This window comes from Colletes gigas, unplaced genomic scaffold, assembly GCF_013123115.1.
Source record: "Colletes gigas isolate AHSC1104 unplaced genomic scaffold, ASM1312311v1 Colletes_gigas_Sc00010, whole genome shotgun sequence".
Taxonomy (NCBI): domain Eukaryota; kingdom Metazoa; phylum Arthropoda; class Insecta; order Hymenoptera; family Colletidae; genus Colletes; species Colletes gigas.
This window is the reverse complement of record NW_025106639.1, coordinates 9,688,603-9,972,413: the sequence shown is the minus strand read 5'-3', so window position 1 is coordinate 9,972,413 and position 283,811 is coordinate 9,688,603. Positions and strand designations below refer to the sequence as shown.

The window sequence follows — 283,811 nt, the reverse complement described above, 5'->3', positions numbered from 1 at the left end:
GTATGTATGTATGATGTACATGTATAGCCACGGAAACATGTAAGATATTGAGCATGGAACGTAAGTTTCAAGTCGTTTCAAATATTATTCGAACCAAACTAACGTATAATATTATACGTTAAGATTTAAGATTGCTCTAGACCCTGGCTCCAAAAACTTGTTGTTCAGTTTCGAATGATATTAAAAACGATGCGAACGCTGCTCGTGAGCCTATGGTGGAAATTTATTTAAATTTGGTTTGTGGTTTAAAAAAATACGCGAAATGCCTCGTACGTAATTTTAAAAATATTTTCTTGTTGTTCGTAACAACAACAACAACAACAACAACAACAACAACAAACAACAACAAACTGTCGCTGAAACGACCATCTACGTATGTACATATGTATGTATCTAAGTAAGTAAGACGGAATTATCATTTCAGATACGAACGAAACAACTCTGATGCAAATATGGTTTCGTTCGTTTTCCCACAGAGGTATTCAAACCATGGTCGTAAGCTTTTCCAATCTGTCACGCGAAATCAAGGAACACCGTGATTCTATCGTGCGCCCGCTGTACGTTGTCCTTCTTACGACAAACGAGACCATGAACGAGTTCGTAATAGCCAGCGGACGTATCGACGTCTCTTTTCCCGTCTGGTTCGTCATGTTCCTACCATCATACCAGGATAATCCTATGAAGAGTTTCTGTCGAGATCCGATCGGGAATCCGTTTAATCTGGCGTTTAACACCGAGATGCTGGTGCTATGTTACGATTTGCCAATTTTAACAGAATGGTACTCGTTGAGCAAGAATCTTACCACAGTCTCGAATCTGGCCGTGTGGAAATCCGGCGGGAAATCCGGCGGGAAATCCGGCGGGAAATTCAGCTTAACCACAAACAGTAGCTTGTACACTAGGAGAAGCAACATGTACGGTCAAGTTATGCGTATAGCATATGTCAAGGTGAGTGTGGATTTTTGTTCGATAATTGCCTCTGATGTCGTGATAGGGGAATGATTTACGAGGCAGGAGAACCAAGGACGATGATGCAGATGTAATTTCGATTTTTCGACAAGCTCACTTATTTTCCTCCTCCTCCTCCTTCTCCTCCTCCGAATAATTACTTATTTTCCAACTTGCCTTATCAAGGAAATATATTTAATTTTCCAATAATCCGTACCGAATTCAAGGCATCTCCGTTCGTCGCGATGAAAGACGGAGCCCTCACGCACTTTTTCGGGGGTGTAATGCACGAGCTGAGCAAGTCGATGAACTTTACGGTGAAAGTGATGGGTACTTCGGCGGTGTACGGTAATTGGAACGAAGAGAAGAAAATGTGGACAGGCGTGATAGGCGAAGTAGTGTCGCGGGTGGTCGATTTCGGCATCGCAGAGTTCAGCATGAGCAATCATAGGCTGGACGTAGTCGACTTTACCTTACCATTGATTCTGTCGCGGAACAAAGTATACTTTCAAAAGCCCGATGCCTCTTCTGTCCAGTGGTCTGCCTATTTCAAGGTTCTCGTCTTAAATAGGACAACCAGTAGATTTCTTTAATACATATGTAACTACATCATATCTGTCCTCTCTTCAGACGTTCAAAATGGACATTTGGATGGTGATAATATTTACAATTGTGTCCGCACCGATTCTTCTAACGCTTATGAAGACGAGAGGCCGGATCGTAATGAAAATTATTACGGACAATTACATAAAGGTTTGGGGGATTTTTTGCCAGCAGGGAATGTCAGGTATCGTTCACATCGATATTCGCGAGAGTGTTAATATTCATACATATGTACATACATACGTATGTATAACGCGTTCATGTGTTCGTTCGGGTGTTGATTTTTCACCAGAGTTTCCGGACGAGTCTTCCTTGAGATTGGCTTTTCTCTCGATTTTTCTGTCAGCGTTAATTATCCTGTCTGCTTATTCCGCTTCGTTGATCAGCTTTTTGACAGTGTCCACGGTAGGTCTGCCTTTTTCTACTCTCGAGGAATTTTCGCGTCACGGCTCGTACAAGTTGATCGCGTTCAAAAACAGCGCAGACTACGACATGATAGTTGTAAGCACGAAACTACGATTCTATCGAATTCTATCTACCAAGGGTAGAGAGTGAAGTAAGTTAATTTTAGTCTGCCAACGACAGCGTATCGTTGCGTTTAAAGAGACTGTTGAAGAAGAAACAAGATCTACCTACGACGGTGTTTGATGCCTTCCAGCAGGTACCTTACCGAACAATTCATTTAAATGTTAACCGCAGACCGTTCATTCTTACCTTTTTCTAGGTTTGTACCGAAAAAGTGGGATTTTACGTAACGGAGGCGATACAAAACGCCATGGATCGAGTACCTTGCGAAGTTGTTTACATCGAAGCTGGCAAGCTTGACAGTTTGGCACTAGTATTGAATAAAGGCAGCTCTTACACAGGATTAGTAAATTACCAGTAAATAATACATTTTGATCATTTTGGTCTGGGTTAGGGTTCGCCTATTAAAATGGATCGTGATCTTGATCGATACTTTCAGGTTGCAACGATTCAAAGACAACGGAGTACTGAACAAGCTAAAAAAAACGTTTCTTGTAACAACCACGTCTCGCGAGGGTGGATATCCTGTAGTTACCTTGGGCGGCGTTGCGCCTATTCTATCTGTTCTGGCTGGCGGAGTGATTTTAGGCTGTTTTATATTGGCGTTCGAAAAGATATATTACAATTTTTCCGAGAGTAAATACGGAGAATCTTTGGAATTTCCTCGAATACTCCAAGAGACTGCACGAGCGAGACTTGGCCTAAAATCAAATAGAAAAAGAGAAACAAGTTTGAAATCTCGCGAGTTAAATACGTATATTTCGAATTAACGATTAGATATTGTTAATCTTTAATATGTCGATAGAGAGAAATATTTTTTACGCTTATCAAGAGTGGAGAACCAAGAGGGTTAAGTTAGATCAAGGTTCGTGCGAGGCGATGCATTTCCTCGAATAAAACCTATTAGAATAATCTAGATGCCGATTTGTGTGCCGATTAACAGCTAACGATACCTTTCAAGAGTATGTATTTAATATCCTCAATGTTCGCGATCATTCATACACTGTTCCTAACCCCAGAGAAACGGGCCGAAAAAATACATTAGGTGAAAAAGGTCTACTCGTATAAGTATTATACTTACCTCGTCTGTGATATTACGAACCCGAGGGATGCCTTGGGTAAAAACCGCGGATAGACTGATTTTTAGTAAATTATTTACAACTTTAACTAGTCAAGGAATGGCGAGTAATTCGTACTTTTCAACTCGTATGCATTTACATGCAACTAGCTGCTGCCTATCACACTAATTCAATGAATAGTTTCTCAACTGACCGCCATCCAAGAGAACAGGCCGCTAAAATCACCTCCGAATTGTGAGGTCGGTATGGCAGTCAGATTCGGCCGCGAAAGTCCATAAGGTGAAGTGAAAGGTCTATTCATATATCTCGTCTGTGGTCTGTGATTGTAACTGTTAAGCGAGAATTATCGTGTATCGGTATAGAAGTAATCTGGTTGAAAACGAATCAGACGCGTCTCTATAACTTCTGTCGGTAAAAATCGCATAGCATCGAGAAGTCGTCGAAGAGTTGAGAAGATTTGAATAAAAAAAATATCATTGAAATAAGAAAGAAGTAAGAGGGAAAAATGTGTCGGAATATTTTCGAAAACGCTATTGGGTCTCGGTGAAAAGGTGTTTAAACACATACATATTTTCTCAACTGTCGTCTCTCGATTAATACGTTCACGATCCATTATTTCGGTAAAGTATGCATTTATTGGGAAAGGAATACAGTTTGTTCGTTGGTAGCTGTGGCGACGGTGTCCGTGAATAAAGCGTTTTTGGGGCAAAGTGAGAAGCGAAAAATCCCCCGGCCTCGTGTTTGTTCTCCGGTGGTAGAGAAGCTCAGTTCTATAAATCAGTCAAGATCCGCGCGCGGTATCGCGGATCTGTTGCGCAAAAAAGAGGAAAACAATGAACCTCGTAGAAGAAGAGTAGCGTTACTTGATCCAGTTACTGGGCGGTGGTTCCTTGAATGATCAAGGGTTAGGATCGTCACGTACCTACACGGTGCGGCGATGATGCCTTTTGTGACGAGGGGCGGCAAGGACAGAAGAAAGAGAGGAAAAGAACGCTCGAGCGTGCTTTCATGGGCGCACTAAAATATTCATTGTCTGAAAATGGGCGTTTGTTAGAGTGTGTATAGTCGCTCTGCGCCTCGAGTGGCGAGAGGTCTGAAATACAGGGCGCGAAGCCTAGAGTAGGTGTGGAGGCGTTCTATTATATCTCAAGGCACGAATCCGCTCGAGACCGGGGGTTCGCAACCCCGCAGAAATTCAATATCGTGTTACGTGGACGCGTAATGAGCGTTATTCTGATCGGTCGACGATGCTCGGAAGTTGAAAGTCGACGTTCACTACTCGATTTTCCGATACGCGTTCTTCTCCTTGAAATCATTCGTCGAACGAACCCACGTTATCGAACCTAAGAGAACAAGATTTATCAAGTATGTACGTCGAATCAAACGATCGGATAACCACCGCGCGCACTCGGAATACGATGCAGACTTTGCGACGCGACGCGACGCGACGCAAGTACCGACGGATGGCATAATATCGATGCAGTCGAATTAATTACATTTCGCTGCACTCGCTGCACTAGTATTCGCATCTAGCTTCGTTTCTAACTACATAGTTTTCGACCGTGAAACAATCGATGCACCGATAGATAGGTTCGCAACGAATAATTAGTTTTGCGAATTCATCGGTGAAACGAGCGATACGAGGATGAGATGAAAGGATCGAACAAAAATTACGCGTTCTATCTGTTAGAAAAGGCTACGCCTGCACACTATGGCATTGAAAATACTTAAAGAAACGAAGGGTTTGGAAGAACGTCTGGTACGCGAACGAACCAAGTCCCGTCCGGAAATTCTTGAGAATTTTCAAATAGCGGGGGTGAAAATGTAAAGTTTTCGTGGCAGTCGAGTGACGCTCCACGCTCGGATATAATCTCGGCTCTTCCGGTGGAGCTTACAAACGCCCGAGGTGGTGCGAGGGTAAGGTTGACTAGAACCAGAAAAAGGGTTTGCTTCTGATACGATGCGGCGTCGGAGTTTCCTCGCGACGAACCACGTTGTTTACTCCGAAGAATATGGATTTTATGCATGAATAAAGAGAGGAGGGGAAGATCGGTTGGTTGATTGGTTGGTTGGTTGGTTGCACCCTTCGTCCCAACAATTTCCCTTACCCGTGTCTGTCTTCGGACAACTAATTCGGTGTCGTTGCGACACTGTCGATGCTGTCGCCTGCCACGCGGGCACCGATGACGCGACGCGACGCGACGCGGCACGGTACACCTGCATTTGCAAATTTGCATGCACAAGCACGACAATCCGCGTGTGTGTTGCTAGTGTCGTCGCATATTCGATGCAGACGCTATCGACGATGCTGCAACCGCAAAATTTTTTATTCCGTTCTCGTGTACACATCTTAAAGGCTGAACGCCCTTTAAAAATTCTGCTTCGGGCTACATAATTTCTTACGCGGGAGACCTTGGGGCTGAACATTCCATAAAATACGCGCGGGTCGTTGGTAAATTGCAGCTTGAAAGTTTAGGGATAGAGAGAAACGTATTATTCTCAAGTTAAAATGATATCCAAGTTACCTTCTCGATAAGAAAAATGATCAGCAACGAAAACGTAAACCGATTAATTATAATAAACGTAAATTAAACGCTGGTCGTTTATAAAATCCGAAATAATAGCGATATTCGACGGAATACGAGTAGAACGGATCGTTTTTTAAAATGAAAAACATACAGAGTTTTGCAAACATGTTTTCCTTTACCGACGTTCTCTGCTACTATTTCATGGCTCGCGCCTACATAAGTATGTATGTAGATGTACGCGCGCTCGTTTGGTATCATTGGACGTTTCGATGGGAGAATTTTTCGGAGGGTTATCGTCGACGCCACCTGTAAAATCAAACTGGGTTCCGCTAGGTTGGTGCCGATTCAATTGATTTCCGATTCAGACGAGACTTCTTTTCCTCGATAGACAGACCATGGACGTTGCAAGCGAGCGAGACACGAGCAGGCTAAGGGACCGAATGCGACCAAAGGACAAAGATGGAATCGCCAAGCGAGAGAAACAGAGGGCGGTAAAGGGGTTCGGGTTGAATCTACCCAGCGCAGTGTGTACCTCTATTCAGAATCATGCGGCATGGCTCGTAAATGGAATAATCAGTGACACGAGGGAACATGGAATACGCTGTTGTCCCGGTTCTCTCTCTCTCTCTCCTCTCCTCTCCTCTCCTCTCCTCTCCTCTCCTCTCCTATCCTCTCCTATCCTCTCCTATCCTCTCCACCGGAACCCGAGCTATTCCTCTCTCGGTTTCCCTAACCTTCCGTTTTCCTCGTTGCTTCTTCCTCTCTCCAGCAACGCCGTTGTGTCCCGCCATCGCCCTCTATGGAAACCATCCCCCTTGGTAGTTGCGGTGATGAATAATCCTCAGATCCACGGCGAGACGGCAAGTTGCGAGGTTAACAAGTGAAAACGTCAACGGCGAGCGCGACAAGAACCGGGCTTCGAGATACATACCATGACGGTGTTCCTCCTCGTTTTATTACGGTTCAACGGTGGCGAAATGCAATTCCGCGTTTAAATCTCGCCAAAGAATCTCACTCTACCGTGGCGTTACATTCTTCGAGACGCAACGGAAAGTCGAAACGAACGAACGAACGAACGAACGAACGAACGAACGAACGAACGAACGAACGAACGAACGAACGAACGAACCCTGGAATTGTTCGAAACGTTACGTAGCCGCAAACACCGGCTGCGTTTTGCTCGCGGTATTTCAGAATTCGTTATTCTTTCGCATCGGGATGTTCCCTGTTTTCGCTAGTAGACAATTTACCGCAAACAGTCTCGAAGAATTTTGGAAAGTCGTTCGTTTTTTCGTTATCTCGACGACACGAACGTGACGTTGTCGCGATAAGTCGAAAGTTTCAGTCAACGAAGAATTTTCGATGAATTTTCTCGTTAACGATTTGCGACGTATATGTATACGTCGAAATTTCAGCTCTGATCAGGGTGGCGAAGGCGAAGGCGAAAGAGTAGCAGAAGGAGGAAACACGGAGACGCGAAGAGTAACAGGCAAAACCGTAACGAAGGACGTGGAGAGAAGAAGATACGACCCCAAAGATGGGGTTGAACCGATGGTACTTTCAGACGTAAATTGCAAATGTTCCGGAGAACCGGATAATCGGATAATCAGCCAGACTGTTCTGTCTCCGTTTGCCGTTTCCAATATCTGCTGTCTCCGAGACATCGACCTATGGATCAACGACGACGAGTTATCGACGAAATAAAACTACTCGCTACTCTACGCGTGCATTTGAAGCGGTTTATTGTTTCGATAGAAAAGGATACACTTTTCGCTGAATGTTCTTTCGCTTCATTTTCCATAAAACATTATTATCCGTCTAGACCAGCGATCGCAGTTGCTCGTTCGACGACAAACATATTTTCGTTTGTTAACGTTTGCTTTTAAGTTTTCGATCGTCCACGTAGTTTACGATTCGCGATCGAAACGTTCGGTTACGATTAAAAATTATTAACCGGAGGAGGACGTTTGATCGTTTTTTTCTTTCTTTTCTTTTGTTTTGTCGAAAACAGTACACGTAGCGAACGAGCGCGTCTCCATAGTTGGCGATGTTCGATAGATCGTAAGCCGCAGACCGCATGCCACAACCCGAGCACCAAAACTTCATACTAACTGCACTCGCGACAAGTCAGTCGATCGGTTACTTGTGTCTGTACTTAAATTCAATCGATTTTCGTCCATCGACTTTCATTCCATACGAAATTTGCGAAACTTGCTCGATATTCGAATATTCCGTACCGTTCCTAACGAATACGATATTTTTCAATGTTCCTTGATCGAAACAAAATAAGCTATAAAAATCGACGAGTTCGCTGAGAAGTACTTAAAATTTATTGAGACAAACTTGTCGCGTATAAATTACACGGTGCGGCGCGGCGCGGCGCGGCGCGGCGCGACGCGATGACAACGCGTCGTGTACCTACGTATCGTACATGTATGTATATGTATATCTCGATATATATGCAAACGCGACGCGACAAGACGAAATCGAATGGAGCTGATAACTGGTAGCTATTAGCGATAACAAACTTGGCGTCGGACGAATCGTTTTCCAACGCGAAACTGTCCGTAACTGCCAACTGCACAGTTCCAGGCAAACTTCTGTCCGTCCGTTACCGCTCTGCAAACTTCTTCTCGCGTGAGCGGTTCACTGTTCTACGCGGTCCTTCTTTGTCTACTTTTCATCAAAGAACCACGGGAACGAACGAACGAACGAACGAACGAACGAACGAAAACCGTTCCAAGAAACGATACAGGCGGTATCGCTGTTACCAGTACATTCCAAGATTCCATCTGTAAAAGTTTCCTCTGGGAGAAAGGTGTCGCTGCGCCCAGCCGTTTCAACAACTTTTCAGCCTCCTTTTTCGAAGCAGTCAATTTTTCTCGGTGAAATTTAAAACAATATTTCCACAGCACCGAACGTCGACGAATAAACGAACAATGCGAATAAATTCTGTTCCTCGCGTTCTCAAAACTCTTTCTGGAGTAAAATTGTCTATCAGTGTTCTTTTTAATCGAGTCTATGTACAAAGTCCTGCTATCCGAACCGACTTTCGATGTAGCGTCGAGTCAAAGAACGGATCGAAAAGAAGCAAAAGAGAAAAAGACGAGGCTTCCGAGCATCTTTATGAAAAATGATGATTCAGCGCGGTCTGTTCCGTCAGCGAATCGTGTTTGGTGTCTCGATAACGTTGGATTTGCACGAGTTACTCGCGCGCGTTTATCGTGACAGCTTTTAAACGCGTCGGACAGTGAAACTGACTGGTAAGCATTGGCTGGATGAAAGAACGCTAGTAGCCGCGGCCTGATAATTAATTGCCGGTTCTAGCGATCGCATTTACGTCGCTACATAGCTGAGAGCGTCATTAGTGGTAGGCAGCAGTCGGAGAATTCCTGTTTGTCAACCGGACATCTTGATGCTGCGTGGCGTAACGTTTCGATATTATTCGTGAAATACAAGCTCGCGGCCTCGTCAACCTGTGAAAGGACATTTTCCATCGTTCGCGTTTTTTAGCTTGTGTGTTCACCGCCATTCGTTCATGTTTTCAATATCTTTGTCCCCCGTTCTTTCTCCGTTCCTTCTTTGTCTCTACGGCTCTCCCTGTTACCCATTCGCGTACGCGAGCCTCTCTCATCGTCTCTCTTTCGGTTACGACCGACCAACGCTACCACCCTTTTGAATTTCTTCTCTGCGCTTTGCTGTCTCGACCGTGCGACTTTGCTTTTCCTTCTTTCTTTATTTTTTTCTCCCTTTCATTCGCGGTCTTCTTCAGACAATGAAAAGCCCTCGTTCAGAGGTAACCGGGAAACGATAGGAAATTCCACGACGATAATTGTTGGAGATTTCGCTTTTATCGCGGCCAGAAGTAGATCTGGATCTGCGGTTGAATTTTAATCTCGGACTCTTTGCTACGATTCCACCCACCCACTTTCCATCCGGACCGAGATGCGACTGAAAGAATTTGCCCTTGCTTTCTCATCTTTGTCCACTGTTATGCTCCGATTGATCAACTTTGTTCTTTACTCGATCCAACGCATACGTTTACATACATTTTTCTGTCTTCTCGTTAATTTTCCGAATTTTTCAGAACGCAGTCTATGCTCGACGATAATTATTCTGAATGATCAATTTCAACAAAATATAATACTCTACTTGTCTACGCATACCATTTACTTTTTCTACGCGTAAATCGTTGAGAATGATCTTTAACGAGCAACCGCGAATAAGATCAAAATCTTTGCTACTTTCTCGTTGCAAGTTATTCGAGATCATAGATACATATTCCGGAAATGCAGTTAGAGTATCGTTGCGAGTCTCGTTCGAATGTTGCAACACCGATACGTTCACGCACGCGTGTACGTATTTAGAACACGATGGTGTTGTAAGAGCAAAGCTTTGTGCACTACAAGGTATTAAAAGTTCTCTGTCTGCTTTACATTCTCGTGCGTTCTCCGGCGCCAAGAGCGCTTTTAATGTTTCGAGTTGTATTAATCGCAACCATTTCGTACTTTCGTGCACGGGGTGCAAAAGCAGCGGTGAAATTTCGGCCGCATCTCGCGGTCAATATTCGTTTACGATTCATAACGAACGCGACGCGACGCGACGCGACGCGACGCGACACGATGCATCGTTTTTCGTGTAAAGTTTAAGAATGTTGGGTATCGTTACGGTTCTATGCGTCTTCGATTCGGAACAGAGCCATTAAAGGCATCGTTTAACGCGTGAACATTGGGGCTTCGAGAGCAACTGCAACGCGCTTTGTGTGTCAGCCGTGTATACCCACATTTGAAAAGTTTTTCAAATGTCGTATATGCTCGCCTACCGCTCGAATACTAAATGAGCCGGGCCATCGAGTCTCACAATATGGCCTCCATAGCCCAGTAATTATTAAGAAAAGTTTCACCCCTAGGTAGGTGCGAGGGTCGGTTGGATGAGATGCAGGGCTGTAAAGGGGTCGCTGGTGTGTCAGAGAGTGCACAAGGGTGAAATTTCGCGCGTGCTCCCTTTCATATACCTTTACGCTTGCTAGATGCTGAAGGTCGACCGAAATTAACTTTCGTTAGATGGCTGTACTCGCGAAATTTCCCCTAACCCAGACTAGCCAAACAACTCCCTCGGCTATACCTACCGTATCGTATTTTCCGATCGAAAGCAACACGAAAGGAATACCCATACCTTTAATCCGCGACGTAGGTACTTTTAATATCGTGGTTGCGCGTTACATTACTTTTTCTTTATTAATTTTGTTTGTATAGATTTACAGATAGTTGCATCTACGTTATCAATGGTATTCGGTATTCGATTGCATTTGTCTGTTGGAAAGCGCGCAAAGCCCGACTATCCGACTGATAATTATTATCGGTCAATTCGTCTTTCGTTTCAACCCATTGACATTCTTCTGTGGCGCGAGCGAGTTCTAGTCTGGACAAAATAGATCTGTACGTAGCCGAAGAGCAAACGAAATGCGAAATGCGAAATGCGAGTTTGATAAAGAGAGGAGGAAACTGTTGGTAGAGGGTGGGAGCAGTACAGGGGCAGAATTTCGCGCGTGCTCTGCTTCATCCCCCTCGATTGCCGCCACCGCCGACGCTGCCGCCGCCGCCGCCGCCGCCGCCGCCGACGCCGACGCCGACGCCGACGCCGCCGCCGCTGCTGCTGCTGCTGCTGCTGCTGCTGCTGCTGCTGCTGCTGCTGGTGCCGCTGCCGCCGCCGCCGCTGCTGCTGCTGCTGCTGCTGCTGCTGCTGCTGCTGCTGCTGCTACTGCTGCTGGATGCTGAGGGTAGCTGGACCGCGCGCGCGAGGTGTCAGTTCTACGCGCGACCTCTCCCCTAAAGGTGTCAACCTACTCGCGACCTGCTCCAAGGTGTTTGCAAAACTCTCGTGCAACCAACGAGTCTGTCCTCGCGAGTTTCTTTCTTCCATTTTCCTATCTTCTCTGTTCGTTGTTACGACCATTCGACAAGGACCGACCAGTGAACACTCTCTCGACTTATCTTCCGCGAAAGGAAGAACCAGAAGTTCAACCGTTCATCCGGCACGTGACACGGCTTCAACATCGCTATCATGTTCGTCGGAATATCCAGAAGCAGCAATGTACGTGAACACGTTTCTATTGCGAGCACGCGTATTATTTAACCGTTCCGTTGATTCCAAAAACGTTTTCTTAGTTTTGATTTTCCATCGATACGACCGAACGGGTTTACGAACTTTCCTATTTTTTTCAACGACCAACGCGACAGACCGAGGAACGCGTATCCTCGATAAAACGACCCCGGCTCGTGGAGTTTCGTGCATGAAGCGCGCGGTATCAACGATACGTAAACTATAGCGATAACCTAACCACGGTGTACCTACGTGTACGCGGGTACCGTTTATGTTCGTTCGTTTAACGATACTCTGTATCGAATTTTCTCGATAATGTATATGTATGTATTCGATGCCGATCGACCAGTTGGACAGCAACGATTCTACTTCTGCGAACCTATTTCGCCGTTCAATGGCCGAATATTCAAAGTTTTGTCGTTCGTTTCCGCATCGACGATCCGCATCGTTGTTTCGTTCTTGTTCCATTTTCTTTCAACGAAATAGTAGAATTGCTGAAAAGAACAAAGGACCCTCGTAGGCAGGCACGAAAGGTGTATATCATCCAAGTTAGTTCCTCGGGTGGCGATAATTCATCAGACTCGAGTAACTCGCCGGCATTCGGATGATTAATTAACTTTAGAGTCAGTAGCTCCGCGCCTCCACCCGGCCCGTTTTTTTCTTTGCCGGCCGAGATCGTTTTTCTGGCAATTTCTATTGCTTCTATGAACTTTTCGTCGCGTCGTGGACAGGCTACGGTATCACCGTAGCTTTCCAACTCGATCAAGTACTACCTTTTCCTCACTTGCCAAGTATTTACTCGTGAAAAAGTTCGTCTCGGCCATACATTTCACACGCGTAGACAAGAGTCACCTACCGAACTTTTCTTACACTGGACAAGCAACAAGTTCGTTTCAAAGATTTAAATTTATGCTACCCTCGATTCTCTCTATTTTTAAACGTAATAATATACGATTAGAAAAGAAAAATGAAATTGTCGATAAGTGCGCGTGGCAGAAAGATGTTTTACATTTTTCGACCAGTTTTACTATAAGTGCATATGTAAGTGTCTGAAGAGATATTCGATGGTGGTGGTCGTTGGGCCGTAAAATTCGCGATTCGATTAACGATAAAATATTGTCTGAGAAAGTGGTAGACGCGAAGCGAACAAATGCTCAGTGTACTTTGATATAATGAAGCCCGAAAGGAGCTTCCGCGAAGGTTACTTAAATTACTTTCCCCCAACAAGCGCTTCCTTTTCGAGATAATTCCGCGTCGCGTTTCACGGACAGTCGTCCGCTAAGTGTCCTTAATGGAAAATGCGTAAATCCTGAAACGGCGCGCAGTACGCCTAATCCTATTCCGGATGATCCTCGTAGACAAGCGCGGGCAATTTTCATTTAATCGGGGCGACGAGCCGAGCCGAGCCGAGCCGAGCCGAGCCAAGCCAGCCACGCCGCGTCGCGTCGCGTCGGGTCGCGTCGCGACGGTTCCTCGTCGCTAAATGCAGTTAAGGGGAAAGGAACGACGAAGGAAGGCAACGGGTGGGGTTGGTCGCGCGAGAAAAGAATTTCTTCTCTCTCACCCTTCGACTTGAAAGAAGCGTCGCGCGAAGGGAAGCTGGTTCCCGTGATCGTCTTCTTTTCGCTTATAAATCTTTTCTCGATCCCTCTATCTATTGATATTTCTATCGATATTCCGTGATTTTCCCATACCATTTTTGAGAACGTAACTTGGCCGTTGTTTTAACGATCGTTTTCCACACCTAGCGTTTCACACGCTACGCAAACTTCCATTCTGGGCTGAATATTTTAGCGCGACAAAGATTGAATTTATTCCATGTCTATTAACGCATTATTGTCTGTTGTCGGCGCGGCGTTGCCTCTCTTTCTTTATCCTTTCTGACCAAAATTTGATAGGTAGGCTCGCGTGAACCGAGACATCACCCTCGCTTTCCTTTTAGAAACTCCTCGAGTAGACTGTGCAAGGGTATTTATTGTTAGTACATATAGCCCGACTGGAGTAAATTGTCTTCTGCTGGTTGGTATAAGTTGGCTACTTTTTAATTAAAAAATTAAACATTTAATACGTTTGTTGGACAAGAAAAATTATCTTGTCCATCGAAACAATGATATTTATTCGTAATTAAAATGTTCCTGAAAACACGATTTCCGCGCTTTCTGTGTCTCCGTGAAGCATTTATACGTGCCTAGGGATAAATTAATTAATTGTATGTTCATATGCTGTCTGCAGCATCAAACGAAAGGAGACGAAGCTACGGTGATTTTTAGTAATTTCGATTCTGTCACCCGATGCTGTTTGGCGAGAAACGTTGTTTCGTAAAAAAAAAAGAAATAACTAAATACGGGGACGATCGATGTTACATTCAAGGGGTAAAAGTCTCTTAAAATGTCGTGCGTCGAGCGAATCGTTGGTAAAATGTAGGTCGAGCGAAATTAGACGTCGCTTCTTATTACTCGCGTCGAACGAACTCGGCGTGTACTTACGCGGAGAGGTTTGTACATGCACGGAACGTTATTAATTCCCCGATACGTAGGCAAAACAAAAAAAGAGAAAAATAAGGCAGAACGGGCACGGCATTTTCCAACTTTGATTTCAATCCTGAAATAGACGCGGAAATTATTATTCGATGCTCGATACGCAACGAGCTATTCGATCGTACCATTTTCTTTCTATACATTACCGATTGATTTCTGGTGAAGATTCGGTGTGTCACGAACCCGGTACAAACGCTGTTTCGCTAAAAAATTATTTATCGCGTATCGATATATGTACATACATACATATACTTTCATGATGTATGTATTGTAAAAGATGTACGATTTAAGTTGTATATCGACGTAAGTAAAGCAGTCCCTGATTCTTTCCTCTATCGGTGAGCGTGATTTAAAGGGAGTTATCTAAGGTACGATTTGAAAGGATATCAATCGATTGGCGAGCAACGGTGCGATGCGGAGCGGTCGCGTCGGTTTATTCTTGGTAGCCTGTCTTCTTAATCCCTCTATCTGTGTCGCGAACTTTTATTTCACCGGTCAAGCATGGGCAAGTTACGCGAAGCCGGACCAAGTCGTGAAATAAACGTAGAAAGGAAAAGAGCGAGTGTATTTGGGCGCAGTAAATCGGCGCTAGCTCGAAACTCTCGACGCCGTTTTGTTAACTCGGCGAAACTATTTCTACCGACGCGCGTTACCGTCCTCGGACTCGAGGGTTGAAAAATGGCCACCATTCGTCGGGTGGGGGTTGGGAGGTCGATGACGGAGGCTGATGGCGGTTCGAGGAGTTAAAGGACATTACATAGTACGTTCAACAAAAGTTTCTCGTGCGGCGTGCAGAGTGGACACTGCTCAATTCCTGCTTGGTCCTTGAAATTTACATCCGTCTCGTAGGAATATACATATACAGCTATTTTCCTTTTCCTCCTTCCATTCTGCCCCTCCCACGATCCCGTATTTTCCAGCCTTGGAGAATAGCAGGTGAGTTTACTCGGGCCAACTTATGCCATTTGCCATTGCTCTCTCTCTCTCCCTCCCTCCCTCCCTCCCTCCCTTAGTACCGAGTACACTCGTTCTTTAGTCTGGAAAGTTGCTGGCCCATCTCGAAAGTAAGCTTGCAAAACAACTGCCGGTGTTTCCTGTGCATACGTGCGTAATCGCCTGCTGGTATATTTTCTTTATTTTTAGCTGCGTTCCGAGCGTAGCGTCGATGGTAAATATCGACGATTATTCTTCGTTTCTTCCGTTTTCCGCGTTTCGTCGAGCTCGTTATCCACGAGGCGTATTTGATTGAAAAAAAACCGCGTTCTTCGATCGCGTAGGACGAAACGTCTCAACTGATCGCAAAGTAACCCCTTCGTGCGGCGAGCGATGTACTTTCGTTTCTGAAAAATGTTTGATTCGTTGAAATGTATTGGTTGCGAGGATACGCGAGGATACGCGAGGATACGCGAGGATACGCGAGGATACGCGAGGATACGCGAGGATACGCGAGGATACGCGAGGATACGCGAGGATACACTCAGCGGGATAATCGCAGCAAAACACGAGCTAGCATTCCTTGATGTTTTCGGTTCAAGCTTCGTTTTACATGGAATTAACAGAGTTATTCGAGGAGACATGATAAAAAGTTTGTTGCTGCATCGCCGACTACAGTCTTATAATTCGAGTTATCGTCGAAAGTCCAGTGAAACCGAATAACGGAGATAGCGGCTCATGGTTTGCTAGTTAAGAGATTGATGGAAAGAACGATTGATCCATCGTTTCCGTACTTAATGTTTCCAATATTCGTAACAATATTGCGTAATCGTACTACTTGTATAAAATTAGGTTTATCGAGAAAGTAGGCGCGAATGATCGAAACGTGTACATACATATGTACGTGGTTAACTCGTGGCATCGTCGTTTTCGAATCGATCGTACCTCGCATCGTTTATACGAAACTCAGTTATTTTTTTCTACATGTTGCATGGTTGGAGGTAAGTTTAAAAGTTTCTGTATTTTTGTTCGATCTCGGATACCTCCAGGCATAAACATTCCTCGGGGATGGTCGAATAGAATTCTGGCGAGAAATTGGCTCGTCGATGAATAATCGAATGTTGCTTCTTTATAAATGTTTAATTTCTATCATTAGGGTGTTTCTTTGACCGTATGTTTATGATATTTGATCTGGAATGCGATATGTATCGTGGTCCGTTGAAATCGATATTGGGGTTGAGAGAACGATATATCGAAAAACCATGAGAACGTGGGAAGTTTCCATCATCGGGCCGTAAAAGGTGGGCACAATACGGTCGCGATTAAACTGCTATAGGGTTTGGGGAGGAGAGCAGGTTAGCGTAACGTAGGAGCGCAGGCAGCGTCTGGTTGCACGACGCGACGTCCTTAGAGCGACGACATACCGTGCCGGTAATATAGCATACCGTGGCATAATGCAGCATAATAAACCCGGAATAGACGGCGGGCGTTGTACGGTCTGGCCCCTGGAGTACGCACGACGATATAGCATTATCGGTTTCCTGACTATAGCGCGGCCACGGCGGAGCATAGTTCCGGTATACCGTATTCTATCCGTTAAGCTGTGCGCTTTCCTCGCGCTCAGCCTCTCATTATCTCAACACAATGAATGCTCCCGGTCGTCCGGTATTGGCATTTGCGGCAATTCCAATGGAATTTAATTGGAGAAGATTGAGCGGGCATATGTGCAGACACGCGCGCGCAGGGGAAAAAGATAACGGCCGACCGTAGATATCTTCTCGAAAGAGTTTATCTCGATTTGTTTTTTAATTTTCTCTTATTAAGAGAGGCGATCGACTGGATCCCTAGTGTTATTTATAGAGGGTTCGATCGCGATCAAATTTCCTATTTGAAAAGTTAACTACTTGATAGCGGCAGCGGGAAGAAAAGCTCGGAGAAGATACGAATTGCGAGAGGATTGTCCGATCCAGAGTGCGGTATGAAACGCACGCGCGAACAAACAGCGTTTTGCGGTTCAAACTGTGTACATTGTCTTCCTTTCGCCGCACCTGCCGGGTATACAACGTTTACGGGGACAATACCGGTTTTCTCGCTGGAGGGCGGCTATTGTTCCGCGGTATGGTTTTCAATGGGGGATGCGTCTTGCAGGCCAGGAACGTTTCACGCGTTCACGCTGGGAAGCAACGTAACTGGCTTTGGAATCGAGGAAGACTCGTAAATCGAACGATTCTTTTTTCTCCACGGTCGATCGTCGCGATGAAGATATCGTGCGGCGGCAACAGCAATATACATATACAGGAAATATGTACTCTGTAAATAAATGCGGACGACGACGACGACGACGACGACGACGACGACGACGACGACGACGACGACGACGACGACGACGACGACGACACGGTATGGAAACGGTACATGCACATATTTACAAGTTTCATCGTTGTGAAAAGTTTGTTCGTGCTAATCGAGTCGTTGCGTCGATTTGGTTACCGAGTTTGGTGTTTTTTTGTAAATGTCTGAAACAAGAAACGTCTCGATGCATTGTTGTGTCGATCGTACCGTTGCACGATTTGCAATTGAAACGAATGCTAACGATCCGCAATCGCCGCGACGTATCCTTTCGACAGAGAAACGAAATACATAGTGGATATACATACATACAACTATCGGCCGCGAGTCGGATTTTTCAAAATGGCTAGACTCGGTATTTACATTCCATCGGATTACAAGTCCGTTTATAGTAATCGCAGAGAGGCGCGTGGCGCGTGGCGCGTAGCGCGTGGCGCGTGGCGCGTGGCGGGGCCGATCAGTTTCGCGAATTTAATTTGTTTTCAATTTGCCCGTCCGACACACAGCAAATAAAGGTCTGATAGAACGCGGAGGCCCGTTCGTTTCGCATTTAATTCGGACAAAGTATAACGGCGCGGGCCAGCGATCTGCGTATAATCGTTCGCCGTGTCGCACGGACGCGGTTACATAAAACTACGTATTCTCCGTTAAAACGCGTTGCCATCTCCATGCTTGCGTACAACGTATACATGTATGTATGTATGTATAACGCTCGGCTCGAAGCGGATCGATATATCGGAACGGATATAACGAGGTCCATAATTCACTTCGGTTATATAACGTAATCCTTTAATTCGTGCCAATATAAATTAGAATAAGCTGCCTAGCCTGTCCGAGCGGATTCGCCTTTTCTGGGAACCTCGGGAACGGCTCTGGCCGACTCTCGGCCCTGATACGTCCTCGGATTACGATCGATAGACGCTGAGAACCCAACCAGAGGACTCAATCGTCTTAGATCGAATCGAACGTGCAACCAACTCGGAAACATACAAGCAAGCACGCAAGCACGGTGGAATCCTTTAATAAATTCATCGACGGTCGACGGTGACAAGAACACGATATTTCAAACGTCCAGGAGAAACGAATCGCGGCAACTTTCAACTCGCAGCGCGATATTAATCTGGGAAACTGTGTAACGCGGTTATCGACCTAAGCGCTCGGCCCACCATGCATTTATCATCGACGAAAGGAGATGAAAGACGATTAGGAGATCGCAAAGAGGATATAGTTTCGCGCGAATCGTGTAAATCCTCCTCCTAAATAACCTTTCAGTCTAACGGCGAACTTTATTTTCTTCTGTTAGATCTCGACGCAGTCAGAATCGCGTAGCCGGTACATATCTGTTTTGGCCTGAACAAGAACTCGACGGTTCGTTATTTCACGTTCCACGATCATTGTAAATTATGAATCGTGTCATCGTCCGCGTTTCTTTTCGCTGCCAGCCGAACGCAGACACCGCGATCGTTTACCGTGTCGTCGGATAATAAATTTCATCCACCGTGAAATCCTGCAACCGAAAGCATTTTCGAAATATGATTTATCGTACGTGAGCGCGAATACCTAACAAAAAGAGCAGTAAATAACTCATTTTGTTTTTGACGTTCCATTCTTTCGCGCGCGTATCGACACGGACCTTTCATGCAATATTCAAACGCAGCGTCGAAACACGATTTATCTTCCCCGACAAACAACGGAAAACAATTTTCTCCGTTGAACGTAAGACGAAAGCACTTGCCTTGCATCGCCTCGCCTCGCCTCGCCTCGCCTCGCCTCGCCTCGCCTCGCCTCGCCTCGCCTCGCCTCGCCTCGCCTCGCCTCGCCACGCCACGACTCGCCCGGTTATCGATTTAAACGTTTTACCACCTTCGTAATTCGTCGCGGTTTCAACGACACCTAAAACTAGATGAACCCTTTCACGCGCATAAACCGCCTTAATGTACCTACCTGGTACGAGAGTGCATCATCGTCCCCTGCAAACGACACGCCGCCCATTCATTTTCTTTTATCCGTGTTTAGTTCATTGTACCGACGCGCGACGCGGCGCCACAAAAGCGTCGTAACGATTTAATAGAAAGGAGTCACGCATCTTTCGCCGCGACAATCTACCGTACGCCGAGTTTGTTTCGTCTCGTTCCATCAACCACTTTACCGTTTCGAGTACCGATCCAGCGGTGAAACGAACGTTCGCGCAACCTCTGACATTTTAACAAGCTCCTCGAAATTCGAACAATCGTATCTGTTTGCGATCGATATCCGTCGTTTGAATTCGTGCGCGCGACGATCGCTCGAAAGTGCTCGAGAGCGCTTTTCACAACGAACCGTTCGAATCTAGATTATCTCGGTAATCGTCGCTGAATCTTTCAACTAGACAATTTTTTGTCGGTATCGTTTGTTACAAGAAATCGCAAGCAGCTTAGGACGATGTTGTTCTCTAAATGGTTTCAACAACCGACCTTTTCTATTCGCGACCTTCTAATAAACCGGTAAAATTGATTATTGGCGGAGGCAACCTTACACCCGGTACATACTAGTACGGTTTCAATGAAAGCAGCATTTGACTCGGGTTAAAAGACCTTCTACCTCTTCGTGTACATAAACCGCCTTAATGCACCCTCGGTAGCAGGCCATTACACCACGCATACCCTCTTGCAGACCTGCGCACCCTTCCGTCTTCTCGTCGACTTGCACTGCACGTTCGCACATTCATGGAAACGAGAGGGGCTCTGCTAGTGGCTCTGCTAGTGGCTCTGCTCGTGGCTCTGCTCGTGGCTCTGCTCGTGGCTCTGCTCGTGGCCGTGCCCGTGCCCGTGCCCGTGCCCATACTCTCACACGTGTTAACCTACCCATTGATAAGGACGAACCTACACGAACGAGAAACATACTTGCCGCATCCCCATTCAGTTTCCCCCTTAACGCATATTTACGTTACATCGACCGGCTAGTGAGCGAAATTTACACTACCAGCAGCGATACATTATTTCCGCGAACATTAGCGTAGCGGCGCGGTGCGCCGCGACGTTATTGCATTCTCGCTGTCCGCTGGGAATTGCACGCGACAATGGATTCTCGGCTTCCTGAGCGATACGATGAAAAAATATTCCTATCGGCGAGAGAATTCAAACTATTCCTATACGGGTTACTGAGCTTTTACGGTGTTCTTAAACCTTTTTCAAAACATTTTTATACACGCATAAATCGTTCGATCGGACGATTAAATAAATTGATAACGCGTCATAAATATAATCCATTATTCTCGCAATTTCGATTAATAATAATAGTAATAATTTTGTAAAAAAAGGCAAAATCATAAACCGACTTGTTATAGAGATTATTTTATTCACACCGATATTCTATGATATTTTCTGATATTTTCCAATACATTCGGTTCTATGTATAGTAGGTATGCGTCGTGGCGTTGCTTAGAAAGCCAAGATTTTACCGCTGGTCGTAGATACAGTTTATTCTCGTCGATATAGTATACCGGTTAAAATTTTACGCACAAAACGACGTCGGTTTTTTCCTTTCTTTGTCTTCTCTACGAATTCAACGGCAGATTGCGCCTCGGCGTACCTGCGCTCTCGGGGTACACCAAGTGGTCTATTCTCGTGCACATACATATTCGCCGGCGTGCATGTCCCGCAACGCGACCACTTTTACAGCCATCGAATAATCCCAGCCAGTTTGAAAAATTTAGTCTTGGACCGTGGCGAGCGTAAAAGCACCGACCAACTCTGTGAAACTTTTGTCCGTTCTTGTTATTTCCTCGTCGAGATTCTGCAACGTACGCCGCAAACAATTTCGACGTAATCGTTGCAACAGCTTCGAGTAGAAAAACATTTCCCGAACAATCCTCCGTTGCAATTTTTCTTCTTGTTCGATGATAGTTGGTTTGATGATTCTGCATGCAGAAACAACGCAACAACAGCAAATTATCGAAATGTTCGGTTCCCGATTCAGAATTTCGAACTGTAACGTGTTTCTGGAGGCTTCGTTTGTGCGATACGATTTCGTCGACGATGCAATTCGCGAGTTCTAAACGACAACCATTTATGGAACCATTCTCGCGCATACAATCCGAAGCATTTCTTTTCTTATCGGAGAGCACGGATTACATTGTATCTACCATTTTCCCGTCGATTACTATTGCTTTGGGGTCGGGGAACAGGACCAGGACCCGGGGCTCGATTACCTACGCGATCAAATTACCCGGATGGATATTTATTACTTTCAAGTAGTCGTTCCCGTTCTCAATTCTTCGTTTCGATTCTTTCGATCGAAACATCCGAAACAGCTTGATTGCGAAAAACGTTGCTTGCTTGCTTGCTTGCTTGCTTGCTTGCTTGCTTGCTTGCGTTTGCCCCCGGGCGCGCTTCCTTATCAACTTTCAGTTTTCATTTCCGCCCAAAGTAGTTCGCAGCTGCGCGCAAAGTAAAGACTAGCCAGCAACTCGACCACTTCCGATATTATATTTCGTACGACGCAAACTAGATGCTCTGCGTGAACTTTATTATTTAGACGCGCGTAGTTCGAAAAACTGATATTTCATACTAACAAAAGTGTAAAGTTACTGGAACCTTATACCTTGTCGAGGTGAAAACTGTTTATGGCCGACGAACGCGAAATATTACTTTTGCGACTCGATAAAATTTCCTTTTTCCTTCGCATTCGACATTTTTCTGGGAAACTTTCAAGTCTTGAGCAAAAAGTAACCGAGTTCCATTAACGACCACGTCTTGGTCGCTTTTCCAACGAGCACCGAGTACAAGGATGCAAGATAGTCGAAAACGGTCGAACGAAGAAAAAACGTTTTCCGAGCGGGGAGAAAACCGTTTTACACGAAAATCGTTGCAGGCGCAGTGACAAGCCATTAACATCTCGATAAATTTTTCTATTCGTTTAAGTCTCTGTCTCTTCTTGCGATTCATTACTAAAAAAAGGAATATCTTTTTCATTGGACAAGCGGATTTTTCTCGAGAAAACCGCGGTGATTACCGCTCGCAGCGCGTAATTTTCAAACAATTTTCAGGCGAGTTTCGCTTCACGCGGCCCCGTGCTCTCTATCGAGTAAGTACAAGTTTATGTTTTAGCTCGGCGCTCCGAGCTGCTAACTGCTGCAAAGAAATCCCCGAGGGTGCAGCCCGTGGCTCGCGTACTTTCAGGATAGCCTGACAACGGCCCGATAAAGCAAAACGGTACGGATTCCAGCCGAATGGCCAGCTCTGGGTTATATTGCTGCCGCCATTCGGCCCGAGTGCCATCATCTAGCTCGTTGTAAAAATATATTTATCCCCGGCCGTAAACTAGAAATTTCCCCGCGTAAAGTACCAGGTATATGCACATACTACCCTTTCGCTCGTTATAGGCTGACACGCAAAAAACGACCGACGCGATTACCATCGCGTCTATGTTCCAGCGCGTGCGGGGTAAAACGGTTCGCATTAAAAATATTTCATCCAAGAGCGGATCTCGATTCTGATCGTTTCTCTATCCGCTGGCTGACGGTCGTTCGTTATGATCAAGTAAATGCTGATACGATCACCCGGTAAATTTTTCAAGCAAACAGAGGTTAACGAAACGGTTCAAATATACTCCTAGTGTACTCGCATTCGCACTCGTTTACGGTAAACGAGACTCATGAACGGAAAATAATATCTGATAGTATGTACAATACCGTCCTATGTACTAATATGTGGAACGAAATGTTGACGAGAATCGTTTTCGAGAGAGTTTGTAAAAAAAAGTAAAATAACAAATAAAACTGATATTTATGGAAAATATCGGATACACAGGCACAACGGTTTGATAGGAAATAAAGCGCGTCTAGTCTATGTGTACCTACGTCCCATATCGTGCACGATGCGTATGTGCAGGAATAGATTTCGCGGCGGAAAACCGTACCTATACGAGGAAGGATTCGCATAGTCGGTTCACGTTTCGCAAACGAGCCTTCTCGCGCCGTGGCGCGTTCCAATATCTAAGGTCATAATTTTAATGAAATTCCTTGGCCCGTCTCGCGGTCTCCGAATTTCAATTCACGATAAATAACGGGTCAGCTCGACGTTTCGCGGAGAATGCCAGCGCCTCTGGTGAACGGCTGCCTCGCTGCCGATATATTATTTTGCTCGGTCAGAAAATGCGGTCAAACCGACCAACTCGATAGGACGCGGAACGGAGGACGGAGAGCGGAGGACGGAGAGCGGAGGACGGAGGACGAAGGATGAAAAGAAAAAAAGAATTGGCGGAAATAGAAATAACGCGCAAGTATTTCGAGGAATGAGAATTCCTTGCCAGATAATGGGAATTCTTCGCGATGAACAGTTCTCAAGTATTCGTGCCGGAATTGTATCGCGTGAAAAAACCTTTAAGGTCTGCATCAATGATAGCGCAAATTATCATTTATCAGGCATTACTTTCTTACGATAAATCTCTATTATTATTATTATTATTATTATTATTATTATTATTATTATTATTAATAGAAGCAAAGTTTTAAAAATTTATCGGCATTTATCGATAGTTTGATCTACCGGTATTACGATCCGGTAGCAGTAATTTGTTTATCAACTGTACGGAACGATGTTATTTTTCGGACGATCGAGTAACGCGTCTGTATCGGGATTAATTTCATGGAAACGATGCCGGTGCACGTGAAATGCAATTACTACGGTGTATTTGATACTCGCATGCGAGCGCATTTTCTTCCTCCGGCTTTCACGTTAATTAATATCAGTTGGTTCGCGGGAACGTTACCAGATTTATAGTAGGTACACGCAGAGAGAGATATACATATATCCCTGTTGCGAACACGTAACGCTCGGGGTTCGAGAACCTTAATGCATCGGTAGCGACGCATTATAGCGACGAAAAGGATCGCCGAGGTTCCCTGGTTCCGAAACTTTCTATCTACATATCACGTTCGGAACCGATCAAGTTAAACGCACCGAAAAAAGAAATTTAGTGCGAGAACGAGGCCACGGATGAATGAACGTCGGAAGAGGAGCAGTGCAAATAAAGAGTACGAGGTAGCGAATCGCGAAGCAGAAGAATGCTCGAGACGTTGAGAACGATGGGAATAAAAAACTGTCGCCGGAGAACACCATGATTTCACCATGATCGAGGCTTTTTCTCCTCGCTCTAGCTTCTTACTCGGTCTTTTTGTTTTCGAGGCTGGCCTTAAAATTAATTTCATGCTACCGACATGAAACGAACGCGACCGAACGGACTTTGGAACATTTCAAACTTTTATGTAGATCGTTTGGTCGTTTACGTAACCTTTACGAACATTTGTTTGTTACGTCTATTCTGTTTCGGCACGAGAAAAGAATGGTCGAGAATGAGCCGCGTTTACCGGTACCACCGACTGTACCTTTAACCGAAGCTCCTGTGTAAATAATGTTTCCTCTTGGCACGCTTATTACACGCGATTTCCCTCTCCCAGGACTTTGATTCCCGTTAGAGGGATGATATATTAACTCGAGCTATCTACGAGCTACGCTCTTTTGTTCCCTCCGGTTATGAATTCTGTACATATAAAGAGGGGTTAGCTCGAGAGATACGTGTGGTTGGTTGCGTATGCGCGCGAGCATGGGCTCCGCCATCTCGGTCGTGCGTCGTCGCGTTTCAATCGTGACTTTGGCGCGATTACATTAAATTATAGTTGACGCTTAACGCAAACACGACCACGACCACGAGACCACGACCGAGACCGCGACCGCGACAGCTACCGCGATCGCAACCGCGACCGGTACGTGTTACGTAAAATTTGCTTTTCTAATTCGTAGAACGAATCGAACGATCGTAACGCGATCCCTCGAAGCTTCTCGAGACACTGGATTCGTAAATACGATCAAGTACTTATCTGGTCAACAACGTCGCATCGGCTAAATCGATGCGGTTGAAAGGGCTCGGCAACGATTAGGGGACGATAGGGAAACAGTGGTAATGGTATCGGTTCAGAAATGACTTATTTTGATAAAGACTCGGTAAATTGCAAAGCACTTTGCTAAAACGATTACAGTCCCGGGAAATTGGTTTTAGCGTCAGAATTACGCTCGCGCGTCCAACGATCGGCCGACTGTGCAACTATTTCAAGATCCTGTACATTTTTTTCTATCCGTTTCACGCTACGCGCACCATTTTGCATCGATCGCGTTTTATTCTTGACACTTTGCGCGTTAGAAAAATTTCTCTGGTCGTGATTAATACGCGACTTGACGTGATTGATCGCACACCATTAGTAGAAACAATCAATAGGAAGTGCTGGAACTACTTTGGGTATGTAGCGTCAAAGTAAATGTGAAAATAAACATGGAAGACGGTAAAAATTATAGTAGCTGGTACAGTAACTGGATAGAGGATGAAATGCCCTTTAAAATGAGCGTTCGAACAAGTCGATAGCTCTATTAGTTGTTCCGGAGATATGAGGGTCCGGGCGTTTGTTTACGTTTCATTGACGCGAGGTGAATGACCGCGCGCGCGCGCGCGCGCGCGTTAATAGTAAACAGTGCGTAGTAAATTCTTGGATACACTAGGCGGAACTAGATCACGACAGTCACGTTCGTAGCGGAGGTCAGCACGACGCAGAAGCGAGCGAGAGGTCCGACGCGCTAGACGAAGACAGAGATGGTCGGGGATTAAGAAAAATTACCCCTTCGCATACCATACATTACGGTATCTCGGAAACGAAAAGTCGGATCGAGAAAAACGAAAAACCATTTTACAGAGGAGGCCTTGCCGCCTCTAACGGTGGCTTAATTATGGATAAAGCTCTAGTAGTTTTCGAACTGCACGCGTCTAAAGTTTAACCATTTTTAATACGCGTTGTTAGATTGTTCCAAGACAGTGGAAACTGAACCCTCTCTTCTTTCGTCTTTCCTATATGTATGTATCTACATATGTATATGTATTTCCTATTTACATCGGAAGCCAACCAGAATTTCATACCAAATTTTGTCCAGTTTTTTACAAAACTGCTCGGACTAGCAGTTATACTAAATAAAATATAAATAAAATAAATATACAGCCAGGTTAGCTTATTATCCGTGAACGTTGTTTCAAGAGTATTTTAACCTGCTGGAGGGAAAAGAGCGATAGTAGAAGATACGGCAGTTCTCCCACTAATACGAATTCGTATTTGCAATAGTAAAATACAGTTAAGCAAACACAGCCGCGCTGCATTGCGTTCTCTCGGCGTAGTTTAATGACGTTGGCGGCAGCTTAATCCCAGTCTCTTTACATCTCGCTAATTAGTAAATACGTTGTATATTTACCATGTACGGTTTTATAAACTGCAATATATTCTCGTGTCTGTTCACTGTCCACGATAATTTGGACAGTAAACGTTTTCTATTCACAGATTCGCGCGCGTCGTTGAATCGCATCTTTTATCTTTTCATGTATCCACGACGTACATACGTTCTTCTCAAATTCGTGACTTTGAAAGATTCACACTACACTCGTATCTGATATTTCGAATCGGATAGTCCGAGTTTAATTTAATATGAAACCAAGTCGATGTCTTTCGAGGAAACAGCTTATAACAGCACACTACTTGGACCATACAGTATACATACATACATATGTGTAAGATAACTATGTTAGGTACTCTAAACATTTTTAATCAATATGTTCGACATCATTTTGTACTCGTGAATCGGCTTAAAAGAATTGAATTTTCGAAATGCCGCATTTATCGACAGGTAACAACGAAGGGGTCGTTAACCGTATCGCTTTCTTCGGAGCGAGACGAATTCAACGCCCCGCCAATCATCACAGTTACCAGCTCGCGTGACTGTCTCTTCTCTCTTCCTCTCTCTCTGTGTGTGTGTGTGTGTGTGTGTGTAGCTGTGTATGCGTGTATGACCATTCAGCCGACGAGCCCCTGGAAAATCGAGGCGAGAAAAAATGTTCAATATTCAACGTGGAGGTAGAGAAAGGAAGCGTTGGAGTGTACGATGAACGGCTAAACTCGTAAATAGAATGCAACGAGACAATCGTATTTATATTCTGTTTGCGGGAACATCGATTCCTTTTGCGCATATCTCAACGGAATTTATTCTTTGCCGTTTCGAGTGCTCGTACGGGTTCGTCAAAAATGTTTCTGGTCATTGGATCGAATATTTACCAAAAGAGAAATGTATACGTATAGAGAATGTTGGAATGTAATCTATACAATTCTATTTATATCGTATCTACAGAAAAATATTCGATATTCGTAGACGCGGCAACAATCCCAACCAGTCTTCGGTTATTCTAGTAAACATAGTTGTTAACTGATAATTTATCGGGAAACGAAAGTAATCGTATTAACTGTGGCGTATAGAAAGTACCTGCTCCGTTGGCAGGTAAGCATCGGCCGGCCGTTTTCTGATTATGTAGGCACGTTGCACGACGCGCACCGTCTGGGAGGACTTTCATTGAGCGGACAAACCCGTAGGCACGGATTCGAGAGGAAAAAAATTGTCGATACGAAGAAGGGGTTTGGGCACGAAACGAAGGGGAATAGGATGGCTGAGGGTGAGCGTAGAACGGGCAGTCTGCCAGAAAGGACGGGGGGCGAAAGGTGGGATGAGGTCCGATCGTGGGCATGCATCGAAAGAGGGCGAGAGAGAGAGACAAGATGAGAGTAAACGAGAGAGGAGGAAGTTGCGCGGAGGGAATAGCAGAGTGTGTATGCGTGGGTAGGCGTGTGTGTATGCGAGTGAGTGAGTGAGTGAGTGAGTGAGTGAGTGAGTGAGTGAGTGAGAGAGAAAGAGAGTGAAACGGACAAGCTAGAGTTGGCTGGGATACGCGGATAGCGGATTGGGATGGATGGGTTGATTGATTGGGCACGCTTGTATTGTTTCAGGAGGAAGCTGAATCGACGTAACGGTCTACGCCAGGATGGCCAGTTGGCCGTTGAAAATCGTACTCCTGTCCAGCGCCCTCATCCTTGTCCGCGGTAAGTAAGAACACAAATCGCTGGTTGTGCCCGTGGAAATCATTTCTCCTGGTCGTTTCGGCCACCGTGTTCGACCGTCGGCCATTTCAGCAACCGGGGTCGTCGGGCAATGCCGTCGGGCAATGCCGTCGGGATGGCTATTTCGACGGGGAGGGGGAGTGCGTTTAGCAGAGTAAATATTTGCGTCGCTGAATACGAAGCGAGAAAATGAGACCGTTCCTACCGTGTCTGCCTCCAACAGAAAATATTTCGTTGATAAAGTGACTTTCTCTCGAAAGAAATTATTTATTTCGGACTAATATTACTTAATAGCATAAGTAATCCCTAAATGGGAACAAAGTATATGTATACATATAATACATGGTTTCGTTTCTCGGTGGCCGAGCTGCCGGTGATGACTTTGCCATTGATTCGAAGCAACCCAGTTTTATTTATTGCATTCCTATAAACGTCCCCGGGGGGGCATTAAATCGCCGATAAATTCAGCGTATTTCGCCCGATAACAATCGGAACTCTGTTGGAAAGACATGTAGACCGTCCAGTTCGATACTTGTTGCAGCGGATCTTCGCCCTCGGATTTTCCTTTGTTCCATTCTTTCTCCTTTCTTATCTGCTTTCAATGATCACCAAACCCACCCATTCTCTTCCCGCATTGCCACGATCTTATCCGTAATTAAATATCATAGTTCGCGAACCAAAACGATATAAAGTTTCGCTTAAAGTTTACGATTCTCGTAAAATTCTCCTGCTATTCGGATATCATTGCGAAACACGTTTAAACCTCGAATCTCCCCCGACGATAGTAAAAACTTTTTAATCCTCGTCGACTAGATTATCGATGTTTCTCCCGAGCATTTAAAAACGCAACGCGTCGCACTTATTTCTTGTACTTGTCTATCGAAGCAGTAAACACACGGGATACGATTTCTGCAAAAGATAATCGAGAAATCGGTTCGTACGCATCGAATTCGCGTTATCGTAAGCCGCCGAGTAAGTTTGTATTTCAACGCGACTACATTGACAGCTTTTCTTGCCACTTTATTCCCGGTTTGAAGAGGGAAACGATGAAACGAGCGTACGAGTACGCGCGGCCGACGCTTTCCCAGAATACAGAGTCGCGGTTGCCAGTCGGTTTGCGGGCGTAAGTCGTCGCGAAGAGGAAAATAACGAAGAAAGACCGTGGAACGATTTTCAAGGTAGTGGTGTTGGCGGTGGTGTTGGCGGTGGTGGTGGTAAGTTGGTTGGGGGCCAATGTGAGCGACGAGGAAAGAAACGGCACGTGACGATGGTTGGGGCGCGTGCGAGAGCAAGCGGTGGTGCTGCTAGTGGAACTGAAAGTGGAAGAGGAAAGAGAAAAAGAAAAAGGAAAAGGAAGAGAAAGTAAAGAGAGGGTGGGTGGTGTTAGTAACGACGATAGTGGGTTAAACGAGAGAGGATGGAGGGGTGGTTTCTTAAAGACGCGAATCGGAGCGCACTTGTTGCACGGAAAAGGAGTATGGGCGACGCCAAGGAAGGAAGGAAGGAAGGAAGGAAGGAAGGAAGGAAGGAAGGAAGGAACAGGCGTGTGCAGGCTGGGGAAAGACGGTGTTTCGTCGAGGGTGGCCAGGACGGAAAGGGAGAAGAAAAACGACGGAGGTTAGGGAAGGAGATTTGACAGTGGCGAGAGTTGCCGGAGTGGGCGGTAAGGCGAAGAAAAGATGCAGGACCAAGGCGCGGCTAGGGAATCGAATTGATTCTCTTTTACGTGCTGGCATTACTTTTCTTTACCGTCTTGCGATCCTTTGCCTCTTGACCGAGCTCCGTTCTATTCTCCCTCTCTTACCCCACTCGCTTCGTCCCGCCACGCCTCGACCCCGTCTTATTTATTTATCAGCTCTCGCACGTACCTTTACTCATCCAAAGTGCAAAGGATTTGCCGAGTTTTACACTCACTCCTCTTTGTCTTTATATTTTCATCAATATTTCTTTTCTACCTTTTCTCTCTCCTTTTTCATCTTGCCTCGTATAAATCACCTTCTTTCGTTTATTACACCATCCTAAATTTATTCTTCGTCGAGAATGGAGACAATCGGCGTTGCGATTAGTACACATGTACATCGGAGGAAAGCAATGGTCGGCGGGGGAACGTTCGATGAGGTTTAAAAGCAAACGGCTGAATAGTTATTCTCGTTTTTCATGCGATAGAGAAGAAGAGGCGCAAACGTGCCGACGACGTAATTCAACATGGATTAGAATTAGCCGGAAAACTCGAGAGAAGAAAAATAGCGCACTCGAGTTTATTAACCGCGAAACAGAGACAGAGTAACAGCTACTCCATGGAATAGGCTGCAGTCCATTGAACTTTTGGGTCGAGAGAATTCACCGCGTTACTTATTTATCAGCGTCTACGCGTAAGTACTTACGTGTGCCGCAGCTACTTTCCTGCAAAGAACCACGCAACCATCGTCCGCTAGGGAAAAGGCACTTTCCAGTCGAGTGGATAGAATCACCCGGTCGGGATTGGATTGGAGGAGCCTCGACGAAAAACTTATTGGGATTCCTTACGGATATAACGGGGTTTCCGAGTTCGCTTTCACCCGAAAGCTCAACGAGCAAATTGATAGGGTATCGCCGCCATATTAGCTAGAGAATCGATATCGCGGGGATAATTTCGCGCAACCCCGGCCAACTTGTGCTACAATCGAGACGATTAAGCGCAAAAAAGCGTTCCTTGTCGTCCAAGCTCCAACCTTTCTCAAGCTTGCCGCCGCGCCGCCTCGTATAACCGTATCTTGTCCAGAGCCAACTTTGTTCGACGAGTAACCGTGTCCCTGACAATGCCACCAACTAATCGTAAATTAATATAACGTAGACTCGCGCAGTAACCGGCTTGCGAGACAAATTTGCCGCGATGACACTTTGATATAATATTAGCGCGGCCGGCCGGTTTCACGAGACTTTGATGGGAATGGGTTCGATAGCAGGGTAAGGAGAACCAGGACTCGCATCGTTTCACGCGATCGGTCGATCGTATCCAGTCGAGAAGATCGAAAGCTGGAAACGGTCCAACATCCTTTAAAATGTTCGGTTCGATCGGTTTTTCTGGAAATTTAACCTACCGTATGATTTCGCAAGCGATCGGAACAGGTATGTTTTTTCATCGTTGCAACGTTCCATGAGCATGTAGCCGAGCAGACGGTCGTTGGGCTATTCTCGGCGGTCGTGTCGATAGCTTTGTAAAATAGAACGTAATCTCTCATGTCGGAATGCTGAATTCCAGAGAAACTCCTCTTACGTAAATACATATATGTATGTATATTGAGATAAAGGATTCTGTTACGCGTTATCGTGAAACCCGTACACGAATTCATCGATCGGTTAATCGAAATCGAGCTAGTAGTTTGGTTTTCGGACCATCTTTTTTCCGATCATCGGAGAAGAATTCACCTCTATCGGCGATCAAACCTCGGAGCGGCAGGAAAATTTCATAAAAGAATTGAAATTAGTCGAACCTCGGAATTTAACTATCCTGTTCGAGGTTCGCCGATTAAATTTTCGCTCGAGAGTATTGACCTCGGCCGTTTCGTACCACGGGTCAATGTGTGCCTTATTTTTACACTATCGATTTCCTTCGCCTCTTTGACGCGGGATCTTGAATTATTCAACGACTCTTTGGTTCGCGCTGTTTCGGTTCTCATTCTATATGGAATATTACAGATCCGCGTTGCCGCTATTCCTTTTCGGCCATAGATCATCGATCATCGTTCTATGATTCTCGGACGCTAATTAATATCGTCGAACCGCCACCGCTTCTGCCGCGCTGGTCTCTCCTATCTCTTGAAAATCTTTTCTGTACGTAATCCGATCTATCGGGCCGAAAGAGGATTTCCTTTGCTACCCTTTTCAGGAAGCAGCCGCGCCGCACCGCACCGCTCGACGGATCGGTATCTACAGCCCGTGAATCGCGTATATCCCGGCTACGTGAATTATGCGGGTTCGGGAACGGCTCAACTATATGTATACATATATACTTGGATCGCGGTTGTTGAATCGTACCAACTACAACGTCGATTTTAATTAACCAAGTCGTATGGAGGCATTGCCTAGGCTAACCGTCTTTGCTCGATTGATACTCGTTTGCAAAGGAAGAAATTAAACATTACACCGATCGAACGTTATTCGTGGTTAACGTTATTAATAAGTAAATAACTGATTTTATTCGAGAGCATTGCAAAAAACAGTCCCAAGAAAGAGGGTCGCGGATTCTCGTAGATTCGAGCAGCGACAAGCTATATTTGCGCACAATGCCCGGCCGGCTCGTTTACTCTCGCGTAAAGTGTTAAATAAAGAAATTTAAACGTGGCTCCGAGAGCCGTGGGATACAGCGAAGGAAAGGGGGGTAGCTCGATGTACCAGAATCAACACGGCGCAGCTAGTCGCGGAGTCGGCGCAGATAGTCCTGCTACGATACAAGTGTCGCAGACATTTAACCAAAAGCACCGTGAAAAAGAGGTGACGATAAACGGGCATCGTTTCACACCATACGACGCGACGCGACGCGACACGACGCGACGCGACGCGACGCGACGCAATGCGATGCGCCGCAACTGCTAACGAAAAGAGAGCACGCCTAACTGCACTCTCGATTGCACGCTCACAACCCTTTCTCCTCTTGGAGCGTACACATTTATCCCCTTCTAGTTTCGAAATATTCTCGTTTACTTCAATTTCCGTGAACATTATGTATGTATGTATGTAGCTTTCTTGACGATGGGATACAAAAGGGAAAGCAATCGCAGGTACTTACATACATACATACATAAAAATGATCGATCCGAGCGGTTAAACCGAATTTCCCCGAGTGTTGACAGCAACTGAACGACACCCGAAACAATCCATGTCGCGATCACGATGTTCGTTTCGTTTTAATCTGGAATATTTGTTCGGCCATGTAATTGGTAACATGGGCGGCGCAGAAAATATTGTACAATTCGAAACGACGTCAACGATTTCACCGTGGAGCATTTTCTTTCTTCAGAGCCCGGCTCATTGAAGCTGGAACGCAAAGTTGGCAGGGTTTGTCGCGCGGCGGCGTCTACTTACACACGCGTTGTTTATAAATTTCCTTTCTGGCCGTGGTCGCGCGCCCCTGAGCCGCCTAGTCGTATTATTCTTTTGTAAGAGAGAACTGCGCTCCCTTTGGGACGCCGCATGGATTTCGCGGTGCGCATTTACATAAACACGCGGCTGAATTTACAACCGTCAGCCGAAGGGGACCAAAACAAAACACGCCTTCTCCCTAAATCGACGCGATTTTCGACTGCAACGCGAACAGACGGGGAACAGACGAACAGAGGCAATACACGGTCCGAAATTTTACATTCGTAACACCGCGCCATGTCAATTTCGTTGAAACATTCTGTCATTCGCCGAGCAGCGCGTAAACTTTCTGATCTTTTTACCTCGAGGCATTTAAATTAGAGCACGTTGCAATTCGAAGATACTCTGCGACGGTCAATTGTTGCGTACGGTGTTTAACCTAACGAGACAAAGCGTAACTGCGATCCGACTGTAAATATAATAGAACCCAAGTCGAAAACTGAACAAATATTGTTTATATCGTTGTTGCGAGAAATCGTGACATGTACTATATGCCAAACACTCTATCGACGACGATGCTACATAAAGGGAAGTATAAAGTACTGTTTCGTGTCAGGCTGTTAGCTAATTTCAGCAAACCGAGCGACTGGTATCGATCCGGCTCAATTTCCGCTTCCTCTTTCCGGCGTTGCACGCGTGCGTCTTGTAATATCGAAGACGCTTGGCGCGGCGCGACGCGACGCGATGCGACGCGACGCGACGCGGAGCGGCGAGAGGCTGCTCTGACAGTACAATTTCTCCACATTCTCCGCGATGCGACGCGGAATTATTGGGAAGGCATTGAAGCACATCGGAGCACACAGCGTTGTGCTTTCAAGGCGGCAACAAAGGCGATTAAACCGCGTGTCACGGTTATGACGTCTGCTACAATAAGCGGAATATTGAATAGGCAAGGCGGGAACCACGCATTGATAATACTAATCGCGTACTTACATTCGAGCGGTGTTATTAATACGTCGCTCGGAACGTTCTCGCACGGAACACGCGTTGTTTCGCGTAATTTATGGTATGCAATTTCGACGCGGTTGCAAATTCCGAATAACAAGTTACGCAAACAGGCATTTTAATACGATTCCATGGTTTTGGATTCGACAAAGAAATTACGTACATGAAAATGTCGCCAGTTGAAGCGGACGAACGTTTTTAATCGAACAAGATCGAACCAACTAAATCGTTTGGCGTCCTATTATTCTCGCGGTCGAGAAACAGCGTTGCGCTGCGTCCTACCGATTAACTTGAATAAATGGAAAAGTAAAAAATAATCGAAAATATGTGTGTCGTGGAATAGAGACGACGAGTTAACTCGACTTCCCGGATTCAACGGTGAACGCAATGCAATATCTTTCCGAATGTTTTCCCTTTGGAGCTTTTCAATTACCCGGCCGCCGCGCCGCGCCGCGCCGCGCCGGCAGGAACGAACAACTCACGGAAATATAGTTTACTGAATTTACACCCCAGTCGGTTTTGACCAAGTTTCCTGCGCTTCGTGCGCTTCGTCCTCCCCTGGCGGACTTTGTTAATAACACGGGACGAGCAGCCACTCGACAGTTTATTCACGCGTTTCAGCAACAATTTCGTTTCCGGGTTGTATACTTTGCCTGGGGAAATCGTAATGTCCGCGGTGGATTCACCGCTGTAAATTGACGGAACGAGCAATTACGCCAGAGCTCGTAAATGGACATCGCACGAGACACATTAGTTTGCGTACAGTTAATGCACGCACGTACCGCTTGTATGCGTTTCGCTCAAGTTTACGAACCGGAACCGTAAACTTTCCAATTAAACCTTTGAACGTGTGTTTTACCTTCCCGCATCCTTCCGTATTAATTAGACCGAAAGGAACACATTCCAGAGAAAAGGATAAGGTAGGTTCGCGTGCAGCGAATTTATCGGTAACGAATCGAGAGCTTACAACGTGCGCCAGGCCAACAACGAACCGAATCAAAGAAACCGTTTCGATGCTTTCCACTAGCTACAATTCTGAAAGAAACCTTCGCGACGCTTACGATCGTGTACCAGTCCGAGGTAAAAAGTTTCCCATCGTGCAAACTATCAAGTTACTTTCAAACTTGAACGCGTCACGCTCGATGGCTTAAACATGCTTCGCCGTAAAATGTTCAGTATGTACATCGAACAAATCCTCGAACGGATCTGGTGGCAAGTTTCTTTTACGCATTCTTTACGCGTTTCAGTGTCTACAGAGACACTTTGTCCCTTCTCACCTCTAATCCTTTGCACATCCAAGGCAATTCGATAATGTACATATATGTACATACGTACATAGTTTTGTTAACCGTGCAGCCAAGTGAAACAGTCTTGTTAACGGATTAGACGAAATTTGTCAACTTTCAATCGATCTTTATATCGATAGATTCATGTACGAGGGAAATATTTTCTACGTAAACTTTCGTTTCGTTGCTCGACGTATTCGGATATTTTTCGAAAGGTTTGCCATCTTTCCGAGGCAAATATCGATGTTTCCGGCGAGTTCGAAAAGGGAATTAAAAGAAATGCGAATTACAGAGCGAAGGAACGTGGTCTCCACAGGGCGAGGTCTTCGACCTCGTGAGTTTCGACTTTTGACACGTTCCGCGTATGGTCGTACGCCTCTGAACTCCCAGGCCTCGATGTGTTCCTCGACGGTTTCGCGCTTGTTAACTAGTTAAAGCCATTGTATTCGTACGTCAGAGCGTGCGGGCAGGCCGGCTCCGAGGCCCTGCCTGCCGGCGCCCCAGAGACGTATCTGGAGATGTCTGGAGACACGAACGACGTCGACGTCGACGACCGACGACCGACGACCGACGACCGACGACCGACGACCGACGACCGACGTTGTACAGGCACACAGGAAGTTCTGTAGATGAGATGAAACGCGTCGGAAACAAGAGGCTCCTCCGAGGGTGGAAAAAGGAAAAGTGATTACGTTGGGAACGTCACCCTACTCCGTCGCCAGCCGTTTCTGGTACACCCTGGCTCCGAGTCGATAATTAACAAGCCAGACCAGCCGAGTCACTTAGGCATGCTGCTGCGTCGTCGTCCTCCTCCTCGTCGTCCTCGTTGCACCCATACTTTCTACCTTCTTCAACCCAGCGATTCTTTCTTTACCCACGATTTCTCTGCCCGTCTTTCTCTGTATCGCTCTACAACGAACCCGACACTGTGAACAACGGTTTAATCGTTAACGAGAAAAGTTTGCATTTTCGAGTACAAACGTCTGCAATTTCTGTGCTCGTTGCTCTCGCTCTGCCCTACCCCAAACCCCACCCCAAACCCGACCCCACTCTGCTCTGCCCTCGACTCGATCGTCCTTTCGCTCCATGTATTTCGTTGCCGATCCTTTTTCGGTTACTTTTCGATTGCCCTCTGGATCGGTTTTCTCATTGTCCGTCGCGATCGGTTGGCTAACAAGGAACGAAACGCACGATCATTCTGTCCCCGTGCCCCTCTACCGCTTTAGAGTGTCTCTTTCGTTCGAGTAGCATCGTTTCAACATTGTTTTCAAGTTACAATTACTAATTGGATCCCCATTTGAGCTTTTATACACGCGCATGTCTGCTCTTCTTCGAATACGTACACGGACAAGATACCCATTTATATTAAAAAATGTTGTCGCCATCGTGCCTGAGGATATCATCGCGCTTCTCCGCGTGGTCGAATTGTTTGATTTCGCGGGCGCGTTAGTTATTCTCTTGCCGTCCGTTCGGCGAATGTTCGGTAAGCAACTAAAGGCTACACGAAACGATGTCGTTGAGTGAAAAGCATCGAGTCTCGTCCGGTAACGAGAAAAGGTATCGGGAGAAGGACGACTCGTCTTCCAGGAGGTCTGGGTGGGGACTCGGGAACTCGGGAACTCGGGAACTCGTCAAGTCGGGATCCCGTGCGACGCACGCCTCGACACTCGTTAACGAACACTCGATGAGACCCGTGCACTTAACGATACCACGGTATCGGCTGATTCCTCCTACCCTTGCCAGCTATGGTTCCGGCATCAGCCTCACCACCGCTGTCGTCGTCGCTGTCGCGCACTCCGCCACTTTGCCTTCGTTTTCGCGCGGCCATTCGCCCCGCTCTCCTAACCACGAACGCCAGTTTTTCCGGGGTAAAAATTTAATTTACGCCGCCTGTCGCCGCGGCTATGAGCCGAAGCCGGTGAAAAGCTTTGGCTGAGCCTGTACAAGTGACAAGAGGAAAGAGGAGCTGCGTGGGTGGGAGGGAGGGGGATAGAGTGCAGAGGAGTCGTGGAGAAGGACAGAGAGAAGCGGATCGAGCCAGCAGAACCGTAGGGTGCGTCAAGAGTATAAGTGCACCAGAGGGGGTGACTGCTACCACCATCCCATCCCCCTTCTAGTACCCAGGGAGGGTAGAGTTTCCTATGGTTTAATTGGGCGCGAAATCATTTCCGATGCAATGCGCGCGGATGCAGCCGCGACGACGAGTAATCACCGTAAAAGCTCGACTTCTCTCTCCCGCCTCTCGTTTCCTATCCCTCTGGCTCGCTCGTTACCTCTTTCCTTCGTGCGCTTCACCCTGTACAAGGTTCCTTTCTTCTTTCCTCTCCCGTCGTTTTACTCGCGTCTATCTTCCACCGTGTTCGGATCGTTTCTCAAGGCACAAAAGAAGCCGCGATCGATACCCTCGCTGTCGCACAGCCCTGCACGCGTTCCTCTCCATCCTATTTGTCGTCGAGCACCAATCGGTCCTCGAATCGAATCCTTTTTCCGATTCCGTTGCGTTTCTTGCTCGTCCCGCGTTCTCGTTGACCGTCCTACGCTGCTATCCTTGACACGCGCCGCCTCCGTCCCCCTTACGAATCCGCGAAGCAAATCCATTCGAAAGATCCAAGTAACGTTTCCCTGTAGCCGAGTCCTGTCGATGCAACCGGTCCGAGTAACCTGCAATAGATCCCCACACATTCTGCTGCCAAACAAGTAATGCAACCTATCTAATGCAATAGGGAACAACGCGTTTTTCGATCGTTTTAAAGTATCCTACCAACCATAAACAGACAAACGCACTTCCTTCCAACTACCTATTATAGTCGTTCCTTTAAAATTCCTATTGATTTACAAGACCGATTTAATTAACTCCGTTCTGATTATTATTATCATCATTATCATTATCATTATCATTATGGTCGTTAGTTTACTCTTACGTGGAAATAATAATGGTTATTGCGATATTAATCGTGTGTGTGGGCCGTGTGTTCGGTGATTTTGCACAGATTCGAGTTGCCGTCCAGCGCGTTAGCCGCAGAACGGAAATGCGCAAATTGCGCGCCACCATCGTCGCCGTTGGATTTCCGATATTTGGTAATTTCCGAGCGACGGCCACACCAATGTAGACGCTATTAACATGCCGACGAACATGGACTCGATTTAAAATTAATTACGTCGAATGTAATCGGTTCTCCCGTCGATTCTTTAAATCAGAAACACGTAACGATGTCCAAAACGTTTGATCCTCGCGACTAATTACGCGCGGTACCGTATTCGCAAATTTCGATTCTTAATGCTTGCCAACTTGAACGCGCTTACGACGCACGAACAACGAGCAAATTAAAAACTAATCAATTTACGCTGCTAATTCTGCTATACCTAGAGGCTATACCTTTACGAACAATCGACATACTGTGGGGATAAAAAAGCGTATTCCTTCGTTGGCGGTTTAATCGCATCAGTATCGCCTTTTCGAGTGAAAATCGTACGTGCAAGACTGGATTTTAACGGGGTGCACAAGCCGATGATTCGTTCCGGTTGTTCGCGATGCTGGTACGCTCCCGCGTCAGCTATCCTCCGATATACACACAAATACATATGTATGTATACTATAACGTGGCGTTAACAGCTTTGTATTCTATCGTAAAAGGCACAGCCTCGTGGCTAACTATCGCGTCCAATAGTTCAACTAGACGGTATAACGAGGATGCTTTGTAAGTCGCTTTTACGTTCCTCATCCTGGGCTTTTGTCATATCGTTATCACGGAGGAAACTTAAATGGAGAAACGGAAGATCGTTGACACGTGCAACTACAAAGGCCAGGAAATGCAAAAATACTCGCGGCTCTTACTCACTTATTTTAATATCGATGCTCTGTCTGTTCGAAGCCATTCCAGACCTACCTCGAATACAGCTCGCCGAAATACAAGATACAGATTAAAATTCAAAGTCGACTCGATCAAGCTTTCGGTTCATTTAGTACGCGTGCTCGCGCTACAGGCAAACCGTCGATGCATTAATCGTGAATAGAGAGATCTCCGGGGGTGGAGGTGACGCTTCGACGCGTTCCCGTTGCTCGAAGAAAACGAAGCTGCGTCTAGCTGGCGGCGGACGTGCAGCTAGATTTTGCAACGTGGTAGGAAACTTGGCGCAGCTGCTACCACCGTCGTTCACCTTCTCGCCCGCAATTTATGCTAAGTGAATTAACATTGATCTGGCCGGGAAATATGGGTTCGTTCCGGCAGACAGGAAACGGAACGGAACGGAACGGAACGGAACGGAACGGAACGCGCTGTGCTCTCTGTACTTCCATCTCCATCCTTCCGGCCGTGGCATATTCGAATTTTACGCGCACACACACGTCCAGAAGCACTCCGTGTTTCCCGTACATCGTCCCCGGAGCGTTACGGAGCTTTCGTTCGGTCGGTTGAACGCGAACGAAAGCAACCTGTGAAAGGGCGCAATGCACGCCAAGAGGTGGCGTAAATGGTGTAAAAATCGATTAATCCCGCGACGATATTACGCTGTTGCTGCGGAACGTGAACCCCCTTCAGCGAGCGTCCCTTTCTCGCGAAACTCGCCTTCGACTCTGACAAATTTTTAACCCCCGAGATTCCTTCTTAAGATTCGATAAACGAGCTTACATAGCTCGATATGTATACATATACATATATTGCCCATTTGCAATTTCAAGCGAAAACGTATGCACGCGCGCCTACACACCTATCTATACGTATATATGTATATGTATACACGCAACGTTGATTCGGAATTTACGTGATTTCTTCCTCTTTCCGGCTCTTTTTTATACACCCGCACCTATCTACGTAGTTGTGCAATCGCCGCGAGAGTATAATATCGGCCCACTCTACGAGAACCAATTAATCCGCGCGACCGACACGATGACCGAGAGTCGAACGAACGCGCACCTTCCGACACTGAACCCTATATCTATGTATATCCCGTTAATGTATCAATTTAACGACACTAATTGAGTCCGTGTACGCTTCAAACTGATCGTTAAAAATTTTCGCTAAACGCAGCCGGCTGTACGCGAGCGAGCACAAGGGCGCCGATATTTCTCGATACAATCTATATGTATAGTCACGCGAAAACCAATTAACCTACATTCGGTTCGACTGCATTTGCGCTCGGCCATTTCCCTAATTATACGCGACAGCTCACCACGCGTTCCACCTACATACTATATTTTATTTTCGCTCGACGTCGCGATTCGTCTCATCGAGGATTCTAATATTTTTTTATTATTTATTTACAGGAACAGAAAAAGCTGGAGCAAGATAAGATTTTTAGTACAGTTTCTGTTTCTTTTACCCTTTAACGTACGTATTTAATGATTTTGTATATTCGATTTACGATGCAAGACAAATTGCAGCGCGTTCGGCTTCGAAAAACGCACGTTTCGTGGGTGTTCCGTGTTCTTGGTAACACGCCAACTATTTATACGTGGAATACGTACGTCGAATACGTATATGTAGTTTTAAACGAACGGTCCGAGTAACGTTGTTCAGTTTTTCCCCCTTCGAATCGATAACAGCTTCGAGCGGCTTTAGGGGGAAAAGAAAATAAAGGAACTAGAACGAGTACGCGCGAGCGCTGTTACCCTTTTTACCGTGGACGTCGACACTGTTTGTAGCCAGGTATCCCATCTGCGCGAGAAACGACGTTTCAAATCGATCGATTAGGAATCGAGTTTCCTCCGTTCGATAATAAGAAAATAATTATGCGACTCAACTATTTCACATTTTCCAACGTTTCTCTTCGCTCGGTAGAATTTAAACGTTATTTATTCTTTCTTTCTTTCTTTCTTTCTTTCTTTCGTTTCTCTTCTATCTATGAAAATTCTATCCTCTTTCGCGAATTATTCTCTCGCTTAGTTTTCCCATTTTTCCACTTCTTGCCGTTTCTGTTTCTACTCGAACGATCGTACTACGCTGCATCAGATTTCATCGGGCGCACGGTAACAAGCTTCATGAATTTTATTAGTCGACGTTTGAAACGGTACGCGCTGACAGAGTGAGAACTGTGTCGGATAGCGCCTTGTCAACTTCACCCTACCGATCGATACGCGACATTCGAATTTCACGCGATTTAAAATACGTTCGCTGGTATAGAGCCGAAATAAATGAGTTTTTTTCAATGCGAATGAAAAATCCAGTGCAGTGCCTCACGATGTCGACACGATAGAATTACATCCACGATGCATCGACGATTAACCGTGTCTCGCGAGAGCTAGTAAATTCTAAAGTTAAACGAAATCGTCGCCGCCACGTTTAAACTTTTTGCTAGCGGATAGAGAAATAAAATCGCGCATATGTCTATTCACCAAAAATGATTATAATTCACCCCTGCAACAAAAAATAATTTCTTTAGTATGAATTGAAAGTTTTCAATTTCGCCGAACAATTTCACCACCACCTATGAGAATTTTGTTCTCGAAACTGCGTAGGATTTCGAGGGTATGTCTATTGGACGCTAAAATAGCTTTTAAATTTTTAGGTCGGTATGACAGTAAATTTGGCCCACGGAGGTTCATAAGGTGTAAGCTGTCTACTCGTATACCTTGTCTCGTGTACCAAAACGTCGATATCGATTTCTTTCCTATCCTTTCAACGCGACAATATTTGAAAATATTGTCAACTACTACTCTGTTCCTCGAACTCGTTAAACAACGAGTCACGCGTCGATAAGAGATTCTTCGATTATAACGGACACTCGAGGGAAAAAAATAATTAAAGAGTAATTAAACGAGCAGCGACGATCGATGAAAAGTATTGAAAAGTAGAACGTGATGATAAGCGCTATCGTTGAAAAAGAGGATGAATGAAACGCGTAGGTAGATCCGGTACGATTGCGAGGCCGTGGGAGGTAGATGGATAATAAAAAAAATCCCGGCCATGTGCGGCATATGGTTGGTTTTTAAAAAAGGTTGACTCGACGAAGCAGAAATACCTTTGGTAGCGCAGAGTCTTTGAAACGATTTCGACGCGAGATCGTCGATACTCGCTGCGATAAGTTGCCTACGACGCGTTGTCCCTGGACGCGTTTAACTCGCATCGCTCGACAAAAAAAAAGCAAAACGTACGACAAGGAACAACAGCCGCGTAAAATTGAGGAAAAGAGGAGCGAAAGCCGGGTTGGTGGACGGTGGGTGGGTGTGGGGGGTGGGAGTGGCGGTGCGGGACGAAGCACCGGCACCGGCGGGTGTTAGGGAGCAGAGGAGAGTCGAGTCTGGAGAGGGGCGTAGAGATCGATGAGATAGAAAGAGAGACGACAAAAGAACCGATGGGACGGAATGGAACGGAACGGAACAGAACGGAACGGAATGAGAACGGAATGGGAACGGAACGGAACGGAACGGAACAAAACGGAAACGGTGAAAGAGCAGGTACGGGGATAAATGAAGTAGTGGATAGGGGAGAGAAAGTAGCAGAAACGAAACGAGCGAGAAAGAATGAAATATAATTGATAGGGAGCGAACGAGCGGGAAAAGTGTACGGCGTATGCAAATGAAAGGGATGGCGAACCGGGGGGCTAGAGAGGAGAGAGGAAACGCGAGTGGAATGGAGAAAGGAGGAGGAAACGAGAGGCGAATATGCGATGGGAATGCATACGTGCGAGATGCTGCGACGCAGACTCCGGGGACTGCGTTAATTCCAGGGGAGCTGATTAATCGGAAACAGGACTATCGTGCAAATAGGCGCGAGATAACCCCGTTCTCCGCCGCGTCCACCACCTATCTGCGTGCATGTCCTCCCTGGCTCCATAATGCATCCTGATGGTGGCTTCGATCGAACCCGTTCCTAGATTTACAGTTAAGTCCATGGGAGCTGGAGATGTAGCTGGAGGGGGCATGGGGGTAGCGCTTCGGATCGCATCGATTTAATTACGATCGATCCGCCGAGCCGATGACGCTGCGCGCAACCAACATCGACACGATATATGTATCTATCTCGTAGTTTGCCCTAAATTTCCAAACTGTCCGGTCACATGGCCGCCAGCGCTCCTCCGCGCCATGTTGCGTTACGATGTTTCGTTTATACCATATCTATCTTCCTACCTACTGCCTTGCGATTCGCAACCTCTACCGACGCCAATTTCATTTTACGATTACCATTCAGATCCAAAGGGAAATTGAATACCGATTAAATTTCCAACGAACGTCCCCACTCATCAATACGTTCGGACATAACGGGCATCGCCAAGTTAAATATGAAAAAAGCTCCATCTTCTTATCAAAGAAAATTTATACGTCTCGAAAACACGTAACATCCACCAGCACGTGACATTTTCCATTCGCAGAGACATTGTCGGTGATTCGTCTCTGCATTCGTTGGCGAGGTTTAAATTTCAACGTAGCTGCCAGATTACGGGTTGCCCGAGTTTCCAAAGATACGAATCTCTCGGCGTTCGTCGCGACCACAGGGGTTTCGCCTATGTCGAAACAAAGCTAAAAATATATTCCAAAGATGATAGTTGCAATGTCGTTACTTGCACTTGAATAAATTTTAAATGGTACTTATTGGACAGTGTCAGCAGAACGTATTAAATTAATCGATAGTCGCGTCGTTGGTTTAAAAAGTACTTATTCTGCAAAAAGCAATGAGGACGTATACTTTATTGAGAAATTCAGTAGCAGCAGCAGTAGCAGCAGCAGTAGCAGCAGCAGTAGCAGCAGCAGCAGCAGCAGCAGCAGCAGCAGTTGCTCTGTTTCGGTATATCGCAACTTGGTCCGAATTACGAAAATATCTGTTCCGCGTAGTCCAATTGCATCGAACCGCACCGCTATTATCGAATGCAGCGTTCGCGCAACCGACAAGTCACGATAAAATACGTAGGTACTTTGTTCGTGGCCGACAGAGCAACGAACTTTCCGTTTATTCCTCGGGTTGGTTGTACTTTTTGCGCCCTTGGAACCTATCGTGCTATGTACTTGGAACGTCGAAACGGATAAAACTTTCTTCTTCTTTTTTCACCCTCAAAGTTTCCTCACCGCGAAAATGGTCGCGCAAGTTTCGAAATAAAATTCACGCGACGCGTATCATCGATTCCCTCGCGATTTATCCGTCGGGGCAAAGAGAGAAACAGTGCCACGTGGTTTCGTTCGAGAAAATAAAAAATATTATAACTGGTTATTAAATTGCGAAATACCTACTGTTCTCGGATATAGAGAAACCTAGCTAATGAATTGAACGATTTAAAACGAACCGTTGCCCGATAGGAGAATAAAGCGTGAATATTTTGGCCGATCATCTTGGTCGATGTTCCTTTTGTCGACCTATATGTATAGATACCTATATATACCTAGATGTATACATATGTACTTTGACGCACGAGGCGAGCTTTCAAATAGGTTTAGCAATTAAAAATGCTCAGCAATTAATCTGAGAAACGGCAAGTGGGAATAATTGTAAGAATAGAGAGAACAGAAAGTTTCGTCTCTCGGGGAACTTTTAAATGTGCGCAGTAAACGAACCGTATGTGCTCCGCGAATAGAGTTTCGAGTTAAATTGCCATCAATAGACGTCTTGGCCGTCGCTACATTCGCGCAGGATTAAGCGACGCGATAGAAAAGCGGGGGAGAAAAGCAGGAAAAAGCGGGAGAAAGCGGGAGAAAGCGGGAGAAAGGGGGAGAAAGGGGGAGAAAGCGGGAGAAAGCGGGAAAAAGCGGGAAAAAGCGCGGCCAAAGGGGCAACGAAACAATTCAAGCCGGAACGCGCGCTCTCTCCCACTTTCCGTTCAACGGCCACCCCGGTTTCCCCTTTAATTGTATTCCAAGTAATTAACGATGGATAGCGTATAATGAACAATATCTACGAGCCAGACTGTATTTACGGCGACGCGACGGCCGTAATTTGTACGCGGACCATACTTAATCTTACAATTGAAAATAATTTACGATTTACGTTGCGACGCAACTTACGATTAAAATGCAAAATGAAAGGTAAAACGGAATGACGGTAAACTGTCGAAACGCGGAGAGTGCAGGTGCACCGTACCCTCGAAACCAAAATGAAACGAAAATCTTGCCGCTCGCGGTGTTCAACGAGCGTCGAGTCGCGTCGCGTCGCGTCGCGTCGAACCTAAGCCCCGCTGAATTATCTCCGTGCTCGGTTAACAGCATCGGATTTTAAACGAACAAATTTTCACGCGTCTACGCGCGTAATTTGTCACTCGCGAACGCGCCCCACGGAACGTTAAATGCCAAGTTTAAGTTTGCGTGGTGAACAAGCGATTGTTAATAGAGCCCCGTGCAACGGTTGTTTCGTCGGTGAACGGAGAAAAGGGAATAAAAAATTGGTGCACGACGAAAACACAGCCCACCAATTATTTGTCGCGCGCATACCGTTTCGTTTCTTCGTTGAAACAACGAACGTTCCCTTTCTTTTTCTTTTTTTTCACTCGGCGCAACTTTTCCGCGCGGCGTGCCTTCCCAACCATGATTTCATTTTCTCCCTATACATATACCGAGCAGGGAATTATTTTCAGATCGTGTAACCCTTGCCTCGGCAGTTATTGTTTTCTGGTCTCCTCCCCTCTGCGAGTTTCGCCTTTCTCCCTTTAATACGTCAAGGGCTCGGACGTTTCGTCGTCTGCACCTCCGAGCAGACTAGCTTCTCGCCCCGATCGATATTCTATTGTATCGGAGCATTCGAGTATCCCGAAGAGTTCTACTGGCTCGTAACGACGACACCGATGGTATTATGTTAATTCAGCGTATCGTTCGAGTACTTACGGATACCGGTGTTCGTAGCGATAAGCTAATAGATAAAGTTGCCTTTACGCTGCTGTGCCGAATCCGCGCAAGACATCTTCGAAAAATCTCTCTTCTTCGTTAATTTCCCACCAAACTGGTATGTAGCGTACACGCGTTGACGTTGCTCACCGGCAATTACGAGCACGCGCAGCACATTTATCTACGTATTGTAAATAGAAAAATAGTAATTGTAAGCGACGTTGAACGGAAATCCGAAAAGAGAAATTCGTTGAACAGAGGGCTAGCAAGGCATTAATCGCGGAGATTAACTTCGCTAAGAAGGGGATTAAGAAAGTTAGTCGTGGAGCCAAGTCGTGCAGCGAGGGAAGGAACTCGGAAGCCGCTATCTGCTGCTAAGCAGTTTACGAAGGACCGACCTCGCGATGTCGTCAAACGCTTTCTTCGCCGGAGCACGACCGCTGTAGGTACTTTTTTTTCTTGCTCCTCGAGATGTTCTTTCCTTTGGAACTGAGAATCGTAAGTAGGGCTGAACCGTATTACCGTATTACCTTTCTCCGAACTCGTTTCTCGTTCGCTGTTTCAATTATACGGTAGCTCTGCTAATTGCACTTTTCGCTTTATTTTCTGCCCCACCAATTGGCTTTTCTTAACTTGTTCTTGTCCTGGGACGGAAAACCGTTCCCACGATAATCTACGTATACATACATGGATACTCTTTATCGAACGCGGATCCTTTTTTAGTCGAATCCACGTGGTTTCCAACGTGGGTGGATCTTTTCGATGTAACATCCTATTTAAGACACATTTCGAACAACACTCCTAATAATATTGTAATAGTTTGATTCGTAAAATTGTAAACATAAATCAGGCTGCATTTCGTTCCTCGAGCGTCGTCGCGGGAATCGATCCTGGTTCAAGTTACCGGTGTTATCGATGCATCGATGATAGTTGGCGATGGTAGGCGGATTCTCTTCGAACGATGCGCGCATCCTCTTCACGGTGGCAATTAACGAGTTATCAGCGGCCATCAAACTCGTCCAAGGACGAAACTTTCCCAATTCGTGCTCGAGAGTTTAGACACCAATCGGTTCATTCGATTTCGAAGGAAAAAGATTGGATCGATCGATTGCCGGATTGATGGAGCCGCTCGAAATTGCTGATTGCGCCTGTCGATGCCCGTTGAAAAAGAGTCGCCCTCTCGAAACGTAAACGCTCGAGAGAACTTTGGGTAGCGTTGAAAATTCATCCTTGTGCTTCGTACAAGTTACGTTCTTCCGATTCTACGATGACCATCGATCGTGAAATAACTCTTCGATGCTTGATATTCAAACCGAACAAGTCACGTTGATTTAACATGTCCGAGAAATAATTTTCTTAAAGATTATTTAAAAAGTAACTTTTTTATATTCGAAATAAATTCCTTTTAACGAATTTCCCCAGTAAAACGAATAAAAGATAAACGGCAATTCGAAGAGACGGCAAGACGAATAAGAATGCAACAAAGATAACTGACGATTCGCCAAGTTCGTTGTAAGCTGCTTACGATAACGATCGGGTCAGCAGACCGAGCTCCGAGCTCCGTGCTCCGAGCTCCGTGCTCCGAGATGCTAGGGGGGGGGGTGGGAGGAGGCGTTAAGGGCGGGCGCGTTTAAGATGCCTGACTTCCTTCCCATATTACGATCCATTTACCTTGAGTCTCGTGATATTAGGAATCGACGACGAATCGATTTCACGCGATAATACGGAGACCATGGGGTTTCCACATAGGCCCGGTGATCGCAAACCCGTGCACGTACGAGAACGCACACGAACATGGATAGCATGGCGGAAGGCAGAAGGCACGGATCCATGGAATTGTCAGCCATTCCAGACTCCAGGGATTAACTCGCCCAGGAATGCATTCCTCCTTTCTCTACTCCCACCACTCGTCTCTCGCTCGCTCGCTCTCTCACAGTCTTTCCGTCTTTTCCCGTATTTCGTCTCTTCCTCCGCCATTCACCTTTCCTCTGATTTTCTCGCCTCGTCCCCCTCTTCAGGATAGGGTAGGGAAGCACTCACAGTCATTTTCTCCATTCTGCGATTCGATTTCCGCCGATATTGCTCCCGTCTCGCTAGATTCTTCCATTCGGTCGGATGAAGACGCTGCTGCCGAGGGAAATATATTCATCCGCGTCTAGCAGAGAGAACGAGAGCGAACGAAACAGGGGGGCAGGTCGAAGGAGCGATGGGTAGAGACTGATCTGAAAAAGGAAAAGGCCAATTGAATCGTTAAGGAAGAAAGGGGAAGGGGGGGAGAGAGAGGGAAATATAAGACGTTTCGCGACGCAGCCAACTAATTTCACCGTCGTCGATGCTGTTCATTTTCCATCTTTTTTTTTTTCCTACAACCTCGATCAATGTGTCTACGTATCTGTTCCAAGATCGGGCAGAGGATCGCTGGTATTTAAAGCGAACCGGTAAGATCAGCGCGCTTACACGCACGCACGCACGCACGGTACAGAGAGATAATCGAAAGACGCGAAAGTCGTGTCGAAGCAACTGCCTTTATCATTAACTTCCTTGCTTTAAAGTAAAAAGGAAAAATACAAGACTGGTTGGTTACGTTCGAGTCTCGATCAGTCTCGAGTTAGCGCGGCTCTATCGATCGCAGGTAACCACGCGATCGGTTGGTGCACGTTTCTTTTAAAGCGCGCGCGCGCGCGCGACCTGTGTGCGTAATACGTGTTTCAATGGAGAGAGCAATCGGAGTGCGCTGTGCAGCGCAGCCACGGCCATGATTGGTACGGCATTGTGCGCCAGAACCAACGGAGAAATTAACCATGATCTCGATCAAACGATCCCAACAGTGTGCGCGTGCTAGCGAAATCCAGAGCGGCATGGCGTCGGCCAGCCCGGCGCACCGTAGCACAGCACGGCGGTATCGCAGTAGTGCTGCATTGCAGCTAACTTTGGGATTCGAGTATGGGAAATGTATTCGTATTTATGTAGGCGCTTAAGTCGGATTAGCCGAGCGGAACGCGAGGATAATCGTGGTCGGTGCTATCGATCTTGGCGAACCGACATCGAACCGTTGTTTAAACCGAGTCGAATCAACGAAAGGAACTCCCAGCGATCGCGATCGTGCGTTAAAACCGATCGACCAACCAGTCGCTGCGACCGGTCTCGAGTTCCTCGAGTTAATCCAACGATATTCTCGGCCCGCCCCTCGATCGAACGTTCACGCACTCCATTTCCTGCAATTCGAGCTACATAATTCCAAGCCTGATCGAGTCGGCAACAACATTTTTACTCGAACGCGAGCTTGGTCTAATCGACGGAGAATCGAAGAAGAAAAGATCGAACGAAATCGAAATCGAAATTCCTGTTGTCGCGCGTCGATGCAGGATCGATCGTTTCGATAAGAAAACCGCGAGAATACGGTCGCGACTGTTGATAGTCGATCCGGGTCGTAGGTCCATGACGCGTCGACGTTTCGCGCGCCAGGGCGGACGATGATACGATGATACCGCGGTGCTCAGCACCGTAACGGTGCTCTGTAATTAATCAAGTGCGCGAGGTACGAGGCGAGAATACAGGGCTGTTCCCTGCAACGCGACGCAGCGTTTACATACTCGATGCTCCCGGCTGAACGATGCACGTATCTCGTACATACATGTATGTACATTGTATATGTAGTTGCGCGTAGAGCGTGTATTATGGGACAGTCGCGCGCGCACCAACAACTCGATACGCGCTGCGCTACGATGCGCGCGTTCAAACGAGGGAAAAGAGGCCGGGGTGCCGAGTGTACCTACCTACGAACACGAGATAAATAGCAATGGTTGCATAATTCTCGACTGGGACAGATGTGTATCGTGATTGTAGAAATGGAGGAATCGAGCCGCGTAACCGTCACGCACGGACGAGTGTTGCTATCTACTGGCATCGGATCCAACGATTTTTCTTCCACACAATCGGATTACCGATGTTTCTCGTGTTTCGGTAAAATGGTCTGGTCGACGTCAACACTCGTCGCGACCATTTTACGGAATTTTTTTACGGAAATGCACGCATTACGACACACGTAACGACAAAGGGAACAGCTTCGGATGTAAATGCGAATTTCAGCCAACACGCACAAATTAAAGAAACGTTTCTGGTTTTGGACGAGTACGCGTCCATCAAGCTGGTTCGATATCCTATTCGATCAAGATTCGATTGTTTGGCTCGACGGATCGTTGGAAAAATGCAGTCGAAAAGACAGCCGAGAAAGAAAATCTGATCCAGATTCGTACAAGGCAAGGGATTGCGCGATAAGACAAAGCCACCGTTAATCCAAGACAAATACACGTTTGTAAATTGTAGTTGGATCGCGTTGACGGAAAGAGACGAGAGACAACGGGTGTGTACCATGTCAGCGTGTAAATGTCTGGCAACGTAGGTAGTTATCCGCCGGTTACGCAATATCGGAAACAACACGTAGGTACAATTGCATCCAACTTGTGGCTGTTACGTAATTATCGAGAGCTCGCGGAAAAACAATACCCTCGAGTAACTATCGAACCTCCTTTATACAAACATGCAGAGAAAAATATCATTCGTAACGAGGTGTGCGAAGCGGTAAGTATTTCTGTTTAATTGTGCTTCGCACCGGTGTTTCCTTTCACGGGTGAAATTGAAACCGGCCGCGAACAACTTTTACCAACAATGATCGCCAATTTCCTTCTGATTAATAAAACTTTACACGATCGTGTTGTTTGCCAGTTAGACATTATGCACGATGTTACGCGTGCGATAGGTATCTTATCTTACGACAAACATGGTATGCGAGGCGTAAAAGTGTAGCGTAGATGACGAGTTCGCGGTCGGGAAACTAGTAGCGCAGGTGCATCCGTGCTGGTATAACGCAAGAAACGGCCGGATATAAACGTGTTTCCGGCACCTGCGGGCATGCAAGTTCACTGCACGCGATACAGGTTTCTGTCACGGTACAGATCTTCCGATCTTCCGGATTCACGCGTATCGGTTTCTCAGGTTATCAAAGCACCGTTCATACATAATGGAACCCGTCCCTTGCTACCTTTCTGTCGTCGCGTCGTCTTGTTTCCCCATGCGCGTCCTCGATCCCTCTTTGCCCTCCGGCCGCACCGCTCTCGCTCACGCTGTCATCCGTCGCGTCGCATCTCCAGCCATCTCTGCCTCCAGGGTCGATCGGTGGAAAAAATCGCTCGCGAAATTTCGCCGACAAAGACCAGGACTAAAGCCGAAGAGGCTAGGGATAGAAAACAGAGAGAGAGAGATGGCTGCTGGTAAGAAAACGAGGAGCCGTAAATGTTGGAATGCGGGCGGCAAATCAAGAGGCGACCAAGCAATTATTTGCCCGGTATATTTAGTTTAGTTTCCTCAGCAACGGACCAGCAATCCGTTGTAAATAAAATTTTCTATAAAATTTAACGATACCTTGAAGAAAGCTACGCTTGGTAATAGAATGTGTAAAACCGATAACGTAACACGGTATGCGATTGATAATGTTTCAGGGAGGGGAGTGGTGCTGGATAGTCAGGGTCCGGTGTTGATCTCGGAGCCACGCTCGTCGGTCGAATTCTCGAACGAGACCGGGACAATGATCCATTGTTCGGCCCAAGGTAGTCCCTCGCCAAGGATCGATTGGCTTATGGGAGACGGGTCACCGGTACTCCCTATACCGCACATCCGTGAGATCCTGGTAAATGGCTCGATGTACTTATTGCCGTTCGGAGCGGAGAGCTACCGACACGACGTCCACTCGGCGCTCTACAGATGTCAAGCCTCGAACAGTGTCGGCAGAGTGTTGGGCCGTGAAATTACGGTAAAGGCCGGTGAGTACCTTTATTTTACCTCTTCCGACCGATCGAATCTTCAATCTTTCCACCGCCAGCCCTCCCCCCGACAAATCTACAACTCTTTATCCTCTCTATAGTATAATACATGTATAATATGGCATATCGAACACATCGGTTACCAAATCAAACATTTATTTTATTTTACTTAAAAGTAGCTTTATTGTAAGAGAGTGGTACGCGAACGATGCGTACACAGGCCGGCACAAACTTGTCCTTGCGTTACAGATGCACGCACCTATACTAACCTAACGTAACTCGTCGATGTCGTCGGGTCAAGCTTTGTGCCAACCTGCGTATCTATAGGAGAAGAAACATTGCAACGCGGTAAGAGGATACTGCGAAAACGTTTTACGTTTTACGTTTTACGTTTTACGTTTTACGTCTAAATAGACAAAGCATAGAAAGTAGATTGTAGAAGTATGCAGGAATTATCGAGGCAAAGACAAGTATTACCAATATTGCCCTCACGTGGATCGCGAACCTTGTATTTTTCTAGTATTTCTCAACGAATGCAATTTTCTCCGCATATACATAGATTCCGCGGCGTATTGTCGTTACTCGTAATTAGAGAATTGAAAGCGACGCGGTTGTAACGCGCTTACTGTATGTATAATATTTAGAGGAGAGTGAAGTTAGCGTGGTCGCAGCAGCGTTAGCCCGTTCCAGAGCGTCATCAGTGTCGAATACTTAGGTACTGCCCCGCCGCGTACAAATCGGCCGTTTCTCCCTGTTACGATGTTCTAAACCACGACGACAGAGGGAGAGAGAAAAGCGTGGAAAAACGTTCGCGACTCGAGCCAACTACATTTATCGCCATCCCGCCAGGTTCTCCGCCTCGGCGCGGCGCTACCTCGCCAGATGTATGGCCTTAAAACTTGCACTCGCTTATAGCTAACAACAAGCGGCACTCACTGCCAAGATCAAGATTCGCGGTCTCTCGCGCGCTGCCAAGTGCTTTCACCTACATTTTCATACGGACGAGCGTAAACGTTCCTACTCGTTCGCGTTTAACGTATGTATGTACGTACATATGTACGTACTACAAGAGAAGAGGATCGCGGGAAACGCAATACCCCCCATCCCCCGTTGCTGACCAAACTTCCGACAAACGACCTTTTTCGCTTTCCGAGCGAACAAGATCTCGCGATCTCCGAGTCCTGCCAACGATCGGTTATCATCGCGTTTAGCGGCTCTGCGAGTTGCACCGGAACCGCGAGAGGTGACCGATAATTGCCGAAACTACGGTTTCCAGATGATTTTCAAATCCGCGTTGCTCGCCGCCGGAATAACGAGCTTCCGATAGAAAATGTCTGGATAGCAGTTGTGGGGGTTAACGGGGTAGGCGGCGATCAATTCTGTTTGGAAATTCATAGTGACGCGTTAGAGAGGCGCGACTCCTTTTACGATTGTTCGTTTCTACACCGCCTATAATATCTGATAACGAAAATTGTCAAGTCGTTGGTTTATATGTTACGCGAAAATGTTCATTTCTCGAGCGTTCTCTTCTTCTATCGTACAACGGCCGGCCGGCGTCACAGCTTTTCATTCGTCATTTTGCGAGGACGTTTTCTTTCTCGATAAACCGATAGTAACTTTGTTTCCAGTGGTGCGTCAGAAGTACGAGGTCCAAGTGCGAGACGCTTATGTCCTGGCAGGAAATACCGGTGTGCTCAGGTGCGAAATACCAACGTACGTTAAGGAATATGTGGCGGTCACATCCTGGGTTCAGGATTCCGCCTTCAACATCTTTCCTACGCCGAAGAGCGGTGAGTGAAATTGCAACAAGTACAGTTGTCGATCTCGTGTCTCGGTACACGCGATCGCGGAACCGTTTTTTCTGTGTCGCGCGTTTCGTTTCGTCGCGTCGACAGACTCGTGAAAATGCCACATTGATAAAACGAAAAGAAGCCTGACAAATTGCTGGCTCGTTTCTGTATCGGTGGCGATGCGCGGGATACATGGAAACGGCATCTGCGTCGGCCCGGTCAATATCCGAATTAATTCAAGTTTCAGGGGGACGAAACAAGTATCCGTGTAGGTATGTATGTATATGCATTATCGCGATTGCGCGTCCCGTGTCCCGCATTAATCGTGCGCTAGTGCGCACAAAGGAAAAACCAGAGCTTGGAAAGGAAAGAAGGAAACTTGGAAAAACATTGTTACGAAACGGACGCTGATCGAACGCGACATGAACAATTTTTTCTTCCCCGAAACTTTCCCAACATATTTTCTATCGACGCGGGCTCGATAATCGTTCGTCTTATCGTGTAGGAGGAACGAATCCTCATGGAAAAACTTGATCCGAGTTATTTGTTGACCGAACCCCTTCGTTCCCTTTCGAAATTTCGTATTGTACCGAATAAACGGCAACTTTCTGACGCACGGTCTGATCTATGCGCGACTAAAACTTTTCCGAGCGATACGTTTTCCGTTCAAATCCGCGCCAGGCTGCGCTCTTGTCTCTCTCTCTCTCTCTCTCTCTCTCTCTCTCTCTCTCTCTCCGTTTCCTCCTCAACCGCAAGATTGAATTTTCCTTCGAGAACCATCGGGACTTGAAACGTCGACTTTTCTGCGCAGCGACGGTTGGTCGTGATATTTCATTCAATCCTCGGTATAAATATCATTTTACGACAATTTGCCGGATAATATTTTGGGGGTACGTTGGACGGGTGTATGGGAATTTGTACAACGGACCGTACACGTAAGTTGTAAAATGAACACGTCAACATATTCAGGCGCCATGTAATCGTTTCGTTCGCGTGAAAATAATTCCGACAATTTTCTAAAGTAACGCGTGCACGATCAACAGCGCGAAATTCCGTGTAGTACTCATTTCATCCGAGCACCGAGGTTCAATTAGAAATGGCAACCCTACCAACTAATTTAATTAACGGCGGGCGAACGTATACACAAATGTAATTGACGCTGGAAAGTCACACGCGCGCGCTCGCATACATTTTCACAGTCTTGTTTCAGACGGACGAAATCGTGAATTAGACAGAATTTGCGTCGCTATTATGTTAGCGCAACAATTGGAACGCAACCGGTTTTGTTGTTTCGCCCGTGACAACACACTGATAGAACACGGAGAAAAGAAAGATGGAGAATCGTATTATCCAACGGTTTGTCAGGATCTCGATATGTTCCGGTGGTACGTTAACGCGAACACTCTATGGTTCTCTAATATCGAAACAATACGCGTTTGCCTAGTATTTATTTCCGGCAGGATTAAATGCTCGAGCGGGAAAAAGCGCACCGCGCGCTATTCGCTCGCCTGCTATTGTACTCTCGATTTCGCGTCCCAGGCTAAAAAAAAAGAAAACGAAAAAAAACAGAAAAAAAAGAAACACGCACACACACGCACGCACGCACGCACGCACGCACGCACGCACGCACGCACGCACGCACGCACGCACGCACACACCCGACTTCGTAGGAGCGTGTACCTTTCTTGAAACCGGTGCTTTCAGAATTATTACACCGGCTAAATGGCATTTCAGCTCGTTAATGGGTATTAAAAAATGTTTCATTTGACCCAACCGGAAATCCGCTATCTCCATTCATCCGTATTTTCATTCCGCGAGAGCGTCGGCACGTCCCGAACCAGGGTACGCGATCCGCCAAGTCTTGCAGCGAGATTAAATCCCGCGTAATCGGTTGGCCTGCCCTCTCTGTCTATGGCGTCCCTTTTCGGGTAAAGAGCACTCGGTACCATGGCGCAGCCGGGCTCCTATTCTGCCGGTCTGTACACCGCGGCTTATTCGAGCATATTATTCCGCGTGTACGTGCACAAATATTCGCGTGGCCGAACGCTGGTTAAATCCTGCCCCATCAGCCAAATAGACGTCTGTCATTTTCCCTACCGCTCTTACGAATGCGTTGCATGTCGCGAGCCCTTCGCCCTTCGCCCTTCGCCCTTCGCCCTTCGCCCTTCGCCCTTTCCCCTTCGATACTCCATTACGCTTATTAGCGTGAAAATCAAATCAATCCGTTTAAAATGAAATTAAATTTCCCCTCGATCGACGGACGGAGATTCCTCGGCGTTCAAGATCCTTGACTTGTTGACCGGATAAATAGTTAATCGTGTTTTACACATAAATTTTTACTTCCGAATCCAGCCTAATTGCGAGGTGAACAATTTTATCGAATATTTTCATTCACTTTTCGTTAAAGTTTTCCGGTGTTCCGGCGTTCGGTTGCGCCCTAACACCAAGTTCCTGGAAAAGTTCCAATAGTTGCGGCATTTATGCTCGCTACATTCGATACTCGATTATCGGTGGTCGATTTTCTATTCGTTCGTAGGTATAATTTATACCGTGAAATCGACAATTTTCTTCTCTGATCGTATACCCCTCCATGATTCTGTGAACGCGTAGACCAACAAACGGCTGACTAAGTTGTTGTGGTACGAGAGAGTTATCATCAACGGGTAGAATCCCGAGCAATTTCTTGGAGAATAATGCAATATCACGAGCGCGCGGAGGATGCGCGGAACGAGCGACGGAATATTGACACTGGCAGCCAAGCCAGGCGGGCGAACCGGTGCTGGAAAAACGGGAAAGCAAAGTGGTAGGCAGGTGGAGAGGTAGGGGAGCAACGAGTATGAATACAGTCATTTATACGGTGAGGTGTGCGAGCGCGGGCAAAAACATTTTCACGCGATATATGTTTTCCGCGTCACCTATGGCACACGTGCACTCGCCGAAAATACTCACGGAAAAAGGGAATTTACGTAATATATTACGCGTCGACCCAGAAAGAAAATGTGAGAAAATAACGGCTAAAGCGTCCCTTTGTGCTGCGTCGCGTCGCGTCGCGTCGAGTCGAGTCGTGTCGAGTCGAGTCGAGTCGCATCGCGTCTCGTCGGGCACAATACACGCGAAACAATTTCCCATAATTTCCATTAGAAGGTGCGCTTCGTACCCCGTGTCCCGTGCCCCTTTCCCCGCAACCTGTGTCCGGTGCCCCCGTCTCACGGTACATATTTTTATCGTTCCTCTTCGCTCGCCGAATTTTCATGCCGGTCCGAATCACTTTTATCAACTCGTACGGTAACTCGGTTTCCAACCACCGAATCGCGACCGAATCGAATGCACCGTTAACAATGGCTATTTCGCCATCGCGACCAACGATCGTTGCGTCAAAAATTGCCTCGGAACGCGATCGAGGATTAACGTTCGTTTTATAAATAGACACGACCTACTGCTAGTCTGTATCTCCGCGTGCGAATTTTTCCGACTATGTATCGATTGAACTTCTGACCCAGAATTATCTTGAACCGCTATAACGGAAGGTATGCAAAATACCGATCTATTACCGCCCATGTATTCACACAATCTTCTCATTCTTATTCCCCAAAGACTTTTTATTTTATCTCGTCCATCTTTTCACTTGGGAATTCTACCAAACTTGTCGAATATGAAAGTAGCGTAGAAATGTTCGGCAAATGTTTACAAACTTGCCCCCCCAAACAATTGTTCGAGCGGTGTCCAATAATAATTCCAAGAATAATTGTATATTGTATGTATTCGGCTAGAAGCTGACACCACGTTCAGTACGAATTACACGAACGAGACGAGACGAGACGTCCGCCGACGCGGTGATAGTACGCGGGATTTTTCTACCAGTATGAATCGATGAGACTGTATCTAATTAACATCGACGTCGACGTCGACGTCGACGTCGACGTCGAGGCTCGGTTATTTCGGTCAAGCCCGGAGGACAACGGTGCCCATCGGTCGAATTTTCATTTTACGCGTCCATTTAATGACGCTCCCGTGCCTGCCGACTCCACAATTAACGACCAAGCCCAGTTTCCAAATCATTTTCCGTGCACCTTTAATTATTCGTCGATTTACAACACGCGCGATGCGCACCGATGCCGCGAACAAAAGGGAGGATTTTCCATTAAAAAAATTTACATATTAATGGAAGCGCAGCCCGTCGTTAGAACGAGACACGATCGAGTCGAAATCTGGATAAAAAAAGGAAAAAAAAAAGAAGAGAAGAGAAAAAAAGAAAAAGAAAAAGAAAAAAAAAAGAGCAAAAGGGGAAGGGGAATGGGCAGCATAGTGCCTATGCGCGTATCGCGGAATCAGTGATACGGATCTGCTTTCAGATGGGAAATATCATATGCTGCCGACCGGGGAGCTCCTGATATTCTCAATGACATCGGCCGATGCACAATCCAGTTATCGATGCCGGACTGTGCACCGCGTCACAGGCGACACCGTGGAAAGTTCTTCGTATGCTCGGCTCGTGATGAACGGTAAGTTTCAGATATCAAACACCTGTCGTCGTTGTCCCGTGGATCGATCACCCACGCGATCTCGCCGCACCGAGTGGATGCTTTCGTGTCGGTAAATGCACGCGGTTATCTCGAGCACGACAGGAAATGGAATTTTCCACTAGCGAATCTATGACCAGGCTGCAACGGGTCACGATATTAGATTAAGGTGTGGACTCGTTTCTATCGTTTCAACGATACGCGTCGAGTCTAGGATATTTAAACATGTTTGATATCAAGCTGAGACGATCGTTGTTAAGTTAAGGTTTACGTCGCAAACGATCAATTCTATCGAGGCGGGTAGGCGACGGCCATCGAGTAAAAATACTTAATCCTATCGAATAAAAAAGGGCTAAAAAGGGATAAGACGAACGAGTCCGTGGGGTAAAAGCTGCGTCGGCATAATGATGATTAAAGTACGTGAGCAGCCGTTCGTTCGTAGTATTTCTCAGGGATATCCAGGGAACGTTCCGCGCATCTACTTAAACACGAGCGTTTATACAACGATCTCACGCATACCTCTTGCATAATAAATCATAATGCATTGTTGCGCGTTTCCTGTGGCGGCAGGCCGCGCTCGCTGTGCTCGCGCGCGTTCCCTTCTTCATGAATAAATCATGAGTGTCCGAAATGCTAATGGCCGAAACGTTCGCACTCTCTTCTGGTCGTTGGTGTCTCTGTGCCACGAGCAGCTTTTGCTCCCAGTTGTAAACAAAATGTACCGACGAATCGATTCGAACCTTTCGGCTATCGGCATTCCATTACGCATTACTTTCGATCTGTCTATACATAGGTTAAAGCCTAATGCAACAGTCGCAGCAACTAATGCAGCAAGTAATGCAGCAAGTAATGCAGCAAGTGTAATGCAGCAAGTCGTTCGTTGCCGAAACACCGACTTTTCTTTTCTCAAAGATTGCGTGTATCCAATGCTGCGATATCCAATACTACATACATATACATATACGTAAATACGCACGTTCGTCCGACAAGTTGAAAAACGAATTTAACCAAGCTTGTCCCTTCGTTGGTCGGTATTTGGTGGACGCGTGATATGTAAACGGTCCTAATCGACCCCTGTTAACGATCGTAGCTATGAACACGATGGCTCGTCGACGGTGCACTTGATCCGGTGCAAGAGAGCTGCTGATTCGTAAGACATAAAATGGGTCGAATGTGGATGAGCCGTTGGAACAATGGGTTGGCTAATGATGAAAGCGCAAGCCGAGATGCTCCGGTGGTTCCGAGATAGAGAAGAGACGAAATCGAATGCGAGATGAACATATTGTTCGTTGGTAGTTGCTCGTCGCCTGAAACGATGAAATCAGAGGCGGTTGTTGGAGAAACTTGGACCAAAGTAAGACGTTATTTCACTGCCTTTTTGCTACGATAAAGAGAACGGACAACAGAGGACGGACCAAAACAGCTGCTTTCGAAACCCGATGTCTATTAAAGTACACCCGTCGAGCAAACCGTTGTATATTCCATCATTTTCCTCATCGTATGTACATACATATGTACTATATCATTGACAGCGTGCGTTTCTTTCTTTTATCGATATCCGTCCGAGTGACGTTCGAGTCGACCACTTGATGCGAGTAAAGAAAATCACTGTGAAAAGAAATCCGAGAACGTTTTCCCTCCGCGTACTTTCTCGAGGGCAAAGTTTAATCTGTACTTTTCTCCGAAATGTTTAGTGCTTCCGTCTCGTGTTTCCGCAAACCGAGGACGTGCCTCGAACCGCGAAACCGAGAAATTTATTTCCCGAGAAATCTTACATTTAACGCGCTTCTTGCCAGACTCGCGGAGGACTTTTCCTTGGACGTTGGCCTTTTTAATCTTATACGCGTAACCGTTTAATTCGTTTTCCACGCGTAATAAATGCTTCTCGGAAAGTGTGCGCAGTTCCCTGATCAATACTGTCCACCTGACACGTAAATAGCATAATTAATACTTTGAGGAGGGAAAATGAACGAAAAGAAAGAATAGTATCCGGCCGCGCGCACGATGGTATTAGTTCCAAGTATTTTAAACACTCTGTCGGCCGACAGCCCGAAAAAATGTTAAAGTTTGGTAAAATCGTGGAACGAGGCGAGCAGTTTGTTCGTAGCACGGTTTTACGATACCCCCGTGGGTTTTTTTTGCCTTGGTCAATGACGGGTATGGCCGAAGGAGAACGGAAGGGATCAGTGAGATAAAAAGGCGGGGGGGGGGCTGGACCGTGAGGGGCAAGAATAAGGAAAATGCGGCGAAGAAAGGGGACGGAGGAATATCGGTCCATTGGAGACTCGACGAAAACGCAAAGTACAATCCCACGGTGCCAGGATGCTACCAGTGCAGTGGTAGTCTGCGGAGCAACGTCGGCAAGAAACAATGCAGCCATCACGGCTCCAATCCCTTCGCTCGCTACCCTGCAATCTTATCGAGCTCAACCTACTTGTACATATATCTCTTGGTTTTTTTTACCATACCCTGGCATATTCTACTAAGCGCGTACATCGCACGCGGTTGTGCAAATTCAAAATTACCAAACGGATTCTTGGAAATATTCGCGACGCGATAGATTTTCGCGTGAATTTTCTGTTCGTCGAACGGAACAAAGTTTTCAAATGCAATATTATCGTTGAATTACAACTTTGTTCGAGGATTTCTCCGCCCGATCGGATCGCTGCGCTACATCGATGCCGGGCAACTTTGCCCAAGTAAAAGTCAGTTAGGTTTCCCTTCGTTTCTCTCTCTCTCTCTCTCTCTCTCTCTCTCTCTCTCTCTCTCTCCCCCCGTTCATCCGTATAAATCAGAGATATAATTATACGGAATTGCGGCCGGACGATACGCACCGAAATACGTGTACGCCTTGCGTGCAAATTGCGCCCGGGTATCGCGCGTTGTGACCCGAATTCTGAAGCAATCAGTGGCTTGCATTAAATTACGCGTGTGCTCCATCGGTTCGAGAGCAGCTCGCCGCTTCGATGACGTAATTAGCGAACGACCTAATACGATTGCCTGTAATATCAGCTAAAATGAATGCAGAAACCTGTCGTCTTCCCGACTAATTAACCAACCACCAACGATCTCTACCGATTCTTTGTTTCGAATCTTGTTAAGGATTCGCTGCGCGCGTCCACCGTTTACCTAAAATCCACTCGAAGGTTGCAATCAAAAAAATATTATACGCGTTATGCGCGGTATGAAGAAAATATTAAAAACATTTTGGTAACGCCTGGCGAAGGTGCGCGCAGGAAAAAGGCGAACGGCGAGAAGCCGCGTCTCTCACCGCGCGCGTTGCACGAGATACATTGTACGGCTAATTAGCGACAACTTTGTCACGGTGAAGTTGCTTGCTCCAGGTAAATACGCGGGAAAGACCGGAGCCATTTGAAATTCGCTTTGCCGGCGACACACGCGCCCGGTGTATATTTAATAGAGTCTTAATTGGAGTCGACGGCTCGAAAGGTTTAATTGGACATCGTTCCGCCGCGGTTTCCGCTCCCTTCGGTCGCGTTTTTCCCTTCGCTCGCTGCATCCCTCCTCGCCTTGCCTCGCCCCGCCTCGCCTCGCCTCGCCTCGCCTCGCCTCGCCACGCAACGACCGAACGTTTCACGTACCCTTCTACCAGCAGATCGAGAGTACCGCGAGAAAGAGCGAAGCCTCTGAATTACGCAGTCAATGACTGATGGTTCAAAGGATATCAAGATGTTCGTTCGAGAACACTGTCTGCCTGCCCGGCCGATGTTCCGCTTAAATGTCCGTGCTCGTGCTCGTGCTCGTGCTCGTGCTCGTGTATCCGCCGAGTGCTTTCCCTCGATATCAGTCGAGTTTGCGTACTTGAAAATCACTTGCCGCTGGTTATTAATGCCATTCCCACAGAGAGAAATACTTTTTAAATTTTTTTCGACCGGCCCTTAAACACAATTTCTTTCCTTCTCTTTGCCAGTCTGTCTTGTCTGTCTTTCGATCGCCGATTCGATTGTGATAAACGAGAATGGAAATTTAAACCGGTTAGAGATGGAAAAACCAGTTTGGCGAATAAGTAGACGTGTGTGTTTCCGCCTGCGGTGATCGGGTTCATTTTCGGTGTTAACGGTTTACCCCAAAATGCCGACGATCATCGACGGGTCCTCGAGGTTTCAATTCCCAGCGACGCTAGTTAAAAAATGGTGAATCGATCGATACATTCCCTCGATCGAGCGGCAGACGGCGATCAAATACCGCGGTACGCCGATAGAAAGAGCAAAGAGTATCTGGCTTCGATGATATGCATATATGTAGTTATTAACGCGGTAATGAACAATTGGTCGCCAGACGAATCTGCGACGAGAACGGTTCTTTCGATTCGAGCATCGATCGATCGGCCAAATTCTCTGGAGGCGCGCATGCGCGTGTTTTTCATCGGTTCAACATCAACATGGACGACACTAACGCTGACGTTGACGTTGAGGTGCGTAAGTCGAATGAGAATGGCATAAAAAGTTTCGAACGTAGATGGCCATGAGTTGGTGGAACCACCGCGGTAGTACGAACAAGGGTGTGGTGGCGGGGCGTTGCAGGAATATGGCAACTGGAATTGCACACTGGCATCAGCGAGAGAGAGAGAGAGAGAGAAACATTGTGGGCGAGAGGAGCGTGAGAGATGGTTTGAAAGCCAGCGAGAGAAGCAACGAGAACCAAGAGAGAGCGAGATAGAGGCAAGCGACGATCAATACGCCATCAGCTTAAATTACAATAATAACGCCGACCAGACAAAGCGAGCGAGCGAGCGAGCCATTATAAAATAGTGTAGCTGTAAAAAACTGTGACGTCGCAGGATCGAAATATTCGAGAAACAGCATTCGGTGTTTAAGCGGTGTTTACTAGAACAGAAATAAAATGTTGGTTATTTTGGATCGTTGTTAGGCGTTAGGCCTCTAATTCCGACAAATTCGGGATGCCCGTTTCGTCATGCGCTGTTTAGCGAGAGCAGAACAGCACGGCGATGCGCCTCTCGGGATTACGCTCGCTAAAGCAGATCCGTTTCCCAACTTATTATGTATGCGTATTTCGATTAAATAAATGGGTCGATCAGTTTTTACGGGTCCATGTTACAGTGAACGTTTGAAGATCGTTGAGCGATCGAGAAGCTGTGTAACTCGTGCCGGTGAAACGGCGAAAATGGATTCTACTTAAGCGTGCAATTACCTTATCGGTAATTGAAACGTAACTCGTTCGATCCGATGTTTGTGAAATACGAAATTCTAACGAGGTTCGAGCACCCTCGGACGATGCTCTACGCGGTACATTTACATTTTCTCGGTAAAAGGTTATTCGTTTTCGAATGAAATTTTACAATTAATATACATATAATAATAATATAGTATCCCTGAAAGCCGCGCAATGAACACAATTTCTACTTAAACCGGGAAGAGTAATGTGAGAGTATAGAACAAATGAGAGGACGGAGCAAATGGAGGTGGAGGTGGAGAGAAAAGGAGAAAAAGGAGAAAAAGGAGAAAAAGAGAAAGAGGGGGGAAGGAAATGAATGTAAATTTGCCGAGCATACTAATTCGCATAATACGTAACAAGAAGAAAAGTAGGTCTTTCGTAGACATGAAACATTGATACCGAGATCTTTGTCTCTTTCAACGAGTCCTCGGAGATTTCTTTCTCAGAAACGTAAGCTTCAAAATGTATTTGGTGGTATACCATACACTGTCGGATGGTTAAGGATAAATTGACGATGGTAAGAATTCCTTTGGTGGCTAATTCGGACGATCACCTAAACAATGTCTATTACCGGAATTTAATACAAGAAATTAGCAAGTATGCGGTACCTACTCGTTGCTCGTGTAATTTGATTTTCTAGTAAGATAACGGTGCGGCTCGTCTAACGTACTAAAATTGTTTAATTCCGAGTAATAGTTTTCGTCTGAAAATATTTCGTTTCTCGGCTGATCCAGCGAAGATCGAAGAAACCGATTCGCACCACGAGCCAGCTAAATCTTGCAACAAAAGTTCGATTAACGTAAAGCGTCTAAGAGAGTAGTCGGAATATTGAGAGGAAATTTTCAAGGAAACAGAGGCAATCTCTAAAGATTTTTTTTCGTTCTCCTTTTCAGACCAACCAAAACCAGTCCCGCCACGATTCAACGAACGAGTCAGCCCGGCACCGATACGGACCGGGGAAACGATCGTCCTCTCCTGCATCTCTCAAGGAATACCGCCCCCGACGTACCTGTGGTTTCGTGAGTCCGAATCAGGCACGGCGATGATCTTCAATTCGGAGAGAATTCACGCGAGAGCGGGCGTGTTGGTGCTACAGTCGGCCAGAGCCGAGGACGCCGGACGATACGTCTGTCACGCCAACAATACAGCCGGTTCCGAGAGGGTCGAATTAGAAGTTTCCATTATAAGTAGTCTCTCCATTCATCTAGCACCTCAACAGGTTAGTTTCCGGTAACTTTGTTTCATCTTTCTGCTCTCTCTCTCTCTCTCTCTCTCTCTGCATTCCTGTATTTTGTTCTTCCCGTAAATGTTGCCTCGATGTTGTCCTGCAACGAAGCGTAATTAACAGACGACAGCCGATCGATTTCGATTTTTCGCGGATAGATAAACGTTTGAAACGTTCGTAGTCGTGCGGGTGGTTGGAATTTCAAGAACTTTGTAGAAAAATTCCCACTTGGATCCTTCTTCTCATCCATTTGGCGCCTCAACAGGTTAGTGTATCCTGTTTCCCGACGATTGGATCTCAGAAACGAATCGAACGATTCGGTTGCTTTTCTCCCTCCACCCTCGATAATCCTCATCCTTTGAGAAATCTTTAAGCTCACCCAGTCTCCTTGTTCGTTCCGTACGCCTGGTCGGTCGCGCTGCCTCTTCGTCTTCCGGTCTTCTCGATTACTTAGTCTCGATTCACTTATCGCAACGCGATACTTTTTTGCGGCATCGAGCCATAAACTAGCCCCACGTCTCGGAGTTCCGATAATCTCGGCTAGCGTACAATGGTCGCGTCGAGAACGCTTTTCCGGAAATAAATTCCCAGCAGTTTCCATGACAACGCAAAAGGGCTAAGGTTCTCGATGATAAGTAACTTCTCTCTTCGTCCATCCGCAACATCAACAGGTTACCCCGTTCCTTTATTCTATTTTGTAAACAACTCGAGAGCTCCTTCTTCTCCGTCGGTTTCTTTTTCTTCTCGCTGGTCGGTCTCTCCTCGCCCCCAACCCGTTACGTCCCAGCTTATCCTGGCAGCGTAGTCGAGATTTCGCAACGAGCGTCAATTCTATTTCCAGCAGATCTGCAAACGGCGAGAGCAGACTGTGCAACCACGCAACATAACGGTTCGTTGCTCCGAGACTTTGTTAAGTCGATGAGATATTCCCGTTGCTGCTGCATCGGCGAGCACGATCTCTCCTCCAACACTGTACCACGCAGACATTTCCGAATAAATTCCCATCGACTGCGAGACGTCGTCGACTTAATTCGACGTAGTAGGACGACAGACTGAATAACGACAGACTGACGAGTGTCTTTTCTAAGACGCCGCGCCGAGGTCCGTGCTTTCGGTTCTCCCCTCTTATCGGCCGAATTTCGCACGACAAGTAACGAGGATCGCGCTTCTCGTTGCGAACGAAATGGTCTTGGTTCGCTCATGGAACGTTTAAAAAGTAGTGGTCGCACGGTGTACGGCCGTCACGATGACTCTGCTCGCCGTAATACTGCATACTGTAGATATGTATTGTACGTATCATACAGGCACCGAGAGATAATCGTAAGGACAAAGGGGCGACAAACGAGAATCAAGTTGAAAAACAACAGCGCCTTTGGTTGTCTTTTTTCTCAATGCGACGGCTCCCAGCCTCCCACCCTCCTTCCCTCCCACCAGCCAATCGGTCGTCTCGAAGGCGCCAACTTGCGCGTCTTATTTTCCATTCCTTCTTCGCCCGCTGAATTCCGTATCAAAGGATATTTAAAACCTCTTTCAGTTTAAAAGAAACTTTCCTTCGAGGTCGTGGAACAAAAGCAACGCGAAATCCTCTTGACAATGTTTAACGATCGCAAATTCGATTCGTCGAGATCGAGCAATTGTTCGTGACTTGTCTGTCGGTCGCTTTGCGTCGCACCCTGAATAATCCCGACTAGTGTGAATCGCTTTTCCAAGTATTCGAGTGTCCGCTCGTCTATTCGGCGGCTCGAGCCGATCATTTATTGCGACCCTTCCTCTATACTCGAACAATCTCCATTGATTCTTTCAAGCTCGGAAAACTTTCCAATTCCTTAACAGAGTTTAATAGTAATAAAATCATCTTCTTTAATAATATCGATACAAACCAGATACAAGCCCGATGAGATCGAAGCGTAATATGTATAATACATAATACATCTCGATTAATGGTCGATTCTCGGTTGATCGATATTCGTAGAAGTAGAAGAGCACTGTCCCGACGCGTCCGAAGCGACCGAGGCGACCGACGCGACGGACGCGTCGGACGCGTTCGGCGTGTCCGACTATCACGGGCTTTTTCTACTTGCCGTTACCGAACATAAGCATCTACGACATGGTACGACGCATGCTACGTATCGATTTCTAGTTTCAACTCGTTGCTATGCAATACCCTTGAGAGAAAGAGCTACTACGGTCCGTTATTGGTTTCTATCGATACTCGGATGGCCAAAACTAGAGGTTTTGTTAAATACTTGGCCGCATCCCGTTTACCTAGAACAGTTCTCGTTAATGATATTATATCGGTGGAGTCACGAAGCTGATCAAAGGACGATGCCTGCGAAACTCGGAAGCAATTAAGCTTTCCAAGTTGGACGATGAAATACCCAGCAAGACATTCAATTTGCTAGTATGAATTCGTGCGTTTGGTCGCTTGAAATTCGTTCTCCGTTGTATCCACGCATTTTTTACGCAACCGTTTATATTTGTTGAAAACGAGCTACTACCCGTTACACTGGACTTCAACATGCCAGCCGAGAACGAAAATGAAAGTTATACAGCTGGTATAAAATTCGATTCACGAATCTAAATTGACTAAATTTTTTTATTATATGTATACATATGTATAGTATATGGTAGGTATGTTATTTCATCTTGACGAGACTTTCGGAATTTTCATTCTTTTATTTTCCTCGTTTTTCTTTTCTACTATACTTTTACTTTTTCTATAATACCAAATACTGTCGTTTCGGGTTTAAATTAGATTATACTTGGTTTACAATTAAGTTGATTTATCGTTGTTAATAACCGTGACTACCCGTGAATATATATATATATATATATATCTGTTGCAGGTGACAGTCGACTTGGGGAAAGATGCGAAATTTCAGTGTTCCGTTACCGGTAAGCCAGTTCCGGTGATCTCCTGGACAAAAGACGGTCTTCCGGTGAGAGAAGGCGCATCCGGCAGAAGTAAAATCACTGGAAACGACGGTTCGACGTTGTACATATCCGCGATCGCGAGAGACGACAAGGGGATGTATCAGTGTTTCGCAAAGAACGACTACGAGATGGTTCAAGCGACCGCGGAGTTACGTCTAGGGGGTGAGTGTATTTTTAATGCGTAATCTTTCGTTTGCCTCTTTGCGAATAATGCAGAAACGAGGCGAGATAAGTGGCGTGGAACGAACCCACCGGTGAAATTAGTTTTACCACGAGCTAAAAATTTAAGGTCGATGAAAACATATGTACGTACATATGTATCTCGCCACCGCGCGAGAGTAACCCGAGGAAATTTTCAAACGTGACGCGCGACACAGAGACACGTTAAAAACGACTTTTCGGTAACGTCACACGCGACACGAGCTCAGACGGATCAGCTAATACATACATGTATATCTAGGCGCGAGTAACCCGATTGCAAAAGTTTCGTCAACTTGTATAAAATTTCCTTAGGAGAATAATAGGGCTAAATTAAAGCTATTACCGGGTACGCTGTTAACTAAGAGCCGGTAAGGCTGTATCGTGAAAGTTTGGCAACTAGCTGTGCAGTTTTTATCGCTCGTTGCGAAACAAAGTCCGTTAAACGCGATAAAAATATACGTATTATAACTAGTCTTTATCCCGCGTTACCCTTTGGACGAGTTGAATATTTTTAATTAAGCGAACGGAAAAGTTTGTTCGCGACGAGCGCGGTGGTCTTGGTTAATTCGACGACCGATCATCCCCTGAAAATTGATTTTCTTTTTTGCGACACAGAACACTAGATTCGCTCCGACGAAATATTCAGCCAAGTATAACCTTTTCGTAGTTATGAATTTCGGCCAGAATTTTACTTAATCGACGCTAGGTTAATAACAGCATATATGTATGTTCCTTGCCTTTCTACCTAACGTCTGCCTACGTTTACCGTTTCTACCCACCTAATTAATGCGTACAACCTAATAAATTGCTAATAGTAATTGATTTATTTCTTCTACAACGGGTCATGAGAAAGCAGCATTCTGATATGATTAATTATTTCGAGTGAAATTTCTATTTAAAATTTATAATTCGCGTTCAACGGTACCTCGATCGGTCTCCTGGTTGCTGTTTTTATCGAAGAAATCTGATTCGATACGCGAAATGAAATACTCCCGTTACTTGGCCGGCTCTCTCGACTTATACATAGGTCTTGCCTATTCTCAAGCTCGTGGAGGCGAGCGATGAAACGGCGATAAAAAAAACTGTCAGCAAAAGAAATAATAAGACCTAGAATGGAAGAGAAACGAAGAGGGAGGAGGAGGAGGAGGAGGAGGAGGAGGAGGAGGAGGAGGAGGAGGAGGAGGAGGAGGAGGAGGAGGAGGAATAAAAAAGGAAGACGAAGACGGAGAAGAAGATGCAGAAGGTGAAAACGAATAGCGAGAGAGCCGATCGGCGGTAGAGGAAGAAGGAGAAGCGAGAGAAGAATAAAAAGCCAGGGAAGAGCGTCGAAATAAAAAAAAATGAAAAAAAGAGTGCTTAACGAGGGCGATGCATAATGGAGAAAGGAGAAATCCACTGGCTGGCGTGCCGTGAAATAAATACATACCATTTGTCTTAGTCGCGAGAGTGGGAAGCCGGGCGAGGCGGCTGCTAGTTGGCGAAATGAAAGAAACTCGACGCTGCACTGGCGACGCGACGGGGCGTGGAGTAGAAACTGTGGTTCGGTAAAAATGTTGCTACCGCTCGAAATTCCCGCGCAAAAACCGCGGGCTAGGACGAATATGTATGGTACTACCCCGTCATCGTCCTTTAAAACCATGGCCGCACCGCACCGCACCGCACCGCACCGCACCGCACCGCACAGCGCTGCGTCACGCCACGCCACGCCACGCCACGCCACGCCACGCCACGCAACATAATCCATTACCTTAAACGACCGTGTCAGTCGACGGTCCTAAGTATATGTACGTACATACATAGAAACGGCCATTTCCGTCTTTTCGTCGGGTATACACCGCGCATCGACCACGTCTTACGTTAATCGCTCCCATTACAGAACGAAAGAACGATCCTACGAATCGACTTGAAAATTCAAATAAAAAATCGCATCTAATTCTCTCTCACGAGGCATGACCCGTTTTCTGCTCTTTCCTCGTGTGATATCCTTTCCCCGTATCCGGTTATTCTCCTTTCAAATAATTCATGCATACATCGAATACGCAATGATTCGAAACAGTCGAAATCGAAACGGTCCGAATGTCTATCGTCTTGTGTAACTCGAAATATGTACTTGGAAACGGATTAATCCGTTGGCGTAACAAAGGGAAGGAATCAACAAAACGGCAAACTTTCATAACGATGGCTGGCTAACTTACTTGAATGGGGAAATAAATGTATAGCTACTAGTAACGTGGAGCCCCTCCATCTGGTATTTTTATTCTTGTTTTTCAGTTATACGGCCGGGCGAAGCGGAAACGTTCACGGAACGCATGTACATATGTACGACGGAAAGAAAGAATTTGTGAAAAATTGGCTGGATTTCGGTTCGAGTCATATCATTCGTCGAAACGTTCAAACTGGTACACAGTGTTTTAGAAAACGAATATGCTAAATATTTAACCAAACAATTACGATCTAATCGATATTACGTGTTTCCCTCGATTGTACGCGTTCGTGAAACGCGAACGATTCGTATGTACATATGTACATCGTATAGAAAAAGAAAGAGAAATTTACTGGTTCGCGAGGACAATGATAGCTCGGCTTACGGGTGATATCAGCCAGAAACAAGCGTGGACAATATATGTGTGTATATCGGGCAGCGGGTAAAGTTTTCGATAACCGAGGTGCGGGAGAAATAACGACAATGAGCAGCCGGTGCGCCGCGACGCGCCGCGCCGCGCCGCGCCGCGCCGCCCTGGTGCGATGTGGTGCGACGCGGTGCAACGCGTATACAATAATACGAGATTCGCAAAACGGGGCGTGGCATTCGGCAATACGGAATCCTGATTTACGCGGCGTGCAAACAGCCGCGCAGCTCGGAGCCTCGGTTATTGTCGGCTCTATAATTTGGGGTTAATTCACTAGGCGGCACTCGAGTTCAGGCGTCAAACCGCAGATCGATAGTTGTACCCGCGTGCAGGGCTTGTCATGTAAATGTTGCGTGCGTAATACGCCGCCTTGCGGCTGCCCAGGGTCATTTAGAACGGGACCTCAGGCTGCTTCTGGGGTGCGTGACCCCGTCAGCGCGCCTGAATCTGCACTTGCACCGCTTCACGATTTCGAAATTTCGCCCCCAGGTACATATGTACATATGTAAGTACTTACGTGCATCCCACATCGCCGCGTCGTCCACTGCGCCGCGCCATATCGTACCAATTTCCGCTCGCTGCTGGCTGTCCATTGAAAATCAAAACGACCGACGACCTTATGCTACGCGTCACACGCTCCAAAGGGAAATACATAACTCGAAAACTCGAAGCAATTGTTCGAAAGCAGGATAGCGAAAATAGCCAACTATGTAACATCGCACCCCGTAATAGGTAGAGAGTACCTTATACTCGTGAGATCGAGTGGTACGCGTGTCTTATCGCGATACCTTTCCTTTCTACCAACTAAAACGCTGACAACTGTGCGCAACGCACTTTTTCTACTGGCCTCTTCCGTCGAACGAAGAAAAGATCAAACATCGGCTTTAGATTAAAATGATTCTAGCGACAGGTTCGTGAAAATCTGTTTCATTTAATTGCGTAACGGTAAGATCTCGGAATGCCGGAGGAAGTACATCAGAAATTACATCGCTCTTTCTACTTTTCTCACCGTCCAAATCGAACTCTCTGTTTCTTTCTGTTCTTTGCTCCCTCTCCCTCGTGTTATTCAATTTCGAAATTTTATCGAGATTTTGTTATTTTTCGATGATTCGTGTGCCTGGTACAATTTACAAGCATTTACCTAATCCGAACGGTACGACTTTCAGACGTTGCTCCGCAGCTTCTCTATAAATTCATCGAACAAACGATTCAACCCGGTCCTTCGGTCTCGCTGAAGTGCATCGCCACAGGAAACCCGACGCCGCACTTCTCCTGGACCCTCGATGGATTTCCTCTTCCGCAGAACGACAGGTACGATGTCTCTTTCCACTCTTCGGTGCCGGAGAAAAGAATTAAGGGTGCGCATACGTTATGCGTATTTCGCGAGCAGTTTGTTCCATTATGAGCGACCAAGGTTTACAATTTGAAAAATCGATGGTCAACTTGTATACAAGAATTATTTTCGGTTATTAGACCAAGGTATTACGATCGATAGAAAATCAGACTAGCTCCTCGTTAGAGCGCAGCTCCCGTGGGAACGGATACCTCCTCGCGGGTTTCCATTCTCTGAACCAATCGAGAGGAAAATTACCAATCAACCGGTCTCGGTCGAAACTTTTTACAGCCGTTCGATTTAAAATGATAGATTTTACGAGCCCGTATACACATTATTTGATAATACCATCACGATCGTTTAATTTCTTTCTTCCGTTTCGTAATTGTCTCGCGCGTAGTAACCTACCGAACAATTATCACGCGAACAGAGTAAATAGTGGACCAACGACACGTATGGTTACGTAACGAAAATCTTATGGTACTTGCTCGCAGGTTTATGATAGGTCAGTATGTGACGGTGCACGGTGACGTAATATCGCACGTGAATATAAGCGTAGTACACGTGGAGGACGGCGGGGAATACCGATGTACGGCGGCGAATCAAGGGGCGAGAGTCCACCATTCGGCTCGTCTCAACATTTACGGTCTGCCCCATGTACGCCCGATGGGAAACTATGCCGCAGTGGCTGGTGAAACCACCGTCATCAAATGTCCGGTCGCTGGTTTCCCGATCACGAGCATTATATGGGAGAAAGGTCAGTGATCGCGGTGTTCGATCGAAACCATTAAATGCGATGCGATGCGATGCGATGCGTTTCGTTTCGAGATTCGAGTCCATTCGTTAAACCTTATACGTCGTATCATCTAGTACTTGGCTCGTTTTACCTCGACCTACCCTTTACGAGACTCGTCGTCGACTTGGACCGAGTACTACCGACCTCTCGACGACTGTGTCGACCTCCTGATTCGCCACGCGCGATTCCCTACAAAACAACCTTCGAGGTGAAAGTTGTTTGTCTAACGCGGAGGGAGTTTCCTGAAACCCTGCGATCAAAAAATTACAAGTCTTTTCTATTTCTTTCGGGAAAAAACCAACAAAGCTTTCTCCCGTTAAACTGGAATTTCTGTAATTAAGAAAAAATAAGCGTAGCTTTATTTTTGCCCGTTTAAAAAATTGCAAAGTTTCGTAAAAATCAGCATCGGTCAGTTTTACGGATATTCCTCGTAAGTAAAGTTTTCATCGCGCCGCGCCGCGCCGGGCCGGGCCGGGCCGGAGCGAAGGGATAAAAACGAATCGCTGGTTTTGGGTTTCATTCCTTCGAACGAGAAAACTCGAGGCCGCTACCTCCTAGAAGTTGAAACGTTTTCTTTTTCCAGTAATGATGAACCAAACTTCTGGAAAAGTTTCAAACGGTACCGTAACTTTCTCCCTTTTTACGAACGATGTAGCATGACGGTGCGCGCGTTATATCGTTCCCACGACGCTTTCAAAGTCGAGACGCGAGTACAGAAAGCGGATTGAAAACTCGACTGTATGTAGATACATAGAGGCGCGAGATACCGTAACGTCGAGAGGTGAACCTTGATTCCGTACCTGTGTAAACAGTCTGCTTGCACCAACTAAATTTATCATTCTCCTTGCTTTACGGTCCTATCACGAACTGTTCAATTTATTTCATGCCGATAATAAAGCTCCGTAAGCCACTAACGTCTCAAGATTCACAGTTTTACGAGTGGACTCGTGCATAGGTTCTAACAATTTTCATCCGTTCATATGTTGTTAAACGGTTTACCGGACAACACAACTTTTATTTCGTTTTTACGGTATCTTGTCGAATAGATCCCATCTACATACTATATTATTATGAAAAGCGACGGGACGTTATTAGCTTGCTCAGCTCGTGAGAGAAAGTGGAATAGTTGTGTTTAGAAATAGAAGCAACGTAATGAGAAACGTTTCTTGTTGGAATCGCAGACGGTAAAATGCTACCAACGAGTCGACGTCAGGAAGTATCCCCTAACGGAACGCTGGTGCTTCATCGTGTCGACAGCAGCACCGATCACGGTGCATACACCTGTACGGCAAAGAACAAACAAGGTCGCTCCGATTCACAGACGGTTCACATCGAAGTGAAAGGTAAAGTTTCTCGTACTCTATCCTCCCTTCGATTTTACTATGTCTTTTCCGAGTGATTTTACCCCCGCTTAAAATGGAATAACAGCGTGTTCCGTTAGCGCTGGTATCTCGTTGTTGGAACTGATCCGCTCTGTCAGGATTTTCCGTGTTTCGACAACATAGGTCAACGCCACGACGCCTCGACGCCTCGACGCCTCGACGCCTCGACGCCTCCGCGCGACGCGACAGCTCGAACGCCGAGACATCGATCGATCGATCGATCAATCGATCGATCGTTTCTACGCTACTTGTAATTCTGGAAAAGTAATTCTCTTGGCACGGCTCGGCCGTGAGTTTACGTCCGTTACGCGTCGGATCGTTGTTTTGGCGCAATAAATTGGACGACTTTGTCGCGATGTTTGCAAATTGATGTGCCGTCTCTACTACATATAGTTCTGAAATCAAGTCTTTCCGTGGTGAGTAAACGCGCGTTGGTCTCTGCGTTTTTCCAAATTCTAGTGTTTCTCGAGTAGGTTGCAGCTCGCGATGATTGTTCGACGCCTTCCTTTTGTGACGCCGGTAAATGATTCGTTAGATATTTTGTAAGGATGATTGTTGAAGCAACTCGCGCGACCAATGATGTTCGAATACGTTCGATACACTCTGTTGTTCCATTCGAGCGAAACATAATAAAGTTGACGTTCCAATTGTAACCGATTTGTTGATGGCCAGCTATAACATCGACTCGATACACGACACCGTTTCTCTTCTCTTCTCTTCTCTTGGATCGATAACGGTTTCGGAACAACGATTTTGTACACAGCAATCGCGACGAACCGTTTTCACAAGCAAGGCGTATAGAAAACGTGTCGATAAACTTATCGGACGCAACACGAACATGTGCAATCCAGATGGCTGTGAAATCGCCTCTATACGTGTACGTTATCCTTCCATAGTGCGATTCAACTCGAGAATCGAGAGGATAATGCGGTCTTTCCGTCGGGCGAAGAAAACACAAAGGAAGCCAGGAAAGATCGAAAACGTCGTTATTCGAATCTAGATATCGGTGCCGCCAGGACCGAAAAGACCGAAAAGACCTAAAAGACCGAAAAGACCGTAAAGAAAGCAACGAAAGACGAAAAGTCCGATAGTCGAGGAGCAGACGAGTTGGAGGAAGGCAGAGGTAACCCGTGGGGGTCGATGCGCGGAGCTTTTTCTTTCCGCGTTGAATCGTTTCACGAGCGTTTGGCGTATCGATCGATTCGTAAAAGTTTTCCTCGACTCGAAACTGCTCGACACTCTCGGCGATGAAATCGAGAGGAAGAACGACGAGAAGGAGGTTGTCCAGCGGATCGTGTTTAAATAAAATGTGTCGTGATTCCTGTAATTTTCAGTACCGCCTAAAATCGATCCGTTTAACTTTCCCGCCAATATTCAAGAAGGGGCGCGGGTGCATGTCACTTGCGTGGTCAGCGAAGGCGATTCACCGCTGAAAATCACTTGGCTGAAGGACGGCAGACCGTTGAAGCCCAAGGAGGCTAACACCCATCATATCGGCGACTTTGATCTCGCATTGAGGATACAGAGCGCGTCCACGGCGCACAACGGCAACTATACGTGCGTCGCGAGCAACGATGCCGCCAATACGTCTCACACGGCATCGCTACTGGTACACGGTACGCAGGGACGAGCACCATTTACCTCGGAACAGTTTCTACGTTTCCAACATTTTTCTCGATTCAACGACGCGGTTCCTGTGTCTACTTTTCGCGCGACGATACCGCCGCCGCCGCCAATATCGATACTCTATCCCGCCGGTCCTCTCTCAATTTCACCCGCTACCTATCTTACGATTCTTTTAACAAACAAGTTAACTCGTTGGTCAACATTTCATTGAACGCACGCCGTGCCGTGCCGCAAATACGTCGTTCAACTTGCTATCTTTCGCGATCGATTCGAATTCAACGATTCACAGACAAATGCAATCATGTGCTTCTCTTTTACTCGAATCTATACTTACTTATTGTCAGCATGACCACAGATTGCGAATAAATTCTCACGTGGTGCGTGAGGTGCGATTACCGGCGAGGACCGAACGAACGACTGTGAAATGGGCAGGAAAAATGAAGGAAAAAGACGATCCGGGGATCGTCGATATTAATCATCGCGCAGCATTCACAGGACCTCTCGACCGGTTGAAACTCCCGTTGTAACGCGGCGCGGAAGATCAATCGTTGACGCTCTTCATCCTCGGGCGAGGACTCTGCATCGCCGGGCTTCCTCTTTTTCCTTCCACCTCGCTCTTTTCACGCTCGTTTGCATACACGCATTCACACGCTCGCGTTACTTCACCCCCTCCCTCTCTCTCTCTCTCCCCGTGTTGTCAGCGCCATCACCAGAGAGTCAGTTCGTTTTTCCTCGTTTTCGTTTCTGTCGTGCGACGGAGCGGCCGGCATTAAAAACCACCACCCCTTTCTCACCCTCTCTCTCTCTCTCTCTCACTAACCCCCCACCCCCCACCCCACCCAGCCGGTCGGTTCTCTAGAGGAACAAATCAGTGCAAGCGGAACGAACGAAACTCTTGCCCGGGCGGGAAATGTACGAAACGAACGGCCCGAGGGTCTGATTTTAACGCGTTGTACTATACATACACGTATACCGTGACGAGCGACAATGAACCGAAACAGCATTCTCGGTTACACGTATAGGGGAAGTCGATTCGCGGATACAACGGTACGTAACGCGACCTGCCCTTTCCTTTGCACGTACGCGTACCAAGATTCCCTCTAAACAAGATAAAACGCGCGATCGGTGAAACTGTTGCAAGATAGGTATTTAATTCCGATCCTTTTGGTTCTATTCGCGGATCGCTCGCTAGTCGTTCGCGAAATAAATCCCATCGAAGCCCGCTGTGACTCGGTCGATGCTAATGCGAACCTATTCGTGTAATGGTGCACACATAATGACGCAGAACCGCGTTGATGTTATCGCATTACGTTAGCCCATAGTCCATTATGGGAAGCGTAATGCGAGGTCTATGTTCAGCAGATACTGTCGACCTTTGGATTCATAGGTTCGAATAAACTTGCCGTACTCGAAACACGCTACTGTCGGCGAAATCGACATTTATCCGTAAACCGCGATCAAATTACAAAAGGAATATATTTATTAGCGATACGACGGTAGACACTTACGAAAATCTAGTTTCATCGTTATCATTGTAGGAAAATCGGCGAAGCAGTTATACCGTGTAAGAAGAAGAGTCGATCAACGTTGCGTGTTGTCATCGATCGTGCAATAATAAGGTTAACAACGGAGAAAAAGAATCGTTGAGATTGGTTGAATGGGGATAGAGCAGACTTGCGACAAGCGAAAGATCCATTCGGTTTCCGAAACCCGGTCCGAAATCTTGGTTCTTTTTCTCCTGCATTTCTACACGTACATGTACATACATGTACATATATTGTACCATACATTATGTTCTCCACTGGTAGTTTGTTCGAATTCATCGAGGTGCATACGTTTCAAGGATAATACATCGGAAACTGTGCGTTGCTTTGCAACCGATGTGGAAATACGCTACCTTTATAATACCGATTTCAACTAGTAAAAAACAACGTAGCGTATGAATATTAATCCGGACCAAGATGGAACGATACTACGGTTCGTATGCCGAGATAAAAGTTATTTCTTCTCTCAACATTTTCTTTAGTGAAATTGTGTGTTGCAGCGACAACTTGCTGCAACTGTCGGCTTGTACGACGAGTAGACTCGCGAATAATAACGAAACAAAGTATTATAAATAGGTATGGTACGGGTGCATACGATAAGCAGTTGTTTTCGAAACAACAAGTAAAAGCAAGTGGATCGCTCGGCGGAGAGAAAGTAGTCGGTCGGTATCGAAGATTGGTAAACCATGTCCTACGAAGCGGAGTAGCAGACTAGAGCTATGGATCCGCGTAACACGTAATCGTACCATACGCTCACAGCTTGATCCTTTTTTTTTGTGCAGTTCCACCCACGATAGCTCCCTTTAGCTTTAACAAGGACCTCTCGGAAGGTGTGCGTGCTCAGGTAACTTGCATGGTCGAGAAGGGCGATCCTCCGTTCACGATCGGTTGGTCCAAGGACGGGGAGCCGATCGCCGGACCGGGTCCTCCACTTGGGTTCGGCAACTCCGGCATAACCGGACTCAGGCACACGCAGACACTCGTCGGGCTGCGCGTAACCAACATTGACGCCCATTCCAGTACCATAGTTATCGAGCGCGTCAGCGCCGCGCACACCGGCAACTATACTTGTTTGGCGCGCAATTCCGTGGCCGAGGTCCTCTGGACGGCCGAATTGATCGTTCGTGGTAAAGTAGACCGAATGAAATAAGAGCCGCCGGTTGAACGAAAGCTCGTCAAACCAGACTCGTTTGCTCTTTACTTAAATGCCGTTTTCACCACCTTTCGTTTACACGTTTTTCTTGCACCACGCAGCGCACCTTTCTCTATCTTGCCGATATATCTTGTCTACGTACGAGGCGCGATCTATCCGGAAACGGGAACCTTTGATTATCCCCCGTCGAGAACGGTGCCTGTGCCGTTCGGAGCCAACTACCGTTCGGAGTCAATTCCTATGGGCAAATACCAGAGTACACTACGCGTATACAAACGCATACCTACGCAAAATCAACAATATGCATCCAGACTAATTTAAACAAAGTTGGATCCGAAACGAGAAACGGGATAATCAGATGGCCCGTCCCCGATCGATACTCCTCTATACGTTTATATTCTATATATTATTGTTATCATTGTGTAATCACGCGTAAACGCAGCCGTGCAGCCGCAGCAGCAGCCGTAGCTAACGCCGCGCGTATTTCAAATACGTACATATGTATCTAGCATGAGACTTTTCATTCACCTAGGGCTGCCAATTCTCACCTTTGCAACGGATTTTTATTCGATTCTCCGTATTTATCGACCCTTTTGTGGTACGGATATCGCAATCAAATTTCTTTACCGTCGAATACGATAGGTACGATCTTTAGTACGATTATTTCTTAATCGTAATAGCATGATCGATAAATGATCATTTCACACGCTATCGATACAGTTTGTCGATCAAAACTCTCGTATCTTTCGCGCAGATAAATGCCAGTGCGCGGTAAATTGACTTTTTTTCTAAACGCAGCTCTAGTATCAATATTCTGGAGGATTCGTGAAAAAGCAGCAGCAGCAGCAGCAGCCGCTCAGCCTGCAACGCAACGCACCAAAAGCACTCGAGCACCGCACAATACGATAGTGTTTCTCCATGGTCACTGTACAGTTTGTCTATATAGTTGTATATTCCACAGGTGTACCGTCTTTGAAATCGCACCGCTCCCCTTATCTTCGAATTCGACGAGGTGCCGCGATCCTGGTTTCCAACGTGTCAACGTTGTATATTTATAGTAAAGAAGCTCGACAGTTTTCTACGACACGGAATGCTGCGATCGCGGTTCTTTTCGAAGGAGAGAGATTCTGCATGAAAGGGCATCAGCCACTATTGCGAAATTCGGCTTCGGCGTAGCACTACTTCTACTTGAATTTTGTACGAATATCGGCAGCACCAGCAGCACCACCAGCACCACCAGCACCACCAGCAGCACCAGCAGCAAACAGCAACGGCGACAATCTCCAAGTTGAATTTCGAGCGCCGACTACTTATTACTCTTCTGTTCGTTCGATTTTTTCCCCTCCTATTTCTCTTAGTTATTCCATTCAGTCGATTATGGAACACTTGGTTGGCACCAATTCCTTTCGTTCACACTACTCCCTACATCAACGTCCGAATCTCGTTTCCCCGAAGCTGCTTAGACGATGACGAGAACGGCAGCCAGCCAAACCGCGACGATTCAACATTACGTGGCGAATAATTAATTTATTCCAATTGCACGAATCTGATAAAGTATGCTACGGTCCGTCTTCAGAGTCGCCCGTATAGGTATATTGTTTCCGTTGTATCGCGATAAAATAGTTAAGAGAACTGCATGGCCCAAAACTTATTCGCCACGTAAGTACGACTGTTTGGTAATTCGCGCGACAAACCATTTAAAAATAACGCACAAAAGGCCTTGATTCTTCGCGTGTATGTACGCAAATGCACACTCACCGCATCGTTCTTTAATCGAAATGTACGCACAGCACTGATTTCTGCATTCTCCTACTTCACTATGATCTTGATATCGTGTTTATCCTTCTCTCAGACCTCTCTCTATCACGAATCGAAGAAAAGATCGAGCTCTTATCGCACTGTTCCTTTCCATCTTAGACTCTGTCTCCAATCATCGTTTACCTCTTTCTCGATCGTCACTACCTTCAAGTCTCCTCGTCTATTCCTTGTCTTGCCTTTTTCTCGCGACAGAGAGACGACAGGAAGAGGACGATTATTCGATATACGTACATACATATTTAACGATCGATACGATAAGGCTAATTTTTTTTTTTTTCTTACGCGAGTCTTTACAGAAAGCAACTGCTTTCTTTTTAAGACTGTATCTTCGTCCTCTCTTTCTCTCTCTCTCTTTCGATCACTTACTCACTCTTCCAAAGCTCGCGCGCGCACTCTTAAGTCACGTCTTTTGTTTCACTTTGCGCTAAAGTAGGAAGTTGCAGTAGGCCAATTCGACAAGTTAGCTGTTGCCTTGGCTCAATAAATTTCTATAGGGGCGCAGTGGCATCCGGAAACGTTACTTTCCTCCAAATAATACCATCCTCGAAATATCTTTGTATTCCCGGTGTAAACTCTTGGTCGAATAACGAGCATTTGTCTGCGTTCGGAAGACCGTCAGACTTTGTAAAAATTGTACAAACTAACGGCACCACGACCGCGCGATAATTCTGTCGGAGGTAGAAAAAAGAGAAAAAAGAGAAAAAAGAGAAAAAAGAGAAAAAAAAGAAAAAAAGAGTAAAAAAATGGGCCGTGTCCGGAATCGAATTAAAAGCAGTCGAAATCTGCAAGTAAAATAGAAGGGAAACGAGAGGATAAAATGTCCAGATGCCACCGCGGTCCGCGCGTGAAACTAAACGACACAGGGCTTGTGATAACTAACGACCGGTGTTACGTAACAGTGCCACCCCGTTGGGTGATGGAACCCCAAGATGTTCGCGCGTCAGAGGGAATGTCGCGGCTGGTGCTTCACTGTCATGCGGACGGGTTTCCGCCTCCGGCGGTCACGTGGCGGCGCGCGAGCGGCAAGAAGCCTGGTAATTATCGCGACATTGTCGCCCACGAGCACGCCCAGGACCTCAGGATACACTCGAACGGTTCGCTGGTGTTCGGTCGAGTGCAAGAGGATCACGAGGGATTCTATTTGTGCGAGGCGGTGAATGGGATTGGAGCCGGCCTCAGCAAAGTAGTACATCTAACCGTGAACGGTAAGACGTCGACGTTTATTTTATTTACTCTCTCAAAATCGGGATTTTACCATCAACATACATACGCACGCGTGTACGGGTTTCTAGGCGACGCGACTAGTCAGAAACTACGAGATCGTCAAATACCGCATTTAGATATCTTTCAAGCATGTTAATTCGAAATCACTTGATCGTCGATGCGATTTCAGTAAAAATGAAACAAAACAAATGCTATAGTTTTTTTTGAGAGAGAGAAAAGGCTAGTTATTACTATGTGGCCCGCAGTACCCGCTCAATTCGTGGAAAGACATCGCAATCAAACGGCGAGGTTGGGCTCGAACGCCTCGTTGCGTTGCGAGGCGAAAGGCGATCATCCCCTAAAAATACTTTGGAAAAAGAATGGTGCGCAGCTGGAGCACAAATTGTCCGACTACCGTTACACGATGAAAGAAGAAAACACCACCGATGGTACGATCAGCACTCTCGGATTCATCAGTACCAGTCGAGAGGACAGCGGGAAGTATTTGTGTTTTGCGTCCAACACTTATGGCCGCGACGAGATGACGATTCATCTGTACATTCAAGGTAAAAACCTGTTTACGATCTCGTATTTAGAGGGAATAATTTGCCGTATCTTTGCGGTCGACTCACGTAAATGAGAACACCCGAGCCCAAGTATGTAAATCGAAAATCGAGCGGGCATTCCAGATATATGTACATACATACTTACGTACATACATACATAGATATCCTAAACCGGTGTGACCGACAACTAGTCCATATAATTAAATCCGTTTCCGCATGAACGACAGCCATTTAAATACTTATTGTTAGCTATGCGACGACTGGAGAGAGGTAACCACGGCCGCGAAAATAAAAAAGCTATCGTTGGCATCGTGTTGCATTGCGGCACACGGCACGGACGGGCTAACGAAAATGATTATTCTTTTTTTGTCGGCCACGACCCGCAGAACCGCCCGATTTCCCACGGAATCTACACGTGATCGAGAAAGGCAGCCGGTACATCAACATCAGCTGGACGACCAGTCAGGACGGAAACAGCCCGATAACGCAGTACATTGTTGAATATAAAACTGACACCGGCAAGTACACAGATAGTTTCGTTGGGTAATCTTTTATCAACTTTTCTATGAAAATAAGAGTACCTACCTATCGAATTAAAACATAATGATACGTAGACCGGTGTATGTACTTTCCATGTCGCTTCCTTGGGTTGGTTACGGTTACGGTTATTCAAATTGCCGTTATGCCACTTATTAAGGACTCGTGTTTGACAATGAGTTTGCTCGTATAATAGAACGTTCGAATAACAACGATTTTACCGTGCTTGGTATGTCTCTTTCCTCGTAATAGAAACGATGTACATACGTTTTACAGAAGTGTGGCACGATCACACGTTTCACGCGACAGTGCCTGGTACTCAAGCTTACGCGCACGTCACCAGTTTGCGTCCAGCGGTTACTTATCAGTTCCGAATATACGCCGAAAATGAATTAGGTCGAAGTCAGGCGAGCGACGTAAGTACCTCCAACCTGTTACCAGTTACACAAATTCGGATCACCTGTAATTATTTTCTAAGCTACAGAAAACCGTTACTGCAATTTTCTTCTATCTCGCTCAATTATTTCCGCAAACAATTCGGTCGGGAACAAGATGATAATTGATTTTAATTTCACTTCGAACCGTATTTCCCATCTCTTTATTACTTGTTTCAGATTTTGGAAACAACGACAGAAGGGGAGAAACCAAGCGGTCCGCCGCAAAATCTCAAGGTGGATCCTGTCAGCTCGACCGAGTTTAACGTCACCTGGGATCCACCTAATCGCGATTTATGGAATGGAGAGATACTCGGTTATCACGTTGGTTACAAAGAACATCGGTAGGTAACGATTCAAAACGACCGCACAAATTTAACTATGCGATGTCACGATAGCTTCAAATACCGTTTTCTATTAATCGCCACGCGCCGTCGCGTCGCCGCCGTCACTGTCGTTGCACGTTTCACGTTCAATATCTTAGTATTGTATATTTTCCGGCAGTCGTGATAAATAATCACTGTTGGTTATAAAAATGTTTCTTCTAAATTTTTTCTTATTAAAAATATCGCGAATAGTTCGCTCAACGTCCAACACCGAACACTATGACACTTTATTTGCAAGTTTTTAATGGTATAAAATAAGAAGAACGAGCGAGCGAGCGAGCGAGCGAGCGAGCGATCTGTCCTAATAACTCGAACGAAAGATCCGACCGGCTCTTTTGCTCTTTAAAATATGGTTGTAATTGTAATTTGAACATAATGTCCAGGTTGGCAGCGGACCAATACACCTACAAGACCGTCGAAAGACGGATTTCCACGGCCAACCTAGCCTTAGGTTTAGCAAGAACCTCGATGCCCGGTAGGCAATATCAATTGACAAACTTGAAAAAGTTCACAAGTTACAGCGTGGTGGTACAGGCGTACAACGCGCTTGGCCAAGGTCCCATGACGCCGGAAGTAGTTGCGACGACTCTCGAAGATGGTAAGAAAGTATCGAAACCATTATCGTATTTAAAAATTGGCATTACGTGTTTCGCGCGTACCGTACGTACATATGTATACCAGCGAATATTTTAAATGGTAAAAAGTAACGCGGTGTTTGTCCGTCTATCGAATATTCGATTAGCGATAAATGTTTGAATAGTCAAGTACCGAAGGGGCGTCGTATTACTGGGAACGGATTTAACGAATACGATTCGATGGCGTTAAAAAATTCATCGAGAGAATAATATTCGTGGGCCGCGAGCCTATCGTGGACTCCGAACGCTATGAATACATACCAACCACCGTACCGTATCCCGGCATCGAGTTCCGAATAAATATTAAATTCAACAGCGAGACCGAACTCTGCAGCCTGGAACTGATCTGCTTGCAAACAAGTCCTTTGATCGCAGCCACGTGAATGCGACTCGTTTAAAGTGAAAAGTGTTTTACGGGCAAATGTCGGACTTTTACGGAAAAGTGTTTTTTACACCGTTACCCCGATATCGTGTAAATTGGTCGCGTTGTCGCGAAATAAAGAGATTTCGCTCGATTGATCGTGCTCGCGAACTGGTGTATACGCATAAACCCCATATTAAAAATAAATTAGTTTAAATCTAATTCCTGTCAGAAAATACGTAAACAAGATAAATGATCGAGGTAAATTGCATAACGAATAAAGGTTGAAATGAGATTGTACCTACGTATGTACATGGTTAAATGCTCTTGGAAGATGAAATGTTGTTCGTAATCGAGTTTTCACGTATTGCCAAAGGCCCCGATAGATTCGCCGTAATTGATTTCTGAGGTCGGTGAAATGTTGTCAGTACCGAGCAGCCCGCCCCAAGACATACGCTGCACGGCGCTCTCCTCGCAATCACTGCAAGTCTCCTGGGACGCGCCGCCTGACTCCAGTTTGAACGGGATCCTGAAAAGCTACAAAGTCATATGGGAGAACATGGACGCTCTGACAGAGTCCACCAAGCCGGAAATGAAGATCACCAGCACCTTGATTGTCGTAATTCACGGCCTTGAGAAGTACACAAACTACTCTGTTCAAGTGACGGCTTCCACGAAGGCCGGCGACGGCGTCCCATCTGCGCCGTTGTATTGCATCACCGAGGAGGATCTGCCAGAGGTGCCGGCGGGTGTGAAGGCGGTCGTCAGTTCCGCGACATCAATTATCGTGTCCTGGCAGCCACCCCTCAGAAGCAACGGGAACATCACATCGTACAACGTTCATATCCTTGGAGTCGACCCGGAGGGAAAATGGTACAGGCGGGCGCTTTTGCCGCATCAAACCAGCTATCAGGCTGAAAATTTACACAAGAGGAAGCAGTACGAATTTAGTATAGCTGCCGTCACCTCGGTGGGCGAGGGACCGCTCACTCAGCCAATCATGGTCTCGCCATCGAGCGAAGGTAAATTTAAATGTCCTGTTTCGTTTCGTTTCGTTTCGTTTCGTTTCGTTTCGTTTCGTTTCGTTTCGTTTCGTTTCGTTTCGTTTCGTTTCTACCTTCTGCGTTAACATACATATACATATGTACAATACATCGCGATAGTTATGTATTTGAATTTTATTACAGTTCGGGCAGCGATATATTCGTTCGGCACTGTGCTGATCGTTCCGTGGAAACAAGACGCGACATTACCGTGCCAAACCGTCGGGAAGCCAGAACCGTCGGTGACGTGGAAACAATGGGGCCAGATAGTAAAGTCATCCGCTAGGGTGTCCTTGTTACCGGAAGGTTCGTTGCAGATTATGGATCTTCACAGGGAGGACAGCGGGAATTACACGTGCTACGTCGAAAATCGTCATGGTTACGATCAAATAACGCATCGTTTAACCGTACAAGGTGCTCATTTTAAATCATCATTGCCTTCGATTTATTCGCATCGAAACTGTTTGTACGTAGATAGGTGGCCGTAAAAGGAAATTTTTTAATAGATACATATTTACATATGTACATAGTATGTAGTATGCGAGAGAACGCACGCGACCGCGCGTACAATGATCATTTATTCGGGGCTTTTCTCTAGTTCCGCCAGCAGCCCCGTCGCTTCATGCTACCAGCGCTACAAGTAATTCGATCAACGTCCAGTGGAAGAACGGCGACGATGGCGGAGCACCGATCAGAGGTTACATCCTCCACTACAAACGAGAGTCTGGCGAATGGGAAGAGATGAAAGTATCGCACAAAATCAACAGTTTCGTTCTATCGCGGTTGTGGTGTGGTAACGATTACCAAATGTATCTGACGGCGTACAATCGGATCGGTATGGGCTCGCCTAGCGAAATCGTGAAAGCCACGACCAAAGGCTCGAAGCCGGATGACTCGCCGAGCAACGGCGATAAATTCGTAACGGTCAACGTCTCCTGGATAAATCTTCATCTAAGCATGTGGAACGACGGTGGATGCCCGATCACTTACTTCGAACTCGAGTACCGTAAGAACGGAGAAGACATATGGACGTTGGTATCGAACAATATCGAGGTACCATCAATTTCGAAAACTAGCTAAAATATATGTACATACATATAACCTGTAATATTATAACCGTACCACCAACTCGATTAACCGATTGATCGGACGTATTTTTTCAAACACATCGAACAAAAAGAAAATACAATACGAACTCATCGAGTTTCTTTCTTGCTCGTTTCCAGGATAATTAATAATTTCTTTTTATCTCGTTCTCGTAAAACGATAGCGAGCTCGTTAATTTCACTCGTTTCTACTCGTTGTACAGTTTGAAAAATCCGTAAAAAAAAAAACAACTCGGAATGAATTTCTTTTAAAAAGAGTTTTCGTTCTTTAGGTACAAAAGACGTATACGCTGAGCGAGCTGCAACCCGGAACGACCTACGACGTCCGAATAAGAGCGCACAATAACGCAGGTTTTTCGGTTGCCGAATATAGAATAACGACTTTGCAACCTCACAGCAGTAGCACGGTACCAGCCGTGGAGATCGATCACTACATACCACAGCATACGTCCGTCTACTCTGATTTGAAGCTCATTGTCCCATTGATATTGAGCTCGTTGGCGGTTATCGCCGCCGCTGGTGCTGTCTTTTATTGTTTTCGGAAACGTTAGTAGAAACCCTATATGTACATGTCTATATGATTTGTAGATACTCGACTCGCGTGCATGCCCGGGATGCCGCGATGACGCGATGACGCGATGACGCGATGACGCGATGACGCGATTGCTGCAACGTTTAACGACGATGACCGTAGGTCCGTTTATAGGGGAAATCGCGAGTCTCCACGACGCCCAAACCGCGGCGGCCTTAGACAATAAGCAAAACATGGAGCAACGCGAGCAGTACTACGCTACGGTGCGCAAGCCGCTTCGCTCGCCGATACACGAGATGGCTACCTTGGAAAAGATTCCAGGTAAATATGCTAATACCGCTAATACCGACCAGAGTTCATTAACTCGATCAAGTGGTCGATTATTATTGGCAGGCTCGAAACCGATATCGCCTTGTTAAAAATGATTGCAGAATACTCCGAGGACATTTACCCGTACGCCACGTTCCAGCTGGAGGAAAGTGTCCCGCCAGGAGGCGATAGTCGTTGTAATTCTGCCGCGCCTCTTCAGACCTTCGTCTATCACGATCCTCGTCTATCTACCGCCGACACTCTTCAATTACGAGAGGTATCTTTTACCGTTCGTAGCTTGCTTTTCTCATTCGTGATCGACTTTCACGACTACTCAACCGAGAGCATCGAGCAATATGTACATTTGCCTATCTACGCGTCGCATGCATGCTTTTCCTCCATCGCACGCAAACCATTTCACATACTTACCCGTCACGACGTTTAATTATTTCGGATACGAGGTCGTACGTCGTCTATTACAATTAATTAATAACATTGCCAATGATATCGGTAGGTACTACTATACACCCTGAAATCATTTTTCAACTCTATAGAATGAAAAGTATACATAGAGAAACGTTTGATCGAAAACCGTACGTATGCACCTTACGACCTTTTATCTATTTGCAAACGAAACGTTCACATCCTCTTTCACGAACCATAAACGTAACGATTTATTGTACCGACGAATCCTTGATTGCACATACTTTGCAACTATCGATCAAACGATCGCATGGAACGATAGTTGTACACAATTATTCTACAGAAAATGGTTACGCACGTGGCCCTTATTAACGCTTTGCTTCGTTCCTCTCACCGTTTGTGTGTGTGTGTGCGTGCGCGCGTGCGTGCGTGCGTGCGTGTATGTGTTCCCGAGCGATCGGTAGAAAGAACCATCGATAAATAACCTGTATTATTTCGATAAGAAAAAAAGGGGAAGGACGCGTCACCGTACAATCCCCCAATCACATCTCGCAATTCGTGTGCACAACCGCAATCATTTATACCTACTTTTGTCTCGCGTTGTAACTCAGGATGTCAAAGAAGAAACGCGTATACTAGAAATATGTATACCTACTAGAGATCGCGGATCGAGTAGAACAGATAAGCATCATATCATAGCGAATCGATCATTGTGACTGCTGGTCCCACCTTGCTTCGTTTCGCATCTGTCCTGATCAGTCCATCGAGGAACCGCAACACCGACGCAAACGATACTTTTTTTCACACGTATACTCGCCATTCTACGCATATGGTAGCTCGTCTAGCTGTAGTATAACAGACACTCTCTGTCGAATCCATTTATACGACTGTGTGTTCTTTGTTCGATAACGCATAGAAAAGACAGTAGCGTGGATCGTGACGTTCTACCTCGGTTTCATTTCTACACCTGCGGAGGAACGATCGAACGATAATCCGCAGAAAGAGTTCTCTGATCTATGGCGGAGTCAACGAACGAATTGACCCGAAAAACGTACCGCCGAAGGAAATTCTTCCCCGCCAACCCCACCACCCACCGCCCCGCCTCGGTTTCTGCGGTTTAGTGCGACAGCGTTTAACGATCAAAAACTTGGCATATTTCTTCTCAAATAGGTAAAATATCGGATCGAACAAATCACCAGAGATACCAAAGAAGAGTTATCGTGTAATTGATAATCGTTTCGATCAAATACTATACGTACATTGTTCGTTACTTGCCTCTATAACGTATTGTATTTTTTACCATTCGTTTCATACAACATCGACGACGTAACGTCGGGCTTCGTTCTTTGAAATTGAATTTAAATCGTATAATATTTATTTCGAATATGTACTACTTGGTTAGGAGTGTTTGGTACGGCAGGTGCAAGGCGCGGAGTGAAAACTTGTTCGTTCTTGGATCTTTTTCCCTCCACCGAGTAGAATCTCCGGCCTAGTTGCCACGAATGCCACTAACAGAAACTAACAGGGTCGGGGGTTAGGTTAAAATCGGGGAGGGGCGGGACGGGGTAGTGGCGTTGGTGGGTAACGGGTAGGTGGTGGGTGGCTGGAAGAATAAGTGGAAGTGGAAGAGAAAGAGGGGGAGCGAGAGAGAGAGCGAGAGAGAGAGAGAGAGAGAGAGAGAGAGAGAGAGAGAGAGAGAGGGAGGGAGAGAGTTTGTTAAAGGAGATACAATAAGTAATCGGTGTAGCGCGTCTCCTCGTTTCCTCGTGCGATGTGCCAATTGATCGAAAACACAATTCCGTCTGATTGCAGTCGGATTGCAACCGGTACACTAAGGTGCGCGGAGGCCGTTCGACCTCTGCGCCGTTGCACAAAACGCACAAAGTCAGTCAGGGCAAGTCCGAGTCGGAGGAATACGACACCCTGGGCTCGGATAGCGACACGGAAGTCGGGACCAGCAGCCGAACCGAGTCTTCCAATCACCTCGTCGATTCGCACCACTCGGTGTCTGCGGCCGACTCGCGTGTCCACAGTATGCAATCTTTCATCCTTCTACTTCGGTTTACGCCTTCTATCTTCTATTTTCTGTCTCTCACTTTCTGATCTGTCTGGTTGGTTCGATCCTTTCAATCTCGCGATCCTTTCTCGAGATCCTTTCGTTTTCGGACGATTCTCCGAGAGGGGAACGAGGGGAGGAGAGGAGCGTCGCGAGATTTTCCACGCACCGCAAATACATACCGCCGGAGGTCCGTTCCCCCGTTGCCTGTTTACGTTCGTTAGAGTGCACCGAATACATATATGTATATGTATGTGTGTAACCGAGCATTCGCAAGCTTGTTGTTTGTAACGTGAGACGTCGGAACGAGATCGGGGAGAGATAGAACGCTTCGGGGATGCTTATACGGCCCTCGTTCGCTCAGGAAAATCGGCTAATTTTCTGTTCGCAGACTTCCTGTACCATGGACCAGAATCTAGCACGTCTACAGAACCCTCACCGATTTTTGAGAGAAAATCGTTTCCTGGAAGGGGACGACCCAAGTGAGTTGACAATAACGTTATCGTTGCCATTTCGTTAGAGGTTAGCCAGCCGTGGTCGGTCAAGTACTTACTAGTTAAAATTCACCAGACGGCTGATACTTGTACGCGTTAAATGAATAACAAAGAAGAATAATCGATGTCGTGTGCCCGAACAGGATGTTACAGTTGGCGCGTCATACCAGCGAGGAGACCCGTTCCAACTTCGGCCCAATCTCCGGGCTTGGCAATCCCAAGCACCAGTCGAGCAATTCCTGTTCCAATCGGGACCAGGAGCGTGACGGATCAGGAAACCTGTTCATCCCCAAGCTGGACCCACCCACGGGGTTCTCCGACGCGTTTGAGCTAAGCGAGGCCGAGTGCGATCTCGATCGCGGCCACAGTAGCCAACGAAATGTCCGTGACTTTGTAATCGCGGTGTAAATAAATGCCTAGAGCCTACGATGAACCCCTCCTCCACACGATGTTGCGCGAAACTACGAAACGAACAAAACCCCGTTCCAACCGTGTCGTTGTGAAATAGCTAAAAAAGAAATAAAAAAAAAAGGAAAAGAGAGTAAAGAAAGAAAGGAAAGATGATAAGCAAAGAAAAATAAAATGGAACAAGCCGTGGTCCGTCTTTCGTTAATTACACTAGCCAACAATACGGTCACCGAATAATGTAGGTAGGTACTTTGTTCCCACTGTGTTCGTGTTTCTGGCCTACGTTGAGGGGGAAAGTGTCAACGACCGTTGTCCTAGAAAAAACGCACCTACTGATTCGACTCGATGTGTTCTTTCAACTGCCAGTTCGTTCGAATTTCCGCGAACCCGCGACCACGCGACACCACCGTTCGCTTTCGGTATACATACATATACATATACATATACATACACGATATACATATATTTTTTCGTTCAAGGGACTCGGAGCGAATCGTGCTGTCCCTCGATCGAGGCGAGGCGAGGCGAGGCGAGGCGAGGCGAGGCAATGACTCGATCGGGATTAGCGTCCTCGAATACGTTCGAGAGATATTTATCGAACGAATATGTATATCGATTGCCGTTCCGTTCCGCTAAAGGCAACAATTATCGTATAAGAAATTTTACTCGTCCCACTCGAAGAAACAGCATTCTTTTGCTGGTTATTCAAACAACATTTTATATCCTCCGTGTCCGTTTCACGCGAAATATTTCAGTGTAAACAATAGATGAGACGAGAAAGCAACGTTCCGCTAAACGAGACTCCTGTTATAATTACTTGTAACCAAGACTCGAATCGTTTGTTTAATACGTCGATTAACGCAAATTGTCCTATCGTTAAGATTAGATTGCAGTAAGATCACGGTAAACGATTTCATTGTATCGAATGCATATCTCAGCGAGCAATACGCGATTTGTTACGTGTTTACTTGGTCTTTCAATTCCATGGATCGTTTATCAACTCGTTTTATCAATTCCATGCGTAAACGATTACTCGCACGGCACGAGTCGATGCGACCAACGTGATCGTCGCGTTGCGTCGCGTTGCGTCGCGTCGCGTCGCGTCCTCTCCAAGGAAATATGGATGCGATCGTAATCTTGTTTTCACGAGAAGTGTGTTATACGTGTATAAAGTAAAAAAGTACGAAGATATAGGGGACACGAAGAAAAGAACAAGAAAATGATTATCTCTCGTCCTTGTCGCCGGTGTCGTTTTAATAACAAGAGACTGAAGCGTTTAGTAACGAAACGTATAGCTTCAACTTACCGTTGAAAAGAAATAATTTATAAAAAAGAATATTGTCTGTAAGGTGTCTATACTACCATGCTAACTGTACGTACTTACTTGTACCTCGGCCAAACAACCGTGAACGCGGAATACGAAAAGGAAAAGAAATCATTTTACCGCGTCCTCGAAACCGCGCGTCGATTAACGATCGACGGACCGATCAGTGCTGTTGAATTGTTCGACTATCGTTGAAAGAAAAAGTAAGAAAATCCCAGCGAGTCTATACACATCCGTTGCCATCGAATCAGTTCAGTGTTTGTCGCCGATCGACCGTTCGTTTGTTCGTTCAGCAATGCGACGATGATTTTTAAGTGTCGTGTTCTCGTTACGTCGAAACCCGGGTCTATCATTCGACACCACGGGAGACACAAGAAGAGATATGGATCTGTTGACAAATCGTATACTTTATAATATATGAAAATATAATTTACCACGAAACTCGTACTATTGTGTTTTAGACGACTTTAGATTGTTTATATTCTATTTACTTTGTAAAATATACAAGACTAATTCCATCATTGGAACCTATCGTCTCGTCATTATCCTGATCGTCCCTCCCACCCTCTCCCCCTCTCTCTCTCTCTCTCTCTCTCTCTCTCTCTCTCACTGACAACCAACAAAATAAAGTAAACAGCAAGAAACGTACACGTGTACTTACATACGTCTATCTTTATGCACGTAAGTCGTAGAACGTATGACAGGCGAAAAGCTCTAGCAGCGTCGTTGAATACATAGTCCTATCGCAAACATGCCGTTGATCGATCGCGTTTTCTCTTTCTCTCGATCGTCGATGTCGATGTCGATGTCGATTCTTTTATGGAAAAGGAGCAACGCGGATAGGACACGCGGATAGGAGGCTCGCAGTTTCGAGAGAAGAAAGAAGGAAGGAAGGAAGGAAGGAAGGAAGGAAGGAAGGGGTGTGTGGACCGGTGAGGTCGAAGAGGGTTGCCGAGCATGCGCGGAACGACCGTTTCTATCAGATACTATGAGCGGTGGTGTTTACGGTGGAGGTATGTGCTACGCGGTCCGCATTTTTCACGATAAAAAACGTGGTTAACCGGTCGAGGACACTGTTAAGCGTTACGACTTTCCCGCAGACGAGGTCGGTGCTATCATTTTCGACGTTGGACATCAGAGTCTTCGCGTTGGTTATGGCGGTGAAGATACCCCAAAGGCCGAAATTCCGACCACCCTCGGGATATGGGAGGACACTATCGAAACGCCGGACGGTACTCAAACCGTCAGGAAACACTACAACATCGACGTCACGGCCATTCAAGTGCGAAAGAAGGGTACGCCTGACTCTCTGATCGTAATAGATACAAAGTTATATGCTAATTGTCACATGTTCGCCGGTTCCTTCCTTTACCTCGGGCAAAAAGACCTACGATCCTACGAGCAACATGTAAAATCTATCCGATCCGTCGTAAATTTTCCCCCAAGTGTACAGACCGCGGGTCGAACAAGACGAAACTACTCTTTATAATAACTGCATAACGTTTCAACGGTTAAACATGTACGTATCCTAATGAATTTTACCACGGTAAAGAATAAAAGAAACCGTGTTTCACGCTTCAATTAACGACATTTTCGAAATAATGTTTCAAAAATCCGAAATCTCTATTGTAGTTGTTTAAATCTCGTTCGAGTAAAAAAAAAACCGTATGCATTTAATAATATCTCGTACATGATAAGAAACATCGGGGACATTTAAAAAATTAACGATTTACTAAATCGATTTTAAAAACGACCGGTTGTTCCGTATCGTTTCACTTGGAACATGAGTAAAGATAAAACTTTTTTCATAACAATGTTATCACGCATTCGATGTGTGTGCACGATTTTAACGAAAGATATCTTGGTAAGACGGCTAGATTAGATTTTACGCCGGTCCATCGTTCTCTATCTACCTACAGAGATAGTTAGGATGTAGGTACATATGTATGTAAGTAGGTAATGTTTCGTTAAAATGGGCGCGCAATATGCAATGTTCGTTTCGATCGGTAACTCGTCGGGGTATTCGTCTAATTCGATTATTCAATTTTCCTTAGATATGGATTTGATTAGCGTAATGCAGGATGGCATGATCGAAGGTTGGGACATGTTCGAACGCCTAACAGAGTACACCTACAAGCAACGGCTGCACGCTCTTCCGGAACATCATCCGATTCTGATGACCGAATGCCCTTGGAACACTAGGCTGAAACGGGAGAAGCTGTTGGAACTTATGTTTGAAAAGTTCAATGTCCCGGCCATGTACATTTGCAAGAATGCAGTTCTGGCGGCGTACGCGAACGGCAGATCGACGGCCATGGTCGTGGACAGCGGTGCGACACACACAAGCGCGGTGCCTGTACACGATGGTTACGTAATCACTCAGGGAATCGTGAAAAGTCCGCTGGGCGGTGACTTTGTCACCATGCAATGCAGACAGTTCTTCGAGGAGAAGGAGATCGAACTGATGCCCGCGTGTCTGGTCGCCAGCAAAGGCAAATCTGGTTTTCAACGATAACCGCTTTACGAGGCAAATAGGTGTCCTTTGTGAAATGGATGTGATTCCTCGTCCGAAAATAATTCGAGAACGTGGAATAACACTTTTTCCCCATACTTTCGACAACTTTCGCTAACTTTTGCTTTCGAGGCAAATCGGTTTCTCAACGTTCACCACCAGCGGGTCCGAGTTTCAACAAAACCGTGTTCACGCGCTCTCGATCTCTACGTAGAGATCGAGAAAACACTGTGCTCCGCAACGCTTACGAATTCGATTTATGTATTTTCAGATCTGGAATCGCATTCTCTCCGATCGCACCACCGATCGATCATCCGATCGATCATCCGATCGATCATCCGATCTCGCTCGATTCTATACGTCGATCGACGTATTAACAGTTTAACAAATTCAGTTTTATGAATTCGCGCGCTGCCACGGCTAAAACGATACGGGAAAGTTTCTTGTCTTTACGAGTATTTCATCGTACGTATGTATTTCGTTTAATTTCGACAGTACTTGCATATACATACTTACTTCCACCGTCAGTACACTCACGGATACCGTTTCATCTTAGAAAAATAAACATAGCTACATTTGATCGATTACACAGACATAGTCCGGGAGAGGGAAGCACCGCGTTGGATAAGAAGAGGCGGCCCTCAACCGTCGTCTTCCTGGTTAAATTACATGGTCCGAGAGCTGTTGCAAGACTTTCAAATCAACTGCCTTCAAGTATCGGACAGTCCGTACGACGAGGACATGGCGAACGCGTTACCGATGAAACGGTACGAATTCCCGACCGGATACAACGACGATTTAGGGTCCATCAGACTGATGATACCCGAAGCGTTGTTCGACCCTAGTAACGTGAAAGGTGTCGGCGCCAGCATCCTCGGCGTTGGACCGTTGGTCACGACGAGCGTGGGTATGTGCGATATGGATATCAGACCTGTGAGTATCTTCGATTCTCGATCACGCGATAAACGATCCACCTTCGATCGGACCTTTCGAAACGCATTGTTGCTTCAGAGCTTATACGGAAGCGTCGTGGTCACCGGTGGCAATTCCTGCCTACAAGGTTTCAGCGAAAGACTGAATCGAGATTTAGCCAGCAAAACTCCTCCAGTGAGTATTTTACCTTTTATTTTATTTCCCTCGTCTGGTTTCGATACTAATGATACCTCCTATTTCACAGAGCATGAGACTGAAAATAATTAGCGCGAATAGCTCGAGCGAGCGTCGCTACGGCGCTTGGATCGGAGGATCGATTCTTAGCTCTCTTGGATCCTTTCAGCAGATGTGGCTATCGCGGCAAGAGTACGAGGAGTCAGGGAAGCTGATACTAGAACGATGCGCGTGACCTAATCGCGCGATCCTGATCCAAATCAATCAAAATTAATCATAGTTATTTTCACAAAGTGTCTAACAGCAACAGTTTTCTAACGTTTCTTTGTTGCACCGAAGGACAGTGCGATGATCTCTCGCGCGTCGAGTTATGACGCGCCGGGACTGTGACAAGCAACTGATATATCGATTAAACAATTTTTAGAAACGTGACAACTTGCTACTATTACGTGTATGTAGAGGTGGGGGCCGAAAAAGGGAGTATTCGTTCAATCGGCTAAATTCTAACGGGCCAATTCGTGGATATGGAATTTGAATGGAATTTGAATAATCGAACGAGTTCTGTACTTTGATTCTATTATAGAACAACAACTGTCGGTTCTAAATACATCCTCGGTATACACTTTGAATGAAAGGAAAAAAAAAGAAAAAAAAACACACACACACACACACACACACAAAACAATGAACAGAAACACAGTTTTTAATCGATCGAGGTACCTTTCGTTCGTTGTCTGCTTACATTCGCGTTCGCTTTGTATCCCGTTCTTGGTCTTTTGATGATAATTTCTAATAAATAAATGTTGGAACGATCGAACTTGAAAAGTCCAGCCGGAACTCCATCGACTAGAAAATCGAACGATGCACGGACGAGAGAACTCCATCGACCGAAAAGACAACTATTTTACGATCTTTCTTGATTTCTCAAGGATCATCGGATAAATCGTCTCTCTCTCTCTCTGTCCGAGCGACGTTATGCTCGGTAAACAACAGCATTACCGTGCCCGGAAGGGCACATCGAAGAAAATTCAATTACTAATATCGCGCACGCTTTTACCAGGGACCATGTGAGATGATGCTTGATCGCGTGACTATCGTTAAATACTATTTCTTTTCTAAAGATCAACTAGCTACCTACTCGACTCGGTTGTGGTAGTTTGCAAATCGCATTGTGAACCGGCATCGATAACCATCCCGCCATCGCGATCCCAATAGAATCAGCCATCGTGGCAATTCCCAACGAGATTTTCCGATCCGCTCTTGGTATCTGTTAAAAAGAGAAACGGTTACGAACCAGAAAGATTTCAAACGTAGATACACGATTCGAAAATGTCATTTAGTCTGTGATCCGTATAGAGTGTTGGTTAATAAATTTGTCAAATGATACTTTTATCCTGACCCTGAGCTAAAAAAAATACTAGGTGATATCCGTGTGATATCCAAGATCGAATAAGATTAAACACGTAAGTAGTATGTATAATAGATAGAAAGATCGATCTGTTTAGTTATCTATTCTACATATAATAGAGGCTGTTCGGTTCTGTCACATTACCTCGGTCGACATCCGATAAAACGTGTTGACGTACGCTCCACCGCCAAGGAGTCCTTCCCACAGGACAAAGACGAATACTAGCCAAATAGTTGGCATATAATAGTACAGGGTCTCGAATAACAGAACGATCACGTTGACGAACTGTAACACAAAGATGAAACGACCTCGTTATACCATAGACAGGATGATCTCGGGTATGACCGCGGGAAAACGCGATCGCGATCGTAACACCATGCATTTGCATCGACACCTCCTATAATACACATCGTTACCTGCAACACGGCCATGATCCAAATTTTGTTAATCGTGACGAAATTTACGGACGATCTTGAGACGAATACTCCTATCTGATAATCCACTTGAAGCCAACGGTACTGTTCGGCATGCGTCAACCAAATACCATCGAATTCGATTAGCTCGTACTGAAAATTAGTTTTACACGTATTTACATGTATTTCCGATAATGTATCAAGTGCCAGATCGAAGCTCGACAATGTACAATGTACGATGAACGTGCAGCTTAATAGAGGAAACGATTTAAAAAAAAAACGCGTCGTGATTTACGTGTGGTGATTTACGTGTCGTGATTTACGTGTCGTGATTTACGTGTCGTGATTTACGTGTCGTGATTTACGTGTCGGACAATCGTCCGGCGAAATATTCTTACAAATGGGTTTGCATCGAAACGGCTAGACACGTATGTAAACGAAACGAAACGTTTGATCATCGGGAAATAAACTAACAAGCAGTAACGAATTAATCGATCGATGTTTAAATGCGAACAAATGAAAGAATAGGTATTACCAATCCTTGGTTAATGAAATACTCGAAGAGATAGACGAGTCCAAGTGGAATCATATACTTCAGTAACCCCGGTACCAGATTAATCTTTTCTTTGAAGCTCTTTCTTGGAGCCTCGATGATTTGCTCCTGACTGTCGATACCGTTCTTAGTGATTGGTATACTGGACTGCGGTGGATGGACCAGAACCAACCAGAAAACGACCCCTTGTATGGCCGGTACGATTAACATAACTAATAATGTGTCTTCGTTGCTCAACCACATGGTGAGGGCGGCATAGGACAACGCGCCAATTATTCCGGCACCTCCTGTACCGGAAGACCATGTTGCAATTACCTGTCTGCGAATCAATCAATAGGATTTAATTGTCGTGCGAAAGAAAAATAATTTTCAACAAGTTTCGGGGAAATGAAACGTACGCGTAATTGCAAAAGTATAAGTCCAATACGAACAAAATTACTACTGTTCTTTATTTTCTCCTTTATACTTTTCCATTGTATGTACCTAGATTGGTTATTATCAGCTGGTAAGTCAAAATAAATACGTTTATTAATCCCGAATATTACGAGTAAAACGCTCGGAAAAAAGAAAATAAAAAAGAAATAGAAATCCGATGAAAGATTAAGCGATAAGAAATAACGATAGCTTACTTGGGATACTGATGACTATAACTCAGCAACGTAACTTCTCCCAGACCGGAAGAGAGTGACGTTAGAACAACACCCAGAATGGCGAGCCATTCGGTAGTGCTTAACGACACCACAAGGAATCCTGCAGCGGAAAATAACACACAGGTAGCCAGTCGAGCACTGTAATTAACGATTCCATTAATCGATTAGCGTTTCATACGTGGGATAATAGCGGCGTGTCCATGGAGGGACACGACTCCGGATAATCGCCGGGTAAAACGCCATAGAAACTCGTATGTACGTCAAAACGGTCTGCCATGCTCGTCCAACTAATGCTATCGAAATGCTACGCGTATTCGCGTCACAGATATAATACATACAAAGTTTGAGCGATAACTAATGTTTCGACATGTTCCGTCGCGTCGCGTCGCGTCGCGTCGCGTCGCCTCGCTCGTATTGTATTTACTATTTACAAGGCCACGAAAAGGCAAAGAAAATTATCAAAATTTCGATACCGGACGTTAAAAATTCAATCATTCGAACTGACGGTGTGTTGATTCGAAATGTTGTTTTTATAAAAATGATGTGCCAGGTAAGTACTACTGCCGAGCAGCCTGCATTATTCATTACTCTCATTGTACTCGCTTGCTTTGGTAAATATTTACGCGTATGCCACGATCAATGAAACAATATAGAAAAAGCAAATAATACATAGTACATATAATGATACTCACTTTACGTAAAACGGTAAGAAAGGTGTTACGATCTTGACGACTAGCGATGGCAGAATGTCCGCCAGTAGTATGGTGCCCGTAGAGAGCGTGTTGCAGGATCGAATTCCGGTGGTGTTCGCAGTAGCATTCGTCAGCGGTCCGTTCGAGTCCTTGATAGAAGAAACGCGGAAAAGAAGAGAGAATAAGCTATTAAAACGAGCGATCCATGATCACAGTATACATATAGTATGTATGTACATAGATATGTAAGCGGGAAAATCACCACCGATTTCTTATTATTATGTTCCTGTAATTCGGTTCCAAGTCGGAAGTTATCAGCACCGTATCTCTTTTCACGGACGTTACCACCTTGAACGTGCAGAATATTAATTTCCGTTGCTGTTAGCCGGTTACGTAACTGGTTCGCGTTGCGCTCGGTTGCGGCAAGGGGGGACAAAAGACCTCGAAGGAAGGAAGAGAAAGAGGTGTAGCGGGCGTGTGGCACGGCCCGGTCGATCCTATTATACAATGGGAATTCGCGCGCATAGATTTCCCGATGACATAACAAAAATTCCTACACGTCCGATCTACTTCGAAGCCGTAATTGAGTTTAATTGCTCGCTCCGTCTTTTGAATCACGAACAAAGATTGCGAGACAGGGCACGCGTCGTTAAACGGATAATTTTCATTATCGAGACAATACAAAATGCTTTAAACATTCGAGCAAAACGTGCATAATCTAGCCAAGATAAACCTACCATCGAACGATTACAACTTTTCCGGTTTTCCGGTTTTTAATTTACTTTTACAGAATGGTAGGTACACTACGCGTCCCGATTGCTATATGTACGTACATATTTTAGATTATTTGAAAAATACAATTAATTAAAAAATTACTCACAAAGTGTTCGTCGCGAAGAGAAACCTACGATTAATCGCACTAATATTATATGTATAGGTAATAGGATAAATAGATACAATAGCCCCGTTGTAGGTCAACAAGCTACATATTTAGATATTTACGAAAAGATGGTTGGTTCGTTGTTTGCAAAGCTCTAGAGCAAAGATCCAGGGCAAATTCTTATCTACCGTTCAACAAAAGCGACACCAACAAGAGCAACGATTCCGACTACGATAGTTTATCGATACGCGGCCTTTACCAACGGTTTTCATTGAACCGCGCATAACTCGCCGGCAATTTGAGCATCCTCGAATAACTACAAGAATCTTCTGATCATTCGTTCCGTAAAACGAGTCGGTGATTCATCTTACCGTGCAGATCGACGACACACGTCGATAAACGTGATAACGTAACGATACCCAAATACGATTACCGATGATTACGATCGACCAACTACATAATCGCGTAATTTATCTCGTAATTAGATGCGCTTTGTCTACGCACCTACTCTATCGATAGAGAACGCCGGATCATTGTTTAAATTTAAATTGTAAAACACCATCGAATATTGTACGAAAGAGAATCGAACGAACCGAACGGAACCGTTCCGTTTCTCCATTCTGGCGAACTTTTCTGCTCACTGGCGACGAAAACTGCTCCAACTTGTACTCACCGCCGTTTTACCAAACTTGCTCTCAAGGATATCGTGCGCGGCGCTAAGCATCACCACGTATCCATAATTATTGCAGAGACCAAGTATCCAAAAGGCGGCCAGATTTCGACATCGCGATCGGACGGACATCGATTCTTCGTCGAACGCAACGTTGTTGGCACAACGTTCAGGGACGACGGACAAGGATTTGCACTTTGTCATCTTTTTTTCTTCTATTTTTCTCTGTTTTGGTCCGGTTGTTTCCGAACGCGTCGTCTATTTTCTTCCTTATCTCCGTTCCACTCGTTTATCCTTTCACCAGCTACCGACCGCTTTTCAAACGGCTTCGCGTGTTTCCCTAGATCCTCTTCTTCTACCCTCCTCTTTTCCGAACGGCCCTAACCTAAACGTCGCACGCAATCCTTTTCAACAATTTTGCCGCGATCGTCTTTATTGCTCCCCCGCTCCCCTCTACGTTTCCCTCTTTTCCAAACACCAGGCACACACGACTAAAACGCGCGGGCGCACGCACGTCTCCTTTTTAATCGGATCCTTAGAACAGAGAGGAACGACAGCAGCTCGATGTTACGAACGTTGAGAAAAGTTGCGTGAGGAATCGCATCTCCGATATATTACGATATTTTATCGTTCGAACGTTTTGCGGTTCAAGCATCAGACTTTTTCAGTTACTTTCCAATCAAGTAATCATTTCCTCTAAACACGATAAACACGTGTTCTTCTTTGATCAAGTTCAAAATTAAAATCAAGTCCCTCGAGTTTGATCGAAAAAAAGATGAAGGAATGGGAAATTCTTCACAGGCGTTCACAGAAATTCGTTTCAAGGTTTCTGCAAGAGAAAATTCGTTGAAAAATGTGGGGTCGGCTCGAGCCACGAGCTGTGCAAACAACGCGGATAATGCCTTCGTCCGGCTGGACGGCGATACTACATGTGTCCTATCGAGTTCTCTCTTTTATCGAAAACGATATACAGTCGGCTTACAAGCTTCCAGAAATTTCTTTGCCGCTCTTCGAGACAGCAGCTGTTTCCTAGCCGAGCGATCGTCGACCAGAAGATTCAACTTGACCAAAGTAAACTCTTTTTTCCTTGATTCGTTGATTCGTTGATTCGTTTTTCGTCGCATCGACTTGTATGCGTGGCTCGTCGTAGGTTCGGTTTTTGTTCGGAAATTGGCCCGCGTTTGCAGGAAAGCAAACACGTGATGGAAAGTCCGATTCTCTGGTTAATCGTGGATACGGCATGGAACAAATGGTAAAAAGACACGAACAATTGTCATTTCGTTAAACAGTTCCGCCACGTGCACCATCGGCAGCTGAATTTTTCATTTTACACCCGAGTCGCTCGCTTTCTATGTTGACTTTGACGTCGACTCCGTCAATTGTACGCGTCAACCGCGATTCTTGAACAACAGCTGCCGACGCAAACGCGTTCTTTTGCGTTCATTTCTTTCAGAAACACTTACCTACCTACGATGTCGTCGAGCGAACAGATCCCGCTTAATCTTTCACGACAGAATAAATATCGTTATCGTTATCAAAGTCACGGATCGCAGCAACAGCAACAGCAACAGCAACAGCAACAGCAACAGCAACAGCAACAGTAACGAGAACGAGAAACCCGAAGTGTCGCAACTCGAAAGTACAATAACAATGAGCAATACCAACACTAAAGTGTCTTAAAGAGAAATAAATCGGTAACGGGAACGTTCACGATAATAGTAATTCGTGGATAAACAAAATTTGATGCACCGACGAATCGTAACGCTGTAAAACTGAATACAAAGTCACTTTGATCGGCAATGAGCGAACACTTTAGTTATTTTTTTTATTTTCGTTTCCTCGTTTCGTTTTCTCTTTGTCTTCGTCTTCGTCTTGGCAACTTTATTTTTCTTTTTCTACGTATAGTGTACGCGTGCTGTCCGCTATCGACGGTATCCCAGAATAAAGAGAAAATCGATCGACCGACTCGCAGCCGCGATCGTAGGTAACCGCGCGTGTTAACCGCGGCGAGTTTCAGATTCGAAATAAATAAGCTCCAGGGAAAATCAGCCAGTTATAGAGGAGCGTCGCGAGCGCGGAACGCGACTACGACCGATTCGCTTCGGTTCGACTCGCCGCGAACTCGGTAGTCGCCTAGTCGGTCAAGCTTTTAGTGTATTCTGCTCGTTCGTTCCGACATAAAAACCTTTCTTCGTTCGATTAAACTCGACAATTTGATAATTCGACGCTCTTGACACTCGAGTCGACCGATTTTTCTCCCTGCCCTTCAACCTCCACCCTCCACCCTCCACCCTCCACCCCTTACCAGAAATTACTTTGTGCTCGCAGCAATTGTACAAAACCAGCGTTTAGACTTCTCGCGTTTTGTAATTTCGAATAATAGTGAGGGTTTGCTACTACTTTAATAACGAATAGTCGAAAAAATTCTACGTATACATATACGTATAGATTTGTAGAATGTCCGTTTCGGAGAAAATGTTGCTTGCGCGTACATGTACATGTAAACGGAAGTCGGCGGCAGAGCAACACCAGGTTTCTCGGTACGAATCGTCGATTATGGTGTTGATTTCAAGAATGCCTTCGTACAACCTGGCCTTGGACTGAAATTCGTTCCAGAACAGATCTCCGTGTCTGCTCGTCAGCGTATCGGATTGCTCAAGAGTGCAGGAAATGCGTCGAGACGACACCGGTAATCTTTCTTAATTCTGTTTCGCGGCAAGGCGGTCAATTACCGTACTGAACACGTGCAATGCATATTTTCCTACGCGAGAGCTTTTCGCGACGAACAAAGCTCGAATATCGTGGCCACGGTAGACAATTTTATCCTATTATTAATTATATCTATCACAACCAACTGTTTTAACCAAAGAAACCCGAATACATACATACATACATATGTACCTACCTATTCTGATTGTGAGTCACGTGCAACTACGTAAGTAAGACAAAACACACCGACCTGCCACTAAACAGCTTAACAGCGCTATCGTTACAATTTATCCACGAGCAATTTAGGTACGCGCATGGAAACATAGTATACGTACACCATATCTCTTAACTAGATTTCAGATCTTTTAACTGTTCACTGGCCATTAATCGTCAAACCTAACCCGCCTGGGAATGGAAGAAAGAATCTACCATCGAGGTTCTCTTCGCCGTTAGGGAAGGTCGTTGCAATTAAGTTTCCTACAGTTCGTCTTTATTGGTCGGAACAATGTCAAACGATATTAATTCAGAACAGCATGCTTCCTAGAGAAAACAGTGTCATGGTTGTCGAAAGACCTTCCTTGCATCGCGCATAACAATATTTCGTACATTTATTGGAACTCTGGTTTCGGAAAACCCGAAACGATTTCTTCCTCTCTTTTGTTATAATAACAAACTTGTTGTTGGAAACTTGTTGGAAAAATAATATTCTCTCTGATAAGAAACGATGGAAGACTGCCGTTGATACACGGATCAAGGAAATCGATCGATTCGAACATGGTTTTAGAAATGAATCCTTGTCTTAGCTCCGAGTGTATAGAAAAGTGAACCGTTTATCCGACATGATCGGCTGGTATACGTATACATATGTACTTTCTATTCGATTCATGGATTCTAGTTATATTATCCTTCCAAGTTCGCCAGAAAGAGAAACATTTTACGTGCATCGATCTAATTCAAGTTAGGATAATAGAGCTCAGGTTCTGGGATGGGATTAAGAAAGGCGACGGAGATGATTAACGCGATAAGGAAAACCGATAAAAAAAAGCGGTTTCTTCTAGTGGAATTATTTACATATCTGTCGTTGTAGTTGTCAAGTTATCGCGTGCGCTAAATACCAAAGGTCTTCATAACTTGATGATAAAGTTGGAAAACACGCGTCGGCGGGATGCGTTGTTATTAAATGTAACAAACGTCGCGTCGTTGCATCACGGTCGTATTCTGAAAAAGATCGCCGACTGAAAAACGACCCTACACACTCGTTACGAAAATATTATTTCTGCAGTTGCAACGATGCTTTTGCATTGTACAAACAATACCGTCGCATGCACAGCACAACACGCTATCTATCTTAAACACACACAATCTAGATATAATACATGCATCTGAGTGTTATTAGACCGAGAAACGTTTCGTCGAGTGTACGCATGCATGCATGCATACATACATACATACATACATACAATACTAACGTGCATCGTATGTACTACCTATACAAGATTTCTTAGTACAAGCGGGATATCCCACATCATGATTTCCTATAAAAAAAAAAACAAGCCTTGAATTGACGAGCGATCAATGAAATCATTACCTTCGATTAATTATGTTCGAAATGGAAAATACATTTTTTAACACCAAACAAACATTTAGTATATGTATACATATGTACATACATATACCTAAATCGCATAACAAGCTCACATAAATAAGTACACAATTGTGAATATTTGGACATTCTATTATATTCGTAAACAGTTGAATCGTATAAATGTGGCAAGAGGTAAGTACGATTTATTAATCGGTGGCTCAGGGCATTACGTACACGGACGAGGTACATATACATACATACGTACGTACGTACGTATGTATGTATGTATACGAGCCTGCGGTGAAATGTCTCTTTCGGGATAGCTATGTATTTTCTTCTATGAAATCAATCGAATCTTTAGTTTACCAAAAATATGCGTATGTTTGTTCCGAAAACGGCATGTGTATCATTTAATTAATGAACAACAAATTTGATCTTTTACAGTTTTCCAATTTCTATTCCCCTAACCTATATATGATATAAGCAAACTGTATTTGTTATATTGTTGTTTAATTAACCATGGGGAAAACATCAAAGGATAAACGAGATATATATTATCGTCGAGCGAAAGAAGAAGGTTGGAGGGCAAGGAGTGCATTTAAATTGCTTCAAATAGACGATGAATGTCGTATCTTTGACGGTATGTACATAGAAACAACAACAACAACAACAACAACAACTTATAGTAACAAGTCCAATTACAATGTTTTGTTCCTTTTACAATAGGGGTAAACAAAGCAGTAGATCTATGCGCAGCACCTGGTAGCTGGAGTCAGGTTTTGTCACGCAGGTTAAAGTACATATTCTTAATTTGCAAATTTCTACTAAATATCATACACGATAGATCCACCAGACATTTTAATTTGTCCAAATATTTCCAGTGAAAACTATAAAAAGGTTTCAAAGAGTGAAAACGCTAAACCTCCAAAAATAGTTGCTGTTGATTTGCAAGCTATGGCACCGTTAGAAGGAGTTATACAAATTCAAGGGGATATTACCAACACTAATACAGCGGAGCAAATTATTGCTCATTTCAACAACGAGCAGGCTGATTTGGTAGTTTGCGACGGTGCACCCGATGGTAAGGATAAATTGCGATACATTGTCTTTGTCGACGACGTTAATGCATCGGTTGTTTTTAGTAACGGGGCTCCACGATATGGATATTTACATTCAATCGCAACTGTTATTAGCCGCTTTAAACATCACCACTCACATACTTAGGAAAGGTGGCACGTTTGTGGCAAAAATATTTAGAGCAAAAGATGTTTCGCTGTTATATTCTCAATTAATCATATTTTTCCCTTACGTTTATTGTACAAAGCCTAGTAGTTCGCGAAATTCAAGTATAGAAGCGTTTGTGGTGTGTAAAGATTACTCGCCGCCTGAAGGCTACAAACCTCATATGTTGAATCCCCTCTTAACGCACAAATCATGCGATTTTACCGATCTTGCAGGAATTAATAGAGTTGTTGTTCCCTTTGTTGTCTGCGGTGATCTCGATCAGCCTGATTCCGACACTTGTTATCCTCTCGACGTAAGTAGTTATTTGCATCAAAAATTTTTCCCCAACAAACTCAAATTCTATGCTAGAAATTTTTACAGTACGACGGAAAGGAGTATAAATACCAAGCACCGGTGCAAATACCAATCGCGCCACCATACGAGGAGGCATTGTCTTTGCTAGGAAACAGAGACACCGATTTCAGAAAATCAGATGTTAGCGTGGTAATAGACAATCTAAACTCAATGTCTATCTCTGATTTTAAGAAGCAAGCAAAAGGAAAGCGTAAAAGAACGAATGACGGAAAATTAATGAATACAAATAATAATAATAATAATAATAATAATAATAATAATAAGAAGAAAAGTAACGGCGAGGATATGTCGGAACTTGCTGAATCAGTACCCACGGTGTTACCCAATAACGAAGACCATAATAATATGTAAAACTCAACGTATTGTATTGTATTGTATTGTATTGTATTGTATTGTAACGTAACGTTTAAATACTAAGAAATTAACATTCTATACGAAAACCAATTTTTTTTACCCCTCGTATTAAATCTCCGAAAATGTTTCACTACCAATTGCCATCGTTCAGTCTTTCCGTACGAATTTCGAATTTGGCCGCGTTTCAAAATAATATTTCTTTTATTGTTATCGATACAGCTATGTATACTCTTTCTACCTCACGACACATCGACTAAAATGAAATGGTAAACATTGAATCGTCAGTTGCGACGACCTCGTCGAAATATGTCGTCTGCCAAGGTATGTATTTACCAAAGAATTTTCTACATCCAGTTTTATGAATTTTATGCGACTTTTAGCATTATCCATTGTGAAAATTTTACAGAGAAACCGAACTTGTTGCGTCTGCAACAAGTTGTTTTGCTGCGCTCAGTGTTGCGAACGTCACGAGAAGAAGAAACATTCGAACCGGCAATTGAGCTGTCCGCTTTGCACGTCCCAGAAACTTCCGTTGCGACTGCTCGAGGATAAATTGTTACTTTGTCACGTAGCGATTGCTCATCTTCCTCTCTATTGTTGTTTGTGCGGTGAAATTTTCAAGCAGAGCAAGGATTTGGAATCATTCGGTAACTACATACATATGTATACGACACGCACGCGAATACGCCAATTTATAACCATTTTTAAATATTATTTTTTTACGGATAAAGGCACGTGCAAGTGGTGGAAGTCTCGGTATCGTTGTTCGTTGTTCGTCGACAAAAAGCCCGCACTGGGAATAGAATCGTCTATAACTAACTTGGACTCATTGACTTCGCCTCCGGAGCTCTATAGAAACACGAGTACGCCCATGGTCATCGGTCAAAAGAGCAATTTCGACTTAAAAACTCCAAACGTTCCGAACTTTTCTTTCAAGACACCGATGGCCAATTCCGCGTCATTGGACATACAAACTCGTAACGATTTTAAAGATAATTCAGAGAGCAACTACATAAGCTTCGCTACATTCGCGACTCCCGAGGAGACACCGTTTCGTTCGAGTTCGAGTTCGAGTCACGGGAACAAGGACAGTCTTCATAAAAGCAACTCCAGAAAGTTGGATACCATGGAGGAGCAGGAAATAATTCATTCAACCGATCGTCGCGTCGACAACAATGACGTCCAGGACATGGAATTGACCGGTATCGAAGGTGAGATGTTACCTGACTCCCAGAGTTTAGAAATGTGTGTTCAAACGGAGAAACGCTCGGATTCGTTGAAAAAAGTACGATTTTCCGACGAGTATGAGACTGTACCAGGACCTAGCACCAGGACCAGCAACGCTTTTAATGCTACGGAGAACACCGAGGAATACTTTGAAGTATGCGATACGTTGTCAGAAATGAACGAATCCCTGGAGAATTCGCGGATTAAGATTTACGAAGAGAACGTGAAAAATACGGAAAAAGAAAATTGCAGTCCACAATCATCGGCCGATTCTACCCGTGTAGTGATGATGGTGGTTATAGAGAACAACTCTACCTTTTCCACTTCTGACTTGATAGATTCCGGTTTAAGAAAGTTGGATCGTATCGCTTCCGAAGCCAATATCTCGACCAAGAGCCACAGTTCTCCTGGTTGTAGCAGCTCGATAACGACCGTGGATAGTAATTACACTGTATCGAGTCCTGACTGCTACTCGATCCCAAATCAAGGGAACAATTCTGCCCAGAGAAATTCAAACTTATCGTCAAACGTTAGCGAGAGTAGCGGCTCCAGTAGACTTTTCTCGATGGTCGCCAGTGTAGTGAGAACCGTCATGAAGAATCTGTCTGGTACGTACCTACCTAGTACATACCTACTTACATCATCATATCGTACTTTTTCGGAATAATCGGTAATACTGCTTGAGTAATTTTATCATTATTATCGACTTGAGTTTTATTCTCTCGTGTAGGATCTTTTTTAAAAGTTTAGTCGGTAAAATCTTTCGACTGTAGTCGAACTCCTTGTAAAGAAAAATACATATTTTCGTTTTTCGTACCTACTTGATCTACAGGAACAAGAACTACCAGAAACGTCGAGAGGGAACAAGTTTCTCAAAGAGAAGATATCGTTACAAGATCCTCGACCCCCGAAACATTGAACCCGATGTTGAACTTGGTATCGTCTCAATTACGAAGACCAGCGAAACGACCAAGAGATACTTTAGAGAGTGCACCCTCGCCGCAGAGGCAAATGGAATTTCATGTTCCTCAAGCCGAGTTTAGAAGTCCGGCTGCAAAGCGACACCACGGATGGTACAGAATCAAGGCACGAGAACCGATTATGAGGATGCGAAACAGTCAATTTACATCTCCGAGGGGTGTGTCTTCCGAGACTCAAATCTTTCGTCAGGGTTCGTTGTCTGTCGGTGACACCGTTCTCCCTCTTCCCTCTAGGGCACATCAATCCACGCAAACCGAATGATATTAATATTATACATACAGATGTATAGTATAGGACCTTTGGTTGTTCGCTTCGTATCTTTAACAAACAAATCAAAGGAACTCGACTTGTACAATGTTGAATTTAGATTTTTATAGTAATTTTATCGAGATCAATGCGCCATATTTAAACAAGTTTGATCAGTTTATACATAATGTTTATTTTGCTCGTATGATACTTGCTGCATGTTTATTGAAATCATTTTACTATACTTTATTTCTTTTACATCGTTTAATTAATTATTATTATTATTATTATTATAGATCGTTATTTGTATAATTAATATATCGTTAGGTGAATCGAAAATTGCTTGTCCCTGTTGTTAATAATAAAATAATGAAATAAAAGAAAAGTATTCCATGTTATTAATTTATTTAAAATACTCCTTCTACAGGGTTACTGTTTAGGTGTCGGGTCAATCGGAATTTTAGATTTTACAACTTACACATGTACTTGTGTATATCCTAACCTTTACTTGCCTTTACTACTGATTAAGGTTATGTTATTCAGTGTTTGAATATTTCAAATAAATTGTTACTATATTTCTTTATAAAAAAAAACTAAATGGTGCATTATATCTGTGTATGTTTCTTTGCTCCTTAAAACCATATAATTTTCTAAATCCATACAATTACTTTTTAATCGGCAAGAATTTTTGGAATAAAATTGTTTATCGAATTTTGTCGAGTTGAAGAACATGTCTTCGTGGAAGAAAGCAGCAAAAGCAACTCAAAAAACTCATCGGGAAAGACATCAACCGGAATCGCGTAAACATTTGGGTCTTCTAGAAAAGAAGAAAGACTACGTCTCTAGAGCTAGGGATTATCAAGAGAAGCAACAAACATTGAAGCTTTTGCGTAAACGTGCTCTGAATAAAAATCCAGATGAATTTTATTTTCATATGATCAATTCGAAAATTGAGAATGGCGTGCACAGGGAAAAGAGCAAAGACGATACTTGTACACCGAATCAGATACAGTTAATGGAAACTCAAGATGTTCGATACGTTGCTCACAAAAGAAACATAGAGGCAAAGAAAATAGACAAGCTACAAAGTCAATTGCATATGATAGATGCTGCCAACGAAACTGAAAATACACACATATTTTTCCTGGATAATACGGAACAAGTCAGAAACTTTGACATTGCCAAAAAACTGAATACTCATCCGGCATTAATATCTAGACGTACGAATAGACCAGAGCTGAGCAAATTAAAGAACATGAAATTACCAGAAGCAAACGAGGCTATTTTAAGTAAAATTGAACAGAGGAAACGCATGGCTTATAAAGAATTGCAGAAAAGGATCGACAGAGAGCATCGGTTGACCATTGTACAACAAAAATTAGAAATACAAAGAGCATTGAAAGATAAGAAAATTACCAAACCCAAATTAGTGTCCAAGGGTACCAAGAATTCTGCTCCTGTTTACAAATGGAAATTTGAGAGGAAGCGATGATTCGTTATTCATTCTGTATAAATTGTTTTTTTTTTTTAATAAATGTTATTTTCGAGGGAAAAAATTGTTGCATTTATATTGTTTAAATCCGCTACTTTGTACGTGTTATAGTGAAAATTTAATCTCGATCGGGAAAATACTTTGCGTATTAAGTATACCATTTTTGAAAGTATACCATTTTGTGGTCAATCAATATCTACGATCGTTGTAGATTCGCTTTCTGGTACCGTCAATACTTCCACATCTCGAGTCATACCTTCAGTGTTGGCTTTAGTTGTCATTGTTGTCGTCGTGATCGTAGTTATCGTCGTAATCTGACTGCTAGATAATGCCGACGTCATTTTCAGTGTTGTAGACGTCGCAAAAGATATTTCAGTTCCATTCGTTGTTTGTTTCGTTGCTATGCTAACGCAATCATAATTCATCTGCCAGTGTCGTTTTTTAGAGAGAACGTCTAATCGAAGGCAAACCGTAATGGACCTCGTAAAATTTCAAATTAGTTTAGTTGGAGGGAAAAAATGAAGGCGATTCGACTAGCGACTAAGATCGTTAATCGCGAATACAAAAAAATTTAATTAGAGATTATACTATATGTATGTATCGTACCTGGAAAACTGATTAAGCTCCAAAACGTTAACACAGGCGGATGAAAAAAAACATCCTGGTACATTAACGCAGAACTTGAACGGTTTATAATCTGTAAGAAAAAAAAATATGATTAAAAATTAATGACTTACTAACGGAAATGTTGAACAAAGCCGCGATAATATTACCCGTAACGCTTCTGATTTGTATACTGTTGGAATTCAACATCACGATGAAATTTAATCCATTCCTTTGATAAGCAACATTCACGCAAACTGTGTAAAATGGTATTAAGTTGAATAAATTTATAGTCGGGTGAACTTGAGCGATCAATAGAATAAAAGATTAACTCAAAGAACAAAAACTATTATTTATGAATTGTAATGTTACAGCTTTAAAAACTTGCGATTTTTTTCAGCTTTAGTACGTAAGATAATCACAGTCTGACAGCAGGAACACGAATAAATCATTGGACACGTACAATATTTCCGAAAGGTTGATATCGTTCTGTAGGTCAGGAGCTCTTTCGATATGGGAAAACCTAATAACATTGTACAAAATATGTTTTTTTATCCAACAAAATTATGAAATCAATGTTAAACGAAAGAAAAAATAAGGAAAACAAACTGTTTTCTGTGATAGCGCCGGACCATTGAAAGAATAAATGTAACCAAAACGAAATTAGGAAATTGCATATTCTAGAATTCATGCTTGGAATCTTGAAACGCACTTTTCTGTTAGATACACTGGTTGCGTGTCCGATGATTGCAGCGAACAGCATCGACGATTGGTGTTCGACTAAACAATACCGTCATATTTGTTCTCGGATCGGTGGTTACTGAACAGGATAGAAAATTACCGAGGTACATATACTGAAAAGGTAACTTTCTAATGTATTTGTTTATTCGTTTCTTCTTTTCTAAAAGGTATAACACATTTTTAAAAACATACAATTATCTAACACAATTTCTACAGAACGCCTGATCGAGTTATAAAAGATAATACAATTATAATACAGTGGTAGAAATCAATGCATGATTGTATTAATAAATCGGTCACGCTGGTAGTCATTAATCGAATCTCAGGTTCCCTTAAAAATCAAGTAAATCGTCGTCGTCGTCGTCGTCGTCGTCGTCATCGTCGTCGTAATCATAATTGTCTTCATCTTCGTCATCGTCAAGATCACCTGGCAAGAATTCTATTTGACCTAATCCGCCTCCGTCCTCCGGTTTTACCAGAGCTAAGCCATTAGAGCCGAATCTGATGCAGTCCAGCCCGACCTGAAAATATACGTATTGTTAATATATTATGTATTGAAAAACGAGTAAAATGAAACACTTGTCTCCAAGTAACACGTAAGATTTGAACAATTTACTTTAAACATGGTAGTCTCTCTGAACTTCCCCTCCATATTTATGCATAGATGAATGTTTCTACCTTGGAAATAAATGTTGTAAAACCTGACACAGGCTTTAACGATTGGTATTCGTGGTACTGGCACACACACAGGTCTCGGATTTTTCCCTAAATCATGAAATACTCGTCAAATAGATTTCATTACCGGATTGCTCTCTAATATTTCTATTATAGATTTCTCGATTTTCGAAACACGTTTAAAACGTACGTAGACATTGTATCGGTGAACCTACCGGACACAGTTCTGGTGTACAGTACTCTATCGTTCATAGAAATTTTCGCTGTGAAACTGAACTCATCCGGTTCGTAGGTCACGTTCACGCAAGCCTTTTGTTTCCAGCTATCGTATAAAATTTTTGAGCAACAGCTACAAACACCACCGCCACATTGGCACGGACCTTGTCTCGTCGCAATCACCTGGGTAGTTGTGTTCGATGTGGAATTGCTCGCTTCTTTTAATATCTTCTGTAATTCTATCAAATTTTTTGAATCGACGTCTTTCGATCTCGATGGCGACGGCGACGGCGACGGCGATTTATTTATCGAAGGTTTTGATATCCCTTCCGGACGACTGACCCCCCTCTGATTGGTCTTTTGAAATGTGTCTTGAATAAAAAGAAAACCGATAAAAAGCAACCAGACGGTATTCATTGTCTCTTGAGCTTAGCCAGTTAGGACATCTTCATCAGAGTGCTCCTTGCTAGACGATCAAAACTCGACTGGTCGGTTAACGGATATCTTCTTACACTGACCTCGTTTTAGAGGAGAAATTGAGGTTCTCGGTGAGAATCTCCGCTTATCCGCGTTTCGTTTTCTAGACAATCCACGTGGCATTTCGTTCAAAGAGAAGAAACGACAGGTACTGTGTCTGGTTGTGGCAGATTGAAAGTAAATTCATTTAATTAATTGATTGCTACCGGTGCGGCGGCGGTAATGCTATTTATTTCTTCGGATACAAACATTGTATAGTTTCATAGATGGAAATAATATAATAAATATGCATAATTGTAGAAAATTAAAATTGAGTAATCGTAATTGTATTCGATTCCCTTTTCTACGCGTATGGAGATTTTATTAAATAATTAATAATAATCGTAGCTCGAAAACAACGATCACAATTTGAGTTGTCCAATAAGCGCCTCCTCTTCGGGACTCAGCGTCGAAGTATAGTTTACGTAAATCTCAAGATCTTGTTGTTCAAAGTCCACCTCATCGTACTCTTCTGGTACGCTTGGTTCTGGTTTCGTTTGTAGAACAGCAACATCGGTATCGTTCCCAGGTTTCGACCATGAGATGCCATCGCTTCCCAATTGTACACAGTCGAAGTGCAAAATTAAGATCGGCGAACCGACGATTCGCGTCTCGAAGTCGATGCAAGTGTGTAACTTTTTCCCGATGGTGTATACGTCGAAGAAGCGGACGCAGAAGCTCATGAAAGGCACGTAAGGTATCGGGGCACACAACGGAGGCGGGTTTTTAACTGTAACGTTAATAGAGGAAACGAAAAAGAGGTCGTTCACGATGATGATCTACATATGTACATATAAGAATCAACGCGAGTTTTTCGAAACGTTAGTTACTTTCAAGTTACGTTTTATAAATAAAAAGCAAGCTTGTTAATGTACACGTTCTTCTCGTCGATAGTCAAACGAATAAAATACATTTCGTAAAACTTTACGTTTACCAAAGTACATCATCTTCGTTTGTTCATTTTCGTTTACTATTATTAATTTCAAATATTAAAGTGGAAACAATAGACGATCATCTAGTTTTAGGGATTTCTAAAATTAGGGGTTAATAGTGTAATCGAGTACCTACTTACTGGAAAAAGAATTGGTGTAGATTTCTCTCTCGTTCGTGATCAATGTCATTTTAATAGCCAATTCTAAGGGGTCGTAAGTGAATTTTGTACACACGCTACGATTAAAGTTGATCGCCGTTATATTAACGCCGGCACAGCAGGTACAGATGAGATTTTCGCAGTTGCATGACAAACCTCTGAATGCAATCTTGACAGTCAAAGGATCCCTGCCAGAATCCTCGAATTCTGCTTTCAGTCCAACTCCGGTTATCGGATCGTAATAGGAGGCATTGTATCGACGGATGTCTGCACGCGTTTCGAGACAAATAACTTGGACGTTATGCCGATAATCGATCAAAGTTTCTCTTATAAGTTTCTCTTCTAAATATTACACGTTACCTATATGATGTTTTCTACGATCAAACGTAGCGCTAGAAATGTTTTGTAGCGCGAAAAACAGCACAAAAACGATCAACAACTTGGCCAACATAATGTCTGACGAAGGAGAACGTCTGCCGTCGATCGGCTCTGCTCGAGTACTACTGAATTCCGGTTAAAGCGTTAAACTTCCACGATACCTCGATGCTTCTATGCTCATTAATTATGCATGAATGGTCGAGGGAAAGTAAGATGAAGATCCCTGCTTAACCACGATCGCCATTGCATGCTTGTACAATATTTCTTTTAAGCCTAACCAATTTTCAAGATTGTTAAACGTTTATGTCAGGGAATAATCTTCCTGTAAGTTGCAATGATGTGTATGTATGTATGATGAAAGAGTAGTAGTCGAGGAGCTGACAGAGGCGTAAAATGTAGATAGAATGCGTCGGGAGAACAAGATAATTCCGGGATCTGAAATTTATTAGAACCACGTGCTAACGCGCAGTTTATTGATGCGATAATAGAATAAATCATTAAATTATTTAACAACATTTGCAGTTTGAAGTTTCAACGAACGAGATATGTAAATTGTACCGAATGTTGTGAAATATTGTTACGATTACGATAAAAAACTATGAGAAAAACATTTGGGAGTGCGTGTATAACAGCGAGAAAATATTTATTGTAAAAGTAAGTGGTACGAAATCCACAAAAGTATTCGAATCATGTATCAGCTTGATATACTATGTAGATCATTTTGTTTCGTAATTTTTCTACAGCTCTTGTTTTTTCTAAGCAAGTTTCCCAATTTTACACAAATGATCGGATTTTCTCATAATTTTGTATATCTGTGAGGATAAAAACACGCGCAACCGCACAACCTCTCTGGAAATACTCATTTATTTCATTTCTTTAATTATAATTTAAACAAATAAATTAAATAAGTGTATGTATACATATACATATGTATGTATAAATATAAATATGTGCCTGTCTTAAATAACATTATACTAATGAAACATTTCGATATGGCTTGAGATCGCAAGCAATACTCGCGACTCGTTTGATCATTTTCGATCCACGTCTTTGTATTTATTTAAAACATTCTTTCTATACTTATCGACGATCAATCATATAATAAAGAAAGAGAAAAAGAGGAAGGATACAAGGAGGAAAACAAGTCATCATCAGTCTCCATATTTCTCAATCTGTAATAGCTAACAGCGTACCGTTGCTCGATAAAATCACTCAACGACCAAGAAGACCTTGTGCAATCGACCGATCGTTTAAAGGATTCGAAAAGCCTCGTTGCGTGAGTTTCAATTGGCCTACGACCGACATGCGAATAGACAAAAACGGTGTTCAAAGTCTCATAACTTTGCTTTGGCGACCGCTTCTCGAGTGCCTGTTTCTTGCCAGTAGTCCGGAAATACCGAGCCCGTAATCCGCGTCGTCATCGTCGTCGTCGTCGTCGTCGTCGTCGTCGTCGTCGTCGTCGTCGTCCTCAGCATTGTTTGCCTGATGATTTTTTTTTATCTTATTTTTCTTACCATCCTCTTTCTCATCGTACACCAGGGCACTGATCACAGCGTCCTCAGCGTCGTCGTCGTCGTCATCGTCATCGTCAACAAGGGCATCGACATCTTCGGTCTTCTCATCTTCGTCCTCGTCATTCTCGTGTTCTTTTTCACCTTCTTCGTCCTGATTGTTCTCTTCTCCTTCGTCGCTATCGTTCTCGTCATCGTCATCGGCTAAAATCTCTTCATCGTCATCGTCGTCGTCGTCGTCGTCGTCATCATCATCCAAATCAGTCCCTAATATATCATCGTCGTCTTTCACCGGTTTACTCAAAGGTTTTTTTTTATTCGTTTCATTTTCGATCGCGTTGATGCTGTTACTCGGGACGCTAGGCTTCTTCTTGTTCGCTTCCGACATCGTCAGTTTGTTCGTCGACGTTTTAGCAGGCTTCGTGTACGTAGATATTTTATTGGAAGCATCGGTGATGATTTCTTCGAGTCCGTTCGATGTCGCGTCTGTGACGGGAAACTCTTGGGCATCGGTGTTTAAAGACTGATTGTACTCGTTTTCCTCTTCGCTGTGGTTGGCCACACTGTTCTCAACCGTGGACACCTCTAGCGACTCCAATAGCGAGACAGACGTTGGTTTCGTCAGGATCGGAATCGTAAACTGAAGAAGTGGCGCGGCTGTGGTGAGCTTCGGTTTCTTCGTCGAGGATTCGTCGTCGCCCGTTATGATGTCCAGAAGAGCATCAAATCCAAGGACATCCTCGTCGTCGTCGTCGTCATCTTCGTCGTCCTCTTCGTCCGAAGAGTTTGGCACAGAGTTGGCTAACGGCGTGTCCCCTTCGTTGTCATCGTCCTCGTCAGAATCCAGACCAAAGAAATCGTCGTCGTCGTCCTCGTCTTCCGGGGTTTCTGCTTCAACGACCGGGAGCGGCTCCGGTGGACGCAACTTCAAACCGTCGGGACCAAATCTTGAGCAAACAATTTCCTTCGATAATAGCACGTGTACCAGTTACGAGAAATTTCATCGTTGGATTTTACATTACTTCACAGAAAAGAACTATAATATTTCAATACTAGAAATAATAGAAACGAATAAGTTACGTAATTTTTAATTATGTTTTATCTTAATGTTGTTTGAATTACAGTGGTTTTGTTTCTTGTGGTTCGTAAAGTAGCTAAAACGGAATGATTCGAAAACGATACTAGAATCTGTAGGCGTTACCTGAAACAGCTTACGCGTAAACTCGCTTCGAGTTCGGTCGAGGACTGTAGCTCCAGCCCGAGGCAGGCTTTAAAGTGGTTCTTTGCGTCGCGTTGAATCGAATAAATCCTGCCGCAGAATTTCGTAAAACCTCCTGGCAAAGGAACGCACACCGGCTTTGGATTCCTTCCTGAAAACCCCGTCGCATTTAATCTCTTATCTAGGAACCACACAAGTCCGAGTTTTTCGAAAACGCATTCCTTTCTGTTACCGTTTAATACACCTATCTATAATATGACTTTCACCTTGACGCGTGACCAATCCGGACGTGTATCTACATATGTAAATCCAACGGTACGAATCCTCGCCGTTATTAATATCTTATCTTTTTAAGCGATTCGACGCAGCTAGGAGAAATGTTAATTGCAATAACAATGCTTCGTTATTGCCCAAGTGGAATACAATCGTTAAAAAAAAAAAATACGTGTATTTTAAATGTTATTGTTCGATAACGATATATGTATAATTTATTTATAAACACTGTATTTACCGTTAACGATAGTGCTGGTCAAAATGTTGTCGCCAAAGCTCAGCTGCACTGCTAAATTGTCCTCCTGCAAATATTGCAACGACGCGCATCCTGGAACAAAGAATACAACCAATTTATTTAACTGTTTAAAATAAATTGTAATTTATTTTACGCGAATAACGCGTAAAGCAACGGAAGCATATTATGTTATTTAATTTTCTCAACGGTTGTAGGTACGTTCTGTTGCTTTCGATCAAGAGAAACAAAGATTGTGTACCTGGTCCCTGCAACTGCACCAGTGGTATGTGAAAGTCCCTGCAGCAATTGCATATGTTCTCGTTACAGGTACAATATCTGTTGACATTGTCGGTCGCTTGTTTCAGCGATAAAGTCGATACTCCGACGTTACTTTGCTCGAAATCATTAGCATCCTTGATCGTTTGTTCTACGACCCGATCGTGTTCTGTAAGCAATCACTGATGTAATCACCGATGCAATCACCATGTTCGAATACTCGAATTAATCGAGTTAAACTGTCGACTTACATAGATTATTATAAATCGAATTCTAACGGTGTTGAGAAAGTAAGGTAAACGATTCAAGGATCAGGGTGAATGGAAGAATCTTACCGATAACTCTGCCGTAAGCAGCAAACGCGACCAACAGCAAAATTAGCAACAGCTCGATCACCGCCGACAATCGCATCCTTTCGTTAGTTCTGAAACGCAATAGTTCAAGAATCCCACCTACATACATACATACATACATACATACATACATACATACGTATAACATCCGCTCCCCTATGTATTAATATCTAATAAGATACTGTACCTAAAATCTACAACAAGGAAACTAGTAGAAACTGTTCGGTAAATTGGTTTACCGAATTGTCAGTTGGTCCTTAAATGTTGGTCGTTTGATGAACAAGTGTAAAATCCATCGAGCAACAGGTAGGAAAAGTAACGGAACGCGTAGCGTGTCGCGCAGAGACACCGGATGCGGCAGAACTTGGCGAACAATACGAACCGTCACGTGATACGCTCGTTAACAATAACGCACGAAAGCGATGATTGTTCTGTGTAGCGAAGCAATCGTTTCGACCAGAGAACACACGGGGACAATAAGAATTTTTCACGCCGCGTCGCGTTGCGCCGGAATGGTTTCGAATGGCAGAGAGTCGTCGTACGATGCGCGGTACGGAACCTCTCGTCTCCTGTCTACCGTCTGCCGTCGTCTGCCGTCGACCGGTTGACCTAAATCCCGGTCACGGTCAAAGACGTTTCTCGAGATGTTCACCGTTCGACTGGTATATGTATACACCGTCGGTAATCGGCGATCGAAAAGGTATGCGATTGCGATTATACGTATGGTCATGCCGCGGAAACCGGTAGATCGGTACACCTTGGTATGTTCGTTCGAGCTATTTTTCCGACTCTGTCAGTGTCAGTATCAGTATCGATCAACATATTCGACGATATCGATATTTCTACAACTTTATGTTAAACTGTTCATCTGCCTAAAGAAAGAATAAGAATAAACGTTGCGTCTAGATAGAGTAGGTACGCTACACGGTGATTCGAACAATTGTAAATAGGTTACCTAGTTGTGCTTGTCGAAGAATCGAATTAAAGGAAACCGGTAAGTTGATAAGAAGGATTTCTATTCGCGGTATTGCATCGGCGATTTAAACGAAAATGTTGTCGGACAACAAGAAACTAACTAGCTGCGTTGGTAAACTAGTTTAAACTCACCTGTGCAACGGAGGAAGAAATTCCGGATAAAAATTTGATTAAAAGTCAGACGATTCTTCGGAAAATGCGTCCTCGTCTCTCTTTGTCGCACCCTTCGGCTCTTTTTTCCGACTCTTCGTCTTACGGAGGCCAATGTCTAACTGAAGATGCCGCCCAACTCCCCCCAAAGGTTTCTTTAAAAGTCGGTCAAGCCACCACCACCTACCTCGGTCAACGCTACGATTATTAAACACTCTAATACGTTCCAGGTAAATAAGGGAACGATTTCCCAGCAACAAGAATCGCTTGTCGAAACAGAGAACTTGAAACCTTACTCGTTTTCGTTGCTGCTTGCAAACCATTAACAGAACGAACAATTTCATAATAACAGTTTCGATCCAAGTTGCAAGATTTACAGTAACGTCGCGTTGCGTCGCGTCGCACGATCATTCGCCTCGTATGAAAATACATACATATATGTACCATATAGTATATACATATATACTTGGATGTATGTACATATGTATAGGTCTGTACAGCTACGAGCCTGTAAGATATTACAGGCGAAGAGAAGGAAAAGAAGAATCAGAGAGTCCTCCCGTTGTCGACCGTTCCCCTTTAATTAAGCGGTACCCAATTTATGGATAAAATATTGAGAAAAACAATTGTATAGTTTTATTAGGTTAATTCGTTTCTTTTTCTGTTATACACGTATGTACGTGTACATACTTTGACCTTGAAATAGATAACAGAGATGAATTTATCTTTTAAATAAATAATAATGGCAGAAACCAGAATCGCCTAGTTTTAATCACCAGTCCCACTTTCCGGCAATTTCACCCGCCATAACATTCTATCGTCCTAAGGTGCCCGCGATGCATCCACAATGACTGATTCTTCATTCATCGAACGTACAGCTCGCTTTTACATCTACGATACAATTCGCGTGGTGTTTTCACCGACCTTCAAACTAGTGTCCCGTATGCAATGTTCCAACCATATACATATGTATGCATATAACACACGAATAGAAACGATGGGATACGAATTAGATAGGTATATGTACCTATCGAGGCGCGAAGATTGATTCGTTTGCAAGCTAAAATACCCGAAATCTTTAGACAGAGCTGCGTTTCGGAGAGTACAGGAGAAGAAGAGGTCTTTCTTCGGTCAGTAGGTCGAAGAAAGTAGTGACCAAGAGTGGTTTACCTTGGTTAATACTTGTCCAACGGTATGGAGATTCCACGATGACGATCAGCCATGAAACGCTTACCTCGGAAATCGGTGTGTATTTTAAGATAACACGGACTCGAACATAAACTGTCTAAACTGCCCAACATGGGAAATTACCAAGATCTAGGTCAGGACGAGGAACGACGAGTTTTTACGTAACGTCAGGGGATAATCTGTCTTGGACGCCAAGCTCCGTGTCGAAATCAACAGTCAATCAAAAGCAGTTTACGTTCAAACAGGAAAAGACACGAAGAATCGGTCGAAGGATTTTAATAGATTGGTCTCGCTGCCGTGCCGCCGCCGCCGCCGCGTCGCCGCCTTTCTACTTTTCGCGCTCTTTTGTATCGTGAAAACAAAGAATCGAGAACGATGCTAGGGCAGATATTATTTCACGATGTTAATTATTGCCAACTAATACGTTTTGTCCAACATCGAACCGTAACCAGAATGGTTTTCTCTATCCAACCAAGCATACATTATTTTCCCTTCCCCTTTCGTTCGACGTTTTCCTTCCACGCACACGCGCGATCGGCCTCGAAAAAAGCGAAGGTACTTGATCAAGCGAAACGATGATAAAAACGATAAAACACCGATTTGACAAACTAATCGAAGGCAACGGGCGTCGTGTGTTGCCTGGTTGCATCGCATCGCATCGCATCGCATCGCATCGCATCGCATCGCATCGTCGATGTCGTGGTAAGCTGGCAGAATGGGAAAGAAAAATAAACTATCGGTACTCGGAAATAGTAAATAATAGCTGTCGCAAACGACGTATTGTTTAAAAAGGTATACATATACATGTACTAACGAGGCTCGGTGGGTTGAAATTAGGAAATCGGATTATTAAAATATATGTATACATACATATACGAGGTAAAAGTCTGATGACGAGATTACAAAGGATGTTCGCGCGAGGCTTCTGTTTCGTGAAAATGAAAAAGAAAAAGGAAAATGGAAATGGTCTGACGCCGTGTTCTAAACGGTAGCCATCGTCGTTGTAAAAGAAGAACGTCAGTTTGTTTTTTGTCGGGGCCCGTCGTCCGTGCGGCCAGACCAGCCGCAGATGGGACGGTCGCGCGTACTATGTACGCAAGTCCTCTCTTGGTACTAGGTTGCCAAAGGAGGTCACCCGGTCACCCAGATGAGGTTCCTTGCCCGTTGTTACCTCCGCACCTCGGCCAATGGCGTGGCACTTGATCGTCGCTGTGGCCAATCCTGTCGCCAGTTTTCGTGCCGACTGCCGACCGATCGCCGATCCGAGACCCACGGCCGGCTTTGCGCCCAGATTTAAGCTTCTTCCTTGTTAGACAGGATCTCCAGCCTCTTGAACGTTGTGTATCCTTTTGACAGTTCGCACGGTAACATCCACGCCGCGTTCCAACGGACTCTCTGCGAGGATTCTTGGTCCTTCAAGTAGGACTCTCGTTCGAAAATTACGGAAGCAAAACGATGGCCGCGAGGTCTACGATCCTGGTGTTGCTGACCACCGTCGTCGTCGCGGTGTCATCGGCTGGATTTCTTGGTGAGCGGATCAGTTACTCGCGCGGCTTTTTCTCAAAAATCCATCACACCCACCCCCCCACACACACACACACGCACACGCACACGCACACGCACACGCACACGCACACGCACACGCACACGCACACGCACGCTGAAAACTGTTTTCGAAGACGTTCTTCTCTGCGTGGATCGGATAAGTACCTATACTATCGGTAATAGCACAGTGCGATGACACGCGTTATAGCTAGCTCCTTATCTTTTTCCTCCAAGAACGGTGCAAACATTGAGTTTTTATGCCGAGCTTGATTATACATATGTACATATGTATACCGACAATTATCATCTCCCGCCTAGCTCGCGTTACCTCGCGTAATCCTTTTCATTTCATTGCCGTTCTGATGTTCTTTGCGTTAAAGAGATCTTCGATTTTCATTTAGAGACGTTAAAATAGCATTTTGAATAGCAGCACCTTGTCTCGGCAAAGCGTGAAAGAAAGTTTTCGACTCATCGACGCGACACACTTATCTCGTTCCAGCATTTACTTTGCTCGTTTGAGAATACGGACGAGTTCGCTTCGTTCAAAATGAAAATAGAATCGGTGTCAGTTTACCGAGAGAAAACTTGATAACGTCAATGGTAACTGGTCGATGGAGAGCACAACGATTTTTTTCATTGACTTTCGATCGACGACTTTCGTTTCGTTCTAATTTCTCTTGGCGAGTTTCTCTCGTACCTACGCCTTTTATTTTCTCTCGACAGAGACGCTGCTCTCATGGGACCTACCGGACGCCGTGGGGAGATCCTCGACACCGCAGTCCCAATGTTTGTGCCAGACCTCAAATTGTTTGTGCTGCGTCGATCTAAATCTAACGGCGACGATCGATTTGGGCGGTGCTGCTTGCATCAACGTCAAACAGAAGGATCAAAACGTTTCGTTGAATTTGAGCTACGGTGACAATCCTGTCCACAATGCCACTATAAAAATTGGTAAACGGTATAGCTGTCTACTTGCTCGTTCTGATAATCGAGGGCTCGTTCGTGGCTGCGGGTTGTGTCAACCGTTCGGTCCTATACGGTGAAAATTTAGTTTGAAAATTTCGATTACATATGTATAAACATCGTTACTATATCATACGTATATGGTAATGCATATAAATGTATTTAAAAAAGTTAAGCCGATCTTGAACTCACCGTTCGAAGACTTTACAAGCCCACCGAGGCTTTTAAACGTTCTTCCAATTATTGATTGAAATTGTCCACAGCCGACGCAGCGAACAAACCGACGTGCATGAATCTTCTGTCGGATCTAGCGCAGATATGCGCGAAATTTACCTCGATCAAACAAACCGATGCTGGTTACGATGGTTGTCTGGTAATAGAGCCTGCATTGCTGGGTACACCGCAAGCCACCTATCACATGGGATGCTTCAATTTCAATCAAGTCGTGCGGCAAATTCAAGTGTCTGCGTGAGTACGATTGCTAAAAACAGTATGCGAACACGACGTAGGTAGATTGCATCAGATAGATATGTATATGCCATTAAACCGGCTACGTTATTCATGTTGTAGATGACCGGGTTTCAACACGTTCGCATAAATTCCGCCTTATCGTAAAATCAAAGTTTAGGGATAGAGTGAGATTTATTTATCTGTTTAACTATGTGTTGATCTACATATATGATCTATGCTTTCGGTCGCATCTGTTTCCAAAACGTGTTAACAACAGCTGGTAAATGGTTTGCCGGAGAAAATGTCCACCGTTAATTCCTTTGACTAAAATTCTCTCACAGCATCACGGAAAGCACAGAGGCTACAGAGAGCACGGAGGAGGTGGAGGAGGAGGAGGAAACTCTAAACACCGAGGAACTGATAGCGGCGGTGACCGCGAGCGCGGAGCAGGGTATAGCTCTTTTCTCCCAGTGGCTGGGTCTCAACCTAAATCCGAAGCTGAACTTGACCAGCAAACACAACAACAATCAAGCAATCGATCAACGAGCCGTTGCGTCCACGACATCGAGATCGGCTCGCACTCACTGGGACCAAGAGGAGAAGAACGAGGAACGGTTCAAGCAATTACTTAGTGCTCAGGATAACGTTTTGAAGGGTTCGGCGACGATCGGTCGATCGATCGGGGCCGAAACGACTTTCGTTTACTCGAAACCACTGGACTTATTATCGGATAAAGATTCGGTCGAAAAAAGGCTCGACGAGTCCAAGATCGTTCCCCAACATCTGGTCGTGGTACCGAAAGAATCTAGGCGGGGTGGTAGGGCGTACAACATACATCAACACGTAAACGAGATTTAAGAGAGTTCGTTTTCTTTGAACGCGACAACCTCGAGCCAACATGAAAATCGAATATGTTCGTAGAGATTAGGGTATCGCACGTACACATTCTATTCCCATCGTCACTGAGTCGGATCTAACATCGTTGTGTCTCTCTTGTTTTACTACTACATACATACAATAGAGTTCGGACGCGATCAACCCGAATCGAATATTATGTCCCTTTCAGCTCCAGACAGAATGATCTCTCGTTATTGTGATCGTCTTTATTTTTTAATCTTCGTCTTGCTTACTTTGGTATATTACTACGTATTACCTTTTTCCGAATCTTTTTATTTCTTTAAATTCATCGAAACTGCATACTAAATATTCCGCAACGATCGTACGTGATTTATACATAGAAAAGAAGAGAGATAGGAAAGTGAAACACCGCCGATTCGGGAGGATGTGGTACGTGATTTCGCACGTTCGATTTCATTATGCGAACCATTTATTTCTTTCTGACCCCGCATAGTAAGTAGAAAATACAATAACATTTCCATTCGTGTGCATTAGACGAGTTGTGCTCACACACTCGCGATAGAAATATCAACGTTTTCGACAGACAAACAAAATTACCAATCGTGCCTGGGTATACATTACATGCACAAGTTTTGTCGATCACGGTATCACTGTTCGGAACATCGGACAGAATGAACTCGCTTCTCGAACGATCGATTCGAACGTTTTCTGATCGAGCAAGTCAAACAAGAAAACCTAATCACGTTCTCTGCGCTTCGATCGCTGACAACACTGCGGTCAAATTACAAATCAATTTTCCTAACCGTAATTGCGACATCCTCCTAACGAGAAAGAAATTAATAAATTCAACAAGAAACGATTCGGTCGCTTTGTTCGTCCCGTCCTTCTTTCTATCAATGTTGCACATTTGTCCAAGGATACGCGCACCATTATCAAATCGCAAATCGATCCACGCGCGTTCGTTTCGAAAAGAATAACCGTACTAATGCTAAGTAGCGCGATCTCGCTTCTTCCGTTCATTAACCAAGAGTGTCAGCATGTGCTGCCATAAATAAATAACTGACTGCTTTCTAATTTCAATAAACTAACCTCTACGATTCTCTTACAAAGGCTATCAATTACTACGTAAACCATAAAATAGCAAATCGGACGAACAATAATCCATTGGCGCACTTGGTACGAAACGAAAGAGAAAAGATCACGCTGTTTCCCATTATTCGCACGCATACTTATAATCGTTTTCGACACTGAAGCGGTTACTTTTTTTTTTCTTTTTTTTTCTTTTTTTTTTTACTTAATTAACATCGCATTGACCCTTGGAAGACACAGAAAGTTGCCATTAACTTTGTCCGCTATTTTGGTTCCCCGTTCGGAGGACGTAAATGTCAGAGTCTGCATTGAGGCTCGAAAATGAAAAAAAATCTCCATCTGGTATTAATTCCCTCATTAAAGTAACGATAAATGTCATTAAGGATTAATATCGTTGGAAAGGCGACATCTTAAGTCTAATTAATTATTGATAAATTGACCGGTTTCGTTGACTTTGATATCGTCTTAAAAATTCGATATAAGAAATATATAATTGTATGTATATACAATATCACCGCGCGCGCGCGCGCGCGTGCGTGCGTGTGTGTGTGTGTGTGTATGAGTCTGTGTCTGTGTCAATGTGCATTTTTTTTCTCATTTTTTTCGGATAAAATGAGAAAACGAGAGGATTGAAAACATTTCCTCGAAACGAAGTAGGTGGACTAGATGCTAATAACATTTCTCGCCTTAAAGTAAATGCGTTCCGCTCATTCGGTCAAAATATATATATGTATATGTATATATATATACGTATATGTATAGTTCTATAGATATGCGTCTTCTTCTTCCTGTTCGTTTCATTTGTCTTGTAGTAAAAATATTTTTTGGACTTCATCTTTGGGCAATCATCGTTAACACTATGCGTAGTTAAAAAATAATTTGATTCTTAATTGCGACAACATGGAGAACTTTGGGCATCCTGTTACGTGCGTCCTGTTTGATCAGGCCATTCAAATTGCAGTTTCGTCACAGGCATCGATATACATAGTATATGTAATTCGTTGATACACCCACGTGCATTTGATATATTCCGAGACTCGAGCAACATCCGTCGCAAATCGCACGTGATTCGCCAGTTCTCGCAACGATTCCGTTTTTATAAAAATAAATGATCGTATGTTAGTTACTAAATGAAAGGACGTCGATTCGTTTCTACTCCTGTTCTCGTCGATCGATTCAACATCAGGATCGCTTACAAAGCAGTTTGATTTTATCGAAGATAGTCAAAGACGCGAGTAAATTCGGAAAAAATAACACGAGAAAGAGTTACGAAAAGTAAAATTTTGAGGGAACTCTTCCAAGTAATGGTGATTTCAATGATTGATTATTACGAGAATGATTAAAAATTATCGATATACCATATGGTTCGAATAAAGTGTTAGAAATTGTTTTCTCAAAAACCAACCAAGTTTAATTAAATCTAAAAAAAGATAAATGTAAGATCCAGCAGCAGTGGTTGAAACAGTCGTCGAAAAATAATTTGCTAAGCGTGAAAATATTAGCTCGTATAGACTATTTAATTGGTTTCTAAAAAAAAACAGTTTCTAACAATTTATTTAACCCTACATGTATATACATATGTGTATCGGTACATCCGGTACATCGGGTACAACGTTATAAGAGTATTTTGGTTTGTTCATAGCTATCGCGCATGAAACATTCTTTCACGTTCGAGAATTGAATTTTTGCGATCGACTATGCCGCTGAAACGCAAGTATCCAAGTCTCTTATTCGATAGATAGTGTAACGGTAACTTTTTATCTCTCGGTTTCCACTTAAATGTTAAATTGTTTAACTTGCACTATGCTCGAATATTGTGTATTGCGTCGGCATCGAGACGAGTTACCATCGATATTTCTTATTTATAGTCCCGTCGTTTGACAAACGTGAAAAAAAAATGACTAAAACGCAAAATATAACCATCAATCTCGGTATCTCTTCAGATTTCAGTTTCGTGGAACACACGAAATTCTGTAATGCACGCGTAAGTACTAACGAAACGATTGTTAATTAGAAGCATCGTTCGAGACCGTACGATACGGTAAATCGATCAGCTTCTTGTTGGAGCGCAAAGCCGACGCATTCGTGCTCTTATTATTGCCAGCAATAATAAACGATATTAGTCGCAGGTGAGAAGCGATCTGCAAACTATAATATATGATATTGTCGTTGTGTAAGTGGAAAGTGTTGGTGTGTTGGCTAAGATCGATAACGGCTGAATACGGAGTGGAAACGTGACGGTTTTGCACGAATGTGGAACCAAGAGATCAAACTACTGTTGTTCGGTTCACTTGACTTGTTGACGCGGCACAGGAACCACGGGTGGTAAAGTCAAGGAATCTCTTTTCTTTTTGTTCACGCGACGCCCAACATGCAAAACGACGTCCCCAGCTTTCACTGACTTGAACTCGGCGATCGCCTCGGCATGCGTCATACCGTGAAGAGGTTTCGAATTTATCGATAAAATTTCGTCCCCTAAAAATACGTTTCGTTCGTTCTTTAATCGATAACAATCAACAATAAAACATTGCTCGAATCAATCGGTGGATCAAGATACTGCGAAATTTTTCCAATTCTCGAATACGAATCAAATACATATGTATAATGTACATATTTGTGGAAGAATGTTTTTCTCGAATATTGAACTAGATATTATAGAGCCTGAAATATTCAAGTATACTACGATTCTCCAATTATTTCGAGCAGCATATACACATCTAATGATATTCATAGAATATTGTATACATATGTATGTGGAGACTGTTGGTGCATTTTTATTTTTCCAACTTTTCAATTATCTATCTGTTGGTATGAATTTCGATCAACTACCGTATCAAAAATCAATACACGATGTGAATAAAAATAATTGTTTATTTTTACCTTCTTTGACGGTGCCAAGGTCAGCGGCCTGACCATTTGGAAAAACGGTTTTCACATAGATTCCCATGTTTCCGCGTGGACTGTCCGTGCCGCCAACGATACTGAAACCAAGTCCTTTATGCCCAGGACCCTTATAAAACCTGGCAGTCAATATCGTGAATGACGCGCCACCCTTCCCGGGCCTCGGTAGGGTGCAAAATTTCGACTCTTCACCCTCGCCAGCTTCGTCGATATCTTCGAGTTCGGAGTCGGTATTCAGTCCTTCGTCCGCATCCTGAATACCCTGCCGAGACACTCGTCGCGATGATGGCCCGATTATCAACGAGGATGGAGAAAATAGCGTTACCTTTTCTGTACTTACTTGCCAAGTCTTGAACCCGGAACCAGAGGAACTAGGGATATTGGCGACGCTTCTGCTGTTCATTCTTCTCGTTGTCTTCTTGCCAGGACTGTTCTCAGTCCCCAAACTGGACGGACCGTCCTCCTTGTTCGAGCAAACGGAGCCAGGTCCGTTCGAGTAACTCGAGCTCACCTGTCCCCCTACTTTGAAGTCCGTCACTCTCTTTCGGGGCGTCACCCTGGGTATGTGAATCTCCTCGAACGAAGGTTCCGATTGATTTCTACATTTCACATTCTTCTGGAAGTGGACATTTTCATAGGAATGATGATCTCTCGTCTCGGAATTGCTTCGCGCCAAATGTCTGTCCGAATGTGTACTGCCGACGGACGATGTAATCTCGGACCTGTAACCCCGTTGAAAACGCACGTTCTCGTACGAATGGTCGTGGTCGTGGTCGTGGTCGTGGTCGTGGTCGTGATCGTGGTCGTGGTCGTGATCATGATCGTGGTGCTGATGCTGATGCTGATGCTGATGGTGGTGGTGGCGATGATGTCTGCCGGTGTCACGATTCTCGGAATTACTACGCTGCAACGCGGCCCTGGATCGCGGGCAACAGCCCGGCGACGATCCGCTCGCGTACACCACGTTCTCGTAGACGTCTTTCTGACCTGGATCGTGATTAAGAATCGAGGTATCGTACGCGAAGGTCTTTTTGTCGCCGTTTGCCAACGGACTCGTACAATTCGGGGTATTCGGTACGCTACCCTCCACCAGAGTTTCGAGGTTCTCATGGAACGGATAAGGCGGAAGAGACGTCGGTTCGCTGGAATCGTAGCACTCGTTGTCCAAGTTCTGACTGGACGACGGGGTCAACGGACTTGGCACGTAGAAATTAGACGCGGTATCTTTCGACGAAAACACCTCCGTTACGCTCAAGGCTTTCCTCTTTCGGATTCCGGCGTTTATTTTGCTGAATTTGCTTCGCAGAACATGTTGAATGTCGGCGATACCCTTGTTCGTGCCTGGAAATATCGAATCGATTAACCGAATTAAAATTAAATTTCGCGTCTCGTTCGATATTACATCACTCTCTCTCTCTCTCTCTCTCTCTCTCTCTTTCTCTCTCTCTCTCTCTCTCTCTCTCTGTCTCTCACCCGGCAGCCTCAGGGAGCTAGTCTGTAACAGTTTCTTCGGCGAATTATCATCTTGAAGACTCTTCGCAGCCGGGGATGACTCTCTGCTAGCCGGGCTGGATCTAACCGATTGAATTACTCCCTGAGTCGTTCCGCTTTCTATCAAAGCTTCCTGTGGTTCCGAGGTTTCTTGCACGGAACATCTTCTCCTCAGTTTTCTCCATCGTTGACTGATACTTTTGTTCCATAGATTCAAGTCTGCAAGATAGAAAAGCAAACAATTTTCTTACGACTGACGGGTCACGGCGGTATCGTATTTAAAAGTAAAACTGAAAATCACTGATTGCGAATCGTCGTGAATCGTAACGACAGGAAACGCGCTCGGATAAGTGGCGCCACGCGATTTCTTACACCACCACCGCCACCACAACATACATACACATACATACTAGGCTGTTTCTAAGGCTGTGCTAAAAAGAAACGTGTTATCGTGGTAATTGGGTGATATCGAACGGAAGGATCGTAACGCGTTGCTGGTAAACGATATCACGTAAATCGAATTTCGAAAAAATTTATCGTGCGAAATTACAATTCAATATAGTCTCCATGTTGTCTTTGAAGGATCCACGTGGCCGTGAAAAACGACGATTCTTTCTGCTCTTTCTGGCAGCCCGCTTCCCTGGGAGGGTCGCGCCCTTTCGACTTCTTCTTCCTCCTCTTTGTTGGGTAGGTTGGACGACCTTGACGAAATGACGCGCATAACCAGCTCGACGATTTTCTCAGCGGTGCGACGGAGGAAAGACGACAGCGATCGTGTCATGAATTATTAATAAAAATCGATGAGAATCGCGACCACGGGGTCGCTGAATTAACGCGTAACGTTCATTCGGATAATCGTATTCGCAATTGGAATTGCGCGTTGTTTTTGCCACGTTGAGAACGAGACCGTTCCGCGGCAAGGCATCCTGGGAAAGGTGTCGTATCACGGTCACAACGAGAACAATTGCAGCGAAATAGCGTCGACGACGACGACAACGTCGTTGCCCTCGACGATTGTTGGAAACACACTGGGGCGTCGGTAACGACTTGGTTCGCCATTATCCGTAGTTACAGTCATCTTGCAAAATGCACTTTCACTTTTGGTCGTATCTCCGGATGCACCCGGCGCGCGGCGGTTCGCCGCGGGGTCGCTGCATTACGTTTCACTGCGATCGCTGATCGCCGATCGCCGCGCCACGACGCGTTACGACGCGCCACGACACGACACGACGCGCCGCGCCGAACGGCGTCGCGCTCCGCGTCGGGACTATTTTTTTAATTTATAAACCTTATATGTACTTGCAATTATTCGATAGTTTTTTTAAAATCTCACCATCCGCGTGTGCAACTTACAACGATCACATTAAAAAAGTATCAACGTTTAAAGGTATCCATCGAAACGTTGGTCCAACTTGTTTCGATGTTCCATATCTTATTCGTATGTATAGCGTGCTGGATTTAGCAAAGTTAAATATGCCTTGGGGTACCTCTGGCTGTCGCTTTATCGGAATTCAAGTTTCTTGTTCGTTTTCGACAAGTCGTTCCATTCGTTCGAATAACGGGAGTCACGGTTCATCGTCGGTCTCATTGTTGTGGAATAGCAACCAGAGCGAATCGTGCGAGACCGAACTATTCGATGTAGAAACACTTCCTCCGGCATGACGTTAATTAAAATTTGCCAGCATCGGCGGCGAGCTTGATGCAAATCAGTATCGATTGCACGGAAAACCGGGATTTTACCTTGAACAGGTCGACCGATGCAGTCGATCAAGGACAGTCCGCTGCCGTCGCGTAATTCCGTTTATACGTGTCCGATTTATCCGCTGTTTGGCCAGTCTCGATGTGTTTTCTATTTCTCTTCAGAGCATGAACTTGGACAGTTTGTACTCGTCCGGATGTAAAAGCATTTGCAGCTCTAATCGAAGCAGTTCACCGTAAAAGTAGAAGAATCCGAGAATGTACGCCAGCATTATCGACTCCGAAATCGATTTCAAAAGAAATTTTAAAAATAACGCTACGAGAGGACGAAAATTCGAGCGGGAAAATTCGAACGCGGCGTTTCCACCGATATTTCGAAAACTACGGAGTCCACACTGTACGCGGTCTCAACATGAACTGAAAGACTGGAGGTTTACGGTTGGCCGTGTGCGTAAGGCATTACGTGCGTGCGCGGTTCCGTACCTGTGCATACAGGGTGGCGTACGAGTAAGCATCGTGCCCCGCACAGACCCCATTCCACCAAAACACTTTCATCGTTACAAATGCCTGGCATAGCTATGAAACGACAAATTACCGTTGTTGCGATGCAAAATTACACGGTTCAAGAACCACTCCGTGGACACTTACCAAGTGTCGGTTGGTTAACATTTACAGACTAAATCAACGAAATCCACAACTATTTTATTTCATTTATTACTTCACCGAGACCGGATACTAGTCACTAAACGTGTGCACCGTAATCGAACGTTTAAACCAAGTTTCGATTTTTCTTTTTGACACACCGTGTATGCCACCGTGGTAGACCGATTGTGGGAACCCTTCGTCGCGTGTTTGTGAACATTCTCTCTCGAGCGCGCGCGCATACATGAGGCTAAGGACGCGTGCTTCTCTCTCTCTCTCTCTCTCTCTCTCTCTCTTTCTTTCTTTCTTTCTGTGTGTGTGTGTACCTATTAATGTGCATCACGGCTGCATGCACACCCTACATGCAATTCTACTCGTGCGCCTCATGGTCAGGGCGGGACGCATTATTTTCTGCAATAATGCGAATAAGTGCGTTCTTTGTGGGAATTATGCACGAAAGTGGACACTCGTGCGGCCGTGGAGCCAACATTTTCTACTCGCTTTGCTGAATGAACAGAGCAAAAGCGAGGGAGAGAAAAAAGTTCAACAAGTTGGTTTTTATTGCATACATATATCGTCAGCTCGATCGGGACAATGAATTAAAAGGGAATTGTTACTCACGATCGATTTCATCTATGCGCATTCATTTCTTTTGAGTTAAAGACAAAATACCCGCACGCTTATACTATACAGGATGTTGGAAATTTTCGGAATTTCTGACCTACGTTAACAGTATTCTCTAACAGCCTTGCAATTAGCGAAGGAACCTTATCAGCGCGGCGGTACTGCGGATAAATCATCGTCCTACATATGTACCTTTCCCACGATTTAAGAAGCCCTTAACGGTATTTCTCCTACCAGTAGGTACTTTAAGCACTATCCACTTTTCGAACAATGCGCGTTTCATTTTTTATCGTGGCGAACGGTAAACGTTGATTTTCGGGTATTCGCGAGATTACGTTGTGCAAAATATGTATGTATCTATCTACGTCCGTCGTTTCTATTTCACCTAGATTACATCGAGAACTTGCGACCTGTATCCATATACAATATGTATGTATACATAGTTCACAATTCGCGTTGGGTATTTAGAAAGGAAAATTTTTCTAAATTCGGTAGACAAATCGACTACTAGTGGGCAACGATGGATGATATAAACGTCTGACAACAATGACGCACACGGGAGACGACAACAGCACCAGTAGCGCGCGGTTTCGCATACAGAATCGATCGACGAGGCGCGGTGTTTATGCAATAAACAAATCAGTTTACATAATAAGCACAAACGGTTGTTATATTTGACTCTGATTTAAACAAACTACCAGACTTTGATTTTTTCATTTATTTCCTTTAACTGGAAAACAGTCCTGATTCGAAATTATTCGTTATTATAGAGAAACATGCAAAAGCAACGTGTTCGTTTCGAATTTTCGAATAAAGTGTTAACGAGGTGTATCCACGATATGAAAATGCACGAGTGGCGTGATTGTCACGTAACGATTGTTCGTGGAATAAAAAACAGAGCAGATCGTGCATAGCAACAAAGAAACAGGATGCGTAACTCTTTTAATATGTACTTTTACTACGAACCTATTACTTTTTTAAGAGTTTCACGCAGCATGGTAATTTCAAGCAACGTAATTTCTACACGCCTATGGACGACAATAGAAACGATTTAGAGACACGTAGTGACATAAGTACGTAGGTATACGTGGAACTGCAAAGAAAGGAAGTTGTGTGTTGCGAGTTGTGAGTTGTGAGATGTGCGTTGCGTGTTGCGTGTAAGTACGGTGTGCAGCACGTGCGCGCAACACATACGAAAACGTGGGTGAGAATAGAGAAACGTTGGATGACTAACTGACACACGTTGTTTGTGAGGTCAAACCGAGAGAATGCTTCTTCTATTGCTCGTTGTGTCTTTAGAGCTAGTAAGATTACTGGCTAAGATCACCGTGTAAACGGGTCGTTCGATTCAATTAATCGTAACGTTAATTCCTATTTAAACCTTCGCGGCCGTATACACGTAAGTACATATGTAGTAAGTACATATGTACATCCAATGCATATCGGTAGCGTTTCATTTGGGAAATAGAATCCTGTTTAAAATTTAATATTTTGACACAATATTGACACAAACTTGATCACTTTTCTCACTGTGCGTCATCTCGCTTCGACCCGGAGCCGATAACTTTTCTTTTAGGCAGCAACAATGATCTTTATTCGGTCACAGATAAAACGATCGAGTAAATATTGCAGAAATAAATCAAGTCACGGGCCATTGTACGAGCGAGATATGCTTTGTCTTCGTTTCAATCGTGCGGTAGATAGTTTTGTCAACGGTGTGAACAGTTTGAAACGTGTTCGCGAAATAATCAGCTAACTGTATGCAAACAATGGCCGAGGCCACACGGTACGCATCGTTAACTTCAATTATGCAAGGAGTTCTCAACTTGAGGTTGTTGCCGCGATTACACACGGTCGATTTACAAATAATACCAATATGGGAACCTTGAAATTATTACGAATACAACTTCCTTCGCTTTCATATACGATTTATACGAATTGGTTCTACTCGTTTCGGTATGTTTGGGAAATGTAGCGATTTTACTTTAGACATCGACCGTGGGGGACTGGCGGTAATTCGATGTTGCTCTATGCCGTTTATTCTCTCTCACTCACTGCTTGGCCTATTTAATTTTCTCGCTGGGAATGTACACCGGGGGAAAAAGAGCTGTCACGAGAGCTAACGGCACGCATATGGCGCCACAGGCTTTCCATCGATGAAACGACACTGATGACACGTTACATTTTTACCTAATGGGAGTGGCACGTGCCGTCCCACCAATCGAAACACTATAGTATATGTATAACTCGCAAGAGATTCTTGCTTCCCGGTTTACATATCCGACGAGACGATTAGATAAACGGTATAGACTTGAACATCGCTTTCAATTTCAACCAATTGTATTTTCTTTTCACAGCTTTCGCGTTGACGATCTCTCCAGTCTCTCAAATACGCGCATACATTTGTATACACACGTATTCGATACTTTCAAGCAATTAGTAATTATTTTTTTTTTTTACATTATTACGAATTTGAGAGACTGTCGAAGCACAACCAACGAAAATGTAAATCGTTTGTCATGCGACGATGACCTTTGCAACCTAGTTAGAATTCCGGAGCGGAACCAGAGGCGCGTGCGTGCATGTCGTTTTAAAAAATGCACAAATTATGTGCGGGCTCGCGATGCGTGACGTAAATGTCTGCGAATACCTTGTTCTCTCTTTATTATCTCTCTCGAATTATCGCAGTTTTTGCAATCGAGCAAGTTCTCGTTAGGCGGTTAACCGTTAAAATGGTCGATGCCATTGCGCGGCATTTCGAGGCATTTCCCAAGTGTTGTCGAAAAAGAAACAAATAATAAGAACGTGCTGCGGCGTGTTGTGTATGCATATCCGAGGCACAATGCGTACGCAATAGGTACTGAACGGTCATGCTCGCCGGTGTCAACGTTCGCTAACTAAAGAATAGTATCATTCGACAGGAAGTACTATCTTTATACACCGAATTTCAATCAGCCCTCGCTCTCGACCGGTCGTTTGCGGTTCGTATCCGGTCAATGAGCGATCGAACAATTCCGATAGAAACACGCCGAGCCACGGCGTTGCTTACCAACCACCAATCGTCTGTCTTACGAACTGGAAAATGAATAACGGTGCGTGCGGAGGAACGCGGCACAACTTTCTTTTCGATTTAACATTAACTGCTCTGGCTTTTGCAAAACTTTGCTTTCGTTGATAGAAATGAAATTTTCTTTATAGCTAGCTATTTAAATCGGTATGTACTTAATCAGCGATAAGAATAAGAAAATTTAGAAAAGTGTACAAAGTGTACACTTTTAAATTGATTAACATCTTTAAACTGTAAAGAACGATCGTACGTAAAATATGATATCGTCATAGAATCATACTGGATACACTTGAGACGTTGAATTCCGAAAACTGACCAAAGGATCTTCAACATACAATCTTTCTGCTAAAAGTTTTTCTTTCGCTTATTCGCGAGGAGAGAAACGCGAAGCATAAAGCAACCAGCCGGAATCGTTCGATCGATTAACTTGACATTATCGCGCACGGTGCATGTATAAATAGCATATAGAAATGATGAACGGAGAGGGTTACTATTATCGCGAAAGCTCGAAGAAAAGTCAACGATTTCTCTGAAAACCCGCCGACCGACTCTTGGCACGTGCGATACCACCGCGGATCGATCGTTCCATAAAGTCCGAACTCGAAACAAAGTCCTACCATGAAAACCTAAATCGTCCTTGTTCCGTCCAAAACTATATCAATAAGTCCCACGCCTTCACGTTTCCAAGTTGCCCGTGAAAAAGTGTTTCGTTGAAAATAATATGTACATATGTACTACAATATATCGCGATGCCACGAGCTGAACGCGCATCGACGCAGACGCGCGTACAGTTTCAGTACTCATAATTAAGTGCATAACGAGGCTTGTTTACACCGAGTCGGGTCCTCGTAATCTCCAGAGCCGCTTAGTCTGCTCTTTTAATCGGACTCTTCTTAGAATGGAATTTATGGCACGCCCATGGTGCAGAATAGCACAACAATGCATCTTCGTGATGGACAACCTTTGATGGAATCTCCGTCCAACGACCAACTCGAATTTACGACGAATTAATGTATCGGGAAAAATAATTATAATATCGTATTCTCCAGATAAATTAGACAACGTCGAGTGAGATGATGTATTCTGTCTCAACCTATTTAACCCAATATGTATACATATTTTACATTCACTTCTATTCAACGATCGAGGAAGAAAAAATGGTACGAGCGCCGTGCGCAAGTTTCGTTCACACTGGGTTCTGTGAAACGAGTAAACTGAGTCGGAGTGATAATGTCAGGCATTTACCACGCGATCGCCACGGCTTACTCACCTTTACGACCGCGTGCCGCCGTTTCTAATAAATGTCTTTTCGTGGCAAGAACGACGTACAGACGAAAACGATACAACGTGGAACGATGCCCCGAACACCAGAAATAATACCACGTCTTTCTTTTTTCTCGAAGAAAACGATCGAAAAATGTTAATTCACGATCACGGTATCAAGCTCCGACTAGTAACGACGACCTTGTGAAATTTCACTTTCCGAGCGAGGAAAGATTAACTGAATTAACAATTGTATGGATATCGCGCTGCTGCTACCGTGATTCCCTTATCCAAGAAAAAATATCTCTCACCTTTGTTATCACAGACGTCGCAAAGCACCATCTCTGGCAAGATGTACCGACTCGCGTGTGCATCCGATCGCGTGATCACGCCTGCACTGGAGACACTTTGCTCTTTCGAGCGGAGGACGCCGCGTCGCCGCGCCGCCGCGCCGCCGCGCCACGCCGCTCGACAATGAGTCCAAGAGGAAGACGTCGAGGATGAACGCCACGTCGTGTGCGTATCGACCGAGTTTGATAATGCGCCGCGTCGTCACCGCGTGCTCAAGCAAAACAGAATCGGGGAAAGGCTTTAGTAAAAAAGAGTCGAGAAAAGAAATTTCGACACACGCGGAAGATAATCGGGACGCGACGCAAAACCGAAACAAGAAACAAAAATGGATCGAGAAGGCAAGATGAACGAGGAAGAAGAATCGATCGACGCGGGCGGAACGGCCGATTTTTCGACCGTCTTGAAAACTGTTAACTGTTTGACAGCTAGATTTGCACTGAAGAGCAACATCGGCGGCCCATACCGCCGAGTCCATACGTAGACGATGGGTCTGCGGGCTGATGGAGAGGCGAGGGGAACTCGACGTGTTATTGTACGCGGGCTATGGGCCACCATGGAGGGGCAGGAAGGCCGCCAGATCAATATTAGGGCGTAGACTCAAGGGCAAGGGCCGTTACTGCCTCTCTACACCACCACCATCGCCGCCACCACCTCCGCCCCCGCCTCTGCCACCGCCTCCGCCACCACCAACGAGGGAAACCATTGATAGTTTTTGCGCATACATCGTAGGTCACCGTTCCGTTGCCCGATGCACCACCGATCGATCAATCGTCCGTGGAATTCTTATCGAATCCCGGGGCTATAGTGTATCGTAATTGTCTGCGATTTGCCGGTCGGTAATCGCCAAGAGTAATTTTTCTAGTCTTCGGACGACACAACATTCGCAGTATTCGTGGTCGTTGACTTTCACACTTTACGCATTGCGTTCCGTTCGTTTGTCGAACGGTCGCACGAGATTTTCGAAATCCCGAACCAATTCGAAACACAAAAATCGAGGAAAACAGACGGACGGTTCCCCTCGCACGAGTCGAAAAGAGTCGATGTTTCATAAATATTTAACGATCCTTGCGTTCTCCATAATCGTGACGCAAGATGGAATGTACGCAATACCCGTTCAACGATTAACACAACATTTTGCGTAATCGTTATTCCGAATCGTAGCCTTTACAAATCGAATGCAGGCAAAAGTTACCGCGTCGATGCGCAACCAGACTTGCCCGCAAAAACCAGCCCGAGAAGATAATCAAACCGAAAACGCATCGTTAAACGTCTCATAAACACTATCGATAAATATTAGGTGACGATTTACGGATTCTAATGCGTTAAATTACGCACATGTTATTAGATACAATGTTATCGACGACGTAGCTAGAAAAAGATTTTTACGTGAAATTGTTCGTAGAGGTGTTTCAACGCGGGTAAACGCATTTCCGATACGTGGCATACGCGTAAGCAGAGATAGAGTACATCTACACGATAAGAGATAAACCATAGATAAGAATTGTTAGGTTTGTATAGGTGTGTGTAAAATATGAAAAACCCAGCGTATCTATTTCTCTGGTTAAATACATTGAAAGGGACATACTATATGTATGTATGTATGTATGTATGTATGTATGTACCTACGTTAGGGACACGCAGCAGCAACAGAAATGAGAGAGGGAGCTTAAAAAAACCGCTAAAAATAGGGGTACTTTAGGGCAGGGGATTAATGGTGAGGACGCGACGCGACGGTCGTAATATTAAATACTTGGTAAAACGAGGCTAAACCAATCTACCGGTTGCATGCGCAACGCGGCCATTTAACCACCCAACCATCTACCCGTAGTATTCCGTGTTGTGAATCGTTTAAAGAAATTTCAATAGATCTCGCTTCTAAGAGCATCCAACAACTATCATCGTTTCTCGAACGAACCTTGTCTCGCTCACCTTTTTTCTGATCCTCGCTATCGGAATGAAGTTCAACGTCGTGTAATCTCATAGATTGCACGAATCCCCTCCAGTGACTCCTCAATCTTCCTCTCTGGTTGAAATCGAATTTCAGATCGGCCAGTTGTTTGTCAGACTCCTTCAACAACCCATTTAGTATATCCGGTCTATCGAGCTCCCTGGTTTTTGACTTGAAATCGTTCCTTGCCCTCCCTGAATTCGAGTACAAGTCCCGATCGAGCGTCGTCTCAACCTCACGTTGAACAATTTTCGAGTTTTCTTCGATGCTATCGTTTCCATTGATCGTTTCCATATTATCGCCAACAGCTCTACTATTCCCGTCACCGTTAAATTTCTTTTTCCATTCCTTTCTCTTTCGCGTCGGAGGACGTGGGTGTACTTGTTCCAAGTGCCTTTTTTCTTTTTCCGATTCTTCGAGATCCCGAAGAACTTGGATGGTTTTTTGCGACGATGATTTGCTCGACGTCTTGGTGCTGTTCGTTTCTTTGGCCGGTTGTTTGTTCGAGACGACGTTCCTCGGATTGTTATAACGATCCTTCGGTGACTCTCGGTTGCTCCGAGATGCCTCCAATAGCTTTTGAGCCAGCAATCTCGTTTTGTTCGTTTCCGTTCCCGATCTTTTCTCTTGTTTATCAGACTCGTTCCTTCTTCCGATCCTCTTCTCGTTGGTGCATTTCATCACCGTCCGCGGACAATTCTCGGACGTTTGAAACATCTGTTGTATCTTAAATATATCCGATCGAATTTTCGCCGAACTCGACAGCTCGGCCTTTTTGTTTGCTATCAAAGGCATTGGTTCGGTCTTTGTCGCGGTCCTGGGACACCTCCGAGCGGGTGGAGTGTTTCTTAATCTCTCCAAATCCTTCAAATCGGCCAGCATGGAGCTCGCCATCCTTCCAGACTTGCTGGAACTGTCGATGGCGATGGTTCTCGGTCGATCTCGGTCCGTTCGGCCGATTTTCTCCATCGGTATCAAGGTAGAATCGACGAAAACCGTGTCCCGTATCTGACTGATATTTCGTAGCCTGGGCGCACCGACCTTCATACCAGTGGTCCTCATCATTACCTTCTCTACGGACTCGATGTCCCTTTCACGGCCCAAGCGTCTTTCTTCGATCAATTTGGCACGATGAACGTCGATTGCTGACACAAACGGCCCATGATACACCGGGCTGTTAATAGAGGAACCCCCCGGCCGCGAATTCAACGCAGAATTGTTTGGCCTGCTGGTTCGAAGCGGCGATATCCTGACCAGCCGGGGCGCATCGCGCGGATCATCCGTCTGCAAACTCCCTCTGTACACCATTTTTCTTTCTATCGGTTACCGGATTCCACGCTCTTTACGTTCATTCGAAAATCATCTTGGTTCGCGAGTCTCCGGTCTGAAAAATAATCATTACAATCTATTAGTGGAAGCATGTGGACTGTGTGCCTGCGACTAACATGTATGTATGTATCTCGTTTAAAGGCATATTTAAAGTATTATTTAAGCACGGAGATGATCGCCTTCCGTATCCCCTTCCAACGAAAAGAGAAAGAGAGATATGAGGGAGGGCAGAACATCGGGTTACGGGAACCGACATGTATACGTATACCTTCAATTTTAATGCCTCGTCGTTCATTGTTGTTTATCGAACGAATAATCACCGGCTAAACTGACAATCTTCAGAAAGAATAAATGCCGTATTAAAAAAAAAATTACTTCTATGGATGAGATTTTTTGGTTTATTTCGATACCACGACATTACGAACAAAAATCTCTATTCTATATCACGTATTTGGCAAGTATATGTACATATGTCAAAGTCTCGCATCCGATTACAAGATCCATACAATTGGTAAATACGGTATCGAATCGATCGATCGATCGATCGATCGACCGACCGACCGACCGACCGACCGACCGATTAATTCGAGCGAAGCAGGTTATTCTTGTATGCTGGTGTGGGTCGTTGGACGTTTCCTCCGAGCTTTGATTCACGTAACTGTTAATCGACATAAATTACAATCGAGAGAGAACCCAAGCAGTATTCGTGTCGAAGGCTGTGTCTTAGGAGTCAGTGGGTGTCACGATGTAGGCAGTGACCCAGCCATCTTGCGACACGTACAGCATGCATATCGGCATGTAGGAGTCCGTGCGCGCTAATACGACAGTTTCCGTCCATTTTCAATGCATATCTGTTTGTAGTTTAATCGCTCTTAACGCGTGCATTCTAATTACGCGAGATGGGATGTCGAGGGTGACAGTTGACGATCGAACGGCCGTAAATGGACACCGAAACCGATCGCATGGAACGAACGAACGGTCGTTGCGTTCCTACGTTTCTATTAGGATCGATACGTCGCACCGCGCTGCGCCACGCCGTTTTCTGAGCAATTGTTATGCCGCGAATATCTTCAGCTCGCGATCCGTTACGTAACGCTTAACGATTTGTCTTTCTCGGCGGAGCCAATCGTCGTAACCACGGCCAACAATCATCATTGTCTGTCGATTCCGATGATATTACGTGCTGTTATACGTTTCTGTCAACGGCTTTCAGTTTGTTAATAGAGACATTATAGTACACGATTTGTCATTTTGGAAAGACAAGTTTACGACGTCTGTTAGTGATTTGGACTTGTCTGTCGTTCGGTTGGAAATAATGTTGGTGTTTCATTGCACGTAATCGATCCGTGCAGCTTTTGCGGTTTGCGATAGAAGAGAATTGCCGCGTCGATCTTCGGTATCCGGTAGCATAGTCTCGCTCTAAACCAGCTACCGAACTTGCTATTTAAGATTCTTTCTATCGGTATAATCTGTACCGATAAAAAACCATAATAATTTACGAACCGTTTCCGTCGTGAACAGAGTTCATGACGCGAGGTTCGGTTCCTTCAACGCGCGGAATTTCGCTGCTCTATCTTCGATTCTTGAACCCGTTGCTCGAAATGTTTTTCTTTATTTCGCTTCGTTGTAGAATCGTAATCATGGAACTTGTTCTCGACTCGTGACTGGACTCTCGTTAGATAGGTGTATCTCTGCAACAAAAAATTCATGCATTTTCCATAAAAAGAATGCCGCGTGCGCACCTACGTTGTTTCTTTATTTCTCTGAGAACACACGCATTCATTTTCTTCCCATTTCGCTAGTTTTACTAGCCTTTCAACATATCGATCACCGGAAACGCCAATTATTCTATAATATTCATGTTTTTAACGCAAGGTTCGATCAGTTGACATCTATGTGGGTTCATCACTTTTTTCAATATCGATTACCCCGGTGCAGTAATTGCCCGTTTCTTTACTGTTCGTCCCCGGTAAGAAGGCAGCTCTCGGTAATTACAAGCTTGTCTTCGATGCGTAACCCTTGATGATTTTTTTTCTCTGTCATAACGAGGAATGGAAATCGCTCGGTACATGGATACTTGTGTTGAAAAGTTTGCTGATTCGCAGCAATAGCTATCCATGAAAAACTATAACCGATCCCATGCAATGGAGGATGGGAACCTCCAAGGAGGCCAGGAAATATTCTATTTTTACGCGCGCTGCTGATAAAGTTTCAAGGCTTGCGCGTACGAATCCTACATGGAATCGACTAGGTATTTTTACGCGATAAAACATTAAACAATTTCGATGCCAAAGTATCAACAACGTGATGAATGAACCGTTTCGCGAGAAATTCATTTTCACCGTTTAAAAAAAGAGAAAGATTTCGCGTTGGGCGTTGTCGTTAGGGTAAAGAGACTCGGTGTAAATCGTCGATCGATATTGTATCGAAACGCAAAGGTAAAAAAGTAACGATGATATCGATTCAGGCTCACCGAAATACGGATACGTTTGGTCCCACGGCAAGCAATCGTGTCGCACACACCTCCGATCGGCTACCTTCCTAACGAATACCAGACGACCGATTCGAATACACACGCGTGCGCTTATCGAAAGGAATGTTATTCTCACACACTGCTGACACGCGAACGGAAACAGCATCCACCAGGCACCATGTCTCTCTTTAACAGTTGAAAAGTAACAAGTTGAACGACACGCGCACCAGACCCTGGCCAGACAAACTAGCCAGGACCAAACGTCCGCGCACGGACTTACCGATCCGTGATCATTGGATCAAACGCATCGTTCGTCGTTTAAACGGTACCACCGACAACACCAACTTCCTTCGTGCTGTAACGAGCACTGAATGGATTTGCCAGCGAGGAAACATAATCGCGTTTACGGGCCAGCTGTAGGTACACCACTCTTTTCCTTTCCTTTCCTTTCCTTTCCTTTCCTTTCCTTTCGATTCTCTGCCCGAGCCAGTACAGTACCGGAGGATCCCCACTATGTGCACGCGCAGAGACCACCAGAGTACTCCCACGCGTCACACGGTATAAGTATATGTAATATGTATGTATGTATGTATGTATGTATACGTGGGTAGACCATGGCTGACATTGAGGAGGAATGGAGTGGCCAGATGCCCGCCAACTGTCAAATATCCTCACTCGTTCTTCGAGGCACGCAAAATCTCATTGCTGCGCGCGACTTCTCGCTTCTCAACATAGATTTAATAGTAAAAGATCTGACAATACCAAATTTATAAGTGTTTGCGAAATTAAGCTATTCGTTGCGAGGATGAAAACTCGAGGATGGACTCGGAAACGTCTATTTTGTCCAATTAAAAACACTTGTTGTTTACAAGAGATGTTGGTAAGAATTACGTCCTCCGCTGAATGTTATCGGTAAACGCATTCGTTTCGCAAGCGCCAGTCTACCAATGTGAACGCTAATATCCACCCACGGTTCTGGACATAGTAACGAGTTTCTCGGTAGCCGCAATAGCAGATTTATGAGACAAGCGGCTGCTCAACGCGACGTTCTTTCTCCACCGTCAATTTCTCAATAAAATTATTTCAAGCCAACATATTTACCATCCGATTCAAATAATACCAACTATGTATGTATGTACTCTTAATTCCCACTGAAACGATACACACAGCTTCATTTCTCGGACAAACTGTCTGTGAAATAGACGCGTCAGGCATCATTGTTCTCTCTGTGACAATAGTCATTATCGGTGAACATTATTATTTCCTGGTTTATAATCATTTCAATTGGTATACGTGCAAGTTGTGGAGCCAGTCTAGCCTGTATGCAGCACGGTAATAATGGCATTCTGGACAAGCCCAAAGATGACACAACCTGCAAACAATGCAGCGCACCAAGATTAAACATGCTCGAAATACTAAAACTGTAAAATCCAAGGTTCGCGTAAAACTTGCGATGTTAAAAGTTTTCTTTCTTTAAACTTCTCCGTCACTTTTAATTGATACTTCTCGACGAGGATCGATCCTGTCCGAGCGAATTTCGTCGTCGAGGTTACTCTGTTTTTATTTTCGATCAAAGAAAAAAATAGCATCATTACGAAGAAAAAAGTACGCGTCACAGTCTTATTCTCCAATCGAGGTTCTAGTTTCTGTGGAACGCCGAGCCTTGTAGATCCGCGTACGCGATCGAAACGGTAAATAACGATTATCGCTCGTCTTTGTATTTGACGTTAAAAATTCAATCGGCTTCAAGGATTTTTCCTCGTACATACCTCGGTTTGCCGACAGGGGTTCGCGATGCACGCGCGTGTACCGTTTTTTTAATCAGGCAGAGGTCACTTCCGGCCATACGAAAACCGGAAACGCAACGCGTGCTTGCCTGTATCCGGTCCGCGTGGATACCTAGGTATGCTAACTCGGTAGGATAGACCCTGTCTTTCGTTGCAAATTAACGATGCACTTTATTTATTTATTTATTTACAGGTATCAATCCCCTTGTACACAAAGATAGAGAGATAAAAGTATAAAATCATATAAACTTTCTATAAACTATGTTCACGCCGCCAAATATTTCCATTAAGTTACTGAATATTCAAATTAGAATTGAACGCAAACGTAAGCAGAGTGCGGAGCAACCAAGAAACACGTCTGACAATAAGCTGTAACTGTCAAGCCACGAATCCTAACCTTTGATCATTCAAGGAACTATCGACAGTAACTGGATCAAGTAACGCTACTCTTCTCCTACGAGGTTCATTTTTTTCCTCTTTCTTTTATTCTTTTCGCAATAAATACATAGTTTATCGAGATAATGAATCGTGAACGTATTTATCGAAAGACGACGGTTGAGGAAATACATACTTCTTTTTCATTTCAATCATTATTTTTATTTCAATATTTGTCCGTCGATAACTCTCGATGTTATCTGCGATTTTTATCGACGGACGTTATAGACGCGTCTCATCCGTTTTCAACTAGATTCCTGCTATATCGATACACAATACTCTCGCCTAACTTTTAACCACAGACGAAGTATACGAGTAGACCTTTCACCACAGACGAGGTATACATATGAGTAGATCTTTCACCTAATGTAATTTTTCGGCCCGAGTTTCTGGCCTCCCGGGACCCCATTACCATTTTCGTGTCACTCGCAACGTTATCAACAGATTTAGAAATGAGGAACACAAGAGGAAGTGAGACAGAAAATAAAATTACATAAATTTTATTATTTTTTAACGGAATGAAAGCTGTATGGTCCAGAATTGAGCATCGATCGATTAATTTCATTGGAATAACCAATCGATCGAGATTATTTAAAGATTTCAAAATTATTAAAATACGTAAGGATCTCATTGATAAATACACCGCAAATCCTCTATTTTTTATTTTAAATTCTAATATATTATTTATTTAAAAACTAACTCGGCAACAAACGTATTTGCGACTTGAAATCAGTGTTATCAGACCGCACACCGGGGCGAGGAACATATGTGAAACTACGAGAAAAACGCAGCCATTAGCTCATATTATTTGCTATGTAATTAATAATTCTATTAATTACATAGTAAATAATATGACCCGGGTCTCACCACGAGGAGGTTGCTGCGTATGGAGACCCGCCCTAGCCTCGCCCCAACCACCCTTCCTTTGGCGAGGAATTCGAATACCTATCCAAGAGAGAAGCTATCGAAAAGTTAAAAACCAGCTAGAAAAGGAGCGTTCTTAAAAGAACTGCCCAATCAATAGACGAAGAACCTAACAAAATGTCAATACATGTGAGATGATACACATGTTTTCGAAAAACGAAATTGAAATGTGCAACTGCACGCACGAACTCCGACCGATCAAGAGATCAAAAACCTAACAAAATGTTCATACGTGTGAAATAATCCATCACGTGTTTTCTAGAAACGAAATTGGAATGTGCAACTGCACGTACGAATCCTGATTACTAAAGTACCAATATGTACTTTATTATTAATTGTTCCTTCTTAAATAACAAGACACTCGTACAAAACGAAGAAAGGATCCTGAAGATCCAACCAGAAATGTGCAACTGCACGTATGGACCTTGCATATTAGAATACCAATATGTATCTTAATATTAATCATTCCCACTTAAATTTACGCACACGTTTCGGTAATACTTAATAAACGGCAGGAGAACGCTTTTTTATCTTATAATCTATATGTATACATTTTTACTTATATTCTAACGCAATCTGTAGAAACATGAAGATATACGAGGAAATATTTTCTTCGTGGTGTCTTCATCGATTCCACGATGTTTTTCTAAAACATACACTCATATACAATAAATATAACCGACATGAAACAAAGAAATATGACAAGATATTTTCTTCTTGGTGCCTTCGTCACTCCCACGATGTTTTCCTGAAACAAAAACTCATATCCAATAAAATATGTAACTCGTATAAAACAAATAAATATGAAAAAATATTTCTTCTTGGCGTCTTGATTAATCCCACGATGTTTCCCTGAAACATAAATCAGACAATAAATAGAATTGTATGAAATATTTTTCTACGAACGATCAAGATGGAATCCGTGTACCATTTCCAATTCCATTCTTCGATGATAATATATTCTGTAACAAGAACTTGTTCAAAGGATTAATAGCTGAAATGAAAATGTATTAATGAACACAGAAAAAAATAATTATAAAAGTGATATTATGCAATTAATATTCGAACTAAAGCTTCCGCGAGTAAAAATTGAAATTAAAAAGTTTAAAAACATAAATACTACGTGAAATTGAATGAAAATTCGACTCGGTGTTAAGATAAATACGAAAATAGATTGAAAATTTTATTCATTCGTTACCGTAGATTTTATTTTTCGTTTCCTTTATGAAATAAACAATTTTTCAAGACGTATACATTGCAATAATTATATTTCACTGTATTCGAAACTAAATTAGGTTCATAGAGAAAAAGCAATAGCCAACGAAAATGTCGTTTCTACGCGGCAATTAACTCTCGATATGAAACATCGAATTGCAATTTGCATACCCTTTTGATGCAAGCATTCTATTTTCCATCGATTAAAACAATGATCGCGAATAAACTTTAATTTATGCAAAGAATACAGAATATTTATAAATAACAATTGGATCGCAAACGTTATTATATCCCGTAAAAATTACCAACTCTAAGAATGAATAATCAGTGATATAGATATCTATGTATATAGCAATCATAAATTCGATCTACAATAAAATTAATCATAATAGAGAATTTTTAAATGTATCACAAATCTGTGATGAAAATACATTCCCATATATTACAGATTTTAACACGTTATGAAGCATAAAACAATTGGTCTATTCGCAGCAGTGCTTTCAAGCAGTATTTCTTTTGAGAATAAACTCATAAACGTCCACTCGTCTTAAATTCAAACAACCCGTGAGTGGACCATTCTTTCTTTCGCAACGCTAATTTATAAAAAAAAAAACTATACGCGAATGGTGCTTGTTATTCGTAAAATGAACTATACAGGGTTCCTTTATTAATTAAATCGCGTGCACCCATATTCAATCATGCGCAACACTAATTTAGATAATAACGTTGAGCCTTCTTAGGCTTTGTAGAACAGCAGATTCTTCGTGATGATCTTGAGGCTGTGGCCAGCGTCAAATTTTGGGCATTGAATCGCAACTCTGATTAATAAAATCGCGATAAATCAAGATCGCAACGCTAATTTATAATATAAAAATTCCAAACGCGATTTCTAACGATAAAAGCAACCGCGAATGGTGATTATTCGCAACGCTACCCTGAAAAGTAAACGCGAAAAATCGTAATTCGCAACGCTAAGAAGAAACCGATCGGTACGTTCGCAACGCTACCCTGAAAAAGAAACGCGAAAAATAGGAATTCGCAACTCTACGAGCAAACGCGATTATTGTATATACGCGACTCTATCTTTAATGGAAATACATTTATGTTTCGCAACGCTAATGCAAATCGCGTTGCCCAAAAACGCTGGATCAGGTGCTGGCGTCTTCGGTTGTAGCTACAAACATATATGCACAAAATAAACTAACTACATCAAGCTACTTCAAACTACGATAGAGTGGCACATATGGGGATGAAGTTAGACGTTTTAAATATCGCAACACTACGGGCCAACAACGCGATAAATCAACAATCGCAACGCTAATTTATAATAGAAAAAATTCCAAACGCGACTTGTAAGAATAAAAGCAACCCGCGAATGGTAATTATTCGCAACGCTACCCTGAAAAGCAAACGCGAAAAATAATAATTCGCAACTCTGATTCGCAATCGCGTTTACTAAAAATTCGCAACGCTATTTTTAAAGCAAACGCCCGGTTCCTAGGTTTGCGTAAAGACAATCGCGAATCGTATTTATTCGCAGCACTGATATATCAACGCGATAAATATTTGTTCGCAACTCTACGAGCAAACGCGAACATTGTATATTATTCGCAACTCTAACTTTAATCAGGGGCTATTGGTACATGTACATAGACATGTACTGGCCACAAAATAAACTAACTACTACTAGTACTACAATTGGGGTAGAATTTGGGCATTGAAAATATCGCAACGCTAAATAAAAAATCGCACGATTGATCAAGATCGCAACGCTAATTTATAACATGAAAATTACAAACGCGGTTGACATCCATTATACGTATATATAAAAGAGTAAAAAAGGAACGCGAATCGTGACTGTTCGCAACACTACCCTGAAAAGTAAACGCGAAAAATAGTATTTCGCAACTCTACGAGCAATCGCGTTTATTACTAATTCGCAACGCTACTTTTAAAGCAAACGTTTAGTGCCTATGTTTGCATAAAAACAATCGCGAATGGTAATTATTCGCAACACTACCCTGAAAAGGAAACGCGAAAAATAAGAATTCGCAACTCTACGAGCAAACGCGATTATTGTATATTCGCAACTCTAAGTATATCATAACCGCGAGTTATGGGGAGGGATTGCTGGCATGTATGGTGCAATCATGTGCCAACAGGTACATGCATACGTGAGCCAGTCAGAAAAATAAACTAACTACAACTACGGACGAGTTAAGTGACAAAGTAGTAAGAGGAATGACTTTCCATTTTCATCCGAGGATGAAGATGAAAAGCCATTTGTTGTAGCCCACTCTTGAAACAGTTTGTCAGGGCCTCTTCGGCTCATCGAGAGCCTTTTCTTTCTTCGGCGGTCCTGCCGATGCCTGAAACTTACGAAAGACCGGGCTCGAGATTTCGTGCGATACGTAGTCTTCCAACAATATACGAATCGTTGAAAGAGCATAGTACGTGGTCATCTCGAGCGGGACGAACGTTTCGAAAGGGACCTGATCACGACCGCGAGCGCGAGAGAGCGACTTTAAGAGTCGCGCGATTCGAGGAGTCGAAAATAAAGCCGAAACAAACAGCACAAGTGCAGCACCGTTTGAATCAGCAACATTTCTACTCTCGAAATCGTAACTACAGGAACAGAACTGCCACGCGAAAACGCGCCTACCCGATGTACATATAACTAATGTGGACAGTCCTGCCCTGACCCTACCTACTTACGTTTAAACACACACACACCAGAGAATAAGTTACCTACCTACCTGACCCTATATTTAAAAAAATGCAAAACTCAGTCTCTCAAACAAACACTCCACGGTTCTCATTCGGAATGTCCGGGCGCGACCTAAACTAGAGAGGACTCCCCGGGGTTCCTCCGACACCCGGACACAACCTCATTCATACTCTAATTGTGTACGTACCAGTTTTTGCAGTGGACTGACAAAGCTAGTGCCCATTGCGTACTTTTATTATTTATGTAAAACATTTTAATACATCTGATATAGTCTTTATTAAAATATACTCTATATGTATATGATTATATAAGGTTGAAAAGCTAATTCATTATGTATCTGAATTGTAATAAACTTTTGAAACGATGCACTTCCACATCCTAACCACAAACACACATACGTGGACAGTACATCGTGCACGATACACTAGCATTGTCAGTCGCACGGATAAATTATTATTATAAATGTTAGAAACTAAGTCATCGTGCCCCGTTGCCTTCGCTCGTGCAAATAACACTTGGGCATGTGCATGAACTTTGGCAACGAACACGGAAAAGTATCCTGAAAATCCTGACTAGAAAAATTGGTTATTAATAATTAACTAAACGGTATCTATTCTCAATTAAAATGACTCGACTCGTTATATGTAATATATCAACAACAGACTACGTTAATATCGAAAGATATTTCTATTCAAGAAAAATTTGTGACTGAAATTTAATTGTTCAAAATGTAAGACTCTAATAAAAATGTCATGATAAAATAATTGACTTTGCAAATTGAAATAAATTTGTTAAATTATTATTGAAAATATTCAATGAACCTTGGTCGATTCTGTCGTCAAAGTAAATTTTTAAGAAAATAAAATTAACATGCATGTTCCTTTGAGTTGAAAATCGACCAGTCGCGAAACGCCTTCTTGCACGTAAAATACATCATATGATGTATTAATCGATAAAACGAATATTTAATAATTATATCAATGATGTAAGATGTTTTACTCAATCGTACGATTAATATAATGTTTTCACATTATATTAATTCATATTCTACTCAATTATTTAATTCATATAAAGATAATAAACATATATCATATATTGTATCAAAATTGTGTAACAATCATATTGTGTAATATTTATTGATAACATTAAAAAACGCGAGTGCAAGAAGACCCTAGCCTGCACTAAAAAAATATAACTCATGGGTCACTTAACTCGTCAAAAATACTAAGTATACAACTGGTCACCCGTGTTGATTCGGATCTTTCATCCTACAACATGGTTGGGGACCAGAGGAACATAAATAGCATGCGACTCACCAATGATGAACTTGTACCTCTGGGATGACTGCATGATGATGCTGCTGCTGTCCAGTGGAAGTCATCAAAGCCCCCTGCATGCTCCTGCTATAAAGAATAAGAAAGCAATTATAATCTATTGTTAAAATTATAGAAATTTTTAATTAACAAATCTCAAAGTATAAATTTATACTTACGTTGTTCGCTCGTGGTCCACCGCCCGATACCCCCCCGGGTACTGCTGCTGGATACCAAGATCAGGTTCAGAAACTGTAAGAAAACTGTAAGAAAACAATTAGAATCTATTGTTAAAACTGTAAAGATTTTTAATTAAAAATTTCAAAGTATAAATTTATACATACATTGTTTGCTCGTGGAGCATCGCCAAATAGTCCTCTTCGGTGATGCACTGACTCTAATTCCGGTAACGAGGAGTTTAAATTTCAAATTGAAAAAATAATTAATTTAATTAGAAAGTAATAAATTAGTTTACCGCGACCGAAGATTGAAATCGGCGAACAAATGATTCTATTATCGCGATTCAGAAAACAGAAAGAGCCACGATGCTCTGGAAATAATTTAATACCGCGTAAGAAACACTGCTTCTATTCTCGCGTTTGTCTAACACCGTGAACGATAACGAGCTTGGGGTCACTTTGCCCCGAAAAACAAACTTGTTGCTACGTAGGTACAATCACTGAATCTACCGGCCGCATTGCGCGCGGCCAACAAATTTCCTGGAAAGATAAGACCTGAAAAGAAAGGGACAGGAGACAAGAAACACAACAAGCACATCTGTGCTTTGCCTATCGATTTTCTTTCTTCTTCTTACAAGAGTTCGTCAACAGAAATACTGCTTTACTTAGCACTAGTGTATACATAGTTTGTCCCGTACAAGATCAATGCCACGAAAGCGAAATATTCTCTCGATCAATGAGAATTTCAACGATAAAATATTATCTACGAAAATAATTACGTACAAGTAATTATTCAATTTATAAATATTATATCACTAAGTTTCATCGTTAGAGTTGTAAGCATGATTACGTTTACTTTCTCGAACGTTAGAATATCCCGTAATTTTGATAAATATTCCGAAATTTCCACGAATTAAAGTTCGTTGGTTATTTGTGCTCGAATAGCATATTTCAACGCCGCGGTTACTACATTTTCTTAAACTTGCATCGAAATATGTATGCAAATTGCAATTACAACAATTCATAAAGAGATATAAACGATCGATTGAATAAATAATAGTCGGAAATATTTAATCGCGATCAGAATACAGTCTGATATAAACTATTGCAATTTATCGATAGAAAGTTTGTTAACTATTTTAATATTATATCTTAACAATGACCGATTACAAAATTAAAATCATGCTTGCAACGGATAACTTAATAAAGCGATAAACATTGATATGGATGTTAAATTTTATTATAATTATTTAAACGTTACCAAGATACCCTTCAAAATTTGTCGACTCGCCTGCCATCTGTTATGGTGTACTTCACGGGCCAATGAAATTTTCCATGGCGTCAAATTTCAATCAGAGACTGCAACAGAGATAAAATACAAATTAAATCATAATTAAACAATGATTGATTATGAGAAAATAGCAAAGGGTTAGAAATGCATACTTCGTTGGTCGTGAAACGCCGACATGTCTTGACAGATTTCAACAAGTCTTATTATTCCTTGATTTCGACTTCCAATAAGAGACTGTAACAGAAACGAAATAACGATACATTAAAGTACACGAACCATTATTATAATTAGGTAATGAGTGAATCGAAACCGTATTGCAAGAGATCGTAATTAAAACGCGAGTAGAAATACAAGTGGAAAGATCAACAGGTTGGAAATACGTAGTACCTCGGTCGCGGAGCACCGCTACGTCTTGACGTCAAAGTAGGAATGATGGCCGCCGGCTGTGCTCGGCAACGCTCGGGAATTAAGCGGCGGGATGGGGGAAGCTCCGATGTCGCACGAAGCTTGTTTACGAACCCGAGGGATACCTCGGATAGAAACCGCGGATAGACTGATTTTAGCAAATTATTTACAACTTTAACTAGTGAAGGAAACGCGAATAATTCGTACATTTCAACTCGTATGCATTTACACGCAACTAGGCTGCTGCCTATCACACTAATTCAGTGAGTTTCTCAACTGACCGCCGTCCATGAAAAGAGGCCGCTAAAATCAGCTCCGAATTTTCAGGTCGGTATGGCAGTCAGATTCGGCCACGAAAGTCCATAAGGTGAAAGCACAGACGAGGTATACATATACCGTGTTACGAATAATACCCGCATTATTTTCCTACATCATTTTTATCCACTGTTGGAAATATCAATGCCCGTGATAGCGATTGTTATCGTTAACCGATGCAACGTCCGCGAGAGTAAGGTTATTTAAAACGATTCCAACAAGGAAAATTAACGTAAAATACGTGTCGACTGATTCTACATTCAACACTTACGAATAAGTTCTAAATAGGATAGCAATTTTTTTTAATAAAATGGCCGAAAGAAAATTCAATGAAAAAAAACATTGGATTGAGGCGGAAACATTGATATTAGTATTTTGTAAAAACTATTTGAAATATACGTGTCCTCGGTATAAAATCGGCCGTAGAATGTATTTGTAGATTGTCCAGAGATAGAGAGAGGAAAAGAATCGCATCTAGGGCTACTATTGTCCAGCTGTCCAGTAATGGGCGACCCTCTTTTGGCTCGAGCTAATAATGCCGAATTGATCCGGGTCGCTTTGGTGATTATATTTCACGATGCCGAACGTTTGCCTTTTATTACGGTCGAACTAAGGAAAGCAAATTTTTTATCGTGGTTTTTCCGTGTCCGACGTTTCTAGCTGTGCGTTTTCCAAGCATCTGCCCCTCGAACCATATTCGTCGCGTGGCTCGAAACACCCAAAGAACGTAGCAGCGGGACGCAAAAAAAAAGTACGCGGAAAATGATAAATACTAATAAAAGAGCATTTTTTAACGAAAATTGAAAATTTATCTACGATCGAACTTTATCCGTGTAATAAATATTTTGCGAAGAATTTGTCGAACGGGCGGTATTATCTGTCACAGTATTTCCTACGTTTTCTTCTTTTTCTTACGTGGACAAAGTGTAGCGAAACGAAAATTATTACGAAAGCGATCGATAATTAACGTACAACGTACCGAGCGACCAATTAAAGTTTAATTAGCAATTGCCGCGATATAGGTACGCTAATTCAATCTGCGTGTAATTCATCGTTTGTCGTTAAATATGTATCTACGTGTTGCTCGACACGTCTATAATCTCGCATGGAAATGTCATATTTAACTTATAACTGGTACAACCTACGCGCGTATTCGCGCGATGAAAATTACCACCATAGAGAATCGTTGTTGGATCCTCGGTGACTGATTCGCGTGGCACGTGACGCGTGGTACTCCTGTCACTTTTTGCTTTCTTTTGTAGCGATTCGATTATTCGACGAGGAAAACGGACAAAAATGCAGAAGGGAAGCTGACCAAGGTACGATCTCGCGCGTACTTGGACAAACTGTCGAATAAACGAATAAATTCACCTACTCGCAACTGCATATGTATATGTATATGTATATGTATATGTATATGTATATTCCGTCAGAATAAATATAGAAAGCGTTCGTTGTTTTCCTGGTATCTGAATACATATATTGTTGTTAATTTTAGCTTTTGGTGTAGCTATCGTTCTCTCAGTCAATAATTATTATATTATTGTATTATATTATCCCAGTATCGTGGTCGTATAAAAAGATGCGTTATAGAAACTATTGTATTCCTGTTAAATTGTTACCCCTTTTGTTTGTTATTAAACGAAGCTATGCCCGTATTGATTCGAGTTCGAGTAAGTTGATTTTGTATGTAGAGAAATGTTCGTAAGCGGAAAGTTTCTCCATAACTGTTAATAACTATCAGGATCATTGGTCTGGTTCGAGAACGACGTTGGATGGGAAAACAAGCACCAGCCGACACAGCCGCGGACCGTCAATTGAATGAAATGCATCATGCAATTCAAAATTATTGGTCTATGGGTTAGGACGGAGCTCCTCGCGTAATATCATTAATTTGGAACAGCCAATGCGGCCCGAACCAACTTCATTATCATTATCAATACCGCACAGAATCGCGTGACAAGTGTGCAACCGCAGAGCGGAACGCCCTAGCGTACCCTTGGACGTTTCTGGCCAGCCGGTCCAATTTATCCTTTAAATTATGTACGATCGCAGCTATCGCGTCGATTTTTGATTCACGAACGAAAGAAAGCAAGCATTTTGCTAGACGAATTTTATTTGGAAGGTTCGTGCTTACGATTAGTAGGTAGGTCTACCAGTAAGTGCCTTTCAATTGTTTACATCAGCGCCTAAAGGGGAATATTTTACTATCGTGCAACGTATAAATGAAATGTAAACAAAAAAGTCAACGACGCTCGGTAGATTTTTTTTACGATGGCTACTCGGACGAGTCGGTTTTTATGAAAATGATAAGATGAAGATGATAATAAGCTGGACCGAGTAGTTTTCGAAAAAATATCTGATTCGTGTAAGGTGCGAGAGTGTGTCTCGTAAGATTCTGCGCGTCATTTCCCAAGGAACGGCAGGAAACTCGTACCAGTTCGAACTTGTCCGTGAGGCTAAACTAATTTGCTGCGCGAGGGTAGTTGCCGGGCTAGAGCTTCGAGTGGGGTGACACAGACTCGGTGCAGATGGAAAGTTCGAGAGTGATCGGATTCCGTGTGGTGGGAGAACCCGAATTCCGAGTGACCAGTAAAAATCCCACCCGCGCACCAACCCCCGTCCTTCCCTCCCTCCCTCTTTTTCCACTTTCCTTCACTTTCTCTTTCCGTTGAACCTTGTACTTCTCTGTTGGATAGCTAGCTGTAGGAAGGACCGTGAACTGGGGTGAAAAACTGCTCGTGCTGAGTCGCGAGGGAGTCGGTGATAGCTCAGAGAGACGCGTGTCTGCGTGTGGCTGCGTACGTACTTACGCGAGCGCGCACGCTTCTTTTTTAACGCACGCGTGTGCAGGTGCGTAGTCCGAGAGAAGAAGAGGAAGCGTCTTAACGAAGAAGAAAGACTTTGCCAGTGACGGCTCTACGCGCCACGGGACACCCTTCGTCCTTACCCTATACACGCTTGCTTTTCTCTCCATCGAACAAAAACTTTGGCTAGAATTTCTCGACCTTTTCGACCTTTTCGAAATTACTTACTCGGACGTTGCTTATTTTACCGAATCCCTTGGCAACGATTCACGATGCGATTTTCACATCGATTCTGCGATCAATCCTAATGGAAAGCGAACCCCTTTGATTTGGTAAAAAGTACGACGGTGTCGTAACCTTCCTTGATTCGTTGAAAATCTGGAAATTTTACGAAACGTATTCGAAGAAAATGTAAGAAACCAGCGGTGCCTAGCAAGACGTCGTTCCTGGCTTTGAAAGAGGGTGGCAAGGAGTAAGGGGTGAGTCAGTTGGGGGGACTAGAAGCGAGGGTATGGCGGGAGTAGCGGGGATTGGGGAGGGGAGGTAGGAGGGGGGTTGAATCAGCGCGGGGGTGTATGGGGGAATTAGTAGATGGCCGTGGACAATGTGGGGGATACTTTCTCATATCAAGTATGGCCGCCATCGTGGCACGATGGCCAAAACAATAGTAAGTAGAGAGACCCGTAGACATTTGCTTGGAATTCTTAACCCTCGTTATTCTTATTTACTTCCCATTTTACTAATTTTCAGTTTCGATTTCACTCCCGACGACAATCGAGTTTCTTTTCGAACGTTCTCCCATTATTTCTCTCTGGTATTTCTAGTGCGCAGTGAATAAAGTGACATTATCGTCGTTATCAGTCGCGTTACCCGTGCCTCGTTCAGTGAAAACGATTCATCATCGTATCGCGATAATTGACAAATGGATAACGGCAATGGATCAGCCGTACGCGAATATTTTTGGTTCTTTCGCGTGGGCAAATCGATGCTGATTACGGTAAGTGTTGTTCCCGTGTTTGCAGTCGTACGATGTCATTCGGCTTTCATTCAACGATTTTAAATCCCTAATCGATGCGTTGTTAACAATTACGATTCGTGGGTTTGGTACACGAGCCCGTAAACATACAACTTTGCGCGTTAAGCTTTCGACGGACGAGCTTTGCAATTTAGCCAACATTTTTCGTAACGAATTAGAAACGTTCGTTCGAGTAGCGCGTTTGGTTGCTTCGGTCGTTGCTTCGATCGTTGCGTCGATCGTTTGAAATGAAAATAGGAATTTCGGAGACTATCGGCGTTGGAATTTGTAAAACGACGCGACACCGTTGCCTATTCGGGGACGACTAAAAGACCGCGCGATATCCACCGACGTCTTTTGCATGCGAATACTCCACGTGGTTCATCCGACGACACGCATTGCGCAGATCCAACTTTCCACGATCCCCACCTTTATGCGAATCACACCTTTTACCATAGCTTCGCGATTTCAGGTACGAATACGTCATAGCATGCAAACGCTTTTCCTTTTCCCTTTCAATTTCGAACGCAACGCGTAAAAAGAACATTTTTCCAACGGATTATAAAAAAAACAACAAATTTAAGGAATAACAACGGAGACGTAACGATTTCGACTCCAAGCACCGAATTCGGAGATATCGTAATACGCGTATACGTTGAAGAAATTGGTTGCTTGGACAAGTATGTGTTTAGGAAAATTTACTAAGAAGAACGGATCTGGCCAGTCGTCGACGAGTCGTGATTCCAACGCGAGCGAACGTCGCGAAGATGGTCGAAAAGGGGCGGATGAAATCGAGTCGAACGTTTAAAGAAAAGAGGATAGCCGGATAGATTTTCGAGACTAGCGCGAATGATATTTGTCTTGTTTACGGTCGAACTTATGCGCGTGTGCGAACCAGCAAAGTTCGCCGCTCGATCAATAGGCCTCTACTAAAATCACATATAAACGCACTTGCGCTCACACGCACGCACGCACGTACGCACGTACGCACGTACGCACGCACGCACGCACGCACGCGAGGGACCAACGCAAAAAGTTCGCGAGCTTTTCTTTCGACTTCGAGAACAGGGATGATCGAACGACCCGCACGGAACTTGTATAATTCACCCTTCTCGCGTCCGCTTATCGATTCGAGAAATTCCTGGTTCTATCAGCGGACATTCGTTGGTCGTTGAATCCAATAAACGTTGTTGGCAATCTTATCTTCTTGGTACTTGGATTACGTAAGTACCGATCCCTAGACTCGGGAGTGTTTCTCGTGTACTTACCTACTTACGCAGTACGATGCTTTAGCACCAAGAGAACCATCAACGTGCTATAACTACGTAGAACGTACCGTTCATCGAGAATTCTGTATCGATTGCATCGCATTCGATATTAATTACATCACCCTAGCCAAAACGCATTATTTATCGTGGCATCGTTTCCACGACACGATAAGCAGTCAGCTGCGAGTTGAGAGTGTAGGAGCGTCCACGGCACAGCAGCATATGTTGCTCGGTCGTGGCATCGTTATTTTCGCGGGTCGAAATATTGTTTACCATCGGGCCGCGTGATACGCCCACGCAATGATTCCCGCGAAACGATTCAAGGGAGCGGAGAAAAGGCATATGCAACATTCGCGACAATACCTTTTCTCCCCGAACCAACCCCCTACAGTCGCGTGCTTTCTACTCTTTAACAACATGTTTTTCTCGACACCCTTTCGAGAACGACCAGAAATTCCCCTTCCCAATTCATTCGCCGTCATTCATCCAATTTTAACCAGAAACGGTGCAAAGGCTTACCCCGAAATATCTATGAAAACATCGACCGGGCTATACGGGCGTATTTACGCGAATTTTTCCAATATCCGTCAAAAGTTGCCGATAATGCGGGTTTTCCCCTCGTGTACTCTGTTCGTACAACATATTTTCAACTACCGATAATCCAATTTTCACGTTCCGAGGCGGCGAAAGACCGACCTTTCGATTCTTAAACGGTGCCCTCCCGCCGCGTATACAATACATATTTTCATCGTGCGTATCTGCGTATCCCGGCACCGCCAACGACGCAATACATACATTCAAAGATACGCTATCTTTGGGAGCGAAATGTTTCTCGCACGGTTCAATTTTTCTACGCGTATTTTCTCTTACAAAAATTCTATACGATAATTTTAGGCGCGCCCCTCTCGTCGAGTAAATATGTATACACATGTATAGTCGGTCGGTACAGGTTCTTTTCTACCGAACGATTGATTTTTACCCACAATTGTATATAAAATCGTTCCTGATACACTTGATACGTATCGATCGAAGAAGAACGATGCGTAGATGATAGAGACTAATTCGCACCAAAGGGAATACATATAAAGATTAGATATTTAAATAGAAAGGAAAAAGTTTCGTTCGGTGATGATTCGTTTTTGAGTCGCGGCGAAATCGATCCGATCGTTTCGGAAATCATCGGTGCGAGAAATGTAGCGAATGCTGCTGGCTTCGTTAGCACCGCGGTGGGGAGAAAAGGGGCGGGGGGAGAGGGGACTCGTTGTGCGGTAGCTCTTGGAAGGTGGTAGGGACGAAACGATGCGACAGGCCCTTCGTAGGGCACCGTGACTGCACCTAACAGTAACCTGGGAGAGTCCAGGGAAGCGTAAGCCTACGAAGAATCGTAGATCAGCACCTTTTCGAGATCTTAAAAATTTCGTTCGAGTCTCGTCGGGTTAGGTGCTCCTCGTGTTGTCCCCCTGTCATCATTCGTATCTCTCTGCTCCGACTTTGCCTCCTGATCGAACTTTAGTCCGTAAATTTAATCGATCGATGCGGAAGCCGAAATATGCCTTCCTTTTGTCCCTTCGTTCCGACGATATCGTAACATTATTTCTATCGCGTGCTTCGTTGGTTGGTTCGTTCGAGAACTCGTTTCACCAGCACCGAAGCATCCGAAGATAGCCCCTCGATTTACCTACCCTCGTCCACAACACAACACGTGCCCCCGTCACACGTATTCCCAACGTTCTCGACGTCTCGAAGAAACGTCGTCGTGTTCGCGGTGACCTTAAGAAGAAAGTGATACATATATATTTACGCGCGATTTGTTCGATAAAAATGCGCGATAAAGTTTCGCGCGACGCTCGATGGAATTGTGTTGTTTTGGAGCCGCTTTATTTACATTTAACGACGTTCATTGGACGACCTCGAAGCGGCGATGCTCGACAGGTGATCTCGAATCGAAGGCAGACGATTTTAGCACGGGATTAAATTACTCACGGGTAAGAGAGTCATCATACACCATAGTCATTGTTTTTTATTCTTTAGCGAAAGAAAATTTAGCGGCTGGTACATTTACGTCCGTCTGTCTCTCGTTGCAACGATAGGTAGATATCCATCGTTTTGCCGTTTATCGTTTTGTTCGTTATTATCAATGGTTGTCGGTGATTGATCGTTCATATGTTGTGACAGAGGTTCGGGTCTGTAAAGTTTCATCGGTAATTGTAAAGTTTCGGGAATGTACATATTCCTTCTATCGTCCGAATCCAGTCCCGAAGCATGGGTGTATACATACATATACGTGACTCATGTAGCACGTTCCCGAAACCTCTCCCTCATTTCCAACCACGTCCATGTCGCAAAGTATGGGGTAGCTATCGTTGATCGCGGGTCTCAAAAGCGTCAACTCCATAGAAGATGGTTCCATGGATCCATGGATCCATGGAACGCGGGAATACTCCGATAGATATACATACTATAGTTAAATAGGTATTATCGAGCGCGAAAAACGTGAACGTAACCGATATAATAACGGATACGGATTGTTCTATTCGACAGAGGGACGAGATCTAAAGGCAGGAGAAGATCGCGGAGGTTGCGAGCAACATAGAAGGCCGAGGAGATGTCTTGGACGTTGGGGCGCGAAACGAGCATGTCGGAGCCGACGGAGGAATTGGAGAGCGACGGTTCGAGTTGCGGGGATCGCGGCGACGCCAAGAAACGCGTTCGCGTCGACGCGGATTCGACGGGGCCGAAGAAGAGGCGGAAACAAACAACGCCCGTACGATTCTCGTCCAGCTTGATGACCGGCGCGAACGATGAGTCGAACGAGGACGAGGAGGAGGAGGATGGTGACGGTGACGGTGGCGGTGACGGTGACGGTGACGGTGACGGGGACGGGGACGGGGACAGCGAAGGTAAGCTGTCGTCGCAGTCACCGATACGCGACGAGAATCTCGATAACGAATTCCGTTGCCGGTATTGTAGTCAGTTTTTCGACAGCAAAGAAACGCTGAACGTTCACTTCGATAACGAGCACGGTTCCCGACAACGAGAAAACAGCTCCCCAAATTCCGCGAGAAAAATAATCGCGACCGCGAGCCAACCGGAACAATCCGAGATTCCCGTTAATTATCTTACCGCGAAGAACTTTGCGACAAACTGGCAACACGTACAGTCGCAAAACGAGCCCGATCTCTGGCCCGGTTCTGCGAATCAAATATCCGCCGGCGGTGGCGGCGGCGGTGGCGGCGGCGCATTACCTAATCATTTGCAAGCGTTTACCGGCGCGTTCCCTGGCGCGTTGGCGCAGTATTTACCTCTGTCAGCGTTTCCGCTGACAGACTCCTCCGGTCACATGGCCAGAGCGACGACGATCGGATCGGCGCCGGTGAGGATCTTTAATCCAGACGCGTACTGCGACCTGTGCAATAAAGAGTTTTGCAACAAGTATTTCCTAAAAACGCACAAGGCCAACAAACACGGTATCTACGTCGATTCGCCGGGTTCGAGCGCGATAGATGTTAACGCGGCTGTTGTTCCGATCTATACCGGAAACGTAAAACTAGAGCCAGTAACAGCAGGGACGGCGACGACGAGCGTGGTGGCGAGCGTACCGAGCGTACCGAGCGTACCGAGCGTACCGTGCGTACCGTGCGTACCGTGCGTGCCGTGCGTGCCGTGCGTGCCGTGCGTGCCGTACGTGCCGTGCGATCTCTGCCAAAAACGATTCAAAAACGAAGAATCGATGCGCAAACACAAGCAAAAGATGCACACCGAGCTGCTGCTCGAGCATTCGCAGGATACGGAAATTAATCTGTCGGTGAACGAGGAGGAGAGAGGAGAGACGCCGCGGACGAGGGACAGCCCCGGAGGTATGGAAACGCTTTTCAAGCTCGAGTACGGGGTAGAACAAGAGGATGCAACGTTCGTGCCAGCGCCCAGACACCTATCTCCTCGATCGATTCAGCAGGCAAGGGACGCTGGCTTTAACGCCGATCGGCTACGTCGTTTAGGGGTGATAAATCCGGACGCGTTCTGCGAGATATGTTGTAAAGAATACTGTAACAAATATTTCCTTAGGACGCATAAAAGCAAGAGGCACGGGATTCTCGTACAGGATAACGACAAGTCGCCCAACAATCCAGGATCGGCGGTCACCTGGCACCAAATACAAACCAGTCCGTTGAATTTGATCGTGACGGAAAGCACCACCAGTAGCACAGAGTCCAACGACCGACCGGGGGACGATTACGAGTGCAAAGTTTGCGGGATACGGTTTCAAACGATCGGCCTCTATCGAGCGCATTCGCGAAAGATGCACGAATCCGAACAACACCGTTCGCCTAAACACGAGTCGAACTTGGAAACGGCGGCATCGTTGGATCAACAACAGCGGAACGATTCGATCTCCGAAGACCTCCAGAAGCTGCAGACGATGCTGTTGCAATTGAACGGACTAAAGACTGGGAAAGAATCGTCGTGCACCGTGTGTGGAAAAGAATGCGAGACCAGAGCCGGTTTGCACGTTCATATGGTCACGGAACACGCCGAGGACTCGGCGTCCTCGCCGCTGGATAAATCACCCCTGACCGTCGCGACGTCCGCGTGTTGCGCCATTTGCGGAAAAGATTATCCGAATCAGGACGCGCTCGGAAGGCACATCGCGGAGGAACATCAACCCGGGGTTTCGAGTTCCTCTCTGGCTCCTCATACTCCCAGCGCCGTCCCCAGTGCCGTACCCAGTGCCGTACCCAGTGCCGTATCCACCGCCCCGGCGACGATCAATTCAAACTCCCTCGGCAGCCAGACCACCTCGTCCGAGAGAAAATCGATGACATCGATGACGCCGACCTCGAGTTACTGCGAGATATGCAACAAGGAACTGTGCAACAAGTATTTCATGAAGACGCACATGCAGAGAATGCACGGTATCGAGATCGAGAACGGGGCTCAGATCGGCGGCGTGATCTGCAACATTTGCAACAAGGAATTGTGCAGCAAGTATTTCCTGCGCGTTCACAAGCACAACACCCACGGCATCGTCGACGAGAACGCTCCGAGCTCGACGAAACAAGAGGCTCACGACGCCACGAATACCGACGACGCGGCTTTGAAACCGGAACAACTCGGCGACTTGAGCCACCGATATTTTACTCACTTCACGGAAGTTTGTCCGATCTGTAGCAGAAGGTTCCGCAGCATAAAATGGTTGAAAGCTCACTTGATGGGCGATCATGGGAAAATCGGTATCGATAAATGGCGCGAAATGGAACAGCAATACCAAGCAACGCCCAAAACAGGGACCAGAGTATTAAATGTCTCCAAGACCGTTCAAAGTTCGAATCTCAAGATACCGAATGGATTCGAAATTTCCCAGCAAATGAAACCTGCCGATTACACCGGTTTTGGTAATCAAGTACTCTCAAATTTGTTGGGTAGTACCTCTTCCGAGGACCACCAGCTGAAAAGCTACCATTGTTCCTATTGTAATTTTACTACGACCGTGCTACCGTTCCTCTTCCTTCACGAGAGGTCTCACGCGAATTCCACGCAGGAGAACGCCGAGGACGAAAAGTCGTTTCAATGTCCAGTTTGCTCCCAAGTATTTTATCAACCGGAAATGTTGCATCGACATTTGCTCGCGGCGCATCAGTTTCCCGCGTTGCTGTCGCATTTTCAACCACCGATGGTTTTTAATAATTTCGGGCTGGACGCCGAAAGATCGAACGAATCTAAAGAGAAATCGGATCCGGAAACGAAAGAGGACCGTACAGGGAACAGTCCGCAGCAACTCACTGCCAATCAAACGATTCCTGAATCGAACAAAACTCAACGACAGGAGGACACGGCGGTTCAGGTCACTTCTCAGGGTGTATATAAATGCGCGCAGTGCGGCTACGCCACGACCAATTTGAATCGAATTAAAAAGCACGTTAGGAAAGATCATAAGACGATCGGCGATCCCACCGACACCGTGATCGCTGAGCTTAGCAAAACCTTGAGAGAGGTTGCCAACAGGCATAAGATGCCAGCTTGCTACGCGATGCCGCAAGACATGAACTCGAACCCTGATAAAACGATCATGCAGCCGTTTTTCTTGGAAGAACAAAACACGATGCAAGCTGGCGAGGAATCAAACTCGGAAAAACGATTCGTACCGGCATTGGTTTATTTACCGGTGAAATCGCGAATCGGTAACGCGCTGACTGCTTCCTTTACACTCAGTCCCGCTTGAGCATACCCTTTCGTTCGCCGTACTCGATCTCGATTCTCTTCGTAAACTCGTTTTCGCGCCAGCGATTTGAGCACGTGTCATTGGTTCCTATTTAAACGTCTAAGGAAATAGTTAGGGAAAATTTATATTTTTCATATACACGGTTCGACGAGAGTCACATTTATCCACTACTTAGAGTACGCGTACTTTTTCGGAGAAACGATTTACAGCGAGAGTAAATTTTATTTAAGAATATTTTCCTCGGAGATCTCTATGCATGCCTGTGCGTGCGTGTGTATGTATGTGTGCATGCGTGCGTGCGTGCGTGCGTGCGTGCGTGCGTGTGTGCGTGTGTGTATTTGCCACGCGATCGATAAAAATCGAACAAGTAGGTTTTACAAAAAGACTTGATAATTCGCTTCTGTAGTGATTTATTCACAACGATGTGTATTAATTACGCATAGCGCATATGTATGTATTTACACATTAATGACCGATAGAATACCTTGTATCATCGGTTGATTCTCCTCTTCTAAGAGATAAACCGACGACAAGAAGAATCTCGCGTTTCAATGCCACGTTGTTATACTGTTCCAGTTCGAGAACGTTATATTTTAATTAGTTGACGATATAACACGAACGTGTGTGATCGAGAAAAGTTCCTATTTTAATACACGACGGGCCTCCAAAGACCAACCGACTGTATGTATCTAACCCTTCGAGCAGCAATTTCCTTTCTTCGTAACATTATTCTCGTAGTCTCATTTTGCTTTAGCTCGAGTCTAGCAATTACGAGTAAAACGGAACGAGAGGAAACAAAAAGAATACGTGACGTTGTTAAAACGACGTTTAACGGCATCGATATCCGATGATTTTCATATTTTCGCAATCGTGTTAGTCAATATTTTCTACATATAGGAATGTGTATGCATGCGAGTGTAAATGCGTGAGCGCGTGAGTGTACATTGCGTGTATGTATGTATGTGTTGGCATAATGTATAAGCAAAGATTTGAAGGATAGGAAAGAAGATTAAAATGTATGCGTAACGATGTGGTAAAGAAGAGAGAACGTGGAATGAATAATGCTACGGTAAAACGAAGAAGAAATAAAAAAATAAGCGTCATTACTGTCTCGAGGCGAACATAAATTAAATCTACGATCACAATATTTAGATATCAACGCGCAGAAAAGCCAATCAACTCAGGGTCGTCACAGTATAACCCGTAACGAAAAGTACAATCGTATACAGAGCCAACGCACTCCGTAGAATTAGAATACTTTAATTGTTATTTATAGTATTTCGAGCGGTGCGACTACCAAATATGTACACGTGAATTCTTCCCGGCGCGGCGTAACAAACATTTTTACGACTACTCGGGAGTATTCGGCTGTACGATTTTTACTTTTGTAAACTATTTACAGTTCAACCTATGCCTCACCTACCGATTACCTACCTACCGATAAGATTTTACATACTCTAGTTTTTTTAAAAAGAAATAATAATGGAAATCGTCTCGGTGACGTGGAAAAGTAAATTTCCTTTTACGAAATGTTCTTTGAAATCTCGTGCCTTGCAGCTGATGAAACTGAGAATTAATTATTTCTTTATCGCCATATACGATTATATTTTTTTTTTTTATTCTATTTCCTATACAAGAAAAGAGAAGAAAAATTCATAATCGACAAATAATAATCCTCGAAAGCTCGTAATGGTAATTTCTTATATTGTCCGTACGTGAACACGGCCACCCCCGGTTATTCCCGCGCGATGATCGTTCTGTTCCGATTGAAATAATTCTTGTCGGAATAAACGGACGTAAAATGATGCACGACGATCGGTCGAGCGGTATTTTATTTCGTTTTGAATTTTTCGGGTAACGGTCAGTGAACATTTGATCGAAATATTCCAAAAGACAGCTGTTTTTACAGTGGGCGTGCGCAGCCGTTTCAGACTTAACTCGCCTCCCAAAATGTGTTCCTTGTACCGGTAGGGTCTTCGTCCCTTCGATGAACAAACACGCGAGTTACGTTTCCACCCTCGTTGCACGCCCACGCGATGTTGACCTTGGATTATGAAATAATAACGCGGCTCGTTTCGACTACATACTTTCTCCTATTTCTTTAACGAACTACGATATTCTGACTCACGTATAGTTATCATCTCATGTTTATTTATTTTACAAACTGCCAACGGAATAATGTAACGCGAAAGTTTCGAAAACACTGAATTGACGGAAGAAAAAGCAAACTACTCGTTGTACGTGGGTATATTCGGCAGACCGAAACGCGTTTCCGCGCGATCACGATTTATGGTAGCTGCATACATACGTGCATAATATACGGCATGGCATGGACCGACCGCCCGACCGCCCGACCGCCCGACCGCCCGACCGCCCGACCGACCGACCGACCAGCCAAACACGACCTTTGTCTCAAAGTCCATAAAAATTTCCCCGGAACAGCTGAAATTCGAGAACGACCGCGTCATTTAACAGGGTTCGTCCGTGCTTTCCAGCGTAAATTCGGTTGAATTAGTATGCGCGCACGCGTGCATTACCATATTTTAGGGGACGAGAGGAATCGGCCATTACTAATCCATTGAAAGCAAAAGCTAGAGGAGGGGGGAGGGGGGATGGGGGATAGGAAAATAAGGAGAAGAGCCTGTCGGAGTGAAAATGAAAGAAAAGGACGGGGATAAGTTTTGGTAGGGAAAATGGAATTTTTAACGGTATTGTCGAGCGGACGAGATGGGCCTGGCCAAGCAGTCCCACATCTGGTCCCCTTGTGGGAAGGTCAGAGAGTAAGAGGTTACGACCTTGGCCGGGATTTTTCCGAAAAAGTCCCAGAGAAACGAATTTAAGGGAGGGGAAAGACGATATACGCGTGTGCGCGCACGCGCCTATAACTGCCTAGTATGTGTCGAAAGTGCACGCTTCCCGGCCTTCTCTCTCTCTCTCCTTTTGTCCATTTTTCTCACCCCACGTGCATAACATACGATAACGCACGGTGTGACATGCAAAACGCGTGCGTCCATGTAAATCGGTACCCTCTTAATTGCATCCCATGGAAATACGCATATTGTGCATTTAATGGTCCGTGCGCGATCACGAGGGTCGTAAATTTTAATTATTCTAACGACTCGCAGTCGATAATAAATCGAACAACGAGTCCACCAGGGCGTCATGGTTTTCGGTGTGCATCGGTTGCAATTTATTTCGTTAAATTTCGACCAAGTGGGTACTCTACTCTATATCGCTAACTAATACGCTACCACCTTACTTTCTTACTTCTTCTTCTTCTTCTTCTTCTTCTTCTTGCTTTGGCCAATATTTTACGGGTACATATTCACTATTGCCTACCGCGCAGAGAAAATCATGACGATCCGATATCGGGAGAGTTATGTTAACGAAAAATGTCGTCCCGAGAAACTAGCATTGCCTTCATTAACGTAATTGAGCGCAAAATCAAATATTTCCCCTATAAATCAAAAACTTAGAACACAAACTGTATTAATGTGTATGTGTATCTGTGTGGGTGCGCGTGTGCATGTGCGTGACATAGGTATATATGTTTATAAATAAGTACTCGAATTAAGACCGTTTCGCATATAAATGACAAAGAAAAGAAATATATATGTGTATACATATGTATACATATACACATATAAAGAAAATATGTACTATACTATAATAACGAGAATAAGTGGTTTGATAAGCGTAACGTTTCATACAAGTGTTCCGCGTATCTAGAAAAATTACTTTTAGCTCATCTAGTCATTTTCATAACGAGTCACAATTCCGAACACTGATCTAGTCACTCGATATAGTCGGAAGAAAAACATATACATATATCTATAGATATACATATACATATATGACAACTAACCTCGAATGATTTATTGATAGAAGATCGATCGTATATTTTTATACATATAAGACTGCGGAAGTAACGAATATTCTTTTTATTTGATACTTGACGTTTGTATTCATTATCGTATGTATATTTCATTTATTATTTTGTTACTATTTAGAGCAAGCGTATTCGGGACGCGTTATGTACGAGAAAAGATTATTTTTTATTTTTATAATTTCATGTTTTTCATTTCTTTGGCAACACCTTCTTCGAGCCTGTTCACAGGATACCAAGTTGTATAATTCAATCTGCTCGATCGTCTGTCGGTCGAATCGATCAACTTCTCCACCGTTTCGTGTTTTAAAGGGTGCTGCTACTAGAAATTTTCCACTCTGTACAAAGGGTGTCCGGACAAACCGAATGTGACAAATTGCTCGCGCGTCCCACTCTCTTCGCTGTTTATCGAGAGAAAAAGGTACACGTGAGACGAGACCGTATCCGGTTCCCTATCTAATAACGAAACTTTTTCATTGGAAAAAAATAAAATTCCTTCTTTCTCTCGACGATGATGATGATGATGATGATGATGATGTTCCGAAGAGTGTAGCGAGGGATAATATTTGACGGGCAAACGAAAAGAAATATGTAGGTTGGACGATTTTTCAGTGAATGGAGGAGCACGATCCGAAAACGCAATGTTTCTTTCGGTCGATGGCCGGAGTGGACGGTTTGAAAAGGAAAGATGGAAGGCAACACTATTTCTACCTTTCCCCAGCCAACAACCAATGAGTAAATGACACACAGCTAACCCCTACTCTCGTTCGCAAACACACAAACGCACGTACACACGAAAAATTGGTCGTCCACCCGCTCACACCCACCAGGGATATGTATAAAAATCAATAAGATCTTGTGGTTTCCAAGACCTCCGAAAACTGGGCATGTATACATACTACATATATTCGCTACACACGGAGGGTAATGTAATTTCCTCCGATAGACAAAATCACCCATTCTTTTTATTATCATCGCGCAACTAAATTCTATCCGTACATTTCTGAACAACGATAACGATAACTAGACTTTTTTAAACCATCTTTACTTCCAGATTGTACAGAGTACCTAATCGAGATCGTTGCTATTATTTTTCTGTTATTTATTTCATAAACACGATGGCGGTGATGACGTTTCCCTTCGATATTCCTGGTCCATCCTGGTTTCTTCTACTCATCAACCACCACGACCACAGCGCTCGCTGCTTATTACCCTGACAAGGAAGTGAATTGCAATTATCAAAGTCTCGTCCCCTCTACGTTCGATACTTGCGACCCTTTCTCCTCTTCTTCGCTTCCACGTTCGCTTTCCCCTATCGTTCGGCAACTTGGAAATTTCATCCCCCTGTAATAATTTTTTCCACCGCTAGCCACTGATAATCAAAAGCAGAATTCATAAGACGAGACGATATTTCGCGAAATACTATATGTATTTTGCTACGTAGGAAATTTTATGAAAGACTATTGTCTGATGGTATTGGTCGACAACAACTACCAACAGATTCAAATTTTTCCTCGACTCCGGCCGATGCGCTTTAACAATTTAAATCGTACTATTATCGCGAGGGTTTCCTCCAAGTATGCCCAGTGACGTATACATATTTGCTCTCGGAATTACGCAAACGCACTCGAGTTCGATCGACAACGATGTAAACCGGATATTGTGATGTGATGCGACGCGACGCGAGGTTCCAATCAAAGGTATACATATGTATGTATGTATGTATGTATAGGTACTCGAAGCACCGTGATAAACTGTTCTTGCGGCGCCTTTTTTTAAAACTATGCCGCAAGAGCGTTAAAATAAAAAGAAATACCGTTAAGAGGATCGCGCGACCGTGAACAAACAAACAATTCGTAATCCCGCGAGAAGTAGAAAGGTTCGAATCGATGGAATCCTTTCATCGATCTCACCCTCGTGTTTCTCCACGCGACAAACACGCGCGTTCTTCTCCCCGAATCTCCGCAAGATTCGCGTATACGCGCACACGAGTATATTTTTCTCTCTGGTTTTTATTTTCTTTTTTGTCTAGTTGAACGATTTCCGAATGGGGGAACGGCGAGAAATCCGCGATACGGGAAATAGTTGGTCGAACGGGGTGAAAATACCGGCATTGTTCGTCGTTATTCGGTTTTCGGATATTTGAAAAGGGGGGTCCGCGAAAATGCCGCGCAACCCTTTATTTGTATAGCACTATCGGGAGCGCGTGAAGCGTGCCGGGTGCGCGCTTCGACACACACGCTCATCGTTTCGACGAATTTCACCCCAAATTTTCAGCTGGCCTGGCACGCACCCCACTCGATTTACACAATATTTTGGAAATCTTTTATAAGATTTTCGTCCCTTTCCCTCTTTTCTGGTTTAGCACGAGCAACCTCATGGACTCTCCATTGTAACCGACCCGTCTCTCCCCTGTCTCCTTTCCGCCGACCTGTCGACGAACGACCACGACGACAGATGGGAACGTGCCGCTGTTCGAGAAATGCTAACCAAGGGACGGACACAGGAATAAGAACGGAGGAGGAAAAAAAGTTTGTAAAACGCGGCGATATCGTGAAATTAGGGTCAATGCTGGAAAAAAACGCGGAGAATTAACATGAGTATTGTGAATGGGCTCCGCCGAGCGGAAGGGTGAACAGATTTACGTGCACCCCGTTCACGCGACACGTGTCTTTTACTTCTCTTTATTCCCGTTTCTTCTTCGGTAGAATCACGGAAAAACGGAAAAACGGAAAAACGGAAAAACGGAAAAACCCCTGTAACCGCAACAATACGATACAAATTTCGAGTGCTAGTGTTCGATACGTGCACACAAAGCGTATCATTATACTATTACGAGACAACGTTACAAACGTATTAATTTACGTAAAACTACCAACCGTTTTAATAATTATAAATGTTTCTATAAGCAGAACAAGCCTAAACTGTTTTAAACGTCTTTCTTATGGAGCAGCACCTATTTAGAACTGACAAATTGGAGGGTCCCTAAAACCTGAAACGAGTACATAACTAATTGTAAGTATGTACTTTACTTCGGTTTCGTTATCTGCTTCGTTCTCGTTCGAAATTACTGAAATAATGATACCTGCACGTACATGTATATATTGTTATTTTAAAGAATCTTCTGTACAATTCTCATATATATTTATTTATCCATTCGATTGTTTATTTATTTATTTATTTAATTTTTATTTAATTTTTTCTTACGTAAACTTTGTACGACCGCCTGACAATAATAGCTCTGGTTGAAAACGTTACGCAAGCGTCACGAGAAATTCTGAACGCACAAAGATGTATACATAACGCACCATGTTATACGACTACTTAACTGACGTAACAGCTAATTATCCGTGTTCTTCTAAGTTCGGTCCGACGCGAGTTCCATCGCGGCTACCGTACTTTGAAAGTTGTCGAGACACGAAATTGTATAATGTTCCTAGAACAACCGACTGTAAATATCATTCGAACAGTATGTACCTACTTAATCTGGATGCGAATGATGATAATACGTCTACCCCGCGATAGACCGATCATTTCTTAAGTTCCTATTACTTTATTCTACATATACATACATATATGTACATATGTATGTATAAAGGTACGTTACGAAGTTAAGCTTTACTTGATCAAGATACGCCGCGCGTTAATCTAAACTTAGGTGAATGTTATACAATATGAAATTGAAACAGTATGTTGTCCCAAACGGGACTCGACCAACAGAGTATCCCATTCGATTACATTTACATGCATTTACGAATGTCCGTTTGTACATTTAACAAGCATACATACTTAAGTACGTGCGAATGTGCGTGAAATGTACAAATCGTTTGCACGTCTAAAGTTAAGCAATACCGTAAGCGACGAAACTACATTTAAGGATATCGTAATACGTAACGTAGGTACTTACATAGAGGGATAAGTAATTGAGAAAAAATCAAAATTTCGGGGAGTATACAGCCAATCGCGATAAGTATTTGCAGTACGACGGATAAGTATGTACCACGATTCAGGGTCCTCTAGTTAGTTTTCTGAATAATGTAATTAAAGTGAATATGTATCTGTTCGGTGAACCACAAGTACAAGTAAACATTGTTTTGATGACGAATTATTAAATATTTATACATATGCATATATTTACAAAAAGTGTGGAAATATATAAAAAATGCACGAGTAGAGGCGAGCGCGCGTGTGTGCCAGCGTTGGATCAATTTTATTCACGAACAACGAACACAAATTTTCGATCAATTTGTAACATAGTTTTCGCTCGCAGTTTCGCTTGCTTCTATGTACCTTTGCTGTCGGTTGAAACAAAAATCAATTCGTCAATTTCACTCTAATTTACCAATAAAACGTAAACGAAAGTTAGTTTACGACGAATCAAAGATTTGTATTCGTTATCCAGGAATAAAATTTCCTCTGGGAGGCTGGTGTCTGCATACATAAAAGACGCGGTGGTAATCGCAGAAAACCAGCATAATTTTGTCTGATCACGTACAGACGAATATGCTAATTGCGAACGATCGCGACGATGAACATTAAAAGGGACGAGAATTATTACCTTTGTTCGTGCGGTATCGTCATAATAAATTTGACAGGTAATCGGTCATTATTATTGATGTTTAATAACAAGCGGAAAATAAACACACGATAAGAGCACACTATAGTACCCAAGGTATTTTTGGTGAAAGTCCGAAATATGGAAAATCATTATTTTTACAATGCAAACGTTGACGGAACCGCGAGACTTTTTCGAAATACATATACATATGTAGAAAGATAGCTTTTGTACACGACAGAATCATTTTCCACGGAAAAAGGAATCGATTGTTTATTACCAATGGGAATCCATAGTTTTAAGCATAACGCTAGCTGTAACATAATGTTAGTTGATGCAACAAACCAAATGTTCCTAATATAATGCTTTCATCTAAATACGTATATTTGTAAGTACTTATGCGATAGAGGTTCTAATATTTATGCCTTGATCCATAAAATTTTTGTTTCTATTTTTTCGAGAAACAAATAGACCGATATAATTATTAGAATAAGACGTTTATTGCGATTTAATTGAGATCGAAGATTATAGAGTATTTGTATCTGTGAATCGTAAGTATACAGAGTGCAGACGTTTTTCAAACCGCATACAAATTGTATATAAATCGAAAAGAGAGCATTTTAAAAAAAATTCTTCTATACAAGCTAGATAGACGATATCTCGCGATACCTAGTATATGTACATACATACATATACTTACACGTTCGTACCAATAAGAACTTTTGCCAGCGAACAGAAAGAACAGAAAGATATTCTAAAGTATTCAGGAAGTAATTCGACGTCGCACAAACGATCTCGTGTATTAACGTTCATTGTAACCTGTAACTATGTTTGATATTGTTTCGAAACGATTGTTAGCGATGTTCTAACACCGATCGAGGGTACAAAGCGTCGAAGGAGCGGAAATCGAGAATCAAAATATTAAAAAATCAAAATTACAATGTAAGTTCATAGAGATTCGTTGTTTGTCGATGAATATTATTTGTTAGTCAAGAATAGTTGGATACGTCCAATAATATAGTCTAATAATGATTAACGGTGCAGTTTTATTTTTTTCCTTCCTTCCCGCACTATCCCTAATTTAAACGCGTAACGTTATTGCCACGTACTTACGAACATTAACACTATAAATTTCACATATTATATTATCGCATTTATCGAACCCATTACAACGATATCTGATCGATTAATAATATCGTACCTACAGTATAGAGGTATGTATAGGTTTAATTGGTTTGTAAACGAAGAAAAGTCCGTGGATATTTTATTCGTAAATTAGAACCCGTCAAGATACCACCAGATAGATCGATTCTCAAATAATCGACAATTGAGACGAACAAGAGGAAGCTACCGTTCGCTGGTTACTACATTCGTTACCAGTAGCAACGAATTTACAACCATTATTCGTTATTCGCTACGAGTGTACCTAATATTCATTGATCGAATCGTACCATTCTAATACATTAATTACTTAACCCAAATGTTACACGGTCTCGATAGATATCAAACAAATGGAATTTCAATCGAGAGTGAATCGATAAAGATTCTGATAAACTACTCCGTCTAACAAGGTCAACGCGATAATCGCTAATGAACATATAAGATCGGACATCGCTCGCCTCGTACTTACTTACTTACATACATACTTACATATGTACACATAGGTACCTGTTATGATCAGCCGATCCGTAACTTGACGTATTCGGTTCGATAACAAATACATGCAGACACGTAATGTTCCGATCTAGGCTTATTAATCGCAATAATCTCTTCGCTATGAGATTTATACATATACAGCATCGAGTTTCTGTTATTATCAGTTCCCTCGACCGATTTCACATCACCCGTATGTAAAATTATCCTGGAATTTTGATAAAGGCGAAATTTTTAAAAGGCATTATCGAAATTTGTATCTTCGTATGTTAAAAGAGGCGGTTAACGAAACTGTTTGTTGGCAAACGTGCCGGTAGAATCGGTAAAGGGGGGTTTAATCGGTTTTCTATCGAACCGCTTGTAAAATGAAAACGGAATTTCCGTTTTCTGATTTCTTCGTAAAAAAAAAAAAACATTCGAAAACAGTGTTGAACTGTTCGTTTGGAATTCTAACAGACGCGACGCATGCATTTTCATTTACTCGTCGCCTCGTAAGAGGATATATCACCGACAATGAGTTTTCCTCAATTTACCGCAATTATTTAGCCACTTAAGTTGTATCGGTGATGATAACACATTCAATGTCACTCGCGGTGTAAATTAACGCGGGAAACATATTGCATTGTTAAACATTACACGTTATTATTTGAAAAAGAATGCGGCACCGGTTGAAAAATTTAATTCCTCTTCTCTCGATACGTAATTTATTATCAACCATCGATCGGACACTTAACCATGATACGAACAAATTTCAATCAAAGTTTATTACAAAGAAACAATACGGAGGGAGTTTCTTTTCCGTGAAATCGAATCGAAGAAACTATCTTCCTTTCGCGAAAAAAAAAACGTATGACGATAGTACGGTAATTGAAAGATAAAGGAGATGGAGAGAAATGATATTTATTATAGAAGAAACCCGGTAAGTGTGAAATCACGGTCAAAGAAGCGATGCGTGACACGTTTTATAGTAGGTACTGATTACTGCTGAGAAATCGCAGAAGAGATTCACACGTTTTACAACCAGCAATATAGTCGCCATAAACTTTGTTTATATCGTAGTGTTTGGATTCGTACGAAAAGTGAAGTAATTACTCGATAAGAAAAAAGGTATTTCATCGAGATGGTAAATAACGATCGGTTAGTATCGGCACAATAATCTCATATTTTGTTCGATCGGCGATTAAATCGAGCAAAGTAGAACTATATACATATGTATGTACATATGTATGTACGTGCATACATGTTTATCTGCTTTCTACTCTCGGTATCAGTCCTTTCGGAAAAGATATCGACCGTTAGGCGGTTACCAAAAGGTAGCTAGATTGTACTTGCCCTGTGTATAGCTGCTGGGTGTGTTTGTTTGGTGACAATTGTCGTGAAACGATCATTGTCACCGGTACTTACGTGTAAGCATCCGAGCATGATGGAACGTGGTCGAGTCAAAGTTGTACATAGTACATACGTACGTTTCAATACCGGGAATCGTCTAGAGGCGCGATAACAGTAACATCTAACGCAGAGAGTATATTCGAGTGCCATTTAATCGTCAGCCGTATCTTCGAAATCTTACCGTATAAAGTTCAAGTAGATTATGTATACGTACTTACATGTATACTCGGAATCGTTCGACGGGCAATGAGCTATGTTTAAAAAAATCACTCGAACCGGTGTGAAATAGTATTGCAAAGAATAAAAATGATCCGGTGAACGGTTGAAAGAACGGCGGCGAGTGATACATGTACTTACTTACATATGTATGTGGTCGGGTCTTGTACCGGATGACACGGTCTGTGAGTTTGGGAACGACTCGTCGCGCAAAGGAACAGAGAGCCTCTCTGACGTGGTATCCTCGATGTCTCGGACCGATATTCTTTCAAGATAGTGTTCCGGTCTCCATTATTTTTCTCATAACTTGTGTGTTGTTTGTTTAAACGCGACACTGATTGCGATCAATGTTTTGCTGCGCAATCGCGTTAACGTAATTACTGTTAATAATGGCCGTCCCATTGTTTCCTGGCAAGCTCACTCTTCGAATCGCGGTAGGTATACACGTATACGTATACGTATACGTATACATACGTATACTCTCTGATCGACGAAGCTTGCTCATAGATTCCTAAATACGTGTAAGTACTTCCCCGTTCGAAACATACGATAAAAGGTGAATCCCAATCAATCGGAAATTCCGCGCACGGCATACCAATTATTTTTTAATGCCTTTAAAAACGATAGGTCTCTGCAACTTTATACCGATCGATTCATCTTAATACCGCAAAGAGAAACTAGACAATACACCACGTTGCTGGCCGCGTGATCTATTCGACCGAGGAAACAATATTTGCGTCAGAAATTCGCTCGAGTCTTCGTTTCTACGTAAATAGAGAAAAATACCTAATGACAATAGAAGAGTTCCCAGCGTTCTAACTATACATTCCTTTCTGTGTGCTGAGTCAGTTACCTTGGTCGCGCACTTTTAATCAAAAATAATTTAACGAATGTCAAACGATAAGGAAAAAACATCGTTAACTTGGATGCTTGATGATACAAAGTAATTGAAGATCGCGGTTTACGTCGACTCGAACGAGAACATGTAATTTTACAACGATATGTTGGCGTTTTATGTATATTTCTGTAATATTTCTAATAGCTAGCAGGGCTAAATTCGAGTTACGTCAACAAATGCTTGGAGCATATGGCATATACGGGACTATGATAATCGAAATTGGACGAGGAGGGAGCACCGAGCTTGTAAACAGTACAGGCAGATAATCGGTACAAGTTTTAACGGAGATTCCGACTATGCGATGTCGCGAATCAATTAACGATCTACAATCTATTCACGATCGGCTCTCCCACTAACGTTGAACGAGATAGCGCACGTGCGTATGTTCGGACAGCAAGCAAAACGACGCGACGCGTCGTGCCTATGTATATGAGCGGATCAAGTACCGACAGACGGGCCGAGGCTTCTTTTATCAGTCAACGACGACCGCGTGAAGCAAACGGTTCTGTACGCGGTGTGGTGCATTTATATCCGGCACGAAGCTTCCTTTACGTTATTCGCGTTGCCCGCTGTCCGCTGTCCGCTTTTCACCTAACATTTCACGACACTGGATCGCCTATCGATCTCGGTACTCCACCTGAACTCGACCAAACAGCAACACTTTCATCTCTGCCCGCCACTTTCCACGCATCGGGAAGAATTTCGTGAGAAATTGAGCTCTCTTTCGAGGAGAAGAAGAAGAAGAAGAAGAAGAAGAAGAAGAAGAAGAAGGCCGAAGCCGTACGAGGCAGAAGTGGCAGGGTCAATCGAACATCACGGAACAATAAACGTTTTATTAGGAAACGTCGACACGCTGGCGCAAATTCCTCGACACATTGTTACTACGTAAGTACATACGTAACAAACGTTCCTTTTATTTATTTCTTTTTTTTTTTTTTTTTTTTTTTTCTCTCTCTCTAAGAAACGATACTAAAACGGTGACTAATCGTCGATTATCGTATTCTCTCTATGTCGTTTGGTTTTTTTCTTTTTTTCCCGCGGTCAGGTTAATTCGTATTCATCGACACCGTTCGGTTTTACGCCAATGTCGCATCACTCGAAGGACACTATATTTTTTTTATTCGTTACGTGTACACGTAAAACGAACAAACGATCTCTAGATACCGGGACAAGTAGCGATACGACGGCACAAGGTATGTAGTTCTAGTACAATCAGAGAATTCGACAAATGTGATATCAGAGAATTCGACAAATGTGATATCGACATTCTTATCTTCATTCATCGTGCAAGGAACCAGCGAGCTAAAGTAATTAGCGGTAGATTTATGTCGTTAAACAACAGACGAGTCGAATTAATTTTCACCGCTTCCGAGTAACGGCACAAGCAAACAAACAAACGTATAAAATGAAAATAAATTTACGAAATCCTAAGGTCTCGTAAATATCCTTACCTACATACATATATGTATGTATGTATGTATATTGCCTTCCACGTGGCTTCTCGACTAAATCCACGCGCACGGCCGTTTTTTTCATTCTTCGCACGCGTGAAATTTAAGTCCACCGACACGTGGAATCTGATTAGTAGTAATACAAGAACCAAGTTCCTCGTGTCGTTAACGATACTATGTATATGCTGATCTCGTATATGTATAATGTTTCGCGCGCTATCGAAGCGTCGAAGAGGAAGAGCAACGGACATTAAAGGAGTCGCGAAGCACAGCTATCCAGCTGTGAATTCGTTTCGCGGAACGCGTATATACCCCTGATTGGTATCGATCATCGAATTGACTCGTAGTCTCGATAAGATTTAACGAGCTGCGTAAACGATCGATAAGCCTAAAACAATCTGTTTATTCTGGTTCAAAGCACAGCTATACGATCAAATTTACCTACAATTTTCTTTTTCGTATAAAACATTTTTTCAGATCAAGGCTGACGAAAATAGGCAGATCCGAGGTGAAATTATCACAAGTCGATCCCGGGTTTTCTCAACTTCGACGACGATATTTCAAGATCGTACGCCAACAGCGAATCCGGTATGTGATGAGAAATTCAATTGAAAATTATTCTTCCCGAGTTCAGTTCCATTTATCGTCGTCTGAAAGTTGACCTTTGGGGGGATCTTGCGTATTTCCAATCGATTCGTTTAACGAACATACAATATGTATATGTATTTATACGACCAATTATCTCGGCGCTTCGTTCTCGCGAGGACAGAATTTGTACGAATGGTCGATCAAAATTGCAGGTATGGTCGCTTTTCCGGACTTGTCGACTGAACCGACGGCGTTGTTGAACATAACTGATGGAAAGTTAAACAATCACGCGGATCGCAATGAACAGTTAGCAAACATGCCTAACGACACCAGAGTTAAGGATCACGCGTTCACCATATCGCGAGTCGACGCGTGGAACGGCAAGGATAACTATGCGTTAGATTTCGACTGTATGGAAAAGGAGACCGACAAGACACAGAATGCGTCATCAGGCATTAAAGCGGAACCGGATGACATGAGAAAAGTGCCAGGTGAGCAACCACTGGGCGAAATATTGCTGCTACAAGATCCCGAATCAACCTATAACCTCGACGTACGGTGTTACGAGGTCGTTCCGAGACATACGATTTTTCGAAAGATTCGCTATCGTCGGGAGAATCGAGCGCGGAACGGTAGGCTATTCGTTTATTGTCGCTGCGATGACAACGCAAAAGCTCGCTCGTTCGCTCGCTCGTTCGCTCGCTCGTTCGCTCGCTCGTTCTTTGTTCCACAAACGATTCCATTAAACGGATAGCGTCTGTAAAAAAAAAGTTAAAGACAAATTGATGTTTGCACGAGCAACAACGGATTTATATATTAATAACAACGATCTAGAGAATTAATTAACCCCGGGGCGTGTATCGATAAGTTCGCGCAACCCGCGGTGAGAATCAAACAAAAACGAAATAACAAGCTTGATAACTGTATTTCTGAATTCCCATCTATGTACTTACTTGTTCGATCCGCGGGAGTAGGAAAAGCATAATAGGACGCAGTAGGATCGCGAGCGAATACAGCCGAACAACAACAATGAACGCGCGCAAATAACAATTCGCATCTTCTATGTATACATATGTATGCGTGTACGAGTGAGAATGGATGGGTCGGCGACGCAATAATTTCTTTAAAGTAAACGTTCCGAAAAGGTCGAGATGGGTTGATTTTTCGATAGCAGATTTCATTTGAACAAACACCTTTAACGGAGGAAAGAACAAAGCGGGCATCTTACTGCCCAAAGTCGGTGGTGAATCGCCTCCGATCGCCAATCCAGGTTACCTAGTGACCATTTCTTCGATCGCAAATTCAGATCCTGATCCCGATTTTCGTAATAATCCGGATGGGTTCGGCAATAACGGCCACATAGACGAAAGATGGTATCATACCACCCTGCAGATCGCTGTTCCATTCTTCATCGCCGGAATAGGCACCATCGGAGCGGGTCTGGTTCTTGCAATGGTCACGGTACGTTCTAACGCCCCAACTAAAAAAATTCCAACCTCTGATCATAAATCAGATATCCTTTTTCCCTGAAACTTTCTGTACTCTTATCGAACGAGCACTTGATTCTTATTGTCTGAAGATAATAATACTAAATGCGCGCGCGCGCACGCGCGCGCGGCAGGGTCTTTTCTCATTTGTCGCGCCTGTGCATTTTATCTGTTATAGAAGTAACGTTACGACACGATCCCAGAACAACACCGTCATAATCTCAAGAATCTTTTACATAAATACCCTCCCTCCCTCCCTCCCTCGTCGGTACAAACACTCGCGATCCAACCTTTTTTATTCCGCTTCCACACTAATGTAGAAATTCTTTGAATGTAATTTGCATTTTTGGTCGCGTTCCTTGCTCGTAACAATACCCAACCAACAGAGAAATCGCTAACCCATCATCTCCGCTCCCCTCCGCTCCGCTCCGCTCCACTCCGCTCCGCTCCACTCCGCCGTGTAATTAAAACCAACCTGTTTGTTTCAGGAGTGGACAGTGTTTCAAAAAGTACCTCTGCTCATTATGGTACCCTCTTTGTTAGGATTGAAAGGCAATCTCGACATGTGTTTGGCTTCCCGTTTGTGCACGCAAGCGAATTTAGGAAACATGCACGGGTATCGAGAAATAGCGAAAATGATTATCGGTAACATCGCGCTGGTACAGATACAAGCGATCGTCGCCGCTGTTTTGGTATCGATTTTCGCAGTTGCGGTCAACGGCATAACAAAGCATAGTTTCGAGTGGGAACAATGTTTGCTAATGGCCGCATCCGGCGTATCAACCGCCACCAGTTCTTGCTTTATCCTAGGTAAATAATTATCAGTTATCACCGGTTATGTTTCGCGATTATTTATTTTCCACGAGCGAGTCATTTCTTCCATTAAAATTCGCGTACAACGAAACGCATGCTCTGTTCGCCCGCACCCCCACACTATCGTCATTTTCAGACATAGAAAAGAGACGTAAAGGCAATCTCCAAGATTTTTATTGCTCGTTTCAACACGTCTTTATCGTGCGTTTTCATCGATAACTTTCTTCCCAACAGATTTTGTAATGATAGCTGTCATCATGGTGTCGTATCGATGCAAAATGAACCCTGACAATTTAGCGACACCTTTAGCAGCGTCCGTCGGAGATGTTGTATCGCTTAGTGTTCTATCAATGATCGCATCCTCGTTGTTCGAGAAAATAGAGACACAACTGTGGGTTTTATACGTGATACTTGGCTGTTACTTCTTGTTGTTGCCATTTTGGATCTACGTTGTTCTGAGAAACAAATACACCAGAAACGTGTTAACGTCCGGATGGGTCCCTGTCTTATCTGCTCTATTTATCAGTGGGTCAGTATGTACAATCAACTACGTAACATAATTAGTTTATAATCGAAAAATAACTAATTTTACGGAGCATGTATTATACCATGTTTGCAATTTAATTCAGAATTGGCGGTTTAATTCTCGAATATGTCGTTAATTCTTTGGCTGGATTCGCGATCTTTCAACCTATCATAAACGGAATTGGTGGTAATTTAGTCTCTGTACAAGCATCTCGAATCTCAACTACGTTGCATCAGACATCGATTATGGGAACTTTACCGGACTCCTCGAAAATGTGGGTTACCCCATGGACGGCGCTCTTTAAAGGCTGTAAGTGGCGCATATGATGCAAGAATAACTAATGTTACTGCTACATATTTTTCGCGCTTCCACGGTTGCCTAATGTTCGCTTGTTCGCTTTCGATCTCCAGCACCGTACGCTAAAACTGCCAGAATACTAATCTCCATGGCGGTATTCGGCGAACTGGTATTCATTTATCTCGCCGATTACCTCAAACAAGGAAAATCTACGTTGCACGTGTATTTCGCGATCTCTTACATCCTCGTGGCCGTTTTTCAAGTGAGTACATCAAACCGATTCAAGCTGCAGCGGAAAAAGTGAAAGGTTCCAGCTACATCAAGAGAGCAAAAAAAATATGCGATTTATCTTTCGTAGGTCATGTTGCTGCTTTACGTGGCGCACATAATTATTCACGCCATGTGGCGGCACAAAATTGACCCGGATAATTCAGCTATACCGTATCTGACGGCTTTGGGCGATCTTACGGGGACTATGTTCTTGGCAATGGCATTCTGGTTTCTAAAGAGCATACATCAAGAATACACCAGCACGTAATTTTACAGAACTCGTGCGTGCAACCGTTATCACCTCTAGATGAAATGAAAACTAAAAACTGCGTGTCGACGTTCCTTTCCTAAATATCGAACGTAAATTTCGAAAACGTGAATCAATTATGAGAGTGAACGTTTCGTGAAACCGAGTACATACAATGTATCTTCACGAAACAAACAAAAGATCAATACACTTTCTTTGCTGCCTCCATTAACATAACATTTTAACGTCGCGTTAAAACTTTGCTACTCCTGAAATAGAAAAATTCTAATAAGACGAACGACGAACCGTAGTGACTCCATCATGATATAATTTATTATAATCTTCTAACGATCGTGCAATTTTAATTTACGCAAGAAAGTTTATGATAAATCTATTGATCGGCGACTACATACTTACAGACGCGAGATTTATACATTTTTATCATTTTTTTTTTTAATTATACGCGATTGCTTGTTAGTTAATTTTATCAAATTAAGAGCAGATCTGCTCGATATATTAAAATTGATTAATAATTATAGCGTGAAGCCAAAGTAAAAATAATGCTGGCCTAAATTTTTATAATAGTACGTGTAGTTTTAATTATGAGATTATAGTTAGAGATTAAAACATTTTATTATCGTTACAAGTTTTAAGAAATTTTTTACATCGAATAGATTTACTAAATAATAGACTGCTAGAGTTGCGTACGTAAGTATGTATATTACCACACGCGACTATTTCTAACGAATATTTTTTAATAACATAGTTTAGTTTGTCGTCTAACAAAAATTGCAGACATAATTTAAGAAAAATATTTGTTCGTGGTATAAATTATGATAAATTTGGTTCTGTGAATAATACCATTATGTGTAGATAATAATAAATTATTTTGTACAACATCTTGTGATTTATAACGATACCTGTTCTTCGCAAACTATGCAATATGTTATGCATTAGCCACCAAAGAAACATACTAATACTAATAGTAATTTGTTTCTTTACCCTTTGTTAAATTTCCATAGAATTTAATAATATATGTATAATATTTACCTGCGACGCTATCCTTAGGAAAGTTTTCTCCGTAGAAAATGAAATGCATACTGCATATACAGTAAAAGACGTTTACCACGTTATTTATACAATATTCAAAGTACATTCCATATTGCTTCATATATTAAAACAACATCGACCTTTGTGACACAATAGACTCTGACGTAGAGAATTAAAATTCACCTATTTTGTATTTATATGTATATTATTGTACAGTATTCAAAGCATTGCTTCGAACGTAGAAGAAACATTGACTTTTCCGACACGTCACATTCTGTGTAGAGAATTAAAAGAAGACATCCTGATCATGCGAAAGAACGTGCATGTCTTTTAGGTTATGTCGTTTACACATAAATTTCAATTGAATTAGTGATTTAAAAAATCTTTATAAAACTTTTCATCGTTTGCATGTACATATAATATGCACTGTTAATAGTTATTTTGCCATTAGTTCTATTTTAAATACGATCTTGGAACGAAATAAATGTAACGCGCACGCGTGTATAGAAAAGAAACGTAAATAACAAGCTAACGAGAAATATGTAAGATATTAATTATTGCGTACGCAATAACAACTAGATATTAATCAAGTTACATTTCTTACCCTTTTTATATCTATTTGATAGTACCTCGAAAATAAACGTGTAAGTATGCATGCAAGTAAGTACTTATGTACTTGGGTACATCCCGCCGACTATTTAGGTACATATTCTGCCCTGCCGTACATTAGAGCGCCACCATTGGTCATTCGCGCGCGCGCGCGCGCGCGCGCGGTAATTTCAAAGTCATATAAAAGCTAGTTGCATCGCGTTCACCGAAATGAAAGTTCTACACTGTCCCCGTGCTAGTCGTTACGAACCTTCGTAATATGGTTTCTACAGGTGGGGTATATAACGAGAAGGGGGATGCTGAAACCTACGCGCGACATTCTCCCGAGACATTTAAACTGGAACAGTTCCTGTTCGCGTCCAGAAGACGCTACGCGAGTTCCTTTGCGAATTCACATCGCCGGAAGTTTGTTTTAACACAACCAACCAGTGTCGAAGCAACCAACATAAACGGAACAATAGTGTTTCAAGTTTTTCAAAAGGTGACGGTGAACTTCCAGCGATGACAATGGTGGGTGGCACGATCACTATCGATAAATGTTTACCGAATTATTTTTCAGTGTGCGTGTACGTGCGTGCGTGCGTGCGTGCGTGCGTGCGTGCGTGCGTGTGTATAAAAAGATCTATAAAATAAATGAAACTGCACCAATGATTAAGAAATATATTTGTTTTCTTCCGTACAGCAAATCGGTGTCTTCGGATTAACGTCATAAATTACAATTTACGTATATACAATATATGTATACATATAGTGTATGTATAGGTTCCGATCCTTGACTGGGTTAATCGACACAAACGAGACTCGTTGATGCGACTAAACGCTGATAATCTTTTCATAGTTAAAATAACGTCGTGTTATCTGTAATATAGATATTTTCTTGATCGTTGGTAATCACTTTCGCTCGCGTGGCTCGATGACGTTAAGATTACCCAGTAATCTTGGCAGAATTAATTTTAGGTTGCTTATCGCACGTAACAGGTGATTGAAAAAATTAAATTTAGTTTATCTCGCGAATGATAATCTCTTTACATCGATTCGATTTATAACGACGTTATATTCGGCCGAAACAGCCTTTCCTTGAACGTTAAAAAACTTTATTTTGACGTTGCGTCGTATTTCGTTTCGTTGGCTGACAATAGAGGGAAAATTGATAGGAACCAGCTCTACTCACGAATCGCGAAGTGAAGGTGAGCGGAAAAGAAGGCGAAAGGGTAGTTTGACACGCACCGTCGAACACACGAATGTCTTTAGCCGTTACTATCGTAGATACAATGACGCTTTGCAAAGCATAAATGCGCTCTTTCCATGTGAAGGTAATGAAATTGTACAATCCGGTTTTGATCGCGATATCGTTGCGTATTAGATCAGCATAAGTCGGGAGAACATATAGGTATACAATACGTTTCTCGATCAACAGTTTATTACGAGCCAAATACATAGTTGGTAACCGGTAAATTCAAGGTACATATTCGCTGTTCCACTCGTAGAAACGATCGTTTAACAACAACCGATGAAAAAGTCGGGAACGTAAAGTTTGAAAGATCGTTGAATAACTTTTCTAGAAGCCGTTTGCCCGATTTTCGAGAACAAGTGACGAGATTGGAACTTTCCGATCAACGAGTACTTAAAAATAGGAATGAAAACGACAGTAACTTCGAAACTTTGTTCCGATTTATTATCGAGTTATGATGGTTATTAGAAAGAAATTAGGATCGTTGTATCTCCGTTGTTTCTGTAAATTGATCAGAGGTATTTGGACGCGACGATAAGTGTAGCAGGAGACTGGCGTTTCACCTAAAATATAAACAGCATTTGGACGTTTACTTTCTACGAACGTTCGCGGAGTGGCGAAATCATGAATAGATATCTATGTAATCCGTAGGAAGACGCGCTGCTGCAAGCCATGTATGAGCGAACCAATTCCTAATCATCTATTGCGTACTTACATCTGCGCGCAGCATGCACACACGCATAGATACTATTGGATATTGCTTCCAGATTCCTTTTTAAACTCGTACAATCTGCGAACACACATATCGGTGGCCGACGTATTGTTTATTTAAATGATCGATTATGTGTATCGCGATAACGATGATACAAAACACGAGACTGCAAACGAATGACTGGCGCGGTGACTTTGCTTGCCTCTGTACAAATCTCTAACGAGAAATGCTCGAGCATGACAATCGTGAGTGTGATTATCTCTTTTAATCTGACTAGCAGATTATCTGTGTGTAGATTAAACAGCGCCAAGCATTCTCGTTTTTTACATGGACATCCGACGAAAGTCGTGCGATTATATGTATGTATGTACATAAGTACATAGTTACGATTTTCGTCTCTCTGCAGGGTCAGCCAATTACGTAATAATTTTTCATACATATGCGGTTCTTCGACGTTTACGTTTCAGAATGCAGGAATTTTATTCTCGCGAACCTTGACCTAATTCTACGTATACATACATATGTATACTTATATTAGACACTTTCTATGGTCCTTACGGCGAACGGTAAGAGACTCCTTAAAAATATACCTACACAACGCTGTGTGTCGTGGTCGATTACGCCGGCAAAAACGTTTAATTAGATTATGTATTTCGTTTCCGAGTTGGTCTCAGCTTGTGATTTCTCAAAAAGGATCCGTGGTACATACGCGGTTCAACATTCGAGAATTTTAATTGCAGATGAAAGCGGCGGTGTTCCTAGTTGCGATAGCAGCAACCAGAGCTTTACCCCTCTCAAAGGTGCACGTGAAATTTATTTCCCCTCCTCACGTTTACGAACACGGTATTACGACAGACGGTTAGTCCATAAATCCAACTAGAGTGCATATCGTTTTTAAAATCTTGCACCATCGAATTAAATTGATTCTTATCGTACAGGGGATCGAACGATCGACCAGAGGTCTTACGTTTCCATAGGAAGAAGAAGCACAACAGGTAGCTCGAGGCAATTTGGTAAGGCTCTTATCGTATACTATCCTATTTATAACGTTTCTTAATTATACAATATGTAGTATTAAAACTGTTATCGTCTGTATTTTGTATCTATAGGGCAACGTCTGCGCTCGACAAACAATAACATACCCATATATATTAAACCGGAAAACGCGGAATCCCTATGGCCGGTAGGTGTCTTCCTGCCGCCAGTAGATATCAATGACCTAGGGTACAGTTCGCACGAATCAAGGCATACGACACCTGATTTTTCTAACGGACTTGGTAAGAAATCTTGATGAAATGTGGCCGTAACTAAAATAATAGAAAGAGTTAACGGCGTCGTGTCTAATCTTTTTTCTATCAAGTATCGAACATTTAAAAATATGTATATTATTTACGTGTAACCAGTAATATCGCGGGTAACGGTTTCAGCAAGAATTTCTGAAATTAAATCATATTTATATGCTCGACGATGTTTCAGAATATCACGACCCGTATCTATTGACTGGGGAAAAAGCAATGTTAGCGGTGAAATATCTTTACGGGCAAGGTGAACTGTTTTACGATGATATTCCGCACGAAAGAGCGCTTCTGAAGAACCAAGAAGAAAGAAGACAAAATGGCCTCCATGGCCACATACTCAAGAGTTTGAGGCCTACCTCTCCATTCTATAGGAAACATTGACCAATCAACCAATGCATTGGTTGTTTTGCGACACTCGCTAACCAACGTCGCATCTTGTTAATGAATAAAAAAATAGTATCAAATTTATTTCTCTTTGCCTTTAAGATGGGACAACAATAAATTTACAATACTTTTAAATGGATGCGCGTTGATTTCACTATGATTATCATACATATTAAAATTCGTAATAACACTGTAATTATTATTATACGTAAAAATTTACAGATATTTCACTCGTCCAAGTTTGACGACAAATCAATGTTCTTCGACGAACTGATTATTCGTGAAAATTTTCGCTTCGTGTACGGATACAAGGAACTTTTTATACAACGATATATGTACATAGATTCGATTACGTTCTAACATTTCGAAACAAACCATCGTAAGAGAATGCAAAGTGTTGTAAAAATCAACCCATTGGGAATGCTCGGTGTCGTTGTTCCATTACACAAATCCCCGAAACAAAGACACATGTACACTTTTTTGTAACTCCATACTGTGTAGGCGCATCTCTCCTCGCCATCATCAGGTCCGCGTTGGAAACAAAGTCTTTGCGTAGCAGTACCGTATTCTACGCAAAATGAATACTTTTCAAACGCAAAGTAATCTCGTGAAACATATAAATACATGATTTATGATTATTACATTCTTACCATTATTTATACCCTGTCTTTCGATTATTTTACCGCACCATCCAGACGCGCAAAGGACAGCATCTACACCTTTCTCCATTTCGATCTCCGTCGAGTTCATAGTAAACGGATCTTTGCACGATCCTAAATCTCCTCTCGATCTGCAATTTACGCATCTTCGGAGGAGTCCTAGAACCGAGCAACGATAAATTAAACTTTTGTTCGATCAGGCGACTCACCCGTATTGATAGAGATCTCCAGTTACGTCAAAGGTGTAAGTACATATTTCGGTGCACTCGCGCGATTTAAGAGAAAAACAACGAGATATGTACAACGCAATGCAACGCAACGAAACGAAACGAAACGAAACGAAACGAAACGAAACGAAACAAAACGGAATGGAACGTTTCGCGGGAAGGATGCGCTGTTCGGTATGCGGTGAAAGTGTGCCATTCCTCGCACACACTTAGATGCAATCTGTGCACGAAACTCACCGGTTGCTCGCTGAAGTAGAACCAGGCAAAGAATCGCGAGTACCGCGGTAACATTTACCCCGAGATTCATTCTATCGCGAGTCCGGTTTTCGGCACTATTGTATTCTCGATCGGTCCCCTCACTCGTCACAACACTCGAGTTCAACGCGGAGACAGGAACGATCAAACGCGGCCATTTTGGAACTAAACTATGACTATGAGAAGCAGACACGACGCCATATAGTCGTCCCTCCCAGACCCTCCTTTCACCTTTAGGTAGTAGGCCTTATTCAGACGGGATCGCGCGACTCACTGAAACTCCTAACAAACATTCGCCAAATGTCTGTCTTCGATTTTCAGAAAACTTTTACAACAATTTTTAAACGACATGTATTCCTTCTGGCGACACTAACTTTAATTTAAAAAACAAAACTACCCTCCAAACTTTTAGCCTTTTCACGTTATTTTTATAACTGTTGTATCTCTTTCAAATAAATATGTATAATAAACTGAAATTTAACGGAACACGTTTCTGTACGCTCATCCTTAGTTTTCAAGACATAATTATTAAAACTCTCAAGTGTTGGCATAAATTTTGCACATCTTCCGACGAGGAAGTCCCGAGATACGCGTGATATAGGAGACCATCAGCTTAATGGGGGTTTTCGATCTGACTAAAGCCAGAGCGTCCCACTCCAGCTTTTTACCCCCACTTTCTTCATACAATCATCCAATAATCTTGTTAATTTTTTTGGAAAAGAAACTTGTGCCTGCATGACTCGTAACTACACTTTTGATCGAATAAAAGCAAAAGTTACTGCGTTATACGATACGTAATATTTATTATGTGTTATTTAGTCATTTTTCAAATTATTGTTGTTGATTGATAAACGGTACTTGTTCTGTTCTTTCCTGTTTCGTTGAATCGACTTCGCGAGATTTGTACCATCGTCTGTACGTGTGAACCAATCCACTGCAGTAGCAAAACAAGCACAGCAGAAATATAAATCCCAAGTATCCCAAATGACGTAAAAATTCTGTATAACAGAAGAAATGAATACCGCAAATAACGCAGACGTTATATCGCGTGAGTTAACTATCGTTATCAATTGTTTAATAAAAATGTTACCTTGCGTTAATAGTTTAACTTTGGGAACAACAATTACATTTAATTGCATCACTTTAATATTGTCGACAGTACAGGTATAGTTCCCTTCCTCGTGAATGGACACGTCTAATACGCGTGTACGTGGACACAGAAAAATGTGAAACTTTATAACGTTGGAGGTGTAATTTATAAACTCGATGCACGTTACCTATTAGATAAAGTGTTCCAAAGGCGTCTACTACCACGCGTGCAACTGGATCCAATTTACGAAATGATCGACGGATGCCTCTTTCCAATGTAATCGAATCCTTCTTCCACGACACTTGCGTATCTAAACTCGATCTAAAATACATAGTCGTATGGAACAGTGAATACACTTGATCAACAATTAAAAACCACATTATACTCTGGACAAACGATAGTGAGATAAGCTCCTTCTGCAAGTACAAATCGTTTCTTGTATCTAAACGATCGAGCCCACTTCTTTTTTCCGCGTACACATTTTTTACAGGATTCCTTAAGAATGAAGTCTGGCAAATACCGCACCGCGATACTGACACCAGGAAACTCTTTTTCGAGTAAAATAGATCTTAAATGAAATACGATACGACTCGTAACGCTATAAATGTATACGCTTTTTATACTAATTTAATCGATTTTCTCACTTGCAGGGTAATAACGGAGTTTTTCGGAAGAATTTAACTATCGTCGAATCGCTCTGATTTGCAATTGTCTGTAGTAGTAATAACAATGGTTTAAATTCATTGTATTTAACAGAAAATAGTCAACAAAACTAATAAGAGCTATTCTACATAATAAAAGCAATATGTAGTCCTATCTAGAATTCGTGACATCCTTCTTACCATATTTATAAATCGTTTTAATCTACACTTTCCTATGCTCGATTTATAGCCCCGATTACCTAAACAATTTTCACACGGACTCCAAGGTGTCCATTCAGAAATTACATGCATAGTTACTCCAACGTCTCGAATTTCAGTTAATTCTAACATTTGAGAGATCTAATATAAACCAGATCCAATAGATAAACACATTTTATGCGAATCGGTGAATGAAAGTAATTAAAATCGATGTAATATTACTGAAAATCTAGTAGTAATCGGTGCCAGATATATTTCTCGATATTTCTCCCATTCTGTTATATTCCCTTGCTCTGTGCGTACGATGCTGTGGTCCTTAAAAATCACTATTAGAAAATATACTTACTCGACTAATCAATCGTACATATACGTATATATGTATGTGCATATAATGGGACCAAAGAAAACTAAATAAAAAAACTAGTCCTGGTGTAAGACCTTGAACGAAGACTTTAGAAATGTATGATAATTTAAAATTTGAATTTATGAAATATTAATTAAGCATAATTTTTCACATATAATAATTAACTAGCGTATCGCTCGATGGTTAAATAGTACAAGTATGAATAAGATAAAGAGAAAAGAAATTAAAGAAATTTCTTAGATGAAATTTGTTGAAAGTATTACGTTCAATTCTATAGTTGAATTTATTTTCAATCTCCTGTCCATCCTCACCATGGCACAAATAAATGCCAGTATCCGTGATCTCAAGATTCTTAATTACTAAAGAAAGCTGGGGTGTAGTATAGATTCTATTATACGACATGTTATTGTCCATCCCTAGTTCTACCACTTTCTCTGGATATTCTCTGTAGCGATCTTGATAATACCAAATTTTTCTCTGTCTTTCTTCATTGTCGTTGCTATTTCATAAAGATAATCATAACGATAAAACCTGTTCTATTAACTAATTAGTGTTTTATACCAAAAACGACATTCCATCACCACGATTGTATCAATCTCAACACTAATCAGTAAATACTCATCATTTTCCTCGGCTGTTACCAATCTTTCTTTATCCCTACAATATTTGGTAGGCGTTACGAATTTATCGAACGAAATAATATTTTCAGTCATGGCTAATGACATCACTAATGACCAAAAGTAATTCATTCTTAATATGGTAATGTGCAATATACGTAGTTATATTAATACCGAAGTACGTAATAAGCAGTATGGACTGGTGGCCAGTTTGGCATAATTGAGTGCATCGACGGCGACACTAGTAACGACGAACTTTCTTAGCGTCTGAAAATGCCTGGACAGTCGAGATTCGAAATTGTATGCCATTGACTCGAGGACTGACTTCAGCTGTTCAAGTGTAACAAGTAACAAGGAAAGGCACCCATTCGGATTCACGTTCTTCATCGATTTCCCAAAGTTGCATCAAATGCTGACCCCGCGTAACATGTGCCTCGTGCGGTAGGATATGTCGACTTTCCCTACCACTCCGTTAAACGCTAAGTAAATTCATCGTTACTAGTGTCACACTGGTAATAAGTACGTTGATAGCAAAGTATATCATATCAGTATCACTAAAGTTAGTAACAAATGTATCGTAATAAGTAGATCTGTCTGCATGTATGTAGAAACAACAGCTTTATTTTTTCAAATTTATACGTTGCCGAACTAGTTGAATTTCATCGCTCGTTTCATTTCCATTCAATTTCTTGCAACTTTCTGCAACTTTCTGCAACTTTAATATACTTTTAAAAATTCAGTGTAGATTGTTTTAGCATTAAAAACTAAGTTCTAGCCAATCATAGCGTTTGGAACAACGGAAAAAGACCACTAGGAAAACTCACCGTGAAGCGCGAAGCTCGTGAGCTCGGCGGAAATACGTACCCATGATGCATCATTGATAGCAACATGGCGGAGATGATTGAAAGTGAGTAAATGTTAACTTATTCTTGATAAAATTAATCTAACAAAGATTAATTAAATAAGAAAAGTAGTTGTACGGGAAAAATGAATGTTTCGAAATCTATAATGATGGCATAGAAACTCTTCTCGAAGGATATTTACGAACTTATAGCTGGTGTTTTAATTGCGCTCAGAAAGATCTGGTTTAAAATTTCAAAAATGACCAATACACAATTCAAGCGGGACGGCAAAGATCTTTACTGTTTCGATCATCATTTACCGAACAATATTTTCGAGGCTTATATTAATCAATATGTTTCACAATATTTGTACTGCCAATGGTTCTGTTACTTCAACTTTTGCCCTAATACAATAAATATACGTACTGTTTACGGAACTACGTTAAGTTTGGTTATGTCTTCACCTAACAGCAGAACGATCGAATTCTTGTTTTTTCTTGGACCATCGATTCGAATAATAATGTTTTATGCGACATGATTATGGTCGCGGAATGACAAATGAATTTTATACTCATAAATGCATAGCTATATCCGATACTACTATCAATTGTGTACATTGAATTTTATTTTCTTTATTAGTAATTAGGAAGTAATAATTTCAAAATTGTTTTGAAAAGAGATGATAGTACAATTTGATTTGAAACAATATTTTTTAAAGATACTTAGTCAAATATTCCCGCATTTAAATAATTATTATGTACAAACAATTTAAATGGAAAACTATTTCTTGAGTGTGTAATAACCAGGGCATGAACTGAAATAAACAGAATATGAAAATATCGCATTAGATCGTTAACACTTCACTCTCTTCACTTTCAATGCACGAATAATTCCCCCTTCTTAGGCGAATCTGCTGAAACATTACTATCTATAAAAAATGGTGGTTATCCGTCGATCGACGAAATTAAAACTGAAATAATAGATGATGATACAATGGATTTGGATGATCAACAAATCTCGAATAACTCGATGGATTCGCACATGGATACGGAAGAATCTGATCCGATCCCTGAACTTGGTCCCGCTGCTTTAGGACTTCAAAGAGTAGGTACTCAACCTCCGCCAAAGCCAAATCCTCCTACTCAACCAGTTCAAGTTCTAAACCGGAGAGGAATGCCGGCAAGAATAAGAAAAAAAAATAAATTATTTTACGACGATATATTAGTTAATCATCCACATCACAGGTGAATTTCTACACCGTATGTACGATAAATATTTTAATTCATATTATTTCTAATGTATATTTTCCAGAATTAAAAAGGATCCATCCCATCCAGACGCTAAACAATCTCCCAAAAAAGTACCTAGACCATCTCCAGCAAAAAAGCAAAATAGACTAAACAACGAGCCACGAAAAAATAGTAATATGTTAATCCAGTCGTTAACGCCTGCAGTGACGCCAATTAAACAGGAAAAAGAGCCCGATAAACCATTACAACCTTCGTCTCCAGATCGTAAAATTGGACAAAAAATTGGTATGAGATTGAGAAATTTATTGAAGTTACCAAAAGCACACAAATGGGTTTGTTACGAGTGGTTTTATAGTAACATTGATAAGTATGTACGAGAACTATAAATATCTGTACATTCAAATTTTAATGTAACGTAATTAAAAATTTAATTCGTCTCCACAGAACACTTTTCGAAGGCGATAATGATTTTATGATATGCTTGAAGGAATCGTTTCCACAATTAAAAACTCGGAAATTAACTCGCGTTGAATGGTGTAAAATAAGAAGGATGATGGGTAAACCACGACGGTGCTCTCAATCGTTTTTTGAAGAAGAAAGACGAGAGCTAGAAAGAAAAAGACAAAAAATTCGAATGCTACAACAAAGAAAAGCTGCGGATGTTAATAGTTTCAAAGATTTACCACCAGAAATACCATTGCAATTAGTAATAGGTACGAAAGTTACGGCAAGACTGAGGAAACCACAAGATGGATTATTCACTGGAAGTATCGATGCAGTGGATACTAGTAATAATACATATAGAATTACATTTGAACGAGCTGGACTTGGAACACATAGTGTTCCAGATTATGAAGTATTGGTATGTGTACATATCTTTGTAGTAAAACAACAATTAACTTTGATATATATTATTGTTCTTATATATAATTTACAGTCAAATGAGCCACCGGAAACAATAAGCGTTGCTTCGTTTGCTCAAAAGTTTAGACCGAGACATGTACAATATGTACCTTCTCCGCCATATGCAATGAAGTTAATGTCTCCGCGTCTGAATAATGATCCTTTAATATCTAACGCTTCTGTAAATTTGCCAAAGAAATCTCATATTGGTGGAACAATGAATGGTTATCCTTTAAAATTGCTTGAATTTATGGTAAAAGTAAATAAAATACTAGCTGCGAAAAAGATAAAAATTAAAAAATTAAAAGAGATGAACAGTGAAGCAGAAAAAAGACGATCTTTTGGGGAACCACTTTCACCAGATTTTGAAAGAAGATACGCAGGGTACTTAATTACTATATTAATGTATGTTATTATAGAAATATTTTCTTATACATATTCATGTTTATGTTAGAATTGTGGTTGAATTAGAGAAGATGAATACTGCTCTTCAGGACTTTCTTAACGATGTCCAAGAGTTATGTCAAGAAATGGCTCCTGAACCGAGCGTGGCTGCTATGCTAGCCCCGTCTCACCTTCGCGAGAAATGTAGGCAAGAAGCTGCAGATATGGTCGCTAGAAATAATACCGTCAATGACAAAGAGCCTGGAAAAATGACGCAATTGGTAACAGATTTAACCGCTCTTATGCTTCAAGTGAAGGTAATATTAACTAATATTTTAATAAAATAATTATTTTCTGGGCATCGTTGTTTATACAAAATTTTTCTTATGTTTTAGAGTCTATCCGATTCAGATCGAAATGCATACGAGTTAAAAGTATTACAGGGCACTATGGAACAAATACGTTCAAAACTGAGTCCACAAAATCAACAAGTTTTTCAAAATTGTGTCGAAATACATATGCAACATATACAATTAGGTCTCGGACAAAGAGGTGCTTTAACACCATTTATGGCCCAAAGGGCTTAACAAATGTAAAAGTAATCTTCGCAATACTTTTAACAGATGTACATACATTACTAAAACACGATATAGAACGTAACACACTTGAATATTTTATAAGAAAATCGAACTTTATTTTATTATATTTTGTATAGGGCATATCATTATTAAAGAGTACCTATATTAGTAGAATACAAATGTGTATTACACTATTTCTGTACATACGATGTTTCTAAAAATGTTTTTCCAAGCTGCATTCTATAGATGCGTTTTAGGGTAATTATGCTGTGCTGTTATTTTGCATTAAACGTTTAAAAATGTTCACGTTTGAAAGATTTACATGTCAGCTTTGCAATTTAAATACAACACGAAGTTATCTATCAATGACTAAATCCAAGTTACATTAATACAATGCTGTAAATAGAGTATGCATGTTCTACAGTGGCAGCTTTCAAAAACTTCGTATAAAAAATTTATTAATTTTAAATTCTATTTTTATTTTGTAAAAATTCGCTTCTTTTTTTTCTCTCTCTCTTTTATATATATAAATAATTGAACAAATTAATATATTATTAATATAATTTCTGATAGTTCTGTATATTAGCTATATGTACTAACATTGAAAAATAAACTGTAAATACATCATAAATGGTATAAATATTTAATTGCTTCAAGGTAGGAACTTGCAAACATTGATAATTTACAATATGTAACAGAATGTACGAATTTATTTAAAACTTGTGAAGTTAATGTCTTTGCAACGCATCTCAAAATAGTTATCAATTTTTTAGTTTTAGGAAAATATTGATAGAAATTTAATCAATTTCAATCTAACTTTGCATTAATGTAATTAATATATTTCTATCAATGTTACATTAATATTTCACGCAACGATTACATTTTTAATATAACATACATTTACCCACGATTACATACATAAAATTAATGTAAATAATTCAAGTATGGACATTATTTTCAATAACAAGTTATCTTTATGGCCGTATGTAAAATATTACCTATAATAATCATAGTTCAAAGTATATTCCGTGCAGTGGAATAAATTTTCTTTACTTCTCTAGTTTTATTTTACAGGATACTTTATACTAAGAATTAAAGTAAAAAGTATTACAATAAACAGAAAATTTATATTGAACAACAGTAAAATTGTGTTATTCATTAGTCACCATTCAAAATTATTTCAGTATATCCTCACATATGTCCTATTTAATTGCGTTGTAAAGCCAACACGCTTATTTTTTGCAAATTCAAATATTACCTATTATTCTCCTCATTTTTTATGTTTATTGAGTGCATCGATCAATGCATCCGCGTCTTCATCTGTTTTTACTCTTAACAAGACTGATACTGGCGGTGGTAAAGATTCAGGTTTTGGTAAACAAACCACCATTATTGTGTTCTTATTTATACGTCTTGTTGGAATATTTTTAGTTAACAAAGTATTGAGCAATAAATTTCCCAGGGAAGTCTCTGCACGTACTATTAATTGCATTTTGTCATTTGGCGTTGGTTTCAAAAACAGTACTCCAACACCTCTACTAGTAAAACTACCATCTTTCTTCATAAAAATTATACACCTACAAACAAGTACAATACAAATAAAAAGCGTTATTACAATCGTGTTTACTCCAGGTTATACCTTTATAGATTATATTACCTTTGTTCGTATATAGCACCTTCCTCTGTTACTGGCTTAAAATCTGCTTTTGGTGGTTCTTCATCTTTCTCATCTTTTCCTTCATTCTCTGACTTATCTTCAGACTCTTGTGGTTTTACAACTTGAGCCCCAAACGTAAATGGTTTAGCACTACAAATTACAACAATATCAAAATGTTCGAATTTTGTTGAAATAATTATTTGTCATGGGCAAAATGACTGCCAGGATTAAAGAAAATACCTTCCAAAACTAAAACCAGTTGGTGTGTTACCGGTAGTAGAACTCTGACCAAAGCAAAAAGTAGCGGCTGTACCGAAAGAACTACCGGTAGATTTTGTATCTGATTTTGACTCTTGATCTTCTGATTTATTATCCGAGACAGTAGATAATTTACTCAGGAATGGGTTTTTTTCAGAGCTAACATTACCAAATATATTTTTAGTACTAGCTTTTTGTTCTCTGTTACCGAAAACAGATTTATGTGGATCCGTAGGTTGTTCCGAATGACTAAAAATCGATTTACTATTGTCTACAGTGTGCTCCGATTTACCAAATATAGATTTATATGAATATAGATCAAAGATTGATTTTTCTGACTTTGAATCTGTTGAAAGCGGCGGAGACTTTGTATTTGTTCCTCCAAATGGAGAATTGACAAGTTTCTTTTCTGTGTTTGCACTTTCCTTACTATCGCTAGTATGTACAGGTTGTCCAGGCTCTGACGTATGCATTGTCTTTTCAGTTCCATTTCCATGTTTGGATTCAATTTCCTTAAGGTATCTTTCATAATCTTTAAAAATAGGTGTTAAAATACAAAATGGATTTGCATCTACATGAGTTTTAATCCATTGTGCTACACTTTCGTTCAATCCTTTTAACTTGGCAAAATAATCAGAAGATTTTTTAAATATATTTTGATCTTCTTGGTCGTAAGAACTTTTTTTACTTGTAATTGTGCTGGATGATGTTTGCGTTTCAGAATTTTCTTTCTTATTTGTGCCATTTTCGTTACCTTTCGATGCTCCGTTACTTGCAGGAGATTTGTCGATGGGTGCATGCATTTCTAAAGATGCGTCGGAAGTATTACTGTTAGCTAAAAAACTAAACGGTGAATTGTGCGACGTAGATGTTGCTTTAAAACCTGAAAATGTACCGAACGTACTTTTGGTGTTATCCTGAAAAATAATCAAAGAGAAATCTATAAGATTTGAAATTAATAAATAGAAAAAACCAAGTGTTACTTACTTCTGTGGCTTGTAAACGACGTTTAGCCCTTTTAACAACTCTTTTCTCGAGTATATCATCGGGTGCTTTTGTAAATGTTCCTGCTTCTTCAGGTTCATGTTCTTCGTTCCAATTATCACGATTTAATTCTGTAGTCGCAGATCTCTTAGCCGACATGTTTAACGCTATTAAGCAAAAGAAAAAATAAAATATAAAAATGTTTAATTGTTGAAAAGGTTATAATCTATAGTATGCATCTTATTTAATACTTTTTTGTAAGATGTATTTTACAATTGTTTTTCGAAGAAATAATTATAAAAACGTATTTATTAATTAAAACAAGGAATGAATGCATCTTGTAAATAAAACAAAAGAAATATTCTCAATGTAACCTCTTAGCCTTTCAAATACAACGATATTGATTTTTCTATTTTTGAAATAGTAATTGAATGGAGGTACAGCGTTTAATTTAATAAATTTACCGCTATAAAGAAACTAATTGAAATGAATTTAATTACACTTGTATCGTGGTATATATGGTTAACGTACATAAGAAATCATACAGACTTGAACGATAGAACACAATTTTTTAAGGTTCACGCATGCGTAATCAACTACTATGCCTACTACATTCAATGAACAAACCAATTGTTAAAAGGTTAAACGTCAAATTATTATAATAATTTTAGTTTTTATTCATGTAATGTGTATCAGATGTGAACATGTTACTTAATCTACGGGCAACAATAAAGTAACGCAACTTTGCTTGAAGCAATTTTAGACAGACTAATCATTATGAACCAGCAGCATATATGTATTTTTGTCTAACGATTGTTCCTTCTATTATATTTATCAAAATATGTAGATTCAAATTCGCTACGAAGTGATATAAATTACATAAAAACATTAATAACTTTTATATCTAATTGGGTGATTCAGGTTTGATTATTATTAAATACGCGATTATCAATCATAAGTATAATCTAGAATCATGGCAGATACATTTCAAGGTTTAGGAAAAGTTGTCGTCAACGTATTCCGTCAAAGTAATATTTTTAATATTTGCTGTTTTGTAAACATTTAGGTTCTTGTAAAGAAATATTTGAAGGGAAGTTCTACATTCAACATAAATTGTAAGGTAACTGTGTGTGTGTGTGTGTGTGTCAGTGTAGAGAATAACCAATACATTTTTACGATAGAAGTACTCTTCCACGAATAAAGAGGTAAAGATATTCTGATATCTTTCTGTGCAAGTACATTTATATCTATTCGTTAAACTATATGTATGTATATCTTGCACATGTGTGTGTGTGTGTGTGTGATGAAAGATCACGTGATGTACTGCTATCGTGTGCAAATGATCGATTTAAATTTCACACTCTTGTATATACATATTTATATTTCCTGTAGAAGCTACTAATATTTAGTTTATATATGAAATGTCCAATGTTAAGAACGCATTCAATTGGTACAGATGCATTAAATTGGTATATTATGTAATAGTTTATGGAAAAGAGAAAAATCGTACAACAAATTAATAATACTGTTTCTCAAGTATAGCAACTTATAGTATGAAATAAGTGTTACACATTATTTTCATTCTGATCGTACCGTACATGCGAAAAGTCTGATTTTTAAAGTTTTAAATGTATAACATAGTAAATATACTAGTTTTGTGGTTTTAATGAAAATACGTCCATAAACGACTTAATGTAATTCGTTATGTCGAGTGGGATGTGCAAGAAAAATAAATGAATATAAGTAAAAGGAACGTAGCAAGGGTATAACTATTAATGTAATTTAATGTGCCTAATAAGTGTAGCCATTTATTAAGACGTGTCTTCAAATGCGCAGAAATTCCGAAACGCGTCTCCGGCTTCGAGGAACGAGTAAGTACGCTTGTCTCCTATCGTGAACGCAGTTTCGTTTAGTTTCGTTTCGTAATCGCAAATATGTGGCGCCACTATCGTCGGCATTACCAACGTTCACTATCGTAAAAGATTTGTCTCGAGAAAATCTTTTCCTCGAACGTCCTGTGTTTTTGTAAATTCGTGAGTGTAACTCGTGTTGGTTGTTGAACGCGAACGAAAATACAAGTTGAATAAAATTGTAAACATAAATTGGGTGGCTGTTGCACGTATCGTAGATACCGGTTGTACAAGCTTGGCGCGAAAACTCGCTTTCAAGGAGCGCGTCGGATCCCTGGGCATACAACGCAACGTGAGGGAAGAAGAAAGGGCGAGGGAGAAAGAGAGAAAGATCGAGAGTACGGGCCAGGGGTGTCGGGGGATCTCGAGCAACTTGGCACGTCCGTGTACGGAGGCAACAGTGCTGGTGGCAGCACAGACGCTCGTTGATGAGCGAACAATTCGCTTTGGTACGCGGTTTCACGACGTTATTTCGTCCGTTCAGTGTCGTGAAACAAGGATATTCATATGTACGTCTGTAACGAAGTGACAAAGTGCGTCTGTGACATTTTTACCTGTTCGATTTTCCTAAGTTAAAACGGTCAAGTGTCGTCGCGGTGGCTCGAAAAGTTGGTGGCTGGTGCGCGCCGTGCGTGCGGTTGATCGGAGCGTATACCGCTGTTCTCGTCAATTTGGTGGGAGAGTGAGAGTGAGAGGGAGGAGGGGTTTCCCGTCCTCCTCTTCTCTCGCTAAAATCGGCCGGATTTTTGAACGGGGAGGAAAAACGAATAATCGCATATAAGAAAAATATGGAGATATCGAAGAGTTTGCAAGCAGAAATTCTTGCCGTGCAAAATAAGCTGAAAAATGCCATACGCGATCATCAGGTGAGTTCCGCGACTGTGCATGCATGTATGTCGATAGCGATTTAAAGATTGAGAGTACGAGAAGCCGAAGGAACGAGTAAGCGAGTAAGTTAACGAATGATTCTTGCCCGACCAACAACTTTTTGCTTCCATTATACGCGTGTTGTCGTCTATCGATTGAAAAATCTAGGTAACGCGTTCGATAAATAATCGACGGATAAAGTGAGAAAAGTTTTCGAAGATATTTAATTCGTATCTTGCGAAATTAAATTAGTTATTTCCTAGAAAAGGTTATAAAGTAATCGGTGATTGATCACGATCAAAATTTTTTTTACATGCACATCTTTACTCCAATTTTCTTGACATTCTCACGCACAATGCGTGCATGAACGCATGTACGCACAAGGCACGCGCGCGCGTGCATAAATGCATATGTACCTCCTATACTGTATTTACGGAACTCGTTTCTTTAACGTAAATTCTTCCAAGATTCGTGAAACAATCATCGTGATCAAAGATGTCCAATTAGCGTGAAACACTAACGTAAACTGAGTTAATGTGACAAATACGTTTAATTAAGAAATGTAACTCAACGTTCTTTTCACTTGTATGTACTACCGAGCATTTGTGAAATAGTTCCATCTTGGACTGCACGGACAAAAATATTTTTTGTTATGAAAAACGAAAGAATCGTAACGCAAGTTTCGAAGGAACTTTTACTTGCTTTAAATTATCGTGCAAGTATGTACAACAGAGCAGTGGTTATTTTTTCTTACGAATCATACAAACTCGAAGGTGAACCAGTGTTCAGACCTTAACCTTTGTGGTAGAGTGCTTCGACCGATGCGTCGCATGACTTTGAGAACCAACATTCTGTCTCTCTTCCTCCTTCGTCCAGTTGCTCACTTGTTCGGTTGATCCCCCTTCTCTCTCTCTCTCATTTGTTTTAACTCCCATAGTCCTATTCTCTCTCTCTCTCTCTCTCTCTCTCTCTCTCTCTCCTTCTTTCTCGCGTTTCTTCTCTTTCTCCTGTCTACTTTTGCCTTCGACTAATTCGTTCTTTCTTTCAAACACTCTCGTAAACTTTAATTTAACCATCCACTTTTATTTGACAAACAGCTTTCATTATGTTTCATCGTATCAGGAATTTCTTCTTCCTTATTCTTTTGTTTTTTTATCAAATGAAATGTTTAATATTGCCTATCCGAGCGTTTAAAGAGCAGTTATCGTTAAAATTCAAATATTGTTTGTATTTGAAATCTTTTATGAACGTTTTTTCGGTGATGAGCTTGCATTACAAATGCACATAGAGTTTAAGTATTTTATCAACGGGATTCCAATGTACGTTGGAAATATGTATATAAACATAAACCGATAATATCACATCGTACGTACTTACATAGATACGCGAGTGCCTGTTTCGCCATTACCGGCAAACTTTTATTAACTAACAGAAACGCGGGGGAAAGTACTATCTCGGCGCACGATCGGCATTGGGCTCTGCTCTACCGACCTTGTCTCGCGTTAGTTCTCGAAATTCAAGTTTTTCATTCCGATCATGGTTACAAATACTTTCGGTCGGTATTGCTCGTTCCATTTTCAGTTCTTCTTCATAATCTTTTCCGCTTTTCCAAACATTTATTAGGAATTGCATCAAGTTCTAATATACATAGGTATAATAGGTTTTAGGTTAATTAGCCAAGTATTTAAATTGATATTCGTGTGCGGCGTAATTACATGTGTATTTATGGATCGGTTAGGACAAGTCTGTTCTTCTTGTTCGTTGAGCATTTTAACTATACGTCGATTGTCGGGGAACAACTGTGGAATATTATCGGTTTGCGAATTTCCGAAAGTACGAAAATTACTTTTCAAGGTCACTACTACATGTTGTATCTCACGTTTAATATACTACATTTTATTTGTATTTTGTTGGACAAGTATTTGTAACGATTTTCAAAGTTTTTCAATCGTTTAGAATTAATGTAAACTATACAATTCTTTCGTTTGTTTTTGTTTAGAAATTTTCCTAATATACTCGAGCCACGCACAATGTTTCTGTAGTAAATTGCGTCATTTCATGGCCAACGAGACGACTACTGTTTTGAATGCGAAACCGTGAATTTCTGAGTGAAATATTGTAATTATTTTTAAGGGTGTTATTAATCGGAAACTTTTTGCTTGAATTACAGATCTGCGTGGGCAAATTGAAGGATGATCCGAATGTAAGTAATTTTACCTTTTCTAATCTAGTAGTCAGTAGGCAACGTTCGTTATATTTTTTCTAATAGTCGGTGAACATTAAAACGTATCTGTCTTGTGTATTCCAAGAGTTTGTTCATATTCTTCGGAGAGAAAGTTTCTTTATACGTAACCGAATAATTATTGCTTTCATTCGTTAATAATTTCTTTTAATCGTTCGCGTTACTCGTTATAATAACAACGAAATTTTCGTTCTAATTGAAAACACGCCATTATCTACTATAAAAAACTATAATTAGACGATTGTGACTGTTACGTGTCGGTTAGGCGGTGCGTAAATTGATCGTCTTCCGTGTGTGACTAATTCTTATGTCATCGTTGTAATACTACGACAGTTGCATATTTACGTCTGTAACCGTATCGAAGTAGAGTGAAGTCGATTACACTCTATGGATAGAAAGTAAAAGATTTTTTGGTTATTTTCGTGTTTACGTTTTTATGGTAAAAGATTGCCGGTTTGAACACAATACTCGTGGGAACGTAATGTAAAATGATATATGTGTATCTTTTGCTTTGCAGAACACAGACATTCTCGATCAGATACAAAAGATTCACTTGCACATCGTGTCGTTGGGAAGATGCCAGGTAAGTTGAGAATTGATTTTCTCGAGCTTCACTCTTTCGCGATGATCCAGGCCAGTCGTGTTCGTGAACGTTCCATATTTAAGTTTGTTCGTTCCGTGTGAATAGGAACGATGTCGCGTTTAATGAATGTCTGGCTACCGGGAAATTGTAAGAAATGGGGAGTGTTTTATAAAGTCGATGAAAGTTTGACCCTTTCGAAAGATTAAAAATTAGTATAAAATTAGTATAATTGATTGAAACGAAATAGTGTATAAGTTGTGCAATTGTTCGATCGCGTAGAACTTTGTTCATTGTAATTACGACGACAAGGTTTAGGATGTTCCCCGAGAACGATGGTACACACTATACGTTAAGAAATCAAGTCGTGTATCGACCTTGCTTTAGCTTGTCGATTCATTTAATGCACGCATTTCCCTATTACATGTTCGTCGAAGTACATATTATTATTTAAACTGCGCGATACGTGTTGCTGATTCGTATGAGATATAAGTTGGAGGTTATGTTGGCGAAAAATTTCCTAAACGTTATCGAATCAACTTTTCGTATCGATCTTGCATTAACTTGCAGCAGATATACATATGTATATGTTGTATACTTGGCGAAAGAACGATATAACGAGGTCGTAGAAACTGTAGGGAACGAAGACGGTAGTGGCCTTGAGTGTGTTGAGTGTTAACAGTTCAGGGACAAAGCAGAAGCGATGTTAGGCTGTAGCACTTTGAAGGGTCTGGGCTGGCCAAGGTGAGCAGATGTTGTTACGGGCAATGCTAAACAGCAGTACCTACATATCATCGAGGGGCAGGCGACAAGTCAAGTCTGCGATTATATTACAACGTGCGAAAATCAATTTGTTATCGTACTTGTCTGTCGTTTACGTGACATTTTCACAGAACTTTGTTTTAATCTTTGTTTCGTACGATACCAAAAAACTTTGAAAATTCTGAAAAATTCCCAGTCTATTGTTAAATGCACGCGTAACGTCAGATTCATTGAAAAATAAAACATTTTATATTTGATTAAAAAGATAAAGCCATTCTGCGGTATCTCCTACGAAACGATGTACATACATACATATAGTACATATAATCTTTTAAGGAACAATATTTGCATAATTTTTGCTCGAATATGCGTAAAATATAACGCTATATCAGAGTCACCATCTCTGAATACGCCTGTTGGGTAATCTATGTTCATACTTGGCTACCTAGAATGTCATAAATTCGTGTATCGATTTATTGAGTTAGTTTGCAGATTCTTTGAACACTTTGAATAATGATTGCTGGGTCTGCTGATAGGGCCAAGAGTTCGAGGGGTTCCTGTACAGTGTTTAAATTGCTTTTTCACGCGTTTCTTTCGAGACTCGTAAATTTACGAAGAATCGATACTCCTTTCGAAGAGGTCCTGGTAGATGCGGTTTGCTATGTCGCATCGTCCTTTCCTAAACATTTCTGTGCTAATCCTCCTCCAGCCCCCTCTTGATACGTTTGTTCCCTGTGACTGTGCCCGCCGGTTTTTTCTTCGTTTTTCTCGCTGGTAATAAACGACCGATCCAGGTAGATTGCTGACGGAGCAAAGGGGATACGTAAACGGATAGAAATGGATAAAGATGGTGCACGGCAAGGTTTGGTGAGTCGAGAGGAGAGGTGGGAAAGAAAGGAACGGAACGGATCGGAACGGATCGGAACGGAACGGAACGGAACGGAACGGAACGGAACGGAACGGAACGGAACGGAACGGAACGGAACGGAACGGGTGTACACACGGATACACGAACCAGGAGTTGCCGGTGAGGGTGTGAGACGGGGAGAGAGCACATAGAGCAAGCGAGAGAATGGGACTTTGGCGAAGAGGAAGCAGAGTAGGGGCCGGGCAGCGGCGAGGGGCTCAATCAATAAAATGTCCCGCAGAAACGTTTTCAGCTCTTTACGAAATTTTCCTGTTCCCTCTCCTCTCCTCTTTCTTCTTGCCGACGACTTTCCATCGTTTTTCACGCTCGTTCGTTTCTTCGCGTTAAACGTTAGCTAAAAAAAACTTTGATATTGTTTCGATATTCGCTTCCCCCTCGAGACCTTCCGTGTATGTATATGTAGATAGGTATATGTGGATAGGTATATGTAGATAGGTATAATGTATTCGAGAGCCAAGCAAATCTGTTTGTGTTTGTTGCTTTGTTTCGGCAAGTTGGTCCAAGAGATCGATGCTCGGAACGGTATCCGTCCAAGTAGAAGAAAAGTACGAAAAATCAGTAGGTATATGTAGTATAATCGATTCGGCTGATACTTATTTTCCGTAAAATACTTGTTATTTGTTTATTTTTCATTATTTATGTGGATAATAGAATTCTGTTAAGGTGGTTCGACGCGGTTTTCGTAATTTATAGGACAGTTTGCTAATAATATACATATATTTACTCGGCGCTCGACGGCACGAATTCGTATTTAAACGATCTGCAACACAGTTTGCCAAGAAAGTTTTCTACCCAAGATCACCGACCGACCGACCAGTGCTCATAGTTTTCAATCTTAATACGCAGAAGCAAGTTGTCCAGCGGCTGCGCAAAGAGGTCGAGACGTTCAAAACGGAGAATGCGAACGGGGCGAAAGTTTCTATCGCATCGCTTCTCGGCTTGAACAACAATAATCACATTACCAACAACAACGACGAGACGAGACTCAAGACTACCGGAAATGACTTCAGTACAAAAAGTTCGAAAGAGGACTATGAAGAAATCGTTCGAAACGGCGATGTACCATCGCCTACTCGGAACAATATACGGACAAAGTGAGTGACTTTGGTTTAGTTTTAATATTTCTCGCGAGTTAGTAATACGATAATATCGTGCTTAGAGAACGGCCAAGTTCGGTGGAAACTATCTCCGGCGAGGACGACGTTATCGAAGTTTCTATGGACGAGAATTCGAACGAAAAGTCTGAAAAAGAAGAATCAGAAAAGGAGTGCAAGCTCGAGTCGATTGAAAAAATTAATTTTCTGAGCGTTCTTGGTCTTATTACTACCGGAACATGCGCCGAATTACAGAACAGAAGGGCCGAAAGAAAACGTCGTAGTACCGCCAATCCACAATTTGTTTATTCCAGCCTAGACGTGCCAACGGTAAGTTGATTCAGTATGCTGTTATACGTATAATTAATTTATTATTTATCAAGCCACCTTTTTTGCTCGTCAATATCAACTACGTATTTCGATGTTTCAGAAACGGAAAAGACACTCGTACTTGCAATCTGGAAATGTTCCGCAAACACGGCAAACAACCGCGCGTATGAACGGACCTTCGCCACCCCCCGTAAAGGCTTTACCGCTGAAATCAACCTCACCGCCGTCGTCGAGAACTGTGATGAAGTCTTTGATCCCGATACAGAAATCTACCACGAGGCCGAATATTCTTAGAAACGTAACCGAAAGTAAAGTTTTCACCAACAAGGTCAAGGTCGAAAATGGGACCAGTCAAATTCAATTACCTACTGTTCCTACTGTAAAAACAGTTCAATCGATTGGCAACAAGGCTGTACACATACCAGGCTTACCTTCCAGTCTGACTATCGAAAGGATCAGCAATGATTCGGCAGTCTGTATAAGTTGTAGAAATCCAGGTACGTCGTGAACGTTTCTTCCCAAAGAACAGCTCGTTCATTTCCAAGTTACAATCGACTGGCCGAGTTATCGACATATAATTATCAGAAACGTGAATATTTATTAACGAATTACGTCTTACTGCAGGTACACTTACGGTGTGTGAAAGTTGTGCATCCAATTATCATGTATCCTGTCATTCCATATCACCGGCACCGCCGAGAATATGTCCCAAGTGTGCGTTGATAGATGAGGAAGAGATCGATGATGGCGAAGAAGGAGAGGAGGAGGACGACGAAGGACGCCCGTCGTTCAAGAATGACGAAGAATTCGGTAAATCGTCCTTGGTCTTTGAAAGGATTTCTACCTGTAGTAACGTTGATCGTGTGATTGACAAAAAAGTTCTTGTTTCCTGCAGACACTAGCTTGTTATGAATGTTCGTGGCACGCTTATCTCATTTCGCGGCGAGACCATCCGGGATCCATTCAATGTATATCCTATATGCTTAATGAAAGAGACAAAGCGGCGCTTCCGGTTATATTTGATAATCGAAAGTTACCATATAGTTTCGATGATAAACCAAAAAAAAAAAAAAACAAAAACAAAAACAACAAAAAAAAAACAACACAGTGAACAAGTAGATAATGCAAGCACGTTGTACCAACGAAGAGCAGGAAATTGTGTAACATGGGTCCACAATTTCTAGATTTAACGTGCAACGAGGTATCGCAGCGTTGCCGCAGACTTTATTGAGCGTAAGCACACAGAGAGAATAAACGAGAGAGCAGCCTGCCGGAAGAAGTGTCCGCGAGTGAGACCGGCGGCTCCTCGAATACGGCAGAAGAATTTGCAATTAAGAAGAACTTTTTGGTCGATCGTCGGTAATAGGGCACAAAAAAGCAACGTGTATTGAACGCGAAATGTCTTGCAGAGGAGAAAGAGAGAGAAAGATATGAGCTGCGCGAGCGAAACTCGGATCTGAGATTGCAGGTTTACGAGTTGGAAAAACGCTCACAACTACTCGGCCAGTCACTTCAGGTTCGTCCTGTGGCCTGCGTAGAAAGAAATTCATAAATATTTATTTTGATTTGGAATGCTGTTCATTTAATGAAATTGTACGCAAATGTTTTCCATCTCTTTTGTTTTTTCATCGGTGAGAACCTGCAAGATCTCTACGTTTCTCCTTGTCTTTTTCGTTTTGAATATTATTTCACCCAAGACAAATCGATTCTTTTTCGTTCTAGCGGATATTGATTCTCCAGCTTCCGAAGAATCGATTTATCTCTGGCATCTTGTAACTTGTATTAACGTTATTGCTGTAGAGTCTATGCGCAACACAAATTGGTTGGTTACGTTCAATTAGATTGTACATTATACAATGTGTGTATATTTAATCGCGTGCACTGTACGAGTCTACAGCAATAATTGTATTCGTTGATCCGTGAAAACACGGAATGCACGATGCTTCCTTCACGAACAGTTCCGACTTTAATGTTTCTGCAAAAAAGTGATATTAATGTTTCATCCTTTCTTCTTCTTAAATTCAAATTGTGTATTGCTTATGCATTTGATATCAGTTACGAACATAGTTTTGATCGCGTTAAATAGTTTACGCGAGTATAGTGTATTCGTGTAAAGATGGAAAGATATTTAAGAAAGTCGCGCTCGTAGTAGATTCGTAATTGGAAAAATCGGCAAATATTCGGATTAAATTTGTTCGTTACGTCGTGTATATTATTAAGAGCATGCTCATCTTTGTTACGATATTAAACAGTTAGAAGGTCAACGTGACGTTTAAGTTTTAACATTCGGTTTTCACGTTGTCGATCGTTTATGTAACTAACCGTTGAATTTTTATTCTCACAGCTACAACATCGCACGCGGCAGGAATTATTAGGAAAACAGGAGAAGACTCAGAGATCTATAAAGCGTCTTGTGGACTTCATAAAAGTGATGCAGCTCAGAAAAAACGGGGATTCTCCACTGCCACTGCCATCGGCATCAGTCAGCTACCCTCTTCGACCTTCCTTATCCCAATCTCCTCAAACAGCGTGTCTTCATCAACCGTCAACCAGTCGGATGTCGGGCCTTCCTCTACCATCAACACCGAACAACGAGAGACCGGTGTGCCGTACTCCTCCATCGTCCTCAATCAGTTGCCCCGATCGAGCATCGCCTATGTCGACAGGGCGGAGCCTCAAGTGTCCTACACCTATCAGCTACCAGTTAGCAGCGTCCAATCCGAGAAACATCAGTCATACCTCATCGTCAAGAAGATCACAGAACCAGCCAGAAGGTCAAGTCAGTCTTCCGAAGACCAAAGTCACGCCACAATGTTCAATTATAAGTTGCCAACCACATCAGGCTACAGCTCTCGCCTTCAGACCGAAATCTCAGTCGCCCACTCTTCTGTGTTCGTCGGCAGCAAGCAGTTGTCCGACACCGTCGTCGCTCGTAACCGTAAAAAACAAACAAATCGCGCAGTACCCGCGCTTAACCGTATCATCGACACCGAGAATCTCTCCATTACAGCCGAGTATCAATTGGAACGATCGTCTTTCAACGGACGAAAGTCCAGGGCGAGACAGTCACGGAATAAATTCGGTATCAATCAGCTGCGATCTGTCCGAGCCGCAGAAATCCTACTACCTTCCTGCGATAGTGCCGAATCCGATAAACAATTACAAATCACAAAGTCACTCGAGCCAGAGGAGGCAACCGTGTACAGTGGTCGTTCAAAGTACAGGCCAAGAACCGGTGGTCTTCTCCACTCATTGTTCGCAGGCCATAACAAGTCCTATATCGTCACCGATCATTCTCGAGACTCACGAGATTTCGGCGCAGCTGACAAAGACTCCGGCCTTGGTCGGCAACAATTGTATCACGAAGACTACCAGTTGGAGTCAAGCGAGCGAAACGAATCTCCGGTCCAGTCGCAGCGCGGTGCCATCACAAAATTCTTCGAGCACGTGAAATTGGAAGAAGCGCATCTACCAGCGCCACCTAGAGCAAAGCTAGTATACAAGAGCGGCACTAGTTCCGAGAAGAACGAGATCGATATCGGTGAAACCGCGGATGAGGATACAAATAGCAACGAGTTCGTTACCAGGAGGCCCTCCTTGTTATCCGGCAACTTTGAAGATGATTTCACCGATCGAGAGGTGAAACAGACCAGTTGGCTGTCGAACAGAATCGCAGCGAAGAAGGGGCAAAAGAAAGAGAATGTTGTAACCAGCAAGAGCATCGATACGTTTGATTCCACTTCGAATTCGTTGACACGAACGTCGGATATTATTACGTATGAACGTAAACGTGCTAATGCGTATATTAGAATCGAACGCGAAACCGATCATGACGAGGAGGATAATGCAATGGTCGGTACGTGTCGAACCGATGCGACTTCTTACCCGAGGCGCATCTCATCTCTCGCGGAAATTGTATCGAACGATCGAAGGGATCGGCAAAACTCTGCTGCATCCCTTTGTAACGCACAAAGCAATTTCTTAGAGCTTCGCAACGAGGTCTCAGTTCCTGACGATAAGGCTGATACCGAGAGACAAGACTTATCCAGTGGCAGACGGTCAACCAGTAGCAGCAGCGTTAGCAGTACGAGCGACAGCGATACTCCCGAACAAGCGATGAACGACACTATCGAGTATTCTCGCCGACGACTGTCCGGAAACGGATACAAAGAACGTTTGGGCATTAGTGCTGTGTCCCCGGAGAGCATGCAGGTACTCGAACAGTTCGAATCAGCTATGCTGGAAACTGATTGTAGCAATGCTGCCACTAGTTAGAGTTAGTTACCTATGAATGCGGTATTAACGCGTCGTTTATGCTCATTGCTAGATATTTTCTTTCTCTCATTGATTGATGTTGGTTGGTTGGTTGGTTGGTTGGTTGGTTGGTTGGTTGGTTGGTTGGTTGCTTACGTTCAAGGCACTCGTTAGATACAGTAACTCCCCACGTTAAAGGTACCAATTATCGTCGCGCGTTACCCCCCGTCGACTCGTAGCGACAGGCTAGCAGTCTTACAATCAGACAAAAGTGGTCAAATACACGGATGGGATTCAAGTTAATCCACCGACGACAATCGAATTTTGTATATTTTTAAATTAGCCCAAACACGACTTTGTTCGAACAATTTTTAATTATATGCGATTGAAATTTTTGGAGAAAAATGATTCGGATAATGTATAATTATAAATAGTACAAAGAAGAAGAACGTTTAAATTAATTTTCACCGAGAAAAGTTCGCCGATTAGCTGCCACGAAGATATAAGAAAAATAGAAAAGAAAAGAAAGCAAAAAAAAAAAAAACCATTCATTTCGTACGCACTCGGTGTATTTGTTCTTTATTCTCCTCGACAGGCGGTACACACGACAATTTATTCGAGATTAAGATAAAAAAGGTAAATTCCGGTTAGGAAATTGCCTACGTTAACCGTTAGTTAAAAGTTTCCAAGCGGGTCGAGTTAGCAATTTTAATCGAGGAGTTACTGTACGTACATACTTTTCAGAGTTTCTCAAACTTGTACATGTTCAGTACTGCATTTGTGTCTGTTACTTATCTAGAGAAAGAAAGAATTGGGTTACTCGTAACGGCTGCAGATCTTTGTAGGCAGTTTCAACCCTTCTGTGTTACCTTGTGAAACAATTGTAATCGTTTCTACATGAACAATATCGATTGCAACAGCGATAATAACGATGGTAATCGAGTACCATTTACGTTTCACTCTATACAGATGGTAAAATTACTTTGCGATTGTAATATTATCATCATCATCATCTACGTTATCCGTTCGTTTATTTATTAATTATTGCCCGTTAGCCGTTTTCCTTGTTCTTTTCGTGATAATTAACGAACCTACATACGTGAGGACCAAGTTCGAGTTTCTTCCTATTGAACATTATGCAATTGATTGAAAAATTAATATACATACATAGATACCGATTCGCTTGTGTAGCTTACGCGCTGGTATACGTTTTCATGGTCGATCGATAAAATTGCTACCGAATTACTTTGTACGCTGTAAAATTATTTCAGGGGGCCGAGTTGTCGAATTAAAACACTGTTCATTTGCAATACCGACGTGTACGAAACACGCACATATCTGACAGATTCTGATCTGCGAAAGAACAGAAAGACTTGAAAGGGAAGTCTACGTACGTAAGCCGAGTCATATTACCATACTGCCTTAATAGTAATTTAAAAATGGTACTTTTTACAATAATTTCTACGGATATGCACGAGACGCGTGTACGATTAAATAGACTGATTTGGATGTCGCCATATTGAAATTAAGTGGGATGATGCGAGGGAAGTAAAAACGTTAATCAAAATGATGCGTTACCGTAATCGAAAACTTAGGCGTTAAGATTGCGTGTACGTTAACAAGTAGATAAAACGTTATCGAAGTAACGTACCACCTTAATTGTACGATTCGGATACGGTTTCTTGCGAACGAAGCGTAAAAGAGCCGTACTTTTTAAAAATATTTTACATCGAAGCGAATGCTTAGAGAAAGAAGGAAGGAGAGCGAGAGCGAGAGCGAGAGCGAGAGCGAGAAGGTCGTTATTATTTTTAGCGTATAATTTTTCGGAAATTCGCTCGCAAGCATTTCCTTCGATGTATCGATGTAGGCAGTATTCACTACATTTCACTCCGCGGTCATAGGCGGATGTCTTTCATCAATTACATTGTGCCGAACGTTACGACTTATACACCGATAACTGACCACGATGTTGTTATCGACGAGATAATTTGCCCGATCATAGAATTGGGCGTTCATAAATTAAGCAAGTTCGTTAATCTATTTATTGCGTTTTCTTTTCTTTTTTTTTTTCTCGCGCGGCAATTACCGTCAGCTTTTGTGTCCAATACATTTGACTAGTGTATAAAATAAGAAAAGCTGAAAACAGAGAAAATTGTTATGCAATGTAGGCAACGAGATTAAGATCGAAATTCGTATTTTTATGAATAAAGTGAAACTGAAATGTAATAAATTTCCGATTATATGTAGAGTTTTCTGATTGCACGCGGTCAGCGTTCTCTTGACGAAGAAAAACACGAAGCTATTTTAACTAGATCGAATTTAATTGGTCGGAGAAATTGATTCGAATTTACAGGACGATAAATGTACCGCTCGCGTATATTCTACATAAGTACATACATATACGTTAAAATAGCTTTCGTGAGAACGATTTTTGTCGATACGGTATTTTGACCGGCGTAATAAGTTTTATTTCCCATATTGACGAATAACGGTGACGCGCGCGAGAGGGGAATCCTCGGCTCGAACAAACACTCGGCTAATGATATGTAAATATGGCGGAACTAATCAAGCGGCTGTGCCAACAGGCTGCAAGAAGAGATCGGTAGTGGCGCGCGAGCGTTCGATAGCCAGCCGATGTATGTGCGCCCGGCCGCCGCTAGCCTGCACACGTATCGTGGCGCAGCAACCCCGCGTACATATTTAATGGTCGAACGTTAATTGCGCACTGTTTGCCCATTCCCCATTCTACGCTTCGTCTCTATACCCATCACCGTTCTCGTCATCCTTTCTCTACCCGTCCTTCGCCTTTGTTAGTTTCTGCCAGAGTTTAATTTTAACCAATTTATCTCGGATGCTCGATCGTTCATCGTCGCAATCGCGCGTAAAACACGAATCACGGGAGACAGAACCGACCATTTCGCTTCGCACTTTCGAACAATTTTATAACCTCGTAAAATCCTCCTACCAGAAATTGTAACAACAATTTTCTCATTCGTTTCGTACATACGTACATATGTGTATATGTATATGTATACTTTGGCCACGACCGATCTACATACTTACGTAAGTGTTTGTTATTTCGATAACGAACAAAAGTGATTATGCGCGATTCAAAGATCAAGTACCGTCCAACGAAGTTATCGCTCGAATGTTACTTCTCTGTTTCATCGTTTAGTCGCCAGATGGACAACAAGTCCCGTCTCTGTTGCTTTTTCTAGGATGAAATTCAAACGAAGATGGAGTCATGGTCAAGTCGTTTCACCATTTTACTTCTCGCGATCGATCAAAATAACTTTGCAATAGAATACATATGTATGTGTGCGGTAAAATCTAACGATTCCCGGTAGCACCGATTAGGAAGTTATTAGGATCGAACGGCTAGCTATCGTATCATCACGGGAAACACTCTTGTACCAGTATGATAAAGGTATTTCGAATATTTGTTTTATCGAACATTTAGAATTTCACGTAATCGTACAGATCGTTCCAGTTCAAATTCGATGGATGTATGTATGTATGTATGTATATTTTAAGAGGGTTTAGAAAGCGGTTATTAATTATAACCTCTAAACGGTAAAAACGTCGTGTCACTGGCAAAAATACATAAAATGTATGTATATGGGATCGTTTGTCGATTGACCAGAAAATATTCTGTTGTACGCGACACGAATGGTGGATAGGTTACGACGATCGCGGCAGGCAGCAGTGTTTTGTCTCGCGGTTCACGTCTACGTTTTATTAATCGTTCTTGTTTATCGAGTATTATACATTTAATTGTCTTTTGGTATTATTTTTAGTATATTACGAGCAGCAGCTGTCACCGCGGAAGAGTTCATTTCTAATCGTATCGTATTTAACAAGGAAAAAAGATAGAGTCGAATTCTTTGACACGACCGACTCGGTTCACGGAATTTTCGTGCGGCGACAGAGACATTCGCATTTATCGCGTTCAACTAGCGACGCTGGTCGATTCAGTCGCCATCAGCAGCATCGCCAGCCCCAATTAAAAGCCTTTCATCGTCGCTTCGAAATTGATATCGGGAAACAAAAACGCCAATTCCAGGTGTCTATTTCGCGTGTAACGTGCACGCCCATAGTCCTCGATACCTGCATACACGATGATCCCCGTTCCTCGTGTGCGATCCGCGCGACACACTCTAGTCTTGAAAGTGTTAATTGACCGCTGCCGGTCATTACACGGTTCATCGCAAATAAACACCACAATTCCTGCAAACTGACGTTTCGACATTTATAGCGAATTAAAATTGCAACGTTAGCAAAGTAACGCGCGTCGCTCGTTTTTCCTCTACAGAACGTCGTCGTAACCTCTGTACAAGTTGCATCTACCGGGTTTCCAGGAACATGGGAAATTCTTTGTGGTTTGTCACACAGAAAAGGATACTCTTTAATGAAGCAACGATCTGTTGGTTATCGGCGATCCGCGGAACAGAACTCGTGGCACGCTGCCGTAGCTAATGTGTTGTATTCGGATGCGACGCGATGCGACGCGACGCGACGTTACTATTCCGTCGCGATGTGTAAAACTAGTTGACGCTTCGTAAACCTCGATTTCACGCCTCGTCGACCTCTAATTAATGCAGTAGGAAATTGTTATTCCGTTACGTGCACTCCACGTTCTATGCATTATTTCGGACAGCCGATCGTATAGTATGTCCGTTGCTGTTCACCGTCATTCACCATCTACGTATTTGCATTTTTTACGATATTCGAATCGTTCTTTTCGTTACGAATGCAACGTGTTACGTTCTTCCTCGATCGATCGCCGTATCGGAACGAATCTCGGTTAAATCGTAACGATACGCTCTGATGGACGCTTACATTCCGATGATATTCGTGCGAATTACTCGTAAAATATAACATTGTTGTTAAAAGAATAATTCCGTTAAGACAATATCTAACAATCGATCGAAATCGAAATCGGTCGAACAATTGACGATACGTCGAGGACAGAGCGTTTTGTTGGAGTTGCTTTAACGAAACCGATGACGGAGTTGAGCGTTCCGTCGCGGCGTCGGCGTCGGCGTCGGCGTCGGAGCGCAAAAGGGTTAATAGCAGCCAGCGGGTTCCTTCCAATTTGAAGTTGGTGGTAGCAACTTACCGAAAATTTCCTCGTTTCGCTCATTAGCTGGCGTGGGCGCGCGCGATGGACTGTAGCTAGAGCGTAACAGCCGTGGAAGTAGAAGGGCAGGATGGATACGCTGCTGTTACCTCGTACACGTAGACGTAATGCATGCTAAACATGTCAGATAATTAACGCGAACGTTACACGTATGCCGCCTCCATCAATTTTCCCTACACTAATTACAATTAACCGTAACGACAACTAATCGATCGAACAGAGTTTAAACTTTGATTATTGTATCGGCATCTGAAAAAATCATCGACCCAACGTGACGCGATGGTGAATTAATTTTAATGTAGCGCGTAAACTGGTAAGGAGACAATGGTCATCCACTTTTACGACGACTTACATTTATCGGTAATTAGACTTTTATACCGAATCTAGTAGCTGTTTCGTGGATCCAAGGGAAGCTGTAATTTATACGGTGCTGCGTTTCCGGTCGGCCGGTCACTTTTCTCTCAGAGCTAACGGGACGAAACATGACGCGATAAACGTAGGGTAGGGTTATGGTATTAGATCGATCGGTTATCAAGGGTCGTGAGAAATGTTTTTCGATCGGACCGAAATGTGGGCTTGTTGGGTGGAACCTTTAGATTTAGCGTTAATAGTTTGTTAGAGGAATCGGGGTATCGCGGTGGTCGGTCGTTTGCCTGTAGGAGCCCGCATCGGCCGACGAGAATTCAAGCTGAAAGACACAGACAGACACAAAGACGTACAGAACCGTGCTACAAAGGTTCAAAGAAATTCTAATCGAGATACAGAGACCGTGTACGCGACTGGTCCTCCGGTAAATTATACATACGGGTCCCATTGCGCGAGGCTGATGGTGTCGGGAATCGAATGGTTCGAATCTCGTCGCATAGATGTGTTTTAAGGAAAAGTATGGTCTGGTAGAATCGCGTCGTTTGAAAATCAAATATTTCTTTTATGTTATGTTATTTTTTTTAAATTTATTTCATTTCGAAAATATATAATACATATTTCGGATAAATTTGTCCAAAGTTAGGTAGATCGTTTTTGGTTTCGAGAATAAAGGTTTATCGCACGGTGACAGAGAGAGAGAGAGAGAGAGAGAGAGATAGAGATAAAATGTAGAGGGAATAGAGAGAATCCGAGGCGCATCTTTTACAATCCTTTAACGATGATATACTGCTTCGGAGGCTTCCCAATGGTTGCGCAGTCCTGACCATGTTGCCTTCGCGTTGCTTAGACAACCAAGCCACGAATCTCTCTCGAAAACCGCGAAACACGTGAATTAGCATGCAAGATAATTCTATTTAGAAAAACTAGAAACGTAAATGTAAATGTTGTTGCTAACTTGAAAATAACGGTTATTTTATGGGGGCTGGAGGATAAAGAAGACCGATAATTTCTATTACGACTTGCATAGAGATAAAAGTGAGAGTGTAAAAATAGAGAGGGTAAACTAAGAGATGGTATGGAAAGCGGGGTAGGTAAGGTGCAGGCAGGTGCGAGAAACGCGGAACATCGAAAGAGTAGAGAGTGAGAGAGAGACAGAAAGGGGAAGGACCTTTAGCCTGGTCCTTGTCAGGATCGTACGGGGCAGGCGGGGCGGGGTATGGTCGGTCGTCGCGGCGCGATGGGACGCGTCCACGGGACCGACGAACGGTTAGTTAAGGAACACGGGAAAGCACTTTTGAATCACTCTCGATGGCGCGCGTCCTTTCGCTCGCGCTACTTGGAATATCACGATATCGTACACTTTTCCACTAGATATCGCTCCGTGCATACATATATCAATTTTCTACTCGCGTCACCGACCCGATAGAACGTACGACAAAAGTGGAATTTCCGGAGCGAGACTACTGTCACGCACCGTTCTATTCTACTTGTAATTTTACCGTGCAGATTACCGTCTACTTAACCCTTTCGAAGCTGTTGGTATCTACGAGGCGTCGAGAAAAATGTTTGGACGGTCAGTATACATTCATATACATAGACTGGTGTGCGGTGAACGCCTGTAGGCACCACGGGGACGGACGGGGACTCGTTTGGTCAGCCCCGATCGACTCGCAGCATACGATACACAGAAATGCAAATATGCAGGAACGCAACGGTTTCTAACAGCTCGCGTATACATACATACATACATACATACATACATACGCAATACGTGCATCGGGATAAATTACAGGCTTCTGTATATAGTTTGTTACTTTGAAGTTGTGAATTCTGAAACGTCTCGGGGTTTCTGCGACAAGTTTGTCGCAGAGAATAACGCAAAACGTTCGTTGGACGAAACTTTGTCGTTTAGCGAGCGTCTAACGTTAGAGGTAATAATCGAAAAGTAAATCGAAAGAACGTTACCGAGGTTGTTTGTTGCACGGGCCGGTGCGAGCGAACGCACACGGCCAGATTCGAACTCGGAAGCGATGCGTCATAATCAGGCGGTCAACTTACTTAGCCCGGAGTCCTACTACGTGCTTAAGTTAATTAGCTAATTACTAATTTTAATCGGATGACGTATGCGCATCTCGGGGGATACAAGCAAACCCTCTTAGCAGGGGGAAACTGAATTCCCATCGCCCTTCTCTTACTCTCTCTCCCTCTGTTGGTCGTTGACTCGGTCTCGCTTTATCTTCTTTCTCGTTGGTCCCGTCGTCGCTTGATACCGTTGGAGCCGCGAATCCTGCCTACCTCTAAGGTAAACTCGACTTAATTGGGTCTAAGTAATTTCGCTAAAACTCCTCGGTTATTTTCCAGCCATTTTCGACCGCGTGGTTTCTTCGTCACCGGTGAAGATGTACGCCAAACCACGATCTTAAAGCCTCGGATATTTTCGTAATATCCGCCGTCGCCGCCGCCGCCGCCGCCGCCGCCGCCGCGTCGTGGAGCATTCGCGGTATCGACGTAGCTGCCCCCTCGCGTAACCAAATTATTCCTCGTTAAACTCGCAAAATGGCATAAAAAACCGTCTCGCGATAGCGGGAAATAAATATTTAAGTCGATTTAAACGTCGACGGGGAACACGTTAAACCGGTATGCCGGGCTGGGCTCGTTAGGTGAACCGCGTGATTTTAAATTCGCTCATTTTCCATAACGCGACGAGCCGTCGTCTTATTTCCTTTGGACGCCTTTTTATTACCCGTCTGTGTATTCCGCTCGGACGCGCGAGTCAGTTTTAACGCCGCGTCGTTCCGTACAGATACACAACCATCGACGCTTTATACGCGTGTTTATAATTAATTATAAAAATTGAGAGCGCTGGTATTTTACGAATCGTTCAAGCTCCATAATGTGGTAGGTGTGTATGTATCGAACGCGAGATTGACGGACATCGGAGAACCGATCGAAAAGCAGCTGGTCGACGGATTGCTTACTCTGTACGATTGGGCCCGTTATCGAGGCGGGAGTTAATTAACCGAGCCGAGAGAAAAAAAGGAATCGGTGCGAGATAGGAGGAAAAGAAAGAAGCGACGGTGGAGGGTTGGAGATCGAGATACGGGTAGCTTAAACAGGGATAGAGTTAGGGTCGCGTAAAGCTAGGCTGCACGACGGGGTGGAAATGAGAGAGGCATAGGTGTACCGAGCATGCCGTGCGGGCTCGTAATTAGGGATCTATAATTGCGTGGAGTCAGCTAGAGCGGTTGAGTCGAGTGGCAGGCAGCCGGTACTGTGCGTCACGTCGTTCACACGTGCGCGGGTTTGCGTACCTACCTACGTGGCTTAGGTGTGCGTGTTCTCCGATACCATTGTGCCGGAAATCGAGTTGGACGCGACAAGTAACACACGGTCCGTTGTTACGATCAGCCTGCGGATCGAAGATCATCGCGATTATGCCCGCGCGATACGAAATTCCGCCTAAAAAAGGCTCTAGTCGCTTAGGGCCTAATTGCCATTTTTCTACCTTACTTTCAGAGATACATATGTAAATAATCAGTCCGTCGATAGTAGGAGTCGCAACCCGTACCATTTTTCCCCTCCTCGAACGACCTATTTACGTATAGAATATTTAAATAATTGCCGGATACACACGGATTACGCGTACCTTAAAACACCGTCCTCGATTCGTCGCCTTTGGCGATAATTTAACGAACACCGTGTACCTACACTGGCAGGTAGGATTGTTACAGCGGAGACACGCGCGATGGCTCGGGTAACAACGTCGGCGCTAATTGGAACGACGAAAAGTTTCGGTCGTTACGACTAAGCGTTTCGCCTATCGGACAGACACGCGTGGCTGGTTTTCCATCGTTGCAACGCACGTATTATGCGTGGCTCGCGTTCGCGTAGGCAGCCAACGGGTTCTATCGGTTCTGCTAATGAGGCAGATTATTCCCGGGCCGACTGGACTGACAAGAAAGAACAAGAATGTGCATAGGAAGTGGGTTTGTCGTTCGCATGCTGATAACCGGAGGAACGTCGCGTTCTACCGGCGAGATAAGTGCATCTGCCGGAGATACGACTCCCGGGGCCAACGTTTTACACACTTGCGAGCAACACATTGCCCAATTCTGACGCGCACAATTTCTACGAAACATTTTCATTTCTGGTTAACCACAATTTGAGAAACAAATGAAACCGTGGTGAAATGAAACGGCAAGGTTGGCCGCGTGTTCGATACACGGACTATCGGATCTATCGACTGTCGAGGTCAGGATAGCGAAACAGCGAAACGACCGATAATCGTCACGGCATAAGGTTTCGAGAAATGAAATTATCAATTGAAATTTGATAGACCGATCGAGGAAAAATAACTCGGAAATCGAGTCGAAAATTTCCTCGAGGTATAGGTATAGGATAGGAGAGGCGTGCGGCGCGGTTAAAGAGCTTTCCCAGGCGCGGCGCTTTCTTCGGCTTGGCAATCCTTCACAGTTAACGCCCCTAATCGTATTCATTAAAGTGCTCTCAATGCTTTTACACGGCTCTCAAGCTCTGCCACCATTTTCTCGCTCCCACTCTTTAAACAGCCACGCTCCCCGCCCTCGCCCTCGCCATCCCTCTTCTTCTACCATTCCAACGGTGCTTTCAACGGCCGAGATCTTGAGTAGATTCCCTCTCCCTGGTGGTCCTTGGTCTGTTCTCCGTTGCTTTGCCGCTCCCCTTTTCTATCTCTGTCGTGTTAGCCCAGAGTCGCGCGAGAGCTTTTAAGTTCGCAACAATGCGCGGATTTATAAACCAGACCGAGGGCATTGTTATCGGCGAGTGATTGGAAGACGGCGTTTCGACACTGGTCGAATACCAACCATTGGTTACCGTCCATTGTTGACCCCTTTATCTTGGAAATTCGTGCTTCGCCACCTTGCTTTTCCCGCCTCGGTCGCCAGGGACTCGCTAAATCACTTGGTTTTATTGATGGACCTATCCGTGCCGGTGGAAAGGCAGCCACGGCCACACCGGTATCACGACTTTTTGATAAACGGCCCATTGTGGCCCGTCTTTTCTTCGCGGTTTCTTCTTCATCGGTCGCGTCGCGTAGCGCGAAACCGATCCGGACCCCGACTTTTTCTCTCCGTTTCGTGTTTGAATTTCGATCGACGCGTCAACGAAACACAAGAGGAGACCCGTTTCGTCTGGGGTCTCGTCTCGACGCACTCTCTAGCCGGGCACTTTTTTCTCCTCGAAATTAATGCCGAAGCGTGTGTGGATGCGCGCGGATCCCTTCGAATTATACGCATCGGTGACGGTGCTCTGACAATAGGATACGATAGGATGAATCGAGTTTCTACCCTCGGTTTGCGAGTTGACTTTCCCATGATGCGGTCGTAATCAGATCATCTCTACCCTACCGTCATTCGTATCGCCGCTGACTCTGCGCCATCAATGGCTACCAACCATTTTTCTTTATTGCTCAAGTGGATCCATTGTTCGACGTGCGCGGCAAACAATTAATTCAATCGCGATTTAAACGATTATCAGAGCCAAGTTAATTATCTTCGACGACAGTACAGAGACGAAACAATCGTTCGGAACAAATGTTTAATGTCGGGATAGTTGACCAATGATCGTTCAATTTACGACGTATCATTTGGCGCGATAAACATGTATCTCTCGACGTTTAATTCCCGACTCGTGCACGATCGTCTCGTGATCGATGAAATCTCGGCGAGCGTAACGAAACGATCCAACGATTACGCGTCGTGGGAACTCCGAGGAGGCTGGCGGTCTGACAGAGAACATTCGTGACGTCCGAAGGTTTGCGGGATCGGGCGAGAGAGGTTAAAGCGCGTTAGAGTAACACACGAGATCGTAAGTATTGTAGCTGCGACGGAGGAATATCGATTTTTCGGCATGTGCCGCACGTGTCTCGGACGTTCGACACGTGCCGGCATTGCTACCTACATGGAACAACGAGAAGGTTATCGTTGGCCAGCCGCGATTCGAGTCTCGAGTTTCGAGCTTCGAGCTGCGAGTGGCACGCGTGCGCGCGTAAAAGTCCGCTCGCACCGATTGATCCCGACTCACCCTGTCACCCTTCGCGGCACGCAGTTAAGGGCTATCTCCTGTTCATCCGATTCCTAATTATGCTACTCGAGGAACGGTTATATTTGGCATTAGTGGGAGAAGCACTCACTTTTGCTGTTTCTCGTTTTTAAAGCGCATTGCGACCCAACGGTTTTTAGATTCGAGAACGTAATGTTCCGAGACCTTATGGCTCGTAAGTCCGTCCGTCGCGTCGTCGTCGTCGTCGTCGTACCTTTTCTTTACGCTACTTCCATTTTCTTTTAAATATAGAAATCTGCTGGTTTTTATTCTCGTTCAGAGTGTCTTGGACGTCGGATTTAGTTCGATCGGTTAGTCAGTTTTTCCCTCGCGATCGAGCCTGAGACAAGTCGGAAGGAAGACTGGGCTCTTTCTTTCGCACGGACAGAGTAGCGTAAATAAGCGAGCGAGTTTTTCTGTGCACAATATGTTGCAGGACCATTACTTAGGCATGAAGCGGGGTAGGTTGGGGCAGCTTCTGTACGGGGAGACTGGCTCTTACCTAAATAACCACTCAGTCACTCGCAGACTTAGCTGAGAAACGGCGTAGAGGGTGGAGAGAAGCGGAGAAGCGGAGAGGGTGCTTTGGTCGGAAGAGTTGGAGGGGATGGGTGGGGAGTTAAGGGCAACGAGGGGGATGGCCCGATACTATTACGCGATGTAAGAGCAGTCGAGCATCCAGAAACCACCCTGGCAGATTAACGAGACCATTCTGCGATTGATTTCTCGAGAAACGCTTCGATCGTTAACTCCGATACCGAGCCGCGGTAGGTAAACTAACTTTTCCTACGGCTCCGGTCCGCTACCATTCTTTCCGTCTTTTCGCACCGAAGCGAACAGGAGTTTAGAAAAAGAGTAACCCAAACTAATAGAGAAATTCTGTCCCACTCGGAGCTACTCGATCCACCGCATGCAAATTGTATTACCAGATAGACCCGCGATATACTCGATTCGACACTTATCCAACCATTTTTGATAATACAGTTTTTTAGTCCTTGTTGGAATCGATGTAACGTCGGCGTGCAATTTGGAACGCGAAGCAAAATAGCGATATATGGCGGAACTTTGCGATTCTGCGTAACCTCGCTGTTGGAACAGTCTCGTTCGTTACTTTGATCCTTGCTCGGCATAGCAATTTAGCAACTACATTGCACGCGCGTTGCCCACGTTCCGATGATTGCTCGAGATTGGAGGCGGTATTTCGCACAAGATTCGCTCGCGATAAAGACACTCTTTCTCGTAACCCTGCGATTCTTTGGTTCTGTTCGGATGAGAAAAGTTTCGCCCCAATGGCGTTCGCATTACACCGAGCGTTATTCCACGACCGATCGATACCTATCGTTCCCCTCCGATTTGTTCAATATCGAATATAACTTGATCAGGGTATAGGATGTCAAGATTATTCGTAAATTCTTTTTCGGATAAAACATTCGCACACGTAGACATCGAAGAAAAGATTCCTAGCGATAGAACGTGTAATTTAGACGAGTAACGAGTAGGTATGTCGAGGCTCTGACGTCGCGATACGAGGTCGAAAGTTTTGTCTCGCGACACTGAAACGTTCACTTTAAGAAATTAGCATCCCGAGCGTCGATGGTAGCGAGTCGCGTTAAAACGACATTTGCGTAGAGACGAGGCTCGGACGAAACGAGGGAAACCGAGGTAACGGAGTTAACCGGCTGCTAACCATCGATTATAATTAACCGAGACCTAACCATCGAACAAACCAAAGCTGTTAACTACGCCAAGCCGCAATCGTGCGTTTAGCTTTATGGGTATCGAACGGTAATTGCAGCGTAAAGATTCGTCGTTTGGATCGTTGTTAGTTCTCTGGAAGAAGAGAACAGTCGGCTTGGAATCACAGGGTTGTCGATGATACGTAAATTCCCGACCGAGGGTGATTTTCTCGAGGTCAGCCAGAAAGTCTGGTTTCTCATAGAAACTGCAAACAATCCGGCGCTCGGAAGCGGCTTAAAAACGACACCCGGTACGATCGTTGCGATGGCAGCCGTTGTCGCTTTCTCGTTGCATTCTCCCGAAGGTTAATCCCTATTGTCGGCTGACATAAGCCTCATAATGGATGGAACCGATCCGCGCAGCGAACGGCGGCGCAGACCCTGTACAAACGCGTAACAAATTCGATTCGCTCTGTTTGTTGGACGAAACGTTGCCCGAGGTGCAAACAGGGGTAGAAGATATTTTTTTTTCAACGGACAATAGCCGTCGTCCGAGCCTGTTCGGACTTCTGGACGATCCAACGATCGTACACAATCTTACGTTCGAGGCCGACGATGCGTTCGCGTAAAACCAGTCGATATACGCGCACGTATAATCGAAATCTCTGTTCCGACGATCGTCGGTCAGGTAAGAGGAGAGTCCAAGCAGGGCGCCGAGTCCGTTTCCGAGGCTCTAACGAGGCGAAACGTACTACGGATAAACTCGGTAAAATGGTAAATTGCAATCAATTTTCTCGGCCAATACCTTAATTCTCGTTAAGCAGAAAAGGGCGCCTTTTCTCGACCAAGAGCTGCCGTAGATTCTTGGAAGCAAGGGGGTGGAAAGACCGCGCGCAATCATCGCCCGGTCTTTTAATTTCCTATACTGGCGGGAGCCAGAGCACGTGTAAATGTACGCGTGCGTGGGGCGACGCGTGGGTCGACAGCCGTATGCGTGCGCGCCTGTACGTGTGTTCGTTCGTGTGAAACGGATGTAGAGAAGATAGGGTGGAGAGAATGGGAGAGAGAAAGTTTCAAGTCAAGTAACAGGAGAAGGGGGGAGGAAGAGAGACGGAGAGAACGGTGGCTCGTGCGCGAGGGTCTGCACAGGGTGGTAATTGGCTGTCATGGCTTCCCAGTTCTACCAACCGTCCAACAACCCCGAGAGATTGGTATCGCTTATAATTAACTTCTCCGTACCACGAAGCCACCGTTTCCATCGCGGCGCGATTCGGTGCGATTCGGTGCGATTCGGCGCGATTCGGCGCGATTCGGCGCGATTGACGCAACGTTCACGAAAAAGAGCGCTAGTTACAAGAGAAGAGGGAGCAAGGGTTAAAAAGCGCGCGTCCGAGAGGGCGAAACTTTTGCCGGTGTCTAAAGTGAAAAAGCTTACGGGGACTTTGAAAGCGTGTAACGAAAAGAAAGCAAAAGCGAATCCACGAGGGTGAGACGCGATTCGGTGGGCCACGGTCGGATGGAGCGGAGCAAAGTGAAACGGTTCGCGGTCCTTCCCTTATTTCTTATTCGTAATATTAAGTTCTCGGTGCGCGGGGTGTCGTCTAGTCGAGAGGATCGAAATTCCGTGCGTCCGGGAGCATCGAACGATGGTGTCTCGTTATTTTGTAATTTTCCTTAGGTGCCGTAATTGCAGTCTTTTGTACGAGCGTCGCCACCCTAACGAACAAGATCATTAGCTTTGAGGAAATCTGGTAGTCCCGCAAGTTTCTCGGCGAACACCTTTCAAACGAGCTCGCCAACACCTTTAGGGTGGGTTGAACGAGCGCAGAAAGAACTGCAGAAGCCGTGCGTCAGGGTTCGAGGAGGATTTTACGGGACACGGGATAACGGTTTGCCTCTGGTCGCGTAGTAAGAGGCAACAGCAGCGACGCGAAGAAAAGTAAGTTTGTTCGGCGCGCGAATCGACGCGAAAGCGAATCAAGATAACACGCGCGCGACGAACAGAGGGACAGTCCTCTTGCTTTGTTTTACGCGCAGCTCGCGCGATCTTTCAAGAGCACCGTCGACCATCATCGACACGTTTCGTGCTCTGTTCGTAGAATGGTCCAGCGACTTTTTTAACGAGACAAGCGCGCATAAAGAAACGTTCCCGAAACGAACGGCTCTAGTCGTTTCGACGATAGTCGTCCGCTGTTCGTGGTACGAATTCCCAGGCGCGAGAAGAAAACACGAGCCGGTGCTCGTCAGCCTTTCCATCTATTCGATGTCGCGCAGGGTCCATGGAATGTCAAGCGCGCAGTCCTTCCGTAACTAGTTTCCGAGCAGGTCAGCCCAATTAACGTTTTCTCGCGCACCGTGCTCGTCCCCTCGTTTTCATCCTCCGTGTTGTTCTCCTTCTCTCTCTCTCGCAAATCTTGCCCGGCACCAGCATTCGTACCCTCGGCGGCCGGCGCGGCAGCCTGGCCTGTTTCAACGAACACGCTGCCACGCCACGCCAAGCCACGCCACGCCACGCCACGCCACGCCACGCCACGACATGGCAAGTCTCGCAGAAACTTATAATTGCGAAAGGAGTCGGCAATTATAATTGCCCCCGGCCACCGGAGACGGATCTAATTATCCAAATACTCGCACCGGGGCGAACTCTGGGTGAAAATTTGGCATACGCGACGATCTGTATATCGTAATTTGACAAGAATTTTTCGACCTTCGCGTATCGCGTATCGGTTAATAAAATAAGAAAAATACGCGAGTTTGAATCGCGAAGAAATTCAGCCCCCTCCGAGCGTCGGACGGTTAAAAGTTGGAGAGCTTCGCGACCCTCTCCCCCCTTAACGGCCGGAACGAACCAAGCTTTCTCCGAGACAAGAAGCGAGAAAGAACCGTTATTGTTTTTGTTGGAACCGTAGTCGATCGTAAGCTCCAAGTTTGTAAAAGGTCGAGGTCGAGAGCGGACTGGTAAATTTTGTTCGATTAACGGTGCGCTGCGCCATCGTGTCGTAAGCGCGTCAGGAGAAAAAAGTTTTCGCGTTAAACGCGCCAAGGATAGCGGTCTGTCCTGTTCGTTGGTCGATTTACGAGATCGAGCGAGGGTCGGCGAGAGAGCTAAGGAACGAGAGAATCCGAGAGCAAGGAGGGGGCCAAGACTCCGGTCAATTAAGCGCAGGAAATTAGAGTTTTAATTACGCAGTCATTCAGAAAATTACATCGGGGACCATGAAGAAGGCATCCGCAATCACCAACGAGCGACGACGAGGGCACGCCGTGCCCTTTCCTTCCGACAGACAGACAGACCGACCGACCGTCCGACCGTCCGACCGTCCGACCGTCCGGAAAAAGTAAATACAGATCGATCGAGAACGCGGTCGTTCCTTTATTGTCCAACGATCGTCGGGACGAGCGTTCGTCGAACTCTGTCTCGAGCAAGTAGACGAGGCGGCTAGAATAGCGAACCGGGTCCGAGGTATCGCGCGGCAGGGACTTTTTCGAACGAATAAATTACACCGTTGCGCGCGAACCGAGTCGTTCTCCTTAACTGCTGCATTTAAATTCTAGCAAACGAGCAATTCAGCCTTTAATTGCTTCGCATCCATACCCGATGTCCGTAACTGCTTTGCCGCGTGAACCGGTAACTCGTAGCCATTTCCGCGAAGACCGTTTCCCATGAAACTCGTCGCAAGCGTGCGCGCGCTTCGATCTGTCTACACATTCTATTCGTCGCGTGTACCGATTCAAGATCGACCATTTACCAGCAAAGCAACTTATTCGATCGTCGATTTTCCATCGCGACGCGCCAACTCGGCAGTGTCGGGTTCTACGTCCGTCTGGCGCGAACTACAACCGAAACGAACGAACGAACGAACGAACGAACGCAGGAAATAGTAACGTGTGGACTCTACTGGAAAAGAACGCCCGGAATAGGATACCGCGAATCTGGGTCACGAGAAAGTCAAAGGTAGCGCGTTAAATTTAATTACACGTGGCTGTGACGGCCGTTTGAACGGATATAGCTGCAGATTGGCCAAAGCTTGTCGAAATCGCTTCGATTCGCAGTCGATAATGGTATATCCGAGGAAACGCGACCGATATTCGGTTTAAATTGGTATCGATGGTACCCTTTAGGACAACTTCGTGACACGTCCATGTTCGACCTGTCCTCCCGGATTGCTTGATATCCGGATTGCAGTCCGGTCGACCGTTTCGAGCTTCGCCGGCAGAAAAAGAGAAAGAGAGGGAGAGGGAGGGAGAGAGAAAGAGAGTATCGGATAGAGCTCGATTCTACGAGTTAGGTATTATTACCAATGTATGCTAAATCGAACAGGAGATTGGTCGTTTCGTCGCTGGGACCGAATTATTATCGCTCTGCCGTTCGTACGAGTCGGTGCGGCACGCCACGTTGCGCCATGCCGCGCCACGCTCGGACTTGTTTGTATGTAATACAGTAATACTTTAACCAGCGGAATGTTCGGTAGATTAATGGTCAAGAAAGAATCAAGGATACGAAACGATGCTCGAGTCCAGAATCGGTCGCGTCGATCGTCACGGATTTTGATGCGAGCGAGCATCTCGATTGAAAAGTGACGTCGAACGGTAAATAAAGAAGCGTGAAATCGATCGCAGCATGAGGACGGTACAAATAGACCGGGATATAAGTGGAAATCGAGCAATGCGGGTCAGGCGGTAGGAAAAATTTTAAAAATATTTCTCGTCGGTGGTTCGTGAATGACGAAGAGTGTTAATTTTCGGAATGAAAACGAGACATCCATCTTTTGCGAAATGCCTGCCACTCGACGCTTCAATTCCCGGCCTATTCTCTCGCTCAACGCATTAGAGTAATGAATTAATTTCCATCCGAGTCCTCTCCTCTTTTTCCTCCTTCCCCGGCCGTCGGTGCTCCCTTCTACGTCTCGCAGACCGGTCTTTTACCACTCGTTTAGTCCGCAACGACCCGCCTCTCTCACTCTCTCTCGTTCGCTGCACCCTTCTCCTCTCCTCACCCCGTTATTCACCCTCGCTTTACATTCCAGATTTAAAGTCTATCTTCTTAATTATAACGGAGTGACAATGCACTCTCCCCACTGTCGCTTCCTTTCTCAACGCTTCCATTTCCCCGGGAAGTTTCCAAGGATCCGCCACGAGGCATCGTATCCCCGATGTCGGTTTCATTAAACAGAGATTCGTTCGCGTCGCGAAACTACGACGAATTGATCGACTCGTAGATTCAATATCTTCAAAATTGTCCTATTATTTTTCCGAACGAGGCGATCTCGCGTTGACGGAGTTGCGTCACAAGAGTCGTTGAAATCTGTATCAGGACGGAGGTTACTCGTTTCGTTCGGCGCACCTTGTACACCGTAATAGCGCACGTGTGCGTTCTCGTGATGGTACCCCGACTCCCCTTTCCTCGTGCCTCCGCGGCTCCTTGTTCTTTGGCGATGTTCGCGAGGCGCACGGCGCGCTCGTTAACGTATTCATGGGTTTATGGGACAATTAACCCTTTGAGGGACAGTATAATTACAGAAGCGATTAAACATCTTAACGTATAAACACGTCGGGCCCTGGCGACGTATACGTGTACGAAACTCGATGTGGCAGCCAGCCGAGTAGGCAGCCAGAGCGTTACCAATTAACATACTAATGACACGAGGCGCTTTTCGAGAGTCACTGTAACCGACTGGTCTGCAAAGCTTCCTGGCCACGTATACACAGAGCGTGCGTGCGTGCGTGCGTGCGTGCGTGCGTGCGGTTGCACATACTAGAGCGCGCGCACACACACGCACGAACGCGTCGAAATCGACTTGCCGCGCAGTAGTTGCCGGGAGCTTTGGCTTACAATTATTCGCGATTAGGGATCACGCGATCGACTTGCGGCGGAGACGCCTCCACGACGTTCCTTAATATAATTCAACTTCCACCAGCGTCGATTCCGTTTTCTCGTCGGTAACGAAGCAGCGTTCGAGAAATACTCTCCTCCAGTTTTCGCGTCCGAACGATTAACGGGGTCGGTTAACTCGACAGTACGAAAACACCGTGTTAACGTTCCTTGACGGAACGAATATAATCATCGCAGGGGAGCTGGATTGTTTTTACGCGACGCTCGTTCACTCGGCAAAGAGATTATAATAGTTTTAAGACGAGAAAAGGAACTCGTTTCCCTTGATTGGATTGAAACGTATCTCGCGCAAGCTATCCGTAACGACTTTCCTAATTACGCCGTCCATTAATTTTAATTGACCCGGTTTTTCTTTCCGAAACACGGATACTTTTCAACGATATTCGATTAAAAGCTCGTCGGAGGAATCTTATTTTCTGACCGCGAAATGTATTCGGCTCGTGGATGGAAAATGTTGGTCGGGAGGCTCGGTAACTGTTCGCGTTCGATCGACGGCAATGTTAAACTCCTAATGCGATGCACGGTGGTTAACAATACGGTTGGCCGCTCGATCATTTTGTTTGCCGCGGGCGAATTTGGTTATCGCGTAATCTCAGCCGGGCCGAAATGATCGACCTGTAAAATCATGGAAAATCTAGCAGGACAATACCGCTTACCAGTGTCATTGTGAAACCTTTATCGCGTTTTACGACACGGAACACGCGCTCGCCGAAAATCACCGCTCGGCGATCGTCGGATCGTGAATGCGTATACCGAAATGCTTTTGATTTAATTAGCTAATTATAATGTTCATTTAATTAATATAATTGGACCGGTTAGTGGGCGTGGGTGCAGGTTGTACGCCCTGACGGCGATGACTATTTTGCCGCGTTGCATTTAATAACGTCCATTAACGAACATTTACATTAGCAGTAATTATCGCGGTTCTCGCGCAACGACCACCCGATCGGGATATTTTCGCTCGTGACGAGATAATCGTTGATCCATCTAATTCGTTGTTACCGTATGCGTAAAAATGCGTTTAAATATTTCCTCGCAAACTACTTTTAACGCGAACAACATTTTCCTTTTCAACCAACGGGTTTGTTTCCTCTCGCGAACAGTCTCGATTTCTCTAGCAGGATATTACCAAACTAGAGCAATCAGTGTGTCGTTCGACTCTTAAAGAAGCTAGCTGTAATGCCATACCGACGTATTCGTCTACTTTTCGATGCTTTTCAAATATATTGCAAGATACACGTTCTTGGTCGTACCGCCGAAACAAATACTTGTCCTTTGCTCTTAGATTTTGATACGCGTTCGTTAGAAATATTGAGCCCTAACACGAATTCGTACCCTGCCGGGCGACGCACGCGAACGTCGAGTTGCCCGTTGCTAGGGGCATTTCGATAAGAAGCACAACTATGTTTCGTTCGAGACCTATAACGTGAAACTTTTTCGATCGAAATTTCTGGATGATTTTAATATTATAGTTGCTGGCAGTACTCCATGGTCGAGTGTTTTCTATACCGATAATTTGTTTTCTCATCGTCCTGTAAAACTTATTTCATTTCAGTTTCAACCGATTACGTTTCGTTTCGATGCGAACTTTCCATGTAATTCGTCTATAATATATCGAGAAAGAGAGAGAGAGAGAGAGAGAGGGAGGGAGGGAGGGAGGGAGGGAGGGGGAAGAGAGAGTGTCAGTTCTCGAACGAAATCGATATGTGTCGTTGGGATGTTCGGGACTCAAGGGTCCAGTTTCGTAGAGATTTAGGCAGTAGCCAGCTGGTACTTATGTAGTTGAAGATTTTTGGTCGCAGGACCGATTGATAAAGACGAGTGTCGTGTAAAGCGCGCGTGTAGGTGGTTGGTGGCGGAGAATGTGGAGGCGACACGCGCCGAATGGGGAACCGCGCATGCGCATAGCGAGGCGTGACGTGCCAAGTGACGTCGCAGTATGGAGCGAGGAGCGGCGGCCGAACGACGAGAGCGAGGAGACGTCGCGACGCGTCGGGCGAGTGCGTCGAGCAAAGTCTAGCCGAGAGTGCGCCGAGTGGTTGGCGGTCCCGCGTCGCGTCGCGCCGCGCCGCGCCGTGCCGTGCCGCGCCGCGTACCCTCGCGTACCGTCGCGTACCGTCGCGTTCCTCTTCATTCCGAAGTGAGTTGCTTGCCGTTGCGGACTAACCGACGCTGGGCACTGCGCTCTCGCTCTCGCTGCCTCCTGATCGGTGCTCAACCAGGAACCCCCGCCGGCGACATCGCGCATCGCCAATAACGCACCGTGCCATGCCGTGGTGCCACTGATACGCGATACGTCATCACCGCGTGCACGCCGAGCGCGTACTCGGTAATTAATTTAATTAAATTAGTTTTATGCCGCGACATCCGACCGCACGCGACTCCGCGACACGCGTACGCAAAGATCGATCGATATCGCGCGACAAGTGACTCCGAGTGCTGGATATCGAGAACCTTTCCTTTTCTCCTTTTTCCCCCCCAACTTGTACTTTTCTCCCAATCTACTTTCTCCTTTTTATCCTTTGCTCTCTCCTTTGAGAGAGAATTCGTTCGATTTATCGAGTGTGTTTGATGAGTGTCGTCGAAAGATACTTTTATCCATCCTACCAAAGGATCGAGGGAACTACCTATTCACCGCCGCTTCGACAAGAGTTTTAAGGATTTTTCAGTCCGTCTGTGGTTTCTTCCCTCGGTGAGTGTACCTATACCACGTATACATATACATATACGTATACGTATTTATATTGTTCCCTGAACAAGCACGATCGGCGCATTACGCGAGATTAAACTTGTCGTTCTTCTTGGTTTATGTTCGAATTAAATCGATCTACAAAACCACGAAACCGTGATTTTTCTCTCGCGGCGTGCACGTCGCGATCGAGGCGGGCGCAAGAATAATCGTCGATATCCTCTGGTCGCGGTGTTTGACATGCTCGCTGCTGCCGGTTCCGATGCGGCACGTTTCAATTAACCGTAGAACGCGCGCGACATGTTCATGGGAAGAGCGCGTCACGAAACGACCGCGCAATCCGTTTTCGCTGGTTGTTGCTCTTTAAACAACTGTTTTCGACGCTCGATGCAAACAAAGTCGAGTTGCTCGATGCGCGTTCTTGTTTACGTCTCGTAGGTATCGTGACGTAAAGAGTGGGTCCATAATATCTTTATGTTCTCAACATGTTAAATCGATTATCGGTTTATCGTTTTCGTAATTCGGACGTGTCTGAAACGAATACCGCGTGGATTTATCGAGCTCGTTTCACGTATACGAGTATAACTGGTGCACGCTCGATTCTCGAGTGTACTTACTTTCCACTCTTCTCTTTTTCTTTTCCTTTCTACCGTTTCCTTGACTCGTTCTTACATCGTAAACGGTCACGCTGTAACTCGAGAGAAAACGAAGCAGCGGACTCGCGCGTTTTTGACCAAGCTCGCGTTTCACGATACATTATTGTACATACACCGTGTCGTCTTGGTCTTTTTGAATTTGATTGTAGCAGAAATCGAGCATTATCGAACAATCCGTAGTATTCGGCGGTCGAATGAAACGCACGCTTTCGTGTACATTTACGTTTGAATGGCCGAACAAATATTCGAGCCGAGCGGCGTGGCACGGCGCGGCGTCTAGCTGGCAAGAAGGCGTTGTTTGCGAGAGAACCGTGCGGCGGGCCTCGCAACACTCGCCACCCACCCGCCGTGGCATTAATTGGGTGGAGCTTTAATTGCCCGAGCACGACCGACCGCCGGGCCCGCGCTCTTCCCGTCCAAGTTACGAGGAGAACGTTGCTAGGAGAGTCGCGTTAACGTTTACCAACCGACGGCCAATTTCTTCGCCGTTTACGATTATGTACACGATTCGATCGAAGTGAATTTCACGCTTCTCATTTTATTCTTTTTTTTTTTTATAAATAATTCGATCGCGACGCGATAGGAAATACTGTTTGAACAAGAGTGGACAACAGTCTCCCGTTAGTTTTGTCCTCCAAGTACTGCATTTTCTTTCCTTTCCTTCTGCTTCTCCTTCTGTACCGTTTCCCCTATTTTCTTTCAACTTTTCTATACCTATAACAGTCTCTGTGAACCCCTCGAAACGCGGAGACGACCAACCCCTAAATGAAATCCTGGAATTAAAGTCGTATATTAACCTCGCGGCATCCCCTAAATTAAAAAACAACATTTTTACGATGTCGGGGAGGGGTAGATGGCACACCACGGGCTCGTCGAAGAACGGAAATCGGTTCGCGGCTCCGCGAATATTCTCTTTTCATCGTTGCTCGATACTATCGTGACCTAACGTAGTCGCTTGTTCTACATAGTCCGCCGCGCCGACAAGGTTACCGAACTCTCCGACCGCAATTCTATTGTCCGTAAATTGCGTTTTTAAATTCGTCGGACGTTTGAAGCACGTCACGTGCTCGAGCGAGCTTCCGTAGCCTGCGTGCACGTTTCAGCGATCCTTAAATTTTCACGTAGGAATTTTGTTGCTTTCACCGCCGCTAATGTTTTCGATAAAAAAACGTATAATTTCTGGAGCTTCATCAATTAACACGTAAACTTGCCCCCGTTATTTTTTAGAACGAAGAACGTATTCGATACCGACGACTTTTCCGATCGAATCTCTAAAATTTAGTGAAGGATCGCCGTAGTACGGAGGCCGCGCATGGTTTGGAAGCGCAGTCTCGGGACGTTGGAAATTCATATAGGGTCGCGAGAGTTTGGTCTTAAACGGATATATTGTATATGTATTTGAAGTAGCGTTCAACTGGGTCGATCTGTGGAGAGCCATTGCGTTTGCGTCTGTTAAGAAAGAAACGGTAAAGGAAAGGAAAAAAACGAGGATCGGTAAGACGATGTATGTGGTCGAAAAGAAATTGAACGTTAAGAGAGGTTGACGAGACAGGATGGGCGGTCGGGGGGACAAGGAGCGCGTACAGCGTCGAGATTACCATGGAAATCCAGATCGGTCGCTTTGCATACTTTGGAAATACGTCCACGGAATCGGGTAAGGGTGTATAATGGAAGTTGAAATTGGTTGAGCCTGTCCCGTCTGGCCGAGCTATACCCGTATACGAGGTATCGAGGGAAACGCATTCCTTGCCGAAATTGCTTCGCACTCGATTCAACGGAAAACACACGCGAGGTTTCCAGTTCGAGGTTACGTTTTCGCGCGTCAAAAAATATACGCGACCGGGACGTAGACAGACAATCCCACTTTCCGGCAAACACACGCATACACTCGTGCACGCGTGCTTACTACTCTTCTCGATGCCTCGGCGTAACTTCCTCTGTCTCGCACTCGTAAAGCGTTGATTAAAACCCACCCGGCAAGAGAGAGAGAGAGAGGGAGAAAGTGTGTGTGCGGGTGTGAGAGAGAGAGAGAGTGAGTACGTGTGAGTGGGAGGAAGAAACAAGGAAATGCGAAAGAGCGAAAGGGAAAGCTAGACGCGCGAGGAGGTTGCGAGAGAGGGGGGCCAGAACGACGGAGGAGAGTTTGAGGGCAGAGGAAGTTTGGGTGGGTTCGCGTATGTACGCGTAAGTGCGTGCGTGTGTGCGCGTGTGTGTGTGTGGATGCGGTTGTAGGAAGGAACGCGCGCGCGGGTGGGCTCGAACGCAAGCGCACAGCACGCGAAACAAATCTGTGTGTGCGTGTGGGCGCGTGTGCGCGCGTCCAACGACGGTGAGTAGAAACGAGAGGGAAAAGCAAGTGGCCGGGTGGCGAAGAAGGAGAAGAGGCAGCAGGGTGAAGGTAGCGGGTATATACGTGGAAGAGGGTGAGAGAGGTTCGTCGAGGGTAGTAGGTAGGGGTGGTCCAAGGCGTTGCTTGCTTAATTACTAAAAGCTAATCAATTCCGGAGGAAGTAAAGTTTAAATTGCAAACTAAAGTATAGCTAGCTCCCGGACGTAACGCTGCAAAGCGATATTACCGCTCGCTGCATTCTGCAATTAGCCCGTGGTAAATCATTGAAAACAAATTATGGGCGGAACTCGTGGACGGTTAAGCCCCCGCGCGACTCCTCTATCTAGAAAAATATTCGCCTCCGCTGTACCGGGATTGGAATTTTGCTCGGCAATACGACCTCGGGTTCTTTCGCTCGCGTTAATAAGCCCAATTAATCTCGCTCGGCCACGATTTTTCATGGTTCTTTTTGCCCGCGCTGCGCCACGCCACGCCACGCCACGCCACGGCACGACGTACACCATCGGCCAACAGACCACCTTCGATCGCAGACCGACGAATTAAATTTCTGGCCAACCGATGATTCATCGTATTAAAGGTCACTCGTGCGTCGACGATTTCGTGCAAAAGGTTTCTTTCGTTCCCGTGGTATAGTATATTCGCGGTGGAAGTTTTTCTCTGATGGATAACTCGAAGGAAACTGCTGGTACAAGCGTACGGCGAACGATCGAAAGAAGCAGGGAGAGAGGAAAGTGTCGGAAGCGAACTAGAAGGAGAACGAAGCGAGGTATACGGTACTGAAAACAAGCAATAAAATCAATGTCGTTTCCGGCGATTCAATTCGCAAGACACATCGCACAATTTCACATACAATTTTACGGCAGAACGGCCAGGACTCCTATTTACTTCACGGCCGGTCCATACACCCTCTCTCTATAACCGTTTACCCTCGCGCCCTCTCGGCGCTCTTTTTCGCTTCTTCGAACGGTCGTTTTCTTTATCTTAAATCGTTGGGCAAGGGCGGCCCGGCCGCGACGGGCGAGATCGACCGCGACGCCACGCGACGCGACGCGACGCGACGCGACGCCACGCGACGAAACGGGCTGAGATTCTTTGGAGCAAATCGGGTCCGGTTAATAGCGCGAGAACAAACGTACGCGGAAAGAAACGACCGTTTCGATCGCGTTGAATCGATTTCGACGGTACGATATGCTAATCAAACGTCCCTGTGGTTCATGGTCGAGGCTCGGATAAACTACATACTCGTTCGATACATGTATGTAGTATCTAAGCGTATACGTGTAAACTCGAGCAGCTACCTACCGGTCCTCCGTTAGTCACGCTCGCTTTGCGTCACGTTCCCGGTTTTAATTTCCTACTATTTAAACGAGCAAACCGTCAATCACCGTCGCATTTGTCAGTCGCAAATTACTCTCGAATCGCGCATAATACCGGATTATGAGCACGATTGCCGATGCAGTTTGCGATTAATTCTGAATCAACCGCTACCGTACCTACGCATCTACTACCCACGTATAATAAGTTTGAAAGTAAATTCGTATAATTAATTGCATAACGAGGTCGGCGTTGTAACGAGCGATACTCCGAACGAATCGAATTCGTGGACTTAACGAGCGAACAGGTCGTTCGCGTGGAGATGCGGAATCGATGGAAAGAAATATTTAAACGCGTCATAACGAGCGATCTAATTAGAGCTCGAGTCGCGATAATGACACAACGGATGTATGCGTTCAGCTTCGTTCCTAATGGACCTACTAATGACTCTGTAATACGTGTTTACAACCTTCCTTCTTCTACTCTTAATCCGCGACCTTGCTTTCCCTCTTTCGAACTTTGAATGCCGCTTCTACTGTTTCCATTCCCTTTTATTTTCGCTCTTTCACTATCAGAAATAACCGTGCCGAAGCGACGCTTTCGTTAACGAAACAAAGGAACTTGCCCGTAGTAGTTTATCAATCGGATATCGGCTGCTCGATTAATTATGCAACGTAACGCGCACGCCCACGCTCCATTATCGCACGCGTTCTGCTGTCTCGCGAACGGATGGATATCAAGGTTGTTAATTCCGTTCCGGTGCCGATCTGTTCGGACATACATACATATTACTTTACCGATCGACCGAACGTACGATTTTGCTTTTCCACCCAATTTCCGTCTTTCGATCGCAACGTGGAACCACAGACGAGGTATACGAGCAGACCTTTCACCCAACCAATTTTTTCGGCCCATTGTTATGGTCCTCATTACCATTTTCGTGTCGCTCGCAACCATACCAACAGATTTAGAAATAAACACAAGTAAACGTAGGATATAGCATCGGAGACGGTCTTCGTCCCTCGGTAATTAATGCCTGGGCTCTTCTCCTTCCCTGCGCGTCCCAATGTCTCGAATTTCTCTATGGACTTGCCATCGCATAGAGAGGCTTCGACGATTATACCGGTGTCGCGATACGAGCGTTGACCGCAATAATATTGCATTACCAAGATTAACGCGATCTCCGATAATAGATCGGACAGTGAGCAACCATGCTGGATTAGCTGACAAGAGGGAGACAGAGAGAGGCAGAGAGAGATACAGATATACATATATATATATATATATACATGTATATATATATAGTATATCTGGTTCCTGATATTACATATTCTCATAATCGGAGCGTCGTTCGTTCCATTTCCTTCCTTAAGAGCGTTCGAATCGATCCCATGATTCTACCGATTATTTCACTCTTTCGATTGTACCTCCGATTTCTTTGCGCGCGTGTTTTCATACCGAGAAAACAGTTCACGGACGTAAGGTACAAGCAACGAAAGATACGACGGAGCATTCCCTTCGAATGGATCACAGATTCAAATTGTCTCCCGCTCCTTGGCGGAGAATTCGATGTTTAATCGGTGAGCAGTCGCCGGAAAATAGCCACTTCGTCCCAGCGCGTCGCGTCTACGGCCAGCCAGATCGCCTGTCTTTTCTACCGACAAACAATTGTCCCTTGGTTTGTTTATCGAACGCGACGGACGGAACAAACCGTGAATCGAAAACCGCGATTCTTCGCGCGTTTGCGTATACCCTCGGCATGCTTACCAATACCCTTCGATAACCAATATTTCACGCGTATCGTATCGATTCGTAATTAGGAACGTTTATACATATGTACTTGGTTTCGATTTCTTTTTTGCGTTTCCATTTCGTCGTACCGGTAACCATTTTCGCTGCTGCGCTATATCGAGAGCTTCCGTGAGAGGAATAATTATTTCTGCGTAAATGACGATAATCGAGCTATTATTACATTTACGGCATTACAGTGGCACGATATTACAGTGGTACGTTATTAGAGTATTGGAGGATGAATATTAATCGGGCACGTACGAGTGGGGTGCTTGTAATTAAAGTAGACGCGTCATCGGACAGAAAATTAAATTAAACGGCGAGATAACCGACTAATTACGTAATATCATTCCGACGAACAAAGCGAGATTTCTTTCGCGCGATGCCTTTGTACCGTTCGATGATACTCTTTCGTCGACGTTTATCGAAATTTCCTACGCATAAATCCTCTCGAACCTTTCGAGTCTTTCGATCGTTCCTCTCTCCCTTTTTCGACGATCCTCTCTAATATAATGTCGATAATAATATACCGTTTGACAACGAACAAAGCGACAGTCTACGTAATACACGAACAAATTTCATACTCAAAGTCAACCAGTTTTTCGATACGTATGCGAGACGACCGACCGAGCATCGAACGCAAAGACGAATATGTACATATTTCGGTTAATTGATTTCAAATGTTTTTATATCAACGGTAGTTTGCAAGTTGACGTTTAATTTGTTGCGAAGCGAAACACTGTAGGTAAACGCTTAATTAATTAATAAAGAGTACCGTGTTATAATTGATGGATACAAATATTGACGGTATCACTGGGGATACAAGAAATATTTCAGATATAATTTGCGATCCGAACCAATAAATTTATAAACGAATGCGTTGTTGGATGTTGGAAGGAAATTTTTCAAGCGATTTACGTCGTGTTAATTTTTTAAGCGGTAATCAAGGCAAAGACAATTATGCCTACCTGTGTCCGAATCAAGATCGTACACAGTCGATTTGCAAACTAATTTGGAATTTGTGTTTTATCATAAACCAGACGCGTCAAACACCAAGCCCGATCCATTACATTTTCCACTCTGCTCAACCTCTCTATCGTTTATTATTTTTTATTGTACAAACATTTGTTACTCGAGTACTGCTTATATTTTCCGAGTACATATTTTCGTAGACATCGTTTTGAAATAACATCGTCGGGGTCAGGAAAACACGTACGAGTAAAATCGGAAGAACGAGCTGACCCATTTGACGTGCTGCGTCCAGCATAATGTGTCGTTTCCATTACGATAATTTTCCAGCACTTGGCCAGTGTATTTTCTATCGATTAAGAATCCGTGATCAACTTGTAAGATTAAAGGAATGGGTAAAAAATTGTATCGGCTAGTGGTAATGGGGAATATCCAGTCGCGTTCTCTGTTGCGCGCCTGAAAACACCGTTTTTACCAATTACCCGGTCATAAATTTCGCGCGGACCAACGGCCAATTATCTTGGAATTAACGTCGCGGCTGGCGTTCGTTCTCGCAAACGACCGCGCGTTTCTGTGTAAGCGGCGCATTCGTGTCGCTAATTAGAAGAAAACCGAGTAATTACACCGGGCGACCCTTTTCCGAAAATTCACCGCGAATAACGCGGACCCGGAGAGCAAAGCGTTTCGCTGCTAGTTGGACTCTCGAAATAATCGCGAAACATTATAAATGTCTGTAGCAGAACTACACGGAACACGTTTGATTAATCTTACGCGAAATCAGCGATGCTTTTATCGGCATTGATAGCAGGGCTGTATTTAAACGCGGCCAGCCGGAGGTTCGAAGGGTGCGGGTGGTTTGATCGTTCCGTGCGGGCCGAAGTAATTTCGCCGGTAATCGGAAATATGGAATCGGCCGGCCGTTTGATAAAAGACATTAGTAATGGCGGTGTCGATCCGCGATAAACTATTTATTACGGGCGTCGTTCGATACGGGTGCATTACACGCGGCCGAGCTACCCCTGCGGATTGCTCGTAGGGTGAATAGCCAGCCGGCCGGCTCTGCCTCTCGAAACCAATTTTCGGGATTTCATTTGGAAAACATAACATGCTTCGCGCGCTGTTTATGGGTTCCATTAGGAACCTGTCAGCCCGTGATCCCGCGCTGCATTCCCATACCAGCCGAAGGAGCACCATGCGATGTTGCAGTCGATACACCAATCGCAAGGTTCCGTGCCACCTTCTGGGACCCCGAGGCTTATCGGATACGTACCACGGATCCATCGAGAATCCGTTTCATATCGAACCAGCAGATATTTATTACAACAACGACGATGATCGCGACCCGTTAATTTGATCGAATCAACCGATGGTTATTCTCTTTTCCCACCCGTCTACATATCTTTTTCTCGTAGGATACTTTAGTTACGAACGAAAGCGTTACGTTTCGCTTTGTCGCGTTCGATTAATAGTCAGATTTGTTTTCCGTTCGATCGAACGATACTTTCCAATTATATTTACTCTAAATTGCCCGATCGTGACGGTTGTTTTTCTTCCATCTCCGACCTCCGCATCAGATCGGATTGCTAGTACGGAAAAATGGGTTGTCGGTAGTTTCTCGCACTCGGTTGCATCGTGTTTTTCGCACCCAGTGCGCGAACTTGTATGACAAACATTTCCAGACACGCGACAACGTGGAACGTTTCCCTCGCTTTGTATCGCTATGCCGGTGCACGGTAATCGGTTAAATCTATTCACCGTTGCAACGGGCACCGATCGCCGACACATCGACAGAATCCATTCGATTTCCAGCCACGGAGCGTGATCGTTGGAAGGGAAATTAGCGATTACGTCGCCGAATGGTCGAAACGATCCGCGGTCGTTTAACACGTTTTTCTTTGGCCAGCGTCTAACGAGAACGGTCGAGGACGTCGAATCTATGACACCGTGGTATCTAACAGCGGTATAAAGTTGACGACATCTCGATCCTATAACGTCTCGAAAGCTAATTCCTTTCGGTATTAATACAGAAAGTGCATCTCCGGTAATGAGATTGCGCCGCACGAGGGGGACGGTACAAGGGGTCGATTACAAAGCTCGTTCGTAATAAGATATTGTTCGGTGAACCGTGTATATGCCGCCGGGGGTTTACGCGTCCTACGTAGATGGCAAATAATCCAACTTAAAGGGAAACAATATTTAATCGGTTACTCCGCGGTAATCGGTAATTGGTATCGAAAGATGAACCATGGAGTTGTGCGGGTCAAACCGGTGGTTTTCGTTTTTCTCGTTGGTTGTAAAATTTTTTGCGATAACGAAGAAACGAAACGTTCTATCGGCGTGGCGGCGTCGGCGTCGACGATCCCCGTTCTTTCCGCGCAAACGAGACGTGGCCGTTCGTTCGGAAAGACTAAGATAATTACTTTCGGTTTTCGAGCGTACGCTTCAGCGAACGCAAACGAAACAGGCGTATCTTGCGGTCCTGAATTTAATTAAATATTTTCGTGGCCGAGTGTCCGTTTGCCGTGATCGTCTTGCCTCCTTTTTTTTCACAGACACGGGCCAATTTACTTTTTTAATGTCTGCGATGAATTACACGCTCCCCAGTTTCCTTGGTCCCCTTTGCCAGCCGGTATCACCAACCCTCGGCCAGTTCGCTGCCGTTTTCTCGTCCTCCTCTTCGCCCTTCATCTTTATCCCGATAGTCCTTTATCGTTGCTGCCGCGTTCAGGGTACCGTTTCAACGTACATTCGTCAAATTGTATATACATATATCAAGTGACGCGTTGGACCACTGCTAAGAAGAGACCCCGAAAACCTCGATAGAATCGCTGACATGACTGCCGATCTGTTGAAAATGACAGAGGCAGAGATCAATGAAATCTTGACAGCGATTTTCGTCGGTAGTTTTCGAAACAGTCGTCGATTTTGCACAGAGAGTAAAGAACGACAACCATTTGGTAAAAGTTCGTTAATGTACACGCATCGTCGAACCCTTTGTTCGACGAGGTTGCGAAAATACGAGTCACAACGGCGATACAACGGCTGGTTCCGAAGATTCAATTTTATTCGTCTTTGTTTCGCTCTTTTTTCATTCCCATAACGTGGAATTGGATTTGACGACGCCGGACATGGACACGGACACGGACACGGACACGGACACGGACACGGACACGGACACGGAGGAGGTCGCAATACAGTGACGGGTTATACGATACGGTTAGCCCGTGCGCTACCGTGCAGAGAAGCCAGCCAATTACATTACTTAAACTAATGTTATTGATGTCGCGAACCAGAGAGGATTGTTTTTACCTTGTGTCCCCTCGTTCCTGTTAGTTTCGCTACGACGTTTCGCTGCCGGTGACGCGCAGCGTCGACCGCAAAAGATCCTGCTTCCGGTGTACGCACGCTCGTAGCGGCGCATCCCCTTCCTTCGCGCTCTCGCGCTCTCGCGCTCTCGCGCCGCCATAAACCGTCGATTCTCCTGTAATCCTTGACGCCCGTTGTTGCAATCGATTCTCGTTCGGTGGAAAAGTCGATCGCTATACGCGATTGAATCACGCGACGAGTTCGACGCGGGTTTAGAGCGCGCCGCGTCGTCAGAAATTCTCGCAACGCGACGATTGTTTCGGGTTGGAGCGCGCCGCGCTGAAACGTCCTATTCGATAGATTGGCTAGTAACGGAGAAGGAGTAGATTTTTCGTCGTCCCAGCGGGAAAGGGATTCCGAATGAGAAGTAGGAGCTGAATCCGAAGCAGAAATAGGGAATCGGGGGCGGGGAGGAGAACGAGGATGGCGACACGCGTGTTTCCTCTTCCTTTCCTCGGAATCTAATTTCGTCGAATGTCATCCTCGAGACTCGAGAGAGTGCAGCGATCTACATTCGAGGTTGAATCGTCCGATAGCAATTTCCAGGTGAGGGGCAGGGAATCTGTCGCGCGCGCCAAAGAGAGAGAGAGAGAGAGAGAGAGAGAGAGAGAGAGAGACAGAGACAGAAAGAGAGAGTGAGGAGGAGAAGGGGCGAGTAATCGAGAAAGCGGCAAAGGGGGTCAAGAGGGGAAGGGAGGGAGAAGGGGTGATGGAATCCTGCGGGAGGATACGCTGTCCGTTCCCGGGAAAGTCTCGTCGAAGTATCGAGACCTGTATCATGCCGGCTATAATACATTTTTTATCTGATCGAGGGGATCTTCTTTATGGAGGGTGCGCCGTGCACGCTTACGCTTCTCCGTCGCGCGTATGTACAACGCTCGCACTACCATTTACGTACATACCAGCCTGTCCTCCGTATACTTGGTGCATCGTTTCTGCTTTTTAGCTAGACGCGCGACACAGGTACGCTCGACCGTGCACGCGTGTTTCGCAGCTTCACTGTGCATTTTGCGGTCGCGTAACTGCCAATTCAAAGACGCTTTGCGTTCCAATTATCAACGAACGATCTATTCGTGAAATAAAACATCGTCTATTGAGATCTGCTTGACTGACTGGTCAATGACATAGAGAGGGAGAGAGAGAGAGAGAGAGAGAGAGAGACAGCGTGGGGTCAGAAGGGCAAAAGCTCTGGATGTCGAAACCGAGACCGAGACAGAAGCACCGACTCGAGCGAAGGTGTAAGCGCGAGCAAAGGCAGAAGCGGAGCCAGGCCAGAGACGGATGGGGATGGCGGAGTGGCAAGGAGAGCTCCCTATCGCGCGGGGAAGAAGGAGGGCGGTATAGGGGATTGAAAAGCAATTTCCCCGCGAGGGACGCGCGGTGTGTGGTCCGAGCTTTATATTAATGATCCAGATATATTATCGGACGTGACCGAAATTGCTGTCAAAAAACTCGGATATTGGATCGAGAGGAGATTGCGAGAAGGTCGGTCTTCTCTGCGCGCGCGGCCGTACGTAGCTGTACGTAAGTACGTGTACGCCGATCGGTCACCGCGGAACGTCGCGTCGCGTCGCGTAAACGTAAACGTAAACGTTGCCTCCCTGGATATTATTTCGGGCTTCGATCGCCAAAGAGACAACGAGAAACGGCAGCGGGATATTTTCGATGCGTCGATCGAAATTTATCTATCGATGGAGAGAGATAGTCTAGACGCGGCGACCTCCGTGCAAACTGCTATCAACGATACCCTACGAATCTGTATCGCGTTTCATGCACGATTCCCGTTCGCGTTTCTCTGCATACCACGTCCATTATTCGCGCATCACCAGATAATACAACCTGTCGTTCGTCGTAGGTCGGACAGATCAATTTCGTTCGCGGATTCGCTTCGTACGAATCGTTCGCCCAAAGGGGCGTTCGTTCCAATCCTCTGATAACACGCGAAACGCTTATTTGTCCCTGTTGCAACGCTTTCGAATCGTATGTGTGCACGTTCCCCGAAACGTTGGTTCGTTTGCTTGTACGCGAACGCGTCGTAAGATGTAACGAGTTGGCGGTAGCGTGCGGGGAATCCGAGAGTCGGAGGCCGTCAAGGTGGAAGAGCATCTCTCATGCGGGTGCGTCAAGTAATGGATCCCGGCCTGGTTCGTCGCGTTGCGTACGTTTGCGAAACGTGTTTTACGCGAACCGGCGATAACCGATTAAACGGTAACTCAGTCGCACCAGTATCGAAACGATAAGCCGACCGGCTAATACCAAACATTTCCCGTCGTCGCGTCGTCTCGGCTTTTTCCGCCAACTGTGCGCGCGTTTTTTCGCTTTTCACTATCCTCGTTACGAAGCATTTTTTTCTTTGCCGTTTCGCTCGCTTTCGAGTCCGTTTCGAAAGTCGAAAGAAGAAAATTGGCCGGCCATCTAAATGCAATATCGAATCGACGTGAACGTGTTTCTAATATGTATGTAGCTCGATGGAAATTCACGCGGCCGATTTTTCTGTTAAGACGCTGCGTCGGTGGCGCAAAGTCACGTTCGAGTTCGAAAGACCAATTTCCGCTGACTTCTATTTACATAGTTAGGTATACGGCCTGGATAATACGAGCCTGTCGAGTTGGTCGTTTGGCGGGACGAGGGGCAGCGAGAGGCGGCGTGGGGCGGCGAGGGGCTATAGCTGTCCACCGGCAGAAGGATAGCTTGGCAGGAAGCGGGTCGAGGAGGGTATTACGGTAATACCCACGGTGTTTCCAGGACGGTGGCTAGGCGTAACTAAATTTCCATATCTCGCCGATTCTAATGTACATTTAGCGATCGGTGACGACGATAGATTAAATTACCGCTTCGTTTTTCATCGTTTCTATGTTTGCCATTAACACTTTTTTCGATTCTAACCTTTGCTAATGTTGAAACGTGTCTCGAATTAAAAACATTATCATCCTTTTTATCATTAAAATTCTTCGATTCTTTCTATCGTAAAAAGAAAAAGGATGCTGGTTGCGCGAGCAGTGGTCGATGTTATAAATTCACATGCTTCTTTGAACGCGTGCAGTTTACATGCGCGAGTAGCGATGTCTGATTGGCCGTGACGTCGACGGTTGAAAGTGGCTTGCTAGCCCCTTGATTGGATTCTATCCCGGCACACAATGAAATACGCAACGTACGATTCAACTTGATCGAGGCTGAACGATGGGAAGGGATGGCTCCCCGATGGGAGGAACGCGACAAGACATTAGAAACCGCCCCGCCGTACAAGCCTATTCAAGAACGAACCGTGGAGAGCGTTCGATGAATCGTTGGGTTAAAATTACTGTAAAAAAGGAATCGACGATCGTGCCGATACCTGTGTGACGGCAATGGCGAGAAAACCTAAATAACGCAAATCGGGAATCGATATAGCGCGAAAGATGAAAGAAAGAATGGCCGATCGTCAGCGATTGGTCAGGTTTTGAGGGTGCGTTCGCGTACACGGTAGTCTGATACTGATTGACGCTTGTTCGCGCGCGAAAGGATCAGCGATCCGACTTTAATGGCCGGGCAACAGCGTCTGCGCACAACAGTCGTGCCCCCTTAGCCGATATTCGGTGCAGGGGAATATGCACCGCGTCAGATTCATTTTACGCGTGGTGTCGGCAATCTTTTCATATTTTCGTACGGAATGCGCTCTTATTACTCGCAAGCTGAAAAATCTGTTTCCAACCGTGCTCGTTATAACGTTTCGTTCGATCGTTTTTCCCCGATTAATCCACCGTGTCGGAGCGGAAGCAAGAGCCAAGCTACCGAGACAGGAGGCGGCAGTAGTCGCACCGAAGAGGAATCAACGGAGATGGGAATGTCGTAGCGTTGGTTAAGATGCGGGAAGAGGAACGGTGGAACTAGAACGAAATGATAGGAAAGAAGAAGAAGAGGAGGGAGGCGGCGGTGGCGGTGGTGGCGGCGTTCGTAGAGGTATTGGCGTTGGCAGCGTGAAAGGAGAACGACGGGGAATCGAGCTCGGAGCTGTAGAAGGGATTTGTGGAACTCGAGGGGGCTCGGAGATCAGTAGGTTGGTTCGAGGGCTGTGGGAAGGGGTGACTGTACTTAGTTAGCGGACAATGCGGCCCCTAATGAACAGCCAGGGGCGGCCGGCAGAGCAGCCACTGGAGCACGCCATCTAGTCTGAGACAGACAGATTACGTTGCGTGGCGTTATACCACGTTATCCTCCCTCGGCTGTTGCATTCGAGGTTCGCATTGCGTGGCAATTTCGATTACGGCCGGCCGTTTCGCCGTTTACGACACGAGTAAACCGTATCGACGTTCCCAAGTACCGTTCCGCGTCCTAAAGCGCGAAAATCTTCCGACGAGTACGGACGTATCTGCCTAGGTAGGTAGTTGAGTATTTTTGTGATTCGCGGACGCGCACGCGCGTTGGTAGCTTTTTAAAAAAATTAGGAATCGATCTCTGTTAAACAATACCATAGGGACTAGGGTATCCCGCGCATCGGTACGGGCGTAACCACGAAATACAGTTAACGCGATGAAAACGGATTTCTAGCTTGCTGTAAATTAGTTGTAACTTTCTCGTCGTGAACTTTCGGTAACGTGATTGGAAGTTGACGTTAACGGGTCGCGGGATTCGCGCGTGAGTCGCGCGGCTCTCGAGTAACGAGTAAATTCGCGTCTCGCCCGAATATTGGCCGCGTTTGAACATCTTTGCGGGTTCGTTGCCCGCAATCTGTTTCTCCTAACTGCCGTGTACAATGTGTCGCTAAAAATCGATTCGCTTTTAAATAAAAGAGAAAGAAGAACGAACGAACGAACGAACGAACGAACGAACGAACGAACCTCGTATACGTTTGGGCTTTACTAGTCAACTTGATCGCGCTCGACATTATTCGCGATTAAAAGTTTATGGGAAAACTAGCGTGCGCACAGCAGAGACGGCAACATAGTATTTACCGACTTGGTCGAAAAATAGTTCGATTCGCCGTGTTCGCGAATGGAAGAAGCGAGCCGGCCGCGTTACGGCCGAGATTGAGATCCACTGGCTGCTGCGGCGGTTGTAATTGGATTCAATTGTCCCGCGTTAAATCAGTGACTGCACTCTCCTGCCAGTTCTCCATTCTGCGTCTATCCATCCGCTACTCCTACGACACAACTCGTTGAAACGACTCGGCTACAGTGCGCTCGGAAAACCGTGTTCTTCGCGACGTTTCTAGAGACTTGAAAAGAGCTTCTGCCGGCAGTTGTACCGACGCATTAAAAAACTCGGATTATTTGCGCGAACGTTTATTTCGCCGCGGTGCCAAAGAGAATGGTCCGTTTCACGCGTTAGGCGTATCCTTTGAATTAAAGAAATCCTTCTCTGTGTTTCTTTCTTGCGCGAGATTTAATCTTTCTCGCGTTGGAGCGTTTTGCTCGTTCCGAGCCGCGAGCGTACAAATTTCGCGTACGTTTCGCTCGTAGAAATTTTACGCAACGTTGAGAACCTTGTACACACGTATATACGTATTGCAAAAACGTCCAACCGATGCGTCTCGCGGATATATGCCTTACGAAAATGAATTTTTCAACACCCTTCCGCGAACTTGACCGATTTTTACCTAAGCTCCTGTCCTATCGAATACGCGAGTGACGTGTGTTCGAGCGGCATTAATAAAAAGTAAATTAATAACGAAACGAGTCCCCGAGTACGCGGCGTTTCCTGATTTAATCTCTTTACGCGCAGTTACTCGGCATTCGCGTGCAAAAGCGAAACGACTTTTCGCCGCGAGTCCGGCAACTTTAATGAAAATAGTTCTTACGTTCTCACCTACGGGTCTCGAGGGGAGTTTACGCGACCAGGTAACGAAGATTCTAATTAAGCGGACCCCTCCCACGACTCGCGACCCTAGCCCGACTTTGTCGTCTCGGTCGTTCGCGGGCGTCGTTTTCAAGAGAATCGGGCCTTGGTCGATATCGGTACCCGTACGGTAACCAGGCGATACGTTCGCGAATCTCGACCCGAATGTACTCGCGTTTCAAGTTACTCGCCTCGCCTATGCATCGACGATAATGCAACGAATATAACGTGCAAACAGCTCGAGCAGTCAATTTAATTTCTCTCTTCCGTCTTCTTTTTTCGCCCTCTCCTCCACCATACATCGTCGTCCGTACTTGTTCTCCTTTTGCACCGACCCCTTCCCTCCGCTTCCCCTTATTTTTCGTGTCCAGCTACTCGTGCGCGGTTGCCTAGCTGTTAGCAGTTAAGAGCAATGGTTATAATGAGACCCCATTACGGGGCGACTTTAAAAATCTGTCTCTGACAGCTGGACCACGATGGATTACTCTTTATCCGCGGGCAACAGTTTATTTAAAAGTAACGAGACCGTCGCGGATAACGAGCTCTCCGTCTTTATTTCCATCCCCGGTTGTCTATAAACTCCTCCGACTCTCCCGGAAGAGTGCTTCTCCGTCTCTTGTATGGTGAGCGTAATTGAAGTTTATATCCACCGCGATAAATGTTCTTGGCGTGTACCATGTAATTAATATAATTCGAGTCGAGATGAAAGAATCTCGGCCGACGAATGCGACGTCTTTATGCGCGGTGTCCAGTTGAGAATTTCCGCCGCCTTCGAACCTTCAAACTTTGCTCCGATGTCTTTAATTGCCGGAGTCGAATAATCAAGGCGCAATGTTAATGGAACAGCCGATCTGCCGCGGTAACGCGGTCACATTTATTTCCTCTCGCAAGTTGTTTTACCTTTTCCAGCGTCGTCGTCTTGTTCGCGGCGTGACGCGGCGCGACGTAACGACGGAGACGTATTGGTGGCGCACAGGGCGGCACGGCAATGCCGCCACCATGGAATCTCCATAATTCTGGCTTACAGAAAATGACAGCTTTTAGCGTTGATGCACAGTTTATACCGGGCGTATTATTTTAAGTGGCGCTGTCTGTATAATTCAAGACTCGGGGTGCACAGACAAAGCGAGAGATGCAGAGGAGGAAAAGCCTGGTCGCATCAATCCGTAAGAGAGAAAGAGGGATAGGATCGGGGTACTGTGGGAAAGTGCGAGGGGAAGAGGACGAGGACGAGCAAGAGAGGGTTTGCGCGGTGTGGCGAGTGCTGTATGGGGGTTGGGAGGGGACAGGGATGGTGTAGCGGGGGAAGGTCGACGCGGTAATGGCATCGTCGTGTCGCCAGCTTAAAGCTCCAGTGATTCTCAATCACGCGGATCCATTCTCCGTGTCCAGCGCGTTGGCGCCAACTCCACCAGCCGGATGGAACATCGGCGCAGTCGCCGAGACGCTTTCCGCTTCGTCTATGGCCATGTATCCTTCGAACTGGTATCAAATAAAAAACTCGCTCTCTCTCTCTCTCTCTCATTATAACATGTATTATGATATATCTCTTCTCGTAACGCGCACGCTTCAAATTTAATTTGTTCGCGTTTGGTCGCGGCATAAAAAGGAGGAGAATTGTAACATAAAACGGAATCGGGTACGGTTTTCTTTAATCTTTGCAGGCCGGTACGACGACTAAATGCGACAGCCTCGAAGAAAAGATAAACGTTCCTGTGTACATACATATGTGTATAGTGGAGGGTATAGGCGGCGAACGGTACGCACATGCGGGCAACCGTGGCCGCCATGTGTCTTGCTGGCAAGATGTTTTCACCGACGAGATTCCGCCGCGTCGTCACGGATCCGTCGTCGTTTCTGCTTAATTGTTCGTTCTCCCCTTGGTATCTTCTTTCTTGGTCTCACCGCAACAGTTTCGCGGGAACGAAAAAATCATGACCATGGTCGTTAATATTTTACCAATACGTACCCTGGACCGCCGCGCCGCGTTCAATTCCGATAACGGGGAAAAGATTGCCGGTGGAAAAATTCCATCTTCGTTCGGTAATAGACGGATTTAACGATATAAGTAACTCGACGGGAATTTAAGGGACGATTGGGGTGCTAGCGCGTCGACGATGGTTAAGACCAGGAAGGTGGAACGGGCTGACGGAGATAGGGAAAGAACGAGGAGCGAAAGAGACAAGCTCGAACAGCGACCGATGAGAAGAAAGATGGATAGAGGTGTAGGAACCGGTTGGAGGGACGAGGGCGACCGAGGGCCGATAGACGTAGGCGCCGGCCAAGTTGCGCCGCTGATTGCACCACAAAGGGTGCAATTATGCGGCCCTCCAGCAATCACCGCGCATTCTGCCTGCCATTTGACCCCTCGACGCCCCTCGACGCCCCTCGACGCCCCTGAAATCCCCCGCCACGCTCCGAGCCACCTATCGCCCCGGGTACATAGGCGCATTGCATACATAGGCGCATTGCATACTACCAGCACGACAGACATATCACCGTCGCTTTTTATTTAAATGCGCGCGCGAGCACAACCATTCCGTCGGACGACACCCTCGATCTCGATGCGCCACGGACTCTCTGCAATTTAACCTGCAGATACCTGCTGTCGCGAGACTAAATCCGTTAACGAACGATACTCAAAATATCCTGAAATTTGAGCGCCGGTTACCGTGTCCCGCCTCCCGATTCGAACAGTTTAACCTCGGTGAGGTTAATTCGCAATGGACGAATAATTTTGTAGTCTCCCTATCTATCGCTTTACAACACTCACGATGTATCGATTATGGAGAAAGAACGAGGAAAGAACGGGAAAGTAAGACGAGATCATCCTGGGAGAGAGACGATATCGTGAGACGACGAACAGAGGTATACGACGTATACACGTACGATGGAAGAAACGTTCCAGATGTGTGGCGGAGCAAGTTCAGAGTCAAGTTGCCAGGCCTGGCTCCCTCGAGCGTAGCTCGTGGGCAGGAAGTGCCGCATTAAAGCCGCTAATCTGCCTGTTTTCATAGCGCTTCTCGCTACTCTTTTACCCTTGCTTTTCTGCACACTCGCTCGCAAAGCGTGTGTTTATGTCTGTTAAGAAAATCAACGTTCGATACGCCGCGACACTGAGCGTCGAGATCCGGACGACCGGTTGCACGCTCGTGCGACAAGAAGAAAAAGTGTCGTCGGGATATTCTCAACGTCTTTTGATTTCGTTGATTATCGATTTCATCGATAGATCGCTGTGTTTCTTCGTCGCTCGCGCGTGTATTCTTTGAACGGTTTTCCGAGAGTAAAACGGTCAGGTTCGAAGTAAATTTTAAAAACATATCCGTCGCCCTCCGACGAAAATCTTTCCCAACGGCCCGTTTCCGTAATCCGAGGACATTAATTTGTTGGCAGGACGGACTTAAGAGCGTCGACCCGGTCGTTTCCTCGGGGGACTGGTTGTATTTTCTCAGGTTATCGGGGAGGAGCTGGGCGAACAGCGCGAGACACGACGCGGCGGCCAAATTTTACGATCTCCATGCTCGCGTTACTTGACGGGAAGACGCACGGCATGGCATGGCACGGCACGTTTGTCCGCCACGTTTTAAAATATTGATTTTTGGATTTGGTCGCGCGTCCTGGTGCCGAGCGAGAGCTCCGCGATCGTCTCGTTTGAAAAATAGTTTTCGCGGATAAACCGAACGAATCGAAGATGAAATAATCGTTCCGGTAATACCTTGTAACTCCGCTTTCGTGGCTCCAGACGCAATACTCAAATACCGGAGCTGTTCCCAAACGATATTCTCGCAACGATACGGCAGAACGACGCGTTAAGATAAGATGATCGCGGAGAAGCAACTCGTTCGCCGACAAGACCATTTTACTCGGTTCGTTCAACTCTGTTCCTGGTTATTCTAGTTGTTCGTAATTGGGAATAAGGGTTACTCTTTCTGCCAGTCAAGTAGCACGCTACCGATAGAGATTCGAACGAAAGCCGAAAGGGAAGTCGACTTCCTCTCGAAAGCGACAATATCCTGGCGATGATGCGACGGCTTTGACTCGACCGAGCGTGTAAAATCGGTAGTCTGGTTTGCAGGGGCTTCTTCCCGAAGCGTAGCGGCGAACGGGCGCGTATCGGTGCTGTCGGCAACAGAGATCCAGGGGGCAGAGGTGGCTCGCAAGGAAGAACGGGCGGCCAGGCGGGAGGTTATTGCCTGTTGGGTGATTTATCTAGTAATACTAGCCGACAGGCCACGAGGCCGGGACCGGGACCGGGGCCGGGGCTGGGGCACGGGCATGGGGGCAAGCTCGTGCCTTCTACCCCTACCCGTGGGGCCAACCACCGGCACCGGTGGAAATTAAAAACTCACTTTATTACACGTCTCATTCTGTGCTCCCCGGCATCGCCGCCACCGCTACCGCCACCGCCACCGCCACCGCTACCACCGCCTTCATCGCCTTCACCGCCTTCACCGCCTTCACCGCCTTCACCGCCTTCACCGCCTTCACCGCCTTCACCCGCGCCCCACGACGAACCCTCTATTCCCTCCTCGCTTTTCCTACGTCCGCTCCTCTCTCTTTCTCGTTGCCCTCTCGTCACATCCTGCCGCCCCTGCAGCGCCTCGTCCACCGCGGACCGACTTAATATGAGGCCGGCCATACCTGATGGAACGAATATTATTAAAGTTCGCCCTGCACGCGAAACCCGTGAAATATCGCTACTCCCTTCCTCCTTTCCTCCTCGACGCTGCGTCTCTTCTCCTCGCCGGGGCGTTCAGACCTTTCGCCTCCTCCACTCTCGTCCGGGTTCTCGGCCTCTTGCCACGGGCTTTTATTATCCGCCTCTAGCTTATACTCGAGACGGTGGCGAACTCTCGGAAGCAAAAATAATCACGAGTAAGCCGCGATGTAAATACGTTAAGCTTCATCCGCACCCTCTCCCCCCAATCTTCTCTCGTTTGATCGACCAACTTTTCGCGCTACAGAACGCCACGCGAATCAAGCCCCCGTAGAGTCGCGAAACTAACGTTACGTCGCACGATGGATTATTTATCGTCGTATGCTTTTATTCGTATTGCTTGATCCGTGGCTGCGTCGCGGAGTGTTGCCGCGAGACAGAATGTTCCGTCACCGATTGCGAGAGGAACGGCAGCGTTAGCTTACCACCCCTCGCTCGACGATATGTATGTATTTCTCGTTTATTGCCCGGCGGATGTCGCGTACACGCGATACTCGCCACCAACAGTTTCCTGCTTGATCGCGAACGCTCTCGACAAGATGGGCAACTGTTCGAGGAACGAGAACGAAATTTTTACCAACGCTCGACGCGTATATTTGTACAACTGTCTTCTTTATAGTCGAAATGGGTGCCAGATATCCTCGAATCCATCGTGAAAGAAAAATGTACGGATGGAACGGTACGGGTAACGCGATCGAATTCGATTCCAAGCGTAAAGGGGGACGTTGCGCGCGGGACGTTGGAAAAATTCGATGGAAAATACTTTATCTTATCGATAAATATCGTTAAGAAGTACGAGAGGCCCGGCCACGCGTCGCCTAATCGTGTCGCGTCGCAGCTGCGCTTTCTTGCTGTTTTTCCCTTGGCTCCGGCTCGAATGTCTACGCACTGTCCGCGTGTATGCGTGTTCGTGCGAGCATAGACCTCGACGACGTACTCGTCGGTATCTGGCTCCTTTTATTAATGTCAATAAGGCAATTATAGTCGATGGATGGCGTGGGTGGGTATCTCGCTCGTACCGCTGTCGCACCAAGTTACCTGCTTCCGCTATCGATGGCTACGAACGTGTTTTTAACGCGGTCGAATGGAACAAGCCCCTCCCTACTCGCTTATCGTCGATAAACGTTTTCGAAGGGTCATGGACGCGCTTTTCTTGCGAGCGATCAACGTTTTCTCGCGTAACATTTACAATTCCTCGTGCCCCGAGCACTGAATCTTCAAACTTGAAAATGTTAAACTTGGAATGGGTTCGATTCGAGATCAGATTATTCGTTCTTGCTTTGACCATCGATGATTCGTTTGTTCATCGATGGTGGTGTGGATCTAGCGGAGGTGATTTCACGTAACTTGGCGATTTCTTTCGTTCACGGTAACCGCTTTAAAACTAATTTCTTTTCTGCCGGCTCCTTGAACGTTTGCGCGTTACTCGGCGCACTCGCTGAACGAAATATACAGGGTATGAGGAGAATAATATAGGAAAGAGGGGTTTCTCCAGTCTCCGCTAAGCAATATCCATCCACCCCACATGCCTGCCTGGCTGCCTGTCTGCCTGTTCGCATTATCGGTGTGTACGGACGGGCTCTCAGCAATTTATCCATTACGGTCCCAGTCGCGCTCACTATTATTGCATTTTTTTAAATTATTGCTCGCCAGTATCATCGGCATCGGCATCGCGCTACTATCTCGATCGACAAACTGTGCCCTTATCGCTTGCACGGCTGCGCAAGGGGTACCTGCTCAGGATACATCGATCTATCGACTTTGTTTCGCTTCGATAAATGTATCAATTTTGCGAAAATCGGGCATTGTTAATACACGAGATTTTGCGTGGCAAGGAAAATTCGTCATTGATCCAGATTCGGATCTCGGTCCAGGCAACTCTTTTTTTTTACGGTCACGCGTACGCGGGGATAGTAGGTACGAGTTGCTTCGTATCCTCCTTATGCATCGGTGCGTCTCCTATCCAACGATATTCGTCAATCTTTTACGAGACGTACGTACATGCAGGCTCAATTATCCTGAGTGTGCTGGAAGCCGATCGTGTCCGAGGAGACTTCACGAGACCGGAAAAGCTGGCTCGAAAGCGAGAGAGAGAGAGAGAGAGAGAGAGAGGGAGAGAGATAGGTATCCAGGCAAGGCAACGCGGTAATACATCGTGTCCGAAGCAACTGGAAGGATATACGTGTTCGTTTGGGGCAGCAAAGTCCGCAGAGGCCCGGTAAAGGTTGGCACGGTAAAAAATTCAGAGGGTGAATAAATCAAGAAACGTCGCAGCAGCCGAGCGCTCGGTATAAGTATCTATGGACGATGTGGCACGATCTGGCTCATCCGACTCTGCTTCTTTTGTACATACTTTATGGCGAATAATGCGTGAAAAGGGATAGGACGAGGCCACTGTGCGCCGCGCCGCCTTGCGCGTCTCGTTTCACTCGAGATATTCCCACGTATGTACATACGTACCGTTCGACCGTAATCCTCCGATCTGTTTTTAAGCGACCGACGACGATGATTTAGAGCAGCACCCCTTCTGCCGCCTTATTTCAACCACCGTGGGCACTTGCGTTTCTCGTTCGGGGGTTCCTGCAAGTTCTTCTCCTTCTTTTAAGCAAGGTTTTTTTACTTTTGTACGTAATCCTTGAGTAAACGTTTTACCAAAAATTTGTTGCCGTTTGCCACGGTGGAGAAAACTCTAATATTCGCTTGTTTATGCGGACAGAAGCTTATCGTCGGTTGGTAGAAGCGGGAAATAGGTTTGGTCGGTACAACGTGCCGGTCGGTACAAGGAAACCTTCCTCTGTTGTATATAAATTCGTTTCACAAATATAAAGAATAATCCAATATTTGTCCTGGTGCGGCGTGACGAGGCGTGACGAGGCGTGACGAGGCGTGACGTGGCGGCAATAAAATGATCGCAAATCGCATGGCACTATGAAGCAACGCTCGATACCTTTTACGCTATAATCTGTTTGCGAGAAAAAGGATTAAGAGGCCGGACAAGAAGGATTGAGAAGTTAAGTAGGCGAGAGGGATATCAAAGGTAGGAGAAACCCTGAATCGGAGGGTTGGGTAGGGGGTGGGGAAGCGAGAAAGAGAGGAGAGCACGAGAAGGAGGAAGAAACACGTATCTATGCGGTAGGTATAGATCGTTGAGCACCGTATCGTTGAGTAAGTTGGAAGCGGAGGGTAGGACGCTCGGGGGGTTGGTGGCTCATCTTGTAATGGACTCGGAAGACAGGCGAGTCGGCTAATGGACCCCTGCTCTTCCAGAAAAGCTCTCGGTATTTGTGCCACACGAGCATCGATGCCATCGGGCTGCGTTCTTCCAAAATCCGCAACGCGTTTAAACGCCCACCTTTCCGTCGATCGCGACGAAATCAACGAGTCGACAGTTTTTTTCCCCCTCCGTCCATCTCTTTATTTTTCTCGCGCTGTTCGATCCGATAGGTGTAAATTGCCTAGTTGTTTTTCAACTACACGCTTGGAAAAATATTTGTCGGATCAACGGTACGATAGCTATCCGCGTTGCAACAGCAATAACAAGGACGCGCGTGCCCGAGATGGCGTCGATGCCCGGTGATCTACATACCTACGGACTACGCTCTTTACGAACCGTTCGGTGTACAAATATTATTCCGCGGATATGTAAACGAGTTGGCATTTTTAAGGTTTCGTTGACGAGGATTTCGTGTAAAAATACGTTCCGGACGTTAATAACATCGAGGATCCGGCAAAACGGTTAGCAGCGAAAGCGTTTCTCTTGGAAAACACCGGAACAAGACCTTTGGGAGTAATTAACGAATAATCAAGGGGAACGACGGAAACGAAAATATACACACACACACACACACACATATATATATACACATATGTATGTATATGACCGATCGCGTACTGCGTGCGTGGTCGTTGGCGTGTCGTGGGGGACTGGATCGTCGGGGATAAAAGTAGTCTCGCAACGTGGAAAATAAAGAGCGAGAAAGAGTGGTCCGGATAAAGGGAGTCGGAGAAGGACCGTTAACCGGAGGTAGTCGCATGTATGTACTTCCCAGCAAGTCGCACCATTTTTCTTCTTGTCCTTTGCAGTCGTCCTTTCTCGGCCCACTCTCGAGATCAACTACTAGCTCTCTCGATGGTCAACGGCACTAACACGCGCGCGTAGGTAGCTGTCCGGCCGATGTCCGATACATTAGGTCCATGCATAATAAATCCAGGAAGCTACGCGAACGCGTACGAACCGGTGTGCGGTCGTATTGGCCGCGCGGAAAACCAGAAACAGGAAGACGCGCTCGGGCTCGAGTCTCGGATGCACCGGCAACTTTGAAAACAGAGTTGGGAGTGCTGTCCGTGGATGTTTTGTCCGTTTGCTCGTCGAAGAGCCTTCTACGGATACGTATCTATATCCGGGGACGTTGATATCGCTATGAAACTTGAGCATCGAATTGTTCCCGTGGCGGACGGAAGGTTAAACGATTCGAACGTTTGGTAATCGGTAGATTTTTTTTTGATCGCGTACATGGAGGAGATTGACCGACGCGACGGTGAATTTGAATCGGCCGCTCGTTGGTCGGATACGCGATTATCGTTGCGAGCCTCGATTTCGGTAACGGAGAGAACGCCAAGTTGAATCGTGCATTGGTTTCGGCGTCCATGTCGGCAGTTAGAGGAAAGGAACGGTGTATCGCGTGACTAGGGTGAATTTAGGTCTTATCGAAGAAAAGCTCGATCGAATTTAAAAGTCGAAGCTGCGCGAGCTCTCTTAATTAACGCGACGCTAAATAAATCCGACCGGTGGCGAAGCTCGAACGGGTCGTACTCGGGCGAAGCGAAGCCGGTGGCAAGCGTGGAATTTATTTCGGCATCGATACGAAACGTTTCTTCGGGAGACAGGAGCGGCGCGCGAGAGACCGATCCCGAGTGCCGTTTAGCTTAATACACGTAACGCTACTCTCCGGCAGCTTTTTCTTCCAAATACTCTACTTCCAACCGATTCGAAGTAGTATAAGTCGTGGACAAAGTAGACGGCGTACAGAAAACCTCCATTAAAGTCCCTAGAAGCGATTAGTACCCTCCCTATCTTCCCCATTTTCCCTCTAACCCCTGGCATTCTCTGTTTCCGTCCGGCCGGTTTGCGTTTTTCCATTTCCTTTCTTCGTTCGCACCGATCTCCCTATCCGCTTGCAGGTACAATTTCGGTGTACCGCGGACACGAACGATTCCGTTCTAAATCGAAATTAAATAGAAAATCGAGGGTACGGTATGTAGGGGTGTGGAGAAAGGATGAAAGTAAAGTGTAAACCGGTGCGTCGAAATCCCGGTTCGAAAAATAGAGCGGCGCTGTTGCCGCGAACCGGAAACTTGGCGGAGGTTAAATTTAGTTTGGCGGTGATCGGGAAATACCGGATGACCGGGCTAGGGGACGCGTGTCGAGGGGGGACGAGGAGGGGGACGATGAACGATCGAAGCGAAGGGCGAGTCGGAAACGAAGAAAGCATAACCGCGAATCGAATAAGTTCACGGGAACGTCATTTTGCTAGAGTAATCCACTCCTTTTCCTAATTTAATCAGTGGCCGGCCATAAATCAGCCGGTAATTAAAAGAGACCATCGCCGATGGCGGCAGTAAACATGGTCTAATCCATTTCGTTGGGTAGCGCATAGGTGTGGATAGTACGGGTGTGGAAAAAAGGTCGTAGCCTTTCTAATTTAATCTGGCGAATGATTCCGTGATTCTCGAAGCCGACGACGGCAACCCTTTCATTACTTACGTCCCCACCCTACTCGGCGAGGCACCCTCGCTCGCCACGGCAGCTCCCGAAGCCTGTTCCTCTTTCGCTCCGCGGCCACCCCCTCGAAGAACCGGCGCAGAACACTAAATCAGCGACCAGTGTAATTTTTGTAATGGGAGGTGTGGCCTCGTAGGGGTGGTAGACGCGTCTCCCGCCGGGAGAACCGGCCATATAGTAGGGATGCCATCCCTGCGTTCTCCTCGCGTCGAGAAATATTCGTAGGGGTGATTTTAGGGGTGGATTTCCACGATGCGAGCACGCCGCATCGGTGGTTAATTCTACGTCGCTGTGTCTCGACTCGGGTTGCGATCCACCACGCTGTTTCACTCTCTCTTGTTCACCCTCGTACACCTCCCTTCCTCTCCTCCTTCTCCTCCTTCTCCTCTTCCTCCTCCCTCCCTCCCTCCCTCCCTCTCGCCCTCCCTCCCACCCTCCTTTCGACCCTTCTTTTAGCTTACTCCGTTTCTCCTGCGTGTACGGGCGCACGTACGCCTTCGTTCGTCGCAAAACAATCCCTTTGACGGTTTATTCGCCGAGAGGATGGTAATTAGAAACTCTTTTCTTGCGTCTACGACCGATACCCCTGTGGTTATTATTATTTATCCAGAATCGGAGGCCATTTTGATCGCTTTAAACGTTCCGAACGTTTTGAACGCTGCGACGCTTTGCGATTATACGGTCGATTAAATCAACGAGGATTAAATCGTGAATCGTGAAAACGTTTTCGTCCCTTGGTCGTATTTGTTGTTCTCTCCTTTAATTAACTTAAAGCGAAGTTACGAGAGTCGAATGCCAAAGTATCGTATTCCCCCTGAAAATCGACCGTAGAAGGAGCTTCGTTTATCGGATCTAGCTATACCCACGATATCCTCGCACCCCAATTCCCCGTCAACGGTAGCGGTGCTCGGATCGATGGAACGCGCGCGAGCTGGCCATCGTGAGCCGCGGTTTCGACCGATTAATCGTGTGCCGTCTTAATCGGCTCGATGCGCGAACGGCGTGGCGTGGCGCGGCCGCGATCTCGCCGCTCTACATCGTAGAGAATTTCGCGCAAGTAGGAGTTTAACCGTGCAGCAGTTCGAATGGCGGTCAGAGTGGGGCAACGAGTGCGGGTTTGAGTTGGATGGCTGGTGCAAATACGGGTTTCTAGCCGCGTGCGAGTTCCTCGGGTTTGGATACGGGGCGACGACGGTCGAGTGCGCGGGTGTTCGGAGTGGGGATAGGATCGCGGGAGGGGAAGCGGCGGAGCGATACGCACCACGGGGAGGGGTAACGGGATTTACAGCGTGGCGGCTGGAGGGGCAAACGGCGCGAGGAGTGGGGATTTATCATTCTCGGTGGCGTGCCGCGGTCGCACGCGGTACTCGGCAGTTTACAACCAGCTGCAGGTCCGGTGGTGCTGCGAATTTCTTGCCCAGTACTCGGTCTCTCGTCCACCGAACCTCCAGACGCGGGATGCCTTACCGTTCGATGTAAACACTCGCGATCAGAGTCGCGGAGGGCTTCGCGGAGGCAATATATTCGAATTCGGAATGGATCGTTTGCATCGATGGGGAACTTAACCGAAATGTCAAACGGTGAATGTTATTTTGTGCGCCGGGTGTAGTGTTACGTGACAGGGGGGTTTCAAAGAATCGTTCGTAACGCAACGTGTCCGGAGGCGCTGGCTCGGACTCGAAAGATTGTCAGGTAAACTAGATCTGCGATTTTGCTAATTTCCCAATGCGAGTATACGCTTGACACATTAGCTTCCGTTGACGGCGATGGCACCCTTACGCGACTCTGAATCTACGATCTAGCGTTTGGAAACTGTAAAGATCGCTGCATCGATTGGGAGCATAACTATAAGAGGAGACGTGTAGGCGGATAAAGAACGAAACGATCCGTAATGCGAAGGTCGATGAAAGGTTTTTAATTTGTTTTTCTGTATGGACAAGCGGATGGAAAGACGCGCTCGGTGTAACGCAAAGTTTGGTGAAAAAATCCATGCTTGCTGTTTCAGAAGTACATATTACGGTTTCCTTGCACTGGTCGTTTCCCGCTCGATCCGCGCACTTTGATTTTGCATGCGCAAGGTGACGGAACATTATATTTGTCGAATTCTACAGGCTGTAAATCGACCGACGATTAGCGTAGCCCGTGTCTCTGTGCTTTGATTCGAGAGTCCCATTAAAATATTTAGTCACCGACACCGTCGTCTCTGTCCTCGTTACCGATAGGACTGGAGTCGACGCGATCGTATGGTTGCCGTTAGCGAGACGGATTCCTTAGAAGCAAACTTAATCTGCATCCCGTAAAATGCTGGCACGTTGTTTCGTTCATTCTCGCATTACGATCCGACGAGTACATTACGCGAGAGTACCATATTCGTTCGCTCGGTTCGAGCCTCTGACAACGTAGACGGAATTGTCATCGTTTCGAGGCAAGCACCAGGCAAAATTTCATTTGCGAAAGTGCCGTTTGTAGTTTCCAAGAGTTCCACGCTCGTCGATCGTCCGGATAAACGCGAGACACTTGCCTCGCGATAACTCACTGACGGTATACGTGTAAGCAGGTAGGTAAGTCGTAAGGATGTATTTAATCGCAGCATCCGTAGTCACCGAGTGACCGTTGGAAGAATACCTGGCGTCGTCATACCCTAGCCGTGTTTCAGAGATCACCGTGCGATCTCGTCGTGCAAACTTTCAGACTTTCTTTCTTCTCGCTGGTCCATCGGAATCGCTTATCCGTTTGTCGACGTACCCGTCTCTTAGTATCCGCGTTTATCTGCTTCTCCCTCGAGACACCGATTACGATCCGGTCCGACCGGATATCGACCAATGTCCGCCTACCGTCTCGGTAGGATAGTGGCACAAGGGTATCCGGTCGTTTGAATTTCAATAATTGGCCCCAGTTTTAATAGCGGCGGTCTCGTTAGTCGTCCGCCCGAACGAACTGACTTAATTATTTCGTTTGAAGTTGGAGGGACGGAAGAGCGAGAGAGAAACGAACGAACGAACGAACGAACGAACGAACGAACGAACGAACGGACGGACGTACGTTTGGACGGTGTACGGGCAGACGAGACGACGATCGTGTCCCCGCGGAGGTGTGTTTCGCGCACCGCGCACCACTCTCGCCGCCGCCGCCGCCGCTGCCGCCGCTGCTGCTCACAAATAAATTGAGAAAACTGGAACGAGGGAGACGGTCGAGCGTGGCAAACGTTTATTTTACACCGACAAATTGGTGAGGCTAATTAGCTCCGGCTAAAAGCAAAAGTACCACCGTGACGCTGTGCCCGCGCCACGCCGCATATCGTGCCACCGATGGCTGGCTGTTTACATCTGCAGTCAGCCAACGAAAGGATGCTGCGATCTATGAGAAACGTGTTTACTCCTACGTTTCTGCCATTTCTCGGTCTATGGGAATTGAATCGGAATCATTGCGTTCCCGCAATTGCGTTTCAACGCCCGCTAACGAACGTATTAACGTTAATTCCGTGCGTCCGTATCGAGTCTCGACCGGTAGTTACGGTTCCATTAGGTATCTGTCGGCAGCGGTCAGAAAATTATAGGGAACCGCGGTCGCGATATAATTTAATAATACCGGTTACGCGTAACGTCTTTCGACACGCGTCAGCGATAATTCCGAGCCGAATGTCCAATAAAAAGCCACTTTGCCCGATCGAAATATCAAATGTAATCCTCTTAACTCGGCTGCACCGGTCGAACGTGTATCTCCGGGACTGACCATCGCGCTCGCTATCCTTTTCTCCCGGTCTTTTGCTCCTCCCTCGATCTCTCCTGCTCTAAGCCAGTTTATCGCTATCCTTGTCGCGTCTAGGCGATTCACCCGCGCGAGCTTCTAACTTAACTTGCGACCCCGCGTCCTTCACCCTCCCGGCTATTCCCATACAGAGGCGTTGCTTTTACGGCGATTGAAGCTTCCCGCGGGTCCTTGGGCACTCCGCCAGGTGGCAGTGCCGTGTCCTTCTGGGCGTCGGCCCCAATCTTCCGTTTCGAAAATTTTTCAACGAACCCCCCCTCCCCCCGACCGACGCACGTTGTTTCCTCGAGGCTGACGAGGGAACCCGCTGGGGGCCGCGGAGAATGGGGCGCGAGCGAGGCTCAACCGGCTGGTCTAATTTTTAGCGTGCCGCCCTCCACTCGCCACGGAGTGGGCGGGCCGCGATTGCACGCGAACCCGAATATAATTAACTTGAAACTTTAATTCGTTGTCCGTCCGCGTTGCGATTCGATAAGTCGATCCGTGGACAAATGCAACGTTTCGGGTTCGAACGACTCGAGGAAACACGCGCACCCAAATCGGCCGCTGCCCCCCGATCGTTGATTAATTGATAAAGCGATAACGCGAGCTCCGCTAACAACACTGGTCCACGATCGGAATAGAAATCGCGGTATAGAAAATGTTTCACACGCGGGCGGTCGCGACCGAGCAGATTTCGCGTATCGTGGACTCGCGGCGTACGAGTTTCCGCGCCTTGAGTCGCGAACAATGACCGCTCGTTTCGTGTCACCGGGCCAAAAAGACTTTGTTTCCATTGTTAACCGTTTCTCCCATCTCCGACACGGGACCTCTATCGCCGTCTATTCGTGCCGCGAATTTTCTTCCCCGTTCCTGGACCGTGCCGAACAAACGAACGAGAAAAGGAAACTTCCTACGTCGACTGGCTCGATCGTTGGACGGGTGTGCAGGCTATTGGCCAGAAGGATATCTTTCGATTATCAAGACCGTCCGTAGCTACCGCCTTAGCCGACCGGGCGCCGTTGTCTTCTCGGCTCTTTCAATTAATGTTTTGATTGATTTCGGACCCTTGCCCGGAGGCCGACCCTCCTCTTCCGGCTCCTCTTCGATCTTCTATACCGCGCGCGCGGCGGTTCTTAGTTCTGCAGTTCGTGTTGGACTCGCGCCATCGATCTTCGTATTTGTCTTTTCAGTTTCTATTCTTTCGATTATACGTTGATGCTAATACACGTATTAGTAGGAAGACTCGCGTGGTTTCGTATGATAATTCATTAACGCGTCACGCTTGAAAAATCCGCGCGTTCGAGTGTCTGGTTTACGTCAGCGAATAAGGAACCGTCGAGATACCAGGAGAGACCACGTATTATCGTCCGCAGCATCGACCAAAGTCGATCCCCCACTTTCCTCCTACCGCGGCTCTTTAAATCAAACAGCGAACGATTTAAAGTCGTTCGGAGGAACGAACGAACAGTCGGATAACCGATAGCCGCAGCTTTCTCCCCGGATTAACCGTGACTCTTTCGTTTCCGATGCTCGTGTACGTGCTGTATCCACGAGGAGAATGGACCTCCACCCCCGTTGGCGGTCGTGGGTGTTTGGCAACGTACGAGGAGGCGGCGACATCGTCGGACGGCACCGAGGATCCCCGCTAGTCGGTATACGGTCGCTCGAATCGGTGTTATACCGGTGGCTGTTTTATTGCGAGATTTGCGGCGTGGCCTCCCCGTGTAACAAGACTTACCGAGATCTTAATAGAATCTGAGACCACCGACCCCTCTCAGCGAGTCCCGTACCACGGACTAACACCGTCTTCGACTACGCTCCCTTCCTTTTTCCGCCTGGCCTTTCTCTGCCGGTCTACCGTGGCCTAGGCTGGCCTAGGGGGAGGGAGTTGACCCCGGCGCTGCATCCCTCTATCAGGAAAAGGGGTGCTTATTCTAAGCGTATATAAGAGGGGTAGGAGAATGCCTGGGGTGGGCTGAAGGGTGATTTATGAATATTGCCTACCGAGAAAAGTGTATCGTGCCGTCGCGTCGCGCGTCGATTTCACCTCGACGAACACTTTTAAGCGGTCTCTGCGCCAACTTTCTTTTATAACATTCTTGTCGTCCCGATTAGCGGGATCGATGAAACGGAAAAGGGGCGCGCAATAGGCACGCAACCGAATCGAAATCGACCCAGGGGACACCTTGGCCGATCCGATGAATCGATTCGGCCCGTTTGCTCGCCAATATCGTAAATGTAATCGAGAATTTCGAAGGAACCGCGCGAGTCGTGGATGTCACGGGGGTGTCTTGGCCGCGTGACACGATAACGGCGATCACGAAATTCGAAACACGCGTCTGTGTGTCATCGGATCGACCATCAGCCCTGCGCGAACGGAATATTCGATGCGTGTTTTGCAGCGTAAACATTTTGCTCGTCTTGAAACGGTAAACATTGCGCGATGTTCAATTCGAAGGGCGATCGCGTCGAATAAATCCGTGCTCGATAGTATTAAACGTGACTGCAACTATGAAAAGCGTTCCGAAAACCACCGTGATTTACGATCGAGAATGCTTTCCAATCCACGTGAAGAATCTATCCGACGTTCTTGCGCTCGTTATCGTTTATTCCGATTTCATTTTTCGCGGTTGCTTCGTCGCCGTCGAGTCGAAGAAACACGCGCCGGAAGCAAGAGCGACGACAGAGCACGAAGTAATTGGCGTTAACGATCGATTGGAAATGTAATTTTATATTTTATCACCAGCACTTGTATTTATCGTTTCAAATATCGCGGTAACAAAAATAAGTTTAAATTGAATTCTGTTCTCCCTTATCCGCGACGACATCCGCTCACCATCTATCCCCGTATTCTTCGTACCATCGAACAATTCTATTTCGCTTTTCCAATGCCCACAACCCTGTCGTTTCGATACGTCGACGTCGTCGCGTTGCACCAGGATTCTCGTTTCTGGGAACGATTTAATGGGACTCGCATCAAACGAGAAACCTTCGTCCCGATGCACGATTGCTGCTTTTTAAACGAGCACGGCGAGAAACTTGAAAATAAATCGCAATTTATCGTAACACTTTTTACTTTTCGACCTATCGTAAATGAACGGAATTTATTGTTCGCTCCTCGGTAGTCTCGTCGTTTTGTCTCGCGTGTTTGCCACCTTTGATCCAATAACCGCTGGATAACGAAGGAAACGTTTTGAATAACAGCGGGGACGGAATTTGGCGTTATTCCTGGTGATATTAATTAGCGTAGTTGCCGGCTAATTGTCGCCGCGCAGCTTGGTAAATATCTAGTCGCGTACCGAGACAGCGAAATAGCGGCCGCAACGAAAGAGGAATAGAGTACAACGAGATGAATATTTTCTAACGAGCTCGCTACGAAGACAGCACCACCGGCACGGTTGCCTGCGCATATAACGGCAGGATCGAGAGTAGATCTGTCTCCCCAGGAAGCTTGTTAGGCGTCGGCGAGCTCCGCTATCTTCTAATTGGCGATATAATGATTCTGTAGGATGGTATACCATGGTCCTGAAGGGGCCGAGGAGCACCCTACGCCGTACCTTCCCTTGTTAGGGGCGAAATTAAAATTTGGCTCTACCTACCTTCTCACTCCCCTTTCTCTCCCTCCCTCTCTCCCTCTCTCTCTCTCTCTCTCTCTCTCTCTCTCTCTCTCTCTCTCTCGATTCCAACCTCTTGATCCTTTGGCTTCTTTCTCTGTCATCGATTCGCCGTATCTCGTTCCCCCGTATGGATTCGTCGTACGATCCCCGGATAATGTTGTATCGCGTGTACATGTGTTGCAGTTCAAGATTCGCGTTTGTATTTTGAGGAGATTTTCGACGGGAGGAAAGGGTGGCTCGACGAGCCGCGTGATTGCGTTTCTTGTCCGCTGTCCTTGGCGTTCTTGTTGCTCGTTTGCTTCCATCGTGGAATGATCGCAAACGATTCGCTCGTTTGTAGCCGGTTACCCGTCAACATTTTCGGACAGCGAAACTTGGAGACTCGTAATTGCGCGAGTCAAAGGCGTGTGCCGTTGGCGTTTGTTAATTGGCCAGGTCGAATCGAGAGTGGCGTCGGCGATTTCGTTTCGTATCTTGGGTAACTATGACTCGGGAAAGGAACGACGTGGCCGTAGTCGAGTGCCGATGCTTAATTAAACGTTAATCTCGTGTGCGGGCGGGTGGTGTTGGGCGCCGAGGAGGCGAGGAGTGGGCGAAATTAAGGCTCGCCGGTTGATTCGAATTCTCCTTGAGAAATCTCCTTTCCCCGAGAACGCCCTTCGTGCGCTCTCTAGTAGTTACTAAACTGGTCGTCTCAATTAGCGAAACTTGCAGCTACGTTACCGACTTCCAATTAGTCATAGGTTGCAAACTGTATCGCGCTTACTGGAGCGAAACTAATAACTTGTAGACCATGAAATATATGCGTAGATAGGATGGAAATTAGTAGCGGGAGGACGGCGGCGGCCGGGTGGACGTTTTACGAAACGCTACGCGTAAGAAAAACGTTGGATTCACGGTCGACGATCCGAAAGACTAGCGATCCTTGCCGCGCAAAAATCGAACGTTCCGCGAGACGAAAAGAAACGAAAGCCCCGAGAGTGTTGTTCGTCGAGGCTTGTATGCGCGCGTCGCGTCGATCTCTGCGAATTTACGAAGGCCCTTGTCGCGCTGCTGATAGTTACAGGCCTGGTCTCAATTAGCAGAACTTACGTCGCTAGGGTCCAATTAGACGTAGGCTAGAAGCTACACCCTGTTTGCTCAAGTTTGCCGTACCTGTGCACCACCGTCCGTCGTCGGATGGGGTTGCTGCCCGTCCTGCAGCTGCTCCCGAGCCCGTTGAAGGTGTCTTTTTCCTACGCTAATGACTAATTAGCAGCCTCTCCACTTCACAGTATAATGACACGGGATACAGCTTTGAGCCGTCGGCTGGGATCATTATTAAACCCCGAAATTGCAGTCTTGCCCGGCGCTCCGCGCCACGCCGCGCCGCCTCGTGTTATGCAGCACGCCGTGCCCTGTACTTTGCCCTGTCCTGGGCTTCGTTCCCTGCTATGTTTCGCTCGCGTATACGTGTATACCCTCGACTACGTTGCTCCGCTTCGTCTACGGTACGCGGGCTCGATCCACGGCTCGAAGGACACGCGGCAAGAAGCGGAACGTGACTCAACGAGAACGAGGGTGCAGGCCCTGCCTGCCTGCCTGCCTGCCTGCCTGCCTGCCTGCCTTTCGATTCGGGGTCTCGTATCCGAGTACTCTTTCTCCCGAACTTACCCTTCTCGTTTCCAATTCTTGAACCACTCGTCTCTTTCCTCGTTACTCGTACCTCGATGGCACAGGTGCGTTCTTATTCGATTCCTTCGTCTCTGAATATTAACGTTGGCTTAGATGCATACAGTAGTGCTGCTGGTACGATCGAGAGAAACAAACGTACCAACAAGTTTGCCTCTTGTCCTCTCGAACGATATAATAGTTTCCCTTTAACCTCGCGTGTCCGTCTCTTGTCGCTCTTTTGTCTCTTTGCTACGGACGCGTAACAGCCAGCTAGCCAGCTAGCCAACCAGCCAGCCAGCCAGCCAGCCAGCCAGCCAGCCAGCCCTCCCTCAACGAGACGGTTTCTTTCCCTTCCCTCGTATGCTTCTTTTACATTTATTTATTTCCTAAACGTCCGTCCCCGTCGGCTACTTTATATTTGACGTTTTTATTAAACCAACCGGCTGCCCTGTCCGTAGCGACAGCGTATCTCGGGAGGACGCAGCGGCGATCCGGGACACGAGGCTGGGTTGCCCGGTAGGTTATCCCATATTGCTGTTAGGGCAGTTTCGTAATCTCGGAAGGGTGCCTCTTATATCGACCGAGTAAAAAGTCGTATCCGTCGCCGATTCGTCCGTCGATCGGATATATATCCCCTAGGTTCCACCCTCCAGCCTCCGCGTTGTATCCGCGCCCGGTTCTCCCGCTTTCCTATCGGAGCCAGAAGACAGTCGGCGTGGAAACGATGGACCTTGTATCGCGTTCACCACCATCCCCGTATACGTAGACACGGCCCCCTCGATAAATCAACTGTTCACTTTACGATTGCGTTACGTTCGAGACGACAATCCCCGGTCTCGTGTAAGCCGTTTCTTGCGCGATGACGACTTTTACGCGGTCGATAGGCACGAGCAGGGAATTTTTTTTCTCCTGCGAGTGGCCGCGTAAATCAGAATCGACGGGTGTCGAGGCCTGGGTATCGTCGGCCCGCCGCCAATATACCGTCGCGCATTGTCGCGAAATAATGGGACGGTAAATTGACGGGATTAATTTAATTTTATCTAACGTTTCATCAGCCTGGCCCCAGATACAACAACCACGGTCCAACGCTCGATCGGAATTGGATATTGCGCGTGCACGACAAACAACGATACATCCGTGAAAAAGTCTCCGACCGGGTACGTGTTAATGGCCACGATGGGGGGAGGGGGGGGGGCGGTGGCCGGTGGGCGGTGGGCGGTGGGAGAGTTTAAAGAGACTCTTTCTCGTTATTGATCTCGCGTATCGTATCGCCGCATTCTAGTTTCGATTACACCGTCGGGGAATCGGCATTCGATCGTGCGATCGATTCGATATCGTCTGGTCTCTTGCGCTCTGCTCTGCTCTGCTCTGCTCTGCTCTGCTCTGCTCTGCTCTGCTCTGCTCCTTTGGTCGTTGGCCCACAGGCTTTCTCTCCTCTCGTTACGAATATTCTCTCGTGGATCCTATCGATCGAATTGGAAACGAGCGCGCTCGCGCCATCCAAGCAAAAAGAAAAAGGAGAACGAGCGACGGACGATGGGGTGGTGGGGGGGTTGAGTCGTTAGAGGAAAAAATAAATCTGGAGAAAAAATGGAGCGCACAAATCGTTTGACGAATCACGAGGCGTTTCTCGGATGCCGGTGTAGGTGGGACTCGCTAAGAGGGGGCCAGGGGGATACGCCGTAGAGGGATGATGTTTTTTCCTCTGCGGCGCCTCTTTAATTTGCCCTCCAATTAACGGACGGGGTCCTATTTGAAAAATACCTGCCACGAGGGCTGGCAATTATACTCCTTCCTTTTTTTTTTGCGCCACGAGCGCGTTATTAGCGCTATCCGTCGTTCCTCTTACTCTTCCTCGCCCCATGTTCTTTCTCTGCTTCTCCCACCGACCCCTTATTCGCCCCTCCGACTCTACGTCCCTCCCTCTGCCGAGCTGTTTCTCTTGGTTCCCACCATTCGCCCATCCGCCCATCCAACCACCAATACACTCTCATCCGGCGCTTTTTACGTGTCCTCTATCCCTATCCGTATCCGTATCTGTATCCGTATCCGTATCCGTATCCGTATCCACGCGGTTGTGTGAGTTTTATGTGCATAGGAAAGTGAGCGAAACCGGGATAAGGTGGTGGAAGGATAGAGAGAATAGGTGTGGGTGGAAGATGAGAGGAAGAGAGAAGGATCCGTAAGGTAGGAGGAGAAGGAAGGCGATGACGGTGGCGGTGGCGGTGGCGGTAGCAGCGGAGGCAGGGAGGGGTGCTGGCGAGTTAGAGGAGTGGCGTTTATAACTCGTGCCCGAGTCTCCAAGCTTTGAGAAGGCCAATTAGCAGCATAAAGCTACAGCTCGGCCCCGAGGCCGAGGATGTTTGTATGTAATAATGGATTGTTATTCAAAGTATCCGGCTAATTAATTAAGCCCCCTCGCCTCGGCGTGCACCCACTCACCATTATAGCCGGTCGCCCCCTGCTCTCGAACCGTCTTTAGAACGCGTTCGTTCCCGCGAATGCGGTCGGTCCTCTCCCTTGCTCTCGTCCGCGTTTCCCACCGCTTTTCACCTCGGGCCCTGCGATTCGAGCGTTCCCGTGATCGATGCACCCGGCCGCGATTCTCGTCGATCTTTCAAACGCGACGACCGGATGATGCTCCGTCGCGGTGCGGTGCAGCGCGGCGCGGCGCGGCGTCCGCTCGAGAAACGCGCAGTATGATTTTGTTGCCGCCGTCAACGTTTCACGAATCGGTGTCCTTTGTTTGTTCCAGACGGCGATTCTAGCCGACATCACGATGACTATGGACGTGAGCAAATCGGAGACGAATAAAAATGGCACCACGCAACAAGAATGCGCTGGTTGCGGAAAGACGATCACCGATAGGTAAGCAATTAGACGCCGCGCCGCGTCGTGTAGCGCCGCGACGAAAACCACCGAATGTCGCGATCTAAAGCGACCGCGAACAAAGCTTCGACGGAAGAAGGAGAAACGCGTACCCCGAAGATAGAGAGTCGTCTCGTACACGCGAGTTGAAGATTATCTTTGAGGATGGTGCAGACTTCTAGTCGGTAAGCACGAAAACTATGGTCGGTGCTTCAGGTATCTCCTCAAGGCCCTGGACCTCTACTGGCACGAAGACTGTTTGAAGTGCGGGTGCTGCGACTGTAGGTTAGGAGAAGTCGGATCGACTCTATTCACCAAGGCCAACCATATTCTCTGCAAGAGGGACTACTTCAGGCTGTTCGGGAATACGGGCAACTGCGCGGCCTGCAAGAAACAGATACCGCCGTACGAACTGGTCATGAAGGCCAGGTCGAACGTATATCACCTGGACTGTTTTGCCTGTCAGCAGTGCACTTACCGGTAAGTTGGACCAACCACGCTCTAGCTATCCGAATATCGAATACCAAACGTTGGGTAATTTTTTCGCGATCGAGTACGAGATGCAAAACGGACAAAGACAAAAGGACGTTGAGAGAGAGAGAGAGAGAGAGGTGGGATATTGAAGGGACGAAAGGAAAGAAGCGAGTACTGGTTTGCGAGACACAGTTCGCTCGGGAGTTGGTTTACAGGTCAGTTGGGAAATCACCCTCTGCTCTATCCGTCGCAACCTCCTCTTTCGGGCTGGGGTGGCATTCCACGCAGGAGAGAGCAACTTTTCGCGCGAGCGTCCCGGGTCTTTCCCCTCGTCCTCTCTGCCGACGACCCCCGAGACCAGTTATCTAATTATCTAGATACCGTTGACATTTTTCTATACCAGGCATTGCTCGAGACACGGTCTCTGTGAATAAGTACCGGGCAGGCTCGCGACCGAAAGTTGTATCGTTTGGTCCGAGCGTAGTTTCGAACATCCGCGAGCGTGGTCGGCAAGAAAGTTGATCGTCGTCGGAAAAATGGATCGCGTGTTTCGTCGAGAAAAATCTAAGAAAGATACGGTATCGAACGGAGGGAACGCCGGGGGTTGGAAAATAGTAGAGAAACGAGTTGTTTGGAATCCGGTCAATGTAAAACGCCGAAACTATGGAGCTGTAGCGAAGCACAATACCGGGCTTATTGACGAAACGTAGGGTTCGAGGGGTTGTCGGCGAACACGAGCGAATTGGCAGCGGTCTGGATAAGGGGGGTGCGAAAGAGAAAGAGAGCCAAAGCGAGGAGGAGGAGGAGGAGGTCGCGGTACGGCGGGGGACGGAAGGAACGGAACAGGAGAATGTAGTTTGGAGCCAATAACAGTGGCTCGTCCAGGCGTGCGACAAACGTAGTACAGCTTCTCAAACAATGCGAACAAAAGAGCATCAATTTTACGTTTTTATCGCGTGGCATTGTCTATCTTCGACAATGGCTCGGCGAGCGGGCAGCAGCGTAGCTTTCTGCCACGCCGAGCCGCGCCGCGCCGCGCCACGCTCCTATGCCCAAAGCATCGTGTCGCGTTCAACCTTGCAACCGACTTGGACGGAATCAACGAAACCTAACCCTTTGGCTTTCTCGAGCGGAAACGGGCCCAACAGGTTACACGACCGTTTCGGGGATGACTCTAGCAAGGAGAGTGCAAGTTGATCGGCTCGGAGCATTTAGTCCAGAAACCTTGGACGATCGTGGATCTAGTCGCGTTGCGCGGCAAACGTTGCAGCACAGCGTAGAAAGAAAATCGATCGCGGGATCGTCGAGACGATTCGGGCCAACTACCCTCGTTCGGATATTTCGTAGCGTACCAGGAATCAGTTCCAATTATTTTCTCGGTAAAAAACGAGCGAACGAACTCGAGGAGGGCAATTATACGCGGGGCGCCGCTCCACGCCGCGTCGTGTAACGCGACGACTTAGAGTTTGCAATTAAACAGCAACAATTACACGGGGTAACTTTAGACTGTAATAACAGAGAATAAAGGGTTGCCGGTGGCGGTGTCTAGCCTACCACCCTCCTGGTTAGAGGATGATTTACCGATCCAATTAGACATATATATATGTATATATATATATATATACATATATATAGGGAGAGAGAGAGATAGAGTATATATCTCTCACTGTTTGTGGGTCGCGCTCCTCGTGCACCGGAGAATGTGTTGCGTGCACCGATACTACTCCTCGGCTCTTGGCGAACACGAGCGAGACGTTGCCCGAGCACGCGTGCGAGAACACGTTTGGTCAAACTTAACGACCGCCCATTTAATAATGCATTTGCCGACTACAAATTCCAGTTTGCCATCGTGACGTTGCTAATTCGCCGCCGCCGGTGTCTTCTTCTTATTATTCTCGGACCGTAGAGTGTACTATCTATCGCGTCGCGTTCTCGAGAACATTGAACGCGCAACATTCCCAAAGCGAATCGAAGCGATAACGTCGCGCACGGTGTCTCTCGGTTGTCCCTCGGCGTGGCCGGACGATTCAACGTTGCAGCGACTGCGTATGCAAATTTTATCCAAGAAACCCGTGTCCCTTCGAAGAAAGGATTCACAGAGGAGAGGCCAGTGAATGTTTTATTTCGCACGTCCTGGTGGTGCAACGGCCGGCCGGCCGGCCGACTGGCGAACGTTACAACTGCACCGGCACCGAAAGAACATGTCCCGTAAAGTGACTCTAACGGGGTCACGCATTGGCACCGGTTATTTTTTATTTATGCATTCGAGGCCGTCGGAGTGTACGGTCCGCCCCGCCATTCGTTTCCGCGCGATCCGACCCGTGTACGATTTTTCCTCGAATCGTTGCGCGTCTCGGGCAGCAGCTTCTGGGTTTCGCAGAGCCAGTTGATCCTCGTTAAAGATTCAACAGAGTTATCCGAGTCCCCGGACCACTCCCATCCTTCGTTCTAGATTGAAATTTTCCATGCGGGATAGCGCCGCACACACCTCTGCCACCCTCCCCCCTTCTTCCTTCGTCTTCCGGCCGCGATCGGTTAATATTTCAGCCTCGGTGTTGCTCCAGGGTCGCGTTCGCCCGCCGCTTCTCGCCTTTTCCACCTTCGCGCAAATAGTATGGCCAAAGGAACAACGATCAACCGAACACGATAAACCGTACAGTTAACAACTGGGATACACGCGTTACGTTCGTTCGGGAAACTTTATAGTCTGTACGAGGCGTTGAAAGGCTGGTTGGCCTTTCCTTACCGATTCGAGCTGCCCCTCTGACCGCAATCGTACAATATTATTCGGAAAGAAAGCAGAAAGAAACGCGCGCTCAACGAATCGCGACCAACTCGAGCGCGCACCGGTACGAAAATACTAGAGAAAAGTGGAAAATTTGTGAGTATCGCGCGGCAGTATCGTGCCGCGACAGACACCTGCACCGGATGCGGGAATTAAAGGACCGGGATTTGCGCGGCATTACTCACGCGATCATAATAGGATCCTTGGAACGGGTGCGCTCGTGCAACGCGATAATGCCGTTCGTTGCGCAACGACCGGCAGTATTTGCTCCGATCCAGGCAGCGGGACGAGTTGTAAAATCAAGCTTACGAACCTCGAGAACCGTTGGATCGCCTTATTGCCTCTTAATAATATCCAGAAACGGACAATTACGTGAAAAGAAGTAGTCTTCGTGACTCCTTCGTGGTCTATGTATATCTCGTGGAACGCGAGCAGCGAAAATGCTGGAACAAAAAAAGGTAGTGTCGCGACGAAGCGGACAAGGTAAATAACCTCGAGTGGTTTAGCTGACGGTCAATTCGGCAAGGAAAGCACCTTGAGACCCATAGCCATCGCGTTGCAGGGAAGAGGAACCAGAAACCAGCAGGTGATTGTCAGCCGAATAACGAGAGCGGAGAGCGGTCGGAGGGTAGAAGGAGAGCGAGAGTGGGACTCGGTGGGAAGAGAGAACGGACGAGGATCGGAGTACAGCGTCATTTAGCAGACGACGCGTATAATGGGGGAAACGAGCGAAACCCGGTATAAGCTATGCTCGCCAGCAACGGCCGCGCGCAACGCGATAATTCTATTTGCCGTACGATTATGAGAGTATCTACCTCGAACCAGACTCTGCCGCTCTCGTATTTCGCTCTCGTATTTCCTACCGGGATCAAAGCGGATGTGAGACCGCTCGCGGACAGAAGCCCGATAATAATTATTTGTCCGACACGTTGCGATACGCTCGTTATCCACCGGTCGTCCCGTGCTCCCCCCCTTTACCATTGTTTCTCTTTGTATTTTTTTTACCTTTTCGTCGCGACGATCAACCGATTATCGACGAGTCCTACCCGCCACCAGCCAACGGTTACCGTCGAGTAAACCGGATCGAACAATTATCCAATTTTTCTTCCTCTTTCTCCTTTCTCTTTGCAATTTTAATTCGTTCGCGCCTTTTCCCGACGCGATTCTTTAATCGCGCTGCAACCGGACCGTGCAACGCGGCCACGATCTAGAAGGAAACACGCCCGATAATTTTCCCATCTCTTTCTCGTTGACACGAAGGGCTTTTTTAATCGACACCCTAACGGCTAGGTGGGAAAATGTCGCGCGCGTAACCGGCGCGCTGCTCCGCAACGGGACGACCGACGGCGTGAAACCTCGAAAGTGTCTGGTTTTGATTTTAGGTTTTGCGTGGGCGATCGATTCTATCTGTGCGAGAACAAAATCCTCTGCGAGTACGACTACGAGGAGATGCTCGCGTTCGCCAATATGTCGGTACAAACACCCGCCTCGCTGGCGTACATCAAAAGGCAGCTACCCCCAACGCCGACACCGCCTGGCCAGAACATGCATCCGGGTCACAATCCACAGCAATCTCATCAGGGACTTGGGCAGTCGGTGGGTCAACATAATCACGTGTCGAACGTAAGTTAAGAGAGGTGCAACGTTTGAAGCGTTTCACGCACGCGTGCGTAAAACCGTCAACGCCTTGGTCGTTGTTATCGACGACAAGAGTGTCTTGCTTTAATTGAAACCGCTGTGGCCTTCTCTCGCATGACCAGAACCGTTTTTGCCTTGCACAATGGTTACCCCGTTCGATCCTTTTCAACCGTTTCGTTACTATTTGCTTTGGTAACGAGTGTCGAGAAATCTCGGTGATTATCGTTTACTCATTTCGTTCGAGTCGACGAAACCAGAGCGTCGCGGATTAACGTACGATGATCGGCGGCGCGGCACGATGCGTAAGTGTCCCGTAAACGATAGAGAAAAAGATTCACGTTCGCGATAGTCGTTGACGATCACCCGCCGATCGGCGGCCGAAATCGAAATAATTGTAATATTTACTGATCTCGAGAGGATTAAAACGCGAGGCGAAGCGTCGATAATCTCCACCATCGGTAGGAACATTTATCGTAAGATCGGCTCGCATTTTTCTTTGTTCCTCGTTGCATGATCGATGATCGGATCGTTGAATGATCATTTTGTGGATGTAGGGTCAAATGTCGGGGGGTACACCGACGGTGAACGGAACGGCCATAGGCGTCGGTGGTCCCAGAGCTCCCGGGGATATGAACAACAACGGATTGTCGGGTCCGGCTCTCGGACCGGTGAAGCCGCCGCCGATGTCCGTGCAGGCGCCGACCAGCTGAAACGAGCTGTCGCCTCCCTCGAAGAAGCTCAGATGTCTCAGCGGTTACTAAGACTGACGCTCCCCGGCGAAGCGAGGACGTCGACGAAGCAAAAACGAGGAACCCCCCGCGAGTGTAACGCGTTAAAGTAGGACCAGAGTGACGGAGGCCGAGACGATTATCGTGCCGCGTAATCGAGTTCAAACGACTCGATCCCCCGTCGAGAATCTCGCGGACGCTTCCGAGCGATCGAACGAACGTTTTCTGAGACTTTGTCGAGAGGTTGGGAATAATTACTGTGATCGCGAAAACTATGAACAAGTTTACGGAGAATATACATATATCGATGATAGGACCGTAGACGCGTTACGCGTCCACGTACACGCAACAGGCGCACCAAGACGAAATGGACACGAGGAAACGTGTACAGGCGCATACCACGCGTTTTGTAATATACGGTACCGACATGTAACGATAAGATAAACGATTTATGTAAGATATATTTCTAGCGGCGGAGAGAAGCGAACGATTAAACGCGAGCCTGATGAAAAGTGTGTAAGAGAGCGTGCATGTAAGTAGCAGAGTTTCCCTGTAAATATCCGTATCGCGTCGACTCTGCGACCACGAAAGACTGTCAGTATACGCAGACTCATCGATGATTTCTATGGTACTCGCGATTCGTCGCTGTTCGATGCTGCAACAGGCAATCGAGAAGACGAAAGCAACGAGTAGGACCGGAGAAAGGAAAACTAGAATCGTCGCGATAGTTTTTCATTTTTCTGGCCACTCGGTCAGAGATCTATAAGAAACAACTCGTTTCGACGTATCTCGGGTAACGTCGAAATCTCGATATACGAACCGAAATCACGGGCAAACGTTTTACGATGGCTGATACCAAAGATTAACGATGTAAGTTTCGATGACCCTCGAGAGCGAACCGAAGTTCCGAATTTCGGAATACCTTACGCAGTGATAATAACCGTAACAGGTGGCGATTCTATCGACTACGGTCGGAACAACATCGACTGTCCGCTCAACAAGGCCAGTTCTCCCGTCCCGAATCGAGGGAGTAAAACTAAATTGTACCCGCAGATCTGTGCAAAGCGACGACAGACGCAACGGTAGGAATAATGAAACAGCCTGGCAGGTCACTTTTTCGGTGACTATGGGCGAGCAATGGAATTTGTTCCGACTTGTAGCAGGAAAATCGTTCCGTCTCGCGTTCGAACTCTGAACGAAGCAGGTACGTTTTCAATGCGCGTACGATCGAACGCGCGATAAAAGAGGGGCTTATTCGTGGCTTTACGCTTTAATGCCAAAAACAAACAAAAAAGAAAGAGGCATAGGGGAGAAAAGGGTGAGACACATATACCAAAAGACAGACGGCTATCCGATAATTGATGCGTGCGCTGATAAAGGATCTGTTCCGAATCGATTCGAAGCCTTGCCGCGACGATCGTGGAAAGTTTCCCTGGACGAGAAAACAAGCCGTCGTTTTATCTTTTCTCTCCATTCGCGCTGATCTCAAATCCGTTCCACCTTTCGACCCAGGGAATCTTTTCACGAGACGCAACGCGATTCGACCACTGTAAATTATTCAAAATTCCAAGGCAAATTCGAATCCACCGTATCGATTAAGTACAAAGAGGTTGCAAAGAGGATGCTGTAAAAAAGAGTTAGCGTAGCAGCAACAAGAGACAGAGAGAGAGAGAGAGAGAGAGAGAGAGAGAGAGAGTGTGTGCGCGCGCGAGTGAGAGCGAGAGAGAAAAAGTACATACTATTAAATCGCGCTCTAACACGGAAGAGTCGAACTCTTACCTCTTTTTTTTATCCATCTGTATATAAATATCATTTATTAGCGCACTACTAACATATTTACGAATCGCCTCGCTAGGGGCTCCCATTACTACCGAGAAAATATAACATTCTTATAAATACAATACTGTGAGTTCCAAGCGCATCTTCATTTCACTTCCAGGACTACGTTCTCATCGCGATAGAAGTGCTGCAACGTGTTCCAGGTTTGTGTATCAATTTTCTATTTACGAATCTTTCCGCAATATTTCTTGTATTTTACTCTCGTAATCCTTGATATTATTGTTACCGTTGTCGTTTTATTCGCTGACCCGGCAGTAGCAAGGGAATCGCAAGAGAATCGAGGACAGGCTACGCGACGAGAGATCTAACGATTTGTAGAGGTCGTATTGTTTGCACGATGCGATGAAGTAGCTAGGAACGGAGGTCTCCGCGACACTGGGAGACCTGGAAGGGGCGAGGGTGAAACAGCCATGGGGTGGCCACGCGATTTCCCTAATGCCTTCCAACCCACGGAGTTGAATGTTATTATGCACGGTGAAGACTTTATAATAGGACGTTGAAAGTCTTTAAAACTCGCGATCCCGATCCATTCACCGCGGTTCAATCTCCTTCTCGTTGTTGATCTCGGAACATCTCCAAACGATGGCCGATAATTGCAAGAATTAACCGAATAATTAAAGCACGAAAGGTAACGCATTTCGTGATCGCTGGCAGCTCTTGGTTTCGATTATCCACTCTCGCGAGTAACGAAATGGGAGGGGAGTAGTGGTTGTCGAACGGCCGTGGAACGCGGAAGAGGCGGAGAAAGAAAAGCAGAACCCCTTAAAATAATCTGTCCCGAAATGAAATCAGCCAAGGCAATTTCCAGCCCCTGTATCCAACGGTGATGTTAACAGCGGTGGCGGTTTTATCCACCCACTCTGCTCGTCCCTGATTCCAACACGGTGCAACCGACAAATGACGACGCGGCAACCCCCTCGCGGCGGCACACGGAATTAAAGATCCCGAGATAAGGGTGTCATCCTTCGCTATGCATTATGTGTTCGGCAAAAAGCTCGCCCTCGGGCTATTCTAACGGTCCCCGTCTCTATTCCTCTTTCCAGGGTGCCTCTCTCTTTCCCGCTTCCCTCAATTTCCCTTCTGTCTTTCTTTCTCCTTTGGATCTTCCTTGTCTCCCACCCTCCACCCTCCAGCATTCGCCATCTATCCTTTGTCGTCTCTGTTTCGCTCGAAGAAGTTTCCAATTAATCTCCCTCGTATTTTTCCCCCGTGAAGGATACCGCCGCGCCGCGCCGCGCCGCGCCGTCCCGTCGGTCCATCTCTATCGGCGTCGCGATGCTCTGGACGCGTGTCGGGACGCTTTGTTCCGCCACGATCTCTCGTTCTTTGTTCGATAAACGAATCGACGTTAACGATCGATCTTCTGCTTGGCTCGATAGTTCTTAGCAACGATCATAAAAAGTGAAATAAAATTAGAAACGACGCTGTTCGACCGGAGCTGTAACCCGAAAGATTCTCGAGCTTGACGGTTCGAGTCGATGATCGTTTTCTCCGATGATTAGAGCGTCGTGTAGAGCAATCGGAGGTTTCGAGAAAAAAAAAGCAGCTTCAAAGAAACGAGGGAGGGGGACGGGTTGTCCTTTTCAAACAACCGTGTAAAGTATCTCGTGGAAGCAACGGGGTGTACAAAAGTACGCGACGTTATGATCCAAACATCCTTTTCGGTCGCGGCGAATACAAGTTCGACCACCGTGCGCGCTCGTATTTCAAGTTTTATCGCTCGAAAACGCCAAGGGTGGGCCGTTAGGTTGGTCGTGCTCGACAAACCGTGCATCGAAAGGCGAGAGGAGACTCCGAAGGAGAGCAAAGCGCGGTACTCTTGGTGGTAGATAAGCTAGGGCACCGATGGAGCTTCGGTGTATCGATCGTACCGATTGTGCGTAAACTTGAA

At 44.7% G+C, this 283,811-nt stretch overlaps 24 protein-coding genes across 38 annotated transcripts in view; 15 read left to right on the top strand and 9 right to left on the bottom strand.

Annotated features, from left to right (window-relative positions):
- Positions 1-2,973, top strand: part of LOC122397943 (glutamate receptor-like) — a 3,259-nt gene extending 286 nt beyond the window's left edge. Inside the window, exons 2-9 of the mRNA XM_043397444.1 lie at positions 425-948; positions 1,176-1,502; positions 1,579-1,735; positions 1,844-2,052; positions 2,123-2,212; positions 2,276-2,433; positions 2,516-2,712; positions 2,882-2,973. Coding sequence (XP_043253379.1) covers positions 425-948; positions 1,176-1,502; positions 1,579-1,735; positions 1,844-2,052; positions 2,123-2,212; positions 2,276-2,433; positions 2,516-2,712; positions 2,882-2,973 — 1,754 coding nt within the window. The remainder of the gene's footprint in view (positions 1-424; positions 949-1,175; positions 1,503-1,578; positions 1,736-1,843; positions 2,053-2,122; positions 2,213-2,275; positions 2,434-2,515; positions 2,713-2,881) is intronic.
- Positions 2,974-11,512: 8,539 nt separating this feature from the next.
- Positions 11,513-74,504, top strand: LOC122397883 (Down syndrome cell adhesion molecule-like protein Dscam2). The gene is made up of 10 exons (XM_043397347.1): positions 11,513-11,776; positions 28,451-28,543; positions 52,153-52,473; positions 54,102-54,263; positions 58,616-58,765; positions 64,873-65,198; positions 68,051-68,300; positions 72,136-72,280; positions 72,797-73,059; positions 74,280-74,504. Exons 2-10 carry the CDS (start codon positions 28,486-28,488, stop codon positions 74,495-74,497), a joined length of 1,893 nt encoding a protein of 630 aa, XP_043253282.1. The 5' UTR covers positions 11,513-11,776; positions 28,451-28,485; the 3' UTR covers positions 74,498-74,504.
- A 3,761-nt stretch (positions 74,505-78,265) lies between these two features.
- Positions 78,266-90,689, top strand: LOC122397882 (Down syndrome cell adhesion molecule-like protein Dscam2). 2 transcript variants are annotated; one of them, XM_043397344.1, is made up of 14 exons: positions 78,266-78,777; positions 81,521-81,826; positions 82,091-82,390; positions 82,777-82,908; positions 83,204-83,343; positions 83,542-83,705; positions 84,131-84,345; positions 85,172-85,765; positions 85,931-86,200; positions 86,385-86,839; positions 87,165-87,438; positions 87,587-87,745; positions 87,856-88,010; positions 89,969-90,689. In XM_043397344.1, exons 1-14 carry the CDS (start codon positions 78,504-78,506, stop codon positions 90,257-90,259), a joined length of 3,729 nt encoding a protein of 1,242 aa, XP_043253279.1. In that variant the 5' UTR covers positions 78,266-78,503; the 3' UTR covers positions 90,260-90,689. The 2 variants fall into 2 exon arrangements, with proteins under 2 accessions (XP_043253279.1, XP_043253281.1); XM_043397346.1 differs by lacking the exons at positions 87,856-88,010; positions 89,969-90,689 and having other exon boundaries at positions 87,165-87,411; positions 87,481-87,645.
- A 166-nt stretch (positions 90,690-90,855) lies between these two features.
- Positions 90,856-103,434, bottom strand: LOC122397885 (battenin). 4 transcript variants are annotated; one of them, XM_043397350.1, is made up of 9 exons: positions 102,787-103,434; positions 101,327-102,542; positions 99,774-99,922; positions 99,061-99,219; positions 98,414-98,750; positions 97,882-98,031; positions 97,610-97,750; positions 97,196-97,324; positions 90,856-91,214 (listed from the first exon to the last, which is right to left on the bottom strand). In XM_043397350.1, exons 2-9 carry the CDS (start codon positions 101,525-101,527, stop codon positions 90,990-90,992), a joined length of 1,491 nt encoding a protein of 496 aa, XP_043253285.1. In that variant the 5' UTR covers positions 101,528-102,542; positions 102,787-103,434; the 3' UTR covers positions 90,856-90,989. The 4 variants fall into 4 exon arrangements, with proteins under 4 accessions (XP_043253285.1, XP_043253284.1, XP_043253286.1 ...); XM_043397349.1 differs by having other exon boundaries at positions 101,327-103,434; XM_043397351.1 differs by lacking the exon at positions 90,856-91,214 and adding an exon at positions 94,535-94,641 and having other exon boundaries at positions 101,327-103,423.
- LOC122397891 (actin-like protein 6B) lies at positions 93,365-93,927 on the top strand. The gene is made up of 2 exons (XM_043397358.1): positions 93,365-93,451; positions 93,539-93,927. The coding sequence occupies exons 1-2, from the start codon at positions 93,427-93,429 to the stop codon at positions 93,925-93,927; spliced, it is 414 nt and encodes a 137-aa protein (XP_043253293.1). The 5' UTR covers positions 93,365-93,426.
- On the top strand, positions 94,981-96,267 carry LOC122397889 (actin-like protein 6B). Its single transcript, XM_043397355.1, has 2 exons — positions 94,981-95,415; positions 95,543-96,267. Exons 1-2 carry the CDS (start codon positions 95,349-95,351, stop codon positions 96,148-96,150), a joined length of 675 nt encoding a protein of 224 aa, XP_043253290.1. The 5' UTR covers positions 94,981-95,348; the 3' UTR covers positions 96,151-96,267.
- Positions 103,435-105,891: 2,457 nt separating the features above from the next.
- On the top strand, positions 105,892-107,567 carry LOC122397942 (putative tRNA (cytidine(32)/guanosine(34)-2'-O)-methyltransferase). The gene is made up of 5 exons (XM_043397443.1): positions 105,892-106,257; positions 106,344-106,413; positions 106,499-106,698; positions 106,760-107,154; positions 107,223-107,567. Exons 1-5 carry the CDS (start codon positions 106,137-106,139, stop codon positions 107,565-107,567), a joined length of 1,131 nt encoding a protein of 376 aa, XP_043253378.1. The 5' UTR covers positions 105,892-106,136.
- Positions 107,568-107,876: 309 nt separating this feature from the next.
- LOC122397941 lies at positions 107,877-110,161 on the top strand. Its single transcript, XM_043397442.1, has 4 exons — positions 107,877-107,891; positions 107,977-108,217; positions 108,302-109,405; positions 109,630-110,161. Exons 1-4 carry the CDS (start codon positions 107,877-107,879, stop codon positions 110,037-110,039), a joined length of 1,770 nt encoding a protein of 589 aa, XP_043253377.1. The 3' UTR covers positions 110,040-110,161.
- Positions 110,162-110,639: 478 nt separating this feature from the next.
- LOC122397886 (probable U3 small nucleolar RNA-associated protein 11) lies at positions 110,640-111,579 on the top strand. Its single transcript, XM_043397353.1, has one exon. The coding sequence runs from the start codon at positions 110,755-110,757 to the stop codon at positions 111,514-111,516; it is 762 nt and encodes a 253-aa protein (XP_043253288.1). The 5' UTR covers positions 110,640-110,754; the 3' UTR covers positions 111,517-111,579.
- Positions 111,580-111,673: 94 nt separating this feature from the next.
- LOC122397890 lies at positions 111,674-112,810 on the bottom strand. Its single transcript, XM_043397356.1, has 5 exons — positions 112,729-112,810; positions 112,508-112,642; positions 112,290-112,376; positions 112,123-112,213; positions 111,674-111,996 (listed from the first exon to the last, which is right to left on the bottom strand). Exons 1-5 carry the CDS (start codon positions 112,808-112,810, stop codon positions 111,702-111,704), a joined length of 690 nt encoding a protein of 229 aa, XP_043253291.1. The 3' UTR covers positions 111,674-111,701.
- Positions 112,811-113,192: 382 nt separating this feature from the next.
- On the bottom strand, positions 113,193-114,168 carry LOC122397940. The gene is made up of 3 exons (XM_043397441.1): positions 113,751-114,168; positions 113,477-113,625; positions 113,193-113,381 (listed from the first exon to the last, which is right to left on the bottom strand). The coding sequence occupies exons 1-3, from the start codon at positions 114,166-114,168 to the stop codon at positions 113,193-113,195; spliced, it is 756 nt and encodes a 251-aa protein (XP_043253376.1).
- A 380-nt stretch (positions 114,169-114,548) lies between these two features.
- On the bottom strand, positions 114,549-115,842 carry LOC122397888. The gene is made up of 3 exons (XM_043397354.1): positions 115,718-115,842; positions 115,340-115,624; positions 114,549-114,997 (listed from the first exon to the last, which is right to left on the bottom strand). The coding sequence occupies exons 1-3, from the start codon at positions 115,806-115,808 to the stop codon at positions 114,630-114,632; spliced, it is 744 nt and encodes a 247-aa protein (XP_043253289.1). The 5' UTR covers positions 115,809-115,842; the 3' UTR covers positions 114,549-114,629.
- Positions 115,843-117,061: 1,219 nt separating this feature from the next.
- On the bottom strand, positions 117,062-119,660 carry LOC122397884 (myb-like protein X). Its single transcript, XM_043397348.1, has 6 exons — positions 119,585-119,660; positions 119,233-119,418; positions 118,977-119,066; positions 118,448-118,616; positions 117,272-118,193; positions 117,062-117,217 (listed from the first exon to the last, which is right to left on the bottom strand). Exons 1-6 carry the CDS (start codon positions 119,658-119,660, stop codon positions 117,062-117,064), a joined length of 1,599 nt encoding a protein of 532 aa, XP_043253283.1.
- Positions 119,661-123,062: 3,402 nt separating this feature from the next.
- Positions 123,063-125,974, top strand: LOC122397836. Its single transcript, XM_043397275.1, has 4 exons — positions 123,063-123,443; positions 124,184-124,411; positions 124,687-124,891; positions 125,215-125,974. Exons 1-4 carry the CDS (start codon positions 123,371-123,373, stop codon positions 125,729-125,731), a joined length of 1,023 nt encoding a protein of 340 aa, XP_043253210.1. The 5' UTR covers positions 123,063-123,370; the 3' UTR covers positions 125,732-125,974.
- A 181-nt stretch (positions 125,975-126,155) lies between these two features.
- Positions 126,156-144,987, bottom strand: LOC122397665 (putative uncharacterized protein DDB_G0282133). Of its 2 annotated transcripts, XM_043396968.1 has the most exons (9): positions 144,888-144,987; positions 144,608-144,793; positions 143,638-143,825; positions 140,787-142,189; positions 131,195-131,431; positions 130,583-131,062; positions 130,062-130,489; positions 129,701-129,983; positions 126,156-129,295 (listed from the first exon to the last, which is right to left on the bottom strand). In XM_043396968.1, the coding sequence occupies exons 4-9, from the start codon at positions 142,111-142,113 to the stop codon at positions 129,108-129,110; spliced, it is 2,943 nt and encodes a 980-aa protein (XP_043252903.1). In that variant the 5' UTR covers positions 142,114-142,189; positions 143,638-143,825; positions 144,608-144,793; positions 144,888-144,987; the 3' UTR covers positions 126,156-129,107. The 2 variants fall into 2 exon arrangements, with proteins under 2 accessions (XP_043252903.1, XP_043252902.1); XM_043396967.1 differs by having other exon boundaries at positions 130,062-131,062.
- A 17,937-nt stretch (positions 144,988-162,924) lies between these two features.
- On the top strand, positions 162,925-166,509 carry LOC122397939 (zinc finger protein 423). Its single transcript, XM_043397440.1, has 2 exons — positions 162,925-163,843; positions 163,949-166,509. Exons 1-2 carry the CDS (start codon positions 162,925-162,927, stop codon positions 166,507-166,509), a joined length of 3,480 nt encoding a protein of 1,159 aa, XP_043253375.1.
- A 12,699-nt stretch (positions 166,510-179,208) lies between these two features.
- On the top strand, positions 179,209-185,623 carry LOC122397841 (solute carrier family 41 member 1-like). The gene is made up of 9 exons (XM_043397280.1): positions 179,209-179,991; positions 181,035-181,145; positions 181,358-181,636; positions 182,452-182,606; positions 183,121-183,442; positions 183,680-183,974; positions 184,075-184,280; positions 184,382-184,530; positions 184,627-185,623. The coding sequence occupies exons 3-9, from the start codon at positions 181,360-181,362 to the stop codon at positions 184,804-184,806; spliced, it is 1,584 nt and encodes a 527-aa protein (XP_043253215.1). The 5' UTR covers positions 179,209-179,991; positions 181,035-181,145; positions 181,358-181,359; the 3' UTR covers positions 184,807-185,623.
- A 1,156-nt stretch (positions 185,624-186,779) lies between these two features.
- On the top strand, positions 186,780-190,109 carry LOC122397762. Of its 2 annotated transcripts, none has more exons than XM_043397150.1 (5): positions 186,780-186,954; positions 189,128-189,245; positions 189,326-189,400; positions 189,497-189,664; positions 189,864-190,109. In XM_043397150.1, the coding sequence occupies exons 1-5, from the start codon at positions 186,946-186,948 to the stop codon at positions 190,064-190,066; spliced, it is 573 nt and encodes a 190-aa protein (XP_043253085.1). In that variant the 5' UTR covers positions 186,780-186,945; the 3' UTR covers positions 190,067-190,109. The 2 variants fall into 2 exon arrangements, with proteins under 2 accessions (XP_043253085.1, XP_043253086.1); XM_043397151.1 differs by lacking the exon at positions 186,780-186,954 and adding an exon at positions 188,933-188,953.
- A 301-nt stretch (positions 190,110-190,410) lies between these two features.
- LOC122397763 lies at positions 190,411-191,375 on the bottom strand. The gene is made up of 3 exons (XM_043397152.1): positions 191,193-191,375; positions 190,720-190,887; positions 190,411-190,637 (listed from the first exon to the last, which is right to left on the bottom strand). Exons 1-3 carry the CDS (start codon positions 191,260-191,262, stop codon positions 190,426-190,428), a joined length of 450 nt encoding a protein of 149 aa, XP_043253087.1. The 5' UTR covers positions 191,263-191,375; the 3' UTR covers positions 190,411-190,425.
- A 435-nt stretch (positions 191,376-191,810) lies between these two features.
- On the bottom strand, positions 191,811-194,573 carry LOC122397761. Its single transcript, XM_043397149.1, has 9 exons — positions 194,086-194,573; positions 193,788-194,023; positions 193,383-193,486; positions 193,143-193,301; positions 192,945-193,012; positions 192,686-192,868; positions 192,488-192,621; positions 192,301-192,405; positions 191,811-192,208 (listed from the first exon to the last, which is right to left on the bottom strand). The coding sequence occupies exons 1-9, from the start codon at positions 194,271-194,273 to the stop codon at positions 192,042-192,044; spliced, it is 1,344 nt and encodes a 447-aa protein (XP_043253084.1). The 5' UTR covers positions 194,274-194,573; the 3' UTR covers positions 191,811-192,041.
- Positions 194,574-195,019: 446 nt separating this feature from the next.
- Positions 195,020-198,492, top strand: LOC122397759 (protein lin-9 homolog). The gene is made up of 7 exons (XM_043397141.1): positions 195,020-195,048; positions 195,888-196,227; positions 196,295-196,600; positions 196,678-197,095; positions 197,171-197,520; positions 197,591-197,837; positions 197,916-198,492. The coding sequence occupies exons 1-7, from the start codon at positions 195,030-195,032 to the stop codon at positions 198,105-198,107; spliced, it is 1,872 nt and encodes a 623-aa protein (XP_043253076.1). The 5' UTR covers positions 195,020-195,029; the 3' UTR covers positions 198,108-198,492.
- On the bottom strand, positions 197,687-201,583 carry LOC122397760 (nuclear pore complex protein Nup50). Of its 6 annotated transcripts, XM_043397147.1 has the most exons (6): positions 201,249-201,270; positions 201,001-201,164; positions 199,996-200,930; positions 199,756-199,905; positions 199,357-199,675; positions 197,687-197,781 (listed from the first exon to the last, which is right to left on the bottom strand). In XM_043397147.1, exons 2-5 carry the CDS (start codon positions 201,154-201,156, stop codon positions 199,369-199,371), a joined length of 1,548 nt encoding a protein of 515 aa, XP_043253082.1. In that variant the 5' UTR covers positions 201,157-201,164; positions 201,249-201,270; the 3' UTR covers positions 197,687-197,781; positions 199,357-199,368. The 6 variants fall into 6 exon arrangements, with proteins under 6 accessions (XP_043253082.1, XP_043253078.1, XP_043253080.1 ...); XM_043397143.1 differs by lacking the exons at positions 197,687-197,781; positions 201,249-201,270 and adding an exon at positions 201,529-201,583 and having other exon boundaries at positions 199,290-199,675; XM_043397145.1 differs by lacking the exons at positions 197,687-197,781; positions 201,249-201,270 and adding an exon at positions 201,462-201,557 and having other exon boundaries at positions 199,290-199,675.
- Positions 201,584-203,339: 1,756 nt separating this feature from the next.
- On the top strand, positions 203,340-216,160 carry LOC122397657 (serine-rich adhesin for platelets-like). Its single transcript, XM_043396953.1, has 8 exons — positions 203,340-203,773; positions 205,945-205,977; positions 206,534-206,599; positions 209,133-209,380; positions 209,446-209,710; positions 209,811-210,207; positions 210,335-210,520; positions 212,055-216,160. Exons 1-8 carry the CDS (start codon positions 203,696-203,698, stop codon positions 213,983-213,985), a joined length of 3,204 nt encoding a protein of 1,067 aa, XP_043252888.1. The 5' UTR covers positions 203,340-203,695; the 3' UTR covers positions 213,986-216,160.
- A 1,079-nt stretch (positions 216,161-217,239) lies between these two features.
- LOC122397656 (LIM domain only protein 3-like) lies at positions 217,240-281,951 on the top strand. Of its 4 annotated transcripts, none has more exons than XM_043396949.1 (5): positions 217,240-217,391; positions 274,344-274,456; positions 274,673-274,936; positions 279,098-279,338; positions 279,908-281,951. In XM_043396949.1, the coding sequence occupies exons 1-5, from the start codon at positions 217,383-217,385 to the stop codon at positions 280,061-280,063; spliced, it is 783 nt and encodes a 260-aa protein (XP_043252884.1). In that variant the 5' UTR covers positions 217,240-217,382; the 3' UTR covers positions 280,064-281,951. The 4 variants fall into 4 exon arrangements, with proteins under 4 accessions (XP_043252884.1, XP_043252887.1, XP_043252885.1 ...); XM_043396952.1 differs by lacking the exon at positions 217,240-217,391 and adding an exon at positions 235,248-235,449; XM_043396950.1 differs by lacking the exon at positions 217,240-217,391 and adding an exon at positions 235,248-235,812.
- The last annotated feature ends 1,860 nt before the right edge of the window (positions 281,952-283,811 follow it).

Excerpts from the sequence above, each read along its gene's own strand:
- LOC122397883 (XM_043397347.1), top strand. The coding sequence starts at position 28,486 with ATGGCCAGTTGGCCGTTGAAAATCGTACTCCTGTCCAGCGCCCTCATC. Across the intron at positions 52,474-54,101 it reads TGAAATTACGGTAAAGGCCG|TGGTGCGTCAGAAGTACGAG; the intron begins GTGAGTACCTTT and ends CTTTGTTTCCAG. Across the intron at positions 65,199-68,050 it reads TTCATCTAGCACCTCAACAG|GTGACAGTCGACTTGGGGAA; the intron begins GTTAGTTTCCGG and ends TATCTGTTGCAG.
- LOC122397882 (XM_043397344.1), top strand. The coding sequence starts at position 78,504 with ATGGTCGAGAAGGGCGATCCTCCGTTCACGATCGGTTGGTCCAAGGAC. Across the intron at positions 84,346-85,171 it reads TGCGACGACTCTCGAAGATG|TACCGAGCAGCCCGCCCCAA; the intron begins GTAAGAAAGTAT and ends AAATGTTGTCAG. Across the intron at positions 85,766-85,930 it reads GGTCTCGCCATCGAGCGAAG|TTCGGGCAGCGATATATTCG; the intron begins GTAAATTTAAAT and ends ATTTTATTACAG.
- LOC122397891 (XM_043397358.1), top strand. The coding sequence starts at position 93,427 with ATGAGCGGTGGTGTTTACGGTGGAG. Across the intron at positions 93,452-93,538 it reads CGGTGGTGTTTACGGTGGAG|ACGAGGTCGGTGCTATCATT; the intron begins GTATGTGCTACG and ends ACTTTCCCGCAG.
- LOC122397889 (XM_043397355.1), top strand. The coding sequence starts at position 95,349 with ATGAATTCGCGCGCTGCCACGGCTAAAACGATACGGGAAAGTTTCTTG. Across the intron at positions 95,416-95,542 it reads GTCTTTACGAGTATTTCATC|ACATAGTCCGGGAGAGGGAA; the intron begins GTACGTATGTAT and ends TCGATTACACAG.
- LOC122397885 (XM_043397349.1), bottom strand. The coding sequence starts at position 101,527 with ATGACAAAGTGCAAATCCTTGTCCGTCGTCCCTGAACGTTGTGCCAAC. Across the intron at positions 98,751-99,060 it reads TATAGTCATCAGTATCCCAA|ACAGGTAATTGCAACATGGT; the intron begins GTAAGCTATCGT and ends ATTGATTCGCAG. Across the intron at positions 98,032-98,413 it reads ATTTCATTAACCAAGGATTG|TACGAGCTAATCGAATTCGA; the intron begins GTAATACCTATT and ends ACTAATTTTCAG.
- LOC122397942 (XM_043397443.1), top strand. The coding sequence starts at position 106,137 with ATGGGGAAAACATCAAAGGATAAACGAGATATATATTATCGTCGAGCG. Across the intron at positions 106,258-106,343 it reads TGAATGTCGTATCTTTGACG|GGGTAAACAAAGCAGTAGAT; the intron begins GTATGTACATAG and ends CTTTTACAATAG. Across the intron at positions 107,155-107,222 it reads ACACTTGTTATCCTCTCGAC|TACGACGGAAAGGAGTATAA; the intron begins GTAAGTAGTTAT and ends AAATTTTTACAG.
- LOC122397941 (XM_043397442.1), top strand. Across the intron at positions 108,218-108,301 it reads CAAGGATTTGGAATCATTCG|GCACGTGCAAGTGGTGGAAG; the intron begins GTAACTACATAC and ends TTACGGATAAAG. Across the intron at positions 109,406-109,629 it reads CGTCATGAAGAATCTGTCTG|GAACAAGAACTACCAGAAAC; the intron begins GTACGTACCTAC and ends CTTGATCTACAG.
- LOC122397886 (XM_043397353.1), top strand. The coding sequence starts at position 110,755 with ATGTCTTCGTGGAAGAAAGCAGCAAAAGCAACTCAAAAAACTCATCGG.
- LOC122397890 (XM_043397356.1), bottom strand. The coding sequence starts at position 112,810 with ATGAATTCTAGAATATGCAATTTCCTAATTTCGTTTTGGTTACATTTA. Across the intron at positions 112,377-112,507 it reads TACTAAAGCTGAAAAAAATC|TTTGCGTGAATGTTGCTTAT; the intron begins GCAAGTTTTTAA and ends CATTTTACACAG. Across the intron at positions 112,214-112,289 it reads ACAAATCAGAAGCGTTACGG|ATTATAAACCGTTCAAGTTC; the intron begins GTAATATTATCG and ends TTTTTCTTACAG.
- LOC122397940 (XM_043397441.1), bottom strand. The coding sequence starts at position 114,168 with ATGAATACCGTCTGGTTGCTTTTTATCGGTTTTCTTTTTATTCAAGAC. Across the intron at positions 113,626-113,750 it reads GTACACCAGAACTGTGTCCG|GGAAAAATCCGAGACCTGTG; the intron begins GTAGGTTCACCG and ends TTCATGATTTAG. Across the intron at positions 113,382-113,476 it reads GAGAGACTACCATGTTTAAA|GTCGGGCTGGACTGCATCAG; the intron begins GTAAATTGTTCA and ends GTATATTTTCAG.
- LOC122397888 (XM_043397354.1), bottom strand. The coding sequence starts at position 115,808 with ATGTTGGCCAAGTTGTTGATCGTTTTTGTGCTGTTTTTCGCGCTACAA. Across the intron at positions 115,625-115,717 it reads TCGTAGAAAACATCATATAG|ACATCCGTCGATACAATGCC; the intron begins GTAACGTGTAAT and ends AAACGCGTGCAG. Across the intron at positions 114,998-115,339 it reads CTACACCAATTCTTTTTCCA|TTAAAAACCCGCCTCCGTTG; the intron begins GTAAGTAGGTAC and ends TTAACGTTACAG.
- LOC122397884 (XM_043397348.1), bottom strand. The coding sequence starts at position 119,660 with ATGCGATTGTCGGCGGTGATCGAGCTGTTGCTAATTTTGCTGTTGGTC. Across the intron at positions 119,419-119,584 it reads TGCTTACGGCAGAGTTATCG|AACACGATCGGGTCGTAGAA; the intron begins GTAAGATTCTTC and ends GATTGCTTACAG. Across the intron at positions 118,194-118,447 it reads TTACGCGTAAGCTGTTTCAG|ATTTGGTCCCGACGGTTTGA; the intron begins GTAACGCCTACA and ends TGTTTGCTCAAG.
- LOC122397836 (XM_043397275.1), top strand. The coding sequence starts at position 123,371 with ATGGCCGCGAGGTCTACGATCCTGGTGTTGCTGACCACCGTCGTCGTC. Across the intron at positions 123,444-124,183 it reads GTCATCGGCTGGATTTCTTG|AGACGCTGCTCTCATGGGAC; the intron begins GTGAGCGGATCA and ends TTCTCTCGACAG. Across the intron at positions 124,412-124,686 it reads CAATGCCACTATAAAAATTG|CCGACGCAGCGAACAAACCG; the intron begins GTAAACGGTATA and ends AATTGTCCACAG.
- LOC122397665 (XM_043396967.1), bottom strand. The coding sequence starts at position 142,113 with ATGGTGTACAGAGGGAGTTTGCAGACGGATGATCCGCGCGATGCGCCC. Across the intron at positions 131,432-140,786 it reads TAGCGAGGATCAGAAAAAAG|ACTTGAATCTATGGAACAAA; the intron begins GTGAGCGAGACA and ends TCTATCTTGCAG. Across the intron at positions 131,063-131,194 it reads TAGCTCCCTGAGGCTGCCGG|GCACGAACAAGGGTATCGCC; the intron begins GTGAGAGACAGA and ends CGATATTTCCAG.
- LOC122397939 (XM_043397440.1), top strand. The coding sequence starts at position 162,925 with ATGTCGGAGCCGACGGAGGAATTGGAGAGCGACGGTTCGAGTTGCGGG. Across the intron at positions 163,844-163,948 it reads CGGAAACGTAAAACTAGAGC|TGCCGTGCGTGCCGTGCGTG; the intron begins CAGTAACAGCAG and ends GCGTGCCGTGCG.
- LOC122397841 (XM_043397280.1), top strand. The coding sequence starts at position 181,360 with ATGGTCGCTTTTCCGGACTTGTCGACTGAACCGACGGCGTTGTTGAAC. Across the intron at positions 181,637-182,451 it reads TGACATGAGAAAAGTGCCAG|ATCCTGATCCCGATTTTCGT; the intron begins GTGAGCAACCAC and ends TCGCAAATTCAG. Across the intron at positions 183,443-183,679 it reads CAGTTCTTGCTTTATCCTAG|ATTTTGTAATGATAGCTGTC; the intron begins GTAAATAATTAT and ends TCTTCCCAACAG.
- LOC122397762 (XM_043397150.1), top strand. Across the intron at positions 189,246-189,325 it reads ACACGGTATTACGACAGACG|GGGATCGAACGATCGACCAG; the intron begins GTTAGTCCATAA and ends CTTATCGTACAG. Across the intron at positions 189,665-189,863 it reads TGATTTTTCTAACGGACTTG|AATATCACGACCCGTATCTA; the intron begins GTAAGAAATCTT and ends ACGATGTTTCAG.
- LOC122397763 (XM_043397152.1), bottom strand. The coding sequence starts at position 191,262 with ATGAATCTCGGGGTAAATGTTACCGCGGTACTCGCGATTCTTTGCCTG. Across the intron at positions 190,888-191,192 it reads TCTACTTCAGCGAGCAACCG|GACTCCTCCGAAGATGCGTA; the intron begins GTGAGTTTCGTG and ends GCTCGGTTCTAG. Across the intron at positions 190,638-190,719 it reads AAGACAGGGTATAAATAATG|AATACGGTACTGCTACGCAA; the intron begins GTAAGAATGTAA and ends CATTTTGCGTAG.
- LOC122397761 (XM_043397149.1), bottom strand. The coding sequence starts at position 194,273 with ATGAATTACTTTTGGTCATTAGTGATGTCATTAGCCATGACTGAAAAT. Across the intron at positions 193,487-193,787 it reads ATTCAACTATAGAATTGAAC|TGATTTTTAAGGACCACAGC; the intron begins GTAATACTTTCA and ends ATTTTCTAATAG. Across the intron at positions 192,406-192,487 it reads TGGAACACTTTATCTAATAG|ACGTGTCCATTCACGAGGAA; the intron begins GTAACGTGCATC and ends CACGCGTATTAG.
- LOC122397759 (XM_043397141.1), top strand. Across the intron at positions 196,228-196,294 it reads GTTAATCATCCACATCACAG|AATTAAAAAGGATCCATCCC; the intron begins GTGAATTTCTAC and ends TATATTTTCCAG. Across the intron at positions 197,096-197,170 it reads TTCCAGATTATGAAGTATTG|TCAAATGAGCCACCGGAAAC; the intron begins GTATGTGTACAT and ends TATAATTTACAG.
- LOC122397760 (XM_043397143.1), bottom strand. The coding sequence starts at position 201,156 with ATGTCGGCTAAGAGATCTGCGACTACAGAATTAAATCGTGATAATTGG. Across the intron at positions 199,906-199,995 it reads ACTGGTTTTAGTTTTGGAAG|TGCTAAACCATTTACGTTTG; the intron begins GTATTTTCTTTA and ends TGTAATTTGTAG. Across the intron at positions 199,676-199,755 it reads GGTGCTATATACGAACAAAG|GTGTATAATTTTTATGAAGA; the intron begins GTAATATAATCT and ends ACTTGTTTGTAG.
- LOC122397657 (XM_043396953.1), top strand. The coding sequence starts at position 203,696 with ATGGAGATATCGAAGAGTTTGCAAGCAGAAATTCTTGCCGTGCAAAAT. Across the intron at positions 209,711-209,810 it reads CCAGCCTAGACGTGCCAACG|AAACGGAAAAGACACTCGTA; the intron begins GTAAGTTGATTC and ends TCGATGTTTCAG. Across the intron at positions 210,208-210,334 it reads TATAAGTTGTAGAAATCCAG|GTACACTTACGGTGTGTGAA; the intron begins GTACGTCGTGAA and ends GTCTTACTGCAG.
- LOC122397656 (XM_043396949.1), top strand. Across the intron at positions 274,937-279,097 it reads TGTCAGCAGTGCACTTACCG|GTTTTGCGTGGGCGATCGAT; the intron begins GTAAGTTGGACC and ends TTTTGATTTTAG. Across the intron at positions 279,339-279,907 it reads AACATAATCACGTGTCGAAC|GGTCAAATGTCGGGGGGTAC; the intron begins GTAAGTTAAGAG and ends TTGTGGATGTAG.